A 232609-nucleotide genomic window follows, 5' to 3' on the forward strand; every position below is an offset into this window, starting at 1 on the left:
CTCACCAAGGCCCTGTACAACTGTAGCAAGACATCCTTGTTCCTGTACTCGAACCCTCTTGCTACGAAGGCCAACATACCATTTGCCTTCTTAACCGCCTGCTGCACCCAGGTCTCTTTGCACTTCCCCTTCTCCCAATCTATTGCCATTCAAATAATACTCTGCCTTCCTGTTTTTGCCACCAAAGTGGATAACCTCACATTTATCCACATTATAGTGCATTTGCCATGTTTCTGCCCAATCACCCAACCTGTCCAAATCGTACTGGAGTTTCACGACATCCTCCTCACAGCTTACCCTCCCACCCAGCTTTGTGTCGTCTGCAAATTTGGAGATATTACAACCAATTCCCTCGTCCAGATCATTAATATATATTGTGAACAGCTGGGCTCCTAGGACCGAACCTTGCGGTACCCCACTAGTCACTGCCTGCCACTTGGAAAACGACCCGTTTATTCCAACTCTTTGCTTTCTATCTGCCAACCAGTTCTCTATCCAAGTCAATACCTTGCCCCCAATCCCATGTGCCTTAATTTTGCACGCTAATCTCTTATGTGGGACCTTATCGAAAGCCTTCTGAAAGTCCAAATACACCACATCCACTGGTTCTCCCTTATCTATTTTACCAGTTACATCCTGAAAAAATTCCAGTAGATTAGTCAAGCATGATTTACCTTTTGTAAATCCATGTTGACTTTGTCCGATCCTGTCACTGCTTACCAAGTGCTCTGCTATTACATCTTTTATAATAGATTCTAGCATTTTCCCCACTACCGATGTCAGGCTTACCGGTCTATAATTCCCCGCTTTTTCTCTACCACCTTTTTTGAATAGTGGGGTAACATTAGCTACCCTCTGTAGTGTATGTACCTTTAAGGGGGAGAACTACTTTTTACAGCTCCTGTATCCTGTAGTACCGGCAGTGACCACACCTGTATATAAACCCTGAGTAGTGCTCTGTACAGTCAGTTGCAGTTTGAACCTCATTCAGTAAACACCTGTTGATCGCTCCCTGCAGTCTTTGTCTGATTATTGAAGGACACAACATTAAGATACCCGGATCCAACACCCTCCAATCCATGGGTACTGTTCCAGAGTCCAAAGAAAGGAAAGTTTGAAGGGGTACAGGGGCACAGGGCTCGCTGGAAGAAAAGGGCCTTCGGGAGGCTTTGGAAAGCAAGGAGGGAGGAGGCAAAGAGGAGAATGTCGGAGGGAGAGAGGGAGAGAGAGAAGACAAATATGGAGAGGGAGAAATAAAGAGACAGACAGAAACAGGGAAAGGCAGCAATAGAGAAAGAGATACTGTGGCAGAGAAGACGGGAGAGAGAGAGAGACAGAGAAAGGCAAGCAGGGAGAGACAGAAAGAAATGGAAACCAATGACAGAAAGACAGAAGACGTAGGTGAAAGAAGGATCAGTGATCATTAGGGCATAACAAGAAATAGGAGCAGGAGTAGGCCATGTGGCCCCTCGAGCCTGTTCCACCATTCAATAAGATCATGGCTGAACTTTTCCATCAGCACCACTTTCACAGCCCTATCCCCATATCTCTTGATTCCCTTAGAGTCCAAAAATCTATCAATCTCAGTCTTGAATATACTGACCGACTGAGCATCCACAGCCCTCTGGGGTAGAAAATTCCAATGATTCACATTCTCTGAGTGAAGAAATTTCTCCTCATCTCAGTCTTAAATTGCCGACCCCTTATCCTAAAGACTATGACCCCCTAGTTCCAGACTCTCCAGCCAGGGGAAGCAGCCTCTCAGCAGCTACCCTGTCAAGCCCTCTAAGAATTTTATACTTTTCAATGAGATCATCTCTCATTCTTCTAAACTCAAGAGTATAGACCCATTCTACTCAACCTCTCCTCATAGGACAACCCTCTCATCCCAGGAATCAAATCTAGTCAGCCTTCATTGCACCACCTCCAAGGCAAGTATCTCCTTCCTTAGGTAAGGAGACCAAAACTGTGCACAGTACTCCAGGTGTGGTCTCATCAAAGCCCTGTACAATTACAGCAAGACTTCCTTGCTCGTCTACACCAAACCCCTTGAAATAAAGGCTAACATACAATTTGCCTTCCTAATTTCTTGCTGTACCTGCATGTTAACTTTCTGTGATTTGTCTACAAGGACACCCAAATTGTTGTGTCTGTGTATAATAAGACACAGACTGCAGGAGAAACGGTACAACAGGTGTTTACTCAGCGTGGCTCACACTGGAACTGAACTGTACAGATTACTACTCAGTGCTATATACAGGTGTGGTCACTGCCGGTACTACAGTATACATGAGCTGTAAAAAGTAGTTCCCCCCCTTAAAGGTTTATACATTACAATTCCTCCCCTTTTAGATAAACAGTACCATAACACTCATTTAACAATTAAATATCAAACTAATTACAATTAACACTTTTAACATGCAACATTAGCTGAAAATAGTCTATTTATATATTCAGTCTTTGGGGTGGCTTCCTGATCCTTTCTGGATAGCGCCTTTCCCGAGTGTCTTGCTCTTGGTGCGGAGGCGATTCTGGCCCCCTGTCGTCGGTTGGTTCATCAGCTTCCGATGCTACTGTTTCTGGGGTAGATGCGACCTGTACGTCGGGTTCATCACCAGGTACGTATGGGCAAGGCATGGGGTTGACTTGTTCCTGTGACTCTAGGATCTGGTCAGCATGGCGTCTCACGATGCTCTCCCCAACGTCCACTGTGTACATTAGTGGGCCCTGCCATCTGCATATCGTTCCTGGCTGCCATTTTTCTGTTCGGTAGTCGCGGGCCAAGACTGGTTGCCCTACATTGAAGCTCCTTGTTGGCTTCTCATGGATGTGCTGGAATTGCTTACTCTCAACATCTCTTCGTACGTTTGGTCTGAGCAAATCCAGGCGAGATCTTAACCTTCGGTTAAAGAACATCATGGCTGGGGCCTGGTTGGTGACTGCATGTGTCGCATTCCGGTAGGCGAACAGGAAATTGTCCACCTTGTGCTGCAGCAGAATGTTGTCATTGTACATGGCCTTTATTGCCTTCTTAAAGGTTTGTACGAACCTCTCAGCCAATCCATTTGTGGCTGGATGATACGGGGTGGATGTGTAATGCCTTACCCCATTCTTTTTCAAGAGCCTCCGGAACTCTTCGGACACAAACTGTGGTCCGTTGTCGGAGCAAATCTGTTCTGGCAAGCCATTCCTGGCAAAAATGGTCTGTAGGACTGCAATAGTTTTCTCCGTGGTGGTGGAGGACATTTTGATGACCTCAGGCCATTTCGAGTGCGCATCCACGGCTATTAAAAGCATTGAGTCCATGAATGGACCAGCAAAATCAATATGCACCCGTTGCCATGGAGATGAGGGCCACTCCCATGGGTGTAGAGGGGCATGTGGTGGTGCATTTTGGACTCTCTGGCATCCTGAGCAGCTCTTGGTCAGGTCCTCAATTTGTTTATCGATTCCCGGCCACCAAACATAAGCCCTGGCTAGGCTTTTCATTTTTACCCCTCCCAGATGACCCTCATGAAGCTCATTGAGCACTCTATCCCTTAACTTGGGTGGAATTACCACTCGGGATCCACACATCAAGGTCCCCCGGCACACTGACAGCTGTTCTCTCCTTGTCGAGAATGCTGGCAACAGTGAGTCGCCATGTGCTGGCCATCCCTTCACCGTCAAATCATATACCCGAGACAGTGTCGGGTCATTTCGGGTTTCCTTTTCGATACAAGCGTTAGTTACCGGTAGGTATTCAACTATAGTCGAATGGAATATTTCGACAGGATCCACTGCTGGTGCTTCCTCCGCAGTAGGCAGTGGCAGGCGTGATAGCCCATCAGCATTTCCATGCTGTTTCGTGCCCTTATATTCAATCTCATAGTGGTGCGCCCCTAGAAAAAGTGACCATCTTTGTAGTCGTTGCGCAGTCATCACTGGAACGCCCTTCTTCGGATTAAAAATGGAGACAAGAGGCTCGTGATCAGTCAGCAAGGTGAATTTCTGCCCGTGCAGATAGTGATTGAACTTTTTCACTCCCCACACTAGGCTGAGGGCCTCCCTGTCAATCTGGGCGTAGTTACGCTCGGCTGAGGTTAGTGATCGTGACGCAAAGGCTATTGGCCTCTCTGAGCCGTCCGAGAATTTGTGCGACAGCACTGCTCCAATGCCGTAGGGTGACGCATCACATGCCAACCGAATTGGTAATGCCGGGTTGTAATAGGCCAATACCTCTTTCGATGTGATTAGTGTTTTGCTCTTCTGGAAAGCTCATCTACATTCGCCACTCCACTTCCGTGGCACCCCAATTTGCAGTAGGGTGTTCAGTGGGTGTAGTATTGTAGACAAATTTGGCAAGAACTTATGGTAGTAATTTACCAGCCCGAGGAACGACCTCAGTTGTGACACATTTTCCGGTGCTGGAGCCTTGACTACTGCCTCAATCTTCTCTGGGGACTTATGTAACCCCTCTTTATCGATAACGTGGCCTCAATACAAGATCTGTTTTCTAAAAACCTCGCATTTGGGGCGGTTAGCTCAGAGCCCATATTCCTGCAATCTAGTGAGCACCTGCTCCGGGTTGGCAAGGTGATCACTGTCATTTACGCCCGTGACCAGGATGTCGTCCAAATAACACTGGGTCCCTGGGATCCCTTGCAGGACTTGTTCCATTGCCCTCTGCCAAATAGCCGGAGCTGATGCTACCCCGAATACCAACCGGTTGTATTGGTAGAGACCTTTATGGGTGTTGATTGTGAGGTATTTTTTTGATGCTTCTTCTACCTCCATTTGCAGATACGCCTGGGCCAGATCAATCTTAGTGAAGCGTTTCCCTCCAGATAGCGAGGCGAAAATATCTTCAATCCGCGGAAGTGGATATTGTACGGTGTGAAGGACCGGGTTCACTGTTACCTTAAAGTCCCCACAGATGCGAACCTTCCTTGGTTCCCCAGGCATGCTGCTCAACGACTTTTTCATCACAGGGACGATGGGTGTAGCCCACTCGCTCCAGTTTACCTTGGACAGTACACCTGAACGTTCCAGACTCTCCAGCTCTGCTTTGACGGCTGGGCGGACCGCATAAGGTACCGGTCTGGCCTTAAAAAATGTTGGGCTTGCGTTTTCTCCAATTTTAATCGTCGCTGTCATGCCTTTTAGTGTTCCGAGTCCTTGCTGGAACACTTCTTTCGTGTCAGTTAGGATCTTTGACAGTCGCCCAGGTGTGACGTCGTCATCCTTTTTGTCAGCCACAGTCAGTGCCTGTATGGAATGCCAATCCAGTTGTATTTTCTGGATCCAATCATGTCCCAGTAATGGTGGTCCTCCATCTTGCAATACATACAGGCCTAGTTTTGGTGTTTCCTTACCGTTATATATAACGGTCACCCTTATTTTTCCTTTGGGGTAGACTTTTTGCCCCGTGTACGTCTTCAAAATAATTTTTGTGTCTCTCAAGGGTATGTGTGAGAATAGCCGCTCATAGTCCCGTCGGTTTATGACTGTTAGGGCTGATCCTGTGTCCAATTCCATCTTTACCTGGACTCCTGCTATCTTGAGAGTGACCCAAATGGTTCGGTGGTCCTCCGTTGTGATCACATTATGTAGTTTCAGACAACTCAGTTCCCTGCTTTCGGAGTCGTTATCGCTCTTTTGTTCGTCTGAACTATTTTCCGTCATCTTATGTACCTTCTTGTACTTTTCTTTGGTAGGTTTCTTATTGCTGGTTTTCTTTCCCGACCTGCAGACTCGTGCTATGTGTCCTACTTTTCCACACTGTCTGCACACTTTGTCTTTGAACCAGCAATCATTCTGGTCGTGTGTTGTTCTGCCGCAGCGATTGCACTTCTCTGTCCCATATGACATTTCGTTTGTGCCATATTCTTGCGGTCTCTGTTGTATCTCTGCAGCGCCCCATGCTGCTGCTTCATATGATACCGCAATGCTGAAAGCCTTTTCCAGCGTAAGGTCCTTTTCAGATAAAAGCCGTTTCTGGGTTCCTTCACTTTGAAGCCCACACACAAACTTGTCCCTTAAGGTATCTGCCAGTCCCGCTCCAAACTGGCAGTGTTTCGATAGTTTGCGCAGTTCTGTTAAATAATCAGCATTGCTTTCATCCTTATGCTGGTTCCATTTGTGAAACTTGAATCTTTCTGCTATCAGCAGCAGTGTGGGGTTTAAATGTTCCTGTAGTATCGTTACTATGTCTTCAAAACTCTTTTCCATTGGCTTCATTGGGGTTACTAGATTTCGTAATAAACCACACGTCTTTGCACCCATTAAATTTAACAATACTGCCGCTTTCTTGTCATCTGACACCTCATTTGCCTTGCAGTACACCTCTATTCGTTCGACATATGTAGTCCAATCTTCGACTTCATTGTCAAATGCAGTGATACTGCCACTCTTCGGCATTTTGGGTGTGGTTTAAAATGGCGTCTCCTGCACTTTCCTTCCTCCCCCGCTGCTGCCAACGCCGCTCCCGGCGGCTCTCGTGGCAATGGCGGCGCCCTGTAGGTTTCGCGCGCTTCTCCTGCGCTGCTGCCAACGCCGCTCTCGGCGGTCCTCGTGGCAATGGCGGTGCCTCGCGGGTTTCTGCGCGTCTCTCTCTCCCTCTCTTCGATGCTGCTCGGCCCCTGAACACTGGCTGCGCCCTGTGCGCTCTGCCCTCTCTCTCCCCCGTCGATGCTGCTCGGCCCTTTGCTGTGCCGCTCGGTCGGGCTCTAGCCCACCGCTGTCCGGGAAGGGTCTGCGCACTACCTGTTTCCAGCCCGTTTCGCTGGACCACCTCGACTGGAAAGCCAAGCCTGGCTCTCGACAGCCTCCCCCGCAATTCTCGAGTCTCTGCTGGATGACTGGGCGGTTGCCCGTGGCCTTGACCTCCAATCCACTGATCTCCAGGAACGAATCCCCGGGAGGTGATGCAGAGTTGCAGGTAGGTTCGAACTTGCCTCGTCGCCAATGTTGTGTCTGTGTATAATAAGACACAGACTGCAGGAGAAACGGTACAACAGGTGTTTACTCAACGTGGCTCACAGTGGAACTGCCTGTACAGATTACTACTCAGTGCTATATACAGGTGTGGTCACTGCCGGTACTACAGTATACATGAGCTGGAAAAAGTAGTTCCCCCCTTAAAGGTATATACATTACACAAATCTATTCTGCTTTTCCGTTCTGATGACCAAAGTGAATAATTTCACACTTCCCCACATTATACTCCATCTGAGACTTTCTTGCCCAATCACTTAACCTATCTATATCTCTTTGCAACATTTTTGCATCCTCCTCACAACTAACTTTCCCACCTAGCTTTGTATCATCAGCAAACTTGGATATATTACACTCGGTACCCTCATCTAAGTCATTGATATAGATTGTAAATAGCTGAGGCCCAAGCACTGATCCTTGCAGCACTCCAATAGATACACCATGTCATCCCAAAAATTACCCGTTTATTCCTACTCTCTGTTTTCTGTCCATTAACCAATCATCAACCTAAGTTAGTATATTAGCACCAATCCCATAAACCCTAATCTTGTGTAACAATTCCTTGTGTGGCACCTTATGGAATGCCTTCTGAAAATCCAAATATACTACATCAACTGGATCCCCCTTATCTACCCTGCTAATTACACCCTCAAAAAACTCGAATCGATTTGTCAAACACGATTTTCCTTTCATAAGTATTCCAAGTGCCCTGTTATTACATCCTTAATAATAAATTCTAGCATTTTCCCCACTATTGATGTCAGGCTAACTGGCCTATAATTCCCTGTTTTTCTCTCTCCCTCCTTTCTTGAACACAGGGTTACATGTGCTATCTTCCAATCCATGGGGACTCTTCTAGAATCTAATGAATTCTGGAAGATCAAAACCAATGCATCCACGATCTCTGCAGCCACCTCTTTTAAACCCCTAGGTTGTAGGCCATCAGGTCCAGGGGATTTGTTGGCTTTTAGTCCCATTAATTTCTCCTGTACTTTTTCTTTACTAATATTAATTACTTAAGTTCCTCACTCTCATTAGGCCCTTAGTTGTCCACAATTTCCGTTATGTTCATTGTCTCTTCTACTGTGAAGACAGACACAAAATAATATCTCTGCCATTTCCTTATTCCCCATTATAATTTCTCCTGTCACTGCCTGTAAGGGACACATGTTTACTTTCGCTAATCTCTTTCTTTTTACATACTTGTATAAGCTCTTACAATCTGTTTTAATGCAAGTTTACTCTTATTCTATTTTCTTCCGCTTTATCAATTTCTTGGTCATCCTTTGCTGATTTTTAAAACCCTCCCAATCCTCAGGCTTACTACTCTTTTTGACAACATTGTAAGCTTCTTCTTTTAATTTAATATTATGCTTAACTTCTCTGGTTAGCCATGGTTGGACAACTTTTCCAGTGGAGTTTTTGTTGAGTCTGTGTGTCCCAGTTATGTTTAGGATCAATCACTGACACAGACAACAAGAATAACTTTTAACAGGTCTTTACTATTCGGAGGTCAGGGCTGAACTGCCCAGCAAATCCTTACACAACACTTATATACCGGTGTGGTCACCACCGGTATTACAGTATACAGCAGCCAAGAGAAAGTAGTACATCCCTTAAGGTAGTTCTCTTAAGGTGGAACAGGTTACATACACCACAATCCTCCCTTTTTAGCTTAACAGTTATATCCCCATTTAACATAACATAATAACATATATATATATATATACAACTTCATGCAAAACAGTTCTAAGATTCAGTCTCTGAGGAGGCCTCCTGATTCGAGTTGGATAACGCCTTTCAGGGGTCTCTGATTCTCGTTGTTGGGGTGACTCATCTAGTTGGTCTCTTATGGATTGGACATCATCATCAGGTACATTCACTTCTGAGGTAGATGCTTCAGGTTCACTAACTTCTTCCATAGTTGTCTCTGCCGTAACCATGGGTTCGACCCTTGTTCTCGATTCTACCAGTTGGTCAGCATGACGCCGTATTACATTTTCACCAACATCTACCGTGTACATCAGGGGTCCTTGTCTGGCCCGAATTGTTCCAGATTGCCATTTCTCGTTTTTATAATCCCGGGCTAACACTGGTTGTCCTATTTCGAAACTCCGAGTGGTCTTGTTATTTATATGCTGGAACTGTTTGTTTTCAACTTCCCTCCGCACATTTGGTTTTAACAAGTCCAACCTGGACCGCAACCTCCTGTTATAGAACATCATGGCAGGACTTTGGTTTGTCACTGCATGGGTGGCGTTTCGATATGCCAGTAGGAATTTGTCCACCTTGTGTTGTAGTGGAATCTGATCTTCGCTCATGGCCTTTATCGCTTTTTTGAACGTTTGTACAAATCTCTCGGCCAACCCGTTTGTAGCCGGATGATATGGGGCAGAGGTATAATGTTTCACCCCATTCTTCTTCATGAATCTCTGGAATTCCTCTGACACGAACTGCGGTCTGTTGTCTGAACATATTTGTTCTGGCAATCCATTTCTTGCAAATATCGTTCGTAACACCGCGATCGTCTTTTCCGAGGTAGTGGTAGTCATCTTAATCACTTCTGGCCATTTAGAATGTGCATCCACCGCAATTAAAAACATGGAGTCCATGAAAGGACCAGCAAAGTCAATATGTACACGTTGCCATGGGGTTGAAGGCCATTCCCATGGATGCAGCGGTGCAATCGGAGGTGCATTTTGCACTTTTTGGCACCCTGAGCAGCTTTTCGTCAGCTCCTCTATCTGTTGGTCGATACCCGGCCACCACACATAAGCCCTAGCAAGGCTTTTCATCTTGACTCCCCCCAGATGACCTTCATGCAGTTCCTTTAGAACTCTCTCTCTTAACTTAGGAGGAATAATCACCCTTGTTCCATACATCAATGTTCCTTGACAGACGGACAGCTGTTCTCGTCTTGCTGAGAATGCCGGTAACAGTGGATCACCATGTGCTGGCCATCCCTTCACTGTCACTTCATAGACCCTGGACAGTGTCGGGTCGTTCCTGGTTTCTCTTTCAATACTTGCATTGGTGACTGGTAAACATTCGATGATGGTCGAGTGAAATAACTCAACAGGGTCAACCGTCGGTGCCTCCTCCTCTGTAGGTAGTGGCAGGCGCGACAGCCCATCAGCATTACCATGCTGCTTTGTACCTTTGAATTCTATCTGATATTGATGTGCCCCTAGGAAAAGGGACCATCTCTGGAGTCTCTGTGCTGTCATCACCGAAACACCCTTCTTAGGGTTAAAAATGGATACCAACGGCTGGTGGTCTGTCAGAAGCGTAAACCTTTGGCCCTGCAGGTAATGATTAAACTTCTTTACTCCCCACACAAGGCTGAGAGCCTCCCTATCTATCTGAGCATAGTTGCGCTCAGCGGAGGTCAATGATCTGGATGCGAACGCAACTGGCCTCTCCTGGCCATTTGGCAACTTCTGTGAGAGTACTGCCCCAATACCATATGGAGAAGCATCACAAGCCAAACGAATAGGCAGCGTTGGGTTGAAGTGAGCCAACACTTCCTCTGAGGTGATCAATGCCTTGCTTTCGCGAAAGGCCCTCTTACAGTCCTCGCTCCACTTCCATGGTACTCCCTTCTGCAAAAGAGCGTTCAGCGGGTGCAGCACCGTGGATAAATTTGGCAGAAACTTATGGTAATAGTTAATCAACCCTAGAAACGACCTCAATTGGGATACATTATCCGGAGCGGGAGCCTTCACAACAGCTTCGATCTTGTCAGGAGACTTATGAAGCCCCTCCTAGTCAATGACATGACCACAGTACGAGATCCGCTTCTGAAAGAATTCACATTTCTGGCGATTAACTCGAAGACCATATTCTTTCAATCTGGTGAGCACCAGTTCCAAGTTTGCAAGGTGTTCCTCGTCATCATTTCCTGTAATCAGAATATCGTCCAGGTAACATTGTGTACCTGGAATTCCCTGTAATACCTGCTCCATGGCCCTCTGCCAAATTGCCGGAGCCGATGCCACTCCAAAAACCAGTCTATTATACCGGTACAAGCCTCTATGCGTGTTGATCGTGAGATACTGGCATGACTCTTCCTCAACTTCCATCTGTAAGTACGCCTGCACCAGGTCTATCTTGGTGAAGTGTTTCCCGCCAGACAACGAAGCGAAGATATCCTCAATCCGCGGAAGCGGATACTGCACCATGTGAAGCACCGGATTAACAGTGATCTTGAAATCTCCACAGATGCGAACATTCCCCGGTTCCCCCGGCTTGTTGCTCGATGAACGCTTCATGACGGGGACAATGGGCGTGGCCCACTCACTCCAGTCTACCTTAGACAGTACTCCTGAACGTTCTAGCCCTTCCAGCTCAGCTTCCACAGCAGGTCGTATTGCATAAGGTACCGGTCTGGCTTTGAAAAATTTCGGGTTTGCATGTTCTTCAACCTTGATGTTTGCCGTAATTCCTCTCAGTGTTCCCAGTCCCTGTTGGAACACCTCTTTAGCATCGTCCAATATTCTGGACAATCGTTTAGGTTTGACATCTTTTGTACCGGAATCTACCGTTAGTGCTTTTAAGGAATGCCAGTCCATATTCATTTTCCTAATCCACTCTCGTCCCAGTAGTGGTGGACCTCCCTCAGGTAGCACATATAAGTCCATTCCTCGGCTTTCTTTGCCCTTGTGGACCACCTTTACCTCTATCTTCCCGATGGGGTATACTCTTTGCCCCGTGTATGTTTTCAATACAATCTCCGTATCCCGTAGGGGAATATGTGGGAATAACCTTTTGTAATCTTTCTTATTCATGACCGTCAATGCCGATCCAGTGTCCAATTCCATCTTCACTTGGACTCCTGCTATCTGAAGTGTGACCCAAATTGTTTGGAGGTCTGCTTCCTTACCAACATTGTGTACTCTTAGACTACCCAGTTCATTACTGCTGGAGTCTGAATCTGACTTCTGTTCGTTCGAACTGTTCTCTGTCACCTTGTGTACCTTTCTGTACTTTTCCTGCGGTGACTTTTTGTTGCTGGTCTTCTTTCCTGACCGGCATACTTTAGCTATGTGACCAAGCCTGCCACATTTTCTGCATTCCTGATTTTTTGAACCAGCACTGGTTCTGATCGTGCGTTGTCTTTGCACAACGATAACATTTTACTGTACTCAAGACCATTTGATTGGTGCTGAGTTCCGGTGACCGTAGCTGCATTTCCGCAGTGCCTCTCGCTGCGGCTTCGTGCGATGCTGCAATAGTGACAGCTTTATCAAGCATAAGCTCATTCTCCTCAAGCAGTCGCTTTTGTGTTCCTTCTTTTAACAATCCACACACAAATTTATCTCTCAGCGCATCTGCTAGTCCTGTTCCAAACTGACAGTACTTTGCTAGCTTACGCAGTTCAATTAAAAATTCAGCGTTGCTTTCGTCTTTCAGCTGCGTTCTTCTGTAAAATTTAAATCGTTCCGCTATCATCAGCAGCGTGGGGTTTAAATGATCTTTCAGGACAGTAACAATATTCGTGAAAGTCTGATCCGCCGGTTTATTTGGTGATAGAAGGTGCTTCAATAGCCCGTATGTTTTCGCACCCATTGAGCTTAATAAGGTTAGTGCTTTCTCATCATTTGGTACCTTATTTGCTTTACAATACACTTCCATGCGTTCTACATACGTGGTCCAATCTTCGATATCGCTATCAAAGGTATTAATGCTCCCATGTTTAGGCATCCTTGCAATTTTTTTTTTTTTTTTTTTCAAAATAGCGGCTTCCCGCGCTTGTCTTCTTCCCCCGCCTACTAAAATGGCGGCTTCCCGCGCTTGGCGGTCTTTCCCGCGCTCGTCTTCTTCCCCCGCTGACTACAATGGTGGATTCCCGTGTTTGCCTTCTTCCCCCGCTGGCTGCAATGGCGATTGCCTTGCTGCTGCCATTCTCGCCTCCCCAGTGGTTCTCACTCCCCGACGCTGCTTTGCCTCGCAGCCCCGCTTGCAGCCCGGTCCTTTACACCGGCTGCGTTTGAATTCTCCGCGGCTCTCGTGCCTTAAGCTTCTCAACTCCCCGACGTTGCTTTGCCTCGCAGCCCCGCTTGCAGCCCGGCCCTTTCTACCGGCCGTGGTTGAGCTCTCCGCCCTTATTCCTCCGTTTTCCCTCCCCTACTCCACAGCCAACGCGGCCGACTTTCTGCTCGTGTCGCTGATCGGCTTACCCACCACCGTGGTAGAAGGGATGATCACTGCCTGTCGGTGATGGAGGGCTTCGTGGTCAGAATTCTTTTTCTTTTTAACCCGGGTTCTCGATGCCTCCTGTGCGATGGTGCTCAGCAGGATGATGAGGGTGGATGCCTCTTCTCGACGCCCGTTCTGAGGACGAAGCTGCCTTGGATGTAAAACTGCCGCAGGGTAAGTTCGGACTCGTCGCCACTGTTGAGTCTGTGTGTCCCAGTTATGTTTAGGATCAATCACTAACACAGACAACAAGAATAACTTTTAACAGGTCTTTACTATTCGGAGGTCAGGGCTGAACTGCCCAGCAAATCCTTACACAACACTTATATACCGGTGTGGTCACCACCGGTATTACAGTATACAGCAGCCAAGAGAAAGTAGTACATCTCTTAAAGTAGTTCTCTTAAGGTGGAACAGGTTACATACACCACAGTTTTTATTCCTCAAGGGAATGTATATGCGTTGAAAATTATGAATTATTTCTTTAAATGTTTGCCATTGCTTATCTACCATCGTATTGTTTAATCTAATTTCCCAATCTACCTCAGCTAACTCGCCCCTCATACCCACGTAATTGGTTTTGTTTAAATTTAAGACCCTAGTTTTACACTTAACCACATCACTCTCAAACTCAATATGAAATTCTATCACACTGTGATCACTCTCCCCAGAGGATCCTTTACTATAAGATTACTAACTAACCGTGTCTCATTACACAACATTAGATCTAAAATAGCCTGTTCCCTAGTTGGTTCCTCAACATATTGTTCTAGAAAACTGTCTCAAATGCATTCCATGGACTCACCCTCCAGTCTACTTTTGTCAATTAGGTTTGCCCTGTCTATATGAAGAGTAAAGTCCCCCACGATTATTACATGACCCTTGTTATATGCTCCTCTAATTTCCTGATTTATACTCTGTCCAACACTATGATTACTGTTAGGGGGCCTATATACTACCTGACCAGTGTTTTCTGCCCATTGTTAGCTCCACCCATACTAATTCTATATGTGGCTTTCTGGGCTAAGATTCTTTCTCACTACTGCCTTTATCTCAGCCTTTATTATCAGGGCTACTGCCCCCTCCCCACCCCGCTTTTCCATTTTGCCTATCTTTTCTAAAAAGTCAAGTATCCTGGAATATTTCCCAACCTTCGTCACCCTGTGTTTAAGTAATGGCTACTAGATCAAAACCATTTATCTCTATTTGTGCCATTAATTCATCCAACTTGTTACGAATGCTTTGTACATTCATATACAGCGCCTTTAATATTAACTTTATACTATTTTTCCCTGATGTGGCCTTAGTTGCTAATGCCCTATTACTGTTGTTAAACTATCTGGCCCTTCCTGACACACTTTCTTTGACAATCAGACGACAAGCAGACAGGGTAACATCAATCATGGTGAGACGTTCTCAGTCACTGGTCAACAACTAGGTGTTTGGAGGGCCTAATATCTGTCAGAATCTGTTCCCAGCTGTTGTTAGGACCAGCCTGCAGCAGTCTGGCCAGGGCTCCAACCTATCCCTATTACACGGTTTGGTCGAGTAATATGCAAAACAGAAGCTCATCAGACAGACAGATGAATTGGATAGACAGACATACAGACAGACAGATGGATCAAACAGACAGATGGATCAGACTGACAGATGGATCAGACTGATCAGACAGAGACAGATCAGACGGTTATGACTGTGTCCAGTTACAGGGACTCTCACTTTAAGGTGACAGTAGGGGGGAGGATTTGAACAAATCAGTTTAGAATTTCACTTTGTTCTGTGGTTGGCATGGAAAAAAATGTGAGTCTGGCCTTTAGTGTGTCTGTGGGCTGTTTGTTCTCTCCCAGCTACGCCTTCTGCTTCCAAGGCAACGACTAACACTGCATGGAGAGAGAGAGAGGCGAGACTGAGAGCTGTCAGCAGGCACCAGCTCCGGCCTCCAGGCCCTGAGCTCTGTCCTTCCACCGGGATTCGGGATCCACCAGGATTCAGGATCCAGGATACAGCAAGATTTGGGATCCACTGAGATGCAGGATCCAGGATCCACCAGGATTCGGGATCCACTGGGATTCTGTTCCACCAAGATTCGGAATCCACCAGGATTCTGTTCCACTGGAATTAGGGATCCACTGGGATTCTATCCCACTGGAATTAGGGATCTACTGGGATTCTATTCCACCAGGATTAGGGATCCATCAGGATTCTGTTCCACCGGGATTCCGGGCTCACTGCTCCTTCCAATCAGGACCAGGGAAATTTACTGAGTGAAACTCAACCAATTTAGATCGGAGAGGAGAGGACGAAATAAGATCTGCAAATGGGCAGTGGGCGCGGGATGTCAAATTTGTCCTTACTGAGCCGAGGCTGCGGAAAGCTGGTGAACAGGGAACACGAGCGACTGGATGTTTACTTTGAAGCGCAGGTGAGGCGAGCGAATGGGATCCTCCTTTTCAATGAATCAGGTAATCCGGGGAAGCTGGGAATCTGCAGGCCTTCCACGCGAGCCTGCCATAAGCCAGGCGGGTGTGGGGCATGATGGCCAGGAGTTAGGCTGGGAGTCAGAACCCAGCCTTCCCCGCAGGTCAGGGGTGGAGCCGAGGGAGAAGTGGCCGAGCGGAAGTGGGGCACACCTGGAGGTCCAGGCCTGGCGTGTGATTTGGAACCCCAAAGATACTGAGGGCCCCAGCTTGCACCCCCACCACTGACTCAGCCATCGACCTTGGAAGCTCTGGCCCCCACTGGCCTGAGATGGGCCCCTGATGATGCCACTGCCCACTGACCTCTCCCTGACCCCACGTACTTTGGTGGGGTCAGCGCTGGAGGTCATCGATAGGCAGGTCAGGCCACACATGCCAGATTCAATGGCTAATTTGTTTTCGGAGAGCTAGTGTTAGTACTGACTGACCAATCACATTCATGAGAAAAATAGTGACTCCTTTCTCAGGGAGTATTAAAGGTCCCACCCAGGAATGGGAACAGTGACAGAATCAATACCACACTGAGAATGGGACCAGGGAGAGAGGGGGATAGGGAGAGAGGATCACAGGGACTGGGTTAGGGAGAGAGGGGCTCGGGGAGTGGGTTAGGGAGAGAGGGTCACAGAGAGAGAGGGTCACAGGAAGAGATGGTCACAGGGAGAGAGGGTTACAGGGAGTGGGTCAGGCAGAGCGCGCCTCAGGGAGTGGGTCAGGGTCACAGGGAGAGAGGGGCTCCAAGACTGGGTTAGGGAGAGAGGGCCACAGGGAGTTGGTCAGGGGGAGAGGGTCACAGGAAGAGGGTCACAGGGAGAGAGGGTCAGGGGGAGAGGGTCACAGGAAGAGGGTCACAACGAGAGGGTCATAGAGAGAGGGTCAGGTGGAGCGGGTCACAGGGAGTTGGACGGGAAGAGAGGGTCACAGCGAGAGGGTCAGGGAGAGAGGGTCACAGGGAGAGACGGTCACAGGGAGTGGGTCAGAGGGAGAGAACATCACAGGGAATGGGTGAGGGAGAGAGGGTCATAGTGACTAGATTGGGGAGATAGGGTCACTGTAAGTGGGTGAGGGAGAGGGACACAGATAGAGTGGCTCAGGGAGTGAGGGTCAAGGTGGACGTCAAAGGGAGTGGGGTACAGGGAGGAGACCACGGAGAGAGGGTCACAGGTAGAGTCAGGGAGGGGGTCAGGAGAAGTGGGGCACAGGGAGGGGGCCAGGGAGAGAGGGTCAGCGAGAGGAGTCAGGGGAAGAGGGCCACTGGGCGCAGGGAATGGGCCAGGGAGAGAGGATCAGGGAGGCGGTCAGAGGGGCCCAGGGAGTGGGTCAGGGAGAGAGGGCCAGGGAAGTGGTCAGGGGGAGTGGGGCACAGGGACTGGGCCAGTGGGTCAGGAGGGGGTCACAGAATCACAGAAACCCCACAGTGCCGATAGAGGCCATTTCGGCCCATCGAGCCTGCACCGACACATATCCCACCCGATCCCTGTAACCCCTACACCAACACATATCCCACCCTATCCCCGTAACCCCACGTATTTAATCCCCCTAACACTAAGGGTCAATTTATCATAGCCAATCAACCTAACCCGCACATCTTTGGACTGTGGGAGGAAACCGGAGCACCCGGAGGAAACCCACGCAAACACGGGGAGAATGTGCAAACTCCACACAGACAGTCACCCGAGGCCGGATTCGAACCCGGGTCCCTGGCGCTGTGAGGCAACAGTGCTAACCACTATGCCACTGTGCTGCCCGTGAGATGGAAAGGGGCACCGTGAGGGGGCCAGGGAGAGTGGGGCCCAAGGACTGGGCCGGGGGAGAGAGTGAGGGAGGGGAGCAGGGGGAGTGGGGCCCAGGGAAGGGGCCAGGGAGAGAGGGCCAGGGAGGGGGTCAGGGGGAGTGGAGCACAGGGACTGGGCTGGGGGAGAGAGTGAGGTCGGGGTCGGGGGGAGTGGGGCCCAGGGAGAGAGGGCTAGGGAGGGGGTATGGGGGAGTGGGGCCCAGGGAGGGGGCCAGGGAGAGAGGGTCAGGGGGAGTGGGGCCCAGGGACTGGGCTAAGGGAGAGAGTGAGGGAGGGGGTCAGGGGGAGTGGGGCCCAGGGAGGGGGCCAGGGAGAGAGGGGCCCAGGGACTGGGCCAGGGGAGAGAGTGAGGGAGGGGGTCAGGGGGAGTGGGGGCCAGGGGAGAGAGTGAGGGAGGAGGTCAGGGGGAGTGGGGCCCAGGGAGGGGGCCAGGGAGAGAGAGCCAGGGAAGGGGTCAGTGGGAGTGGGGCCCAGGGACTGGGCCGGGGGAGAGAGTGAGGGAGGGGGTCAGGGGGTGTGGGGGCCAGGGAGAGAGTGAGGGAGGGGTTCAGGGGGAGTGGGGCACAGGGAGAGAGGGCCAGGGAAGGGGTCAGGGGGAGTGGGGCACAGGGACTGGGCCGGGGGAAAGAGTCAGGCACAGGGTGTCAGGATGACTCTCCAGAGGTCACAGGGCACTGGGTACAGCCGGGACCTGGTGCTGATCCGCTGGCCGTGTTAGTATGGCACAGGGCAGATGCGGAATGAGCTGTGCTACAGAGAGAGGGGTTTTGCTGGAGTAGATCAGAATAAACTGTTTCTGTTGGCAGGAGGGTCGGTAACCAGAGGACACAGAGTTAAGGATAATTGGCAAAAGAACCAGTAGGGAGATGAGAATTTTCTTTACGCAGCATGCTATGATAATCTGGAATTCACTGGCGGTGGAAGCAGATTCAGTAATAACTTTCAAAAGGGAATTGGATAAATACTTGAAGGGGAAAAATTTGCAGGGCGGTGGAGAAAGAGCGGGGACTAATTGGACAGCTCTTTCAAAGAGCCAGCCCAGGCACGATGGGCCGAATGGCCTCCTTCTGAGCTGTATTGTTCTATGATGGATTCCAAGTGAGTTGATCAGCTGGATTCTTACACTCTTAGTCTCTCCTCGGTGAATCTCCAGCTCCAGACTGACCCTTCGTTATCCCGGGGTTATATTACGCTGCTCTTCCTTGTTTGCCATTTGTTCCAGGATTATTTTAACTGGAGGTCCCGGAGGAATTCCGTCTGCGTCTCTCTGAAGCTATGCGATTCCGAAGGCTTGCTACACGACCACTGCAACCCAGCACCTCCCAAAACCTTCAGCACACGGAGAGGGGCCCTGGTGCTCTACTCCGAGGACTTGGCCTTGCAATCCTGGCAGCGCCAGCATGGAGTGAAGTGGAGACGAGCAGCCAAAGTTCGGCTCAGCACACTGAGGGACTTAGCGAGGGCAGTCCTTGCGTATGGACGGAGAGAGGTGGGTGTGATGGGATCACTGGGGACAAGGATCATCCAGGTCCAGAGGGGTTAGGCAGCGGATAAGTCGTGTTTAGATGGATTAGTCAGTGGATCAGCCACGACTAGACAGGCTAGGCACTGGATCAGACATGTCTAGTTAGGTTAGGCAGCATCTCCAGACCAGTGCCACTCGATGATAGACTTTACCCTGATGGATCCTGTGGTGGAATAGACACCGACTGAACATGTCTGTTGTCTCGCCCCCCCCATCCACTGCCGTTCCCCACCCCTCACCCACTGCCGTTCCCCACCCCTCACCCACTGCCGTTCCCCACCCCTCACCCACTGCCGTTCCTCACCCCTCACCCACCCTCGTTCCCCACCCTCACCCACTGCCGTTCCCCACCCCTCACCCACTGCCGTTCCCCACCCCTCACCCACTGCCGTTCCCCACCCCTCACCCACTCCCGTTCCCCACCCCTCACCCACCCTCGTTCCCCACCCCTCACCCACTCTCGTTTCCCACCCCTCACCCACTCTCGTTCCCCACCCCTCACCCACTGCCGTTCCCCACCCCTCACCCACTCTCGTTCCTCACCCCTCACCCACTCCCATTCCCCACCCCTCACCCACTGCCGTTCCCCACCCCTCACCCATTCTCGTCCCTCACCCACTCCCGTTCCCCACCCCTCACCCACTCCCGTTCCCCACCCCTCACCCACTCCCGTTCCCCACCCCTCACCCACTCTCGTTCCCCACCCCTCACCCACTCTCGTTCCTCACCCCTCACCCACTCCCGTTCCCCACCCCTCACCCACTCCCGTTCCCCACCCCTCACCCACCCTCGTTCCCCACCCCTCACCCACTCTCGTTCCCCACCCCTCACCCACTCTCGTTCCTCACCCCTCACCCACCCTCGTTCCCCACCCCTCACCCACTCTCGTTCCCCACCCCTCACCCACTCTCGTTCCTCACCCCTCACCCACTCTCATTCCCCACCCCTCACCCACTCTCGTTCCCCACCCCTCACCCACCCTTGTTCCCCACCCCTCACCCACTGCCGTTCCCCACCCCTCACCCACTGCCGTTCCCCACCCCTCACCCACTCTCGTTCCTCACCCCTCATCCACCCTCGTTCCCCACCCCTCACCCACCCTCGTTCCTCACCCCTCACCCACCCTCATTCCCCACCCTCACCCACTCTCGTTCCCCACCCCTCACCCACTCTCGTTCCCCACCCCTCACCCACTCTCGTTCCCCACCCCTCACCCACTCTCGTTCCTCACCCCTCACCCACCCTCGTTCCCCACCCCTCACCCACTCTCGTTCCTCACCCCTCACCCACCCTCATTCCCCACCCCTCACCCACTCTCGTTCCCCACCCCTCACCCACTCTCGTTCCCCACCCCTCACCCCTCACCCACTCTCGTTCCCCACCCCTCACCCACTGCCGTTCCCCACCCCTCACCCGCTGCCGTTCCCCACCCCTCACCCGCTCTCGTTCCCCACCCCTCACCCACTCTCGTTCCCCACCCCTTACCCACTCCTGTTCCCCACCCCTCACCCACCCTCGTTCCCCACCCCTCACCCACTCTCGTTCCCCACCCCTCACCTCCCGTTCCCCACCCCTCACCCTCTCTCGTTCCCCACCCCTCACCCACTCTCGTTCCCCACCCCTCACCCACTCTCGTTCCCCACCCCTCACCCATTCTCGTTCCCCACCCCTCACCCACTCTCGTTCCCCACCCCCCACCCACTCCCGTTCCCCACCCCTCACCCACTCTCGTTCCCCACCCCTCACCCACTCTCGTTCCCCACCCCTCACCCACTCTCGTTCCCCACCCCTCACCTGCTGCCGTTCCCCACCGCTCACCCACTCTCGTTCCCCACCCCTCACCCACTCTCGTTCCCCACCCCTCACCCGCTGCCGTTCCCCACCCCTCACCCGCTCCCGTTCCCCACCCCTCACCCGCTCCCGTTCCCCACCCCTCACCCGCTCTCGTTCCCCACCCCTCACCCACTCTCGTTCCCCACCCCTCACCCACTGCCGTTCCCCACCCCTCACCCACTCTCGTTCCCCACCCCTTACCCACTCCTGTTCCCCAGCCGTTACCCACTCTCGTTCCCCAGCCCTCAGCCACTGTTGTTCCCCACCCCTCACCCAATGTGATAGGTGGAGTTAATGGATATGGTGTGAAGTGGGTAGGTGGGATTGGGGGATTTAGTGTGAAGTGGGTAGGTGGGATTGGGGGATTTAGTGTGAAGTGGGGAGGTGGGATTGGGGGATTTAGAGAGAAGTGGGTAGGTGGGATTGGGGGATTTAGTGTGAAGTGGGTAGGTGGGATTGGGGGATTTAGTGTGAAGTGGGTAGGTGGGATTGGGGGATTTAGTGTGAAGTGGGTAGGTGGGATTGGGGGATTTAGTGAGAAGTGGGGAGGTGGGATTGGGGGATTTAGAGAGAAGTGGGTAGGTGGGATTCGGGGATTTAGTGTGAAGTGGGTAGGTGGGATTGGGGGATTTAGTGTGAAGTGGGGAGGTGGGATTGGGGGATTTAGAGAGAAGTGGTTAGGTGGGATTCGGGGATTTAGTGTGAAGTGGGTAGGTGGGATTGGGGGATTTAGTGTGAAGTGGGTAGGTGGAATTGTGGGATTTAGTGTGAAGTGGGTCGGTGGGATTGGGGGATTTAGCATGAAGTGGGTAGGTGGGATTGGGGGATTTAGTGTGAAGTGGGTAGGTGGGATTGGGGGATTTAGTGTGAAGTGGGTAGGTGGGATTGGGGGATTTAGTGAGAAGTGGGTAGGTGGGATTGGGAGATTTAGTGAGAAGTGGGTAGGTGGGATTGGGGGATTTAGTGAGAAGTGGGTAGGTGGGATTGGGGGATTTAGTGAGAAGGTGGGTAGGTGGGATTGGGGGATTTAGTGTGAAGTGGGTAGGTGGGATTGGGGGATTTAGTGAGAAGTGGGTAGGTGGGATTGGGGGATTTAGTGAGAAGGTGGGTAGGTGGGATTGGGGGATTTAGAGAGAAGTGGGTAGGTGGGATTGGGGGATTTAGTGTGAAGTGGGTCGGTGGGATTGGGGGATTTAGTGTGAAGTGGGTAGGTGGGATTAGGGGATTTAGAGAGAAGTGGGTAGGTGGGATTGGGGGATTTAGTGAGAAGTGGGTAGGTGGGATTGGGGGATTTAGTGAGAAGTGGGTAGGTGGGATTGGGGGATTTAGCATGAAGTGGGTAGGTGGGATTAGGGGATTTAGAGAGAAGTGGGTAGGTGGGATTGGGGGATTTAGTGTGAAGTGGGTCGGTGGGATTGGGGGATTTAGTGTGAAGTGGGTAGGTGGGATTAGGGGATTTAGAGAGAAGTGGGTAGGTGGGATTGGGGGATTTAGTGAGAAGTGGGTAGGTGGGATTGGGGGATTTAGTGAGAAGTGGGTAGGTGGGATTGGGGGATTTAGTGTGAAGTGGGTAGGTGGGATTAGGGGATTTAGAGAGAAGTGGGGAGGTGGGATTGGGGGATTTAGTGAGAAGTGGGTAGGTGGGATTGGGGGATTTAGTGTGAAGTGGGTAGGTGGGATTGGGGGATTTAGTGAGAAGTGGGTAGGTGGGATTGGGGGATTTAGCATGAAGTGGGTAGGTGGGATTGGGGGATTTAGTGTGAAGTGGGTAGGTGGGATTGGGGGATTTAGTGTGAAGTGGGTAGGTGGGATTGGGGGATTTAGTGTGAAGTGGGTAGGTGGGATTGGGGGATTTAGTGTGAAGTGGGTAGATGGGATTGGGGGATTTAGTGTGAAGTGGGTAGGTGGGATTGGGGGATTTAGTGTGAAGTGGGTAGGTGGGATTGGGGGATTTAGTGAGAAGTGGGTAGGTGGGATTGGGGGATTTAGTGTGAAGTGGGTAGGTGGGATTGGGGGATTTAGTGTGAAGTGGGTAGGTGGGATTGGGGGATTTAGTGAGAAGTGGGTAGGTGGGATGGGGGATTTAGTGTGTAGTGGGTAGGTGGGATTCGGAGATTTAGTGTGAAGTGGGTAGGTGGGATTGGGGGATTTAGAGAGAGTGGGTGGGTGGGATTGGGGGATTTAGAGAGAAGTGGGTGGGTGGGATTGGGGGATTTAGTGTGATGTGGGTAGGTGGGATTGGGGGATTTAGTGTGAAGTGGGTGGGTGGGATTGGGGGATTTAGTGAGAAGTGGGTAGGTGGGATTGGGGGATTTAGTGTGAAGTGGGTAGGTGGGATTGGGGGATTAGTGTGAAGTGGGTGGGTGGGATTGGGGGATTTAGTGTGAGTGGGTGGGTGGGATTGGGGGATTTAGTGTGAAGTGGGTAGGTGGGATTGGGGGATTTAGTGAGAAGTGGGTAGGTGGGATTGGGGGATTTAGTGTGAAGTGGGTGGGTGGGATTGGGGGATTTAGTGTGAAGTGGGTAGGTGGGATTGTGGGATTTAGTGTGAAGTGGGTAGGTGGGATTGGGGGATTTAGTGAGAAGTGGGTAGGTGGGATTGGGGGATTTAGTGTGTAGTGGGTGGGTGGGATTGGGGGATTTAGTGTGAAGTGGGTAGGTGGGATTGTGGGATTTAGTGTGAAGTGGGTAGGTGGGATTGGGGGATTTAGTGTGAAGTGGGTAGGTGGGATTGGGGGATTTAGTGTGAAGTGGGTAGGTGGGATTGGGGGATTTAGTGTGAAGTGGGTGGGTGGGATTGGGGGATTTAGTGTGAGTGGGTCGGTGGGATTGGGGGATTTAGTGTGAAGTGGGTAGGTGGGATTGTGGGATTTAGTGTGAGTGGGTGGGTGGGATTGGGGGATTTAGTGTGAGTGGGGAGGTGGGATTGGGGGATTTAGAGAGAAGGTGGGTAGGTGGGATTGGGGGATTTAGTGAGAAGGTGGGTAGGTGGGATTGGGGGATTTAGTGAGAAGGTGGGTAGGTGGGATTGGGGGATTTAGTGTGAAGTGGGTAGGTGGGATTGGGGGATTTAGAGAGAAGTGGGTAGGTGGGATTGGGGGATTTAGTGTGTAGTGGGTAGGTGGGATTGGGGGATTTAGTGTGAAGTGGGTGGGTGGGATTGGGGGATTTAGTGTGAAGTGGGTAGGTGGGATTGGGGGATTTAGTGTGAAGTGGGTGGGTGGGATTGGGGGATTTAGTGTGATGTGGGTAGGTGGGATTGGGGGATTTAGTGTGAAGTGGGTCGGTGGGATTGGGGGATTTAGTGTGATGTGGGTAGGTGGGATTGGGGATTTAGTGTGAAGTGGGTAGGTGGGATTGGGGGATTTAGTGTGAAGTGGGTAGGTGGGATTGGGGGATTTAGTGTGAAGTGGGTAGGTGGGATTGGGGGATTTAGTGTGAAGTGTGTGGTGGGATTGGGGGATTAGTGTGAAGTGGGGAGGTGGGATTGGGGGATTTAGAGAGAAGTGGGTAGGTGGGATTGGGGGATTTAGTGTGAAGTGGTAGGTGGGATTGGGGAATTTAGTGTGAAGTGTGTGGTGGGATTGGGGGATTTAGTGTGTAGTGGGTAGGTGGGATTGGGGGATTTAGTGTGAAGTGTGTGGTGGGATTGGGGGATTTAGTGTGAAGTGGGTGGGTGGGATTGGGGGATTTAGTGTGTAGTGGGTAGGTGGGTTGGGGGATTTAGTGTGAAGTGTGTGGTGGGATTGGGGGATTTAGTGAGAGTGGGATTGGGGGATTTAGTGTGAGTGGGTAGGTGGGATTGGGGGATTTAGCGTGAAGTGGGTCGGTGGGATTGGGGGATTTAGTGTGAAGTGGGTAGGTGGGATTGGGGGATTAGTGTGATGTGGGTAGGTGGGATTGGGGGATTTAGAGAGAGTGGGTAGGTGGGATTGGGGAATTTAGTGTGAGTGGGTAGGTGGGATTGGGGGATTTAGTGTGATGTGGGTAGGTGGGATTGGGGGATTTAGTGTGATGTGGGTAGGTGGGATTGGGGGATTTAGTGTGAAGTGGTTCGGTGGGATTGGGGGATTTAGCGTGAAGTGGGTCGGTGGGATTGGGGGATTTAGTGTGAAGTGGGTCGGTGGGATTGGGGGATTTAGTGTGTAGTGGGTAGGTGGGATTGGGGGATTTAGTGTGAAGTGGGTAGGTGGGATTGGGGGATTTAGTGTGTAGTGGGTAGGTGGGATTGGGGGATTTAGTGTGAAGTGGGTCAGTGGGATTGGGGGATTTAGTGTGAAGTGGGTAGGTGGGATTGTGGGATTTAGTGTGAAGTGGGTCAGTGGGATTGGGGGATTTAGAGAGAAGTGGGTAGGTGGGATTGGGGAATTTAGTGTGAAGTGGGTAGGTGGGATTGGGGGATTTAGTGTGTAGTGGGTAGGTGGGATTGGGGGATTTAGAGAGAGTGGGTAGGTGGGATTGGGGGATTTAGTGTGAAGTGGGGAGGTGGGATTGGGGGATTTAGTGTGAAGTGGGTAGGTGGGATTGGGGGATTTAGTGAGAAGTTTGTAGGTGGGATTGGGGGATTTAGTGTGAGTGGTTCGTGGGATTAGGGGATTTAGTGAGAAGTGTGTGGTGGGATTGGGGGATCTAGTGTGAAGTGGGTCGGTGGGATTGGGGGATTTAGTGTGAAGTAGTTCGGTGGGATTGGGGGATTTAGTGAGAAGTTTGTAGGTGGGATTGGGGGATTTAGTGTGAAGTGGGTAGGTGGGATTGGGGGATTTAGTGTGTAGTGGGTAGGTGGGATTGGGGGATTTAGTGTGAAGGCGGGTAGGCAGGATTGGGAGATTTAGTGTGTAGTGGGTAGGTGGGATTGGGGGATTTAGTGTGTAGTGGGTAGGTGGGATTGGGGGGATTTAGTGTGAAGGCGGGTAGGCAGGATTGGGAGATTTAGTGTGAAGTGGGTAGGTGGGATTTGGGGATTTAGTGAGAACTGGGTTGGTGGTTTGACTTTTTAGGAAGGGTTGGGCCAGTTCGGGCCTACTGATTATTTCATTTTCCTAAAAATGAGAAGATAAAGGGGCAGAAATTCGGTTGGCACCGCCTCCAATTAGCACCTAAAGAGGCCGAGAAGTGGGGCGTTAGCCAATTTTCGGCCGGGCGCAGTGAACCCAGCGCCTCTTCCCATATTGAGTGGGCATTTTGCGCCGGCGCTAAACCTTAGCGCCCGCTTGCGGGCGCAGGCAGATCATGACATCATTTCAGTGTGTAACGCCTTTTGGGTGCCCCGGACCAGAAATTCAGTGTTGCGCCCCTCCGTTCCGCCTGGCACTAATAAGGACTGCTTACCTGGAACGTTCCCCAGTCACTCTCGGGCTAGGGGGGTGCTCTTTAAAGGGGACTGCACTGGTATAAAAGCGGCAGCCATTTTGGGAGCACAACTTCCTCGAGACTTTCACAGAGTTGCTGAGCTGCACTCTGAGAGCCATTGCACCAGTGAGCCAATGCTGGCCAGAGGAACTTCAGCCTTCTGACCATCACCTTGCTGCTGGTGAGCATTTACAATGTTTACAATTTCTTGTGCGCTATTATTATGGTGGCTGCATTGGAGGGGAACGTCCTGCTGCTTAACCATCTGGAAAGGGCACAGAGACGCAGGGAGAGATAGGCAGGAATGGCCAGACGGAGGAGGGCCAACAGACGTCGCCACACCAGACCTTATGCTGCCAGGGTTTTCCGACAGCAGTTCTCTTACTTGAACATGTCAGAGGAGCAGTGTCTTAGAAGGCTGCGCTTCAGAAAGGAGGTGGTGACTGAGCTGTGCCACCTGCTTCAGCCAGATCTGCAGCCTCAGATAAGGTGCAGGACCTCTCTGTCGGTGGCTGTCAAGATGACTGTTGCCCTGAATTTCTATGCGAGCGGCTCCTTCCAGGCCGCAACTGGGGACATCGCCAACATATCGCAGTTTGCGGTGCATTGCTGCATCCGTCAAGTAACAGATGCCCTATTTAAAAGGAGACGGCAGTACATCTCCTTCCCTGTGACACTGGAAAAGCAGCGGGAGCGCGCAGAGGGCTTCGCAGCAATAGCGGACTTCCCCATGGTGCAGGGCGCCATTGACTGCACGCACGTGGCTTTGCGGGCGCCTGTTTTGAATCCGGAGGAGTTCCGCAACCGCAAGGGGTTCCATTCCTTGAATGTTCAGCTGGTCTGTGACCACCGACAGCTGATCCTCGCAGTCAATGCGCAGTTCCCTGGCAGCAGCCACGACGCCTTCATCCTGCGCCAGACTTCAGTTGCAGACCTATTCGAGGCCCCGGCTCACCCAGGAGGCTGGCTTCTCGGTGACAAGGGCTATCCTCTGTGCCCATGGCTGATGATGCCGCTCCATTCACCCAGCACTCCTGCGAGCCATCAGGCGACGAGGAACATTGTAGAGCACACATTCGGTGTGCTGAAGCAGCGGTTCTGCTGTCTGGACCATTCCGGAGGCGCCTTGCAGTACTCACCAGAGCGAGTCTCCCACTTCGTCGTAGTCTGTTGCATGCTGCATAACCTCGCCATCCTACGCACCCAGCCAATGCCACGAGCCATTGAAGCACCAGCGGAGGAGGAGGAGGAGGAGGAGGAGGAGGACCAAGACGGGAGGGAGGTACAAACTGGAAGGGCTGTCCGTCAGAGGCTGATAACAAGCCGCTTCTAGGCCCCTCTGACGGAATGCTTGGTGCCATTCGAAGAGCAGGAATGGAACCGTCCGGATAACCCAAAGCCTATGAAGGGCAGTGAATGTAAATATAAGACATGGCCAATCTAAATTTAAAAAGTTGTTTATTTTGCTAAATGTGCTTCCTTCCAACATGACAAAGCAATGGCAACAGAAAGCAAAACTAACACACTAACACATAAGTGTGTCGCACACCCGGAAGACTATCCAAAACATTACTAACATTCAGACCAGCATCCACGGCCTTGATTTCTACAAATAAGATGTCTCAGCTGCACCTTCTACTCTTTCCCCCTTGATGGTGATCTACTTCTCTTGCGAGATCGGCCCCTTCCCTCCCTGCAGCTCCTCCGTAATGGGATCCCAGTGGCTGCATCAAGGCTGGGGGAGGCCTGCTGGCTGTCTGAAAGCGCAGATGCCCCTGAGGGACGTCCTGGACGACCTCTGGCCTTGGAGGGCCCGGATGCTGACTGCTCCAACTGTGCATGGGTGGAAACAGTCTGTCCTGCAGGTGGTGGCAGCTGCAGTGGAGACGTGCCAGCGGTGGCATCAGGAATGCTGACATCCTGAGAGCGGACAGCAGCTCCCTGGTCGACCGACACACTGGCACTCTGACGGGGCAGCACCGCAGCACGCGCACCAATCGGCTGGTCCACAGATTGATACCCTGCTGTGGTGCTGCAAGTGCCCCGGGTAATCCCGCCTGATCCAGCGAGGGTGGCAGCAGTCATTGGTCGCGTGGCCTCAATATGCGTCTGCATGAGACCAGCGAGTGACTGCGTGGCAGCACTCAGCACTTGCGTGGCAGGTGCCAGTGCTTCGGTGAAGCCCTGGACAGTCCTTTCCAGTGCTTCGCTGAAGGCCGGGACAGTCCTTTCCAGTGCGGCCCCGAAGTCCTGCGTACTCCTTGCCTGTGCGGCCCCGAAGTCCTGCGCACTCCTTGCCTGTGCTGCCCCGAAGTCCTGCGCACTCCTTGCCTGTGCTGCCCCGAAGTCCTGCGCACTCCTTGCCTGTGCTGCCCCGAAGTCCTGCGCACTCCTTACCTGTGCTGCCCCGAAGTCTTGGACACTCCTTGCCAGTGTCTCGATGGATTCAGGCATCCTTGCCACTGCAGCCATGAGCTCAGTGTGCCTGAGCCGAGCCTGGGCGCTCATTTCTGTGAGGGAACGCACCTCTTCTGCGCTCTGTGCAGCAGTACTCGCGGCCTGACTTGCCCTCCGGGGAGGCGGCCCCCGAGCTTCCCTACCTGCCGTGCGTTGCTGCAGCCCGCTGGGTCCTGGAACTGCTTCCTCCTCAGAGCATTTCCCCCCCGCTCCCCTCCAGGGAAGTAGTCTCCCCAGTCTGCAGAGGGACTGGCTCGCCTGAGGGTGGCAGGGATGGTCCAGCTTCCTCCTGCTCGTCGCCTCCGGAGTCAGTGGCAGTGGCAGCTTGAGGGCCCGGCTCCTGAGCTGGTGATGCAGCATCTGAAAGCAGGGAGGTTGAAGAGTGGCTTTAGCGAAAGGACAGGGTGGCAGCAAGGGATGCATGAGTGCTGCAATGCTCTGACATGGGTCCAGAGTGAAAAAGCATGCTGGTGGGGGGAAGAAGTGGAAGGAGAGAGTTCAAAAAGGTGATGACCTTACCATCGCTGTGCACAATGGGGTCGGCAGCTCCAGTGGTGACAGGACCAGTCATCCGGCCTCCAACAATCTGGTGGACTCGTTCCTCCAGGTCCGTCAGTGTCTGCAGCTGAGGAGGGCCTCCTCCGGTGCGAAGCTGCTCCCTCCGGTTCCTGGCCTGCAGGAGAAAGGACGGGAAGTGATGAAACATGCTGGCCTGAGCTGACATCACATGCTCCCATGGTAGATTAGCCCTTCCATTATGCATTGAGCTGACATCACATACCCCCCATGGTAGAATAGCCCTGCCATTATGCATTGAGCTGACATCACATGCCCTCCATGGTAGAATAGCCCTTCCATTATGCATTGAGCTGACATCACATGCCCCCATGGTAGAATAGCTCTTCCATTATGCATTGAGCTGAATGTGCGTGTGTGTTTCCAGAAAGGGCATGGGTGCTGGCTGACAGATAGCCATTGGGGCTTCGCGCACCCTCTGGCCATAATGTCAGGTGCAGATGGAGGGATGAAGAAGATGGCGAAAAAGGCACTCACCCTAACGACCCGAGTGAGGTCGTTGAACTTCTTCCTGCATTGCACTGGAGTCCTGGCCACCACGCTGGTTGAGGTGACTCTTTGACAAACTTCCCTCCAAGCTCTGCAGTACTCGCTCTGATGAGGCCTCCTGCCATTATCGGGGTACAGCACAGCTCGCTGGCGCTCCACTTCGCCAACCAAAGCATCCAATGCCCCATCGGTAAAGCGCTCCGCTCTCTGCTTCACCCTCTCCATATGTTCAAAGTTTGGAACACCACAGAAAGCACAGCACTGATTTTGAGGCCTACAAGGCGCAGAATGTGGCTGCTGCTCCTAATTGACCCGCCCCTTTAAGAGCTGGCCAGCGCCAGCATGTCTCGGGGTAATCGATTATTGACAGCACCTGCGCTGCGCCCGGCTGCCGACATATTGAGTAGCGCCGCCGGGTTAGCACCTTAAGACTCCCGTGCAGTGCCTGAATCAACGCCGCAATCACCTTTAGGGGCGCAGCAACCCAATATCGCTCAAGGTGGCGATAAGTTGCACTTGGCGATAAAATTTGCGCAGCGCCAATTCTAACGCCCCAAACGGGGCTATACCCAATTTCTCCCCCAAATATTTTTCTTCCGTCACCGGGAATAGTAACCTGCCCCCTCTGTGAACACTTTGCCTGAGGAACTAATGTTGCTTTGTTTCCAGGATGGTTCAAGTCCAAATGAAGCGGTGCCCTATCTCCACTTCCTCATTGGGCACAAGAATCGCCCGGGAAACCGCAGAATCCGTCCTGGCTACTCGGCCAAGCGATACCTCACTTGCCTGACTGAGACCTGTGACCCCAGCCTCTTGCATCGGCTGCGAGGCTCAGGTGAGATTGGTCCATTTTGTTTCTACCCAATCAGAGCGTTAGAATGGGAGAGCAACTGATCCATGTAATGTGCCAAAGTCTGGGATAGAACAGCGAACTTTAACCCCTGAGAGCCGGTTTCAAATCCTGCACAGATTTCTGGGTAGAAGGTCTCCTCTTTCTGGCAAAGAGTTCTGTGGAGTCCAGAATGGAATGGTGTGGGGTGCTAAGGGCGTGTTTTGGCTCTTGTCTACTGTCAGGTTACACACCAGCAGCCAATGTTTTGGGGTCCAGATCAGCAATGATCGGCGCACACCAGGGGTCCTCTCCCACCCCGGTGCTGTACCGACCTGAGGTCGGCTGCAGCCGTACTGAAGGAGGTCCCTCACCCCTCTCAGTGCCGCCTCCACAGCTGCATCAGAGATGACAGGCTCTGGGTACCCCTGATCGTGCGAGCATTCCAGTCTATGGTGCACAGGGACCATAGTCCCTGCCCTGACACTCAATGCAGTGCTGAGAAGAGAGGGCGGCCCACCCCTATGCATCACCAGCTGATCGAGTAGCAGTAGGACTGAGTGGGGGTGGGGCGGCACAGTATGAATGTATATAGTATCTATAAAATGATGGGGAGTTGGATGGAGTACAGTGTGTGTGTGAAAGGGTGGGGAGTTGGATGGGGTACAGTGTCCGTGTGTGAAAGGGTGGGGAGTTGGATGGGGTACAGTGTGTGTGTGAGGGTGGGGAGTTCAATGGGGTACAGTGTCCGTGTGTGAGGGTGGGGAGTTGGATGGGGTACAGTGTGTGTGAAAGGGTGGGGAGTTGGATGGGGTACAGTGTCCGTGTGTGAAAGGGTGGGGAGTTGGATGGGGTACAGTGTGTGTGTGAGGGTGGGGAGTTGGATGGGGTACAGTGTGTGTGTGAGGGTGGGGAGTTGGATGGGGTACAGTGTGTGTGAGGGTGGGGAGTTGGATGGGGTACAGTGTCCGTGTGTGAAAGGGTGGGGAGTTGGATGGGGTACAGTGTGTGTGTGAGAGGGTGGGGAGTTGGATGGGGTACAGTGTGTGTGTGAGGGTGGGGAGTTGGATGGGGTACAGTGTGTGTGAGGGTGGGGAGTTGGATGGGGTACAGTGTGTGTGAGGGTGGGGAGTTGGATGGAGTACAGTGTCCGTGTGTGAGGGTGGGGAGTTGGATGGGGTACAGTGTGTGTGTGAGGGTGGGGAGTTGGATGGGGTACAGTGTGTGTGTGAGGGTGGGGAGTTGGATGGGGTACAGTGTGTGTGAGGGTGGGGAGTTGGATGGAGTACAGTGTGTGTGTGAGGGGGTGGGGAGTTGGATGGGGTACAGTGTGTGTGTGAGGGTGGGGAGTTGGATGGGGTACAGTGTGTGTGTGAGGGTGGGGAGTTGGATGAGGTACAGTGTCCGTGTGTGAGGGTGGGGAGTTGGATGGGGTACAGTGTGTGTGTGAGGGTGGGGAGTTGGATGGGGTACAGTGTGTGTGTGAGGGGGTGGGGAGTTGGATGGGGTACAGTGTGTGTGTGAGGGTGGGGAGTTGGATGGGGTACAGTGTGTGTGAGGGTGGGGAGTTGGATGGGGTACAGTGTCCGTGTGTGAAAGGGTGGGGAGTTGGATGGGGTACAGTGTGTGTGAGGGTGGGGAGTTGGATGGGGTACAGTGTGTGTGAGGGTGGGGAGTTGGATGGGGTACAGTGTGTGTGTGAGGGGGTGGGGAGTTGGATGGGGTACAGTGTGTGTGTGAGGGTGGGGAGTTGGATGGGGTACAGTGTGTGTGTGAGGGTGGGGAGTTGGATGGGGTACAGTGTGTGTGAGGGTGGGGAGTTGGATGGAGTACAGTGTGTGTGTGAGGGGGTGGGGATTTGGATGGGGTACAGTGTGTGTGTGAGGGTGGGGAGTTGGATGGGGTACAGTGTGTGTGTGAGGGTGGGGAGTTGGATGAGGTACAGTGTCCGTGTGTGAGGGTGGGGAGTTGGATGGGGTACAGTGTGTGTGTGAGGGTGGGGAGTTGGATGGGGTACAGTGTGTGTGTGAGGGTGGGGAGTTGGATGGGGTACAGTGTGTGTGAGGGTGGGGAGTTGGATGGGGTACAGTGTCCGTGTGTGAAAGGGTGGGGAGTTGGATGGGGTACAGTGTGTGTGAGGGTGGGGAGTTGGATGGGGTACAGTGTGTGTGAGGGTGGGGAGTTGGATGGGGTACAGTGTGTGTGTGAGGGGGTGGGGAGTTGGATGGGGTACAGTGTGTGTGTGAGGGTGGGGAGTTGGATGGGGTACAGTGTGTGTGTGAGGGTGGGGAGTTGGATGGGGTACAGTGTGTGTGTGAGGGGGTGGGGAGTTGGATGGGGTACAGTGTCCGTGTGTGAAAGGGTGGGGAGTTGGATGGGGTACAGTGTGTGTGTGAGGGTGGGGAGTTGGATGGGGTACAGTGTGTATGTGAGGGTGGGGAGTTGGATGGGGTACAGTGTGTGTGTGAGGGTGGGGAGTTGGATGGGGTACAGTGTGTGTGTGTGAGGGTGGGGAGTTGGATGGGGTACAGTGTGTGTGAGAGGGTGGGGAGTTGGATGGGGTACAGTGTGTGTGTGAGGGTGGGGAGTTGGATGGGGTACAGTGTGTGTGTGAGGGTGGGGAGTTGGATGGGGTACAGTGTGTGTGAGAGGGTGGGGAGTTGGATGGGGTACAGTGTGTGTGTGAGGGTGGGGAGTTGGATGGAGTACAGTGTGTGTGTGAGGGTGGGGAGTTGGATGGGGTACAGTGTGTGTGTGAGGGTGGGGAGTTGGATGGGGTACAGTGTGTGTGTGAGGGTGGGGAGTTGGATGAGGTACAGTGTGTGTGTGAGGGTGGGGAGTTGGATGAGGTACAGTGTGTGTGAGAGGGTGGGGAGTTGGATGGGGTACAGTGTGTGTGTGAGGGTGGGGAGTTGGATGGGGTACAGTGTGTGTGAGAGGGTGGGGAGTTGGATGGGGTACAGTGTGTGTGTGAGGGTGGGGAGTTGGATGAGGTACAGTGTGTGTGAGAGGGTGGGGAGTTGGATGGGGTACAGTGTGTGTGTGAGGGTGGGGAGTTGGATGAGGTACAGTGTGTGTGAGAGGGTGGGGAGTTGGATGGGGTACAGTGTGTGTGTGAGGGTGGGGAGTTGGATGGGGTACAGTGTGTGTGAGGGTGGGGAGTTGGATGAGGTACAGTGTGTGTGAGGGGGTGGGGAGTTGGATGGGGTACAGTGTGTGTGTGAGGGTGGGGAGTTGGATGGGGTACAGTGTGTGTGAGGGTGGGGAGTTGGATGAGGTACAGTGTGTGTGAGGGGGTGGGGAGTTGGATGGGGTACAGTGTGTGAAAGGGTGGGGAGTTGGATGGGGTACAGTGTGTGTGTGAGGGTGGGGAGTTGGATGGGGTACAGTGTGTATGTGAGGGTGGGGAGTTGGATGGGGTACAGTGTGTGTGTGAGGGTGGGGAGTTGGATGGGGTACAGTGTGTGTGTGAGAGGGTGGGGAGTTGGATGGGGTACAGTGTGTGTGTGAGGGTGGGGAGTTGGATGGGGTACAGTGTGTGTGAGGGTGGGGAGTTGGATGGAGTACAGTGTCCGTGTGTGAGGGTGGGGAGTTGGATGGGGTACAGTGTGTGTGTGAGGGTGGGGAGTTGGATGGGGTACAGTGTGTGTGTGTGAGGGTGGGGAGTTGGATGGGGTACAGTGTGTGTGTGAGGGTGGGGAGTTGGATGGGGTACAGTGTGTGTGAGAGGGTGGGGAGTTGGATGGGGTACAGTGTGTGTGTGAGGGTGGGGAGTTGGATGGGGTACAGTGTGTGTGTGAGGGTGGGGAGTTGGATGGGGTACAGTGTGTGTGAGGGTGGGGAGTTGGATGGAGTACAGTGTGTGTGTGAGGGGGTGGGGAGTTGGATGGGGTACAGTGTGTGTGTGAGGGTGGGGAGTTGGATGAGGTACAGTGTCCGTGTGTGAGGGTGGGGAGTTGGATGGGGTACAGTGTGTGTGTGAGGGTGGGGAGTTGGATGGGGTACAGTGTGTGTGTGAGGGGGTGGGGAGTTGGATGGGGTACAGTGTGTGTGTGAGGGTGGGGAGTTGGATGGGGTACAGTGTGTGTGTGTGAGGGTGGGGAGTTGGATGGGGTACAGTGTGTGTGAGGGTGGGGAGTTGGATGGAGTACAGTGTGTGTGTGAGGGGGTGGGGAGTTGGATGGGGTACAGTGTGTGTGTGAGGGTGGGGAGTTGGATGGGGTACAGTGTGTGTGTGAGGGTGGGGAGTTGGATGAGGTACAGTGTCCGTGTGTGAAAGGGTGGGGAGTTGGATGGGGTACAGTGTGTGTGTGAGGGTGGGGAGTTGGATGGGGTACAGTGTGTGTGTGAGGGTGGGGAGTTGGATGGGGTACAGTGTGTGTGTGAGGGGGTGGGGAGTTGGATGGGGTACAGTGTGTGTGAGGGTGGGGAGTTGGATGGGGTACAGTGTCCGTGTGTGAAAGGGTGGGGAGTTGGATGGGGTACAGTGTGTGTGTGAGGGTGGGGAGTTCAATGGGGTACAGTGTGTGTGTGAGGGTGGGGAGTTGGATGGGGTACAGTGTGTGTGTGAGGGTGGGGAGTTGGATGGGGTACAGTGTGTGTGTGAGGGGGTGGGGAGTTGGATGGGGTACAGTGTGTGTGTGAGGGTGGGGAGTTGGATGGGGTACAGTGTGTGTGTGAGGGTGGGGAGTTGGATGGGGTACAGTGTGTGTGTGAGGGGTGGGGAGTTGGATGGGGTACAGTGTCCGTGTGTGAAAGGGTGGGGAGTTGAATGGGGTACAGTGTGTGTGTGAGGGTGGGGAGTTGGATGGGGTACAGTGTGTATGTGAGGGTGGGGAGTTGGATGGGGTACAGTGTGTGTGTGAGGGTGGGGAGTTGGATGGGGTACAGTGTGTGTGTGTGAGGGTGGGGAGTTGGATGGGGTACAGTGTGTGTGAGAGGGTGGGGAGTTGGATGGGGTACAGTGTGTGTGTGAGGGTGGGGAGTTGGATGGGGTACAGTGTGTGTGTGAGGGTGGGGAGTTGGATGGGGTACAGTGTGTGTGTGAGGGTGGGGAGTTGGATGGGGTACAGTGTGTGTGTGAGGGTGGGGAGTTGGATGGGGTACAGTGTGTGTGTGAGGGTGGGGAGTTGGATGGGGACAGTGTGTGTATGAGGGTGGGGAGTTGGATGGGGTACAGTGTGTGTGTGAGGGTGGGGAGTTGGATGGGGTACAGTGTGTGTGTGAGGGTGGGGAGTTGGATGGGGTGCAGTGTGTGTGAGAGGGTGGGGAGTTGGATGGGGTACAGTGTGTGTGTGAGGGTGGGGAGTTGGATGGGGTACAGTGTGTGTGAGGGTGGGGAGTTGGATGGGGTACAGTGTGTGTGAAAGGGTGGGGAGTTGGATGGGGTACAGTGTGTGTGTGTGAGGGGGTGGGGAGTTGGATGTGGTACAGTGTGTGTGTGAGGGTGGGGAGTTGGATGGGGTACAGTGTGTGTGTGAGGGTGGGGAGTTGGATGGGGTACAGTGTGTGTGTGAGTGGGTGGGGAGTTGGATGGGGTACAGTGTCCGTGTGTGAAAGGGTGGGGAGTTGGATGGGGTACAGTGTGTGTGTGAGGGTGGGGAGTTGGATGGGGTACAGTGTGTATGTGAGGGTGGGGAGTTGGATGGGGTACAGTGTGTGTGTGAGGGTGGGGAGTTGGATGGGGTACAGTGTGTGTGTGTGAGGGTGGGGAGTTGGATGGGGTACAGTGTGTGTGAGAGGGTGGGGAGTTGGATGGGGTACAGTGTGTGTGTGAGGGTGGGGAGTTGGATGGGGTACAGTGTGTGTGTGAGGGTGGGGAGTTGGATGGGGTACAGTGTGTGTGAGAGGGTGGGGAGTTGGATGGGGTACAGTGTGTGTGTGAGGGTGGGGAGTTGGATGGGGTACAGTGTGTGTGTGAGGGTGGGGAGTTGGATGGGGTACAGTGTGTGTGAAAGGGTGGGAAGTTGGATGGGGTACAGTGTGTGTGTGAGGGTAGGGAGTTGGATGGGGTACAGTGTCCGTGTGAGGGGGTGGGGAGTTGGATGGGGTACAGTGTGTGTGTGTGAGGGGGTGGGGTGTTGGATGGGGTACAGTGTGTGTGTGAGGGTGGGGAGTTGGATGGGGTACAGTGTGTGTGTGAGGGTGGGGAGTTGGATGGGGTACAGTGTGTGTGTGAGGGTGGGGAGTTGGATGGGGTACAGTGTGTATGTGAGGGTGGGGAGTTGGATGGGGTACAGTGTGTATGTGAGGGTGGGGAGTTGGATGGGGTACAGTGTGTGTGTGAGGGTGGGGAGTTGGATGGGGTACAGTGTCCGTGTGTGAAAGGGTGGGGAGTTGGATGGGGTACAGTGTGTGTGTGAGGGTGGGGATTTGGATGGGGTACAGTGTGTATGTGAGGGTGGGGAGTTGGATGGGGTACAGTGTCCGTGTGTGAAAGGGTGGGGAGTTGGATGGGGTACAGTGTGTGTGTGAGGGTGGGGAGTTGGATGGGGTATAGTGTGTGTGAGGGTGGGGAGTTGGATGGGGTACAGTGTCCGTGTGTGAAAGGGTGGGGAGTTGGATGGGGTACAGTGTGTGTGTGAGGGGGTGGGGAGTTGGATGGGGTACAGTGTCCGTGTGTGAAAGGGTGGGGAGTTGGATGGGGTACAGTGTGTATGTGAGGGTGGGGAGTTGGATGGGGTACAGTGTGTGTGTGAGGGTGGGGAGTTGGATGGGGTACAGTGTGTGTGTGTGAGGGTGGGGAGTTGGATGGGGTACAGTGTGTGTGTGTGAGGGTGGGGAGTTGGATGGGGTACAGTGTGTGTGTGAGGGTGGGGAGTTGGATGGGGTACAGTGTGTGTGTGTGAGGGTGGGGAGTTGGATGGGGTACAGTGTGTGTGTGTGAGGGTGGGGAGTTGGATGGGGTACAGTGTGTGTGTGAGGGTGGGGAGTTGGATGGGGTACAGTGTGTGTGTGAGGGTGGGGAGTTGGATGGGGTACAGTGTCCGTGTGAGGGGGTGGGGAGTTGGATGGGGTACAGTGCGTGTGAGGGGGTGTGGAGTTGGATGGGGTACAGTGTGTGTGTGAGGGTGGGGAGTTGGATGGGGTACAGTGTGTGTGTGTGAGGGTGGGGAGTTGGATGGGGTACAGTGTCCGTGTGAGGGGGTGGGGAGTTGGATGGGGTACAGTGTGTGTGAGGGGGTGGGGAGTTGGATGGGGTACAGTGTGTGTGTGAGGGTGGGGAGTTCAATGGGGTACAGTGTGTGTGTGAGGGTGGGGAGTTCAATGGGGTACAGTGTGTATGTGAGGGTGGGGAGTTGGATGGGGTACAGTGTGTGTGAGGGGGTGGGGAGTTGGATGGGGTACAGTGTGTGTGTGAGGGTGGGGAGTTGGATGGGGTACAGTGTGTGTGTGAGGGTGGGGAGTTCAATGGGGTACAGTGTGTGTGTGAGGGTGGGGAGTTCAATGGGGTACAGTGTGTGTGTGAGGGTGGGGAGTTGGATGGGGTACAGTGTGTGTGTGAGGGTGGGGAGTTGGATGGGGTACAGTGTGTGTGAGGGGGTGGGGAGTTGGATGGGGTACAGTGTGTGTGTGAGGGTGGGGAGTTGGATGGGGTACAGTGTGTGTGTGAGGGTGGGGAGTTCAATGGGGTACAGTGTGTGTGTGAGGGTGGGGAGTTCAATGGGGTACAGTGTGTGTGTGAGGGTGGGGAGTTGGTTGGGGTACAGTGTGTGTGAGGGGGTGGGGAGTTGGATGGGGTACAGTGTGTGTGTGAGGGTGGGGAGTTGGATGGGGTACAGTGTGTGTGTGAGGGTGGGGAGTTGGATGGGGTACAGTGTGTGTGTGAGGGTGGGGAGTTGGATGGGGTACAGTGTGTGTGTGTGAGGGTGGGGAGTTGGATGGGGTACAGTGTGTGTGTGAGGGTGGGGAGTTGGATGGGGTACAGTGTCCGTGTGTGAAAGGGTGGGGAGTTCAATGGGGTATAGTTTCACTCTGTGCTGTACAGGCCCTGAACTGCCTGTCAGTCTGTGTTGTACAGGCCCCAACTTTAAAAGGAATTTTTTTTTTTCTCTACAGGTTTTATCTGTGACCCGAACCTGCTCCGAGGCACTTCCCTAAACTCACTGCTTCACCAGCAGACTAAATGCGATCTATCTGAGGTGCCCAGACCCTACCAGGTCCTTCCCTGCCTTCCATTTGCTCACCTCTACCAGACCTGGCCGTGTTTGGAGGAGGAAGATGAAGAGGAAGCAGTTCTTGATCCAGGTACGGAACACCAATCACTGCCAAGTTTGAGCCAGTCTGTATCTCAGAGCAGATTCTGTGGCCCAATAGACCAACAGTCAACTGTGTTGATGCAAAACCTGTCACAGGAGTTGGGCCTCTACACTAACCCACACTGTTCGCACTGTCAACTGCGTAGTAGTATAGACACAAGCTGCAGCCTTGGACCGGTGTTCCAAGGATGGAGTCCTGAGTCAAACATCACCATTTATTAATGTCACACATACTCACGACCAGCATTATAACTGATGCTTTGCCACTGAAGATACACACATTCCAGCTCAACCCCCATATATCTCCCAAACCATAGAAACATAGAAGATAGGAGCAGGCCATTCGGCCCCTCGAGCCTGCTCCGCCATTCAATGAGATCATGGCTGATCATCCAAACTCAGTTCCCTGTCCCTGCCTTCTCCCCATATCCCTTGATCCCTTTAGCCTTAAGCAATATATCTAACTCCTTCTTGAATATATTTAATGAATTGGCCTCAACTGCCTTCTGTGGTAGAGAATTCCATAGGTTCACCACTCTCTGGGTGAAGAAATTCCTCCTCATCTCTGTCCTAAATGGCTTACCCCTTATCTTTAGACTGTGACCCCTGGTTCTGGACTCCCCGACCATCGGGAACATCCTTCCTGCATCTAGTCTGTCTAGTCCTGTTAGAATTTTATAAGTTTCAATGAGATCCCCTCTCATTCTTCTAAACTCCAGCAAGTACAAGCCCAATCGACCCAATCTCTCCTCTTACGTCATTCCTGCCATCCCAGGTATCAGTCTGGTGAATCTTCGCTGCACTCCCTCCATGGCAAGAACATCCTTCCTCAGATAAGGCGACCAAAACTGCACACAATACTCAAGGTGTGGTTTCACCAAGGCCCTGTACAACTGCAGCAAGACATCCTTGTTCCTGTACTCGAATCCTCTCGCTACAAAGGCCAACGTACCATTTGCCTTCTTAACCGCCTGCTACACCTGCATGCTTACCTTCAGCGACTGGTGCACAAGGACACCCAGGTCTCGTTGCACTTCCCCTTCTCCCAATCTATTGCCATTCAGATAATAATCTGCCTTCCTGTTTCTGCCACCAAAGTGGATAACCTCGCATTTATCCACAATATATTGCATCTGCCATACATCTGTCCAATCACCCAACCTGTCCAAATCATACTGGAGTTTCTCGGCATCCTCCTCACAGCACACACGCCCACCCAGCTTTGTGTCTTCTGCAAACTTGGGGATATTACATCTAGTTCCCTCGTCTAGATCATTAATATATATTGTGAATAGCTGGGGTCCTAGCACCGATCCCTGCAGTACCCCGCTGGTCACTGCCTGCCACTCGGAAAAAGAGCTGTTTATTCCAACTCTTTGCTCCCTGTCTGCCAACCAGCTCTCTATCCAAGTCAATACCTTGCCCCCAATCCCACGTGCTTTAACTTTACACGCTGATCTCCTATGTGGGACCTTATCGAAAGCCTTCTGTAAGCCCAAATACACCACATCCACTGGTTCTCCCCTATCTACTCTACCAGTTACATCCTCAAAAAATTCCAGTAGATTAGTCAAACGTGATTTACATTTTGTAAATCCATGTTGACTTTGTCTGATCCTGTCACTGTTTTCCAAGTGCTCTGCTATTACACCTTTTATAATGGACTCTAGCATTTTCCCCACTACCAATGTCAGGCTTACCGGTCTGTAATTCCCCGTTTTCTCTCTACCACCTTTTTTAAATAGTGGGGTTACATTAGCTACCCTCCAATCCATGGGAACTGTTCCAGAATCTATAGAATTTTGGAAGATGACCAGCAATGCATCTACTATTTCTAGGGCCACTTCCTTACGTACCCTAGGATGTAGATTATCAGGCCTTGGGGATTTATCGGCCTTCAATCCCGTCAATTTCCCTAACACCATTTCCCTACAAATACTGATTTCATTCAGTTCCTCCCTCTCATTAGACCCTATGTTGCCCGACATCTCTGGGAGGTTATTTGTGTCCTCCTTTGTGAAGACAGAACCAAAGTATGTATTTAATTGGTCTGCCATTTCTTTGTTCCCCATATAAATTCCCCTGATTCTGACTGCAAGGGACCTACACTTAACTTCACCAATCTTTTTCTCTTCACATATCTATAGAAGTTTTTACAGTCAGTTTTTATGTTCCCTGAAAGCTTACTCTCATACTCTATTTTCCCCCTCTTAATTAATCCTGTTGTCCTCCTTTGCTGAATCCTAAACTGCTGCCAATCCTCGGGTTTGCTGCTTTTTCTGGCCAATTTATATGTCTTCTCCTTGGATCTTATGCTATCCCTAATTTCCCTTGTTAGCTACGGTTGAGTCACCTTTTTTGTTTTATTTTTATGCCAAACAGGGATGAACAAATTCTGTAGTTCATCCATGCGGTCTTTAAATGTTTGCCATTGCCTATCCACCGCCAACCCTTTAAGTAACACTCCCCAATCCATCCTACCCAACTCGCGCCTCATACCATCGTAGTTTCCTTTATTTAAATTCAGGACCCTAGTCTCTGAGTCAACTACTTCACTCTCCATCTTAATGAAGAATTCTATCATATTATGATCGCTCCGCCCCAAGGGGCCTCGCACAACAAGATTGCTAATTAATCCTTTCTCATTACATAAATACCCTGTCTAAGATGGCCTGGTCTCTAGTTGGTTCCTCAACATATTGGTCCAGGAAACCATCCCGTATACACTCCAGGAATTCCTCCTCCACAGCATTGTTACTAATTTGGTTAGCCCAATCGATATGTAGATTAAAGTCACCCATGATAACTGCTGTGCCCTTATTGCACGCATCTCTAATTTCCCGTTTAATGCCATCCCCAACCTCGGCATTACTGTTTGGGGGTCTGTATACAACTCCCACTAATGTTTTCTGCCCCTTGGTATTTCTCAGCTCTACCCATACAGATTCCACATCATCAGAGCTAATATCCTTCCTTACTATTGTGTTAACCTCCTCTTTAACCCGCAATGCTGCCCCACCTCCTTTTCCTTTTTCCCTGTCTTTCCTGAATATTGAATACCCTTGGATGTTGAGTTCCCAGCCTTGGTCACCCTGGAGCCATGTTTCCGTAATCCCAACCATATCATATCCATTTACATCTATTTGCGCAGCTAATTCATCCACCTTATTACGAATGCTCCTCGCATTAAGACACAAAGTCTTCAGGCTTGTTTTTTTAACGCTCTTAGACCTATTAGAATTATTATTTACTGTGGCCATGTTTGATTTAAAACCTTGACTTCTCTGCCTGCCACTTTTGCTTTTCTCCTTCCTGTCTTTTGTTTCTATCCTTGTTTCCCATTCCTCTGTCTCCCTGCACAAGTTCCCAACCCCCTGCCATTTTAGTTTAAACCCTCCCCAACAGCACTAGCAAACACTCCCCGTAGGACATCGGTCCCGGTCCTGCCCAGGTGCAAACCGTCCAGTTTGTACTGGTCCCACCTCCCCCAGAACCGGTTCCAATATCCCAGGAATTTGAATCCCTCCCCCTTGCACCATTCCTCTAGCCACGTATTCATCTGAAATATCCTTCTATTTCTACTCTGACTAGCATGTGGCACTGGTAGCAATCCTGAGACTACTACCTTTGAGGTCCTATTTTTTAATTTACCTCCTAACTCCCTATATTCAGCTTTTAGGACCTCGTCCTGGTTTTTACCTATATCATTGGTACCTATATGCACCATGACAACTGGCTGCTCACCCTCCCCCTCTAGAATGCTCTGCAGCCTCTCCGAGACATCTTTGACCCTTGCACCAGGGAGGCAACATACCATCCTGGAGTATCGTTTGCGGCCGCAGAAACACCTATCTATTCCCCTTACAATAGAATCCCCTATTACTATATGTCTCCCATTCTTTTTCCTCCTGTCCTGTGCAGCAGAACCACCCACGGAGCCAGGAAGTTGGCTGCTGCTGTCTTCCCCCGATAAGCCATCCCCCCCAACAATACCCAAAGCGGTATATCTGTTTGAGAGGGGGATGGCCACAGGGGACCCCTGCACTACCTGCCTGTGCCTACTACTCTGCCTGGTGGTCACCCATTCCCTTCCTGCCTGTGCAGCCTTTACTTGCGGTGTGACCAACTCCCTAAACGTGCTTTCCACGACGTCCTCAGCATCGCGAATGCTCCAGTACGTATCCATTCGCAGCTCCAGTGCTGCAATGCAGTCTGCCAGTAACTGCGGCTGGATACGCTTCCCGCACACATGGTCGTCAGAGACACAGGAAGTGTCCCTGATTTCCCACATAGTGCAGGAGGAGCATACCACAGCACCATGACTTACCCTTCAATTCATTTAAATTAACTTAAATCAAATCAATACCACCAATTACACTACAATTAAGTGATATACTCAAGGGCCCTTGGTTACTAGCACTGGAAACTATAACCACAAAAAAATTAAGACCTTCTAAACTTTATAAACTATGAACCTTAACTGTCAAACTATAGATTAGTATAAATACTCCCTGGCCGTACTCACCCAATCAGCTGCTCCCTCCTGCCCGCATCACGTTTTGAATCATAACGTGGCTCTGGAACGCCGCCGCCTGCCTGAGATTGGTAAGAAAGCCCGCGAAAGTGAGTTTAAATACTCATTGGGTCGCTCGTCTCGCTGCTCCCGACACCAGCCTCTGCAAAGAAAGCCCACGAAAGTGAGTTTAAATACTGGGTCTCCGGTCTCACTGCTCCAGACACCAGCCTCTGCAAAGAAAGCCCGCAAAAGTGAGTTTAAATACTCATTGGGTCTCCGGTCTCACTGCTCCCGACACCAGCCTCTGCAAAGAAAGCCCGCGAAAGTGAGTTTAAATACTCATTGGGTCTCCGGTCTCACTGCTCCCGACACCAGCATCTGCAAAGAAAGCCTGCGAAAGTGAGTTTAAATATTCACTGGGTCTCCGGTCTCACTGCTCCCGACACCAGCCTCTGCAAAGAAAGCCTGCGAAAGTGAGTTTAAATACTCACTGGGTCTCCGGTCTCATTGCTCCCGACACCAGCCTCTGTGAAGAAAGCCTGCGAAAGTGAGTTTAAATACTCACTGGGTCTCTGGTCTCACTGCTCCCGACACCAGCCTCTGCAAAGAAAGCCCGCGAAAGTGAGTTTAAATACTCACTGGGTCTCCGGTCTCATTGCTCCCGACACCAGCCTCTGCAAAGAAAGCCTGCGAAAGTGAGTTTAAGTACTCACTGGGTCTCCGGTCTCACTGCTCCTGACACCAGCCTCTGTGAAGAAAGCCTGCGAAAGTGAATTTAAATACTCACTGGGTCTCCGGTCTCATTGCTCCCGATACCAGCCTGTGAAAGAAAGCCCGCGAAAGTGAGTTTAAATACTCACTGGGTCTCCGGTCTCATTGCTCCCGATACCAGCCTGTGAAAGAAAGCCCGCGAAAGTGAGTTTAAATACTCACTGGGTCTCCAGTCTCACTGCTCCCGACACCAGCCTTTGTAAAGAAAGCCCGCGAAAGTGAGTTTAAATACTCACTGGGTCTCCGGTCTCACTGCTCCCGATACCAGCCTCTGTCAAGAAAGCCCGCGAAAGTGAGTTTAAATACTCGCTGGGTCTCTGGTCTCACTGCTCCCGACACCAGCCTCTGCAAAGAAAGCCCACGAAAGTGAGTTAAAATACTCACTGGGTCTCCGGCCTCACTGCTCATGGCTAGTAATTTAATCCATATGTACTGTTTCTAGCTGCACTGCTCCATAGGGATCTGCATTCCATGACCCTTTGCCCACTTTCGGTAGCAGTACCTATTAAGATGTCCCTGGGTGTGCTAAATATTATGGTCCCGAGGTTTCACAGAGAGCATTCATGATTGGGTTAGCAAGGTATAAAAAGGGAGCTGGGTGATGAAGCGAATCTAAAATGTAAAAAATATGCAAATATAAAAATATAACTGGATTCCTTAATATTTCTCAATCTAATTCCCTAACTAAAGCCCCTCCCTCTGATACATTAACTCTCCCATTGAAGCCCCTCCCTCGGGGACATTAACTCTCCCATCGAAGCCCCTCCCTCGGGGACATTAACACTCCCATCGAAGCCCCTCCCTCTGGTACATTAACTCTCCCATCGAAGCCCCTCCCTCTGGTACATTAACTCTCCATTGAAGCCCCTCCCTCTGGTACATTAACTCTCCCATCGAAGCCCCTCCCTCTGGTACATTAACTCTCCATCGAAGCCCCTCCCTCTGGTACTTTAACTCTCCCATTGAAGCCCCTCCCTTGGGGACATTAACTCTCCATCGAAGCCCCACCCTCTGGTACATTAACTCTCCCATTGAAGCCCCTCCTTCGGGGACATTAACTCTCCCATCGAAGCCCCTCCCTCGGGGACATTAACACTCCCATCGAAGCCCCTCCCTCTGGTACATTAACTCTCCATCGAAGCCCCTCCCTCTGGTACATTAACTCTCCATCGAAGCCCCTCCCTCTGGTACATTGACTCTCCATCGAAGCCCCTCCTTCTGGTACATTAATTCTCCATCGAAGCCCCTCCCTCTGGTACATTAACCCTCCAATTGAAGCCCCTCCCTCTGGTACATTAACTCTCCATCGAAGACCATCCATCTGGTACATTAACTCTTCCATCGAAGCCCCTCCCTCTGGTACATTAACTCTCCATCGAAGCCCCTCCCTCTGGTACATTAACTCTCCATCGAAGCCCCTCCCTCTGGTACATCAGCTCTCCATCGAAGCCCCTCCCTCTGGTACATTAACTCTCCCATTGAAGCCCCTCCCTCTGGTACATTAACTCTCCCATTGAAGCCCCTCCCTCTGGTACATTAACTCTCCATCGAAGCCCCTCCCTCTGGTACATTAACTCTCCATCGAAGCCCCTCCCTCTGGTACATTGACTCTCCATCGAAGCCCCTCCTTCTGGTACATTAATTCTCCATCGAAGCCCCTCCCTCTGGTACATTAACCCTCCAATTGAAGCCCCTCCCTCTGGTACATTAACTCTCCATCGAAGACCATCCATCTGGTACATTAACTCTTCCATCGAAGCCCCTCCCTCTGGTACATTAACTCTCCATCGAAGCCCCTCCCTCTGGTACATTAACTCTCCATCGAAGCCCCTCCCTCTGGTACATCAGCTCTCCATCGAAGCCCCTCCCTCTGGTACATCAGCTCTCCATCGAAGCCCCTCCCTCTGGTACATTAACTCTCCATCGAAGCCCCTCCCTCTGGTACATTAACTCTCTCATCGAAGTCCCTCCCTCTGGTACATTAACTCTCCATCGAAGCCCCTCCCTCTGGTACATTAACTCTCCATCGAAGCCCCTCCCTCTGGTACATTAACTCTCCATCGAAGCCCCTCCCTCTGGTACATTAACTCTCTCATCGAAGCCCCTCCCTCTGGTACATTAACTCTCCATCGAAGCCCCTCCCTCTGGTACATTAACTCTCCATCGAAGCCCCTCCCTCTGGTACATTAACTCTCTCATCGAAGCCCCTCCCTCTGGTACATTAACTCTCCATCGAAGCCCCTCCCTCTGATACATTAACTCTCCCATCGAAGCCCCTCCCTCTGGTACATTAACTCTCCATCGAAGCCCCTCCCTCTGATACATTAACTCTCTCATCGAAGCCCCGCCCTCTGGTACATTAACTCTCCATCGAAGCCCCTTCCTCTGGTACATTAACTCTCCATCGAAGCCCCTCCCTCTGGTACATTAACTCTCTCATCGAAGCCCCTCCCTCTGGTACATTAACTCTCCATTGAAGCCCCTCCCTCTGGTACATTAACTCTCCCATCGAAGCCCCTCCCTCTGGTACATTAACCCTCCATCGAAGTCCCTCCCTCTGGTACATTAACTCACCATCGAAGCCCCTCCCTCTGATACATTAACTCTCTCATCGAAGCCCCGCCCTCTGGTACATTAACTCTCCATCGAAGCCCCTCCCTCTGGTACATTAACTCTCCATCGAAGCCCCTCCCTCTGGTACATTAACACTCCATTGAAGCCCCTCCCTCGGGTACATTAACTCACCATCGAAGCCCCTCCCTCTGGTACATTAACTCTCCATCGAAGCCCCTCCCTCTGGTACATTAACACTCCATTGAAGTCCCTCCCTCTGGTACATTAACTCACCATCGAAGCCCCTCCCTCTGGTACATTAACTCTTTCTGATTGTATCTAATTGCATTACGCCCTGACTGACTAATTGTTCCAAACATTGCTGGTTTGTGTAACTCAGGTGAATTGTCCCCAGCCAACAGGTGGTTATAATTAAACACTGCTAACCCACTGCCCTGGTACATCCTGAGTGGAGCAGGCATTGCAGGTTCAGGCAATCCTCCAAACTGGCAGTAAGGAGGCTGCGATCCCACCAATCTGAGTCTTCCCCAGTTACTGATTTGGAGATACCTCGACTCCAGTGAATGTCCTGCTAGAGATACCTCAACTCTAGTGAATGTCCTGCTGGAGATACCTCGACTCCAGTGAATGTCCTGCTGGAGATACCTCGACTCCAGTGAATGTCCTGCTGGAGATACCTCAGCTCTAGTGAATGTCCTGCTGGAGACACCTCGACTCCAGTGAATGTCCTGCTGGAGATACCTCGACTCCAGTGAATGTCCTGCTGGAGATACCTCGACTCCAGTGAATGTCCTGCTGGAGATACCTCGACTCCAGTGAATGTCCTGCTGGAGATACCTCGACTCCAGTGAATGTCCTGCTGGAGATACCTCGACTCCAGTGAATGTCCTGCTGGAGATACCTCGACTCCAGTGAATGTCCTGCTGGAGATACCTCGACTCCAGTGAATGTCCTGCTGGAGATACCTCGACTCCAGTGAATGTCCTGCTGGAGATACCTCGGCTCCAGTGAATGACCTGCTGGAGCTACCTCGACTCCAGTGAATGTCCTGCACATGCTTCTGGAACCTGCTAGAAATCAGGAGAGGAAATTAATCCAAAGTTTAAATAAAATTGACTCTTTTTTTCTCGCTAAGGTGAGTCTTGCATCATCACGGATGGCGAGGATGGAGGAATGCAGTCCAACAGGTACAGGCCTGGGGGAAGTGAAAAACGGATGAAGAGAGAGAGTGGAGCGGCGTGTGCAGACCTGCGGGACTCTAGTCTCTACGTTTTGATCACACTTCCACCCAGTGACCTGGAGCAGGTCAAGGAGGAGGCTGAACAGGTACAAGTATTAGACAGCAAGTGTTAGACAGTGTGATAGATGTTTGCCAGAGGAGCATACTCCTCTGTTGATCCTCTTATACCCCTTTCCTACCCCTCTGTTGCCCCTCTCCAACCACTGTTGCCCCTCTCGTACACCTCTCTTGCCCCCCTTTGTTGCCCCTCTGCTTTGCTGTACTGCTGCCCCTCACTGGCCCCCCCTCTTTGTTGCCTCCTCGTGTCCCCTCTCTAGCCCCCTATTTGTTGCCCCCCTCTGTTGCCTGTAACCAGTTTCTGCGGTGACCAATTTCCTATAGGCCCTGCTGCAATCGCCAATTATTGTAAGTGGTTTTGCCCCGCCTGTAGCGAGCACGCAAACCCCCTTACTACAAGTTCTGGACAATAGGGATTACTGAGGACAGATTGGAACACGGACAGCGTTTTCGGGCTCACCTGTACGGTGTTCATTAAGGTTGGCAAAACCACTCCACTCGCATACAGTACGAGCAGTGTGAACACAACAGTACAGTTTAAAACAGTACAACCCTGACTTGTCCAACAAGCCCCTGCCGTGCTGACTTACCATGGCCTAAAAACACCCTCCCGTGAACTAAACTATCACAGGACCCTTCCAACGCTAAACCCCCTCTGGTTTGGTAGGAACATACAGGCACCCCCTCACACAGCTAAGTGATCTTGTGGGTGTGCAGGCTTGGCTATGCTCACCTAGATAGAAACATAGAAACTAGGAGCAGGAGTAGGTCATTCGGCCCTTCGAGCATGCTCCGCCATTCAACAAGATCATGGCTGATCATCCAAACCCTAGCACCCGGTCCCTACACTGACAGCCATCCCACCCAAGCCCTATCCCCGTAACCCCGTAACCCCACGTATTTAATCCCCCCCTAATACTAAGGGCCAATTTTTTTTTTTTATCATGGTCAATCAACCTAACCCTTTGGACTGTGGGAGGAAACCGGAGCACCCGGAGGAAACCCACGCAAACACGGAGAGAATGTGCAAACTCCACACAGACAGTCACCCGAGGCCGGATTTGAACCCGGGTCCCTGGCGCTGTGAGGCAACAGTGCTAACCACTATGCCACCGTGCCCTTGATCTTGCTTGCAGCTTCCTCCCATACGTCTCAGCTACTTGGTTCCGTACCGGCCTTGCGGCATGCGAGTCCCAATCTGAGTTGAAGTCCGTCTCGGCTGGAAGAGCAAGGCTCTGCTCTTCTTGACATTCCGTTGTGGGGAGGGCAGGAGAGAGAGCGCTATCCAAAATGGCTCTCTGATATACCCCTCCAATGCACAGACCGCTGTCTGTGGTTTTAATGGACACATGGCCTCAGGGAAATGGTTTCCAGGCCTCCTCCCAGGTTTGGATGGTTTAGATCTCGTTTTGATCTCCGAGCTGATTTAACTTAACGAGTTCATCATCTTCAGAAACAATGAGTCGCCAGCCTCGTTATTCATGACTTGGGAGTGGGCCTCGGGCCATTGTTCCCAAGGATGGTCCGTTACCATACCAATGCAACCTGGTTACATCAGCCACCTTCAGCTTGAGTGTTTTTCCACAGCTTCCCCCCCAACAGCCTGTCCAGTTTTTAATAAGGGTATATGTTCATAATCTAAAAATCCATGGAGTCTGTGCCGACTGCTACAGCCCCTGCGATGCTGGTAATCCCGGTGATGGAGCCCCCTTTAATCACCGAGAGACGCGGTAAATGGTGAGGAAGGAAATCTGAACCAGGCGGAGAAGGTGAGAAACCCAGCTCATTCCGATCATCACTTGTTCTGGAATCCCCTCCTACTTTGTCCAATAATTCCCCACCACCCTGGTCCCCAGCGCCCTCCCATTGCCCACTCCCGCTTCAGCTTTGTGATCTTTGCGTGATGTTCTTGGATCGTCACTCTGACCTTTCTCTGTCCCACAGCCTCCCCCCGGCTCCCTGAGCGAAGGTCAGGTTGTCGAAGGGAAGGATCACGGGCAGAAGTCCAGCATCCTGGGACGGCCGACGATTGATTCCTCTCAGCTGTTCAGTCGGAAATCCCATATAACGTATTACGGGGGCTCACTGGCTGGAGCGAGGAGAGGCTTGTGGGGTGAGTGACAATAAAGGGGTGTTTCACTCTCTGTCAGAAAATAACAGAGAGACGGAGGGACACAGTGAGTGGGAGACAGAAGGACATGGGGAGAGAGTGAGGGACACGGTGAGGGGAGAAACTGAGTGACACGGGGAGAGACTGAGGGTCACAGTGAGGGGGAGAGCAAGGGACATGGGGAGAGACTGAGGGACACAGGGGAGAGACTGAGGGACATGGGGGAGAGACTGAGGGACATGGGGAGAGAGTGAGGGACACAGTGAGGAGGAGAGTGAGGGACATGGGGAGAGAGTGAGGGACACAGTGAGGGGGAGAGTGAAGGACATGGGGAGAGAGTGAGGGACACGGTGAGGGGAGAAACTGAGGGACACGGGGAGAGACTGAGGGTCACAGTGAGGGGGAGACTGAAGGACATGGGGAGAGAGTAAGGGACAAGGGGGAGAGACTGAGGGACATGTGGAGAGAGTGAGGGACACAGTGAGGGGGAGAGTGAGTGACATGGGGAGAGAGTTAGGGACACGGTGAGGGGAGAGACTGAGGGTCATGGGGAGAGTGAGGGACACGGTGAGGGGAGAGACTGAGGGACATGGGGAGAGACTGAGGGACACAGTGAGGGGGAAAAACAGAGGGACATGGGGGACACTGAGGGACATGGGGAGACTGAGGGACATGGGGGAGAGTGAGGGATACGGTGGAGAGACTGAGGGACACGGGGGAGAGACTGAGGGACACGGGGGGGAGAGACTGAGGGACACGGGGGAGAGACTGAGGGACACGGGGGAGAGACTGAGGGACACGGGGGAGAGATTGAGGGACATGGGGGAGAGACTGAGGGACACGGGGGAGAGACTGAGGGACACGGGGGGAGAGACTGAGGGACACGGGGGGAGAGACTGAGGGACACGGGAGAGAGACTGAGGGACACGGGGGAGAGGCTGAGGGACACGGGGGAGAGACTGAGGGACACGGGGGAGAGACTGAGGGACACGTTGAGGGGGAGAGACTGAGGGACATGGGGGAGAGACTGAGGGACACGAAGGAGAGACTGAGGGACACGGGGGAGAGACTGAGGGGCAGGGTGAGGGGAGAGACTGAGGGACAGGGTGAGGGGGGAGAGACTGAGGGACACGGTGAGGGGGGAGAGACTGAGGGACACGGGGGAGAGGAGAGAGACTGAGGGACAGGGTGAGGGGAGATAGACTGAGGGACAGGGTGAGGGGAGAGACTGAGGGACAGGGTGAGGGGAGAGAGACTGAGGGATAGGGTGAAGGGAGAGACTGAGGGACAGGGTGAGGGGAGAGACTGAGGGACAGGGTGAGGGGAGAGACTGAGTGACACGGTGAGGGAGAGAGAGACTGAGTGACACGGTGAGGGGGGAGAGACTGAGGGACACGGTGAGGGGGGAGAGACTGAGGGACACGGTGAGGGGAGAGAGACTGAGGGACAGGGTGAGGGGGAGAGAGACTGAGGGACAGGGTGAGGGGGCAGAGACTGAGGGACACGGTGAGGGGGGAGAGACTGAGGGACAGGGTGAGGGGGCAGAGACTGAGGGACAGGGTGAGGGAGAGACTGAGGGACACGGTGAGGGGAGAGACTGAGGGACAGGGTGAGGGGAGAGACTGAGGGACACGGTGAGGGGAGAGACTGAGGGACACGGTGAGGGGAGAGACTGAGGGACAGGGTGAGGGGGGAGAGACTGAGGGACAGGGTGAGGGGAGAGAGACTGAGGGACAGGGTGAGGGGAGAGACTGAGTGACACGGTGAGGGAGAGAGAGACTGAGTGACACGGTGAGGGGGGAGAGACTGAGGGACACGGTGAGGGGGGAGAGACTGAGGGACACGGTGAGGGGGGAGAGACTGAGGGACAGGGTGAGGGGGAGAGAGACTGAGGGACAGGGTGAGGGGGCAGAGACTGAGGGACACGGTGAGGGGGGAGACTGAGGGACAGGGTGAGGGGGAGAGACTGAGGGACAGGGTGAGGGGGGAGACTGAGGGACAGGGTGAGGGGGGAGAGACTGAGGGACACGGTGAGGGGGGAGAGACTGAGGGACACGGTGAGGGGGGAGAGACTGAGGGACAGGGTGAGGGGAGAGACTGAGGGACAGGGTGAGGGGAGAGAGACTGAGGGACAGGGTGAGGGGGGAGAGACTGAGGGAAAGGGTGAGGGGGGAGAGACTGAGGGACAGGGTGAGGGGGGAGAGACTGAGGGACAGGGTGAGGGGAGAGACTGAGGGACAGGGTGAGGGGGGAGAGACTGAGGGACATGGTGAGGGGAGAGACTGAGGGACAGGGTGAGGGGGGAGACTGAGGGACAGGGTGAGGGGAGAGAGACTGAGGGACAGGGTGAGGGGGGAGAGACTGAGGGACACGGTGAGGGGAGAGAGACTCAGGGACATGGTGAGGGGGGAGACTGAGGGACACGGTGAGGGGAGAGAGACTGAGGGACATGGTGAGGGGGGAGACTGAGGGACACGGTGAGGGGGGAGACTGAGGGACAGGGTGAGGGGGGAGAGACTGAGGGACAGGGTGAGGGGGGAGAGACTGAGGGACAGGGTGAGGGGGGAGAGACTGAGGGACACGGTGAGGGGAGAGAGACTGAGGGACATGGTGAGGGGGGAGACTGAGGGACACGGTGAGGGGGGAGACTGAGGGACAGGGTGAGGGGGGAGAGACTGAGGGACAGGGTGAGGGGGAGAGACTGAGGGACGTGGTGAGGGGAGAGACTGAGGGACAGGGTGAGGGGGAGACTGAGGGACAGGGTGAGGGGGGAGAGACTGAGGGACAGGGTGAGGGGGAGAGACTGAGGGACATGGTGAGGGGAGAGACTGAGGGACATGGTGAGGGGAGAGACTGAGGGACAGGGTGAGGGGGAGAGACTGAGGGACATGGTGAGGGGAGAGACTGAGGGACATGGTGAGGGGGAGAGACTGAGGGACAGGGTGAGGGGGAGAGACTGAGGGACATGGTGAGGGGAGAGACTGAGGGACATGGTGAGGGGAGAGACTGAGGGACAGGGTGAGGGGGGAGACTGAGGAACACGGTGAGGGGGAGAGACGGAGGGACAGGGTGAGGGGGAGAGACTGAGGGACAGGGTGAGGGGAGAGACTGAGGGACACGGTGAGGGGGAGAGACTGAGGGACACGGTGAGGGGGCAGAGACTGAGGGACAGGGTGAGGGGAGAGAGACTGAGGGACAGGGTGAGGGGGGAGACTGAGGGACAGGGTGAGGGGGGAGAGACTGAGGGACACGGTGAGGGGGGAGAGACTGAAGGACACGGTGAGGGGGGAGAGACTGAGGGACACGGTGAGGGGGGAGAGACTGAGGGACACGGTGAGGGGGGAGAGACTGAGGGACACGGTGAGGGGAGAGAGACTGAGGGACAGGGTGAGGGGGAGAGAGACTGAGGGACAGGGTGAGGGGGCAGAGACTGAGGGACACGGTGAGGGGGGAGAGACTGAGGAACAGGGTGAGGGGAGAGACTGAGGGACAGGGTGAGGGGAGAGACTGAGGGACAGGGTGAGGGGGAGAGACTGAGGGACAGGGTGAGGGGGAGAGACTGAGGGACACGGTGAGGGGAGAGAGACTGAGGGACAGGGTGAGGGGGGAGAGACTGAGGGACAGGGTGAGGGGAGAGAGACTGAGGGACACGGTGAGGGGGGGAGAGACTGAGGGACACGGTGAGGGGGGAGAGACTGAGGGACAGGGTGAGGGGGAGAGACTGAGGGACAGGGTGAGGGGGAGAGACTGAGGGACACGGTGAGGGGGGAGACTGAGGGACAGGATGAGGGGGGAGAGACTGAGGGACAGGGTGAGGGGAGAGACTGAGGGACAGGGTGAGGGGGGAGAGACTGAGGGACATGGTGAGGGGAGAGAGACTGAGGGACACGGTGAGGGGAGAGAGACTGAGGGACAGGGTGAGGGGGAGAGACTGAGGGACAGGGTGAGGGGGGAGAGACTGAGGGACAGGGTGAGGGGAGAGAGACTGAGGGACACGGTGAGGGGGGAGAGACTGAGGGACACGGTGAGGGGGCAGAGACTGAGGGACAGGGTGAGGGGGGAGAGACTGAGGGACAGGGTGAGGGGGGAGAGACTGAGGGACACGGTGAGGGGGAGACTGAGGGACAGGGTGAGGGGGGAGAGACTGAGGGACAGGGTGAGGGGGGAGAGACTGAGGGACACGGTGAGGGGAGAGAGACTGAGGGACATGGTGAGGGGGGAGACTGAGGGACATCGTAAGGGGAGAGACTGAGGGACATAGTGAGGGGAGAGACTGAGGGACAGGGTGAGGGGGGAGACTGAGGGACACGGTGAGGGGGAGAGACGGAGGGACAGGGTGAGGGGGAGAGACTGAGGGACAGGGTGAGGGGAGAGACTGAGGGGCATGGTGAGGGGGAGAGACTGAGGGACACGGTGAGGGGGGAGAGACTGAGGGACACGGTGAGGGGGGAGAGACTGAGGGACACGGTGAGGGGAGAGAGACTGAGGGACAGGGTGAGGGGGGAGAGACTGAGGGACACGGTGAGGGGGGAGACTGAGGGACAGGGTGAGGGGGGAGAGACTGAGGGACAGGGTGAGGGGGGAGACTGAGGGACAGGGTGAGGGGGGAGAGACTGAGGGACAGGGAGAGGGGGGAGAGACTGAGGGACAGGGTGAGGGGGGAGACTGAGGGACACGGTGAGGGGGAGAGACTGAGGGACAGGGTGACGGGGGAGAGACTGAGGGACAGGGTGAGGGGGAGAGACTGAGGGACAGGGTGAGGGGGAGAGACTGAGGGACAGTGTGAGGGGGGAGAGACTGAGGGACGGGGTGAGGGGGAGAGACTGAGGGACAGGGTGAGGGGCGAGACTGAGGGACATGGTGAGGGGGAGAGACTGAGGGACACGGTGAGGGGGGAGAGACTGAGGGACAGGGTGAGGGGGAGAGACTGAGGGACAGGGTGAGGGGAGAGACTGAGGGACAGGGTGAGGGGAGAGACTGAGGGACAGGGTGAGGGGGGAGACTGAGGGACACGGTGACGGGGAGACTGAGGGACAGGGTGAGGGGGGAGAGACTGAGGGACAGGGTGAGGGGGGAGACTGAGGGACAGGGTGACGGGGGAGACTGAGGGACAGGGTGAGGGGGGAGAGACTGAGGGACAGGGTGAGGGGGGAGACTGAGGGACAGGGTGAGGGGGGAGACTGAGGGACAGGGTGATGGGGGCGACTGAGGGACACGGTGAGGGGGGAGACTGAGGGACAGGGTGAGGGGAGAGAGACTGAGGGACAGGGTGAGGGGGGAGACTGAGGGACAGGTTGAGGGGGGAGACTGAGGGACAGGGTGAGGGGGAGACTGAGGGACAGGGTGACGGGGGAGACTGAGGGACAGGGTGATGGGTGAGACTGAGGGACAGGGTGAGGGGGGAGACTGAGGGACAGGGTGAGGGGGGAGACTGAGGGACAGGGTGAGGGGGGAGACTGAGGGACAGGGTGAGGGGGGAGAGACTGAGGGACAGGGTGAGGGGGGAGAGACTGAGGGACACGGTGAGGGGGGAGAGACTGAGGGACAGTGTGAGGGGGAGAGACTGTGGGACACGGTGAGGGGGGAGACTGAGGGACAGGGTGAGGGGGGAGAGACTGAGGGACAGGGTGAGGGGGGAGACTGAAGGACACGGTGAGGGGGGAGACTGAGGGACAGGGTGAGGGGGAGACTGAAGGACACGGTGACGGGGGAGACTGACTGACACAGTGAAGGGGGAGACTGAGGGACACAGAGTGGGGGTTGGGGGAGAGTGATGTTCTGTGCTGGGTTTGTATCCCATCTTGCAGTGCCGTGGGATATCCCGTCCAATCAGTTGCTCGGCAGTAAACGTGGGAATAACCTTCAGGTACGAGACATGAGGAAGGGAGATGGCCATCATACCCTTTCCAAAATCGAGGCAGTTGGTTGGATAGTCACCCCCAGGAGTTCAATGATCTGACCTCTCACATCTGCATTGACCTGTTATCTCACATCTTTTTTTTTGATTCGTTTATGGGTAGCGGGTGTCGCTGGCAAGGCCAGTTTTTATTGCCCATCCCTAATTGCCCTTGAGAAGGTGGTGACGAGCTGACTTCTTAAACCACTGCAGTCCGTGTGGTGAGGGTACTCCCAGTGCTGTTAGGGAGGGAGTTCCAGGATTTTGACCCAGCGACGATGAAGGAACAGCGATATATTTCCAAGTCAGGATGGTGTGAGACTTGGAGGGGAACTTGGAGGTGGTGGTGTTCCCATGCGCCTGCTGCCCTTGTCCTTCTAGGTGGTAGAGGCCATGGGTTTGGGAGGTGTTGTCGAAGAAGCCTTGGCAAGTTGCTGCAGTGCATCTTGTAGATGGTACACACTGTAGCCACGGTACATGGAGGGAGTGAATGTTTAAGGTGGTGGATGGGGTGCCAATCAAGCGGGCTTCTTTGTCCTGGATGGTGTCGAGTTCTTGAGTGTTGTTGGAGTTGCACTCATCCAGGCAAGTGGAGAGTATTCCATCACACTCCTTACTTGTGCCTTGTAGATGGTGGAAAGGGCTTGGGGAGTCAAGAGGTGAGACACTCACCGCAGAATACTCAGCCTCTGACTTGCTCTTGTAGCCACAGTATTTATGTGGCTGGTCCAGTTAAGTTTCTGGTCAATGGTGAACCTCCAGGATGTTGATGGTGGGGGATTCAGCAATGGCAATACCGTTGAATGTCAAGGGGCGGTGGTTAGACTCTCGCTTGTTGGAGATAGTCATTGCCTGGCACTTCTGTGGCGTGAATGTTACCTGCCACTTATCAGCCCAAGCCTGAATGTCATCCAGGTCTTGTTGCGTTCAGACATGGAATGCTTCATTATCTGAGAAGCTGTGAATGGCGCTAAACACTGTGCAATCATCAGCGAACATCCCCATTTCTAACCTTATGTTGGAGAGAAGGTCATTGATGAAGCAGCTGAAGATGGTTGGGACTAGGACACTGCCCTGAGGAACTCGTGCAGCGATGTCCTGGGGCAGTGATGATTGACCTTCAATCAACACAACCATCTTCCTTTGTGCTAGCCTAGGAGAGTTTTCCCTCGATTCCCATTGACGTCAGTTTTACTAGAGCCCCTTGATGCCACACTCGGTCAAATGCTGCCTTAATGTCAAGGGCAGTCACTCTCACCTCACCTCTGGAATTCAGCTCCTTTGTGCATGTTTGGACCAAGGTTGTAATGATCAGCATTGACCTGTCCCCTCTCATCTGCAATGATCTTCCCTCTCATCTGCAATGACCTGTCCTCTCACATCTGCATTGACCTGTCCTCTCACATCTGCAATGACCTTCCCTCTCACATCTGCAATGACCTGTCCTCTCACATCTGCAATGACATTCCCTCTCACATCTGCATTGACCTGTCCTCTCACATCTGCAATGACCTGTCCTCTCAAATCTGCAATGACCTTTCCTCTCACATCTGCATTGACCTGTCCTCTCACATCTGCAATGACATTCCCTCTCACATCTGCAATGACCTGTCCTCTCACATCTGCAATGACCTGTCCTCTCACATCTGCAATAACCTTCCCTCTAACATCTGCAATGACCTGTCCTCTCACATCTGCAATGACCTGTCATCTCACATCTGCAATGACCTGTCCTCTCACATCTGCAATGACCTGTCCCCTCACATCTGCATTGATATTCCCTCTCACATCTGCATTGACCTGTCCTCTCACATCTGCAATAACCTTCCCTCTCACATCTGCAATGACCTGTCCTCTGACATCTGCAATGACCTGTCCTCTGACATCTGCAATGACCTGTCCTCTCACATCTGCAATGACCTGACCTCTCACATCTGCATTGACCTTCCTTCTCACATCTGCAATGACATTCCCTCTCACATCTGCAATGACCTGTCCTCTCACATCTGCAATGACCTTCCCTGTCACATCTGCAATGACCTGTCCTCTCACATCTGCAATGACCTGACCTCTCACATCTGCATTGACCTTCCTTCTCACATCTGCAATGACCTTCCCTCTCACGTCTACAATGACCTTCCCTCTCATCTGCAATGACCTGTCCTCTCACATCTGCAATGACCTGTCCTCTCACATCTGCAGTGACCTTCCCTCTCATCTGCAATGACCTGTCCTCTCACATCTGCAATGACCTGTCCTCTCACATCTGCAATGACCTTCCCTCTCACATCTGCAATGACCTTCCCTCTCATCTGCAATGACCTGTCCTCTCACATCTGCAATGACCTGTCCTCTCACATCTGCAATGACCTGTCCTCTGACATCTGCAATGACCTGTCCTCTCACATCTGCAATGACCTGTCCTCTCACATCTGCAATGACCTGTCCTCTCACATCTGCAATGACCTTCCCTCTCTTCTGCAATGACCTGTCCTCTCACATCTGCAATGACCTGTCCTCTCACATCTGCAATGACCTGTCCTCTCACATCTGCATTGACCTTCCCTCTCACATCTGCAATGACCTGTCCTCTCACATCTGCAATGACCTGTCCTCTCACATCTGCAATGACCTTCCCTCTCTTCTGCAATGACCTGTCCTCTCACATCTGCAATGACCTGTCCTCTCACATCTGCATTGACCTTCCCTCTCACATCTGCAATGACCTGTCCTCTCACATCTGCAATGACCTGTCCTCTCACATCTGCAATGACCTGTCCTCTCACATCTGCAATAACCTGTCCTCTCACATCTGCAATGACCTGTCCTCTAACACCTGCAATGACCTGTCCCCTCACATCTGCAATGATCTGTCCTCTCACATCTGCAATGACCTGTCCTCTCACATCTGCAATGACCTGTCCTTTCACATCTGCAATGACCTGTCCTCTCACATCTGCAACGACCTATCCTCTCACATCTGCATTGACCTGTCTTCTCACATCTGCAATGACCTTCCCTCTCACATCTGCAATGACCTTCCCTCTCACATCTGCATTGACCTTCCCTCTCACATCTGCAATGACCTGTCCTCTCACATTTGCAATGACCTGTCCTCTCACATCTGCAATGACCTGTCCTCTCACATCTGCAATGACCTGTCCTCTCACATCTGCAATGACCTGTCCCCTCACATCTGCAATGACCTGTCCTCTCACATCTGCAATGACCTGTCCTCTCACATCTGCATTGACCTGTCCTCTCACATCTGCATTGACCTTCCCTCTCACATCCGCATTGACATTCCCTCTCACATCTGCAATGACCTGTCCTCTCACATCTGCATTGAGCTGTCCTCTCACATCTGCATTGACCTGTCCTCTCACAACTGCATTGACCTTCCCTCTCACATCTGCATTGACTGGTCCTCTCACATCTGCATTGACCTTCCCTCTCACATCTGCATTGACCTCTCCTCTCACATCTGCATTGACCTTCCCTCTCACATCTGCATTGACCTGTCCTCTCACATCTGCATTGACCTTCCCTCTCACATCTGCATTGGCATTCCCTCTCACATCTGCAATGACCTGTCCTCTCACATCTGCATTGACCTTCCCTCTCACATCTGCATTGACCTGTCCTCTCACATCTGCATTGACCTTCCCTCTCACATCTGCATTGATATTCCCTCTCACATCTGCATTGACCTGTCCTCTCACATCTGCAATAACCTTCCCTCTCACATCTGCAATGTCCTGTCCTCTCACATCTGCAATTACCTTCCCTCTCACATCTGCAATGACATGTCCTCTCACATCTGCAATAACCTTCCCTCTCACATCTGCAATGACCTGTCCTCTCACATCTGCAATGACCCGTCCTCTCACATCTGCATTGACCTTCCCTCTCACATCTGCATTGACATTCCCTCTCACATCTGCAATGTCCTGTCCTCTCACATCTGCAATGACCTTCCCTCTCACATCTGCAATGACATGTCCTCTCACATCTGCAATAACCTTCCCTCTCACATCTGCAATGACCTGTCCTCTCACATCTGCAATGACCCGTCCTCTCACATCTGCATTGACCTTCCCTCTCACATCTGCATTGACATTCCCTCTCACATCTGCAATGACCTGTCCTCCCACATCTGCAATGACCTTCCCTCTCACATCTGCAATGACCTGTCCTCTCACATCTGCAATGACCTGTCCTCTCACATCTGCAATAACCTGACCTCTCACATCTGCATTGACCTTCCTTCTCACATCTGCAATGACATTCCCGCTCACATCTGCAATGACCTGTCCTCTCACATCTGCAATGACCTGACCTCTCACATCTGCATTGACCTTCCTACTCACATCTGCAATGACCTTCCCTCTCACATCTGCAATGACCTTCCCTCTCATCTGCAATGACCTGTCCTCTCACACCTGCAATGACCTGTCCTCTCACATCTGCAATGACCTGTCCTCTCACATCTGCATTGACCTGTCCTCTCACATCTGCAATGACCTGTCCCCTCACATCTGCAATGACCTTCCCTCTCATCTGCAATGACCTTCCCTCTCATCTGCAATGACCTGTCCTCTCACATCAGCATTGACCTGTCCTCTCACACCTGCAATGACCTGTCCTCTCACATCTGCAATGACCTGTCCTCTCACATCTGCAATAACCTTCCCTCTCATCTGCAATGACCTTCCCTCTCACATCTGCAATGACCTTCCCTCTCATCTGCAATGACCTGTCCTCTCATATCTGCATTGACCTGTCCTCTCACATCTGCAATGACCTTCCCTCTCATCTGCAATGACCTTCCCTCTCACATCTGCAATGACCTTCCCTCTCATCTGCAATGACCTGTCCTCTCATATCTGCATTGACCTGCCCTCTCACATCTGCAATGACCTGTCCCCTCACATCTGCAATGACCTTCCCTCTCATCTGCAATGACCTGTCCTCACACATCTGCATTGACCTGTCCTCTCACATCTGCATTGGCCTGTCCTCTCACATCTGCAATGACCTGTCTTCTCACATCTGCAATGACCTGTCCTCTCACATCGGCAATGACCTGTCCTCTCACATCTGCATTGACCTGTCCTCTCACATCTGCAATGACATTCCCTCTCACATCTGCAATGACCTTCCCTCTCACATCTGCATTGACCTGTCCTCTCACATCTGCATTGAACTGTCCTCTCACATCTGCATTGGCCTGTCCTCTCACATCTGCAATGACCTGTCTTCTCACATCTGCAATGACCTGTCCTCTCACATCTGCAATGACCTGTCCTCTCACATCTGCATTGACCTGTCCTCTCACATCTGCAATGATATTCCCTCTCACATCTGCAATGACCTTCCCTCTCACATCTGCATTGACCCGTCCTCTCACATCTGCATTGACCTGTCCTCTCACATCTGCAATGACCTTCCCTCTCACATCTGCAATGACCTTCCCTCTCACATCTGCATTGACCTGTCCTCTCACATCTGCATTGACCTGTCCTCTCACATCTGCAATGACCTTCCCTCTCACATCTGCAAAGACATTCCCTCTCACATCTGCAATGACCTTCCCTCTCACATCTGCAATGACCTTCCCTCTCACATCTGCACTGACCTTCCCTCTCACATCTGCATTGACCTGTCCTCTCACATCTGCATTGACCTTCCCTCTCACACCTGCATTGACCTGTCCTCTCACATCTGCAATGACATTCCCTCTCACATCTGCAGTGACCTGACCTCTCACATCTGCAATGAACTTCCCTCTTATTCTGCATTGACCTGTCCTCTCACATCTGCAATGACCTGTCCTCTCACATCTGCATTGATCTGTCCTCCCACATCTGCATTGACCTGTCCTCTCACATCTGCAATAACCTGTCCTCCCACATCTGCAATGACCATCACTCCCACATCTGCAATGACCTGTCCTCTCACATCTGCAATGACCTGTCCTCCCACATCTGCATTGACCTGTCCTCCCACATCTGCATTGACCTGTGCTCTCAGATCTGCAATGACCTGTCCTCTCACATCTGCAATGACCTGTCCTCCCACATCTGCATTGACCTGTCCTCTCACATCTGCAATAACCTCACTCACATCTGCAATGACCTGTCCTCTCACATCTGCAATAACCTCACTCACATCTGCAATGACCTGTCCCCTCACATCTGCAATGACCTGTCCTCTCACATCTGCAATAATCTTCCCTCTCACATCTGCAATGACCTGTCCTCTCACATCTACAATGACCTGTCCTCTCACATCTGCAATGACCTGTCCTCTCACATCTGCATTGACCTGTCCTCTCACATCTGCAATGAAATTCCCTCTCACATCTGCAATGACCTTCCCTCTCACATCTGCATTGACCTGTCCTCTCACATCTGCACTGACCTGTCCTCTCACATCTGCAATGACATCCCTCTCACATCTGCAATGACCTTCCCTCTCATATCTGCATTGACCTGTCCTCTCACATCTGCATTGACCTGTCCTCTCACATCTGCAATGACCTTCCCTCTCACATCTACAATGACCTGTCCTCTCACATCTGCAATGACCTGTCCTCTCACATCTGCATTGACCTGCCCTCTCACATCTGCATTGACCTTCCCTCTCACATCTGCAATGACCTTCCCTCTCACATCTGCAATGACCTTCCCTCTCACATCTGCAATGACCTCTCCTCTCACATCTGCATTGACCTGTCCTGTCACATCTGCAATGACCTTCCCTCTCACATCTGCAATGACCTGCCCTCTCACACCTGCATTGACCTGTCCTCCCACATCTGCAATGACCTGTGCTCTCAGATCTGCAATGACCTGTCCTCTCACATCTGCAATGACCTGTCCTCCCACATCTGCATTGACCAGTCCTCTCACATCTGCAATAACCTCACTCACATCTGCAATGACCTGTCCCCTCACATCTGCAATGACCTGTCCTCTCACATCTGCAATGACCTGTCCTCTCACATCTGCATTGACCTGTCATCTCAGATCTGCAATGAAATTCCCTCTCACATCTGCAATGACCTTCCCTCTCACATCTGCATTGACCTGTCCTCTCACATCTGCATTGACCTGTCCTCTCACATCTGCAATGACCTTCCCTCTCACATCTGCAATGACCTGTCCTCTCACATCTGCAATGACCTGTCCTCTCACATCTGCATTGACCTGCCCTCTCACATCTGCATTGACCTTCCCTCTCACATCTGCAATGACCTTCCCTCTCACATCTGCAATGACCTTCCCTCTCACATCTGCAATGACCTCTCCTCTCACATCTGCATTGACCTGTCCTGTCACATCTGCAATGACCTTCCCTCTCACATCTGCAATGACCTGCCCTCTCACACCTGCATTGACCTGTCCTCTCACATCTGCAATGACCTTCCCTCTCACATCTGCAATGACCTGTCCTCTCACATCTGCAATGACCTTCCCTCTCACATCTGCAATGACCTGTCCTCTCACATCTGCAATGACATGTCCTCTCACATCTGCATTTACCTGTCCACTCACATCTGCATTGACATTCCCTCTCACATCTGCATTGACCTGTCCTCTCACATCTGCAATGACCTTCCCTCTCACATCTGCAATGACTTGACCTCTCACATCTGCATTGACCTGTCCTCTCGCATCTGCAATGACCTCTCCTCTCACATCTGCAATGACCTGTCCTCTCACATCTGCAATGACCTGTCCTCTCACATCTGCAATGACCTGTCCTCTCACATCTGCAATGACCTTCCCTGTCACATCTGCAATGACCTGTCCTCTCACATCTGCATTGACCTGTCCTCTCACATCTGCAATGACCTGTCCCCTCATATCTGCAGTGACCTTCCCTTTCACATCTGCAATGACATTCCCTCTCACATCTGCAATGACCTGTCCTCTCACATCTGCAATGACCTGTCCTCTCACATCTGCATTGACCTGTCCTCTCACATCTGCAATGACCTGACCTCTCACATCTCCATTGACCTTCCTTCTCACATCTGCAATGACCTTCCCTCTCACATCTGCAATGACCTTCCCTCTCACATCTGCATTGACCTGTCCTCTCACATCTGCATTGACCTGTCCTCTCACATCTGCAATGACCTTCCCCCTCACATCTGCAATGACATTCCCTCTCACATCTGCAATGACCTTCCCTCTCACATCTGCAATGGCCTTCCCTCTCACATCTGCATTGACCTTCCCTCTCACATCTGCATTGACCTGTCCTCTCACATCTGCATTGACCTTCCCTCTCACACCTGCATTGACCTGTCCTCTCACATCTGCAATGACATTCCCCCTCACATCTGCAATGAACTTCCCTCTTATTCTGCATTGACCTGTCCTCTCACATCTGCAATAACCTATCCTCTCACATCTGCATTGACCTGTCATCCCACATCTGCAATGACCTGTCCTCTCACATCTGCAATGATCTGTCCTCACACATCTGCATTGACCTGTCCTCTGACATCTGCAATAACCTCACTCACATCTGCAATGACCTTCCCTCTCACATCTGCAATGACCTGTCCTCCCACATCTACATTGACCTGTCCTCTCACATCTGCAATAACCTCACTCACATCTGCAATGACCTGTCCTCTCACATCTGCAATAACCTCACTCACATCTGCAATGACCTGTCCTCTCACATCTGCAATGACCTTCCCTCTCACATCTGCAATGACCTTCCCTCTTACATCTGCATTGACCTGTCATCTCACATCTGCATTGACCTGTCCTCTCACATCTGCATTGACCTGTCCTCTCACATCTGCAATGACCTGTCATCTCACATCTGCATTGACCTGTCATCTCACATCTGCATTTACCTGTCCTCTCACATCTGCATTTACCTGTCCTCTCACATCTGCAATGATCTGTCCTCTCACATCTGCAATTACCTGTCCTCTCACATCTGCATTGACCTTCCTTTTCACATCTGCATTGACCTGTCCTCTCACATCTGCAATGACCTTCCCTCTCACATCTGCATTGACCTTCCTTTTCACATCTGCATTGACCTGTCCTCTCACATCTGCAATGACCTGTCCTCTCACATCTGCAATGACCTGTCCTCTCACATCTGCAATGACATTCCCTCTCACATCTGCAATGACCTGTCCTCCCACATCTGCAATGACCTTCCCTCTCACATCTGCATTGACCTGTCCTCTCACATCTGCAATGACCTGTCCTCTCACATCTGCAATGACCTGTCCTCTCACATCTGCAATGACCTGTCCTCTCACATCTGCAATGACCTGTCCTCTCACATCTGCATTGACCTTCCTTTTCACATCTGCATTGACCTTTCCTCTCACATCTGTAATGACCTGTCCTCTCACATCTGCAATGACCTGTCCTCTCACATCTGCAATGACACTCCCTCTCACATGTGCAATGAGCTGTCCTCTCACATCTGCAATGACCTTCCCTCTCACATCTCCAATGACCTGTCCTCTCACATCTGCAATGACCTGTCCTCCAACGTCTGCATTGACCTCTCCTCCCACATCTGCAATGGCCTGTCCGCTCACATCTGCAATGACCTTCCCTCTCACATCTGCAATGACCTGTCCTCCCACATCTGCATTGACCTGTCCTCTCACATCTGCAATAACCTCACTCACATCTGCATTGACCTTCCCTCTCACATCTGCAATGACCTGTCCTCTCACATCTGCAATAACCTCACTCACATCTGCAATGACCTGTCCTCTCACATCTGCAATGACCTTCCCTCTCACATCTGCAATGACCTTCCCTCTTACATCTGCATTGACCTGTCCTCTCACATCTGCATTGACCTGTCCTCTCACATCTGCATTGACCTTCCCTCTCACATCTGCAATGACCTTCCCTCTCACATCTGCAATGACCTTCCCTCTCACATCTGCAATGACCTGTCCTCTCACATCTGCATTGACCTGTCCTCTCACATTTGCAATGACCTTCCCTCTCACATCTGCAATGACCTTCCCTCTTACATCTGCAATGACCTGTCCTCTCACATCTGCATTGACCTGTCCTCTCACATCTGCAATGCCCTTCCCTCTCACATCTGCAATGACCTGTCCTCTCACATCTGCATTGACCTGTCCTCTCACATCTGCAATGACCTGTCCCCTCCCATCTGCATTGACCTGTCCTCTCACATCTGCAATGACCTGTCCTCTCACATCTGCATTGACCTGTCCTCTCACATCTGCAATGACCTCTCCTCTCACATCTGCAATGACCTTCCCTCTCACATCTGCAATGACCTTCCCTCTCACATCTGCATTGACCTGTCCTCTCACATCTGCAATGACCTTCCCTCTCACATCTGCAATGACCTTCCCTCTCACATCTGCAATGACCTTCCCTCTCACATCTGCAAAGACCTTCCCTCTCACATCTGCAATGACCTTCCCTCTCACATCTGCAATGACCTTCCCTCTCACATCTGCATTGACCTTCCCTCTCACATCTGCATTGACCTGTCCTCTCACATCTGCATTGACCTTCCCTCTCACACCTGCATTGACCTGTCCTCTCACATCTGCAATGACATTCCCTCTCACATCTGCAATGACCTGACCTCTCACATCTGCAATGAACTTCCCTCTTATTCTGCATTGACCTGTCCTCTCACATCTGAAATGACCTGTCCTCTCACATCTGCATTGATCTGTCCTCCCACATCTGCATTGACCTGTCCTCTCACATCTGCAATAACCTGTCCTCCCACATCTGCAATGACCTGTCCTCCCACATCTGCAATGACCTGTCCTCCCACATCTGCATTGACCTGTCCTCCCACATCTGCAATGACCTGTCCTCTCACATCTGCAATGACCTGTCCTCCCACATCTGCATTGACCTGTTCTCCCACATCTGCAATGACCTGTGCTCTCACATCTGCAATGACCTGTCCTCTCACATCTGCAATGACCTGTCCTCCCACATTTGCATTGACCTGTCCTCTCACATCTGCATTGACCTGTCCTCTCACATCTGCATTGACCTGTCCTCTCACATCTGCAATGACCTTCCCCCTCACATCTGCAATGACATTCCCTCTCACATCTGCAATGACCTGTCCTCTCACATCTGCATTGACCTTCCCTCTCACACCTGCATTGACCTGTCCTCTCACATCTGCAATGACATTCCCCCTCACATCTGCAATGACCTGACCGCTCACATCTGCAATGAACTTCCCTCTTATTCTGCATTGACCTGTCCTCTCACATCTGCAATAACCTATCCTCTCACATCTGCATTGACCTGTCATCCCACATCTGCAATGACCTGTCCTCTCACATCTGCAATGATCTGTCCTCACACATCTGCATTGACCTGTCCTCTGACATCTGCAATAACCTCACTCACATCTGCAATGACCTTCCCTCTCACATCTTCAATGACCTGTCCTCCCACATCTGCATTGACCTGTCCTCTCACATCTGCAATAACCTCACTCACATCTGCAATGACCTGTCCTCTCACATCTGCAATAACCTCACTCACATCTGCAATGACCTGTCCTCTCACATCTGCAATGACCTTCCCTCTCACATCTGCAATGACCTTCCCTCTTACATCTGCATTGACCTGTCATCTCACATCTGCATTGACCTGTCCTCTCACATCTGCAATGACATTCCCTCTCACATCTGCAATGACCTGTCATCTCACATCTGCATTGACCTGTCATCTCACATCTGCATTTACCTGTCCTCTCACATCTGCATTGACCTGTCCTCTCACATCTGCATTGACCTGTCCTCTCACATCTGCAATGACCTTCCCCCTCACATCTGCAATGACATTCCCTCTCACATCTGCAATGACCTTCCCTCTCACATCTGCAATGGCCTTCCCTCTCACATCTGCATTGACCTTCCCTCTCACATCTGCATTGACCTGTCCTCTCACATCTGCATTGACCTTCCCTCTCACACCTGCATTGACCTGTCCTCTCACATCTGCAATGACATTCCCCCTCACATCTGCAATGACCTGACCGCTCACATCTGCAATGAACTTCCCTCTTATTCTGCATTGACCTGTCCTCTCACATCTGCAATGACCTGTCCTCTCACATCTGCAATGATCTGTCCTCACACATCTGCATTGACTTGTCCTCTGACATCTGCAATAACCTCACTCACATCTGCAATGACCTTCCCTCTCACATCTGCAATGACCTGTCCTCCCACATCTGCATTGACCTGTCCTCTCACATCTGCAATAACCTCACTCACATCTGCAATGACCTGTCCTCTCACATCTGCAATAACTTCACTCACATCTGCAATGACCTGTCCTCTCACATCTGCAATGACCTTCCCTCTCACATCTGCAATGACCTTCCCTCTTACATCTGCATTGACCTGTCATCTCACATCTGCATTGACCTGTCCTCTCACATCTGCAATGACCTGTCATCTCACATCTGCATTGACCTGTCATCTCACATCTGCATTGACCTTCCCTCTCACATCTGCATTTTCCTGTCCTCTCACATCTGCAATGATCTGTCCTCTCACATCTGCAATTACCTGTCCTCTCACATCTGCATTGACCTGTCCTCTCACATCTGCAATGACCTTCCCCCTCACATCTGCAATGACATTCCCTCTCACATCTGCAATGACCTTCCCTCTCACATCTGCAATGGCCTTCCCTCTCACATCTGCATTGACCTTCCCTCTCACATCTGCATTAACCTGTCCTCTCACATCTGCATTGACCTTCCCTCTCACACCTGCATTGACCTGTCCTCTCACATCTGCAATGACATTCCCCCTCACATCTGCAATGACCTGACCGCTCACATCTGCAATGAACTTCCCTCTTATTCTGCATTGACCTGTCCTCTCACATCTGCAATAACCAATCCTCTCACATCTGCATTGACCTGTCATCCCACATCTGCAATGACCTGTCCTCTCACATCTGCAATGATCTGTCCTCACACATCTGCATTGACCTGTCCTCTGACATCTGCAATAACCTCACTCACATCTGCAATGACCTTCCCTCTCACATCTGCAATGACCTGTCCTCCCACATCTGCATTGACCTGTCCTCTCACATCTGCAATAACCTCACTCACATCTGCAATGACCTGTCCTCTCACATCTGCAATAACCTCACTCACATCTGCAATGACCTGTCCTCTCACATCTGCAATGACCTTCCCTCTCACATCTGCAATGACCTTCCCTCTTACATCTGCATTGACCTGTCATCTCACATCTGCATTGACCTGTCCTCTCACATCTGCAATGACCTGTCATCTCACATCTGCATTGACCTGTCATCTCACATCTGCATTGACCTTCCCTCTCACATCTGCATTTTCCTGTCCTCTCACATCTGCAATGATCTGTCCTCTCACATCTGCAATTACCTGTCCTCTCACATCTGCATTGACCTTCCTTTTCACATCTGCATTGACCTGTCCTCTCACATCTGCAATGACCTTCCCTCTCACATCTGCATTGACCTTCCTTTTCACATCTGCATTGACCTGTCCTCTCACATCTGCAATGACCTGTCCTCTCACATCTGCAATGACCTGTCCTCTCACATCTGCAATGACATTCCCTCTCACATCTGCAATGACCTGTCCTCCCACATCTGCAATGACCTTCCCTCTCACATCTGCATTGACCTGTCCTCTCACATCTGCAATGACCTGTCCTCTCACATCTGCAATGACATTCCCTCTCACATCTGCAATGACCTGTCCTCTCACATCTGCATTGACCTGTCCTCTCACATCTGCAATGACATTCCCTCTCACATCTGCAATGACCTGTCCTCCCACATCGGCAATGACATTCCCTCTCACATCTGCAATGACCTGTCCTCCCACATCTGCAATGACCTTCCCTCTCACATCTGCAATGACCTGTCCTCTCACATCTGCAATGACGTGTCCTCTCACATCTGCATTGACCTGTCCTCTCACATCTGCAATGACATTCCCTCTCACATCTGCAATGACCTTCCCTCTCACATCTGCAATGACCTTCCCTCTCACATCTGCATTGACCTGTCCTCTCACATCTGCATTGACCTGTCCTCTCACATCTGCAATGACCTTCCCCCTCACATCTGCAATGACATTCCCTCTCACATCTGCAATGACCTTCCCTCTCACATCTGCAATGGCCTTCCCTCTCACATCTGCATTGACCTGTCCTCTCACATCTGCAATGACATTCCCCCTCACATCTGCATTGACCTGTCCTCTCACATCTGCATTGACCTGTCCTCTCACATCTGCAATGACCTTCCCCCTCACATCTGCAACGACCTGTCCTCTCACATCTGCATTGACCTGTCCTCTCACATCTGCAATGACCTGTCCTCTCACATCTGCATTGACCTGTCCTCTCACATCTGCAATGACCTGTCCTCTCACATCTGCATTGACCTGTCCTCTCACATCTGCAATGATCTGTCCTCTCGCATCTGCAATTACCTGTCCTCTCACATCTGCATTGACCTTCCTTTTCACATCTGCATTGACCTGTCCTCTCACATCTGCAATGAACTTCCCTCTCACATCTGCATTGACCTTCCTTTTCACATCTGCATTGACCTGTCCTCTCACATCTGCAATGACCTGTCCTCTCACATCTGCAATGACCTGTCCTCTCACATCTGCAATGACATTCCCTCTCACATCTGCAATGACCTGTCCTCCCACATCTGCAATGACCTTCCCTCTCACATCTGCATTGACCTGTCCTCTCACATCTGCAATGACCTGTCCTCTCACATCTGCAATGACATTCCCTCTCACATCTGCAATGACTTGTCCTCTCACATCTGCATTGACCTGTCCCTCTCACATCTGCAATGACATTCCCTCTCACATCTGCAATGACCTGTCCTCCCACATCAGCAATGACATTCCCTCTCACATCTGCAATGACCTGTCCTCCCACATCTGCAATGACCTTCCCTCTCACATCTGCAATGACCTGTCCTCTCACATCTGCAATGACGTGTCCTCTCACATCTGCATTGACCTGTCCTCTCACATCTGCAATGACATTCCCTCTCACATCTGCAATGACCTTCCCTCTCACATCTGCAATGACCTTCCCTCTCACATCTGCATTGACCTGTCCTCTCACATCTGCATTGACCTGTCCTCTCACATCTGCAATGACCTTCCCCCTCACATCTGCAATGACATTCCCTCTCACATCTGCAATGACCTTCCCTCTCACATCTGCAATGGCCTTCCCTCTCACATCTGCATTGACCTTCCCTCTCACATCTGCATTGACCTGTCCTCTCACATCTGCAATGACATTCCCCCTCACATCAGCAATGACCTGACCGCTCACATCTGCAATGAACTTCCCTCTTATTCTGCATTGACCTGTCCTCTCACATCTGCAATAACCTATCCTCTCACATCTGCATTGACCTGTCATCCCACATCTGCAATGACCTGTCCTCTCACATCTGCAATGATCTGTCCTCACACATCTGCATTGACCTGTCCTCTGACATCTGCAATAACCTCACTCACATCTGCAATGACCTTCCCTCTCACATCTGCAATGACCTGTCCTCCCACATCTGCATTGACCTGTCCTCTCACATCTGCATTGACCTTCCTTTTCACATCTGCATTGACCTGTCCTCTCGCATCTGCAATGACCTTCCCTCTCACATCTGCATTGACCTTCCTTTTCACATCTGCATTGACCTGTCCTCTCACATCTGCAATGACCTGTCCTCTCACATCTGCAATGACCTGTCCTCTCACATCTGCAATGACATTCCCTCTCACATCTGCAATGACCTGTCCTCCCACATCTGCAATGACCTTCCCTCTCACATCTGCATTGACCTGTCCTCTCACATCTGCAATGACCTGTCCTCTCACATCTGCAATGACATTCCCTCTCACATCTGCAATGACCTGTCCTCTCACATCTGCATTGACCTGTCCCTCTCACATCTGCAATGACATTCCCTCTCACATCTGCAATGACCTGTCCTCCCACATCTGCAATGACATTCCCTCTCACATCTGCAATGACCTGTCCTCCCACATCTGCAATGACCTTCCCTCTCACATCTGCAATGACCTGTCCTCTCACATCTGCAATGACGTGTCCTCTCACATCTGCATTGACCTGTCCTCTCACATCTGCAATGACATTCCCTCTCACATCTGCAATGACCTTCCCTCTCACATCTGCAATGACCTTCCCTCTCACATCTGCATTGACCTGTCCTCTCACATCTGCATTGACCTGTCCTCTCAAATCTGCAATGACCTTCCCCCTCACATCTGCAATGACATTCCCTCTCACATCTGCAATGACCTTCCCTCTCACATCTGCAATGGCCTCCCCTCTCACATCTGCATTGACCTTCCCTCTCACATCTGCATTGACCTGTCCTCTCACATCTGCAATGACATTCCCCCTCACATCTGCAATGACCTGACCGCTCACATCTGCAATGAACTTCCCTCTTATTCTGCATTGACCTGTCCTCTCACATCTGCAATAACCTATCCTCTCACATCTGCATTGACCTGTCATCCCACATCTGCAATGACCTGTCCTCTCACATCTGCAATGATCTGTCCTCACACATCTGCATTGACCTGTCCTCTGACATCTGCAATAACCTCACTCACATCTGCAATGACCTTCCCTCTCACATCTGCAATGACCTGTCCTCCCACATCTGCATTGACCTGTCCTCTCACATCTGCAATAACCTCACTCACATCTGCAATGACCTGTCCTCTCACATCTGCAATAACCTCACTCACATCTGCAATGACCTGTCCTCTCACATCTGCAATGACCTTCCCTCTCACATCTGCAATGACCTTCCCTCTTACATCTGCATTGACCTGTCATCTCACATCTGCATTGACCTGTCCTCTCACATCTGCAATGACATTCCCTCTCACATCTGCAATGACCTTCCCTCTCACATCTGCAATGACCTTCCCTCTCACATCTGAATTGACCTGTCCTCTCACATCTGCATTGACCTGTCCTCTCACATCTGCAATGACCTTCCCCCTCACATCTGCAATGACATTCCCTCTCACATCTGCAATGACCTTCCCTCTCACATCTGCCATGGCCTTCCCTCTCACATCTGCATTGACCTTCCCTCTCACATCTGCATTGACCTGTCCTCTCACATCTGCATTGACCTTCCCTCTCACACCTGCATTGACCTGTCCTCTCACATCTGCAATGACATTCCCCCTCACATCTGCAATGACCTGACCGCTCACATCTGCAATGAACTTCCCTCTTATTCTGCATTGACCTGTCCTCTCACATCTGCAATAACCTATCCTCTCACATCTGCATTGACCTGTCATCCCACATCTGCAATGACCTGTCCTCTCACATCTGCAATGATCTGTCCTCACACATCTGCATTGACCTATCCTCTGACATCTGCAATAACCCCACTCACATCTGCAATGACCTTCCCTCTCACATCTGCAATGACCTGTCCTCCCACATCTGCATTGACCTGTCCTCTCACATCTGCAATAACCTCACTCACATCTGCAATGACCTGTCCTCTCACATCTGCAATAACCTCACTCACATCTGCAATGACCTGTCCTCTCACATCTGCAATGACCTTCCCTCTCACATCTGCAATGACATTCCCTCTTACATCTGCATTGACCTGTCATCTCACATCTGCATTGACCTGTCCTCTCACATCTGCATTGACCTGTCCTCTCACATCTGCAATGACCTGTCATCTCACATCTGCATTGACCTGTCATCTCACATCTGCATTGACCTTCCCTCTCACATCTGCATTTACCTGTCCTCTCACATCTGCAATGATCTGTCCTCTCACATCTGCAATTACCTGTCCTCTCACATCTGCATTGACCTTCCTTTTCACATCTGCATTGACCTGTCCTCTCACATCTGCAATGACCTTCCCTCTCACATCTGCATTGACCTTCCTTTTCACATCTGCATTGACCTGTCCTCTCACATCTGCAATGACCTGTCCTCTCACATCTGAAATGACCTGTCCTCTCACATCTGCAATGACATTCCCTCTCACATCTGCAATGACCTGTCCTCCCACATCTGCAATGACCTGTCCTCTCACATCTGCAATAACCTCACTCACATCTGCAATGACCTGTCCTCTCACATCTGCAATGACATTCCCTCTCACATCTGCAATGACCTGTCCTCCCACATCTGCATTGACCTGTCCTCTCACATCTGCAATAACCTCACTCACATCTGCAATGACCTGTCCTCTCACATCTGCAATAACCTCACTCACATCTGCAATGACCTGTCCTCTCACATCTGCAATGACCTTCCCTCTCACATCTGCAATGACATTCCCTCTAACATCTGCATTGACCTGTCATCTCACATCTGCATTGACCTGTCCTCTCACATCTGCAATGACCTGTCATCTCACATCTGCATTGACCTGTCATCTCACATCTGCATTGACCTTCCCTCTCACATCTGCATTTACCTGTCCTCTCACATCTGCAATGATCTGTCCTCTCACATCTGCAATTACCTGTCCTCTCACATCTGCATTGACCTTCCTTTTCACGTCTGCATTGACCTGTCCTCTCACATCTGCAATGACCTTCCCTCTCACATCTGCATTGACCTTCCTTTTCACATCTGCATTGACCTGTTCTCTCACATCTGCAATGACCTGACCTCTCACATCTGCAATGACCTGTCCTCTCACATCTGCAATGACATTCCCTCTCACATCTGCAATGACCTGTCCTCCCACATCTGCAATGACCTTCCCTCTCACATCTGCATTGACCTGTCCTCTCACATCTGCAATGACCTGTCCTCTCACATCTGCAATGACCTGTCCTCTCACATCTGCAATGACCTGTCCTCTCACATCTGCAATGACCTGTCCTCTCACATCTGCATTGACCTTCCTTTTCACATCTGCATTGACCTTTCCTCTCACATCTGCAATGACCTGTCCTCTCACATCTGCAATGACCTGTCCTCTCACATCTGCAATGACATTCCCTCTCACATGTGCAATGAGCTGTCCTCTCACATCTGCAATGACCTTCCCTCTCACATCTCCAATGACCTGTCCTCTCACATCTGCAATGACCTGTCCTCCCACGTCTGCATTGACCTCTCCTCCCACGTCTGCAATGGCCTGTCCGCTCACATCTGCAATGACCTTCCCTCTCACATCTGCAATGACCTGTCCTCCCACATCTGCATTGACCTGTCCTCTCACATCTGCAATAACCTCACTCACATCTGCATTGACCTTCCCTCTCACATCTGCAATGACCTGTCCTCTCACATCTGCAATAACCTCACTCACATCTGCAATGACCTGTCCTCTCACATCTGCAATGACCTTCCCTCTCACATCTGCAATGACCTTCCCTCTTACATCTGCATTGACCTGTCCTCTCACATCTGCATTGACCTGTCCTCTCACATCTGCATTGACCTTCCCTCTCACATCTGCAATGACCTTCCCTCTCACATCTGCAATGACCTTCCCTCTCACATCTGCAATGACCTGTCCTCTCACATCTGCATTGACCTGTCCTCTCACATTTGCAATGACCTTCCCTCTCACATCTGCAATGACCTTCCCTCTCACATCTGCAATGACCTGTCCTCTCACATCTGCATTGACCTGTCCTCTCACATCTGCAATGACCTTCCCTCTCACATCTGCAATGACCTGTCCTCTCACATCTGCATTGACCTGTCCTCTCACATCTGCAATGACCTGTCCTCTCACATCTGCATTGACCTGTCCTCTCACATCTGCAATGACCTGTCCTCTCACATCTGCATTGACCTGTCCTCTCACATCTGCAATGACCTGTCCTCTCACATCTGCAATGACCTTCCCTCTCACATCTGCAATGACCTTCCCTCTCACATCTGCAAAGACATTCCCTCTCACATCTGCAATGACCTTCCCTCTCACATCTGCAATGACCTTCCCTCTCACATCTGCATTGACCTTCCCTCTCACATCTGCATTGACCTGTCCTCTCACATCTGCATTGACCTTCCCTCTCACACCTGCATTGACCTGTCCTCTCACATCTGCAATGACATTCCCTCTCACATCTGCAATGAACTTCGCTCTTATTCTGCATTGACCTGTCCTCTCACATCTGCAATGACCTGTCCTCTCACATCTGCATTGATCTGTCCTCCCACATCTGCATTGACCTGTCCTCCCACATCTGCAATGACCTGTCCTCTCACATCTGCAATGACCTGTCCTCCCACATCTGCATTGACCTGTTCTCCCACATCTGCAATGACCTGTGCTCTCAGATCTGCAATGACCTGTCCTCTCACATCTGCAATGACCTGTCCTCCCACATCTGCATTGACCTGTCCTCTCACATCTGCAATAACCTCACTCACATCTGCAATGACCTGTCCTATCACATCTGCAATAACCTCACTCACATCTGCAATGACCTGTCCTCTCACATCTGCAATAATCTTCCCTCTCACATCTGCAATGACCTGTCCTCTCACATCTGCATTGACCTGTCCTCTCACATCTGCAATGAAATTCCCTCTCACATCTGCAATGACCTTCCCTCTCACATCTGCATTGACCTGTCCTCTCACATCTGCACTGACCTGTCCTCTCACATCTGCAATGACATCCCTCTCACATCTGCAATGACCTTCCCTCTCACATCTGCATTGACCTGTCCTCTCAGATCTGCATTGACCTGTCCTCTCACATCTGCAATGACCTTCCCTCTCACATCTGCAATGACCTGTCCTCTCACATCTGCAATGACCTGTCCTCTCACATCTGCATTGACCTGTCCTGTCACATCTGCAATGACCTTCCCTCTCACATCTGCAATGACCTGCCCTCTCACACCTGCATTGACCTGTCCTCTCACATCTGCAATGACCTTCCCTCTCACATCTGCAATGACCTGTCCTCTCACATCTGCAATGACCTTCCCTCTCACATCTGCAATGACCTGTCCTCTCACATCTGCAATGACCTGTCCTCTCACATCTGCATTTACCTGTCCTCTCACATCTGCATTGACATTCCCTCTCACATCTGCATTGACCTGTCCTCTCAGATCTGCAATGACCTTCCCTCTCACATCTGCAATGACCTGACCTCTCACATCTGCAATGACCTGTCCTCTCACATCTGCAATGACCTCTCCTCTCACATCTGCAATGACCTGTCCTCTCACATCTGCAATGACCTGTCCTCTCACATCTGCATTGACCTGTCCTCTCACATCTGCATTGACCTTCCCTCACACATCTGCAATGACATTCCCTCTCACATCTGCAATGACCTGTCCTCTCACATCTGCAATGACCTTCCCTGTCACATCTGCAATGACCTGTCCTCTCACATCTGCATTGACCTGTCCCCTCATATCTGCAGTGACCTTCCCTTTCACATCTGCAATGACATTCCCTCTCACATCTGCAATGACCTGTACTCTCACATCTGCAATGACCTGTCCTCTCACATCTGCATTGACCTGTCCTCTCACATCTGCAATGACCTGACCTCTCACATCTCCATTGACCTTCCTTCTCACATCTGCAATGACCTTGCCTCTCACATCTGCAATGACTTTCCCTCTCATCTGCAATGATCTGTCCTCTCACACCTGCAATGACCTGTCCTCTCACATCTGCAATGACCTGTCCTCTCACAACTGCAATGACCTTCCCTCTCATCTGCAATGACCTGTCCTCTCACATATGCATTGACCTGTCCTCTCACATCTGCATTGACCTGTCCTCTCACATCTGCAATGACCTGTCCTCTCACATCTGCAATGACCTTCCCTCTCATCTGCAATGACCTGTCCTCTCACATCTGCATTGACCTGTCCTCTCACATTTGCATTGACCTGTCCTCTCACATCTGCAATGACCTTTCCTCTCACATCTGCAATGACCTGTCCTCTCACATCTGCAATGACGTGTCCTCTCACATCTGCATTGACCTGTCCTCTCACATCTGCAATGACATTCCCTCTCACATCTGCAATGACCTTCCCTCTCACATCTGCAATGACCTTCCCTCTCACATCTGCATTGACCTGTCCTCTCACATCTGCATTGACCTGTCCTCTCACATCTGCATTGACCTGTCCTCTCACATCTGCAATGACCTTCCCCCTCACATCTGCAATGACATTCCCTCTCACATCTGCAATGACCTTCCCTCTCACATCTGCAATGGCCTTCCCTCTCACATCTGCATTGACCTTCCCTCTCACATCTGCATTGACCTGTCCTCTCACATCTACATTGACCTTCCCTCTCACACCTGCATTGACCTGTCCTCTCACATCTGCAATGACATTCCCCCTCACATCTGCAATGACCTGACCGCTCACATCTGCAATGAACTTCCCTCTTATTCTGCATTGCCCTGTCCTCTCACATCTGCAATAACCTATCCTCTCACATCTGCATTGACCTGTCATCCCACATCTGCAATGACCTGTCCTCTCACATCTGCAATGATCTGTCCTCACACATCTGCATTGACCTGTCCTCTAACATCTGCAATAACCTCACTCACATCTGCAATGACCTTCCCTCTCACATCTGCAATGACCTGTCCTCCCACATCTGCATTGACCTGTCCTCTCACATCTGCAATAACCTCACTCACATCTGCAATGGCCTGTCCTCTCACATCTGCAATAACCTCACTCACATCTGCAATGACCTGTCCTCTCACATCTGCAATGACCTTCCCTCTCACATCTGCAATGACCTTCCCTCTTACATCTGCATTGACCTGTCATCTCACATCTGCATTGACCTGTCCTCTCACATCTGCATTGACCTGTCCTCTCACATCTGCAATGACCTGTCATCTCACATCTGCATTGACCTGTCATCTCACATCTGCATTGACCTTCCCTCTCACATCTGCATTTACCTGTCCTCTCACATCTGCAATGATCTGTCCTCTCACATCTGCAATTACCTGTCCTCTCACATCTGCATTGACCTTCCTTTTCACATCTGCATTGACCTGTCCTCTCACATCTGCAATGACCTTCCCTCTCACATCTGCATTGACCTTCCTTTTCACATCTGCATTGACCTGTCCTCTCACATCTGCAATGACCTGTCCTCTCACATCTGCAATGACCTGTCCTCTCACATCTGCAATGACATTCCCTCTCACATCTGCAATGACCTGTCCTCCCACATCTTCAATGACCTTCCCTCTCACATCTGCATTGACCTGTCCTCTCACATCTGCAATGACCTGTCCTCTCACATCTGCAATGACCTGTCCTCTCACATCTGCAATGACCTGTCCTCTCACATCTGCAATGACCTGTCCTCTCACATCTGCATTGACCTTCCTTTTCACATCTGCATTGACCTTTCCTCTCACATCTGCAATGACCTGTCCTCTCACATCTGCAATGACCTGTCCTCTCACATCTGCAATGACATTCCCTCTCACATGTGCAATGAGCTGTCCTCTCACATCTGCAATGACCTTCCCTCTCACATCTCCAATGACCTGTCCTCTCACATCTGCAATGACCTGTCCTCCCACGTCTGCATTGACCTCTCCTCCCACATCTGCAATGGCCTGTCCGCTCACATCTGCAATGACCTTCCCTCTCACATCTGCAATGACCTGTCCTCCCACATCTGCATTGACCTGTCCTCTCACATCTGCAATAACCTCACTCACATCTGCAATGACCTGTCCTCTCACATCTGCAATGACCTTCCCTCTCACATCTGCAATGACCTTCCCTCTTACATCTGCATTGACCTGTCCTCTCACATCTGCATTGACCTGTCCTCTCACATCTGCATTGACCTTCCCTCTCACATCTGCAATGACCTTCCCTCTCACATCTGCAATGACCTTCCCTCTCACATCTGCAATGACCTGTCCTCTCACATCTGCATTGACCTGTCCTCTCACATTTGCAATGACCTTCCCTCTCACATCTGCAATGACCTTCCTTTTCACATCTGCATTGACCTGTCCTCTCACATCTGCAATGACCTGTCCTCTCACATCTGCAATGACCTGTCCTCTCACATCTGCAATGACATTCCCTCTCACATCTGCAATGACCTGTCCTCCCACATCTGCAATGACCTTCCCTCTCACATCTGCATTGACCTGTCCTCTCACATCTGCAATGACCTGTCCTCTCACATCTGCAATGACATTCCCTCTCACATCTGCAATGACCTGTCCCTCTCACATCTGCAATGACATTCCCTCTCACATCTGCAATGACCTGTCCTCCCACATCTGCAATGACATTCCCTCTCACATCTGCAATGACCTGTCCTCCCACATCTGCAATGACCTTCCCTCTCACATCTGCAATGACCTGTCCTCTCACATCTGCAATGACGTGTCCTCTCACATCTGCATTGACCTGTCCTCTCACATCTGCAATGACATTCCCTCTCACATCTGCAATGACCTTCCCTCTCACATCTGCAATGACCTTCCCTCTCACATCTGCAATGACCTGTCCTCTCACATCTGCAATGACGTGTCCTCTCACATCTGCATTGACCTGTCCTCTCACATCTGCAATGCCATTCCCTCTCACATCTGCAATGACCTTCCCTCTCACATCTGCAATGACCTTCCCTCTCACATCTGCATTGACCTGTCCTCTCACATCTGCATTGACCTGTCCTCTCACATCTGCAATGACCTTCCCCCTCACATCTGCAATGACATTCCCTCTCACATCTGCAATGACCTTCCCTCTCACATCTGCAATGGCCTTCCCTCTCACATCTGCATTGACCTTCCCTCTCACATCTGCATTGACCTGTCCTCTCACATCTGCAATGACATTCCCCCTCACATCTGCAATGACCTGACCTCTCACATCTGCAATGAACTTCCCTCTTATTCTGCATTGACCTGTCCTCTCACATCTGCAATAACCTATCCTCTCACATCTGCATTGACCTGTCATCCCACATCTGCAATGACCTGTCCTCTCACATCTGCAATGATCTGTCCTCACACATCTGCATTGACCTGTCCTCTGACATCTGCAATAACCTCACTCACATCTGCAATGACCTTCCCTCTCACATCTGCAATGACCTGTCCTCCCACATCTGCATTGACCTGTCCTCTCACATCTGCAATAACCTCACTCACATCTGCATTGACCTTCCCTCTCACATCTGCAATGACCTGTCCTCTCACATCTGCAATAACCTCACTCACATCTGCAATGACTTGTCCTCTCACATCTGCAATGACCTTCCCTCTCACATCTGCAATGACCTTCCCTCTTACATCTGCATTGACCTGTCCTCTCACATCTGCATTGACCTGTCCTCTCACATCTGCATTGACCTTCCCTCTCACATCTGCAATGACCTTCCCTCTCACATCTGCAATGACCTTCCCTCTCACATCTGCAATGACCTGTCCTCTCACATCTGCATTGACCTGTCCTCTCACATTTGCAATGACCTTCCCTCTCACATCTGCAATGACCTTCCCTCTCACATCTGCAATGACCTGTCCTCTCACATCTGCATTGACCTGTCCTCTCACATCTGCAATGACCTTCCCTCTCACATCTGCAATGACCTGTCCTCTCACATCTGCATTGACCTGTCCTCTCACATCTGCAATGACCTGTCCTCTCACATCTGCATTGACCTGTCCTCTCACATCTGCAATGACCTGTCCTCTCACATCTGCATTGACCTGTCCTCTCCCATCTGCAATGACTTGTCCTCTCACATCTGCAATGACCTTCCCTCTCACATCTGCAATGACCTGTCCTCTCACATCTGCATTGACCTGTCCTCTCACATCTGTAATGACCTTCCCTCTCACATCTGCAATGACCTGTCCTCTCACATCTGCATTGACCTGTCCTCTCACATCTGCAATGACCTTCCCTCTCACATCTGCAATGACCTGTCCTCTCACATCTGCAATGACCTGTCCTCTCACATCTGCAATGATCTTCCCTCTCACATCTGCATTGACCTGTCCTCTCACATCTGCAATGACCTGTCCTCTCACATCTGCAATGACCTGTCCTCTCACATCTGCAATGACCTGTCCTCTCACATCTGCAATGATCTTCCCTCTCACATCTGCATTGACCTGTCCTCTCACATCTGCAATGACCTGTCCTCTCACATCTGCAATGACCTATCCTCTCACATCTGCAATGATCTTCCCTCTCACATCTGCTTTGACCTGTCCTCTCACATCTGCAATGACCTGTCCTCTCACATCTGCAATGACCTGTCCCCTCACATCTACAATGATCTGTCCTCTCACATCTGCAATGACCTGTCCTCTCACATCTGCATTGACCTGTCCTCTCACATCTGCAATGACCTGTCCTCTCACATCTGCAATGACCTGTCCTCTCACATTTGCAATGACCTTCCCTCTCACATCTGCATTGACCTGTCCTCTCACATCTGCATTGACCTGTCCTCTCACATCTGCATTGACCTGTCCTCTCACATCTGCAATAACCTCTCTCACATCTGCATTGACCTGTCCCCCTATCCCAGTGAAAACCAGACCCAGTGACCAGTGCGGTTCAAGACAACCATCGGAGCCTCCCGACTCTATGATTGGACGATTACAGCTTCCACCTATCACATCAGAGGTTGGAGCTGGACTGCGGCCGATTGAGGAAGAAGGCAGTGGAGAGGTAGGCATTAGAGCCAACTGTGAACCTCTTCTTGCAATCCGATCAGAATGTTCCAGGCAGTTACTGATCCCGGCCCCATCGAGAGACACCACTGTAGAACTTCCAACTCACCCTTGTCTCGAAACAGCCAGCCTGTTCAAAAAATATATGACTGAGTGGTAGCTTTGCTCAAGGATGTCACTCTCACCTCAGGCTCTGACTCACATGATTGTGGGTTCAAGCCCCTCTGCAGGACTGAAGGTAGTGCCGTACTGAAGGAGCGCTTCAGTACTGAGTCACAGACAGGCCATACAGTACCAAGTACCAGACGGGAGTGAATCGTTCCCTTTTACTTGCTGTGTACTGTACATGTACAAGAGACATTGAGACACAGACGGGCCATACAGCACCAGACGGGAGTGAATCGTTCCCTTTTACTTGCTGTGTACTGTACATGTACAAGAGACATTGAGACACAGATGGGCCATACAGTACCAGACGGGAGTGAATCGTTCCCTTTTACCCGTTGTGTACTGTACAAAACCCCCCTGCTGTGTTTTACACCGCTTGTATCCTGCTCATGTATTTTGACGGTGCAAGTCTTTGCCTCAAGACAGATACAGACAGTGAAGGTCATTCGGCCCATCTTTATTCATCCAGCGAGAGACCCTATACTTCCACCCCCTGCCCACTCCAGCTTCCCTTTATCCCTTAAATGATTTGACAGTTTTCACCCCTCCTGCTCTATCTGGGAGTCCATTCCATGTATCGATCACTCAGAGTGAATGAAGCTCCCTGATAACAGTCTTAGGCCTAGAAATTCAGTAGCGTTCGCCAGCTGTTAACGCCTTAAGAGGGGTAGATTTCCAGCGCTAGGCACTTAGCGCCCGGGCGCAGTCCGATCTGCGCCTACGCCCAACTTCAGTTGACATTTAGCGCCGGCGCAAAGTGTTTGCGCCCGCTCAGCTGCGCGCGCAGCTTATGACGTCATTTCGTCGTGCAACGCTGTTTGTGCGCCCCAAACCGGAAATTCAGTGGTGCCCGCCCAATGTGGGCGTGGCGCTGTTAAGAACTGTGAAGTGGAACGCAGCAGAGGCCCTGCGGGCCTCGGGGAGCGCTAATTAAAGGGCACTTAGACTGAACTATAAAGGCCAGCCATTTTGCTGCAATGACTTTAGTGCTTTGGATTTCTGGACAGAGACCAAGGAACAGACCTTACTGATTTGGGACAACATAGGAGAGGTATTTTTGGCTTCTGGCCAGAGCTTGGAAATTAGACTCATTGTGATTTCACTGTTTGCAAGTTTATTATGGGGGCTGCATGGGGTTCCAACCCTCAGTTCCAGCATTATGTGCGAAGGGCTCGCAGACGCTGTGTGAGAGGGCCAGCCATGCCTAGACGCAGAGGGGCCATCAGGCGTCGGCAACGTAGGCCTTACCCACTCAGGGAATACCGGCAGCAGGTGTCCTATCTCACCATGACTGCCGCGCATTGTGTTAAGAGGCTGCGCTTCAGAAGGGAGGTGGTTGCAGAGATCTGACAGCTGCTTCACAGAGATCTGCGTCCACAGCTGATGTGCAGGACGTCTCTGTCGGTGGAAGTGAAGGTCACGGTGGCTCTGAACTTTTATGCAAGCGGCTCCTTCCAAGCCGCTGCTGGGGACATAGCGAACATCTCCCAGTTCGCCGTGCATCGCTGCATCCGGCAGGTCACCGATGCCCTTCTCGCAAGGAGACACCAATTCATCTCCTTCCCCATGACCCTAGAGAGGCAGGAGCAGCATGCAGTCGGATTTGCGAGGATCGCCGACTTCCCCATGGTGCAGGGCGCCATTGACTGCACGCATGTGGCTATGCGGGCACCTATCGACAATGCCGAGGATTACCGCAACCGGAAGGGCTACCATTCCCTCAATGTACAGCTGGTGTGTGACCACAGGCAGCGCATCCTAGCTGTCAATGCCCGCTTTCCAGGAAGCAGCCACGATGCATTTATCCTGCGCCAGAGTACTGTGGCTGACATGTTCGAGGCACAGCCTCCACCAAGGGGATGGCTTATTGGGGACAAGGGCTACCCTTTGTGTACATGGCTCATGACCCCGCTCCGCGCGCCCAGGACCCCTGCGGAGGAGGCATACAACGAAAGCCATCAAGCCACAAGGAACATCATAGAGCAAACGATTGGCGTCCTCAAGCAACGGTTCCGCTGCCTGGATCGTTCCGGCGGATCTCTACAGTATTCGCCGGATAGAGTCTCCCAGTACGTCGTCGTTTGCTGCATGCTGCACAACCTGGCTATCCGCAGGACTCAGGCACTGCCACCTCGCGTTGGACCACCACCTCAGGAGGACGAGCAGGAGGACCATGAGGAGGAGGAGGAGGAGTACCAGCCCAGGAGGGAGCCACAAGGTCCAAGGGCCGTCCGCCGGCGGCTTATTGAACGACACTTCTAGGCCCCCTGTCAGGGAATGGCTTGTGGCAATGAACGCACCTGAATGCAGCCGCTCCGCAAGCCCTCAGCCGGTTAACGCAACAACCACTTGAAACATGACACCTGGACAAGCTGAATAAATAAAAAGCTTTATTTAACAAACTCAGGGCCCTTCCCACATGAAACACAAAAACAGACAAGACCCCCAAAAAACAGTCAAAAACATATCTCACTCCCACAACCTGGGGAGGAATAACAAAAATTGTCCTTCCAATTGGCCTTCATCCTCGGCCTTACCAAAATAAGCCCCCCCCCCTCCAGAACACAAACACCCCCATATAAAAAAACATTTGCCTTCATCTTCGGCCTTACCAAAATAAGCCCCCCCCCCTCCAGAACACAAACACCCCCATATAAAAAAAACAGTTGGCAACACACTCTACTTGGTGTGCCGAGAGGGCGAGTCCTTGTGCAGGCTTCTCCGGCCCCTGCCCGACCTGTTGCTCCGCCTCAACCTGGGCCCTGTGGGTGTTGCAAGGCTGGGGGAAGGCTCCTGAGGGGCACAATGCGTGACGGCAGATGCCCTTGGGGGTCGGCCTAGACGAGGTCCGGCCCTGGAGGGGCGGGCTGCTGACTGCTGCAGCTGTGGCTGGCCAGCATCAGTCTCTCCAGCAGCTCGTCGCACCTTGGCTGGGGGAGTGGCAGTGGCAGCTGCAGCAATGGGGGCAAGCTGGCTGATGCCAGGCGCTCGCTGGTCGCCAGAGACACTGGCACTCGGCCGGCCTGGCACTGCAGCAAGCGCTGCAATCTGGTGAAGGCCAGACCGCTGTGCTGCAGCAGGGCGGCGGGTGCCCTGGCGATGCTTCTGTGACACAGCGAGTGTGGCAGAAGTGAGTGCGCGAACTGCCCTGGTCTGTGCCCGCATCAGATCAGCCAGTGTCTGGACGGCACCACTCATGAACTCGCGACTCGCGTCCTGTGCTGCCGCGAGTTGCTCGACACCCCTGGCCTGTGCTGCCACGAGTTGCTCGACACCCCTGGCCTGTGAGTCCCCGAAATTGGCCACACTATGAGCCAGGGACTCAATGGCCTGAGGCAACTGTCCCACAACCCCCATGAACTCGTTGTGGCGCCGCTCCGAGGCCGCGGACATTTCATCAAGGAGGCGCACCTCCTGGGCGAGGACCATCTCTGGACTGGAGGGCGGACTCTCCCTCTGGGGAGAAGGCCGCCGAGCTGCCCGACCCTTCCCGCGTGCCTGGACGCCACTGGGCCCAGCAACTGCCCTCCCCTGCAACACTTCCCCCCTCTGGGGAGAAGGCAGCCGTGCTGCCCGACCCTTCCCGCGTGCCTGGACGCCACTGGGCCCAGGAGCTACACCCCCCTGCAACACTTCCCCCTGGCTCTCCTCCAGGCAAGACGTGTCCCCTCCATTGCCATCCCCTGGCGCGGATGAGGGTTCCCCCGATGTGCCGCCTTCCTCTTGGTCCTCGTCGTCCTCCTCTTCCGAGGGACTGGCACTCTCAGCTTCAGGGACCTCCTCCTCACCAGCTGAAAGCAGGAAGGCACAAGAGTAGCTTTAGAGTGAGGACAGGGCGTCAGCGAGGGAGGCATGAGTGGTGCCATTATGCGCATTGGTGGGACAGTGGCAAAGGATGTAGATCTGAAGCGCAAGGGGAACCAGAGAGGTCCAAACGGTCATGTCCTTACCATTGGGTCCCAGCACAGGGTCGGCATCTCCAATAGCAACGGGGCCAGTCACCCGGCCACGCACGAGTCGAGCCACGCTCTCCTCCAGCTGACTGAGCTGCTGGAACTGGGGACGGCCTCCCCCGGTGACAGTCTGGCTCTTCAAATTCCACGCCAGCTTGGCCTGCAAGAGAAAGGACGGCCTCTAAGTACGGTGTGGTGCCCTGTTGTTGTGTGCACTGCCTCCCATGGTCGAATAGCTTGGCCAGTGTGTTAAGTGCAGAGAGTGCTATTGATGATCATGCCAGTGCCATAGCTGCGGGAGGAGGGCTGGCCATTAGGCCTTTGAGGTCCCTTTGCCCATAATGTGAGGTGCACATGCAAGGATGAGGAGGACACTGGAAAGGGTACTCACCCTGACCAACCGACTGAGGTCGTTGTACTTCTTGCAGCATTGGTCAGCAGTCCTGGGGACATCGCTGTTGGCTGACACCCTCAGGGCGATTTCCCTCCAGGTTCTCCTGTACTGCCTCCTGGGAGCCTTCTTGCCACTGTCCGGGCACAAGATCTCTCTGTTCTTTTCCAACCCCCTAAGCAGCACCCTCAAAGCATGCTCTGAGAAGCGCTGCGCTCGTTCACGGGCCTTCTGCATGGCTTCAGGTGCTATTTGGGTCCACCAGCAGTGTTCAGGCCTAGCTGCAGGGCTCCACTATCCAGGGCGTGGGTGCAGACAAAGTCAACCCTTCCCCCTTTAAGAGCTAGTCTGCTGTCAATCAAAACATGACCACACCTGCGCTGCGCCCGGCCTCGGCGTTATCAGTCCGCACCGCCGGCTTAGCGCCTAAAGATAGGAGTGCAACGCCAGTTTCAGCGCTCGCCCAAACTCCTTGGCCAAAGCTACTGAATTTCGGCGAAGTGGCCTCCACTTTCCGGCGGGCGCTAAAGTTAGCGCCCGCCCGACTTTACCGCCCCAAAAGTGGCTATACTGAATTTCTAGGCCTTAGATTTACCATTTACTGGTTTAAACCCGTTTTCCCTTGTAATTTAATTTAAAGTAATATATCCAGTTTGCCTTTTCCACTCCCTTAACTATCTTATCTGGCTCTGGAAGATCGTCTCCCATGTCTTCTATCCAGAATGAAAAGCCCACCTTCTTCCTCATAACTCAGACCCTGACATTAGGAATCAGCCTTGTGGCTCCTCACTGCGCTGCCTCCAGCGGTTGAATGTCTCCCTTGTGTCTCGGTGACCAGGGCTGAACTCTATACTTAGGGTATGGTCTGACCAGGACTGCACGCAGTACTCAGGGTTGGATCTGACCAGGGCTGGACTCAGTCTTCAGGGTGTGATCTGACCAGAGTTGGACATGTGTTGGCCTGTTCATGGAGTTTGTTTGTGTGTTGGCCTGGTGATGGAGTGCGTGTGTTGGTCTGGTGATGGAGTGCGTGTGTTGGTCTGGTGATGGAGTGCGTGTGTTGGTCTGGTGATGGAGTGCGTGTGTTGGTCTGGTGATGGAGTGCGTGTGTTGGTCTGGTGATGGAGTGCGTGTATTGGTCTGGTGATGGAGTGCGTGTGTTGGTCTGGTGATGGAGTGCGTGTGTTGGTCTGGTGATGGAGTGTCTTTGTTGATCTGGTGATGGAGTGGGTGTGTTGGTCTGGTGATGGAGTGGGTGTGTTGGTCTGGTGATGGAGTGGGTGTGTTGGCCTGGTGATGGAGTGGGTGTGTTGGTCTGGTGATGGAGTGGGTGTGTTGGTCTGGTGATGGAGTGTGTGTTTTGGTCTGGTGATGTAGTGTGTGTGTTGGTCTGGTGATGTAGTGGGTGTGTTGGTCTGGTGATGGAGTGGGTGTGTTGGTCCGGTGATGGAGTGGGTGTGTTGGTCCGGTGATGTAGTGGGTGTGTTGGTCTGGTGATGGAGTGGGTGTGTTGGTCTGGTGATGGAGTGTGTGTGTTGGTCTGGTGATGGAGTGTGTGTTTTGGTCTGGTGATGTAGTGTGTGTGTTGGTCTGGTGATGTAGTGGGTGTGTTGGTCTGGTGATGGAGTGGGTGTGTTGGTCTGGTGATGGAGTGTGTGTGTTGGTCTGGTGATGGAGTGTGTGTGTTGGCCTGGTGATGTAGTGGGTGTGTTGGTCTGGTGATGGAGTGTGTGTGTTGGTCTGGTGATGGAGTGGGTGTTTTGGTCTGGTGATGGAGTGTGTGTTTTGGTCTGGTGATGGAGTGTGTGTGTTGGTCTGGTGATGGAGTGGGTGTGTTGGTCTGGTGATGGAGTGTGTGTTTTGGTCTGGTGATGTAGTGTGTGTGTTGGTCTGGTGATGTAGTGGGTGTGGTGGTCTGGTGATGGAGTGCGTGTGTTGGTCTGGTGATGGAGTACGTGTGTTGGTCTGGTGATGGAGTGCGTGTATTGGTCTGGTGATGGAGTGCATGTGTTGGTCTGGTGATGGAGTGCGTGTGTTGGTCTGGTGATGGAGTGCGTGTGTTGGTCTGGTGATGGAGTGCGTGTGTTGGTCTGGTGATGGAGTGCGTGTATTGGTCTGGTGATGGAGTGGGTGTGTTGGTCTGGTGATGGAGTGGGTGTGTTGGTCTGCTGATGGAGTGTGTGTGTTGGTCTGGTGATGGAGTGTGTGTTTTGGTCTGGTGATGTAGTGTGTGTGTTGGTCTGGTGATGTAGTGGGTGTGTTGGTCTGGTGATGGAGCGGGTGTGTTGGTCTGGTGATGGAGTGGGTGTGTTGGTCTGGTGATGGAGTGGGTGTGTTGGTCTGGTGATGGAGTGGGTGTGTTGGTCTGGTGATGGAGTGGGTGTTTTGGTCTGGTGATGGAGTGTGTGTGTTGGTCTGGTGATGGAGTGCGTGTGTTGGTCTGGTGATGGAGTGAGTGTATTGGTCTGGTGATGGAGTGCGTGTGTTGGTCTGGTGATGGAGTGCGTGTGTTGGTCTGGTGATGGAGTGCGTGTGTTGGTCTGGTGATGGAGTGAGTGTATTGGTCTGGTGATGGAGTGCGTGTGTTGGTCTGGTGATGGAGTGCGTGTGTTGGTCTGGTGATGGAGTGCGTGTCTTGGTCTGGTGATGGAGTGCGTGTGTTGGTCTGGTGATGTAGTGGGTGTGTTGGTCTGGTGATGGAGTGGGTGTGTTGGTCTGGTGATGGAGTGGGTGTGTTGGTCTGGTGATGGAGTGGGTGTGTTGGTCTGGTGATGGAGTGAGTGTGTTGGTCTGGTGATGGAGTGAGTGTGTTGGTCTGGCGATGGAGTGAGTGTGTTGGTCTGGCGATGGAGTGGGTGTGTTGGTCTGGCGATGGAGTGTGTGTGTTGGTCTGGTGATGGAGTGTGTGTTTTGGTCTGGTGATGTGGTGTGTGTGTTGGTCTGGTGATGTAGTGGGTGTGTTGGTCTGGTGATGGAGTGTGTGTGTTGGTCTGGTGATGGAGTGTGTGTTTTGGTCTGGTGATGTGGTGTGTGTGTTGGTCTGGTGATGTAGTGAGTGTGTTGGTCTGGTGATGGAGTGGGTGTGTTGGTCTGGTGATGGAGTCTCTTTGTTGATCTGGTGATGGAGTGGGTGTGTTGATCTGGTGATGCAGTGGGTGTGTTGGTCTGGTGATGGAGTGCGTGTATTGGTCTGGTGATGGAGTGCGTGTGTTGGTCTGGTGATGTAGTGGGTGTGTTGGTCTGGTGATGGAGTGGGTGTGTTGGTCTGGTGATGGAGTGGGTGTGTTGGTCTGGTGATGGAGTGGGCGTGTTGGCCTGGTGATGGAGTGGGTGTGTTGGTCTGGTGATGGAGTGGGTGTGTTGGTCTGGTGATGGAGTGGGTGTGTTGGTCTGGTGATGGAGTGGGTGTGTTGGTCTGGTGATGGAGTGGCTGTTTTGGTCTGGTGATGGAGTGCGTGTGTTGGTCTGGTGATGGAGTGCGTGTGTTGGTCTGGTGATGGAGTGCGTGTATTGGTCTGGTGATGGAGTGCGTGTGTTGGTCTGGTGATGGAGTGCGTGTGTTGGTCTGGTGATGGAGTGTCTTTGTTGATCTGGTGATGGAGTACGTGTGTTGGTCTGGTGATGGAGTGCGTGTGTTGGTCTGGTGATGGAGTACGTGTGTTGGTCTGGTGATGGAGTGCGTGTATTGGTCTGGTGATGGAGTGCATGTGTTGGTCTGGTGATGGAGTGCGTGTGTTGGTCTAGTGATGGAGTGCGTGTGTTGGTCTGGTGATGGAGTGCGTGTGTTGGTCTGGTGATGGAGTGCGTGTATTGGTCTGGTGATGGAGTGGGTGTGTTGGTCTGGTGATGGAGTGGGTGTGTTGGTCTGCTGATGGAGTGTGTGTGTTGGTCTGGTGATGGAGTGTGTGTTTTGGTCTGGTGATGTAGTGTGTGTGTTGGTCTGGTGATGTAGTGGGTGTGTTGGTCTGGTGATGGAGCGGGTGTGTTGGTCTGGTGATGGAGTGGGTGTGTTGGTCTGGTGATGGAGTGGGTGTGTTGGTCTGGTGATGGAGTGGGTGTTTTGGTCTGGTGATGGAGTGTGTGTGTTGGTCTGGTGATGGAGTGTGTGTGTTGGTCTGGTGATGGAGTGAGTGTATTGGTCTGGTGATGGAGTGCGTGTGTTGGTCTGGTGATGGAGTGCGTGTGTTGGTCTGGTGATGGAGTGCGTGTATTGGTCTGGTGATGGAGTGCGTGTGTTGGTCTGGTGATGGAGTGCGTGTGTTGGTCTGGTGATGGAGTGCGTGTGTTGGTCTGGTGATGGAGTGCGTGTATTGGTCTGGTGATGGAGTGATTGTGTTGGTCTGGTGATGTAGTGGGTGTGTTGGTCTGGTGATGGAGTGGGTGTGTTGGTCTGGTGATGGAGTGGGTGTGTTGGTCTGGTGATGGAGTGGGTGTGTTGGTCTGGTGATGGAGTGAGTGTGTTGGTCTGTTGATGGAGTGAGTGTGTTGGTCTGGTGATGGAGTGAGTGTGTTGGTCTGGCGATGGAGTGGGTGTGTTGGTCTGGCGATGGAGTGTGTGTGTTGGTCTGGTGATGGAGTGTGTGTTTTGGTCTGGTGATGTGGTGTGTGTGTTGGTCTGGTGATGTAGTGGGTGTGTTGGTCTGGTGATGGAGTGGGTGTGTTGGTCTGGTGATGGAGTGGGTGTGTTGGTCTGGTGATGGAGTCTCTTTGTTGATCTGGTGATGGAGTGGGTGTGTTGATCTGGTGATGGACTGGGTGTGTTGGTCTGGTGATGGAGTGGGCGTGTTGGTCTGGTGATGGAGTGGGCGTGTTGGCCTGGTGATGGAGTGGGTGTGTTGGTCTGGTGATGGAGTGGATGTGTTGGTCTGGTGATGGAGTGGGTGTGTTGGTCTGGTGATGGAGTGGGTGTGTTGGTCTGGTGATGGAGTGGGTGTGTTGGTCTGCTGATGGAGTGTGTGTGTTGGTCTGGTGATGGAGTGTGTGTTTTGGTCTGGTGATGTAGTGTGTGTGTTGGTCTGCTGATGGAGTAAGTGTGTTGGTCTGGTGATGGAGTGCGTGTATTGGTCTGGTGATGGAGTGCGTGTGTTGGTCTGGTGATGGAGTGCGTGTGTTGGTCTGGTGATGGAGTGCGTGTGTTGGTCTGGTGATGGAGTGCGTGTATTGGTCTGGTGATGGAGTGCGTGTGTTGGTCTGGTGATGTAGTGGGTGTGTTGGTCTGGTGATGGAGTGGGTGTGTTGGTCTGGTGATGGAGTGGGTGTGTTGGTCTGGTGATGGAGTGAGTATGTTGGTCTGGTGATGGAGTGAGTGTGTTGGTCTGGTGATGGAGTGGGTGTGTTGGTCTGGTGATGGAGTGGGTGTGTTGGTCTGGTGATGGAGTGGGCGTGTTGGCCTGGTGATGGAGTGGGTGTGTTGGTCTGGTGATGGAGTGGGTGTATTGGTCTGGTGATGGAGTGCGTGTATTGGTCTGGTGATGGAGTGCGTGTATTGGTCTGGTGATGGAGTGCGTGTGTTGGTCTGGTGATGGAGTGCGTGTGTTGGTCTGGTGATGGAGTGTCTTTGTTGATCTGGTGATGGAGTGGGTGTGTTGATCTGGTGATGGAGTGGGTGTGTTGGTCTGGTGATGGAGGGGGTGTGTTGGTCTGGTGATGGAGTGGGTGTGTTGGTCTGGTGATGGAGTGGGTGTGTTGGTCTGCTGATGGAGTGGGTGTGTTGGTCTGGTGATGGAGTGTGTGTTTTGGTCTGGTGATGTAGTGTGTGTGTTGGTCTGGTGATGTAGTGTGTGTGTTGGTCTGGTGATGTAGTGGGTGTGTTGGTCTGGTGATGGAGTGGGTGTGTTGGTCTGCTGATGGAGTGGGTGTGTTGGTCTGGTGATGGAGTGCATGTGTTGGTCTGGTGATGGAGTGCGTGTGTTGGTCTGGTGATGGAGTGCGTGTGTTGGTCTGGTGATGGAGTGTGTGTTTTGGTCTGGTGATGTGGTGTGTGTGTTGGTCTGGTGATGTAGTGGGTGTGTTGGTCTGGTGATGGAGTGGGTGTGTTGGTCTGGTGATGGAGTCTCTTTGTTGATCTCGTGATGGAGTGGGTGTGTTGATCTGGTGATGGAGTGGGTGTGTTGGTCTGGTGATGGAGTGGGTGTGTTGGTCTGGTGATGGAGTGGGCGTGTTGGCCTGGTGATGGAGTGGGTGTGTTGGTCTGGTGATGGAGTGGGTGTGTTGGTCTGGTGATGGAGTGGGTGTGTTGGTCTGGTGATGGAGTGGGTGTGTTGGTCTGGTGATGGAGTGGCTGTTTTGGTCTGGTGATGGAGTGCGTGTGTTGGTCTGGTGATGGAGTGCGTGTGTTGGTCTGGTGATGGAGTGCGTGTATTGGTCTGGTGATGGAGTGCGTGTGTTGGTCTGGTGATGGAGTGCGTGTGTTGGTCTGGTGATGGAGTGTCTTTGTTGATCTGGTGATGGAGTGGGTGTGTTGGTCTGGTGATGGAGTGGGTGTGTTGGTCTGGTGATGGAGTGGGTGTGTTGGCCTGGTGATGGAGTGGGTGTGTTGGTCTGGTGATGGAGTGGGTGTGTTGGTCTGATGATGGAGTGTGTGTTTTGGTCTGGTGATGTAGTGTGTGTGTTGGTCTGGTGATGTAGTGGGTGTGTTGGTCTGGTGATGGAGTGGGTGTGTTGGTCTGGTGATGGAGTGGGTGTGTTGGTCTGGTGATGTAGTGGGTGTGTTGGTCTGGTGATGGAGTGGGTGTGTTGGTCTGGTGATGGAGTGTGTGTGTTGGTCTGGTGATGGAGTGTGTGTTTTGGTCTGGTGATGTAGTGTGTGTGTTGGTCTGGTGATGTAGTGGGTGTGTTGGTCTGGTGATGGAGTGGGTGTGTTGGTCTGGTGATGGAGTGTGTGTGTTGGTCTGGTGATGGAGTGTGTGTGTTGGCCTGGTGATGTAGTGGGTGTGTTGGTCTGGTGATGGAGTGTGTGTGTTGGTCTGGTGATGGAGTGGGTGTTTTGGTCTGGTGATGGAGTGTCTGTTTTGGTCTGGTGATGGAGTGTGTGTGTTGGTCTGGTGATGGAGTGTGTGTGTTGGTCTGGTGATGGAGTGTGTGTTTTGGTCTGGTGATGTAGTGTGTGTGTTGGTCTGGTGATGTAGTGGGTGTGTTGGTCTGGTGATGGAGTGCGTGTGTTGGTCTGGTGATGGAGTACGTGTGTTGGTCTGGTGATGGAGTGCGTGTATTGGTCTGGTGATGGAGTGCATGTGTTGGTCTGGTGATGGAGTGCGTGTGTTGGTCTGGTGATGGAGTGCGTGTGTTGGTCTGGTGATGGAGTGCGTGTGTTGGTCTGGTGATGGAGTGCGTGTATTGGTCTGGTGATGTAGTGGGTGTGTTGGTCTGGTGATGGAGTGGGTGTGTTGGTCTGCTGATGGAGTGTGTGTGTTGGTCTGGTGATGGAGTGTGTGTGTTGGTCTGGTGATGTAGCGGGTGTGTTGGTCTGGTGATGGAGCGGGTGTGTTGGTCTGGTGATGGAGTGGGTGTGTTGGTCTGGTGATGGAGTGGTTGTGTTGGTCTGGTGATGGAGTGGGTGTTTTGGTCTGGTGATGGAGTGTGTGTGTTGGTCTGGTGATGGAGTGTGTGTGTTGGTCTGGTGATGGAGTGAGTGTATTGGTCTGGTGATGGAGTGCGTGTGTTGGTCTGGTAATGGAGTGCGTGTGTTGGTCTGGTGATGGAGTGCGTGTATTGGTCTGGTGATGGAGTGCGTGTGTTGGTCTGGTGATGGAGTGCGTGTGTTGGTCTGGTGATGGAGTGCGTGTGTTGGTCTGGTGATGGAGTGCGTGTATTGGTCTGGTGATGGAGTGATTGTGTTGGTCTGGTGATGTAGTGGGTGTGTTGGTCTGGTGATGGAGTGGGTGTGTTGGTCTGGTGATGGAGTGGGTGTGTTGGTCTGGTGATGGAGTGGGTGTGTTGGTCTGGTGATGGAGTGAGTGTGTTGGTCTGTTGATGGAGTGAGTGTGTTGGTCTGGTGATGGAGTGAGTGTGTTGGTCTGGCGATGGAGTGGGTGTGTTGGTCTGGCGATGGAGTGTGTGTGTTGGTCTGGTGATGGAGTGTGTGTTTTGGTCTGGTGATGTGGTGTGTGTGTTGGTCTGGTGATGGAGTGGGTGTGTTGGTCTGGTGATGGAGTGGGTGTGTTGGTCTGGTGATGGAGTCTCTTTGTTGATCTGGTGATGGAGTGGGTGTGTTGATCTGGTGATGGAGTGGGTGTGTTGGTCTGGTGATGGAGTGGGTGTGTTGGTCTGGTGATGGAGTGGGCGTGTTGGCCTGGTGATGGAGTGGGTGTGTTGGTCTGGTGATGGAGTGGGTGTGTTGGTCTGGTGATGGAGTGGGTGTGTTGGTCTGGTGATGGAGTGGGTGTGTTGGTCTGGTGATGGAGTGTGTGTGTTGGTCTGGTGATGGAGTGTGTGTTTTGGTCTGGTGATGTAGTGTGTGTGTTGTTCTGCTGATGGAGTGTGTGTGTTGGTCTGGTGATGGAGTGCGTGTATTGGTCTGGTGATGGAGTGCGTGGGTTGGTCTGGTGATGGAGTGCGTGTGTTGGTCTGGTGATGGAGTGCGTGTGTTGGTCTGGTGATGGAGTGCGTGTGTTGGTCTGGTGATGGAGTGCGTGTGTTGGTCTGGTGATGTAGTGGGTGTGTTGGTCTGGTGATGGAGTGGGTGTGTTGGTCTGGTGATGGAGTGGGTGTGTTGGTCTGGTGATGGAGTGAGTATGTTGGTCTGGTGATGGAGTGAGTGTGTTGGTCTGGTGATGGAGTGAGTGTGTTGGTCTGGTGATGGAGTGGGTGTGTTGGTCTGGTGATGGAGTGGGTGTGTTGGTCTGGTGATGGAGTGGGCGTGTTGGCCTGGTGATGGAGTGCGTGTGTTGGTCTGGTGATGGAGTGCGTGTGTTGGTCTGGTGATGGAGTGCGTGTGTTGGTCTGGTGATGGAGTGCGTGTGTTGGTCTGGTGATGGAGTGCGTGTGTTGGTCTGGTGATGTAGTGGGTGTGTTGGTCTGGTGATGGAGTGGGTGTGTTGGTCTGGTGATGGAGTGGGTGTGTTGGTCTGGTGATGGAGTGGGTGTGTTGGTCTGGTGATGGAGTGCGTGTGTTGGTCTGGTGATGGAGTGCGTGTATTGGTCTGGTGATGGAGTGCGTGTGTTGGTCTGGTGATGGAGTGCGTGTGTTGGTCTGGTGATGGAGTGCGTGTATTGGTCTGGTGATGGAGTGCGTGTGTTGGTCTGGTGATGGAGTGCGTGTGTTGGTCTGGTGATGGAGTACGTGTGTTGGTCTGGTGATGGAGTGTCTTTGTTGATCTGGTGATGGAGTGGGTGTGTTGATCTGGTGATGGAGTGGGTGTGTTGGTCTGGTGATGGAGTGGGTGTGTTGGTCTGGTGATGGAGTGGGTGTGTTGGTCTGGTGATGGAGTGGGTATGTTGGTCTGGTGATGGAGTGGGTGTGTTGGCCTGGTGATGGAGTGTGTGTGTTGGTCTGGTGATGGAGTGGGTGTGTTGGTCTGGTGATGGAGTGGGTGTGTTGGTCTGGTGATGGAGTGGCTGTTTTGGTCTGGTGATGGAGTGCATGTGTTGGTCTGGTGATGGAGTGCGTGTGTTGGTCTGGTGATGGAGTGCGTGTATTGGTCTGGTGATGGAGTGCGTGTGTTGGTCTGGTGATGGAGTACGTGTGTTGGTCTGGTGATGGAGTGCGTGTATTGGTCTGGTGATGGAGTGCGTGTATTGGTCTGGTGATGGAGTGCGTGTGTTGGTCTGGTGATGGAGTGCGTGTGTTGGTCTGGTGATGGAGTGTCTTTGTTGATCTGGTGATGGAGTGGGTGTGTTGATCTGGTGATGGAGTGGATGTGTTGGTCTGGTGATGGAGTGGGTGTGTTGGTCTGGTGATGGAGTGGGTGTGTTGGTCTGGTGATGGAGTGGGTGTGTTGGTCTGGTGATGGAGTGGGTGTGTTGGTCTGCTGATGGAGTGGGTGTGTTGGTCTGGTGATGGAGTGTGTGTTTTGGTCTGGTGATGTAGTGTGTGTGTTGGTCTGGTAATGTAGTGTGTGTGTTGGTCTGGTGATGTAGTGGGTGTGTTGGTCTGGTGATGGAGTGGGTGTGTTGGTCTGCTGATGGAGTGGGTGTGTTGGTCTGGTGATGGAGTGCATGTGTTGGTCTGGTGATGGAGTGCGTGTGTTGGTCTGGTGATGGAGTGCGTGTGTTGGTCTGGTGATGGAGTGCGTGTGTTGGTCTGGTGATGGAGTGCGTGTGTTGGTCTGGTGATGGAGTGCGTGTATTGGTCTGGTGATGGAGTGCGTGTGTTGGTCTGGTGATGGAGTACGTGTGTTGGTCTGGTGATGGAGTGCGTGTATTGGTCTGGTGATGGAGTGCGTGTGTTGGTCTGGTGATGGAGTGGGTGTGTTGGTCTGGTGATGGAGTGGGTGTGTTGGTCTGCTGATGGAGTGTGTGTGTTGGTCTGGTGATGGAGTGTGTGTTTTGGTCTGGTGATGTCGTGTGTGTGTTGGTCTGGTGATGTAGCGGGTGTGTTGGTCTGGTGATGGAGTGGGTGTGTTGGTCTGGTGATGGAGTGGGTGTGTTGGTCTGGTGATGGAGTGGGTGTTTTGGTCTGGTGATGGAGTGTGTGTGTTGGTCTGGTGATGGAGTGTGTGTTTTGGTCTGGTGATGTGTGTGTGTTGGTCTGGTGATGGAGTGGGCGTGTTGGTCTGGTGATGGAGTGGGCGTGTTGGTCTGGTGATGGAGTGGGCGTGTTGGCCTGGTGATGGAGTGGGCGTGTTGGTCTGGTGATGGAGTGGGCGTGTTGGTCTGGTGATGGAGTGGGTGTGTTGGTCTGGTGATGGAGTGGGTGTGTTGGTCTGGTGATGGAGTGCGTGTGTTGGTCTGGTGATGGAGTGCGTGTGTTGGTCTGGTGATGGAGTGCGTGTGTTGGTCTGGTGATGGAGTGCGTGTGTTGGTCTGGTGATGGAGTGCGTGTGTTGGTCTGGTGATGGAGTGCGTGTGTTGGTCTGGTGATGGAGTGCGTGTATTGGTCTGGTGATGGAGTGCGTGTATTGGTCTGGTGATGGAGTGCGTGTGTTGGTCTGCTGATGGAGTACGTGTGTTGGTCTGGTGATGGAGTGGGTGTATTGGTCTGGTGATGGAGTGCGTGTATTGGTCTGGTGATGGAGTGCGTGTGTTGGTCTGGTGATGGAGTGCGTGTGTTGGTCTGGTGATGGAGTGCGTGTGTTGGTCTGGTGATGGAGTGCGTGTGTTGGTCTGGTGATGGAGTGCGTGTGTTGGTCTGGTGATGGAGTGCGTGTGTTGGTCTGGTGATGGAGTGCGTGTGTTGGTCTGGTGATGGAGTGCGTGTGTTGGTCTGGTGATGGAGTGCGTGTCTTGGTCTGGTGATGGAGTGCGTGTGTTGGTCTGGTGATGGAGTACGTGTGTTGGTCTGGTGATGGAGTGGGTGTATTGGTCTGGTGATGGAGTGCGTGTATTGGTCTGGTGATGGAGTGCGTGTGTTGGTCTGGTGATGGAGTGCGTGTGTTGGTCTGGTGATGGAGTGTCTTTGTTGATCTGGTGATGGAGTGGGTGTGTTGATCTGGTGATGGAGTGGGTGTGTTGGTCTGGTGATGGAGTGGGTGTGTTGGTCTGGTGATGGAGTGGGTATGTTGGTCTGGTGATGGAGTGGGTGTGTTGGTCTGGTGATGGAGTGGGTGTGTTGGTCTGGTGATGGAGTGGGTGTGTTGGCCTGGTGATGGAGTGGGTGTGTTGGTCTGGTGATGGAGTGGCTGTTTTGGTCTGGTGATGGAGTGCATGTGTTGGTCTGGTGATGGAGTGCGTGTGTTGGTCTGGTGATGGAGTGCGTGTGTTGGTCTGGTGATGGAGTGTGTGTTTTGGTCTGGTGATGTAGTGTGTGTGTTGGTCTGGTGATGTAGTGGGTGTGTTGGTCTGGTGATGGAGTGGGTGTGTTGGTCTGGTGATGGAGTGTCTTTGTTGATCTGGTGATGGAGTGGGTGTGTTGATCTGGTGATGGAGTGGGTGTGTTGGTCTGGTGATGGAGTGGGTGTGTTGGTCTGGTGATGGAGTGTCTTTGTTGATCTGGTGATGGAGTGGGTGTGTTGATCTGGTGATGGAGTGGGTGTGTTGGTCTGGTGATGGAGTGGGTGTGTTGGTCTGGTGATGGAGTGGCTGTTTTGGTCCGGTGATGGAGTGCATGTGTTGGTCTGGTGATGGAGTGCGTGTGTTGGTCTGGTGATGGAGTGCGTTTGTTGGTCTGGTGATGGAGTGCGTGTGTTGGTCTGGTGATGGAGTGCGTGTATTGGTCTGGTGATGGAGTGCGTGTATTGGTCTGGTGATGGAGTGCGTGTGTTGGTCTGGTGATGGAGTACGTGTGTTGGTCTGGTGATGGAGTGCGTGTATTGGTCTGGTGATGGAGTGCGTGTATTGGTCTGGTGATGGAGTGCGTGTGTTGGTCTGGTGATGGAGTGTCTTTGTTGATCTGGTGATGGAGTGGGTGTGTTGATCTGGTGATGGAGTGGGTGTGTTGGTCTGGTGATGGAGTGGGTGTGTTGGTCTGGTGATGGAGTGGGTGTGTTGGTCTGGTGATGGAGTGGGTGTGTTGGTCTGGTGATGGAGTGGGTGTGTTGGTCTGCTGATGGAGTGGGTGTGTTGGTCTGGTGATGGAGTGTGTGTTTTGGTCTGGTGATGTAGTGTGTGTATTGGTCTGGTGATGCAGTGGGTGTGTTGGTCTGGTGATGGAGTGGGTGTGTTGGTCTGGTGATGGAGTGGGTGTGTTGGTCTGGTGATGGAGTGGGTGTGTTGGTCTGGTGATGGAGTGGGTGTTTTGGTCTGGTGATGGAGTGTGTGTGTTGGTCTGGTGATGGAGTGTGTGTGTTGGTCTGGTGATGGAGTGCGTGTATTGGTCTGGTGATGTCGTGTGTGTGTTGTTCTGGTGATGTCGTGGGTGTGTTGGTCTGGTGATGGAGTGGGTGTGTTGGTCTGGTGATGGAGTGGGTGTTTTGGTCTGGTGATGGAGTGGGTGTGTTGGTCTGGTGATTCAGTGGGTGTGTTGGTCTGGAGATTCAGTGGGTGTGTTGGTCTGGTGATGGAGTGTGTGTGGTGGTCTGGTGATGAAGTGTCTTTGTTGGTCTGGTGATGGAGTGGGTGTGTTGGTCTGGTGATGGAGTGGGTGTGTTGGTCTGGTGATGGAGTGGGTGTGTTGGTCTGGTGATGGAGTGCGTGTGTTGGTCTGGTGATGGAGTGCGTGTATTGGTCTGGTGATGGAGTGCGTGTGTTGGTCTGGTGATGGAGTGGGTGTTTTGGTCTGGTGATGGAGTGAGTGTGTTGGTCTGGTGATGGAGTGGGTGTGTTGGTCTGGTGATGGAGTGAGTGTGTTGGTCTGGTGATGGAGTGGGTGTGTTGGTCTGGTGATGGAGTGGGTGTGTTGGTCTGGTGATGGAGTGGGTGTGTTGGTCTGGTGATGTAGTGGGTGTGTTGGTCTGGTGATGGAGTGGGTGTGTTGGTCTGGTGATGGAGTGAGTGTGTTGGTCTGGTGATGGAGTGAGTGTGTTGGTCTCGTGATGGAGTGGGTGTGTTGGTCTGGTGATGGAGTGAGTATGTTGGCCTGGTGATGGAGTGGGTGTGTTGGTCTGGTGATGGAGTGAGTGTGTTGGTCTGGTGATGGAGTGAGTGTGTTGGTCTGGTGATGGAGTGTCTTTGTTGGTCTGGTGATGGAGTGGGTGTGTTGGTCTGGTGATGGAATGGGTGTGTTGACCTGTTCTCATTTGCGTGGCTTCCCTAATTCTCCCTGCCTCTCTTTGCTCCTTAAGTCGCTCCTTAAAGCCTACCTCTTTGACCAAGCTTTTGGTCATCTGCCCTAACAATACCTTATGTGGCTTCATGTCAAGTTATGTTTTTGATAACGCTCCTGTCAAGCACCTTCGAAAGTTTTATTTCATTAAAGCCGCTATATAAATACAAGATTTTGTTGTTGTTGTGTCTGGTACTTTGACCAATAATGTGTTTTGACGTGGAGCAGCCGGAGATGCTGAAACTGCCCTTAACAAGGAGAAGGCCTATAGCAGCAGCACGGCATGCTGGGAAACGAGGGGGAGGAGCAAAACCTGAAGCAGCGCAACTCAAACAGGAATTGGTTCTACCCATGTTGAAGGAATTCAGCCGTCCAATGGAGAAGGGAGAAGATATCCATGATGAGGCAGCAGGTAGTGGAACAACTATCATATTCGTGCTGAGGGGCACAGTACAGCGATGGGAGATTGCAGCCAATGGTGTATTTGGACTTTCAGAAGGCTTTCGATAAGGTCCCGCATAAGAGATTAGCGTGTAAAGTTAAGGCACATGGGATTGGGGGCAAGGTATTGACTAGGATAGAGAACCGGTTGGCAGACAGAAAGCAAAGAGTTGGAATAAACGGGTCTTTTTCCGAGTGGCAGGCAGTGACTAGTGGGGTACCGCAGGGATCGGTCCTAGGACCCCAGCTATTCACAATATATATTAATGATCTAGACGAGGGAACTAGATATAATATCTCCAAGTTTGCAGAAGACACAAAGCTGGGTGGGCGTGTGTGCTGTGAGAAGGATGCCGAGAAACTCCAGTATGATTTGGACAGGTTGGGTGATTGGGCAGAAGCATGGCAGATGCAATATAATGTGGATAAATGCGAGGTTATCCACTTTGGTGTCAAAAACAGGAAGGCAGGTTATTATTTGAATGGCTATAGATTGGGAGAAGGGGAAGTGCAACGAGACCTGGGTGTCCTTGTGCACCAGCCGCTGAAGGTAAGCATGCAGGTGCAGCAGGCGGTTAAGAAGGCAAATGGTACGTTGGCCTTCGTAGCGAGAGGGTCCGAGTACAGGAACAAGGATGTCTTGCTGCAGTTGTACAGTGCCTTGGTGAGACCACACCTTGAGTATTGTGTGCAGTTTTGGTCGCCTTATCTGAGGGAGGATGTTCTTGCCATGGAAGGAGTTCAGCGAAGATTCACCAGAAGAATGAGAGGGGATCTCATTGAAACTTATAAAATTCTAACAGGACTAGACAGACTAGATGCAGGAAGGATGTTCCCGATGGCCGGGGAGTCCAGAACCAGGGGTCACAGTCTAAGGATAAGGGGTAAGCCATTTAGGACAGAGATGAGGAGGAATTTCTTCACCCAGAGAGTGGTGAACCTGTGGAATTCTCTACCACAAAAGGCAGTAGAGGCCAATTCATTAAATATATTCAAGAAGGAGTTAGATATATTTCTTAAGGCTAAAGGGATCAAGGGATATGGGGAGAAAGCAGGGACAGGGAACTGAATTTGGATGATCAGCCATGATCTCATTGAATGGCGGAGCAGGCTCGAGGGGCCGAATGGCCTACCCCTGCTCCTATCTTCTATGTTTCTATATCTCAGAAACTGGACCAGCGTGCACCAGCCCACCTCACCCGCCACCCCAACCCACCTCACATGCCACCCCAACCCACCTCACATGCCACCCCAACCCACCTCACCCGCCACCCCAACCCAACTCACCCGCCACCCCAACTCAACCCCCAACCCACCTCACCCGCAACCCCAACTCAACCCCAAACTCACCTCACCTGCCACCCCAACTCAACCCACAACCCACCTCACCCGCTACCCCAACTCACCCCCCAACCCACCTCAACCCCCAACCCACCTCAACCCCCGGCCCAACTCAACCCCCGGCCCAACTCAACCCCCGGCCCAACTCATCACCCGCCCCAGTTCAACCCCCGCCCCAGTTCAACCCCCGCCCCCGTTCAACCCCCGCCCCCGTTCAACCCCCGGCCCACCTCAACCCCCGCCCCAGTTCAACCCCCAGACCACCTCAACCCCCGGCCCACCCCAACCCCAGGCCCAACTCAACCCCTGCACTATTTCAACACCTCCAAGAGCTCCAAACCCCACACCACCTCGGCCCCCGGCCCACCTCAGCCCCCGCCCCAACTCAAACTCTGCACTATTTCAACACCTCCAAGAGCCCCAACCCCTGCTCCAACTCAACCCCCGGCCCAACTCAAACCCCGCTCCAACTCAATCCCTGCTCCAACTCAAACCCCGCCCCAACTCAACCTTTGCCCCATATCAAACCCTACCCCACCCCAACTCCCAACCCAACCCCTGCCCCAACCCTCCCCCTACACCAATCCAGCCCTTGCCCCAAAGGTCCACCTGTCCCGACCTTACACCTGCCCCAACCCAACCCCGGCCACAGCCTAACCCCTGCCCCAACCCTAACCACTGCCCCAACCCTAACCCCTGCCCCAACCCTAACCCCTGCCGTTCAGGATTTGCACCCATTTTTCCTCTGCGTAGCATTTGTCTCTCAGATTTAGGTGCCTAACTTAGGAATATTGCCCCTTTCAACTCCACTGAATAGAACTCGATAAATATTTGAAAAGAATAGAAATGGATATGGGGAACATAAGAACATAAGAAATAGGAGCAGGAGTAGGCCATTTGGCCACTCGAGCCTGCTCCGCCATTCAATAAGATCATGGCTGATCTTCTACCTCATCTCCACTTTCCTGCACTATCCCCATACCCCTTGATTCCCTTAATATCCAAAAATCTATCGATCCCTGCCTTGAATATACTCAATGACTGAGCCTCCACAGCCCTCTGGGGTAGAGAATTACAAAGATTCACCACCCTCTGAGTGAAGAAATTTCTCCTCATCTCAGTCCTAAATGGCTGATCCCTTATTCTGAAACTGTGACCCTTGGTTCTAGACTCCCCAGCCGGGGAAAACATCCTCCCTGCATCTACCCTGTCAAGCCCTGTAAGAATTTTGTATGTTTCAATGAGATCACCTCTCATTCTTCTAAACTCTAGAGAATATAGGTCTAGTCTACTCAATCTCTCCTCATAGGACAATCCCCCCGTCCCAGGAATCAGGCTGGTGAACCTTCGTTGCACTCCCTCTATGGCAAGTATATCCTTCCTTAGGTAAGGAGACCAAACCTGTACATAATACTCCAGGTGTGGTCTCACCAGAGCCCTATATAATTGCAGTAAGACATCTTGGGCAAAAAATTGAGTAGCGCCCCAATTGAGGCGCTAACTTCGCTGGGGCGCTACTTTTAGCGCCCCGGAAAAATTAGCACCCCCGCGCCGGAAATTGAGTGGTTGCGCCCCAAGAGGGAAACGGGGCGCTACTGGAAGCGCCCCGCCTCCCTCTTGGGGTGCTGCGAGTGAATATCGTGGCGCTACGTGCTGCAGCGCCACACGCTGCGGCACCTTGCGTCGCGGTATTGCAGCCCTTCCTCCCCTTCTTAAAGGGGAGGGGCCTTGTGCAGAGTGACCTGGGGCCCAGCTGGGCCCCCGGGGATCGGGAGTGCAGGCAAAGAGCCCGGCACCCAAGAGAAGTGCTGGGCTCTTGGACCGCAGCCGGCACTCCGCGGGGTGGGGGGGGTGCTGTTCAGGAGGCCGGGGACGGGAGCGCAGGCAGGTGCTGGCAGGCAGCCAGCAACAAAAATGGCCGCCCCGCACCTTGCCTTTAAATTGTGCCTCCCCGGCCGCAGTTACGCCCCCCTGACCCTGTCGGACATAGCATCCGGCGGTAAATCAGGGGGGGCTCCCAAAAATCGTGGCCGGGGCGTGAGCGGGGCGCTGCGCACACCAATAACATCATTGCCTCTTAAGGCGCTAACGGGTGGCGCTACCAACTGAATTTTTCCCCCCTTTACTCTTATACTCAAATCCTCTAGTAATGAAGGCCAACATACCATTTGCTTTACTAAGTGCTTGCTGTCCCTGCATGTTAAATTTCAGTGTTTCGTGTACCCAGGTCCCTTTGAACGCCAACATTTCCCAATCTCTCACCATTTAAAAAATACTCTCCTTTTCTATTTTTCCTTCCAAAGTGGATAATTTCACTTTTCTCCACATTATATTCCATTTGCCATGTTCTTGCCCACTCACTTTCTATTCTGCCCTTGCAGCGCGTTCCTATGCAGAGCTAGACAGGTAGCTAACAACTTGATATCTTCCCATAAAAATCACAAGGCTTGACTTTTCTTGTAAACTTTACTGAAAGATTCTTATTGTGAAACTGGAATACAATACAGAAATGGAAGCACACATTAGTACACAAGCACATAACTGATATGCATACACAAATTTAGGTAAGCCTGAGCAACACAGTACATTTGGCATGTAACTTACCAAAACACGTGGAAACACAGCTTACTGTGAATATACATTTAGCAAACTGAAAGGCATTCTCTTACATTCACTTTAAATTAGCCCTGTACATAGTGCATCAAAATACAGCTACAAGTTAACCAACTAGACAGAGAGCGAGCACTTCACGGCTAGCTGTGTAAGTTTGCTTACAGAGAAAAGTTACAAACTAAACATTTTCTGCAAAATATAGTGTACACTAATCATCTATAACATTCTCAAGTACTTACAGACAAATAGTGTCCAAGGCCAGAGCATAGCAAGAAAATAACTTCCCAGACCATGTGTGGCTGCAGGTCTGTGATATACAGTAGTTTACTTTACTGCGCTTTACCGCACTTGCTAGGTACCAAATATCCACTAGGTGGCGGCACACAATGGAAATCGACCCAAATTACTCAAACCCCTAAATTAACTGGAAAACTAACATAAATTCCTAAAGAAAGGCAGCACACTCCCCGCTTGGTACAATTCCGTTGTACCACTACAGATACAAAATAAAACCTAAAGAAAACGTCCTTTGGCTGCAAACATACTCAGAATCCTTTCTCTAGGTTTCTTCAGAAAGGAGGACTACGATCTCTGAGACTGGCCTCAGAAACACTTTGACAGTCCCCTCCTTGACAATCTTCACCTCCACCTTGCGGACCCTCTTGTCCCTGCTCGGCAGAGTTTTGACAACTAGTCCCACTGGCCATTCATTTCTGTGTGCTTGGCTGTCTTTCAGCAAGACAACATCTCCCATTTTGACATTTGGCTTGTCTTCTGTCCATTTCCTACGGCTCTGTAGGGTGGACAAATACTCTCCTCTCCATCTCTTCCAAAAAGTGTCTGCAAGACACTGGACTTGCTTCCACTGCTTCCCGTGCAGCTCAGCCATGTCGAAGTTTCCACCCACGAGGACCCATCCCAGGTCAAGCCACTGCGCATAAGGAGCATTGTGGGGCCCGTTGATTTGCTCACGCACCTTGTGCACCCTTAAAATGTCTCTTCCCAAGAGCAGGAGGATTGGAGCATCCGGGTCCACAGCTGGAATCTTGTTGGCAACTGGCTGTAGGTGGGGCTGATGGTGTGCGACCTCTGGGGAGGGAATTTCCATCCTATCATCTGGCATCATGTCACACTCAATTAAGGTGGGGAGGGGAAGCTGTAGTTTCCCATCCATGGACTCGATCATGAAGTTGCCAACTCTCCTACCCGTAGTCTCTGTTGTCCCTGAACAGGTTTTTAGCATGTACGGAGCTGCGCTGGCCTTGACTTCAAAGAGATTGAAGAATTCTGTCTTCGCTAGAGACTTGTTACTTTGCTCATCAAGCACTGCGTACATCTTGATTGCCTTCTCCTTTCTCCCTGCAGGATATGCTTTAACCAAGCAGATTTTGGAGCATGAGCGTGGGCTGCTTGCATTTCCACAAACCTCTGTACACTTGGAGGTGACTGAAGAAGATGCGCTTTCGCTTTGCTCCCCGCTATCCTCTTTGTCAACCGCAGCACTCTCGGTGGTCAAAGGAGGATGTAACGTCCGTGTGTAATTGAGACACGGACTGCAGAAGTTGGTTATAACAGGTGTTTACTGAATGGAGACAAAACTGGAACTACTACACAAAGTTACTACACAGGCTTATATACAGGGGTGGTCACTACTGGTACTGCAGTATACAGGGGCTGCAGAATATAATTCCTTCTTCAAGGTACATACACTACAATTCCTCCCCTTTTAGCTAAACAGTACATAACATTCGATTAATAATTAAATAACATATTTACAATTACAGTTGCTATATACATTAGCTGAAGTTAATCAATTATAAATTCAGTCTTTGAGGAGGCTTCCTGATTCTGTCCGGATAACGCCTCTTTGGGGTATCAGGTTCTTCTGGCAAAGTTGATTCGGGATCAACGTCGTTGTTTGGTTCGTCTGCTTCCAATATCACCGATTCTGAGGTAGATGCAATTGGTACTTTGGTTTCATCACCAGGTGTATAGGATCGTGGTGTAGATTTGACGTTTTCCAGTGACTCTAGAATCTGGTCAGCATGGTGTCTTACAATGCTCTCTCCAACGTCCACGGTATACATTAGAGGTCCTTGCCGTGTGCAGATCGTTCCTGGCTGCCATTTCTCTGTGCGGTAGTCCCGGGCCAAAACTGGTTGACCTATCTTGAAACTCCTGGTTGGCCTTTCATTCATATTCTGAAACTGCCTGTTCTCCACATCTCTTCTGATGTTTGGCTTAACCAAATCCAAGTGGCATCTTAGTCTTCGATTGAAGAACATCATGGCTGGAGTTTGGTTGGTAACCGCATGTGTCGCATTCCGGTAGGCAAACAAGAAGTTATCCACCTTGTGTTGTAGGGGTATGTCTTCATTACACATTGCCTTGATAGCCTTCTTGAATGTTTGAACGAACCTCTCAGCCAATCCATTGGTGGCTGGATGATATGGGGCGGATGTGTAATGCTTAACACCATTGTCCTTTAAGAACCTCCGGAACTCTTCAGACACAAACTGTGGTCCATTGTCAGAGCAAATCTGTTCAGGCAGCCCATTTCTGGCGAATATGGTTCGTAAGACTGTGATAGTTTTTTCTGTGGTGGTTGAGGACATTTTTATTACCTCTGGCCACTTTGAATGTGCATCCACCGCAATTAAAAACATCGAGTCCATAAATGGACCAGCAAAATCAATGTGTACCCTTTGCCATGGAGATGAGGGCCACTCCCATGGATGTAGAGGGGCTTGTGGTGGGGCGTTTTGGACCTTCTGGCATCCTGTACAGCTCTTGGTCATCTCTTCGATTTCTCTATCGATTCCCGGCCACCACACAAACGCTCTGGCTAAGTTCTTCATTTTTACCCCTCCCAGATGACCCTCATGAAGCTCATTGAGCACTCTATCCTTCAATTTGGGTGGAATTACTACTCTGGATCCACACATCAAGGTTCCTCGGCACACTGACAGCTGTTCTCTTCTCGGCGAGAATGCTGGCAACACTGGTTCGCCATGTGCTGGCCATCCCTTCACCGTTAAATCATAGACCCTGGAGAGTGTCGGGTCATTTCGTGTTTCCTTTTCTATGTTTGCATTCGTCACAGGTAGACATTCGACTATGGTCGAGTGGAATATCTCCACAGGATCCACTGCAGGTGCTTCTTCCACCGTTGGCAACGGTAGGCGCGACAATCCATCAGCATTCCCATGCTGTTTAGTTCCTTTGTACTCTATGTCATATTGGTGTGCCCCTAGGAAAAGGGACCACCTCTGTAGCCGTTGTGCTGTCATTATCGGGACGCCCTTCTTAGGGTTGAAAATGGAGACAAGAGGTTGATGATCAGTTAGTAGAGTAAATTTCTGTCCGTGCAGGTAGTGATTGAACTTCTTCACCCCCCACACCAGGCTGAGGGCCTCTCTGTCAATCTGGGCGTAGTTACGCTCGGCTGCAGTTAACGAGCGTGACGCAAAAGCTATCGGCCTCTCTGAACCATCAAGGGATTTATGTGACAGTACCGCTCCAACGCCGTAGGGAGAGTCATCACACGCCAGTCTTATCGGTAGTGATGGGTTGTAGTGAGCCAATACTTCTCTTGAAGTGATCAGGCCTTTACACTTCTGAAAGGCCCGCTTACATTCATCGCTCCATTTCCATGCTACTCCAGTTTGTAGCAGGGCGTTCAGTGGGTGCAGAATTGTGGACAAATTCGGCAAAAACTTATGGTAGTAATTCACCAATCCGAGGAATGACCTCAGTTGCGACACATTTTCAGGCGCTGGAGCCTTAACTACCGCTTCAATTTTGTCAGGGGACTTATGTAACCCCTCTTCATCAATCATGTGGCCACAATACGATATTTGTTTCTTAAAAAACTCACACTTGGGGCGATTGGCTCGTAGCCCATGTTCTCTTAGTCTAGTGAGCACCTGCTCTAGGTTGGCAAAGTGTTCACTGTCATTTTCACCTGTCACTAGGATGTCGTCCAAGTAACACTGAGTCCCCGGAATCCCTTGCAGGACTTGTTCCATCGCTCTTTGCCATATAGCCGGAGCTGATGCAACTCTGAATACCAGTCGATTATACTGGTAAAGACCTTTGTGAGTGTTTATCGTGAGATATTTCCTAGCGGATTCTTCAACCTCCATCTGCAAATATGCTTGCGCTAGGTCAATTTTTGTAAAACGTTTCCCTCCAGATAGTGAGGCGAAAATATCTTCTATCCTCGGAAGAGGATACTGTACTGTGTGAAGGACTGGGTTCACAGTCACCTTGAAGTCCCCACAGATGCGAGCCTTCCTTGGCTCCTCAGACTTATTGTTTAACGTTTTCTTCATGACAGGAATGATGGGTGTCGCCCACTCGCTCCAGTCTACCTTAGTTAACACACCTGCATTCTCCAGATTCTCCAGCTCTGCCTCGACGGCTGGGCGAATTGCATACGGTACCGGTCTTGCTTTGAAAAACTTGGTAATTGCATTCTCTTCTATTTTTATCGAGGCGGTTACGCCTTTAAGAGTTCCCAGTTCTTGTTGAAATACCTCTTTAGCGTTAGCCAAGATTTTTGACAATCGTCCAGGTGTGACGTCGTCATCCTTTTTACCAGCCACAGTCAGTGCCTGAATGGAGTGCCAGTCTAAACTTATCTTTCTGATCCATTCACGTCCCAATAACGGTGGTCCACCATCTTGCAGTATGTACAGATACAATTTCTGTATTTCCTTGCCGTTGTATTCGACAGGCACCCTTATTTTCCCTCTGGGGTATACTTTCTGCCCCGTATATGTCTTCAAGACAATGGATGTGTCTTTCAAGGGTATGTGTGAGAATAGCCGCTCGTAGTCTCGTCGATTCATGACGGTCAGGGCTGATCCTGTATCCAATTCCATTTTGACTTGGGACCCTGCTATCGTGAGGGTGACCCAAATGGTTCGGTGATCCTCTTTTGCGATTACGTTGTGTAGTTTGAGACAGCTTAGTCTCTTGTTCCCGGATTCACTATCGCTCTTCTGGTCTTCGGAACTACTGTCCGTCATCTTTTGTACTTTCCTGTACTTTTCCTTAGTAGTCTTTTTGTTGTCATTAGTCTTCTTCCCGAACCTGCAAACTCGTGCAATGTGTCCCATCTTTCTGCATTGCCTGCATGTTTTGTCCTTAGACCAGCAGTCCTTCTGGTCATGGGTTGTTCTGCCGCAGCGATAACATTTTTCAAATCCCCGTGTCATTTCATGGGTGCCGTATTCCTGTGGCTTTTGCTGTATTTCCGCAGCTCCCCTTGCTGCTGCTTCATACGATACTGCCACGCTGAAAGCCTTATCTAGCGTCAGCTCTTTCTCTGAGAGTAACCTCTTCTGGGTTCCTTCACTCAGGAGTCCACAGACAAATTTGTCCCGTAGGGTATCTGCCAGTCCTGCTCCGAACTGGCAGTGCTTTGATAGCTTGCGTAGTTCCGTAAGGTAATCAGCATTGCTCTCATCTTTATGCTGATTTCTCTTGTGGAATTTAAATCTTTCTGCTATCAGCAGCGGTGTAGGATTTAGGTGTTCCTGTAGGATATCAACAATTTCGTTAAAACTCTTCTCCATCGGTTTGACTGGAGTGATCAGGTTCCGCAATAGGCCGTACGTTCTTGCGCCCATTAAGTTTAGTAGTACCGATGCCTTTTTCTCATCGACTACTTCATTTGCCTTGCAATATACTTCGACTCTTTCCACATACGTGGTCCAGTCTTCGATTGCATTATCGAAGGCAGTGATATTGCCAGTCTTCGGCATCTTGGAGATCTAAGATGGCGCCTCCCGTGCTTTGCCTTCTTCCCTGATTGAACAAAATGGCGCCTCCCGCGCTTTGCCTTCTTCCCCGCTGGATTAAGATGGCGCCTCCCGCGCTTTCTGTCTTTTCCGCTGCTGCCAGCGCTGTTGCTGGTGTTTTTATGCCTTGATGGCGACACCCTATGGTCTTCGCGCGCTTCCCCCCGCGCTGCTGCCAACGCCGCTCTCCGCGGTCCCCGTGGCAAACTGCAGCTCCTCGCGGCTTTCTGCGCTTCTAATTTCTTTTTCTTTTATTTTAATTACTGTTCCTGTCGTCAGAGCAGACCCTATGGGACACTTCCCTCCCTCTTCTCAGGTCTGTACGCTGCCCGGCTTCGTAGCACCGGCCGCGCCCTGTGTGCTCCACCCTCTCTCTCTCTCTCCTCTTCCCGACAACGCTGCTTGGCCCCGTTGAAAAGCCACCCAATCGAGCTCTAGCCCGCCGCAGCCCAGGAAGGATCAGTGTACTACCTGCCACCAGCCCGATTAGCTGGAACACCATAGACTGGATAACCAAGTCCAGCTCTCGACAGCCTCTCCTGCAAATCTTCGAATTCGATGAATCAGAGGGCAGTTGCCCACGGTTGACGCCCATTTCTTCTGTTTGTTTGGGTTTTTTTTGGATTTCTTCCTTCTGGCTTCGACCTCTAATAAATTCGCTTCAGGGATGGATCCCCGTGAGGTGGTGCAGAACTGTAGGTAAGTTCGGATCTGTTCATCGCCAATGTAATGTCCGTGTGTAATTGAGACACGGACTGCAGAAGTTGGTTATAACGGGTGTTTACTGAATGGAGACAAAACTGGAACTACTATACAAAGTTACTACACAGGCTTATATACAGGGGTGGTCACTACTGGTACTGCAGTATACAGGGGCTGCAGAATATAGTTCCTTCTTCAAGGTACATACACTACAGAGGAGGACCTGGATGCAGGGCTGCGATGTGTTTTTCACTGTTGCACTCGAAGCACTTGATTGTCGCCTTGCAGTCTTTTGCCATGTGCATAGTCGACCCACAACACCTGAAGCAGATGCGATTCTCTTTCAGGTATGATTTGCGCTCATCAATAGGCTTGCCTCTAAAGCTTCGACACTTTTTGAGTGGGTGGGGCTTCTTGTGTATTGGACACTGACGATCTGGGTCATCCACTTTATTCCCAGCAGAACTGGATTGGTTGACTGAGGATTCGGCTGGAACATCTGTTTTGTGCACGCTCACAGAAGCTTTGTTGCTGTACTTTGTGGGTTTCTCTGTTCTCGAAGGAGCGTAACTGCTGGAGGTGGAGAAAGTGAAACTTGGATCATTCCCCACCTTTGCCTGTTGTTGGACGAACCTGGAGAAGAGAGAGAAGGGGGGGAAATGCCACTCCGTAGTCCTCCTTGTACTTGGATCCCTTAGCTATCCATTTCTCTTGAAGGTTGTAGGGGAGCTTTTCCACTATTGGGTTTACCCCACGAGCTGTATCCAAATACGAGAGGCCTGTCAGGTAAACTTCTCCCTTAGCACACTCCAGTTCGAGGAGAATGTCACCCAGTTCTCGAAGTTCGACATTATCTTTGTTGGTTAGCTTCGGAAAATCCTCAATCTTCTTAAGCAGTGCGTGTTCAATGACTTCTGGTGTCCCATAACAGTCTTCGAGACGTTGCCAAACCAGGTTGAGGCCTGCTGTGGGATTGCGGACGTGCGCTGAGCGAATTCTCCTCGCCTGTTCTGACAACTCAGCTCCGAGCCACTTTGTCATCAAATCTAGTTCTTCTCTGGCTGACAGATTCAAGTCCTTGGTGGTACTCAGGAAGGATGCTTTCCATGACCAATAATTTTCAGGACGGTCATCAAATTCTAGAAGACCTGAACTTAACAATTCTCGGCGGATGAGGTACCTAGAGAGGTCTTGTGCACCTTGTGGCTCGGGTAAGGACTGCATGGCTGGATTGGCCGAGTGCTGTGGAGGTCTCTGCAGGTAAGTCTTACTTGCTTCTTCTCTTTTAAGCTCAGTGTCTCCGAAAACAGGCTGTTTGTTACTGTGGTGAGTAGCTGGTTCTGCGTCGAGATACCTGGATGTTTCCTTGAAGAACAATTTGGAGTGTTGTTGGACATACTCACTTGTACGTTGCACTGGACTGAGGGGCTGTTCTAGAACATATGCTTCATGGCTGTGCTCCCCGCCTTCGTTCTCCTCATCTTCTTCATAAGCTGCAGCTTCAGCTTCAGCGGCAGCGGCAGCTCTCTGGCTTTGGAGAATGTGGAGACTGGCGTCGAGGTTAGCTCTCTGCTTCATCACACTAACGTCGAGGTCAGCTCTCTGCTTCATCACACTAGCTTCTTTTTCAGCGAAGGACAATTGAGCCTCGGCAGCTTTTGCCTTGGCATGTGCTTTGGCGGCTGCAGAAGCTGTTGATGATGACGGTCTGCTGGACCGCCGAGATGATCTAGAGGATGCTTTAGAGGACTGTGACTTGGCATCATTTGCTCGAAGAGGCTCATGCTTCTCGGTTGGCTGGTCAACGTCCTCTATGGTATATTGTCTTCCTGAGCGTAGACTCATGGTAGCTGAGTGGTATCTTCTTGTGCTTGAGCCCGCTGTGCTGTTGTCTTTTCACTATTCTGCCCTTGCAACGTGTTCCTATGCAGAGCTAGACAGGTAGCTAACAACTTGATATCTTCCCATAAAAATCACAAGGCTTGACTTTTCTTGTAAACTTTACTGAAAGATTCTTATTGTGAAACTGGAATACAATACAGAAATGGAAGCACACATTAGTACACAAGCACATAACTGATATGCATACACAAATTTAGGTAAGCCTGAGCAACACAGTACATTTGGCATGTAACTTACCAAAACACGTGAAAACACAGCTTACTGTGAATATACATTTAGCAAACTGAAAGGCATTCTCTTACATTCATTTTAAATTAGCCCTGTACATAGTGCATCAAAATACAGCTACAAGTTAACCAGCTAGACAGAGAGCGAGCACTTCACGGCTAGCTGTGTAAGTTTGCTTACAGAGAAAAGTTACAAACTAAACATTTTCTGCAAAATATAGTGTACACTAATCATCTATAACATTCTCAAGTACTTACAGACAAATAGTGTCCAAGGCCGGAGCATAGCAAGAAAATAACTTCCCAGACCATGTGTGGCTGCAGGTCTGTGATATACAGTAGTTTACTTTACTGTGCTTTACTGCACTTGCTAGGTACCAAATATCCACTAGGTGGCGGCACACAATGGAAATCGACCCAAATTACTCAAACCCCTGAATTAACTGGAAAACTAACATAAATTCCTAAAGGAAGGCAGCACACTTAGCTTGTCTATATCCCCTTGAAGCCTCCTTGCATCCTCCTCACAACTTACATTCCCACCCAACTTTGTATCATCAGCAAACTTGGATATATTACATGTGGTCCCCTCATCCAATCATTGATTGGCCCAGAAATTCGGGTCCCCACGTGTGAGTACGCGCTGGGTACTCACGCCTAGGCCCAACAAAAGTGCCGGTTTCGTGCATGCACTGCGCATGCGCAGGAAACCGGAACTTCCGTTTCCTTGAAAGAAGGGGTTGACAGGTGGAACGCGTACACCGGAGAGGCAGCGCATGCGCATCGAACTTACGTTTTTTTTGCAGGTTTCTCCGGGAGGGTAAGTCTCCAGCAGTTACACTTTTAAAAAGCAGGCACAAGGCCTGCTTTTAACAAGGTAAGTGGTGAATCAATTAAAATTAAAACATTTTTCCCACAGGTTTATTATTTTTTAATACTTTAAAGAAAGGTAAGTTTATTTTAGCCCTGTTAGAAAATGTAACTAATTTTTTCAAAATTTTAAATTATTGTTTAAAATAGTTATTTCATGTAATTTATAGTTATTTTAAAAATGTGATGATTTAAAAAAAAATTATTTGATGTTTTAGTTATGTTTTGGGGCTTATAGTATATTTATAGGTTTGACAGCTCTTCCTATCAAAGTTATGAATGAAGCATTCCCTGCTACCATTGGCTCTCCATGGTCCACGTGATCCCAGGGGACACTTCGAACTAACTGCGCCCCTGGCTTACGCAAGCACTGCGCGCCGGCAGTTGGAGGAGGCCCAGGATCGGAATCCCACGCGGGCCCACAGCACAACGGCCGGCGCGCAAGGTAAGTGCAGGTCAGAGGCTTGCACCCGCGGGAAGCCTCCGACCCGAATTTCTGGGCCATTGAATATGAATAGCTGAGGCCCAAGCACTGATCCTTGCGGCACCCCACTAGTTACAGCCTGCTAACCCGAAAATGACCCATTTATTCCTACTCTCTGTTTCTGTCCGTTAACCAATCCTCAATCTATGCTAGTATATTACCCCCAATCCCATAAACCCTAATTTTGTTTAATAACCTCTTGTGTGGCACCTTATCGAATGCCTTCTGAAAATCCAAATACACCACATCAAATCCACTGGTTCCCCTTTATCTATTCTGCTAGTTACAACCTCAAAAAACTCCAACAGATTTGTCAAACACGATTTCCCTTTCATAAATCCGTGTTGACTCTGCCCAATCCTATTATTATTTTCTAAGTGACCTGTTACCACGTCCTTAATAATTGATTCGAGCATTTTCCCTACTATTGATGTCAGGCTAACTGGTCTGTAGTTCCCTGTTTTCTCTCTCCCTCCTTTGTTAAATAGTGGGGTTACATTTGCTACCTTCCAATCTGCGGGAACTGTTCTAGAATTTATAGAATTTTGGAAGATGATGACCAATGCATCCACTATCTCTATACAATACAATAATACAATACAATACAAATCGCTTTATTGGCATGATAAGGTACATCTTATGTTGCCAAAGCATCAAAATACATTTATGGTTGAACACATAAACGCGGCTCCACCCATACAGTGTATAAACAGGTATATCCCTGAGTTTATAAATATATTTTCGCCTTGTTTATATATACTCTTGTCTTAGTTTACTGGTTGTCCCTCTGTTCATGGCAAGCTGTAACATAGTGTGCCGCCAGTGTTACACAGCTTCTCTCCTCCCCCAGTAGGAATGGGAGTTTTTGGTTGTCAGTCAGATTTCTGAATTCAGGGCATATTTGTGAGAATTTTTGGTAGAAATTCTCTCTGATGTCCTGATATTTTCCACAGGCTGTGAGGAAGTGCATCTCTGTCTCAACTACTCCCTGATTGCAGTGAGAGCATATCCTGTCTTCTCTTGGCAGCCTGGTCTGCCTGTGTCTGCCTTTTTCGATCGCTAGGCTATGTTCGCTAAGTCTGTACCTTGTCAAGGTTCTTCTCAGTTTGTTATCCTTTACCATGGTCAGGTAATCAGCTATGTTGTATTGTCTGTTTAGGGCCAAGTAGCAATTGAGTTTGCTTTGGGTTTTTGTTGTTTCTGCCCAATATGACAGATATTTTTCCTTTTGCTTAGCGACGATTGTGTTGGGTCGAATTCTTTGTGTTACCCTGTCACTGTCCTGGGGCTGGTTATTGTTAGTATTGTTATTAGTTACTTTATTGAGTCCCAGGACTAGTTGACTGAGGGTATTCTTCTTTATGGTCAGCTCTTGGCATTTCAGGGCGTCGTAGTGATAGCATTGGGGGTTGCTCATTTGTAGGTGATTCCAAAATTTGGTGGCTCTTTTTTGGATAGTGATTATTAATGGGTATTGGCCTAGTTCCGCCCTGCATGCGTTGTTTACTGTTTTCCTTTGAGTCCGGAGGATACTTTTACAGAATTCCGCATGTAGGATCTCAATTGGGTGTTTGTCCCATTTTGCAAAATCTTGTTGTGTTAGTGGTCCCCAGACCTCACTGCCATAGAGTGCAATTGGTTCAATTACTGATTTGAAAATTTTGAGCCAAATGCTAATTGGGATTTCTATTTGGATTGATTTTTTGATGGCATAGAAAGCCCTTCTTGCTTTCTCTTTCAGTTCATTCACAGCCAGTTTGAAGTTTCCCGTAGAACTGATTTTTAAGCCCAAGTATGTGTAGTGAGTGGTTTGTTCAATTTTGGTTGTTCCTACTGTGAAATTTATTGTGGGTCCATGTTGTTTGGATCTTTGCTGGAACACAAGGACTTTGGTTTTTTGGGGATTTATTGTCAGGGCCCAAGTCTGGCAGTACGACTCCAGCAGGTCCAGGTTCTGCTGTAGACCCTCCTTAGTTGGTGACAGCAGAACCAGGTCATCGGCATAGAGGAGGAATTTAACCTTGGATTCATATAGGGTGAGGCCGGGTGCTGTAGATTGTTCAAGTAGTTTTGCCAATCCATTAATGTAAATATTAAAGAGTGTCGGTGAGATTGGCGAGCCCTGCGTCACCCCCCGCCCCTGTGGGAAGTATTTTGTTTGTTTGTCTCCAATTTTAACTGCACATTTATTGTTTGTATACATTGATTTAATTACATCATATGTTTTACCTCCTACCCCGCTTTCGATAAGTTTCAGGAATAAACCGTCATGCCAGATGGAGTCGAAAGCCTTCTGGAAATCTACAAAGCATGCGTAGATTTTGCTTTTGTTATGGTGAACGTGTTTGTCAATTAGGGTCTGTAGGGTGAAGATATGATCGGATGTTCTATAGTTTGGCAGGAATCCAATTTGGCTTTTACTCAAGACATTGTGCTCTTCAAGGAAGTTTATAAGTCTTTTGTTTATGATGCTACAGAATACCTTCCCCAGGTTACTGTTTACACAGATGCCTCGATAGTTGTTTGGGTCAATTTTGTCCCCACTTTTGTATATGGGTGTTATGAGTCCTTTGTTCCAGATGTCAGGGAAATAACCGACACTCAGAACCAAGTTGAAGAGTTTTAGGATAGCCAGTTTCAGTTTGTCGTCTGCGTGTTTAATCATCTCGTTTAGTATGCCGTCTGTCCCGCAAGTTTTTCCTGGTCGCAGGTCCTTGAGTTTTTCAAGAAGTTCTTTTTCTGTTATTATGGCGTCTAGCGGGTTTTGGTTATCTTTTATGGCCATTTCAAGCTTTTCAAGTTTTTTGCGTATTTGGTGTTGCTCTGGTCCTAGTGTGTTTTTCTGGTATAATTTTTCAAAGTGGTTTACCCATGTGTCCCCATTTTGAATGGACAAATCGTCGTGTTGTTTTTTGTGTAGTGTTTTCAAGTTTCCCCAGCCATTGCTTTTAAAACCCTAGGATGTAGGCCATCAGGTCCAGGGGATTTATCGGCTTTCAGTCCCATTAATTTCTCCAGTACTATTTTTTTACTAATACTAATTTCTTTCAGTTCCTCATTCTTGCTAGGCCCTTGGTTCTAGAAAACTATCTTGAATGTATTTCATGAGCTTTTCCTCTGCAGTATTACTGCAAATTTGGTCTGCCCAGTCTATATGAAAGTTAAAGTTCCCCATGACTACTCCGACTAGTGTTTTCTGCCCCTTGTTGTTTCTTAGCTCGACTCAAACTGATTCTACATTTTGTTTTTCTGAGCCAAGATCCTTTCTCTCGATTGTCTTTATTCCCTCCTTTATTATCAGGGCTACCCCTCCTCCTTTTCAATTCTGCCTGTCTCTTCTAAAAGTCAAATATCCTGGAATATTTAGTTCCCAGCCTTGGTCACTGTAACCACGTCACTGAAATGGCTATTAAATGAAACCCATTTATTTCTATCTGCGCTATTAATTCATCTATTTTGTTGTGAATGCTTCGTGCATTCAGATACAGTACCTTTAGCTTAAATTTTATCTACTTTTCCCTGATGTCACTCTAGTTACTAATGCTCTATTACCTTTATTAATCTTTCTGTCCCTTCCTGTCCCACTCTGCTTATTTTTACCCAGATCACTACTCTGCTCTACAGCCTTGATATTTCTCTTACTTTTCGTGCTGCCTCTCTCTTTATAGCAGCTCCGCTCCTCTCGCCACAGGGTAGGGAGAGGGGATTTGAGTAAACAGATCCAGATTGGACTGGCGCAGGTGCGATGGGCTGAATGGCTTCCTTCCTTGCTGTCATTTTTGTGGTTCTATTTTTGTCACTTTGTCTCGAAGAACCCAAAGGAAAGTTGGAAGCTTCTGATTGTATGGAAACATCCAAAATGGAAGGACTGGATCAGGCTGACCGGATCAATGGGAAGTATCCAACCAGCACAGAGTGGTGGTCTGGCCTGGATGGAGAGAATTCTGGAATTTTACCACAGACATCCAACCAGAGGGAGACAGAGGAAAGGATGATCGGACTCATGGAGAACAGGATAGAGGAAGATGGGAATCTGTTGGAAGGTAAGGGATGGATTGTATTGTCTGTGATTGTTATTGTACCTCTCTCTGCTCCAGTGTGGAGCTCAGTGAGGGGCCTCTCTCTGTCCCAGTGTGAAGCTCAGTGAGGGGCCTCTCTCTGCCCCAGTGTGGTGCTCAGTGAGGGGCCTCTCTCGGCCCCAGTGTGAAGCTCAGTGAGGGGCCTCTCTCTGCCTGAATGTGGAGCTCAGCGGGGGCCTCTCTCTGCCCCAGTGTGGAGCTCCGTCAGGGGCCTCTCTGTCCCAGTGTGAAGCTCAGCGAGGGACCTTTGTCTGTTATTCTGGGGTCTCTTCAGGCCCTGGATTTTCTGGCCATCCCGGCTCAAGCACACGGTTAAGCTAGCAGCCTGGTCCTGATGATGTGATTGGAGCGGAATCTTCCTATTTAGAGAAGGGCCCGGCCAATTCCCGGTGAGTGTCCGTCTCACCAGCTCAGCAGAGCAGGTTCAAACGGTAGCGGCTCGAAAGTCAGCAAGATGGGCAGATTCAAATCGCCCCTTGAAGTTCATCCACGGGTAATTTACTGACTGATTTCTGATTGTATTGTAAAGGCCAGTTTTACTATCTTTTCTTGTCTCCCAACTAGAGGCTGGTGTTCAGAGCCTGAAGCCAGGGCCAGTCCTACAACTGCTGCCTCCAATTCATGGCACCAAAGGTCCAGGAAAGCAGAGAAGTATGGCGAGCATCAAGCACAAAGCCCATAGAACCAAGACTTCAGCAACAGGCATCGTTCGAGGCGCCGTGCCTGAGGAACTGAGGGGTAGGCCTGGACTGCGATACACAGGGGTTGGGGGATGAAACACTGGAACAGGAATAGGCCATTCAGCCCCTCGGGCCCGTTCCACCATTTATTTCCACCATTCAATGAGATCATGGCTGATCTGTATCTTAACTCCATCTACCCACCTTGGTTCTATATCCCTTAATACCCTTGCCTAACTAAAATCTATCCATCTCAGATTTGAAATTTTGAATTAACCCTAATTAAACCGAAGCCTAACCCTCCCCCGGCCCCAACCCTCCCCCGGCCCCAACCCTCCCCCGGCCCCAACCCCAACCCTCCTCCAGCCCCAACCCTCCCCCCCGGCCCCAACCCTCCCCCCCGTCCCAACCCTCCCCCCCGGCCCCAACCCTCCCCCCGGCCCCAACCCTCCCCCGGCCCCAACCCCAACCCTCCTCCAGCCCCAACCCTCCCCCCCGGCCCAACCCTCCCCCCCGGCCCCAACCCTACTCCTGCCCCAACCCTACTCCTCCCTCAACCCAACTCCCAGCCCCATCCCAACCCCCTGCTGTACCTGCCCTGGGAGTGTTTGATGGGACAGTGTAGAGGGAGCTTTACTCTGTATCTAACCCGTGCTGTACCTGCCCTGGGAGTGTTTGATGTGACAGTGTAGAGGAAGCTTTACTCTGTATCTAGCCCAGAAAACCAGCATTTCCAAAAATGTTGGTGGGCAGATATTATCCCTAAGGCTAGAGGGTATGATTAGAGCACTCCCACTCAAGGCAGGAAAGTGAATTATTCCAGAAATGATGGTCACGTTAATCGAACCTCAGTTGTAGGTCCATATTATGGGTGAAATTAGTGAACGCATTAGTCCTGGGCCAATCAGGGACTGTCGGATTTGAGACGCACAGGTCTTGCTTAACTGAACTGAATATTTCTGAAAATTGGATCGAGGCACAAGAGGGTTGATGTAGAAGTTTGCTGACATCAAATTAGGAACCATAGCAAACAGAGAGAATGTTACCGTCCGGCTAACTGAGGGTGCCACCATGGTGCCAAGGTAAAGGAACAGGGTAAATGAGTTTAGTGTGTAGAATTATAGTATCTGGCTGGCAGACAGAAAGCAAAGAGTTGGAATAAACGGGTCTTTTTCCGAGTGGCAGGCAGTGACTAGTGGGATACCGCAGGGATCGGTCCTTGGACCCCAGCTATTCACAATATATATTAATGATCTAGATAAGGGAACTAGATGTAATATCTCCAAATTTGCAGACGACACAAAGCTGGGTGGGCGTGTGTGCTGTGAGGAGGATGCCGACAAACTCCAGGATGATTTGGACAGGTTGGGTGATTGGGCAAAAGCATGGCAGATGCAATATAACGTGATAAATGTGAGGTTATCCACTTTGGTGGCAGAAACAGGAAGGCAGATTATTATCTGAATGGCAATAGATTGGGAGAAGGGGAAGTGCAACGAGACCTGGGTGTCCTTGTGCAGCAGTCGCTGAAGGTAAGCATGCAGGTGCAGCAGGCGGTTAAGAAGGCAAATGGTATGTTGGCCTTCGTAGCGAGAGGGTTTGAGTACAGGAACAAGGATGTCTTGCTGCAGTTATACAGGGCCTTGGTGAGACCACATCTTGAGTATTGTGTGCAGGTTTGGTCGCCTTATCTGAGGAAGGATGTTCTTGCCATGGAAGGAGTTCAGCGAAGATTCACCAGACTGATACCTGGGATGGCAGGAATGACATATGAGGAGAGATTGGGTCGATTGGGTTTGTACTCGCTGGAGTTTAGAAGAATGAGAGGGGATCTCATTGAAACTTATAAAATTCTGACAGGACTGGACAGACTAGATGCAGGAAGGATGTTCCCGATGGTCGGGGAGTCCAGAACCAGGGGTCACAGTCTAAGGATAAGGGGTAGGCCATTTAGGACAGAGATGAGGAGGAATTTCTTCACCCGGAGAGTGGTGAACCTGTGGAATTCTCTACCACAGAAGGCAGTAGAGGCCAATACATTAAATATATTCAAGAAGGAGTTGGATATATTTCTTAAGGCTAAAGGGATCAAGGGGTATGGGGAGAAAGCAGGGACAGGGTACTAAGTTTGGATGATCAGCCATGATCGCATTGAATGGCGGAGCAGGCTCGAGGTGCCGAATGGCCTGCTCCTGCTCCTATCTTCTATGTTTCTATGTGAGAACAGCAGGGTGCTGATTTGACTGAGATTTCTTTCTCTACCAGGGGGCATAGAGCAGGTGTACATTTGGGATTCTCTACTCTGTGGTCGGGAAACACTTGTTCCTGGCTCAGCACAGGTCCAGTCCCAAGCCCAGATCCATCCCAGCTTCAGGCTTTCAGCTGTCAATGGGGCTTGTCATTGTTGTTGTTTGTCTCCAAAGAGACCCCCCTCACAAAAGAAGGGAGGCACATAACTAAAAGGTGCCTCCATGACTAAGTGTAAAAGAGAAACAACCTTCTGAGACATGTTTGTTATTCAAAATGTCAACACTATCTTGACAATGTCAGTCTGCCCCTTAAGATTGATAAACAGCTCTGGAATCAGTAGTCCCTGGTTATTGTGGGGCAGTTTGCCCCTGAACTACACCTGGTGCTATTAGAGGAAATCTGGGTGCAAAGCCCTCTGACATTAATTTGCAGGAAATTGACATTGCCTATTCACATTCAGGCACAGAGGAAGTTTGGGGGCAGTGCTGTTCAGGATTTGCACCCATTTTTTCTCTGCGTAGCATTTGTCTCTCAGATTTAGGTACCTAACTTAAGAAAATTGCTCCTTTCAACTCCACTGAATGGAACTCGATAAATATTTGAAAAGAATAGAAATGGATACGGGGAACATAAGAACATAAGAAATAGGAGCAGGAGTAGGCCATTCGGCCCTTTGAGCCTGCTCCGCCATTCAATAAGATCATGGCTGATCTTCGACCTCAATTCCACTTTCCTGCAATATCCCCATATCCCTTGATTCCCTTAATATCCAAAAATCTATCGATCTCTGTCTTGAATATACTCAACGACTGAGACTCCACAGCCATCTGGGGTAGAGAATTACAAAGATTCACCACCCTCTGAGTGAAGAAATTTCTCCTCATCTCAGTACTAAATGGCCGACCCCTTATTCTGAGACTGTGACCTCTGGTTCTAGACTCCCCAGCCAGGAGAAACATCCTCCCTGCATCTACCCTGTCAAGCCCTGTAAGAATATTGTGTTTAAATGAGATCACCTCTCATTCTTCTAAACTCTAGAGTATATGGGCCTAGTCTACTCAATCTCTCCTCATAGGACTATCCCCCCATCCCAGGAATCAGTCTGGTGAACCTTTGTTGCACTCCCTCTATAGTAAGTATACCCTTCCTTAGGTAAGGAGACCAAAACTGTACATAATACTTCAGATGTGGTCTCACCAGGGCCCTATATAATTGCAGTAAGGTGTCTTTACTCTTATACTCAAACCCTCTTAGAATAAAGACCAACATACCATTTGCTTGCTGTACCTGTGTATTAACTTTCAGTGATTCATGTACAAGGACACCCAGGTCCCTCTGAACACCAATATTACACCATTTAAAAAATACTCTGCTTTTCTATTTTTCCTACCAAAGTGAATAACTTCACATTTCTCCACGTTATATTCCATTTGCCATGTTCTTGCCTACTCACTTAGCTTGTCTATATCCCCTTGAAGCCTCTTTGCATCCTCCTCACAACTTACATTCCCACCTAGATTTGTATTATCAGCAAACTTGGATATATTACATTACATTTGGTCCCCTCATCCAAATCATTGATATAGATTGTGAATAGCTGAGGCCCAAGCACTGATCCTTGCGGTACCCCACTAGTTACATCCTGCCAACCCAAAAATGACCCGTTTATTCCAACTCTCTGTTTTCTGTCCGTTAACCAATCCTCAATTTATGCTAGTATCTTACCCCCAATCCCATGAGCCCTAATTTTGTTTAATAACCTTTTGTGTGGCGCCTTATCGAATGCCTTCTGAAAATCAAAATACACCATGTCCACTGGTTCCCCCTCATCTATTCTGTTAGTTACAACCTCAAAAAACTCCAACAGATTCGTCAAACATGATTTGCTTTTCATAAATCCATGTTGACTCTGCCCAATCCTATTATTATTTTCTAAATGCCCTGTTACCACGTCCTTAATAATAGATTCAAGCATTTTCCCTACTATTGATGTCAGGCTAACTGGTCTGTAGTTCGCCGTTTTCTCTCTCCCTCCCTCTAAATAATGGGGTTACATTTGTTACCTTCCAATCCACGGGAACCGTTCTAGAATCTATGGAATTTTGCAAAATGACAACCAATGCATTCACTATCTCTGTAGCCACCGCTTTTAAAACCCTAGGATGTAGGCCATCAGGTCCAGGGGATTTATCGGCTTTCAGTCCCATTAATTTCTCCAGTACTTTTTTTTGCTAATTCTAATTTCTTTCAGTTCCTCATTCCTGCTAGACCCTTGGTTCTCCACTATTTTTGGGAGGATTTTTGAGTCGTCTTCCGTGAAGACAGACACAAAGTATTTGTTTAATTTCTCTGCCATTTCCTTATTCCCCATTATAATTTCTCCTGTCTCAGCCTGTAAGGGACCCACATTTACTTTTGCTAATCTTTTCCTTTTTACATACCTATAGAAGCTTTTACAGTCTGTTTTTATGTCTCTCGCTAGTTTACTCTCATATTCTATTTTCCCTTTCTTTATCAATTTCTTGGTCCTCCTTTGGTGAATTCTAAAATTCTCCCAATCCTCAGGCTTACTACTCTTTTTGGCAACATTATAAGCCTCTTCCTTTAACCTAATACTATCTTTAATTTCTCTTGTTAGCCACGGTTGGACCATTTTTCCCGTGGTGTTTTTATTCCTTAAGGGAATGTATATTCTTTGCAAATTATGAATTATTTCTTTAAATTTTTGCCATTACTTTTCTACTGTCATATCTTTTAATCTAGTTTCCCAACCTACCTTAGCCAACTCACCTCTCATACCTACGTAGTTTGCTTTTTTCAGGTTTAGGACTCTAGTTTCGGACTTAACTAACTCTCAAACTCAACAGCAGGGCAGGGAGAGGGGATTTGAGTAAACAGATCCAGATTGGACTGGCGCAGGTGCGATGGGCTGAATGACTTCCTTCCTTGCTGTCATTTTTGTGGTTCTATTTTTGTCACTTTGCCTCTAAGAACACAAAGGAAAGTCGGAAGCTTCTGATAGTATGGAAACATCCAAAATGGAAGGACTGGATCCGGCTGACCGGATCAATGGGAAGTATCCAACCAGCACAGAGTGGTGGTCTGGCCTGGATGGAGAGAATGCTGGAATTTTACCACAGACATCCAACCAGAGGGAGACAGAGGAATGGACGACAGGACTCGTGGAGAACAGGATAGAGAAAGATGGGAATCTGTTGGAAGGTAAGGGATGGATTGTATTGTCTGTGATTGTTATTGTACCTCTCTCTGCTCCAGTGTGGAGCTCTGTAAGGGGCACCTCTGCCCTAGTGTGGAGCTCAGTGAGGGGCCCCTCTCTGCCCCAATGTGGAGCTCAGTGAGGGGCCTCTCTCTGCCCCAGTGTGGAGCTCAGTGAGGGGCCTCTCTCTGTCCCAGTGTGAAGCTCAGTGAGGGGCCTCTCTCTGCCCTAGTGTGGAGCTCTGTGAGGGGCACCTCTGCCCTAGTGTGGAGCTCAGTGAGGGGCCCCTCTCTGCCCCAGTGTGGAGCTCAGTGAGGGGCCTCTCTCTGCCCCAGTGTGGAGCTCAGTGAGGGGCCTCTCTCTGTCCCAGTGTGAAGCTCAGTGAGGGGCCTCTCTCTGCCCCAGTATGGTGCTCAGTGAGGGGCCTCTCTTGGCCTCAGTGTGAAGCTCAGTGAGGGGCCTCTCTCTGCCCCAGTGTGGAGCTCTGTGAGGGGCCTCTCTCAGCCCGAATGTGGAGCTCAGCGGGGGCCTCTCTCTGCCCCAGTGTGGAGCTCCGTCAGGGGCCTCTCTCTGTCCCAGTGTGAAGCTCAGCGAGGGACCTTTGTCTGTTATTCTGGGGTCTCTTCAGGCCCTGGATTTTCTGGCCATCCTGGCTCAAGCCCACGGTTAAACTAGCAGCCTGGTCCTGATGATGTGATTGGAGCGGAATCTTCCTATTTAGAGAAGGACCCGGCCAATTCCCGGTGAGTGTCCGTCTCACCAGCTCAGCAGAGCAGGTTCAAACGGCAGCGGGTCGAAAGTCAGCAAGATGGGCAGATTCAAATCGCCCCTTGAAGCTCATTCACGGGTAATTTACTGACTGATTTCTGATTGTATTGTAAAGGCCAGTTTTACTATCTTTTCTTGTCTCCCATCTAGAGGCTGGTGTTCAGAACCTGAAGCCAGGGCCAGTCCTACAACTGCTGCCTCCAATTCATGGCACCAAAGGTCCAGGAAAGCAGAGAAGTATGGCGAGCATCAAGCACAAAGCCCATAGAACCAAGACTTCAGCACCAGGCATCGTTCGAGGCGCCGTGCCTGAGGAACTGAGGGGTAGGCCTGGACTGCGATACACAGGGGTTGGGGGATGAAACACTGGAACAGGAATAGGCCATTCAGCCCCTCGGGCCCGTTCCACCATTTATTTCCGCCATTCAATTAGATCATGGCTGATCTGTATCTTGACTCCATCTACCCGCCTTGGTTCCGTATCCCTTAATACCCTTGCCTATCAAAAATCTCAGTTTAAACATTTTGAATTAACCCACTAGAGTCAACGGCCTAGAAATTGGGTTTTGGCTTAGCCAGGGCTTTAGCGCCGGAAGTTAGTGCCGGCGCTAAGTCCCCTGCGCGCGCCAAAAATTCAGTGGCGCCGCGCCCAAACGGCTGCCGGCGCTACTGAAGGGTCTTAGCGCCTGGAAAAGGGCGCTAACTGCCGTTTCGCGCCACAATTCCAGCGCTGCGGCACCCGATGCGGTGCGGCAGGCTGGGGAAGTGCAGGCCTCCTCCTTCCGTTAAGGAGGAGCTGCCTGCACCCGGCCGCGGCCCGCGCAAATCTGCTTAAAAATGAGCCCGGCACCTCGGACAAGTGCCGGGCTTGCATCTGTTCCGGGGGGGGGGGCGGGAGAGAAGTCCGGGGAGGGAGCTGCGGGCAGGCGGCCGGCAGGAAAGCGGCCGGCTGCCGCGGGGCCTTTAATGCGCCGGCGCTAACTGCAGTAAGGCACCTCTGACAAAACGCTGGTTGCGGCTGCCACGGGCGAGGCGGCCGCAACTCAATTTCGGAGTTCGGGCGGGTTACCACGGCAACTGGGACGCTGCGCACACCGATGACGTCATCGGTGCCGGCGCAGCACTACCGGAGCAACGCCGATTTAGGGCCCCAGGGAATTTCACTACTGGCCATAACTCCGGCGCAAGGCCCTCTAGCGCCTCAAATGAGGCGCTAAGGCTACTGAATTTTCAGCCGAACAGCTTTTGGGGGAGAGAGAGTTCCAGATTTCCACTACGCTTTGTGTGGAGAAGTGCTTCCTGACACCACCCCTGACCGGCCTAGCTCTAATTTTAAGGTTATGCCCCCTTGTTCTGGACTCTCCCACCAGAGGAAATAGTTTCTCTCTATCTATCCTATCCAATCTTTTACTCATCTTAAACACATCAATTAAATAACCCCTTAATCTTCTATACTCAATGGAATACAAGCCTAGTCTATGTAAACTGTCCTCATCATTTAACCCTTTTAGCCCCGGTGTCATTCTGGTGAATCTGCGCTGCACCCTTTCCAAGGCCAATATATCCTTCCTGGGTGCGGTGCCCAGAAATGAACCCAGTACTCCAGCTGGGGTCATAGAAACATAGAAACATAGAGATAGGAACAGGAGTAGGCCATTCGGCCCTTCGAGCCTGCTCCGCCATTCAATGAGATCATGGCTGATCTTCGTCTGAGATCATAGCTGATCTTAGCAGTTCAGTACCCCGTCCCCGCCTTTTCTCCGTAACCCTTAATCCACTTAGCCTTCAGAAATATATCCAATTCTCTCTTGAAAATATTTATTGAATTAGCCTTCACAGCCCTCTGTGGCAGGGAATTCCACAGGCTCACCACTCTTTGAGTGAAGAAATTCTTCCTCATCTCTGTTTTAAATGATTTGCCCGCTATTTTTAGACTGTGGCCCCTGGTTCTGTGCTCCCCTGCCATTGGAAACATTCTCTCTGAATTCAGCCTGTCCAGGCCTGCCATAATTTTATATGTTTCGATGAGATCCCCTCTCAATCTTCTAAACTCCAGTGAGTACAAGCCCAAACTATTCAATCTCTCCTCGTAGGTCATTCCCGCCATTCCAGGTATCAGCCTGGTGAATCGCCGCTGCACTCTTTCCATGGCAAGAACATCCTTCCGCAGATGGGGCGACCAAAACTGTACACAATACTCCAGATGCGGTCTCACCAGCACCTTGTACAGCTGTAGTAAGGTATCCCTATTCCTATACTCGAACCCCCTTGATATGAAGGCCAACATACCATTTGCCTTCTTAATCGCCTGTTGCACCTGCATGCTCTCCTTCAGTGACTGGTGCACAAGAACACCCAGGTCCCTCTGCACTTCCCCATCTCCCAATCTATTGCCATTTAGATAATAATCTACCCTCCTGTTTTTACCCCCAAAGTGGATAACCTCGCATTTATCCACATTATAGTGCATCTGCCACGTATCCGCCCATTCCCCCAACCTGTCCAAATCGCACTGTAGCCTCCTGACATCCTCATCAGAGCCCACCCCTCCTCCTAGTTTAGTGTCGTCAGCGAATTTGGAAATATTGCATCCAATTCCCTGATCCAGATCATTTATATATATTGTGAACAGCTGGGGTCCCAGGACAGATCCTTGCGGCACCCCGCTGGTCACTGCCTGCCACTCCGAAAACGAGCCGTTTATTCCAACTCTCTGTTTTCTATCCGCCAGCCAGTTCTCTATCCACGTTAATACTTTGCCCCCAATCCCATGAGCCTTAATTTTGCATGATAATCTTTTGTGTGGAACCTTATCGAAGGCTTTCTGGAAGTCAAGGTACACCACATCCACTGGCTCTCCCCCATCTATTTTACCAGTTACTTCCTCAAAAAATTCCAGCAGATTAGTCAAACACGATTTACCCTTTGTAAATCCATGTTGACTCTGTCCGATCCTTTCCCCATTTGTCAAGTGCTCCGCTATTTTATCCTTAATAATGGACTCTAGCATTTTGCCCACAACCGATGTAAGGCTTACTGGTCTATAATTCCCTGCTTTCTCTCTACCCCCCTTTTTAAATATTGGGGTAACATTAGCTACCCTCCAATCCACGGGTACTGTTCCCGAGTCAATGGAGTTCCGGAAGATGATCCTTAGAGCATCTGCTATCTCCAGGGCCACCTCCTTAAGTACCCTAGGATGTAGTTTATCAGGCCCCGGGGATTTGTCGGCCTTCAGTCCCCTCAACTTACCCAACACCATATCCCTAGAGATACTAATTTCTGTCAGCTCCTCCCTCTCATTAGTCCCTATGTTTGCCGATATTCCTGGGAGGTTATTTGTGTCCTCCTTTGTGAATACAGAACCAAAGTATGAGTTTAATTGGTCTGCCATTTCCTTATTCTCCATTATATATTCTCCCGAATCGGACTGCAAGGGACCGACTTGGGATTTTACCAGTCTTTTCCTCCTGATATACCGATAAAAGCTTTTGCAGTCTGTCTTTATGTTTGCTGCAAGTTTACTTTCGTATTCTATTTTCCCCTTCCTGATTAATCCCTTTGTCCTCTTTTGCTGTATCCTGTACTGCCCCCAATCTTCCGGTCTGGTGCTTTTTTTTGCCAGTTGATATGCCCTTTTTTTTGATTTTATGCTGTCCCTAATTTCCCTCGTTATCCACGGTTGAGCCACCTTTTTAGGTTTATTTTTATGCCAAACCGGTATAAACATGTTCTGGAATTCTTCCATTCTATCTTTGAATGCTTGCCATTGTCTATCCACTGTCAATCCCCCCAGAAACACCACCCAATCAATCTTACCCAATTCCCGTCTCATACCCTCGTAATTCCCTTTATTTAAGTTCTGGACCTTAGTCTCTGATTCAATTTCCTCACTCTCCATCTCGACTGAGAGCTCGATCATATTATGATCGCTCTGACCCAAGGGGCCTCGTACAAGAAGATTGTTGATAAGTCCCTTCTCATTGCACAATACCCAGTCTAAAATGGCCTGATCTCGAGTCGGCTCCTCGACATATTGGTCCAGATAACCGTCCCGAAAACATTCCAGGAATTCCTCCTCCTCAGAATTTTTACTAATTTGGGTAGTCCAATCAATATGTAAATTAAAGTCACCCATGATGACAGCTGTGCTCTTATCGCACCAGAGCTTTATATAACTAACATAACTTCCAGCCCTTTGTATTCCAGCCCTCTTGAGATATGAGCCAACATTCCATTAGCTTATTATATTATTTTGTGTACCTGTCCACTTGCTTTTAGTGATTTCTATACTTGGACCCCTAAATCTCTCTGCTCCTCCACAGTTTCTGTGGTGTATGTAACCTGTTCCACCTTAAGAGAACTACCTTAAGAGATGTACTACTTTCTCTTGGCTGCTGTATACTGTAATACCGGTGGTGACCACACCGGTATATAAGTGTTGTGCAAGGATTTGCTGGGCAGTTCAGCCCTGACCTTCGAATAGTAAAGACCTGTTAAAAGTTATTCTTGTTGTCTGTGTCCAGTGATTGATCCTAAACCTAACTGGGACATACAGACTCAACAGTGGCGACGAGTCCGATCTTACCCTGCGGCAAATTTACATCCAAGGCAGCTTCGTCCTCAAAACGGGCGTCGAGAAGAGGCATCCGCCCTCATCATCCTGCTGAGCACCATCGCACGGGAGGCATCGAGAACCCGGGTTAAAAAGAAAAAGAATTCTGACCACGAAGCCCTCCATCAGCGACAGGCAGTGTTCATCCCTTCTACCACGGTGGTGGGTAAGCCGATCAGCGACACGAGCAGAAAGTCAGCCGCGTTGACTGTGGAGTAGGGGAGGGAAAACGGAGGAATAAGGGCGGAGTGCTCGACTATGGCCGGTAGAAAGGGCCGGGCTGCAATCGAGGCCGAGAGGCGCAGCGACTGGGGCAGCTTAAGGCTCGAGAGCCGCGGAGAACTCAAACGCAGCCGGTGTACAGGACCGAGCTGCGAGCGGGGCTGCGAGGCAAAACAGCGTTGGGGAGTTGAGAAGCTTAAGGCACGAGAGCCGCGGAGAATTCAAACGCAGCCGGTGTAAAGGACCGGGCTGCAAGCGGGGCTGCAAGGCAAAGCAGCGTCGGGGAGTGAGAACCGCTGGGGAGGCGAGAACGGCAGCAGCAAGGCAATCGCCATTGCAGCCAGCGGGGGAAGAAGGCAAACGCGGGAATCCGCCATTGTAGTCGGCGGGGGAAGAAGACGAGCGCGGGAAAGACCGCCAAGCGCGGGAAACCGCCATTTTAGTAGGCGGGGGAAGAAGACAAGCGCGGGAAGCCGCCATTTAAAAAAAAAAACATTTAAAAAACTTGCAAGGATGCCTAAACATGGGAGCATTAATACCTTTGATAGTGATGTCGAAGATTGGACCACGTATGTAGAACGCATGGAAGTTTATTGTAAAGCAAATAAGGTACCAGATGATGAGGAAGCATTAACCTTATTAAGCTCAATGGGGGCGAAGACATATGGGCTATTGAAGCACCTTCTATCACCAATTAAACCGGCGGATCAAACCTTCGCGAATATTGTTACTGTCCTGAAAAATCATTTAAACCCCACGCCGCTGATGATAGCGGAACGATTTAAATTTTACAGAAGAACGCAGTTGAAAGACGAAAGCAACGCTGAATTTTTAATTGAACTACGTAAGCTATCGAAGTACTGTCAGTTTGGGACAGGGCTAGCAGATGCGCTGAGAGATAAATTTGTGTGTGGATTGTTAAAAGAAGGAACACAAAAGCGACTGCTTGAAGAGAATGATCTTACGCTTGATAAAGCTGTCACTATTGCAACATCGCAAGAAGCCGCAGCAAGAGGCACTGCGGAAATGCAGCTACGGTCACCGGAACTCTGTACCAATCAAATGGTCTTGAGTACAGTAAAATGTTATCGTTGTGGAAAGACAACACACGATCAGAACCAGTGCTGGTTCAAAAATCAGGAATGCAGAAAATGTGGCAGGCTTGGTCACATAGCTAAAGTATGCCGGTCAGGAAAGAAGACCAGCAACAAAAAGTCACCGCAGGAAAAGTACAAAAAGGTACACAAGGTGACAGAGAACAGTTCGAACGAACAGAAGTCAGATTCAGACGCCAGCAGTAATGAACTGGGTAGTCTAAGAGTACACAATGTTGGTAAGGAAGCAGACCTCCAAACAATTTGGGTCACACTTCAGATAGCAGGAGTCCAAGTGAAGATGGAATTGGACACTGGATCGGCATTGACGGTCATGAATAAGAAAGATTACAAAAGGTTATTCCCACATATTCCCCTACGGGATACGGAGATTGTATTGAAAACATACACGGGGCAAAGAGTATACCCCATCGGGAAGATAGAGGTAAAGGTGGTCCACAAGGGCAAAGAAAGCCGAGGAATGGACTTATATGTGCTACCTGAGGGAGGTCCACCACTACTGGGACGGGAGTGGATTAGGAAAATAAATATGGACTGGCATTCCTTAAAAGCACTAACGGTAGATTCCGGTACAAAAGATGTCAAACCTAAACGATTGTCCAGAATATTGGACGATGCTAAAGAGGTGTTCCAACAAGGACTGGGAACACTGAGAGGAATTACGGCAAACATCAAGATTGAAGAACATGCAAACCCGAAATTTTTCAAAGCCAGACCGGTACCTTATGCAATACGACCTGCTGTGGAAGCTGAGCTGGAAGGGCTAGAACGTTCAGGAGTACTGTCTAAGGTAGACTGGAGTGAGTGGGCCACGCCCATTGTCCCAGTCATGAAGCGTTCATCGAGCAACAAGCCGGGGGAACCGGGGAAGGTTTGCATCTGTGGTGATTTCAAGATCACTGTTAATCCGGTGCTTCACACGGTGCAATATCCGCTTCCACGGATTGAGGATATCTTCGCTTCATTGTCTGACGGGAAACACTTCACCAAGATAGATCTGGCGCAGGCGTACTTACAGATGGAAGTTGAGGAAGAGTCACGCCAGTATCTCACGATCAACACACATAGAGGCTTGTACCGGTATAATAGACTGGTTTTTGGAGTGGCATCGGCTCCAGCAATTTGGCAGAGGGCCATGGAGCAGGTATTACAGGGAATTCCAGGTACACAATGTTACCTGGGCGATATTCTGATTACAGGAGATGATGACGAGGAACACCTTGCAAACTTGGAACTGGTGCTCACCAGATTGAAAGAATATGGTCTTCGAGTTAATCGCCAGAAATGTGAATTCTTTCAGAAGAGGATTTCGTACTGTGGTCATGTCATTGACCAGGAGGGGCTTCATAAGTCTCCTGACAAGATCGAAGCTGTTGTGAAGGCTCCCGCTCCGGATAATGTATCCCAATTGAGGTCGTTTCTAGGGTTGATTAACTATTACCATAAGTTTCTGCCAAATTTATCCACGGTGCTGCACCCGCTGAACGCTCTTTTGCAGAAGGGAGTACCATGGAAGTGGAGCAAGGACTGTAAGAGGGCCTTTCGTGAAAGCAAGGCATTGATCACCTCAGAGGAAGTGTTGGCTCACTTCAACCCAACGCTGCCTATTCGTTTGGCTTGTGATGCTTCTCCATATGGTATTGGGGCAGTACTCTCACACAAGTTGCCAAATGGCCAGGAGAGGCCAGTTGCGTTCGCATCCAGATCATTGACCTCCGCTGAGCGCAATTATGCTCAGACAGATAGGGAGGCTCTCAGCCTTGTGTGGGGAGTAAAGAAGTTTAATCATTACCTGCAGGGCCAAAAGTTTACGCTTCTGACAGACCACCAGCCGTTGGTATCCATTTTTAACCCTAAGAAGGGTGTTTCGGTGATGACAGCACAGAGACTCCAGAGATGGTCCCTTTTCCTAGGGGCACATCAATATCAGATAGAATTCAAAGGTACAAAGCAACATGGTAATGCTGATGGGCTGTCGCGCCTGCCACTACCTACAGAGGAGGAGGCACCGATGGTTGACCCTGTTGAGTTATTTCACTCGACCATCATCGAATGTTTACCAGTCACCAATGCAAGTATTGAAAGAGAAACCAGGAACGACCCGACACTGTCCAGGGTCTACGAAGTGACAGTGAAGGGATGGCCAGCACATGGTGATCCACTGTTACCGGCATTCTCAGCAAGATGAGAACAGCTGTCCGTCTGTCAAGGAACATTGATGTATGGAACAAGGGTGATTATTCCTCCTAAGTTAAGAGAGTGAGTTCTAAAGGAACTGCATGAAGGTCATCTGGGGGGAGTCAAGATGAAAAGCCTTGTTAGGGCTTATGTGTGGTGGCCGGGTATCGACCAACAGATAGAGGAGCTGACGAAAAGCTGCTCAGGGTGCCAAAAAGTGCAAAATGCACCTCCGATTGCACCGCTGCATCCATGGGAATGGCCTTCAACCCCATGGCAACGTGTACATATTGACTTTGCTGGTCCTTTCATGGACTCCATGTTTTTAATTGCGGTGGACGCACATTCTAAATGGCCAGAAGTGATTAAGATGACTACCACTACCTCGGAAAAGACGATCGCGGTGTTAAGAACGATATTTGCGAGAAATGGATTGCCAGAACAAATATGTTCAGACAACGGACCGCAGTTCGTGTCAGAAGAATTCCAGGGATTCATGAAGAAGAATGGGGTGAAACATTATACCTCTGCCCCATATCATCCGGCTACAAACGGGTTGGCCGAGAGATTTGTACAAACGTTTAAAAAAGCAATTAAGGCCATGAGCGAAGATCAGATTCCACTACAACACAAGGTGGACAAATTCCTACTGGCATATCGAAACGCCACTCATGCAGTGACAAACCAAAGTCCTGCCATGATGTTCTACAACAGGAGGTTGCGGTCCAGGTTGGACTTGTTAAAACCAAATGTGCAGAGGGAAGTTGAAAACAAACAGTTCCAGCATATAAATAACAAGACCACTCGGAGTTTCGAAATAGGACAACCAGTGTTAGCCCGGGACTATAAAAACGAGAAATGGCAATCTGGAACAATTCGGGCCAGACAAGGACCCCTGATGTACACGGTAGATATTGGTGAAAATGTAATACGGCGTCATGCTGACCAAGTGGTAGAATCGAGAACAAGGGTCGAACCCATGGTTACGGCAGAGACAACCGTGAAAGAAGTTAGTGAACCTGAAGCATCTACCTCAGAAGTGAATGTACCTGATGATGATGTTCAGTCCATAAGAGACCAACTAGATGAGTCAACCCAGCAACGAGAATCAGAGACCCCTGAAAGGCGTTATCCAACTCGAATCAGGAGGCCTCCTCAGAGACTGAATCTTTGAACTGTTTTGCATGAAGTTGTATATATATATGTTATTATGTTATGTTAAATGGGGATATAACTGTTAAGCTAAAAAGGGAGGATTGTGGTGTATGTAACCTGTTCCACCTTAAGAGAACTACCTTAAGAGATGTACTACTTTCTCTTGGCTGCTGTATACTGTAATACCGGTGGTGACCACACCGGTATATAAGTGTTGTGCAAGGATTTGCTGGGCAGTTCAGCCCTGACCTTCGAATAGTAAAGACTTGTTAAAGGTTATTCTTGTTGTCTGTGTCCAGTGATTGATCCTAAACCTAACTGGGACATACAGACTCAACAGTTTCCAGCTTCTCACCATTTAGAAAATACAATGATCTATCTTTCTTAGGTTCAAAGTGGATGACCTCACACTTCCCCACATTGAACTCCAGCAGCCACAGTTTTGCCCACTCACTTAATCTATCAATGCCCCTTTGCAACTTTCTGCTCCCTCCTACACCATTTACTGTGCTGCCTAACTTTGTTTCATCAGCAAACTTGGATATAGTAAGGAAGGCGAAAGAGCCATGTATTAGAGGGACAGTCCCTCCCGATCATACATAGAATTGTTCAGATGTTAAGAATGACTGTTGTGTGTGGGATTCTAATGTCATTGGAGTCTTGCTTTGCCTCTGATCCCAGATGCCCTGAATCACTGTACCTGATTTCATTGGTCATTCGATGGTGTTGCTCAGATTGTTGATTGTGATCTGCATTTTACTCTTTCTTTTTCTAGAAGTTCACAAAGACATCTCGGTGGGCAGCCTTCTCATGGGTCCTGATGGTGCGATTGTGCGACTCTCCCTGTTGGGATCTATCCAAGGTCCTGATGGCAGCTTCGTGGCCAGCTCTCCTCATCAGGAAGGTGAGTCACTCTCTTGAGTCTGAGCACTGGAACTGTGGAGCAGTCTCTGCTGCTTGTAAAGGTCCCTGTCTCTGAGGGGAAGGAGAAGGATTAAAGTGAGCGGCTTGTCCTTCATTCCATGTTAGATCATCACACGGCTTGCTTGTGGCCTGAATCATGTGATTACAGATGAGGCTGTTCACTGTCCTGTCCTCGCATGTGCGTGCGTTAGACCTAGTGTGTGTGTGTGCGCGGTACATGCGGTGTATATGTGTGCGGTACATGCGGTGTGTGAGCAGTGTGTGCGGTACATGTATGTGTGTGCGGTACATACGGCGTGTGTGTGCGCGCGCGCTACATGCGGTGTTTGTGTGTGCTGTACATACTGTGTGTGTGCGTGGTACATGCGGTGTGTGTGCGCAGTACATGCAGTATGTGTGTGTGCAGATTGTGCGGTACATGCGGTGTGTGTGCGCGGTACATGCGGAGTGTGTGTGCAGTGTGAGTGTGTGCGCGCTGTACATGCGGTGTGTCTGTGTGTGCATTGTGTGCGGTACATGTGTGAGTGTGCACAGTACATACGTTGTGCATGTGCAGTGTGTGCGGTACATGCGGTGTGTGTGCGCGCAGTACATACGGTGTGTGTGCAGTGTGTGTGTGCGCAGTACGTACGGTGTGTGTGTGCAGTGTGTGTGCGCAGTACATGCAGTATGTGTGCACGGTACATGCAGTGTGTGTGTGTGCGATACATGCGGTGTGTATGTGCGCGGTACATGCGGTGTGTGTGTGTGCGGTACATACGGTGTGTGTGTGTGCGGTACATACGGTGTGTGTGTGCAGTGTGTGTGTGTGCGCAGTACGTATGGTATGTGCACAGTAAATGCGGTGTGTGTGCGCGCGGTACATGCAGTGTGTGCGCAGTACATGCAGTGTGTGTGTGTGCAGTGTGTGCGGTACATATGGTGTGTGTGTGCACAGTAAATACGGTGTGTGTGTGTGCAGTGTGTGTGTGCGCAGTACATGTGGTGTGTGCACATGCGGTACCTGCAGTGTGTGTGTGCAGTTTGTGCGTGTGTGCACAGTACATGCGGTGTGTGCACGTGCAGTACATGCGATGTGTGTGCGCGCAATACATGCGATGTGTGTGCGCGCAATACATGCGGTGTGTATGCGCGCAGTACATGCGATGTGTGTGCGCGCAGTACATGCGGTGTGTGTGCGCGCAGTACATGCGGTGTGTGTGCGCGCAGTACATGCGATGTGTGTGCGCGCAGTACATGCGGTGTGTGCGCGCAGTACATGCGGTGTGTGTGCGCGGTACATGTGTGTGTGCGTGCAGTATGTACGGTGTGTGTGCGCAGTACATGCGGTGTGTGTGCGCGGTACATGCGGTGTGTGTGTGTGTGCACGCAGTACATGCAGTGTGTGTGTGTGTGTGCAGTACATGCGGGCGGTGTGTGTGTGTGTGTGGTACATGCGGTGTATGTGTGCACGGTACATGCGGTGTGTGTGTGCACGGTACATGCGGTGTGTGTGTGCACGGTACATGCGGTGTGTGTGTGCGGTACATGCGGTGTGTGTGTGCGCAGTATGTACGGTGTGTGTGCGCAGTACATGTGGTGTGTGTGCGGGACATGCGGTGTGTGTGTGTGCGCAGTACATGCGGTGTGTGTGCGCGATACATGCGGTGTGTGTGTGCGGTACATGCGGTGTGTGTGTGTGCGGTACATGCGGTGTGTGTGTGTGTGCGCGGTACATGCGGTGTGTGTGTGTGCGCGGTACATGCGGTGTGTGTGTGTGCGCGGTACATGCGGTGTGTGTGCGCGTTACATGCAGCGTGTGTGTGTGTGCAGTACATGCGGTGTGTGTGCGCGGTACATGCGGTGTGTGTGTGTGCGGTACATGTGGTGTGTGTGTGTGCGGTACATGCGGTGTGTGTGTGCGGTACATGCGGTGTGTGTGTGCGCGGTACATGCGGTGTGTGTGTGCGGTACATGCGGTGTGTGTGTGCGGTACATGCGGTGTGTGTGTGCGGTACATGCGGTGTGTGTGTGTGCGGTACATGCGGTGTGTGTGTGCGCGGTACATGCGGTGTGTGTGTGCGCGGTACATGCGGTGTGTGTGTGCGCGGTACATGCGGTGTGTGTGTGTGCGGTACATGCGGTGTGTGTGTGTGCGGTACATGCGGTGTGTGTGTGTGCGCGGTACATGCGGTGTGTGTGTGTGCGCGGTACATGCGGTGTGTGTGTGTGTGCGCGGTACATGCGGTGTGTGTGCGCGTTACATGCGGCGTGTGTGTGTGTGCAGTACATGCGGTGTGTGTGTGCGGTACATGCGGTGTGTGTGTGTGCGGTACATGCGGTGTGCGTGTGTGCGGTACATGCGGTGTGTGTGTGCGGTACATGCGGTGTGTGTGTGCGGTACATGCGGTGTGTGTGTGCGCGGTACATGCGGTGTGTGTGTGTGCGGTACATGCGGTGTGTGTGTGTGCGGTACATGCGGTGTGTGTGTGTGCGCGGTACATGCGGTGTGTGTGTGTGCGCGGTACATGCGGTGTGTGTGTGTGCGCGGTACATGCGGTGTGTGTGCGTGTTACATGCGGCGTGTGTGTGTGTGCAGTACATGCGGTGTGTGTGTGCGGTACATGCGGTGTGTGTGTGTGCGGTACATGCGGTGTGTGTGTGTGCGGTACATGCGGTGTGTGTGTGTGCGGTACATGCGGTGTGTGTGTGTGCGGTACATGCGGTGTGTGTGTGTGCGCGGTACATGCGGTGTGTGTGTGTGCGCGGTACATGCGGTGTGTGTGTGTGTGCGCGGTACATGCGGTGTGTGTGCGCGTTACATGCGGCGTGTGTGTGTGTGCAGTACATGCGGTGTGTGTGTGCGGTACATGCGGTGTGTGTGTGTGCGGTACATGCGGTGTGCGTGTGTGCGGTACATGCGGTGTGTGTGTGCGGTACATGCGGTGTGTGTGTGCGGTACATGCGGTGTGTGTGTGCGCGGTACATGCGGTGTGTGTGTGTGCGGTACATGCGGTGTGTGTGTGTGCGGTACATGCGGTGTGTGTGTGTGCGCGGTACATGCGGTGTGTGTGTGTGCGCGGTACATGCGGTGTGTGTGTGTGCGCGGTACATGCGGTGTGTGTGCGTGTTACATGCGGCGTGTGTGTGTGTGCAGTACATGCGGTGTGTGTGTGCGGTACATGCGGTGTGTGTGTGTGCGGTACATGCGGTGTGTGTGTGTGCGGTACATGCGGTGTGTGTGTGCGGTACATGCGGTGTGTGTGCGCGGTACATGCGGTGTGTGTGTATGCGGTACATGCGGTGTGTGTGTGCGGTACATGCGGTGTGTGTGTGCGGTACATGCGGTGTGTGTGTGTGCGGTACATGCGGTGTGTGTGTGTGCGGTACATGCGGCGTGTGTGTGTGTACGGTACATGTGGTGTGTGTGTGTGCAGTACATGCGGTGTGTGTGTGCGGTACATGCGGTGTGTGTGCGGTACATGTGGTGTGTGTGTGTGCAGTACATGCGGTGTGTGTGTGTGCGCACACACTCTGTCGGACAGGCAATACTGAGTGATTGTTGCACTGTTGGAGGTGCCGTCTTTCGGATGAAACGTTAAACCAAGGCCACATCTGCCCTCTCAGGTGGGTGTACAATATCCCATTTAATCTCCTCCAACAACCCATGTACTCTCTCCCTTATCATGGACTCTATCCACCCATTTAATCTCCTCCAACAACCAATGTATGCTCTCCCCTATCGTGGACTCCATCCATCCATTTAATCTCCTCCCACAGCCCATGTACGCTCTACCCTGTCAGGGACTCTACCCCACCCATTTAATCTCACCTGAAACGTTAACACTACATTCCTCTCTCTACAGATGCTGCCTGATCTGCCGAGTGTTTTCCAACATTTTCTGTTTATTTCCTACAATGTCCAATCCTGGTTTTAAGATTGAAAACCCAGGAGCAAGTAGCCAGCTGTAATCTAATGGGCGGAGTGGGAACTTTAGATCTGGGATGCTGTAGGAACAGGTTTCTCCTGCTTGATGTCTCCATGGTAACTGGGTTCTTTTTATTTTACAGGAGGACTGGCTCTTGAGTCTGGTGTCAGTGGTGAGAAGGCCAAGTTGGTTACTAATCAGCAGCTGGAAGGTGAGTTAGTGAATGGGACTGAACACAGATGCCGAACACCTCAGACAGGGAGTAGATTAGGGTCTGATAATAGAAAATAATTTCCAGGAATAATAACAGGCCGATGGGCCCAAGACTAAATCATTTTCCAGGAACCCAACAAATTGCCTCTTGACCCAATCGATACTTCAGTGACCCCCCACCTTGATTACCCTTTGGGTGAAGTTCCTCCTGAATTCCTCATTTATAATCTGTGTCCCTTTGGGATTTGAACCCTTTGCCTCCAGGAACAATTTCCCTCCATCCCCTTCATACTCCTGAAAACTTCAGTCAGATCATCTCAAACTTACCTCTTTTTCAAAGTGAACACACCCAACTTCCTTAACCTTTCCTCAGGACTGAAGTTACTGATACCCCGAATCCTCTTTGTTGCCCGCTCAGGCGCACCTCAAGTGATTGGGTATTAAACACCCACCCGAGCCGGGAATTACCCCCAGGCGTGTTTCCCGACCGACCGCCTAACCCCAGCAGGAGATCGGCGTAAACCCATCAACGCAGGACAGATGAAAAAACTCTTTCCTTTGAACAAATTTAGATCAGTATACCAGAGCGGGAGGTGCAGCGAAATGTTTTTATGCAGCGAGTAGTTATAATCTGGAACGCGTTGCCTGAAAGGGCGGTGCATGGAGATTCAATCATAACTTTCAAAAAGGAATTGGATATATACTTGAAAAGGAAAATTTTGCCGTGCTATGGGGAAAGAGCGGGGGAATGGGTTAACTGGAGAGGTCTTTCAAAGAGCTGGCACAGGCACAGGCACAATGGATGTGCTGATTTGTTCAAACAGTCAGGATGGATTTTGAGCTGAGTCCCCAACAGGAAGGTCCGGTCAAGGAGAAGACATCCCAGGGGGCACTGGGCGGGATAGTGGGGGCAGGCCGATGATTCTATCTGTCAATTTATGTAGGCAGAAACTCCGGGTCTACGGTCTCCTGATTTTCCGCCCAGCAAACTTAGGGACCACCACTCCTCATCGGGATCCCCAATTAGGACGATCAGCCCTCCAGTGACATCACTTCCTTCTGATTCCTTCCTGTTGTAGCTGGCGACATTGTTTACGAGATCGATGGAGACTCTGGTCTGTCCCAAACAACAACACAGCTGAGCTCAGAACAAAGGCGTGCGAGGAAGGTTGGTGCCAATTCAGCTTCTCTGGGATCCAGGGCACAATTCTACTTCACTGGATTCACTGAGCATTGCTGTGGAAGAAACAGGGCCCCCAACCAATGTACATGACATCACTGTCAGCACACAACTCCACAAATACATCGAGATCAGCTGAGGGGGTGGATGGATGGTATCCTATCCCACTGGAATCTGACTTCCAAACAGGCCCCAATTTGTATAGAGGATGTTACAGGATGCCTGGTGCAAGAAATAAACAAAAGTCATCTTGACACAGCTGAGGCTCAGTGTAGAGGGAGCTTTACTCTGTCACTAACCCGTGCTGCACCTGCCCTAGGCGTGTTTGATGGGTCAGTGTAGAGGGATCTTTACTCTGTATCTAACCCGTGCTGTCCCTGCCCTGAGAGTGTTTGATGGGTCAGTGTAGAGGGATCTTTACTCTGTATCTAACCCATGCTGTCCCTGCCCTGGGAGTGTTTGATGGGGCAGTGTAGAGGGAGCTTTACTCTGTATCTAACCCGTGCTGTCCCTGCCCTGGGAGTGTTTGATGGGGCAGTGTAGAGGGAGCTTTACTCTGTATCTAACCCGTGCTGTACCTGCTCTAGGCGTGTTTGATGGGACAGTGTAGAGGGATCTTTACTCTGTATCTAACCCGTGCTGTCCCTGCCCTGGGAGTGTTTGATGGGTCAGTGTAGAGGGATCTTTACTCTGTATCTAACCCATGCTGTCCCTGCCCTGGGAGTGTTTGATGGGGCAGTGTAGAGGGAGCTTTACTCTGTATCTAACCCGTGCTGTCCCTGCCCTGGGAGTGTTTGATGGGGCAGTGTAGAGGGAGCTTTACTCTGTATCTAACCCGTGCTGTACCTGCTCTAGGCGTGTTTGATGGGACAGTGTAGAGGGAGCTTTACTCTGTATCTAACCCGTGCTGTACCTGCCCTGGGAGTGTTTGATGGGGCAGTGTAGAGGGAGCTTTACTCTGTATCTAACCTGTGCTGTACCTGCCCTGGGAGTGTTTGATGGGGCAGTGTAGAGGGAGCTTTACTCTGTATCTAACCCGTGCTGTACCTGCTCTAGGCGTGTTTGATGGGACAGTGTAGAGGGATCTTTACTCTGTATCTAACCCGTGCTGTCCCTGCCCTGGGAGTGTTTGATGGGTCAGTGTAGAGGGATCTTTACTCTGTATCTAACCCATGCTGTCCCTGCCCTGGGAGTGTTTGATGGGGCAGTGTAGAGGGAGCTTTACTCTGTATCTAACCCGTGCTGTCCCTGCCCTGGGAGTGTTTGATGGGGCAGTGTAGAGGGAGCTTTACTCTGTATCTAACCCGTGCTGTACCTGCTCTAGGCGTGTTTGATGGGACAGTGTAGAGGGAGCTTTACTCTGTATCTAACCCGTGCTGTACCTGCCCTGGGAGTGTTTGATGGGGCAGTGTAGAGGGAGCTTTACTCTGTATCTAACCTGTGCTGTACCTGCCCTGGGAGTGTTTGATGGGGCAGTGTAGAGGGAGCTTTACTCTGTATCGAACCCATGCTGTACCTGCCCTGGGAGTGTTTGATGGGGCAGTGTAGAGGGAGCTTTACTCTGTATCGAACCCATGCTGTCGCTGCCCTGGGAGTGTTTGATGGGTCAGTGTAGAGGGAGCTTTACTCTGTATCGAACCTGTGCTGTACCTGTCCTGGGAGTGTTTGATGGGGCAGTGTAGAGGGAGCTTTACTCTGCATCTAACCCGTGCTGTACCTACCGTGGGAGTGTTTGATGGGTCAGTGTAGAGGGAGCTTTACTCTGTATCGAACCCGTGCTGTACCTACCGTGGGAGTGTTTGATGGGTCAGTGTAGAAGGAGCTTTGCTCTGTATCTAACCCGTGCTGTACCTGCCCTGAGAGTGTTTGATGGGGCAGTGTAGAGGGAGCTTTACTCTGCATCTAACCCGTGCTGTACCTGCCCCGGGAGTGTTTGATGGGGCAGTGTAGAGGGAGCTTTACTCTGTATCTAACCCGTGCTGCACCTGCCCCAGGAGTGCTGGATGGGGCAGTGTAGAGGGAGCTTTACTCTGGATCTAACCCATGCTGTACCTACCCTGGGAGTGTTTGATGGGTCAGTGTAGGGGGAGCTTTACTCTGTATCTAACCCGTGCTGCACCTGTCCTGGGAGTGTTTGATGGGTCATTGTAGAGGGAGCTTTATAATATATTATGTATCAGTCTTTACAGTAGAGGACACTAAAAATATCCCAACACTGGACAAACAGGGAGCTATGGGGGGAGGAGCTAAACACAATTAAAATCACTAAGGAGATGGTACTCGGTAAGATAATGGGACTTAAGGCGGATAAATCCCCTGGACCTGATGGCTTACACCCTAGGGTCTTGAGAGAAGTAGCGGTAGGGATTGCGGATGCATTGGTGGTAATTTTCCAAAACTCCCTGGATTCAGGAAAGGTCCCAGCAGATTGGAAAACTGCTAATGTAACGCCCTTATTTAAAAAGGGAGGTAAACAAAAGGCTGGAAACTATAGACCAGTTAGCCTAACATCTGTGGTTGGTAAAATGTTGGAGTCCATTATTAAGGAAGCAGTAACAGGACATTTGGATAAGCATAATTTAATCGGACAGAGTCAGCATGGTTTTATGAAGGGGAAGTCATGTTTGACAAATTTGCTCGAATTCTTAGAGGATGTAACATACAGGGTGGATAAAAGGGAACCAGTGGATGTAGTGTATTTGGACTTCCAAAAGGCATTTGACAAGGTGCCACACAAAAGATTACTGCACAAGATAAAAAATCACGGGATTGGGGGTAATATACTGGCATGGGTGGAAGATTGGCTATCTAACAGAAAACAGAGAGTTGGGATAAATGGTTCATTCTCGGGTTGGCAATCAGTAACTAGTGGTGTTCCGCAGGGGTCAGTGCTGGGACCCCAACCCTTTGCAATCTACATTAATGATTTGGAGGAGGGGACCAAGTGCAACGTATCCAAGTTTGCCGACGATACAAAGATGGGAGGGAAAGCAGTGAGTGAGGAGGACATAAAAAACCTGCAAAAGGACATAGACAGGCTAAGTGAGTGGGCAGAAATTTAGCAGATGGAATATAATGTTGGAAAGTGTGAGGTTATGCACTTTGGCAGAAAAAATCAAACAGCAAGTTATTATCTAAATGGAAAGAAACTGCAAAGTGCTGCAGTACAAAGGGATCTGGGGGTCCTGGTGCATGAAACACAGAAGGTTAGTATGCAGGTACAGCAGGTGATCAGGAAGGCCAATGGAATCTTGGCTTTATTGCAAGGGGGATGGAGTATAAAAGCAGGGAAGTCTTGCTTCAGTTATACAGGGTACTGGTGAGGCCACATCTGGAATACTGTGTACAGTTTTGGTTTCCATATTTAAGAAAAGATATACTTGCTCTCGAGGCAGTTCAGAGAAGGTACACTCGGTTGATTCCGGAGATGAAGGGGTTGACTTATGAGGAAAGGTTGAGTAGGTTGGGCCTCTACTCATTGGAATTCAGAAGAATGAGAGGCGATCTTATCGAAATATATAAGATTGTGAGGGGGCTTGATCGTGTGGATGCGGGGAGGATGTTTCCACTGATGGGTGAGATTAGAACTAGGGGGCATAATCTTAGAATAAGGGGCTGTCGTTTCAAAACTGAAATGAGGAGAAACTTCTTCACTCGGAGGGTAGTAAATCTATGGAATTTGCTACCTCAGAGAGCTGTGGAAGCTGCGACATTAAATAAATTAAAAAAGGAAATAGACAGTTTCCTAGCTGATAAGGGGATTAAGGGTTATGGGGAGCGGGCAGGGAAGTGGACGTGAGTCTAGGTTCGGATCAGCCATGATCCTATTGAATGGCGGAGCAGGCCCGAGGGGCCATATGGCCTACTCCTGCTCCTACTTCTTATGTTCTTTACTCTGTATCTAACCCGTGCTGTACCTGCCCTGGGAGTGTTTGATTGGACAGTGTACAGGGAGCTTTACTCTGTATCTAACCCGTGCTGTACCTGCCCTGGGAGTGTTTAATGGGACAGTGCAGAGGGAGCTTTACTCTGTATCTAACCCGTGCTGTACCTGCCCTGAGAGTGTTTGATGGGACAGTGTAGACAGAGCTTTACTCTGTATCTAACCCGTGCTGTACCCACCCTGGGAGTACTTAATGGGACAGTGTAGAGGGAGCTTTACTCTGTATCTAACCCATTCTGTAACTGCCCTAAGTGTGTTTGATGGGACAGTGTAGAGGAATCTTTACTCTGTATCTAACCCAAGCTGCCCCTGCCCTGGGAGTGTTTGATGGGACAGTGTAGAGGGAGCTTTACTCTGTATCTAACCCGTGCTGTACCTCTCCTGGGAGTGTTTGATGGGACAGTGTAGAGGGAGCTTTACTTTGTAACTAACCCATGCTGTACCAGCCCTGGGAGTGTTTGATGGGGCAGTGTAGAGGGAGCTTTACTCTGTATCTAACCCATGCTGTACCTGCCCTGGGAGTGTTTGATGCGACAGTGTAGAGGGAGCATTACTTTGTAACTAACCCATGCTGTACCTGCCCTGGGAGTGTCTGATGGGACAGTGTAGAGGGAGCTTTACTTTGTAACTAACCAATGCTGTACCTGCCCTGGGAGTGTTTGATGGGGCAGTGTAGAGGGAGCTTTACTCTGTATCTAACCCGTGCTGTACCTCTCCTGGGAGTGTTTGATGGGACAGTGTAGAGGGAGCTTTACTTTGTAACTAACACATGCTGTACCTGCCCTGGGAGTGTTTGATGGGACAGTGTAGAGGGAGTTTTACTGTGTATCTAACCCATGCTGTACCTGCCCTGGGAATATTTGATGGGACAGTGCAGAGGGTGCTTTACTTTGTAACTAACCCATGCTGTACCTGCCCTGGGAGTGTTTGATGGTACAGTGTAGAGGGACCTTAACTCTGTATCTAACCCGTGCTGCACCTGCCCTGGGAGTGTTTGATGGGGCAGTGTAGAGGGAGCTTTACTCTGTATCTAACCCATGCTGTACCTGCCCTGGGAGTGTTTGATGGGACAGTGTAGAGGGAGCTTTACTCTGTATCTAACCCATGCTGTACCTGCCCTGGGAGTGTTTGATGGGGCAGTGTAGAGGGAGCTTTACTCTGTATCTAACCCGTGCTGTACCCGCCCTGGGAGTGTTTGATGGGACAATGTAGACGGAGCTTTACTCTGTATCTAACCCGTGCTGTACCTGCCCTGGGAGTGTTTGATGGGGCAGTGTAGAGGGAGCTTTACTCTGTATCTAACCCGTGCTGCACCTGCCCTAGGAGTGTTTGATGGGACGGTGTAGAGGGAGCTTTACTCTGTATCTAACCCATGCTGTACCTACCCTGGGAGTGTTTGATGGGACAGTGTAGAGGGAGCTTTACTCTGTATCTAACCCATGCTGTCCCTGCCCTGGGAGTGTTTGATGGGACAGTGAAGAGGGAGCTTTACTCTGTATCTAACCCATGCTGTACCTACCCTGGGAGTGTTTGATGGGACAGTGTAGAGGGAGCTTTACTCTGTATCTAACCCATGCTGTCCCTGCCCTGGGTGTGTTTGATGGGACAGTGTAGAGGGAGCTTTACTCTGTATCTAACCCGTGCTGTACCCGCCCTGGGAGTGTTTGATGGGACAGTGTAGAGGGAGCTTTACTCTGTATCTAACCCATGCTGTACCTGCCCTGGGAGTGTTTGATGGGGCAGTGTAGAGGGAGCTTTACTCTGTATCTAACCCGTGCTGTACCTGCCCTGGGAGTGTTTGATGGGACAGTGTAGAGGGAGCTTTATTCTGTATCTAACCCATGCTGTACCTGCCCTGGGAGTGTTTGATGGGACATTGTAGAGGGAGCTTTACTCTGTATCTAACCCATGCTGTACCTGCCCTGGGAGTGTTTGATGGGACAGTGTAGAGGGAGCTTTACTCTGTATCTAACCCGTGCTGTACCTGCCCTGGGAGTGTTTGATGGGACAGTGTAGAGGGAGCTTTACTCTGTATCTAACCCGTGCTGTACCTGCCCTGGGAGTGTTTGATGGGGCAGTGTAGAGGGAGCTTTACTCTGTATCTAACCCATGCTGTACCCGCCCTGGAAGTGTTTGATGGGACAGTGCAGAGGGAGCTTTACTCTGTATCTAACCCGTGCTGTACATGCCCTGGGAGTGTTTGATGGGACAGTGTAGAGGGAGCTTTACTCGGTATCTAACCCGTGCTGTACCTGCCCCGGGAGTGTTTGATGGGACAGTGTAGAGGGAGCTTTACTCAGTATCTAACCCATGCTGTACCTGCCCTGGGAGTGTTTGATGGGACAGTGTAGAGGGAGCTTTACTCTGTATCTAACCCATGCTGTACCTGCCCTGGGTGTGTTTGATGGGGCAGTGTAGAGGGAGCTTTACTCTGTATCTAACCCGTGCTGTACCTGCCCTGGGCGTGTTTGATGGGACAGTGTAGAGGGAGCTTTATTCTGTATCTAACCCATGCTGTACCTGCCCTGGGAGTGTTTGATGGGACATTGTAGAGGGAGCTTTACTCTGTATCTAACCCATGCTGTACCTGCCCTGGGAGTGTTTGATGGGACAGTGTAGAGGGAGCTTTACTCTGTATCTAACCCGTGCTGTACCTGCCCTGGGAGTGTTTGATGGGACAGTGTAGAGGGAGCTTTACTCTGTATCTAACCCGTGCTGTACCTGCCCTGGGAGTGTTTGATGGGGCAGTGTAGAGGGAGCTTTACTCTGTATCTAACCCATGCTGTACCCGCCCTGGAAGTGTTTGATGGGACAGTGCAGAGGGAGCTTTACTCTGTATCTAACCCGTGCTGTACATGCCCTGGGAGTGTTTGATGGGACAGTGTAGAGGGAGCTTTACTCGGTATCTAACCCGTGCTGTACCTGCCCCGGGAGTGTTTGATGGGACAGTGTAGAGGGAGCTTTACTCGGTATCTAACCCATGCTGTACCTGCCCTGGGAGTGTTTGATGGGACAGTGTAGAGGGAGCTTTATTCTGTATCTAACCCGTGCTGTACCTGCCCTGGGAGTGTTTGATGGGACAGTGTAGAGGGAGCTTTACTCTGTATCTAACCCGTGCTGTACCTGCCCTGGGAGTGTTTGATGGGACAGTGTAGAGGGAGCTTTACTCTGTATCTAACCCATGCTGTACCTGCCCTGGGAATGTTTGATGGGACAGTGTAGAGGGAGCTTTACTCTGTATCTAACCCGTGCTGTACCTGCCCTGGGAGTGTTTGATGCGGCAGTGTAGAGGGAGCTTTACTCTATATCTAACCCGTGCTGTACCTGCCCTGGGAGTGTTTGATGGGACGGTGTAGAGGGAGCTTGACTCGGTGTCTAACCTGAACACTCCTGAACCCTGATTTGGAGAACTCAATGCCCTTGAGGTGAGGTCTCCGCTCCAGCTTTCCCAAACAGCTCATCAGCCTGATGGCTCTGTCTTTGCTTGGTGTTGTGGACCATTATGACCACAGCCAATTTCAGCACCTTGATGAATTGCCCAGCGCCAATGACATGGTGCAGACCACAGCTGTCAAGACCATCATCTGATCGCAGGCCTCCTTGAGCAGGCACTCGATGATGCCATGCTCTTCTGGGATCATCCCTCGCCTACTCCATAGCTTCAACCAGAGTTGAGCTGCAGTGATTGGGCGGGGGACTGTAATGATATCAGCAAATAGTGATGTTATTTGCCTGTTTGATTATGATGCCTTACCAGCATGTTTGCATGTATTGATTACTTATGCCTGACCAGCAGAGGTCATGTGACAGAGACAAGCAGTTTGGTTTAGTTTCGGTTTCGTTCTAGATGGATCACTAGCATGGTGTCTCCTGAAATGCTGTATAAAGAGTTGAACAGACTTTAGATTAAAAGACATTCTCTTTCATAAATGTCTCGTCATTGAACTCACAAAGAAATCAATACATGGTGTCAGAAGTGATTGAAAGAGATGAAGAGGAAAAATCTGAAGTTAAATCAGCTCTCCACAGATTAGCAAGCCAAAAGAGAACATCGTTGCTTACCATTGGAGAATAGCTAACGAAGTGAAAAAATGGAAGGATTACACCCACCAGCGAAGCTTCAGTTGACAGGTAATGTGGCTGAAAATCGGAGGAGATTCAAACAATGTGTGGAATTGTATTTAGCGGCAATCGGAGCTGACGAGAAAAGTGATAAACAGAAATCGTCAGTGTTCTTACATGTCGTGGGTGATGAAGCGCTGGAGGTGTATAATAACTTCACATTCGCTGCTGATGGAGACAAAATGAAGCTAGATAAAATAATGGAACAGTTTGAGGCCTACTGCATACCTAAACGTAACATGACGTTTGAGAGGCACAGATTTTTCACATGTGTACAGAAAAGGGGTGAGACTATTGATCAGTATGTGACTGAACTGAGAAACAGAAGCAAATCGTGTGAATTTGGGGGACTGACAGACTCGCTGATAAAAGACAGACTGGTGTGTGGTATTCCGAATAATGGTCTAAGGGAAAGACTGCTAAGAGAGCAAGATCTAGACCTGGGAAAAGCCATAGCACTGTGTAGGGCTACAGAGACTGTGAAGTTGCAGGCAAAGGAGCTGTTCAGTGACAATAGCTGCAACGTGGATGCAGTGAGAAAGAACGGATACAAACCGTTTAACAAAAAGAGCGCCAATGTGAAAAAAGAGGCGTGGCCAGCGAACGAAAATGAAAGGGACAATCGAAAGTCATGTAGTCGATGCGGTACACAGCATGCACCAAAAAAGTGTCCAGCATATGGTAAAACATGCAATAGATGCAACAAAAACAACCATTATGCCCGTTGCTGTAAGAACCAAGCACAACAAAGCAAGGTCCATACAGTAGATGAAAACGAGATAGAGGAGTTCTATGTAGATGTTGTGTCTGAAAACAAAAAAGAAGAGACTGGATGTTGACACTAAAAGTGAATGACATACACATTCCATTTAAATTGGATACTGGAGCACAAGTTAATGTGATATCAGAGACTGATTTTAAGAAAATTAGACCCAGACCAAAGATACATGGAATAAAAGTGAGTGACAGGATACTCAGGTACTGATATACCAGTGAAAGGAAGATGCATTGTCAAAGTGACACACAAGGACAGAGAGCACACGCTAGCATTAATCGTGGTGCCAAAGGATGTGCAAGCCATACTAGGTTTAAAAGCCTGTGAGACTGAACCTGGTAAAGAGAGTCCTCATTGTGGAAAGCGAAGAAGAGACAGTCTATGATGAACTCATGAAAGAGTACAACGACCTATTTAAAGGTCTAGGCTGCCTGCCAGGAGAACACACGATCAGAGTAGATAAAAGTATGCCAACGGTCATACATCCATGCAGAAAAGTTCCATTTGCTCTTCAAAAGCAACTGAAGGCAGAGTTGGACAGGATGGAAAGCCTGAACGTGATTCAAAAGATAGATGAGCCAACTGAGTGGGTGAGTTCCCTCGTCGTTGTGGACAAAAAGAATGGAAAGCTCAGAATTTGCCTGGATCCAAGAGATCTAAACAGAGCAATAAAGAGAGAGCACTTCAAGCTTCCTACACGTGAGGAAATCATGGCACAGTTTGCAAATGCAAAGTATTTCAGCAAGTTAGATGCATCATCAGGATTTTGGCAGATGAAATTGGACGAGGCAAGTTCAAGACTGTGCACGTTCAACAGTCCATTTGGCAGATACAGATTCCTAAGGTTACCATTTGGCATTGCCTCAGCTCCTGAAGTGTATCACAAGACTATCCATATGATCTATGAGCACCTGGAGGGAGTTGATACATCAATGGATGACATCATAGTATGGGGAACCACGAGAACTGAGCATGACGAGAGACTGAAAAAAGTGCTGGAAGCAACAAGGAAAACAAACCTGAAGCTGAATAAAGAGAAATGCCAGCTCGGGGTGACAGAACTAACATTCGTGGGAGCTATCCTTAGCAGTGAGGGCGTCAGACCAGATCCCAGAAAAGTGTCCGCCATTGAGAATATGCCAAAGCCACAATGCAAAATGGACGTGCAGGGGTTTAATGGAATGATCAACTACATGGGTAAATTCATATCCAACCTCTCAGAAAAGATGGCGCCACTGAGACGACTAACTGAAAAGAACATAGAATGGGAATGGAATCATGAGCATGAGAAGTCATGGAGCGATCTAAAGAAACTGCTCACAGAGGAACCAGTTCTGAGGTTTTATGACCCAGCGAGACCCATCAAGATATCATCAGATGCATCACAGAGTGGGCTCGGTGCCGTTCTTCTGCAAAAATATGACTACTGGCAACCTATTGCATATGCATCGCGCTCAATGACAGACGCGGAGACGCGATATGCTCAAATAGAAAAGTTGCTGCTCAGCATCACATACGCCTGTGAAAGATTTCACCAGTTTGTGGCAGGACAAGCAATCCGTGTAGAGACTGACCATAAGCCCTTGATTGCATTGTTCCAAAAGCCACTAAATAGCTGTCCGCTTAGAATACAAAGAATGATGATCAGGCTGCAACGCTATACACTGAATGTTGCGTACACACCGGGTAAGCTGATGTATACAGCAGGCACGTTGTCCAGAGCTGTTGACCCAAGTGAGCCCGTAAACACCACAATGGATGAAAAAGTGAACGCCTACGTGGACATGATCACAAGTGCACTGCCAATAGCAGATGCAAAAATGGAGCTCATAAAGACTGAGACAAACAAAGATGAAACAATGAGACGACTGAGGAAAAGCATCTTGGATGGATGGCCCAACATGAAGCAAGACTGCTCACCTGACATGGCAGAGTACTGGAACTGCAGGGCGGAACTATCAGTGGTCGAAGACATCATCTACAAAGGAAGTAAAATAGTTATCCCAAAGAGTCTGAGAAAAGAGATGCTAAAAAGGATCCATGGAGGACATCTGGGAATCGAAAAGTGTAAGAAAAGAGCACGAGAGGTGATGTACTGGCCACGAATCAACCAAGATGTGACAAATGAGGTGTCAAACTGCACAATATGCCTGAAATATCGAGCAAACAATCCGGTAGAACCACTAAAGCCACACCCAGCACCAGACAGACCTTACCAGAAGGTAGGTGCTGACCTATTCGTATGTCAAGGGAAGGACTATCTTGTAGTCACAGACTATTACTCCCTGTATCCAGAGGTTTGTAGACTGTACACCACCACTGCAGATGCTGTGATAAGATGTATGAAAGCCATATTCTCCAGACATGGCGTGGCAAGCGAGGTCTTCACAGACAACGGACCCCAGTTTTACAATGCAAGTTTCCGACACTTTGCCAAAGAGTGGGACTTTGTCCACACAACGTCAAGTCCTCACTTTCCACAGTCCAATGGACTAGTGGAAAAATCGGTCCAGACAGTGAAAAGACTGATGTACAAGGCAAAAGACAGTGGAACTGACTTCTACCAGAGCATGCTTGTATACCGCACAACGCCGCTCGAGTGTGGTAAGTCACCAGCCCAACTCCTTATGGGACGTCGGCTAAGGTCAAACCTCCCCATCCCGGAGAACCTCCTGAAAACAAAAGAGGGGGAGAAAGTGAGGAAGTTCAAAGAACAACAGAAAGAAAAGCAAAAGTACCACTATGACAGAGGAACACAAAACCTACCTGAACTCCACACTGGTGACCAAGTAAGGTTCAAAGACAAAACAAACATATGGACTCAGAAGGGAACTGTCCTGAGTGAAGTTCAACCAAGATCATACACCATTCAGACAGATGAGGGTGCTGTTCTGAGAAGAAATCGTCGAGATCTTCTCATGGGACCAGCCACAGCAAGTCAGAAGACTGATACTGTTGAACAACCTGATCACACAGCTGAGAAACCATCATCTGAGGCAACAACTCAGATTCAAGGACAATCAATCAGAAAATCCTCAAGACACGTGAAGCCTCCTGAGAGACTCATTGAGCAAATTTAAGGACTATTGTTATAGAAGGAAGTAATGTTATCTTATTCTTTCTTCAAGTTCTAGTGTAGTTACATATTTCATGTGAACACACAAAGCAAGGTTAAAAAACCTTGATCATGATAATGATAATGTAAGTTCATTAAGTGTTACCGTTAAAATGCAGATTAATACAAAGAAAACATGTTGTTAGTTAAAAGTAAAATACTTTTGTTTTAAGAAAGGGAGATGTAATGATATCAGCAAATAGTGATGTTATTTGCCTGTTTGATTATGATGCCTTACCAGCATGTTTGCATGTATTGATTACTTATGCCTGACCAGCAGAGGTCATGTGACAGAGACAAGCAGTTTGGTTTAGTTTCGGTTTCGTTCTAGATGGATCACTAGCATGGTGTCTCCTGAAATGCTGTATAAAGAGTTGAACAGACTTTAGATTAAAAGACATTCTCTTTCATAAATGTCTCGTCATTGAACTCACAAAGAAATCAATACATGGTGTCAGAAGTGATTGAAAGAGATGAAGAGGAAAAATCTGAAGTTAAATCAGCTCTCCACAGATTAGCAAGCCAAAAGAGAACATCGTTGCTTACCATTGGAGAATAGCTAACGAAGTGAAAAAATGGAAGGATTACACCCACCAGCGAAGCTTCAGTTGACAGGTAATGTGGCTGAAAATCGGAGGAGATTCAAACAATGTGTGGAATTGTATTTAGCGGCAATCGGAGCTGACGAGAAAAGTGATAAACAGAAATCGTCAGTGTTCTTACATGTCGTGGGTGATGAAGCGCTGGAGGTGTATAATAACTTCACATTCGCTGCTGATGGAGACAAAATGAAGCTAGATAAAATAATGGAACAGTTTGAGGCCTACTGCATACCTAAACGTAACATGACGTTTGAGAGGCACAGATTTTTCACATGTGTACAGAAAAGGGGTGAGACTATTGATCAGTATGTGACTGAACTGAGAAACAGAAGCAAATCGTGTGAATTTGGGGGACTGACAGACTCGCTGATAAAAGACAGACTGGTGTGTGGTATTCCGAATAATGGTCTAAGGGAAAGACTGCTAAGAGAGCAAGATCTAGACCTGGGAAAAGCCATAGCACTGTGTAGGGCTACAGAGACTGTGAAGTTGCAGGCAAAGGAGCTGTTCAGTGACAATAGCTGCAACGTGGATGCAGTGAGAAAGAACGGATACAAACCGTTTAACAAAAAGAGCGCCAATGTGAAAAAAGAGGCGTGGCCAGCGAACGAAAATGAAAGGGACAATCGAAAGTCATGTAGTCGATGCGGTACACAGCATGCACCAAAAAAGTGTCCAGCATATGGTAAAACATGCAATAGATGCAACAAAAACAACCATTATGCCCGTTGCTGTAAGAACCAAGCACAACAAAGCAAGGTCCATACAGTAGATGAAAACGAGATAGAGGAGTTCTATGTAGATGTTGTGTCTGAAAACAAAAAAGAAGAGACTGGATGTTGACACTAAAAGTGAATGACATACACATTCCATTTAAATTGGATACTGGAGCACAAGTTAATGTGATATCAGAGACTGATTTTAAGAAAATTAGACCCAGACCAAAGATACATGGAATAAAAGTGAGTGACAGGATACTCAGGTACTGATATACCAGTGAAAGGAAGATGCATTGTCAAAGTGACACACAAGGACAGAGAGCACACGCTAGCATTAATCGTGGTGCCAAAGGATGTGCAAGCCATACTAGGTTTAAAAGCCTGTGAGACTGAACCTGGTAAAGAGAGTCCTCATTGTGGAAAGCGAAGAAGAGACAGTCTATGATGAACTCATGAAAGAGTACAACGACCTATTTAAAGGTCTAGGCTGCCTGCCAGGAGAACACACGATCAGAGTAGATAAAAGTATGCCAACGGTCATACATCCATGCAGAAAAGTTCCATTTGCTCTTCAAAAGCAACTGAAGGCAGAGTTGGACAGGATGGAAAGCCTGAACGTGATTCAAAAGATAGATGAGCCAACTGAGTGGGTGAGTTCCCTCGTCGTTGTGGACAAAAAGAATGGAAAGCTCAGAATTTGCCTGGATCCAAGAGATCTAAACAGAGCAATAAAGAGAGAGCACTTCAAGCTTCCTACACGTGAGGAAATCATGGCACAGTTTGCAAATGCAAAGTATTTCAGCAAGTTAGATGCATCATCAGGATTTTGGCAGATGAAATTGGACGAGGCAAGTTCAAGACTGTGCACGTTCAACAGTCCATTTGGCAGATACAGATTCCTAAGGTTACCATTTGGCATTGCCTCAGCTCCTGAAGTGTATCACAAGACTATCCATATGATCTATGAGCACCTGGAGGGAGTTGATACATCAATGGATGACATCATAGTATGGGGAACCACGAGAACTGAGCATGACGAGAGACTGAAAAAAGTGCTGGAAGCAACAAGGAAAACAAACCTGAAGCTGAATAAAGAGAAATGCCAGCTCGGGGTGACAGAACTAACATTCGTGGGAGCTATCCTTAGCAGTGAGGGCGTCAGACCAGATCCCAGAAAAGTGTCCGCCATTGAGAATATGCCAAAGCCACAATGCAAAATGGACGTGCAGGGGTTTAATGGAATGATCAACTACATGGGTAAATTCATATCCAACCTCTCAGAAAAGATGGCGCCACTGAGACGACTAACTGAAAAGAACATAGAATGGGAATGGAATCATGAGCATGAGAAGTCATGGAGCGATCTAAAGAAACTGCTCACAGAGGAACCAGTTCTGAGGTTTTATGACCCAGCGAGACCCATCAAGATATCATCAGATGCATCACAGAGTGGGCTCGGTGCCGTTCTTCTGCAAAAATATGACTACTGGCAACCTATTGCATATGCATCGCGCTCAATGACAGACGCGGAGACGCGATATGCTCAAATAGAAAAGTTGCTGCTCAGCATCACATACGCCTGTGAAAGATTTCACCAGTTTGTGGCAGGACAAGCAATCCGTGTAGAGACTGACCATAAGCCCTTGATTGCATTGTTCCAAAAGCCACTAAATAGCTGTCCGCTTAGAATACAAAGAATGATGATCAGGCTGCAACGCTATACACTGAATGTTGCGTACACACCGGGTAAGCTGATGTATACAGCAGGCACGTTGTCCAGAGCTGTTGACCCAAGTGAGCCCGTAAACACCACAATGGATGAAAAAGTGAACGCCTACGTGGACATGATCACAAGTGCACTGCCAATAGCAGATGCAAAAATGGAGCTCATAAAGACTGAGACAAACAAAGATGAAACAATGAGACGACTGAGGAAAAGCATCTTGGATGGATGGCCCAACATGAAGCAAGACTGCTCACCTGACATGGCAGAGTACTGGAACTGCAGGGCGGAACTATCAGTGGTCGAAGACATCATCTACAAAGGAAGTAAAATAGTTATCCCAAAGAGTCTGAGAAAAGAGATGCTAAAAAGGATCCATGGAGGACATCTGGGAATCGAAAAGTGTAAGAAAAGAGCACGAGAGGTGATGTACTGGCCACGAATCAACCAAGATGTGACAAATGAGGTGTCAAACTGCACAATATGCCTGAAATATCGAGCAAACAATCCGGTAGAACCACTAAAGCCACACCCAGCACCAGACAGACCTTACCAGAAGGTAGGTGCTGACCTATTCGTATGTCAAGGGAAGGACTATCTTGTAGTCACAGACTATTACTCCCTGTATCCAGAGGTTTGTAGACTGTACACCACCACTGCAGATGCTGTGATAAGATGTATGAAAGCCATATTCTCCAGACATGGCGTGGCAAGCGAGGTCTTCACAGACAACGGACCCCAGTTTTACAATGCAAGTTTCCGACACTTTGCCAAAGAGTGGGACTTTGTCCACACAACGTCAAGTCCTCACTTTCCACAGTCCAATGGACTAGTGGAAAAATCGGTCCAGACAGTGAAAAGACTGATGTACAAGGCAAAAGACAGTGGAACTGACTTCTACCAGAGCATGCTTGTATACCGCACAACGCCGCTCGAGTGTGGTAAGTCACCAGCCCAACTCCTTATGGGACGTCGGCTAAGGTCAAACCTCCCCATCCCGGAGAACCTCCTGAAAACAAAAGAGGGGGAGAAAGTGAGGAAGTTCAAAGAACAACAGAAAGAAAAGCAAAAGTACCACTATGACAGAGGAACACAAAACCTACCTGAACTCCACACTGGTGACCAAGTAAGGTTCAAAGACAAAACAAACATATGGACTCAGAAGGGAACTGTCCTGAGTGAAGTTCAACCAAGATCATACACCATTCAGACAGATGAGGGTGCTGTTCTGAGAAGAAATCGTCGAGATCTTCTCATGGGACCAGCCACAGCAAGTCAGAAGACTGATACTGTTGAACAACCTGATCACACAGCTGAGAAACCATCATCTGAGGCAACAACTCAGATTCAAGGACAATCAATCAGAAAATCCTCAAGACACGTGAAGCCTCCTGAGAGACTCATTGAGCAAATTTAAGGACTATTGTTATAGAAGGAAGTAATGTTATCTTATTCTTTCTTCAAGTTCTAGTGTAGTTACATATTTCATGTGAACACACAAAGCAAGGTTAAAAAACCTTGATCATGATAATGATAATGTAAGTTCATTAAGTGTTACCGTTAAAATGCAGATTAATACAAAGAAAACATGTTGTTAGTTAAAAGTAAAATACTTTTGTTTTAAGAAAGGGAGATGTAATGATATCAGCAAATAGTGATGTTATTTGCCTGTTTGATTATGATGCCTTACCAGCATGTTTGCATGTATTGATTACTTATGCCTGACCAGCAGAGGTCATGTGACAGAGACAAGGAGTTTGGTTTAGTTTCGGTTTCGTTCTAGATGGATCACTAGCATGGTGTCTCCTGAAATGCTGTATAAAGAGTTGAACAGACTTTAGATTAAAAGACATTCTCTTTCATAAATGTCTCGTCATTGAACCCACAAAGAAATCAATACAGGGACCAGGACAGGTGAGTTGCTTTTTGGTGTGTTGTGGTCTCTGTCACTGGCCATGGCTGAGCTCAGCAGTTGGGACAGTTCTGGTTCTGTGCGAATGGATTAGCACCCTTCCTTTACCCAGCTGCGGTCGGGTTCTTTGTGACTTGGCTTGGGGGTGGTCGGGGAAGAGATGATCTTTGAGGAGCTCAGCGTTCTTCGTGTCTGTCTCCCAGCACATCTGTAGGTGTTGGCTTGGAAGTGTTGCCCGCAGATAATTGGCTAATGATTTTGACTTCCTGAGTCGGGTTTTCATTCAGTGTCGTCCCCCCCGCCACCCCACTCCCGCCACCGAGGCTTGTCGCTTTTGAGACTCGGATAGAGGGAACCTGCACAAATCTCATCACCAAGGGATGGTACGGGTCTGTGGACTGATCCGAGCAAGGTTCAGTCGCAGAGAGGATTGTGGCGCATGGCTCAGCTGAGGGCCCCTGAAACCTGCCAGAGCCTCTGGTGTAAGGAGGATGTGAAAAGGGGAACAGAGTCTGCGATCTCCTCACCAGGCTCCGTGTCACAAGCTATTCAGCTGAAACTTGAGCGGTAGCGCGGCGTGCTGGTTGGGATAACTGGGTTGAAAGGTAGTTTGGAAGTCCAGGATTAACCAGCAAGTGGCATGGAGCAGTTAGAATCCAGCCCTCCCTACTTACCTGCAGTTAGTTTCTTTAAAAAAAAAGATTTGTTCTTGGAATGTTTGTGACACTGACAAGGCCACATTTACTGCCCATCTTAGTTGCCCTGATGGCATCATGGGTCAACCACATAGCGTGGGATTGGAGTCACGTGTAGGTAGGCCAGACCGGGTAGAGGAGTGGCAGGTTCCTCTCGCTGAAGGACATTAGTGAACCAGTTGGGTTTTTACAACAATCTGGCATATTTTACTGTTATTTCTTTGGTGCCAGATTTATTGAATTCAATTTCACATCTTGCACTGATAGGATTTGAGCTCAGTTGTTGTACAGATAAACTCCGACGGGTTCACTGAAGTAAGCCGCAGGGTGTCCAGGGGTTTCTGTTGGTTCTCTCTCCGATGGGCCTGAGGCTGGAGGCACTGTTCTAATTCTGCTTTCTTCAGCTGTGATAGAGGGGGGCCCAGGCAGCCTGTGTGAAGTACCTGATTTGTTTTATTCAGAGTATTCACTGCTCTACAGCCCTGTTCTGAATATTAGGAACATAAGAACATAGGAACAGGAGTAGGCCATTGAGCCCTCGAGCCTGTTCCGCCATTCAATGAGATCATCTGCGACCTAACTCCATATACCCACCTTTGCCCCATATCCCTTAATACTTTTAGTTAACAAAAAGCTATCAATCTCCGATTTAAAATTAACAATTGATCTAGCATCAATGCCATTTGTGGAAGAGAGTTCCAAACTTCTACCACCCTTTGTGTGCAGAAGTGTTTCCTAATTTCACCCCTGAAAGGTCTGCCTCTAATTTTTAGATTATGCCCCCGAGTCCTAGAATCCCCAACCAGCAGAAATAGTTTCTTTCTAATTACCCTATCTGTTCCCCTTAATATCTTGAAAACTTCGATCAGATCACCCCTTAACCATCTAAATTCTAGGGGATACAACCCTAATTTGTGTAATCTCTCCTTGTACCTTAACCCTTGAAGTCCGGGTATCATTCTGATAAACCTATGCTGCACTCCCTCCAAGGCCAATATATCTTTCCTAAGGTGTGGTGCCCAGAACTGCTCACAGTACTCCAGGTGTGGTCTAACCAGGGTTTTGTACAGCTGCAGCATAACTTCTAACCCCTTGTATTCGAGTCCTCTAGATATAAAGGCCAGCATTCCATTAGTCGTTTTAATTATTTTCTGTATCTGTTCATGACATTTTAATGGTCTATGTACCTGGACCCCCAAGTCTCTTTGGACCTCCACTGTTTTTAGCTTTTCACCATTTAGAAAGTACCCTGTTCTATCCTTTCTGGTCCAAAGTGGATGACCTCACATTTGCCTACATTGAAATCCATTTGCCACAGTTTTGCCCATTCACTTAATCTGTCGATATCCCTTTGTAATTTTATACTTCCATCTACACTGCCTACAATGCCGCCTATCTTTGTGTCATCAGCAAATTTGGATATATGACTTTCTGTGCCTTCATCTAAGTCATTAATAAATACTGTGAATAGTTGAGGCCCCAACATAGAACCCTGCGGGACATCACTAGTCACATCCTGCCAATTAGAGTACCCGCCCATTATCCCTACTCTGTCTCCTGCCACTCAGCCAATTTCCTAACCAGGTCAATAATTTGCCCTCAATTCCGTGGGCTTCCACCTTAGTTAACAGTCTCTTATGTGGGACTTTATCAAATGCCTTCTGGAAGTCCATATAAATAACATCCATAGACATTCCCCTGTCCACTTCCTTAGTCACCTCCTCAAAAAATTCCATCAGGTTTGTCAGGCATGACCTACCTTTCACAAATCCATGCTCGCTCTCTCTGATCAACTGAAAATTTTCAAGGTGTTCAGTCACCCGATCCTTAATTATAGACTCTAGCAATTTCCCCACAACAGGTGTTAGGCTAACTGGTCTATAATTCCCTGGTTTCCCTCTCTCGCCATTCTTAAATAGCAGAGTGACATGCGCAATTTTCCAATCTAAAGGAATGGTTCCCGAATTGAGCGAACTTTGGAAGATTATAGTTAGGGCATCTGCAATGTGCTCACCTACTTTCTTTAAAACCCTGGGATGGAAACTATCTGGTCCTGGGGATTTGTCATTCTTTAGTACCATTATTTTCTTCATTACTGTTATTTTACTTACGTTAATTTTGGTGAGTCCCTGTCCCTGATTCAATATTAGTTTCCTTAGCATTTCTGACATGCTCTTCCTCTACTGTAAATACTGACGCAAAGTAATTATTCAACATGTCCGCCATTTCCTTATTGTCATTGGGAATATCACTGCTTTCAGTTTTTACGGGGCCAACATTGCTCCTGACTACCCTCTTTTGACCTAATTTAATTGTAAAAATTCTTTGGGGGAAAAATTGAGTCGCACCCCCTTTGGGGCGCTAACTTTGCCGGGGTGCCCCAAAAAAATTAGCGCCCCCGCGGCTGAAATTCATCAGTAGCGCCCCAAGAGGGAAGCGGGGTGCTACTGGAAGTGCCCCGCCTCCCTCTTGGGGTGCTGCGAGTGAATATCACGGTGCTACGTGGCGCTGTGGAACATTGTGTTGCGGTACTGCAGGTCTTCCTCCCCTTCTTAAAGGGGCGGGGCCTTGCGCAACGCGACCCGGAGCCCAGCTGGGCCACCAGGGTACAGAGTGCCGGCAAAAGAGCCCGGCACGCAAGAGAAGCGCAGGGCTCACAGAGCGCAGCCGGCACTCTGCAGGGGGGCTGTTCAGGAGGCTGGGGACAGCAATGGGGGCAGGTGCTGGCAGGCAGCCAGCAACAAAAATGGCCGCCCGGCACCTCGCATTTAATTCGCGCTTCCCTGGCCGCAGGTAGTCCCCCCTGACCCCATCGGACATAGCGTCCGGCGGTAAGTCAGGGGGCGCTATCGAAGATGGCGGCTGGGGCACGAGCGGGGTGCTACACATGGTGATGACGTCATTGCCGGCGGTGCAGCGCCGCGGGGCGCTAACGGTAACCGCTGCCGCTAACCTCCCACTGAATTTCGCAGGAGGCATTGGCGGCGCCGCGCCCGGGCGCTAGTTGCTTTGCATCCCGTTAGCGCCCTAAGAGCAACCGAATTTTTAGGCCTTTGTGTTGATTTTGATATCTCTTGCAAGTTTCTTTTCATACCAGCTTTTTGTAGCTCTTACTATCTGTTTTGTGGCCCTTTGCTGTTCTTTGTATCGCCAGGATCTGTGCTAATTTTTGCATTTTTGTTTACTTTTTCTTTTAGCTTTATGCTGTTCCTTACCTCTTTAGTCGTCCATGGCTATTTTTTTTTTGGCACGTAGAGCTCTTGCCCCTCAGGGGTATAAACTGGTTCTGTATCACCTTAAATTCTTTTTTGAACATCTCCCACTGATCTTCTGTCATTTTACCCATTAACAGATTTTCCCAGTTTACTGTGGACAGTCTCTATCTCCTCCCATTGAAGTCGGCCTTACCCAAATCTAGAATCTTAGTAGCTGTTTCGGGTTTTTCCCCTTTCAAACGCTACGTTGAACTCGATCATATTATGATCGCTATTGGATAAATATTGATGCACAGTTAGGCTGTTAACCAAATCTGGCTCATTACTCATTACTAAATCTAATATGGCATGCTCCCTTGTTGCCTCTAGGACATAGTCAAAAAATATCCTGGACACACTCAAGGAATTCACTACTTTTCTGACAGGTGCTAGTCTGCTTATCCCAATCCATAAGAAAGTTAAAATCCCCCATTAAAACCACTCTGCCTCTACTGCACGCTTGTCTAATCTCTGCATTTATTCAATCGAGCTCTTCACAGCTGCTACCAAGGGGCCTATACACAACTCCCACTAGTCATAAATCCTTTCCTACTTCTTAATTCTACCCATAAAGTCTCCACTGCCTGCTTACCTCTCGTTATATCCTCTCTTATCATTGAAGTAATTTCATCCTTAATCACGAAGGCTACTCCTCTCCCTCTGCCATTTTCCCTATCTTTCCTGTAGACCTTATAACCTGGTATATTTAGTTCCCAGTCCTGACCGTCTTGCAGCCTGTCTCAGTAATGGCCACCATGTCATACCCTCCAATTTGAATTTGCGCCTGCAGTTCATTCAATTTATTCCTTATACTCCGTGCGTTGGTATAAAGAACGTTTATTTGGGCCACATACCCTCGCCTGTCGTTAGGCTCTAATGTTTTACTCACTTGTTTCTTATTTCTCTCTCCTGGTTTAATCACTTTACATCTTTTAGTTTTCCCTTTACATGTAATGCCTAAAGCACGATTTCTGATTGTTACTCTACTCCCATCCCTTTCATTTGTTTTTGAACTACTATTTGTCCTACAATTTCCACCTGAGCCTTCCCCCCACCCATTTACTAGTTTAAAGTCCTTGTGAATGCGCTATTTATCCTTTCCGCTCGGACCCTGATCTCCGGTGGAGCCCGTCCCAACGGTACATTCCCTTCCTGTCCCAATACTGGTGCCAGTGCCCCATGAAATGGAACCCCTCTTTCCCACACCATTCCTTTAGCCACGTGTTCACATCCCTAACCAGCTTATCTCTACACCAATTTGCACGTGGCTCAGATAATAATCTAGAGATTATAACCCTTGGGGTCCTGTTCTTTAATTTAGCTGCTAGTTCCTGGTACTCTTCAAACATGACCTCTTGCCTACTCTTCCCTATATTGTTGGTCCCAACATGGATCACAATGACTGGATCCTCCCCCTCCCTATCCAGTATCCTTTCAAGCCAGTTCGAGAAGTCCCTCACCCTGGCACAGCTAGGCAACATTCTATGGGGGACTCTCGATCTGTCCCCCTAATTATAGAATCCCCCACAACTACGACATTACGCTTCCTCGCATCCTCCCCGCTTAGGACAGCCTCCTGCTCCAAAGTGCTATAGTCCGCATTCTGGCTGTCCTTCCGATAGTCTTTATTCTTATCCTCACTGGTAGCAAGTACATTGTACTTGTTGGAGAGGATCAGTTTCTGTGGATCCTCGTTCCCTTTCTTAGCTGGGTGCCCCTTATTCTGCACACTATCGGCCACTCCAACCCAATTCTGATCCTGCACCTCTCTACGAGGTGTGACCGAAGTTGGGAGCATACTGTCCAGATACTCCTCCCCCTCCCCTATGTGTCGGAGTGTCTCCAACTCGCACTGCAGCTGAATGAATCTGAGCTGGAGAGATTTGAGACGGAGACATCTACTGCAGACGTGTTCGCTCGGGACAGTCTCGCTGTCCACAAACTTCCACATACTGCAGTTCAGACACACAACCTGCCCTGCCATATCTTAGTCTAATCTTCTTTTATTTATTTAGATAGTTAAAGTCTTTGTTCAAATGATTATTTATAGTTATATTAATTAGTTTATCTAGTTAGGTTTTAATTTAATAAAGTACATTATAGTTTCCCAGCTCTTAGTTTAAACCACTGTCCTAGCTTAGGGAGAAAAAACTTTAATTCTCACCAACCAATCACCTACCTGCTGTCCTGTGACGTCACTCCTGGTTTCTTTGTTGTTTTTCAATTCGCCGGAATTGTACTGCCTCCTCTGTGCTGTCGCTGCTCAAGTCCGCGCTATCCTCGGGTCCCGCTCTGTTTAAGTACTGCCTCCTCAGTGTCGCTGCTCAGGTCCGCGCTATCCTCGGGTCCCGCTCTGTTTAAGTACTGCCTCCTCAGTGTCGCTGCTCAGGTCCGCGCTATCCTCGGGTCCCGCTCTGTTTAAGTACTGCCTCCTCAGTGCTGCTGCTCAGGTCCACGCTATCCTCGGGTCCCGCTCTGTTTAAGTACTGCCTCCTCAGTGTTGCTGCTCAGGTCCACGCTATCCTCGGGTCCCGCTCTGTTTAAGTACTGCCTCCTCAGTGTTGCTGCTCAGGTCCGCGCTATTCTCGGGTCCCGCTCTGTTTAAGTACTGCCTCCTCAGTGCTGCCGCTGCTCAGGTCCACTCTCACCTACAGACTGAGAAACCTTTGAACGTAGAACATAAGAAATAGGAGCAGGAGTAGGCCAGACAGCCCCTCGAGCCTGCTCCGCCATTCAATATGATCATGGCTGATCTTCAACCTCAACTCCACTTTCCTGATCCCCATATCCCTTGATTCCCTTAGAGTCCAAAAATCTATTGATCTCAGCCTTGAATATGCTCAATGACTCCGCATTCACAGCCCTCTGGGGTAGAGAATTCTAAAGATTCACAACCCTCTGAGTGAAGAAATTTCTCCTCATCTTAGTCCTAAATGGCCGACCCTTATCCTGATACTATGCCTCCTAGTTCTAGACTCTCCAGCCAAGGCAGACAGCCTCTCAGAATTGTATATGTTTAAATGAGATCACCTCTCTTTCTTCTACACTCCAGAGAGTATAGGCCCAATCTACTCAATCTCTCCTCTTAGGACAACCCTCTCATCCCAGGAATCAATCCATTTGTACCTCATTCTATTTCTGATCATTTTTAGGCTTCCAGGCGAGGTGGCTGGAGACAGATTGACCCTGATGGGAACTCCTCAGGTAAGGAACAGGCTGACGGGTGATGGGCCTCCACTCACCATGCAGCCATTTAAACTCTGACTATAGGCCAGAGCCCTGCCGACCAATGCAAACCCGTGGGAGTGTCCTGTCCCACCGTGCCGGACAGCAACGCACTTGGGGTGAGTTAGACTGAGATACGTGAGGTGCAGCAGCTGGGAGTCTCCTGGGATTGCTCTGTTCATGTGCTCAGTGTGAGTTAGACTGAGACACATGAGGTGCAGCTGTGAGTTCCCTGGGTTTGCACCCCTATTGCACTTGGTGAGTTAGACTGAGATACATCAGGTGCCGCCACCAGGATGAGTCAGATGGAGGTGAGGAGTTTGGGAGCCTGAAGAGTCTAGAAACTTCGTACAATGATTTCTGCAGCTGGAAACACTTTCTGAACCTGCTTCTTTTTGGATTTTTCTCTATAAAGATCTGCACTTGCTTCTGACTGCGACTTACAGGGTCCCCCCACCCCCTCACCCGTTGTCAGGGCATCTCGGGAGCGGCTATGCCCTTCGCAACTTCTCCATGACTGAGGAGGAGGTCCTGTCTCCAGTGGATCCAGAACTACCGGTGGATCCAGAACTACCTGTGTTGTCCCTCACTGAGATGGGTCTGCAGGAAGGGAGGGTAGAAGCTAAGAATGAATGAGTATCACCCCCTCGGTATTGAGGAGACAGGGAAAAGGATGAGAGGTTGTGTCCCTGGTGCTTCAGTGGGATTCCAGGGCAAGAATGCAGGGATTCAGTCATTAAAACAGTGCTGGCAAGATTCAGCATGGCAACAGCCAATTGAATGCCCATGGGCTCCCTGGCCTGGTCCTTGAAGGGGCCGAGGGGTTTAAAGGTGGGAATGTCCCTTAGGAGTGCAAACCCAGGAAACTCACAGCTGCACCTCACGTATCTCAGTCTAACTCACACTGAGCACACGAGCAGAGCAATCCCAGGAGACTCCCAGCTGCTGCACCTCATGTATCTCAGTCTAACTCACCCCAAGTGCTTGCCTTTAGCGGGCCTTAAATGGCAGGTTACCCCGCAGTAGAGTGACTGAGGGTAAGGCGGGCAGTTGAGTGTGTACCAAAGGGCATAGGAGAGCTGAAGTAAGAGATGAGGGCATGTGAGGCTGTTAAAGTGGAGGAAGGGGTTTTTGGGGTGTGCGTTCCAGTTATTGGTGTTGGGGAATTGTGTGGCCATAGTGCAGGAAATTGAGTTAGAGCCGTCCTTAACCAGAGAGCAGTGTGAAGGGTTAGTTGTGCAAGAGTTGCTTTTGAGGCTGAAGAATGCTGGTGCCCTGGGTGGGCAAGGAAGAAGAGGAGAGAGTGCCCATTGTGTTACCTTGCCAGCCCTGGTGATTATGTTGAACTTTTTGTGGCACTGGCCTGGATTCCAGGAGGTGAGGGAGTTGGAGTCGGTGCTGGTCCTTCGGTGAGGGAGCTGGACTCAGTACCAGTCCTGGGGTGAGGGAGTTGTACTCAGTACCAGTCCTGGGGTGAGGGAGTTGGACTCAGTGCCAGTCCTGGGGTGAGGAAGTTGGACTCAGTACCGGTCCTGGGGTGAGGGAGTTGGACTCAGTGCAGGTCCTTGGGTGAGGGAGTTGGACTCAGTGCCGGTCCTGGGGTGAGGGAGTTGGACTCAGTGCCGGTCCTGGGGTGAGGGAGTTGGACTCAGTGCCGGTCCTGGGGTGAGGGAGTTGGACTCAGTACCAGTCCTGGGGTGAGGGAGTTGGACTCAGTACCAGTCCTGGGGTGAGGGAGTTGGACTCAGTGCCAGTCCTGGGGTGAGGGAGTTGGACTCAGTGCCAGTCCTGGGGTGAGGGAGTTGGACTCAGTGCCGGTCCTGGGGTGAGGGAGTTGGACTCAGTACCAGTCCTGGGGTGAGGGAGTTGGACTCAGTGCCGGTCCTGGGGTGAGGGAGTTGGACTCAGTGCCGGTCCTGGGGTGAGGGAGTTGGACTCAGTACCAGTCCTGGGGTGAGGGAGTTGGACTCAGTGCCAGTCCTGGGGTGAGGGAGTTGGACTCAGTGCCAGTCCTGGGGTGAGGGAGTTGGACTCAGTGCCAGTCCTGGGGTGAGGGAGTTGGACTCAGTGCCAGTCCTGGGGTGAGGGAATGGACTCAGTGCCGGTCCTGGGGTGAGGGAGTTGGACTCAGTGCCGGTCCTGCAGTGAGGGAGTTGGACTCAGTGCCGGTCCTGGGGTGAGGGAGTTGGACTCAGTGCCCGTCCTGGGGTGAGGGAGTTGGACTCAGTGCCAGTCCTGGGGTGAGGGAGTTGGACTCAGTGCCGGTCCTGGGGTGAGGGAGTTGGACTCAGTGCCGTTCCTGGGGTGAGGGAGTTGGACTCAGTACCGGTCCTGGGGTGAGGGAGTTGGACTCAGTACCGGTCCTGGGGTGAGGGAGTTGGACTCCGTACCGATCCTGGGGTGAGGGAGTTGGACTCAGTACCAGTCCTGGGGTGAGGGAGTTGGACTCAGTACCGGTCCTGGGGTGAGGGAGTTGGACTCAGTACCAGTCCTGGGGTGAGGGAGTTGGACTCAGTGCCGGTCCTGGGGTGAGGGAGTTGGACTCAGTGCCGTTCCTGGGGTGAGGGAGTTGGACTCAGTGCCAGTCCTGGGATGAGGGAGTTGGACTCAGTGCCGTTCCTGGGGTGAGGGAGTTGGACTCAGTGCCGTTCCTGGGGTGAGGGAGTTGGACTCAGTGCCGTTCCTGGGGTGAGGGAGTTGGACTCAGTGCCGTTCCTGGGGTGAGGGAGTTGGACTCAGTACCGGTCCTGGGGTGAGGGAGTTGGACTCAGTACCAGTCCTGGGGTGAGGGAGTTGGAATCAGTGCCGGTCCTGGGGTGAGGGAGTTGGACTCAGTGCCGGTTCTGGGGTGAGGGAGTTGGACTCAGTGCCGGTCCTGGGGTGAGGGAGTTGGACTCAGTGCCGGTCCTGGGGTGAGGGAGTTGGACTCAGTACCAGTCCTGGGGTGAGGGAGTTGGACTGAGTGCCGGTCCTGGGGTGAGGGAGTTGGACTCAGTACCAGTCCTGGGGTGAGGGAGTTGGACTCAGTGCCAGTCCTGGGGTGAGGGAGTTGGACTCAGTACCGGTCCTGGGGTGAGGGAGTTGGACTCAGTGCCGGTCCTGGGGTGAGGGAGTTGGACTCAGTGCCGTTCCTGGGGTGAGGGAGTTGGACTCAGTGCCAGTCCTGGGGTGAGGGAGTTGGACTCGGTGCCAGTCCTGTGGTGAGGGAGTTAGACTCAGTGCCGGTCCTGGGGTGAGGGAGTTGGACTCAGTGCCGGTCCTGGGGTGAGTGAGTTGGACTCAGTACCAGTCCTGGAGTGAGGGAGTTGGACTCAGTGCCAGTCCTGGGGTGAGGGAGTTGGACTCAGTGCCGGTCCTGGGGTGAGTGAGTTGGACTCAGTAACTGTCCTGGGGTGAGGGAGTTGGACTCAGTGCCAGTCCTGGGGTGAGGGAGTTGGACTCAGTGCCGGTCCTGGGGTGAGGGAGTTGGACTCAGTGCCAGTCCTGGGGTGAGGGAGCTGGACTCAGTGCCAGTCCTGGGGTGAGGGAGTTGGACTCAGTACCGGTCCTGGGGTGAGGGAGTTGGACTCAGTGCCAGTCCTGGGGTGAGGGAGTTGGACTCAGTACCAGTCCTGGGGTGAGGGAGTTGGACTCAGTGCCGGTCCTGGGGTGAGGGAGTTGGACTCAGTACCAGTCCTGGGCTGAGGGAGTTGGACTCAGTGCCAGTCCTGGGGTGAGGGAGTTGGACTCAGTGCCAGTCCTGGGGTGAGGGAGTTGGACTCAGTGCCGGTTCTGGGGTGAGGGAGTTGGACTCAGTGCCAGTCCTGGGGTGAGGGAGTTGGACTCAGTGCCGGTTCTGGGGTGAGGGAGTTGGACTCAGTGCCAGTCCTGGGGTGAGGGAGTTGGACTCAGTGCCGGTCCTGGGGTGAGGGAGTTGGACTCAGTGCCGGTTCTGGGATGAGGGAGTTGGACTCAGTGCCAGTCCTGGGGTGAGGGAGTTGGACTCAGTGCCGGTCCTGGGGTGAGGGAGTTGGACTCAGTGCCGGTTCTGGGATGAGGGAGTTGGACTCAGTGCCGGTTCTGGGATGAGGGAGTTGGACTCAGTGCCAGTCCTGGGGTGAGGGAGTTGGACTCAGTGCCGGTCCTGGGGTGAGGGAGTTGGACTCAGTGCCGGTTCTGGGATGAGGGAGTTGGACTCAGTGCCAGTCCTGGGGTGAGGGAGTTGGACTCAGTGCCGGTCCTGGGGTGAGGGAGTTGGACTCAGTGCCGGTCCTGGGGTAAGGGAGTTGGACTCAGTGCCGGTCCTGGGGTCTATGCCTCTTGCCTTGAACCTGCTCCAGGAGGGCGAGGTGGCCTCCATCAGTGAAGTTGTGTGTTCTTCTCCTGGATGGGGTGGGGCCTTGCCCTGCCCTGCCGCTTCTGGGTCTAGACGGTGCTCGAGTAGTCCTAACTCTGTACGCCTGATTAAAATATTGTTGAGACATGCAGTGTGGTTATAAGCGAGTGAAGTGAGGGAGCTGACCCTTGTCCCTCTCTTTGCCTGGTTGTCCCCAGTCTGCATGTTGAACAGTGCAGGCTGAACAGTCTTTTTAAAGGCTGCACGGGTGTCTACAGTTAGTTCTGTCGCTTACACCCATTTTAAACCTGTTTTACACCAATGGGAATGGAACTAAGCTGAACCAGGAAACCCGTGTGTAACTCCTTCTTGAGACCACTGGTGGGCACATTTCTTTAAAGGGGTAGCAGCGGAGTGACTCACCGCGAGGAGATGTTCGGCCAGGGTTTAAACTGGTGGCTTGTGTCTTTCTTCCGCTAAAATCTAATGAGTATTGAATTGGCAGGAGGACCAGTAAGTGCAACAGCCAGAGGGGCAAAGGTTAACTCGAACAGAGGGACAAAGATTAACTCGAACAGAGGGACAAAGGTGAAGCGCCAACGCCCGGAAGCCCCTGGTGACCCTGAGGAGATGATGCTGGGTGAAGATGGAAATCTGCGTCATTCTTATCAGTCTCCGCGTTCCCATCAGAGCTCAGTCTACAACTCAGTATATGAGGGAGAGTCGGCCCAGGACATGAAAGGCGGTGCACATGGTAAGGGGTGGACTATAAATGAATCCTCGGGACGCCCCAGCACGTGGGCTGAGTGAGCTCCTTACTCTACAGGAGCAACTTTTGTCCAGCTAAACACTTAAAGAATCCACGTCTTGCATAACATACAAAGCAGCAAAGAAAACTACACTATCCTTATTGTGGACTAAATAATAACTTTCAACAATTCCCTGTTGCGGGGGGTGCATTCAGTGAAGCTGAATGTTTCTTGGGTGAATGTTGCTGTCTTCTAATTCCTGCTGTGTTGGCATCAATTCAATTTTTTCCAACATCTCAAGGGTCTATGATGATCAGAAGTTATAGAAATGTGATATTGCTACTCCATTGTCCCAGATTGATAATGAAAACAGTTTCAGTGGTTCGCCAATTGGCCCTGAGGAGACCAGATTATACCATCAGCTACAGCATGTGATCACTCACTAAGCAAAACTCAGCTTAAAGGCAACACTTCAATATCAATCATGGTGAGAGCCCCGCCGTGAATGTTTGATGGGACAGTGTCGAGGGAGCTTTACTCTATATCTAACCCATGCTGTACCTGCCCTGGGAGTGTTTGATGGGGCAGTGTAGAGGGAGTTTTACTCTGTATCTAACCCGTGCTGTACCTGCCCTGGGAGTGTTTGATGGGGCAGTGTAGAGGGAGCTTTACTCTGTATCTAACCCGTGCTGTACCTGCCCTGGGAGTGTTTGATGGGGCAGTGTAGAGGGAGCTTTACTCTGTATCTAACCCGTGCTGTACCTGCCCTGGGAGTGTTTGATGGGACAGTGTAGAGGGAGCTTTATTCTGTATCTAACCCAGGATGAAAGCGCTATGACTATGATAAAGCTGACCACATGGTGCTAACTCGCAACTCCCAGTAATCCTGTGTTGTTAACCATTCCTGGAGTGCTGTGTCGATGCTGCTGTTAGATAAGCACCTTTCTCACTGACTGTGCTATTCTCTGTTCTCAGGTTCCACTTATGGAAAATCTGCTCCAATCACCACCCTGACAGGCTGGTCCCAGTCAGAACTTAGCAGTTTAACTGCAACTGAGGAGCTGGAGACATTGTGCAGTCTCCATCCAGTGTGAGTGTTATTGTATTATTGTTGATAGAGTAGATAGGTAGAAACTGTTTCAACTGGCAGGCGGGTCGGTAACCAGAATAAGAACCAGAGGCGACAGGAGGAAAAGTCTTTACGCAACAAGTTGCTATGATCTGAAATGCACTGCCTGAAAGGGTGGTGGAAGCAGATTCAATAGTAACCTTCAAAAGGGAATTTGATAAATACTTAAAGGGGAAAAAAATTGCAGGGCTCTGAGGAGTGGGATTAATTGGATAGCTCTACCGGCACAGGCACGATGGGCCAAATGGCCTCCTTTTGTGCTGTATCATTCTATGAGCCCACAGGTTCTCTTGCGTTCTCCCACTTTATATTATGGAGTCCTCCTGGACACAGATCTCACCTGAGAGATTTCTCCCACAAACCAGCCGCTGTATCAGGGAAGTAATTCATTGGCATCCCCGCATTCAGGGTCAGTACACCACTCCATGTTGGGGCTGGGTGGATACAGTGGGGCAGTCTGCAGTCCTGAAGGGGAGATTTCCCCCTTTCTGTGTCTCCAACAGGACTCACTGGCTGAGTGCAGAGCGACACAGCTGTGGGTGAGATCAGTGGCCAGACTCCCCTCCCTGCTGGACAGGAAGAAACAGGCACAGACAAGCATGCAGCAGCCTGGTTCTGTCACCCCAGACCTTTGCCTTCAGTGTCCCTCCAGATGTTTAACTGTGGGCCGTGCTCTGTTCTGTGTAGTGATGGTGGATGTTCCCCCAATCCCAGTGGAAGGGGAGGTCTTCTGGTAAAGGATGGCCTTGTGGCTGCAGAGGATTCTGGGACAGACACAGAAGACCAGGAGGCCGAACTGTGGAGCCAACTCAGCGAGGGAAACACTGGAATCAAGGCCGTGAGTTGGACAGACCAGAAATCCTCTCCATCTAGGCTTAAATGGTTAGCTGATTTGATGCCTGAATGGCTGCCTGGTTTGGCGCCTGGGAGCAGGTTGATCTGCCTGGCCTGGAGCCAGGAGCCTGGTAGCAGGTTGATCTGCCCGACCTGGGGCCTGGGAGCAGGTTGATCTGCCTGGCCTGGAGCCAGGGGCCTGGGAGCAGGTTGATCTGCCTGGCCTGGGGCCAGGTTGATCTGCCCAGCCTGGGGCCTGGGAGCAGGTTGATCTGCCCGGCCTGGAGCCAGGTTGATCTGCCCAGCCTGGGGCCTGGGAGCTGGTTGATCTGCCTGTCCTGGAGCCTAGGGCCTGGGAGCAGGTTGATCTGCCCAGCCTGGGGCCTGGGAGCAGGTTGATCTGCCTGTCCTGGAGCCTGGGGCTTGGGAGCAGGTTGATCTGCCCAGCCTGGGGCCTGGGAGCAGGTTGATCTGCCTGTTCTGGGGCCTGGGAGCAGGGTGATCTGCCCGGCCTGGAGCTTGGGGCCAGGTTGATCTGCCCAGCCTGGGGCCTGGGAGCAGGTTGATCTGCCTGTTCTGGGGCCTGGGAGCAGGGTGATCTGCCCGGCCTGGAGCTTGGGGCCAGGTTGATCTGCCCAGCCTGGGGCCTGGGAGCAGGTTGATCTGCCCGGCCTGGAGCCTGGGGCCTGGGGCCAGGTTGATCTGCCCAGCCTGGGGCCTGGGAGCAGGTTGATCTGCCCGGCCTGGGGCCTGGGGCCAGGTTGATCTGCCCAGCCTGGGGCCTGGGGCCAGGTTGATCTGCCCAGCCTGGGGCCTGGGAGCAGGTTGATCTGCCCGGCCTGGAGCCTGGGGCCTGGGGCCAGGTTGATCTGCCCAGCCTGGGGCCTGGGGCCAGGTTGATCTGCCCAGCCTGGGGCCTGGGAGCAGGTTGATCTGCCTGTCCTGGAGCCTGGGAGCAGGTTGATCTGCCTGTCCTGGGGCCTGGGAGCAGGTTGATCTGCCTGGCCTGGGAGCAGCTTCTCCTGTAGGGTCACCAACCCTTCCAGATAGGGCTGGAGTCTCCAGGAATTAAAGTTCAATCTCCTGGATGCTGCTAAAAACAAATTGGGAGAAAAATCTCATTAACAAATGGTGTGGCTTCATTTTCTTTGAACAGTTTTGTTATAAAAATATTGGAGATGGGGAAAGGCTGTTTGTTTGAGGGGGGAGGGGCATTTATAGACAGGAGGTCATGTGATGAAACCTCCAGGAACACATACACGTGCATGAGCTGTGACTTGGTATTGTGTGTATTGGCTGGGCTGAGGCCTAGGACTGAGTGCGTTGGCTAGATTGAAGCCTAGGACTAGGTGTGTTGGCTGGGCTGAGGCATGGGACTGAGTAGGCGGCTGTCCAGCCTGAGGACAATGTAGGAGTAAATGTTTGTAAAATTGTTTTCTCTCCACAGAAGAAACAAAAGAGCAAAATAAAGAAAGGAAAGAAAAATCCCAACCAGGATCCAAATATCCAGAGCAGCTACACAGTGCCCAGCAGCTCAGAAGAGCCGAGGAGCTCACTGGGGTCAAACCAGGCATCAGGGCCGAACAAAACATCGGGGCCGAGGAGCTTACTGGGGCCAAACCAGGCATCAGGGCCGAACAAAACATCGGGGCCGAGGAGCTTACTGGGGCCAAACCAGGCATCAGGGCCGAACAAAACATCGGGGCCGAGGAGCTTACTGGGGCCAAACCAGGCTCCGGGGCCAAACAATGAGAAAAACAAGAATAATGGACGTGCTGAGTTTGTAGTAGGTGAGCAATATTGGGAATGATGTCACTGGGTGGCTCTGGGGGCTCCTGATGATGTCACTGGGTGGCTCTGGGGGCTCCTGATGATGTCACTGGGTGGCCCTGGGGGCTCCTGATGATGTCACTGGGTGGCTCTGGGGGCTCCTGATGATGTCACTGGGTGGCCCTGAGGGCTCCTGATGATGTCACTGGGTGGCCCTGGGGGGCACCTGATGATGTCACTGGGTGGCCCTGGGGACTCCTGATGATGTCACTGGGTGGCCCTGGGGGCTCCTGATGATTTCACTGGGTGGCCCTGGGGGCTCCTGATGATGTCACTAAGTGGCCCTGGGGGCTCCTGCTGATGTCACTAAGTGGCCCTGAGGGCTCCCGATGATGTCACTCGGTGGCCTTGAGGGCTCCTGATGATGTCACTGGGGGGCACCTGATGATGTCACTGGGTGGCCCTGGGGGCTCCTGATGATTTCACTGGGTGGCCCTGGGGGCTCCTGATGATGTCACTAAGTGGCCCTGGGGGCTCCTGCTGATGTCACTAAGTGGCCCTGAGGGCTCCCGATGATGTCACTGGGTGGCCTTGAGGGCTCCTGATGATGTCACTGGGTGGCCCTGGGGGCTCCTGATGATTTCACTGGGTGGCCCTGGGGGCTCCTGATGATGTCACTAAGTGGCCCTGGGGGCTCCTGCTGATGTCACTAAGTGGCCCTGAGGGCTCCCGATGATGTCACTGGGTGGCCTTGAGGGCTCCTGATGATGTCACTGGGTGGCCCTGGGGGCTCCTGATGATGTCACTGGGTGGCCCTGGGGGCTCCTGATGATGTCACTGGGTCAGCCTGTGGTCAAACACATTTAGCCATGGACCTGCTCTCACTCCAATGACTCCCCTGTCCCGAGTGAGTCAAGGTGCTGACTCTCGCTGATCCTCTCAATCACTTTTAACTAGTTTAACCAGATGGAAGCGAATGAACAGCAGCCATACTGAAATTTAAAAGTAAATAGAACCTGCCCTTTATTTGTTTAGGAAGACCCAGGGAAAAAAAAGTCCAGCAGCAACACCTGTCCCAGGTGAAGCAGCAGAAGGAAGCTTCCAAACTAGGGAAGAAGGAGGCAATGAGAGGTGGTGAGGAGGACACACAGCACAGCTCAGAGGGACTCCTGCATTCAGCGATCAGAAAGAACGCTCCAACCCCAGTGTCAGCAGTCACGGCAATCACCACTGACCAGGGCCCAAACTCCTGCTTCACCGACACCACAACTACAGGCCCAGCGTCGGAGCAGGCGAGGCGGAGAGAACGATTGGGAGTAAGTGACACAGTGTGGAACTTGCGCAAACTGCAGGACGTGCACAGTAGGTCAGTCAGCATCTGAAAGGGAAAGATAGACGTATGCACCAGGGGAGAGGGGTAGTCAGAGCTGTTCTGATTAAGTGGGGGGAACTTTCACCCCAAAAATGGGTGGGTTTGGGTCAGCTGGGATATTAAAATGCTAAAAATCTCAAACTCGAATCCAACCCGCCTCGAGCCCGCCCACTTGGTTTTAACAGAGAGGGGCGGGAGGTAGGCAACCAATCCGCTCCCAAGAGATAGGTGGCACATTTAAATATTTTAATGAGGCTGCGTGCCTCACACTTTACCTCCATTTTAGATTGAACCCTGGCTGGCCGGGTTTGCAGCTGAAGGGAGGTGAGGACTGCTGGATCCAGCAGGTACGTGCCTTTCCAGCACTGCTTGTGGACCAGGAGGAGCAGGAGTGCTTCCCCCCCAGCCCCCCAAGCAAGTCTGTAAACCACACCCGCAATCAGCCAACACCCCACCACCCCACCGTCCCGTGATTGGAACAATCCCCCCACATCCCCAAAATCAGACCCAACCCCACCCCGTGATCAGATTCACCCCACCCCCACAATCAGACCACTCCCACCCCACAATTGGACCCCCGAGCCACGATCTCCCACTGACCCGGCCTTTTCAATCCCTCCCTCCCTCCACTGTGCTTCCAGGCTGCAGACTCCAATCTCCCCCAGCCTTTCTGATCTCCCCCCACCCCCCACAGAGTAAAGCTCCCTCCTCAGGGTCCCATCAAACACTCCCAGAGTAAGTACAGCACGGGTTAGATACAGAGTAAAGCGCCTTCTTCACTGCCCCATCAAACACTCCCAGGGCAGGTACAGCATGGGTTAGATACAGAGTAAAGCTCCCTCTACACTGTCCCATCAAACACTCCCAGGGCAAGTACTGCACGGGTTAGATACAGAGTAAAGCTCCCTCTACACTGCCCCATCAAACACTCCCAGGGCAGGTACAGCACGGGTTAGATACAGAGTAAAGCTCCCTGAAGTAAAGGGAATTAAGGGTTGCAGGGAGCGGGCAGGAAATTGGACATGAGTCTAGGTTCGGAATGGTCATGGCCCTGTGGGTAGTGGAGCGGGCCCAGGGGCCGTGTAGCTTGGTTCTGCTCCTACTGTGTTCTAATTCTGTGTTAGATTTCAGGAGATGGTTTTATTCCTGTTCCTGGCTGGGGTGGAGATCGCCTTTACAGAAGGTAAGTACTGTAGAAAATATAGGGACAGAGTGATCTCCTGGAAGAATTTCGATCGCCTAGATGGGTCGGAGAGGAATTTCCCAGATTTGTTTCTCCCAAATTGGCTATTGGGTCTTTATCTGGTTTTTCGCCTCTCCCGGGAGATCACATGGGTTCGGGTGGATGCACAGTGATAGAAGATTTGAGGTTAGGATCAGATCAGCCATGATCTTATTGAATGGTGGAGCAGGCTCGAGGGGCCGATTGGCCTACTCCTGCTCCTATTTCTTATGTTCTTATGTACACTGTCCCATCAAACACTCCCAGGGCAGGTACAGCACGGATTAGATACAGAGTAAAGCGCCTTCTTCACTGCCCCATCAAACACTCCCAGGGCAGGTACAGCACGGGTTAGATACAGAGTAAAGCTCCCTCTACACTGTCCCATCAAACACTCCCTGGGCAAGTACTGCATGGGTTAGATACAGAGTAAAGCTCCCTCTACACTGCCTCATCAAACACTCCCAGGGCAAGTACAGCACAGGTTAGATACAGAGTAAAGCTCCCTCTACACTGCCCCATCAAACACTCCCAGGGCAGGTACAGCACGGGTTAAATACAGAGTAAAGCTCCCTCTACACTGTCCCATCAAACACTCCCTGGGCAAGTACTGCATGGGTTAGATACAGAGTAAAGCTCCCTCTACACTGCCTCATCAAACACTCCCAGGGCAAGTACAGCACAGGTTAGATACAGAGTAAAGCTCCCTCTACACTGCCCCATCAAACACTCCCAGGGCAGGTACAGCACGGGTTAAATACAGAGTAAAGCTCCCTCTACACTGTCCCATCAAACACTCCCAGGGCAAGTACTGCACGGGTTAGATTGATCTACTGTTACTCTCCAACCTCTTGACTATGTCCTACTTCCTGCAGTGGCAAAGATCGAAAGGAACATTGGGGTAGAGTTTGGTGTGTGTTGTGTAACTATGACTAATTTGGCAGTCATCCGAGCCCAATCTGGGTGTGTTCGGGTCTAGTTAAATGTTCAGACGTTCCTTGTAGCTATCTAAAAGAAGGTAATTGTCCTTTGCATATGTAAATGAGGGACCTCAACGTCTGCTTTAGGCCCCTCACTGGACATGCTCCGCTCGTGATTCTTCACCAGCCTCCCACGGAAACTAAGTTTATTTGCTGAGTAGACATTTATATATTGTTGCTGAGTATCCAGGAGGAGCTGGAGTGCTTCCCTCCCCCCAACTCCCCTCCAGCTGCACAGTCCTCGCAATTGCCCCTCCCCATCCTGGGACTTCCCCTCAGGCTGCTGCTGGAGAGGTAAAGGGGCCGATATTCCTCCTGGTAAAGTGGGCGAACCATCTGCAGAGCCACCACAGGAGCCAGCAAGCTCACACAAAATCCGATCTCGGGCCTTCCGGTTCAGGCTCCAAAATGGGCCTAAAGCAATTTCTCCCCAGTAATTCCACTAAAATCCAATGGGGGCCTTTTTACAGGGAGCTGCACGCTAACTGCCTTTTGTGTCCAATTAGGAAAGCACTGAGCGCCCACAGGGGACTACACCTGCACCAGGGTCAAAGCACCCCATGCAGTCGGGGAACAACAGGCTGGAGGGTGGGCAGAAGCCCGATCGGGGGCAGAGGCCTGATCAAGAGCAACAGGATTACAGCGAGCAGAGACGACGGGAGACAGAGCAGCGAATCCAACAAGAATTGGATGAAGATCAGAGGAGGAAGGAGCAGGAGATCAGGTAGCGAAAGGTTGTGGATGTGGATAAGTGAGGTTTAAATTATTGGTTGTCGGGTTTGTACCACAGCTTACCCACTCTCAGTCCGAGACACGTGAAGGGCCCATGGTACATGCAGGTAACACACTGAGGGTCCCAGACAGCCCCTCACACAGCGGGGAGGGAGGGGGAAACGACCCAATCCGCAGTCTTCACCCTCTCCTCAGAGCTCAGATGCCTGGAGCTCAGATGCCTGAAGCTCAGTATGAGTTTGGTTGCCCTTTTCCGCACTGTTTGCAGTACCTGGATATCCCTGCGATAGTGCAGAGACCACCTGGAGTACTGGGTACAATTCTGGGCCCTAGTATAACTCTCTCCCTCTCTCCATAGTTCACTGTTAGTTGTTTCTCCTCTGCCATTCCCTGAGGAATGAAGGAGGAACCTGTGGCCCACTCCACGTGGCACAGTGCACTGGCACGCTAACGTATCGAACCTTTGGCCGCTTTCACCCCCGCTACAAGCATATGACCCGCAGGTGAACGTGTCGCCGCGGTAACGGTGCAAGCGGGGGCCCCAACAACCGATCGCCCGTCTCACTTTGCTTCTGATTCGCAGGTTTAAAAGGCAGCAGTGCGAACGTGAAATGTTAGAGCAGGAAGAGGCCGAGCTGAGCCGACAAATTGGGGAGCAGCGTGAACGTGAACGGGGACACAGGCAACAGGAGGAGTATCGGAGGAAGGTCCAGGAAATGCAGCAGAGAAAGGAGAGGAGCCTGGCAGAGAAAGCAGGTGTGTGTGCAACAGACATCACTGGATCCCGCAATAACAACAGAAAACACTGGAAAAACTCAGCAGGCCAGGCAACATCCGTGGAAAGAAATTAGAGTCAACGTTTTGGGTCAAAACCCTTTGTCAAGACTAGTCCACTAGTCCTATCACCATCTCGTCTCGTTTTGAATACCTCTTAATGGGGGAGAAATTCAGTATCGCCCCGTTTGGGGCGCTAGTTCTGGCGGTGCGCAAAGATTAGCGCCAGGCGCACGTTCTCGCCACTTCGAGCGATATTGGGTTGCATCGCCCCTGGAGGTGATTGCGACGCTAAATCAGGCACTGCACGGTATTCTTAAGGCGCTAACCCGGCGGCGCGACGCAATTTCTCCGCAGGCGGGCGCAGCGCAGGTGCCGTCAATTATCGATTTCACCCAGACACGCTGGCGCCAGCCAGCTCTTAAAGGGCCAGATCGATTCTCTTCTGCAGCCACACTCTGCGCCTTGTAGGCCTCAAAATCGGCGGCAACCTACCTGTGGCGGCCAAAACTTCACCCACATGGAGAGGGCCAGGGAGAGAGCGCAGCGCTTCACCGAGGGAGCATTGGATGCTCTGGTTGACGCGGTGGAGCGCCGGCGATCTGTGCTGTACCCGGAGAATGGCAGGAGGCCTCATCAAACCGAATACCGCAGAGCTTGGAGGGAGGTTTCCCAAAGAGTCACCTCCAGCAGCATGGTTCCGAGGACTCCTGTGCAATGCAGGAAGAAGTTCAACGACCTCACTCGGGTCGTCAGGGTGAGTGCCTTTTTCAGAATCATCTTCATCCCTCCACCTGCACCTCACTTTATGGTCAGAGGGTCTGTAAAGCCCCAGTGGCCAGCTGTGATCCAGCACCCATGGCCCTTTCTGGAAACACACACGCACATTCAGCACAGTGCATAATGTAAGGGCTATTCGACCATGGGAGGCATGTGATACCAGATCAGGCCAGCATTATGTCAGGGCTATCCGACCAGGGGAGGCATGTGATACCAGATCAGGCCAGCATTATGTCAGGGCTATCCGACCAGGGGAGGCATGTGATACCAGATCAGGCCAGCATGTTTCATCACACCCCGTCCTTTCTCTTGCAGGCCAAGCTGGCGAGTAACCGCAGGCAGCAGCTTTGGACCGGAGGAGGCCGGCCTCACCTGCAGACCCTTACAGACCTGGAGGAGCGAGTCCACCAGATCGTCGCAAGCCGGATGACTGGCCCCGTCGCCTCTGGAGATGCCGACCCCATTGTGGACAGTGATGGTAAGGCCATGACCTTTTTGACCTCTCTCCTTCCAGTTGTTCCCCACACCAGCATGCTTTTTCAATCAACCCAATTCAAAGCATTGCAGCACTCATGCATCCCTTGCCGCCACCCTGTCCTTTCGCTAAAGCCACTCTTGAACCTCCCTGCTTTCAGATGCTGCATCACCAGCTCGGGAGGCGGGCCCTCAAGCTGCCACTGCGACTAACTCCAGAGGCGACGAGGAGGAGGAAGCCGGACCATCCGCTCAACCCTCAGGCGAGCCAGCCCATCTCCAGACTGGGGAGACTCCTTCCTTGGAGGGGAGCGGGGGGGGCAATGCTCTGAGGAGGACCCAGCTGCAGCAACGCGAGGGGGGTAAGGAAGCTCGGGGGCCGTCTCTCCGGAGGGCGAGTCGGGCCGTGAGTCCTGCTGCACAGAACACAGAGGAGGTGCGTGCCCTCGCTGAAATGAGTGCCCAGGCTAGGCTGAGGCACACTGAGCTTATGGCTGCAGTGGGAAGGATGCCCGAATCCATTGAGACACTGGCAAGGAGTGTCCAAGACTTCAGCACAGCACAGGCAGCGAGTGTGCAGGACTTCAGCGCAGCACTTGCAAGGAGTGTGCAGGACTTCAGCGAAGCACTGGCAAGGGTTGTCCAGGGCTTCAACGAAGCAATGGCACCTGCCACACAAGTGCTGAGTGCTGCGACGCAGTCACTCGCTGGTCTCATGCAGACGCAGATTGAGGCCACGCGAGCACTGACTGCTGCCACCCTCGCTGGATCGGGCAGGATTCCCCGGGGCCCTTGCAGCACCACAGCAGACCAGCAATCTGTGCACCAGCCGATTGCTGCGCATGCTGCGGTGCTGGCCCGTCAGAGTGCCAGTGTGTCGGCTGACCAGGGAGCTGCTGTCCGCTCTCAGGATGACAGTATTCCTGATGCCACCACTGGCACTTCTCCACTGCAGCTGCCACCACCTGTAGGACAGAATGCTTCCGCCCATGCAGAGTTGGAGCAGTCAGCAGCCGGGCCCTCCATGCCCAGAGGTCGTCCAGGCTGTCCCTCAGGGGCATCTGCGGTTTCGGACAGTCAGCAGGCCTCCACCAGCCTTGTTGCAGCCACTGGGGTCCCATTACGGAGGAGCTGCAGGGTGGGAAGGGGCCAATGCCGAAAGGGAAGCAGATCACCATTGAGGGGGGAAAAGTAGAAGGTGCTGCTGATTCCTGTTATTTGTTTCATTCAAGGCAGAGGATGCTGGTCTGAATGTTAGTTATGTTTTGGACAGTCTCCCGGGTGTGAGAGGCACTTCTGTTGCCATTGCTTTGTCAGGCGGGAAGGAAGCACATTTTGTACAATAAACAACTTTCTTTATTCAGAATGGCCATGTCTGTTCTTTTGACAAATTTTGCCCTTGAGCGGCTTAGGGGTAGCAGAATGGTTCCATTCATGTTGTTGGAATGGCAGCAAACATTCCCTGAGAGGGGCCTGGAAGTGACTCGCTATAAGCCTCTAACAACAACAACCACCACCGCCGCCGCCGATTGTAACGTTCTTCAGCAGGGGTGCTGGACGAACGGAGCGGGGTCATCAGCCAGGGGCACAGAGGATAGCCCTTGTCCCCGAGAAGCCAGCCTCCTGGGTGAGCCGGGGCCTCAAAGGTCTACCACAGAAGTCTGGCGCAGGAAGGCGTCGTGGCTACTGCCTGGAAACTGGGCATTGACAGCGAGTATCAGCTGTCGGTGGTCACAGACCAGCTGCACATTCAAAGAATGGAACCCCTTTCGGATGCGGAAATCCTCCGTATTCTCTAGAGGCGCCCGCAAAGCCACATGCGTGCAGTCAGTGGCGCCCTGCACCATGGGGAAGCCCGCTATTGTTGCAAAGCCCTCTGCGCATTCTCGCTGTTTGTCCGGGGTCATTGGGAAGGAGATGTACTGCCGTCTCCTTCTAAAGAGGGCATTAGTCACTTGATGGATGCAGCAATGCACCGCGAACTGTGAGATGCTGGCAAAGTCCCCAGTAGCAGCCTGAAAGGAGCCACTGGCATAGAAGTTTAGAGCCACAGTGATCTTCACAGCCACCGACAGAGATGTCCTGCACCTTAGTTGAGGCTGCAGATCTGGCTGAAGCAGGTGGCAGAGCTCATTGACCACCTCCTTACTGAAGCGCAGCCTTCGGAAACACTGCTCCTCCGACATGTTGATATGTGAAAACTGCTGGCGGAAAACCCTGGCAGTGTAAGGTCTCGTGTGGCGACGTCTGTAGGCCCTCCTCCGTCTGGCCATGCCTGCCACTCTATCCCTACGTCTCTATGCCCTGTCCAAATGATTGAGAAGCACGACGTTCCCATCCAATGCAGCCCCCATAGTAAGAGCGCACTGAAAGTTATGCCGGTTGAGAAGCTCACCAACTGCAAAGTGATGTTCAGAAGGCTGAAGTTCCTCTGCCAGCGCTGGCTCACTGCAGAAATGGCTCTCCGTGTGTAGCTGAGCAACTCTCTCTCTCTCTCTCTCCAAGAAGTTGTGGTCCAAAAATGGCTACCAAGAATAATCCAGAACAGTCCCCTTTAAATAGCGCCCCCCGAGCCCGACAGCGACTGGGAAACGTTCCAGGTAACCTGTCCTTGTTAGTGCCAGGCTGAACGGAGGGGGGCGCCACTGAATTTCCGGTCTGGGGTGCACCAAAGGCGTTGCACACTGAAATGACGTCATGATCTGCGTGCGCCGGTGAGCGGGCGCTAAGGTTTAGCGCCGGCGCAAAATGTCCGCGCAATATGGGAAGCGGCGCCTGGGTGCTAGTTGGTTAGCGCCCCACTTCTCGGCCTCTTTAGGCACTAATGGGTGGCGCAGCCAACTGAATTTTTCCCCCAATGTCTCCTCTTTTGTTCTCTCCCAGCCTGGCCTCTTAATCTATTTCATTCCCTGTGCCTCTTTAGTCTTGATAAAGGGTTTTGACCCGAAACGTTGACTCTAATTTCTCTCCACGGATGTTGCCTGGCCTGCTGAGTTTTTCCAGCATTTTCTGTTGTTATTTCGGATTTCCAGCATCTGCAGTATTTTGCTTTTGTACTGGATCCTGCAAACCTACTGCAGACACCAGTACTGCCTTCAGCTCACTGGGTGCTGTACATGTACAGGAGCCGACACTGAGAGACATGGGCCGTACAGTACCAGGCAGGAGTGAATCATTCCCTCTTACCCACTGGGTGCTGTACATGTACAGGAGCCGACACTGAGAGACACGGGCCGTACAGTACCAGGCAGGAGTGAATCATTCCCTCTTACCCACTGGGTGCTGTACATGTACAGGAGCCGACACTGAGAGACATGGGCCGTACAGTACCAGGCAGGAGTGAATCATTCCCTCTTACCCACTGGGTGCTGTACATGTACAGGAGCCGACACTGAGAGACACGGGCCGTATAGTACCAGGCAGGAGTGAATCATTCCCTCTTACCCACTGGGTGCTGTACATGTACAGGAGCCGACACTGAGAGACACGGGCCGTATAGTACCAGGCAGGAGTGAATCATTCCCTCTTACCCACTGGGTGCTGTGCATGTACAGGAGCCGACACTGAGACACACGGGCCGTACAGTACCAGGCAGGAGAGAATCATTCCCTCTTACCCACTGGGTGCTGTGCATGTACAGGAGCCGACACTGAGACACACGGGCCGTACAGTACCAGGCAGGAGAGAATCATTCCCTCTTACCGGCTGAGAAGGTGATCCAAATTAGAGACTGATGATTGGGTGACTTCAAACTTGGGTTGAAATGCCTGTAGCTTGTAGGAGGAAGGGAGAGGAAAGGGAAGGCTGAGGGAGGGGAGAGAAGACTGAGGGAGGAAAGGGAAGGCTGAGGGAGGAGAGGGAAGGCTGAGGGGGGTGGAGGGAAGGCTGGGGAAGAAGAGGGAAGGCTGAGGGAGGAAAGGGAAGGCTGAGGGAGGGGAGGGAAGGCTGAGGGAGGGGAGGGAAGGCTGAGGGAGTTGAGGGAAGGCTGAGGGAGGGGAGGGGAGGCTGAGGGAGGGGAGGCTGAGGGAGGGGAGGTGAGGCTGGGGGAGGGGAGGCTGAGGGGGGAGGGGAGGCTGAGGGAGGGGAGGGAAAGCAGAGGGAGGGGAGGCTGAGGGAGGAGAGGGAAGGCTGGGGGAGGAGAGAGGGAGTTGGAGCAGGGGGAGGGAGGGAGTTGGAGCAGGGGGGCAGAGGGAGTTGGAGCAGGGGGAGAGAGGGAGTTGGAGCAGGGGGAGAGAGGGAGTTGGAGCAGGGGGAGAGAGGGAGTTGGAGCAGGGGGAGAGAGGGAGTTGGAGCAGGGGGAGAGAGGGAGTTGGAGCAGGGGGAGAGAGGGAGTTGGAGCAGGGGGAGAGAGGGAGTTGGAGCAGGGGGAGAGAGGGAGTTGGAGCAGGGGGAGAGAGGGAGTTGGAGCAGGGGGAGGTAGGGAGTTGGAGCAGGGGGAGAGAGGGAGTTGGAGCAGGGGGAGAGAGGGAGTTGGAGCAGGGGGAGAGGGAGTTGGAGCAGGGGGAGAGAGGGAGTTGGAGCAGGGGGAGAGAGGGAGTTGGAGCAGGGGGAGGGAGGGAGTTGGAGCAGGGGGAGAGAGGGAGTTGGAGCAGGGGGAGAGAGGGAGTTGGAGCAGGGGGAGAGAGGGAGTTGGAGCAGGGGGAGAGAGGGAGTTGGAGCAGGGGGAGAGAGGGAGTTGGAGCAGGGGGAGAGAGGGAGTTGGAGCAGGGGGAGAGAGGGAGTTGGAGCAGGGGGAGAGAGGGAGTTGGAGCAGGGGGAGAGAGGGAGTTGGAGCAGGGGGAGAGAGGGAGTTGGAGCAGGGGGAGAGAGGGAGTTGGAGCAGGGGGGCAGAGGGAGTTGGAGCAGGGGGAGAGAGGGAGTTGGAGCAGGGGGGGAGAGAGGGAGTTGGAGCAGGGGGAGAGAGGGAGTTGGAGCAGGGGGAGAGAGGGAGTTGGAGCAGGGGGAGAGAGGGAGTTGGAGCGGGGGAGAGAGGGAGTTGGAGCAGGGGGAGAGAGTGAGTTGGAGCAGGGGGAGGGAGGGAGTTGGAGCAGGGGGAGGGAGGGAGTTGGAGCAGGGGGAGAGAGGGAGTTGGAGCAGGGGGAGAGAGGGAGTTGGAGCAGGGGGACAGAGGGAGTTGGAGCGGGGGGAGAGGGAGTTGGAGCAGGGGGAGAGAGGGAGTTGGAGCAGGGGGGAGGGAGTTGGAGCAGGGGGGAGGGAGTTGGAGCAGGGGGAGAGAGGGAGTTGGAGCAGGGGGGAGGGAGTTGGAGCAGGGGGAGAGAGGGAGTTGGAGCAGGGGGGAGGGAGTTGGAGCAGGGGGAGAGAGGGAGTTGGAGCAGGGGGAGAGAGGGAGTTGGAGCAGGGGGAGAGGGAGTTGGAGCAGGGGGAGAGAGGGAGTTGGAGCAGGGGGAGAGAGGGAGTTGGAGCAGGGGGAGAGAGGGAGTTGGAGCAGGGGGAGAGGGAGTTGGAGCAGGGGGAGAGAGGGAGTTGGAGCAGGGGGAGAGAGGGAGTTGGAGCAGGGGAGAGAGGGAGTTGGAGCAGGGGGAGAGGGAGTTGGAGCAGGGGGAGAGAGGGAGTTGGAGCAGGGGGAGAGAGGGAGTTGGAGCAGGGGGAGAGAGGGAGTTGGAGCAGGGGGAGAGAGGGAGTTGGAGCAGGGGGAGAGAGGGAGTTGGAGCAGGGGGAGAGAGGGAGTTGGAGCAGGGGGAGAGAGGGAGTTGGAGCAGGGGGAGAGAGGGAGTTGGAGCAGGGGGAGAGAGGGAATTGGAGCAGGGGGAGAGAGGGAGTTGGAGCAGGGGGAGAGAGGGAGTTGGAGCAGGGGGAGGGGGAGTTGGAGCAGGGGGAGAGAGGGAGTTGGAGCAGGGGGAGAGAGCAGGATACCGGAACAGGCTCCTTCGACAGCAAGTATAGAATGGCATTCGAACCCTTGTGCCTATCAGGGCTGGGCCAGCTGACACCAGCCGGCATGGTCATAGGGGTCTCGTACCTTGGGTTGAAGACGGGATGGACAGGGGTTCCGTTCCTCAACCCTGCGTGTGGGATCGAGCTATGCTGTGATGCCCTCCACTGTCAAATATCTAGCCAACGTTGTCCAGCCACATGGGGAGGATTGGGAGGGCAGCGGGAGCCATAGAAGTTTAGCCCAGCAAAGAATCAAGCCCTGAGTGAGCGGGTTAGGAGATAAAGGATTGAGGGGTGAGGCTGGAGAATGCACAGTGTGTAAGCTGCCTGTGTTTGTCACCTTGCTGCATCCACAGAGGAGGCCATGAGACTAGAGAGGGCGCGCCAGCAGCAGCTGGAGGAGGAGATGGAGCTCCTGAAGGGAATGGATGACCCGCAGAGACTGGAGTACCTGCGAAGGAAGCAGATCGAAGAACAGCAACTCACGGAGGATCTTGAGGAGCGACAGAGGAAGGAGGGAGAGAGGGGCAGGTGTCTGATGCATGAGGCGAAGCAGGAAGCAGTATCTTTACTGTGGTGAGTGTCAGAGTGTCCCACAGTACTCCCAGACTGGTCCCATACCCACAGAGCAGTGTACTCCCAGACTAGAGCCAGACAAACAGAGCACTGTACTCCCAGACTGGTCCCATACCCACAGAGCACTGTACCCCCAGACTAGACCCAGACACACAGAGCACTGTACACCCAGACTGGTCACAAACCACAGAGCACTGTACTCCCAGAATAGACCCAGACAAACAGAGCACTGTACTCCCAGATTGGTCCCAAACCCACAGAGCACTGTACTCCCAGATTGGTCCCATACCCACAGAGCACTGTACTCCCAGACTAGACCCAGACACACTGAGCACTGTAGTCCTAGACTTGTCCCAAACACACAGAGCACTGTACTCCCAGACTAGACCCAGACACACAGAGCACTGCACTCCCAGACTGGTCCCAGGCACACACAGCACAGTGCTCTCAGATTGGTCCCATACCCACAGAGCACCAAACTCCCAGACTAGACCCAGACACACAGTACACTGTACTCCCAGACTGGTCCCAGACACACAGAGCACAGTACTACCAGACTAGACCCAGACACACATAGCCCAGTACTCCAGACTAGACTCAGACACATTTAGCACTGTACTCCCAGACTAGACCCAGAAACACAGAGCACTCTACTCCCAGACTAGACCCAGGCACACAGAGCACTGTACGCACAGACTAGATTCAGACACACAGAGCACTGTACTCCCAGGCTAGACCCAGACACACAGAGCACAGTACTCCCAGACTGGTTCCATACCCACAGAGCACCAAACTCCCAGATGAGACCCAGACACACTGAGCACTGTACTACCAGACAGCTCCCAAACCCACAGAGCACAGTACTCCCAGACAACACCCAGACACACAGAGCACTGTACTCCCAGACAGGTCCCAGACACAGTACACTGTACTCCCAGACTGGTCCCAGACACACAGAGCACTGAACACCCAGACAAGACCCAGACACACAGTGCACTGCACTACCAGACTGGTCCTATACCCACATAGCACAGTACTCCCAGACTAGACCCAGACACACAGAACACAGTACTCCCAGGCTAGACTCAGATACACACATCACTGTACCGCCAGAATAGACGCAGACACAGAGAGCACAGTATCCCAGACTAGACCCAGACACACAGAGCACAGTAGTCCCAGACTCGACCCAGACACACAGATCACTGTAGTCCCAGACACACAGAGCACTGTACCCCCAGACTAGACTCAGACAGAGAGAGCACTGTACACCCAGACACACAGAGCACATTACTCCCAGACTAAACCCAGACACACAGAGCACTGTACTCCCAGACTAGACCCAGATACACAGAGCACAGTACTCCCAGACTAGACCCAGACACACAGACCACTGTACGCCCAGACTAGACCCAGACACACAGAGCTCTGCACTCCCAGACTAGACCCAGACACAGAGAGCACTGTACTCCCAGACTGGTCCCAAACCCACAGAGCACAGTGCACACAGAACACAGTACCGCCGGACTAGACCCAAACACACAGAGCATTGTACTCCCAGACTGGACCCAGACACACAGAGCACTGTACTCTCATACTAGACCCAGGCACACACAGCAATGTACCTCCAGACTAGACCCAGACACATAGAGCACCCTACTGCGAGACTGGACCCAGACACACACAGCAATGTACCTCCAGACTAGACCCAGACACACAGAGCACTGTACTCCCAGCCTAGACCCAGAAAAGCAGAGCACTGTACTTCCATACTAAACCCAGACACACAGCGCGCTGAGCTCCCAGACTAGACCCAGACACACAGAGCACTCTACTCTCAGGCTAGACCCAGACACACACAGCAATGTAATTCCAGACTAGACCCAGACACACAGGTCACTGTATTTCTAGACTAGACCCAGACACACATAGCACTGTACTCCCAGACTAGACCCAGACACACACAGCACTCCCAGACTAGACCCAGAGACACAGTGCACTGTACCCCCAGACTAGAGCCAGAGACAGAGAGCACTGTACTCCCAGCATAGATCCAGACACACAGAGCACTGTACTACCAGACTAGACCCATACCCACAGAGCACTGTACTCCCAGCATAGACCCAGACACATAGAGCACTGTACTCCCAGACTAGACCCAGACACACAGAGCACTGTCTGCACAGATTAGACCCAGACACACAAAGCATTGTACTTCCAGTCTAGACCGAGACACACAAAGCACTGTACTCCCAGACGAAACCCAGATTCACAGAGCACTGTACTCCCAGACTAGACCCAGACACACAGAGCACTGTACTCCCAGACTAGATGCAAGCACACAGAGCACTTTACTCCCAGACTAAACCCAGATTCACAGAGCACTGTACTCCCAGACTAGACCCAGACACACAGAGCACTGTACTCCCAGACTAGGCCCAGATACACAGAGCACTCTACTCTCAGACTAGACCCGACACACAGTGCACTGTGCTCCCAGACTGGTCCTATACCCAGAGAGCACAGTAATCCCAGACTAGACCCAGACACACAGAACACAGTACTGCCAGACTAGACCCAGACACACTTAGCACTGTGCTCAAAGACTGGTCCTACACCCACAGAGCACAGTACTCCCAGACTAGACCCAGACACATAGAGCACCTTAATGCGAGACTAGACCCAGACACACAGAGCACTGAACACACAGACTAGACCCAGACACATAGAGCACTGTAATCCCAGACTGGTCCCATATCCACAGAGCACAGTACTCGCAGACAGGTCCCAGACACACAGAGCACTGTACTCCCAGACTAGGCCCAGACACACAGAGCACTGTACTCTCAGACTAGACCCAGACAGAGAGAGCACTGTACTCCCAGACTGGTCCCACACCCACTGAGCACAGTGCACCCAGACACAAAGAAAACAGTACCGCCGGACTAGTCCCAAACACACAGAGCATTGTACTCCCAGACTAGACCCAGACACACAAAGCACTCTACTCTCAGACTAGACCCAGACACACAGAGCATTGTACTCCCAGACTGGACCCAGACACACATAGCACTGTACTCCCAGACTAGACCCAGACACACACAGCACATTACTCCCAGACTAGATCCAGACACACACTGCACTGTACACCCAGACTGGTCCCAGACACACAGAGCACTGTACTCCCAGACTTGAAGGAGACACACAGAGCACTGTACTACCAGACTAGACCCATACACACAGAGCACTGTATTCCCAGACGAGACCCAGACACACAGAGCATTGTACTCCCAGACACACAGAGCACAGTACTGCCAGACTAGACCCAGACACACTTAGCACTGTACTCCCAGTCTAGACCCGGACACACAGAGCACTGTACTCCCAGACTAGACCCAGACACACTTAGCACTGTACTCCCGGACTAGACCCTGACACACAAAGCACTGTACTCCCAGACTAGACGCAGACACACAGAGCACTGTGCTCCCAGACTAGACCCAGACACACAGAACACTGTACTCCCCGACTAAACCCAGACACACAGAGCTCTGCACTCCCAGACCAGACCCAGACACACAGAGTACTCTACTCCCATACTGGTCCCATACCCACAGAGCACTGTAAACCCAGACTCGACCCAGACACATAGAGCACCCTACTGCGAGACTAGACCCAGACACACACATCAATGTACATCCAGACTAGACCCAGACACACAGGTCACTGTCCTCACTGAGTAGACACAGACACACAGAGCACTGTAAACCCAGACTAGACCCAGACACACAGATGACTGTACTCCCGGACTAGACCCAGAGACACAGAGCACTGTACTCCCCGGCTAAACCCATACTCACAGAGCACTGTACTCCCAGACTAGACCCAGACACACTGAGCACTGTACTCCCAGACTAGCAGCAGACACACAGAGCACTGCACTCCCAGACGAGACCCAGACACACGGAACACTGTAAGCCCGGACTAGACCGAGACACACAAAGCACAGTACTCCCAGACTAGACTCAGACACATGTGGTAAACCACTTTTATCGTTCACTATCGTTACACTATAGTTATCACTGTTATATCGTTACTCTATGGTTATCACTGTTCAGACTGTTGTATCACTATACGAGGTCGCCTCTTGTCACGCTGTTATACCTGGGCTGACCACTGCTGACTCCGCCCATGGCTCCACCTACCTGCCCAGGTATAAAGGTGGTCGACTGGCTGGCATTCCTCCTTGTTGGATCCGATCACCCACGAGGGTGGGCTCTGTTATTTAGCCAATAAAAACCTATAGTTACTTTCTTAACTCGTCGCTTTTCATTGGATGAATTGATAGGTATATCAATTTTATTGGCTAAATAACAGAGCCCACCCTCGTGGGTTTGATAGGTATATCAACACACAGAGCATTCTACTCCCAGACTAGACCCAGACACACAGAGCACTGTACTCCCAGACTAGACTCAGAGCACTGTACCCCCAGGCTAGACCCAGACACACAGAGCACTGTACTCCCGGACTACACCCAGAGACACAGAGCACTGTACTCCCCGACTAAACCCATACTCACAGAGCACTGTACTCCCAGACTAGACCCAGACACACTGAGCACTGTACGCCCAGATTAAATCAAGGCCCACGGAGCACTGTACTCCCAGACTAGACCCAGGCACACAGACCACTGTACTCCCAGACTAGACCAAGACACACACAGCACTATACTTCCAGACTACACCCAGACAGAGAGCACTGTATTCTCAGAGTAGACCAAGACACACAGAGCACTGTACTCCCAGACTGGTCCCAAACCCACAGAGCACAATGCTCCGAGACTACACCCAGACACACAGAACACAGTACAGCCGGACTAGACCCAAACACACAGAGCATTGTACTCCCAGACTAGACCCAGACACACAGAGCACTCTACTCTCAGACTAGACCCAGACACACAGATCACTGTACTCCCAAACCAGATCCATACACACAGAGGTCTGTACTCCCACACTAGATTCAGACACACAGAGCACTGTACTCCCAGACTAGACCCAGGCACACAGAGCACTGTACTCCCAGACTGGTCCCAATACCCACAGAGCACAGCGCTCCCAGACTACACCCAGACACACAGAACACAGTACCGCCGGACTAGACCCAAACACAGAGCATTGTACTCCCAGACTAGACCCAGACACACAGAGCACTCTACTGTCAGACTAGACCCAGACACACTTAGCACTGTACTTCCAGGTTAGACCCAGACACACAGAGCACACTACTCCCAGACTAGACCCAGACACACACAGCAATGTACATCCAGACTAGACCCAGACACACAGGTCACTGTACTTCCAGACTAGACCCAGACACACACAGCACAATACTCCCAGACTAGACCCAGACACACACGGCACTGTACACGCAGACTAGACCCAGGCACACAGAGCACTGTACTCCCAGACTAGACCCTAGCACACTGAGCACTGTACTCCCAGACTAGACCCAGGCACACAGGTCGCTGTACTCCCTGACTAGACACAGACACACTGAGCACTGTACTCCTAGACTAGTCCCACACCCACAGAGCACAGTGCTCCCAGACTACACACAGACACACAGAACACAGTACCGCCAGACTAGACCCAAACACAAAGCATTGTACTACCAGGCTAGACCCAGACACACAGAGCACTCTACTCTCAGACTAGACCCAGACACACAGAGAACTCTACTCCCGGACTAGTCCCAGAGACACTGAGCACAATACTCCCCGACTAAACCCATGCTCACAGAGCACTGTACTCCCAGACTAGACCCAGACACACTGAGCACTGTACGCCCAGGCTAGATCCAGGCACACAGAGCACTGTACTCCCAGACTAGACCCAGGCACACACAGCACTGTACTCCCAGACTAGACCAAGACACACACAGCACTATACTTCCAGACTACACCCAGAAACAGAGCACTGTACCCCTAGACTGGTCCCATACACACAGAGCACTGTACTCCCAGAGTAGACGCAGGCCCACAGAGAATTCTACTCTCACACTAGACCCAGACACACTGAGCACTGTACTCCCAGACTCTACCCAGACACACAGATCACTGTAATCCTGGACTAGACCCAGATGCACAGTGCACTCTACCCCCAGACTAGAGCCATAGACACAGAGCACTGTACTCCAAGCCTAGACCCAGACACACAGTGCACTGTACTCCCAGACTAGACCCAGACACACAGAGCACTGTCCGCACAGAGTAGACCCAGACACACAGAGCATTCTACTCCCAGACTGGTCCCAGACACACAGAGCACTGTACTCCCAAACCTGATCCATACACACAGTGCACTGTACTCCCAGACTAGACGCAGACACACTGAGCACTCTACCCTCAGACGAGACCCAGACACACAGAGCACTGTACTTCCAGACTAGACCCAGACACACACAGCGCACTGTACTCCCAGACTAGACCAAGACACACACAGCACTATACTTTCAGACTACACCCAGACACAGAGCACTGTACTCCTAGACTTGTCCCATACCCACAGAGCACTGTACTCCCAGAGTAGACGCAGGCCCACAGACAACTCTACTCTCACACTAGACCCAGACACACAGAGCACTGTCCGCACAGACTAGACCCAGGCATACAGAGCACTGTACTCCCAGACTAGACACTGGCACACTGAGCACTGTACTCCCAGGCTAGACCCAGACACAGAGAGCACTGTACTCCCAGACTGGTCCCAAACCCACAGAGCACAGTGCTCCCAGACTACACACAGAACACAGTACCGCCAGACTAGACCCAAACACGGAGCATTGTACTACCAGACTAGACCCAGACACACAGAGCACTCTACTCTCAGACTACACCCAGACACACAGAGAACTCTACTCCCACACTAGACCCAGTCACAGAGCACTGTACTCCGAGACTTGACCCAGACACACAGCGCACTGTACTCCCAGACTAGTCCCAGGCACACAGAGCACTGTACTCCCAGACTAGACCCAGACACACAAAGCACTCTACTCCCAGACTAGACCCAGACACATAGAGCACCCTACAGCGAGACTAGACCCAGACACACACGGCAATTTACTTCCAGACAAGACCCAGATACACACAGCACAGTACTCCCAGACTAGTCCCAGACACACACTGCACTGTACACCCAGACTGGTCCCAAACCCACAGAGCACAGTGCTTCCAGACTACACCCAGACACACAGAACACAGTACAGCCGGACTAGACCCAATCACAGAGCACTGTACTCCCAGACTAGACCCAGACACACAGAGCACTCTACTCTCAGACTAGACCCAGACACACTTAGTACTGTACTCCCAGACTAGACCCAGACACACAGAGCACACTACTCTCAGACTAGACCCAGACACACAGAGCACTGTCCGCACAGACTAGACCCAGGCACACAGAGCACTGTACTCACAGACTAGACACTGGCACACTGAGCACTGTATTCCCGGACTAGACCCAGGCACACAGAGCACTGTACTCCCAGACTAGACACTGGCACACTGAGCACTGTACTCCCAGGCTAGACCCAGACACAGAGAGCACTGTACTCCCAGACTGGTCCCAAACCCACAGAGCACAGTGCTCCCAGACTACACCCAGACACACAGAACACAGTACCGCCAGACAAGACCCAAACACACAGAGCATTGTACTCCAAGCCTAGACCCAGACACACAGTGCACTGTACTCCCAGACACACACAGCACTGTCTGCACAGATTAGACCCAGACACAAAGAGCATTCTACTCCCGGACTAGACCCAGACACACAGAACACAGTACCTCCGGACTAGACCCAAACACACAGAGCATTGTACTCCCAGAATAGACCCAGACACACACAGAACTCTACTCCCAGACTAGGCCCAGTCACACAGAGCACCCTACACTCAGACTAGACCCAGACACACAGATCACTGTAATCCCGGACTAGACCCAGAGACACAGTGATCTGTACACCCAGACTAGAGCCAGAGACACAGAGCACTGTACTCCAAGCCTAGACCCAGACACACAGTGCACTGTACTCCCAGACTAGACCCATGCACACAGAGCAATGAACACACAGACTAGACCCAGACACACAGAGCACTGTACTCCCAGACTAGACCCAGACACACAGAGCACTGTACTCCCAGATTAGACCCAGACACATTTGTACTGTATTCCCAGGTTAGACCCAGACACACAGAGCACACTACTCTCAGACTAGACCCAGGCACACAGAGCACTGTACTCCCAGACTGGTCCCAAACCCACAGAGCACAGTGATTCCAGACTACACCCAGACACACAGAACATAGTACAGCCGGACTAGACCCAAAACAGAGCACTGTACTCCCAGACTAGACCCAGACACACAGAGCACTCTACTCTCAGACTAGACCCAGACACAGAGAGCAATGTACTCCCAGACTATACTCAGACACACAAAGCACTCTACTCCCACACTAGACCCAGACACATACAGCACCCTACTGCGAGACTAGACCCAGGCACACACAGCAATGTACTTCCAGACTAGACCCAGGCACACAGGTCACTGTACTTCCAGACTAGACCCAGACACATACAGCACTGTACTCCCAGTCTAGTCCCAGACACACACAGCACAGTACTCCCTGAGTAGCCCCAGACACACACTGCACTGTACACCCAGACTGGTCCCAGACACACAGAGCACTGTACTCCCAGACTAGACCCAGACACACACAGCACAGTACTCCCAAACTAGACCCAGACACACAGAGCAATGTACTCCCAGACTAGACCCAGACACACAGAGCACTGTACTCCCAGGCTAGAAGCAGACAGAGCACAGTACTCCCAGACTAGACTCAAACACACACTGCATTCTACTCCCAGACTAGACCCAGACACACAGAGCACTGTACTCCCAGACTAGACCCAGACACACAGAGCACTGTACTCCCAGGCTAGACTCAGAGCACTGTACTCCCAGACTAGACCCAGACACACAGAGCACTGTACTCCCGGACTAGACCCAGAGACACAGAGCACTGTACTCCCGGACTAAACCCATACTCACAGTGCACTGTACTCCCAGACTAGACCCAGACACACTGAGCACTGTACGCCCAGATTAAATCCAGGCACACGGAGCACTGTACTCCCAGACTAGGCCCAGGCACACAGACCACTGTACTCCCAGACTAGACCAAGACACACAGAGCACTGTACTCCCAGACTAGACCCAGGCACACAGAGCACTGTACTCCCAGACTAGACACTGGCACACTGAGCACTGTACTCCCAGACTAGACCCATACCCACAGAGCAATGCAAACCCAGACTAGACCCAGACACACAGATCAATGTACTCCCGGACTAGACCCAGAGACATAGAGCACTGTACTCCCTGACTAAACCCATGCTCACAGAGCACTGTACTGCCAGACTAGACCCAGACACACTGAGCACTGTACACCCAGGCTAGATCCAGGCACACAGAGCACTGAACACCCAGACTAGACCAAGACACACACAGCACTGTACTCTCAGACTAGACACAGACACAGAATGCACTATACTCCCAGACTGGACCCAAACCCACAGAACACAGTGCTCCCAGACTACACCCAGACACATAGAACACAGTACCGCCAGACTAGACCCAAACACAGAGCATTGTACTACCAGACTAGACCCAGACACACAGAGCACTCTACTCTCAGACTCGAACCAGGCACACAGAGCACTGTACTCCCAGACTAGACCCAGACACACAGAGCACCCTACTGCGAGACTAGACCGAGACACACACAGCACTGTACTCCCAGACTAGAGCCAGAGAGACAGAGCACTGTACTCCAAGCCTAGACCCAGACACACAGTGCACTGTACTCCCAGACACACAGAGCACTGTCCGCACAGATTAGACCCAGACACAAAGAGCATTCTACTCCCAGACTAGACCCAGACACACACAGCACTGTACTCCCAGACTGGTCCCAGACACACAGAGCACTGCACTCCCAAACCAGATCCATACACACAGAGCACAGTGCTCCCAGACTACACCCAGACACACAGAACACAGTACAGCCGGACTAGACCCAAACACAGAGCACTGTACTCCCAGACTAGACCCAGACACACAGAGCACTCTAATCTCAGACTAGACCCAGACACACTTAGCACTGTACTCCCAGGTTAAACCCAGACACACAGAGCACACTATTCTCAGACTAGACCCAGGCACACAGAGCAATGTACTCCCAGACTATACTCAGACACACAAAGCACTCTACTCCCACACTAGACCCAGACACATACAGCACCCTACTGCGAGACTAGACCCAGGCACACACAGCAGTGTACTTCCAGACTAGACCCAGACACACAGGTCACTGTACTTCCAGACTAGACCCAGACACATACAGCACTGTACTCCCAATCTAGTCCCAGACACACACAGCACAGTACTCCCAGACTGGACCCAGACACACACTGCACTGTACACCCAGACTGGTCCCAGACACACAGAGCAATGTACTCCCAGACTAGACCCAGACACACAGAGCACTGTACTCCCAGACTAGAAGCAGACAGACAGAGCACAGTACTCCCAGACTAGACACAGACACACAGTGCATTCTACTCCCAGACTAGACCCAGACACACAGAGCACTGTACTCCCAGATTACACCCAGGCACACAGAGCACTGTACTCCCAGACTAGACCCAGACACACAGAGCACTGTACTCTCAGACTAGACGCAGACACAGAGAGCACTGTACTCCCAGACTGGTCCCAAACCCACAGAGCACAGTGCTCCCAGACTACACGCAGACACACAGAACACAGTACCGCCAGACTAGACCCAAACACGGAGCATTGTAGTCCCAGACTAGACCCAGACACACAGAGCACTGTACTCCCAGACTAGAAGCAGACAGACAGAGCACAGTACTCCCAGACTAGACACAGACACACAGTGCATTCTACTCCCAGACTAGACCCAGACACACAGAGAACTCTACTCCCACACTAGACCCAGTCACAGAGCACTGTACTCCGAGACTAGACCCAGACACACAGGTCACTGTCCTCACTGAGTAGACACAGACACACAGAGCACTGTACTCCGAGACTAGACCCAGACACACAGAGCACTGTAAACCCAGACTAGACCCAGACACACAGATGACTGTACTCCCGGACTAGACCCAGAGACACAGAGCACTGTACTCCCCGGCTAAACCCATACTCACAGAGCACTGTACTCCCAGACTAGACCCAGACACACTGAGCACTGTACTCCCAGACTAGCAGCAGACACACAGAGCACTGCACTCCCAGACGAGACCCAGACACACGGAACACTGTAAGCCCGGACTAGACCGAGACACACAAAGCACAGTACTCCCAGACTAGACTCAGACACATGTGGTAAACCACTTTTATCGTTCACTATCGTTACACTATAGTTATCACTGTTATATCGTTACTCTATGGTTATCACTGTTCAGACTGTTGTATCACTATACGAGGTCGCCTCTTGTCACGCTGTTATACCTGGGCTGACCACTGCTGACTCCGCCCATGGCTCCACCTACCTGCCCAGGTATAAAGGTGGTCGACTGGCTGGCATTCCTCCTTGTTGGATCCGATCACCCACGAGGGTGGGCTCTGTTATTTAGCCAATAAAAACCTATAGTTACTTTCTTAACTCGTCGCTTTTCATTGGATGAATTGATAGGTATATCAATTTTATTGGCTAAATAACAGAGCCCACCCTCGTGGGTTTGATAGGTATATCAACACACAGAGCATTCTACTCCCAGACTAGACCCAGACACACAGAGCACTGTACTCCCAGACTAGACTCAGAGCACTGTACCCCCAGGCTAGACCCAGACACACAGAGCACTGTACTCCCGGACTACACCCAGAGACACAGAGCACTGTACTCCCCGACTAAACCCATACTCACAGAGCACTGTACTCCCAGACTAGACCCAGACACACTGAGCACTGTACGCCCAGATTAAATCAAGGCCCACGGAGCACTGTACTCCCAGACTAGACCCAGGCACACAGACCACTGTACTCCCAGACTAGACCAAGACACACACAGCACTATACTTCCAGACTACACCCAGACAGAGAGCACTGTATTCTCAGAGTAGACCAAGACACACAGAGCACTGTACTCCCAGACTGGTCCCAAACCCACAGAGCACAATGCTCCGAGACTACACCCAGACACACAGAACACAGTACAGCCGGACTAGACCCAAACACACAGAGCATTGTACTCCCAGACTAGACCCAGACACACAGAGCACTCTACTCTCAGACTAGACCCAGACACACAGATCACTGTACTCCCAAACCAGATCCATACACACAGAGGTCTGTACTCCCACACTAGATTCAGACACACAGAGCACTGTACTCCCAGACTAGACCCAGGCACACAGAGCACTGTACTCCCAGACTGGTCCCAATACCCACAGAGCACAGCGCTCCCAGACTACACCCAGACACACAGAACACAGTACCGCCGGACTAGACCCAAACACAGAGCATTGTACTCCCAGACTAGACCCAGACACACAGAGCACTCTACTGTCAGACTAGACCCAGACACACTTAGCACTGTACTTCCAGGTTAGACCCAGACACACAGAGCACACTACTCCCAGACTAGACCCAGACACACACAGCAATGTACATCCAGACTAGACCCAGACACACAGGTCACTGTACTTCCAGACTAGACCCAGACACACACAGCACAATACTCCCAGACTAGACCCAGACACACACGGCACTGTACACGCAGACTAGACCCAGGCACACAGAGCACTGTACTCCCAGACTAGACCCTAGCACACTGAGCACTGTACTCCCAGACTAGACCCAGGCACACAGGTCGCTGTACTCCCTGACTAGACACAGACACACTGAGCACTGTACTCCTAGACTAGTCCCACACCCACAGAGCACAGTGCTCCCAGACTACACACAGACACACAGAACACAGTACCGCCAGACTAGACCCAAACACAAAGCATTGTACTACCAGGCTAGACCCAGACACACAGAGCACTCTACTCTCAGACTAGACCCAGACACACAGAGAACTCTACTCCCGGACTAGTCCCAGAGACACTGAGCACAATACTCCCCGACTAAACCCATGCTCACAGAGCACTGTACTCCCAGACTAGACCCAGACACACTGAGCGCTGTACGCCCAGGCTAGATCCAGGCACACAGAGCACTGTACTCCCAGACTAGACCCAGGCACACACAGCACTGTACTCCCAGACTAGACCCAGGCACACACAGCACTGTACTCCCAGACTAGACCAAGACACACAGATCACTGTAATCCTGGACTAGACCCAGATGCACAGTGCACTCTACCCCCAGACTAGAGCCATAGACACAGAGCACTGTACTCCCAGACTAGACCCAGACACACAGAGCACTGTCCGCACAGAGTAGACCCAGACACACAGAGCATTCTACTCCCAGACTGGTCCCAGACACACAGAGCACTGTACTCCCAAACCTGATCCATACACACAGTGCACTGTACTCCCAGACTAGACGCAGACACACTGAGCACTCTACCCTCAGACGAGACCCAGACACACAGAGCACTGTACTCCCAGACTAGACCCAGACACACACAGCGCACTGTACTCCCAGACTAGACCAAGACACACACAGCACTATACTTTCAGACTACACCCAGACACAGAGCACTGTACTCCTAGACTTGTCCCATACCCACAGAGCACTGTACTCCCAGAGTAGACGCAGGCCCACAGACAACTCTACTCTCACACTAGGCCCAGACACACTGAGCACTGTACTCCCAGACTAGACCCAGGCACACAGAGCACTGTACTCCCAGACTAGACGCAGACACACTGAGCACTCTACTCTCAGACTAGACCCAGACACACAGAGCACTGTCCGCACAGACTAGACCCAGGCACACAGAGCACTGTACTCACAGACTAGACACTGGCACACTGAGCACTGTACTCCCGGAATAGACCCAGGCACACAGAGCACTGTACTCCCAGACTAGACACTGGCACACTGAGCACTGTACTCCCAGGCTAGACCCAGACACAGAGAGCACTGTACTCCCAGACTGGTCCCAAACCCACAGAGCACAGTGCTCCCAGACTACACACAGAACACAGTACCGCCAGACTAGACCCAAACACGGAGCATTGTACTACCAGACTAGACCCAGACACACAGAGCACTCTACTCTCAGACTACACCCAGACACACAGAGAACTCTACTCCCACACTAGACCCAGTCACAGAGCACTGTACTCCGAGACTTGACCCAGACACACAGCGCACTGTACTCCCAGACTAGTCCCAGGCACACAGAGCACTGTACTCCCAGACTAGACCCAGACACACAAAGCACTCTACTCCCAGACTAGACCCAGACACATAGAGCACCCTACAGCGAGACTAGACCCAGACACACATGGCAATTTACTTCCAGACAAGACCCAGACACACACAGCACAGTACTCCCAGACTAGTCCCAGACACACACTGCACTGTACACCCAGACTGGTCCCAAACCCACAGAGCACAGTGCTTCCAGACTACACCCAGACACACAGAACACAGTACAGCCGGACTAGACCCAATCACAGAGCACTGTACTCCCAGACTAGACCCAGACACACTTAGTACTGTACTCCCAGACTAGACCCAGACACACAGAGCACACTACTCTCAGACTAGACCCAGACACACAGAGCACTGTCCGCACAGACTAGACCCAGGCACACAGAGCACTGTACTCCCAGACTAGACACTGGCACACTGAGCACTGTACTCCCAGGCTAGACCCAGACACAGAGAGCACTGTACTCCCAGACTGGTCCCAAACCCACAGAGCACAGTGCTCCCAGACTACACCCAGACACACAGAACACAGTACCGCCAGACTAGACCCAAACACACAGAGCATTGTACTCCAAGCCTAGACCCAGACACACACAGCACTGTCTGCACAGATTAGACCCAGACACAAAGAGCATTCTACTCCCGGACTAGACCCAGACACACAGAACACAGTACCTCCGGACTAGACCCAAACACACAGAGCATTGTACTCCCAGAATAGACCCAGACACACACAGAACTCTACTCCCAGACTAGGCCCAGTCACACAGAGCACCCTACACTCAGACTAGACCCAGACACACAGATCACTGTAATCCCGGACTAGACCCAGAGACACAGTGATCTGTACACCCAGACTAGAGCCAGAGACACACAGCACTGTACTCCAAGCCTAGACCCAGACACACAGTGCACTGTACTCCCAGACTAGACCCATGCACACAGAGCAATGAACACACAGACTAGACCCAGACACACAGAGCACTGTACTCCCAGACTAGACCCAGACACACAGAGCACTGTACTCCCAGATTAGACCCAGACACATTTGTACTGTATTCCCAGGTTAGACCCAGACACACAGAGCACACTACTCTCAGACTAGACCCAGGCACACAGAGCACTGTACTCCCAGACTGGTCCCAAACCCACAGAGCACAGTGATTCCAGACTACACCCAGACACACAGAACATAGTACAGCCGGACTAGACCCAAAACAGAGCACTGTACTCCCAGACTAGACCCAGACACACAGAGCACTCTACTCTCAGACTAGACCCAGACACAGAGAGCAATGTACTCCCAGACTATACTCAGACACACAAAGCACTCTACTCCCACACTAGACCCAGACACATACAGCACCCTACTGCGAGACTAGACCCAGGCACACACAGCAATGTACTTCCAGACTAGACCCAGGCACACAGGTCACTGTACTTCCAGACTAGACCCAGACACATACAGCACTGTACTCCCAGTCTAGTCCCAGACACACACAGCACAGTACTCCCTGAGTAGCCCCAGACACACACTGCACTGTACACCCAGACTGGTCCCAGACACACAGAGCACTGTACTCCCAGACTAGACCCAGACACACACAGCACAGTACTCCCAAACTAGACCCAGACACACAGAGCAATGTACTCCCAGACTAGACCCAGACACACAGAGCACTGTACTCCCAGGCTAGAAGCAGACAGAGCACAGTACTCCCAGACTAGATTCAAACACACACTGCATTCTACTCCCAGACTAGACCCAGACACACAGAGCACTGTACTCCCAGACTAGACCCAGACACACAGAGCACTGTACTCCCAGGCTAGACTCAGAGCACTGTACTCCCAGACTAGACACAGAGCACTGTACTCCCAGACTAGACACAGAGCACTGTACTCCCAGACTAGACCCAGACACACTGAGCACTGTACGCCCAGATTAAATCCAGGCACACGGAGCACTGTACTCCCAGACTAGGCCCAGGCACACAGACCACTGTACTCCCAGACTAGACCAAGACACACAGAGCACTGTACTCTCAGACTAGACACTGGCACACTGAGCACTGTACTCCCAGACTAGACACTGGCACACAAAGCACTCTACTCCCAAACCAGATCCATACACACAGAGCACTGTACTCCCAGACTAGACGCAGACACACTGAGCACTCTACTCTCAGACTAGACCCAGACACACAGAGCACTGTACTCCCAGACTAGACCCAGGCACACTGAGCACTGTACTCCCAGACTAGACCCAGGCACACAGAGCACTGTACTCCCAGACTGGTCCCAAACCCACAGAGCACAGTGCTCCCAGACTACACCCAGACACACAGAACACAGTACCGCCAGACTAGACCCAAACACAGAGCACTGTACTCCAAGCCTAGACCCAGACACACAGTGCACTGTACTCCCAGACACACAGAGCACTGTCCGCACAGATTAGACCCAGACACACGGAGCATTCTACTCCCAGACTAGACCCAGACACACAGAGCACTGTACTCCCAAACCATATCCATACACATAGAGCACAGTGCTCCCAGACTACACCGAGACACAAAGAACACAGTACCGCCAGACTAGACCCAAACACACAGAGCATTGTTCTCCCAGACTAGACCCAGTCACACAGAGCACACTACTCTCAGACTAGACCCAGGCACACAGAGCACTGTATTCCCAGTCTAGACCCAGACACACACAGAACAGTTCTCCCAGACTAGACCCAGACACACAGTGCACTGTGCACCCAGACTGGTCCCAGACACACATAGCACTGTACTCCCAGACTAGACCCAGACACGCAGAGCACTGAACTCCCAAACTAGAAGCAGACACACACAGCACAGTACTCCCAGACTAGTCCCAGACACACACTGCACACCCAGACTGGTCCCAAACACACAGAGCACTGTACTCCCAGACTAGACCCATACCCACAGAGCAATGCAAACCCAGACTAGACCCAGACACACAGATCAATGTACTCCCGGACTAGACCCAGAGACATAGAGCACTGTACTCCCTGACTAAACCCATGCTCACAGAGCACTGTACTGCCAGACTAGACCCAGACACACTGAGCACTGTACACCCAGGCTAGATCCAGGCACACAGAGCACTGAACACCCAGACTAGACCAAGACACACACAGCACTATACTTCCAGACTACACCCAGAAACAGAGCACTGTACTCCTAGACTGGTCCCATACACACAGAGCACTGTACTCCCAGAGTAGACGCAGGCCCACAGAGAACTCTACTCTCACACTGGACCCAGACACACTGAGCACTGTACTCCCAGACTAGACGCAGACACACTGAGCACTCAACTCTCAGACGAGACCCAGACACACAGAGCACTGTACTCCCAGACTAGACCCAGGCACACAGAGCACTGTAATCCCAGACTAGACCCTGGCACACTGAGCACTGTACTCCCAGACTAGACCCAGACACACACAGCACTGTACTCTCAGACTAGACACAGACACAGAGTGCACTATACTCCCAGACTGGACCCAAACCCACAGAACACAGTGCTCCCAGACTACACCCAGACACATAGAACACAGTACCGCCAGACTAGACCCAAACACAGAGCATTGTACTCCAAGCCTAGACCCAGACACACAGTGCACTGTACTCCCAGACACACAGAGCACTGTCCGCACAGATTAGACCCAGACACAAAGAGCATTCTACTCCCAGACTAGACCCAGACACACAGAGCACTGTACTCCCAGACTGGTCCCAGACACACAGAGCACTGTACTCCCAAACCAGATCCATACACACAGAGCACAGTGCTCCCAGACTACACCCAGACACACAGAACACAGTACCGCCAGACTAGACCCAAACACAGAGCATTGTACTCCCAGACTAGACCCAGACACACAGAGCACTCTAATCTCAGACTAGACCCAGACACACTTAGCACTGTACTCCCAGGTTAGACCCAGACACACAGAGCACACTATTCTCAGACTAGACCCAGGCACACAGAGCACTGTACTCCGAGACTAGACCCAGACACACAAAGCACTCTACTGCCAGACTAGACCCAGACACATAGAGCAACCTACTGCGAGACTAGACCCAGACACACACAGCAATGTACTTCCAGCCTAGACCCAGACACACAGGTCACTGTACTTCCAGACTAGACCCAGACACACAGATCACTGTACTCCCAGAAAGGTCCCAGACACACAGAGCACTGTACACCGAGAGTAGACCCAGACACACAGAGCACTGTACTCCCAGACTAGACACAGACATACAGAGCACTGAACACTCAGACTGGTCCCAAACCCACAGAGCACAGTACTCACAGACTAGACCCAGAGACACAGAGCAGTGTACTCCCCAACTAAACCCATGCTCACAGAGCACTGTACTCCCAGCCTAGACCCAGACACACAGAGCACTTTACTCCCAGACTAGACCCAGACACACAGCGCATTGTACTCCCAGACTAGAAGCAGACACACAGAGCACAGTACTCTGAGACTAGACCCAGACACACAGAGCACAGTACTCACAGACTAGACGCAGACACACAGAGCACTATACTCCCAGACAGGTCCCAGACACACAGATCACTCTATTCCCAGGCTAGACCCAGACACACAGAGCACTGTACTTCCAGACTAGACCCAGACACACAGAGCACTGTACTCCCAGACTAGAAGTAGACACACAGAGCACAGTACTCCGAGACTAGACCCAGACACACAGAGCACAGTACTCACAGACTAGACCGAGAGACACAGAGCTCTGTACTCCCCAACTAAACCCATGCTCACAGAGCACTGTACTCCTAGCCTAGACCCAGAAACACAGAGCACTTTACTCCCAGACTAGACCCAGACACACAGAGCACCGTACTCCCAGACTAGTCCCAGACACACAGAGCACTGTAATCCCACTCTAGTCCCAGACAAACAGATCACTCTATTCCCAGACGAGACCCAGGCACACAGAGCACTGTACTCCCAGACTAGATGCAGACACACAGAGCACTGTACTCCCAGACTAGACCCATACCCACAGAGCACTGTAAACCCAGACTAGACCCAGAAGCACAGATCACTGGACTCCCAGACGGGACCCAGACACACAAAGCACTGTGCTCCCAGACTAGACCTAGACACACTGAGCGCTGTACTCCCAGACGGGTCCCATACCCACAGAGCACAAAACTCCCAGACTAGACCCAGACACACAGAGCACTGTACTCCCAGACTAGACGCAGACACACAGAGCACTGTACTCCCAGACTAGACCCAGACACACAGACCAATGTACTCCCAGACTAGACACAGACACACAGAGCACTGTACTCCCAGACGGGACCCAGACACACAAAGCACTGTGCTCCCAGACTAGACCTAGACACACTGAGCGCTGTACTCCCAGACGGGTCCCATACCCACAGAGCACAAAACTCCCAGACTAGACCCAGACACACAGAGCACTGTACTTCCAGACTAGACCCAGACACACAGAGCACTGTACTCCCAGACTAGCACCAGACACACAGAGCACTGTACTCCCAGACTAGACCCAGACACACTTAGCACTGTACTCACAGACAAGATCCAGATACAGAGAGCACTGTAGTCCCAGACGAGACCCAGACACACAGAGCACTGAACACACAGACTAGACCCAGACACACAGAGCACTGTAATCCCAAACTGGTCCCATATCCACAGAGCACAGCACTCCCAGACTAGACCGAGACACACAGAGCACAGGACTCCCAGACTAGACCCGGACACACAGTGCACTGTACTCCCAGACTGGTCCCATACCCACAGAGCACCAAAATCCCAGACTAGATGCAGATACACAGAGCACGATACTCCCAGACAGGTCTCAATCCCACAGAGCACTGTACTCTGAGACTAGACCCAGATACACATAGCACAGTACTCACAGACTAGACCTGGACACACAATGCACTGTACTCCCAGACTGGTCCTATACACACAGAGCACAGTACTCCCAGACTAGACCCAGACACACAGATCACTGTACTCCCAGACTAGACACAGAGCACTGTACTCCCCAACTAAACCCATGCTCACAGAGCACTGTACTCCCAGCCTAGACCCAGAAACACAGAGCACTTTACTCCCAGACTAGACCCAGACACACAGCGCACTGTACTCCCAGACTAGACCCAGGCACACAGAGCACTGTACTCCCAGACTAGACCCAGGCACACAGATCAATCTACTCCCAGACTGGACCCAGACACACAGAGCACCGTACTCCCAGACTAGACCTATACCCACAGAGCAGTGTAAACCCAGACTAGACCCAGACACAGAGATCACTGTATTCCCAGACTAGACCCAGACACACAGATCACTGTACTCCCAGACTAGAGACAGAGCACTGTACTCCCCAACTAAACCCATGCTCACAGAGCACTGTACTCCCAGCCTAGACCCAGAAACACAGAGCACTTTACTCCCAGACTAGACCCAGACACACAGCACACTTTACTCCCAGACTAGACCCAGGCACACAGAGCACTGTACTCCCAGACTAGACCCAGGCACACAGATCAATCTACTCCCAGACTGGACCCAGACACACAGAGCACCGTACTCCCAGACTAGACCTATACCCACAGAGCAGTGTAAACCCAGACACAGAGATCACTGTACTCCCGGACTAGGCTCAGACGCACAGATCACTGTACTCCCGGACTAGACCCAGAGACACAGAGCACTGTACTCCCAGACGAGACCCAGACACACACAGCACTGTACTACCAGACTAGACCCATACCCACAGAGCACTGTAAACCCAGACTAGATCCAGGCACACAGAGCAGCGTACTCCCAGACTAGACCCAGACACACTGAGCACTGTACTCCCAGACTGGTCTCATACCCGCAGAGCACTGTACTCCCAGAGTAGACGCAGGCCCACAGACAACTGTACTCCCAGACTAGACCCAGACACACTGTACTCCCAGACTGGTCACATACCCACAGAGCACTGTACTCCCAGATTAGACGGAAGCACACAGCGCACTGTACTCCCAGACTAGTCCCAGAAACACAGATCACTCTACTCCCAGACTGGACCCAGACACACAGAGCATTGTACTTCCAGTCTAGACCCAGACACACAGAGCACTGTACTCACAGACTAGACCCAGACATATAGAGCACTGTACTCTCAGACTAGACACAGACACACAGAGCAGTGTACTCCCAGACTGGTCCCATACCCACAGAGCACTGTACTCCCAGAGTAGACGCTGACACACTGACAACTGTAAACCCAGACTAGACACAGCCACACAGATCAGTGTACTCCCGGACTAGACCCAGACACACAGATCACTGTACTCCCAGACGAGACCCAGACACACAGAGCACTGTATTCCCAGACTAGACCCAGACACACAGAGCACTCTACTCTCAGACTAGACCCAGACACACAGAGCACTGTATTCCCAGACTAGACCCAAACACACACAGATCACTTTACTACCAGACTAGACCCAGAGACACAGAGCACTGTACTCCCAGACGAGGCCCAGACACACAGAGCACTCTACTCTCAGACTAGACCCAGACACACAGAGCACTGTATTCCCAGACTAGACCCAGACACACAGATCACTTTACTCCCAGACTAGACCCAGAGACACAGAGCACTGTACTCCCAGACGAGACCCAGACACACAGAGCACTGTATTCCCAGACTAGACCCAGGCACAGAGCACTGTACTCCTAGACTGGTCCCATACCCACAGAGCACTTACTCCCAGAGTAGATGCAGGCCCACAGACAACTCTAATCTCAGACTAGACCCAGACACACAGAGCATTCTACTCCCAGACTAGACCCAGGCACACAGGGCACTGTACTCCCAGACTGGTCCCATACCCACACAGCACTGTCCTCCTAGATTAGACACAGACACATTGAACACGGTACTTCCAGTCTAGACCCAGTCACACAGAGCACTGTACTCCCAGACTAGACCCAGACACACACAGCACTACACTCCCGGACTGGACCCAGCCACACAGAGCACTGTGGACCCAGATTAGACCCAGACACACTGAGCACTGTACGCCCAGACTAGATCCAGGCACACAGAGCAGTGTACTCCCAGACTGGTCCCATACCCACAGAGCACTGTCCTCCTAGATTAGACACAGACACATTGAACACGGTACTTCCAGTCTAGACCCAGACACACAGAGCACTGTACTCCCAGACTGGTCCCATGACCACAGAGCACTGTACTCCCAGACTAGATGCAAGCACACAGAGCATTGTACTCCCAGACTAGCCCCAGACAAACAGATCACTGTACTCCCAGACTAGACCCAGACACACTTAGCACTGTACTCCCAGGTTAGACCCAGACACACAGAGCACGTTACTCCTAGACTAGACACAGACACACAGAGCACTCTACTCTCAGACTAGACCCGGACACACAGTGCACTGTGCTCCCAGACTGGTCCAAAACCCAGAGAGCACAGTACTCCCAGCCTAGACCCAGACATACAGATCACTGTACTCCCCGACTAGGCCCAGAGACACAGAGCACTTTACTCCCAGACTAGACCGAGACACACAGATCAATCTATTCCCAGAGTAGACGCAGGCCCACAGACAACTGTACTCCCAGACTAGACCCAGACACACTGTACTCCCAGACTGGTCCCATACCCACAGAGCACTGTACTCCCAGATTAGACGCAAGCACACAGCGCACTGTACTCCCAGACTAGTCCCAGAAACACAGATCACTCTACTCCCAGACTGGACCCAGACACACAGAATACTGTACTTCCAGACTAGACCCAGACACACAGAGCACTGTACTCACAGACTAGACCCAGACACATAGAGCACTATACTCTCAGACTAGAGCCAGACACACAGAGCAGTGTCCGCCCAGACTGGTCCCATACCCACAGAGCACTGTACTCCCAGAGTAGACGCAGGCACACTGACAACTCTAATCTCAGACTAGACCCAGTCACACAGAGCATTCTACTCCCAGCCTGGTCCTATACACACAGAGCACTGTACTCCCACACTAGACCCAGATACACAGAGCACTGTACTCTCAGACTAGACCCAGACACAGAGAGCAATGTACTCCAAGACTAGACTCAGTCACACACAGCACAGTACTCCCAGACTGGTCTCATACCCATATAGCACAATACTCCCAGACTACACGCAGACATACAGAACACCGTGCCGCCAGACTAGACCCAAACACACAGAGCACTCTACTCCCAGACTAGACCCAGAAACACAGAGCACTGTACTCCCGGACTGGACCCAGACACACACAGCACTGTACTCCCAGACTAGACCCAGACACACAGATCACTGTACTTCTAGACTAGACCCAGACACACAGGGCACTGTACTTCCAAATTAGACCCAGACACACAGGGCACTGTACTCCCAGACTAGATCCAGACACACAGTACATTGTACTCCCAGACTGGTCCCAGACACACACAGCAGTGTACTCCCAGACTAGACGCATACCCACAGAGCACTGTAAACCCAGACTAGACCCAGACAGAGATCACTGTACACCCAGACTAGACCCAGGCACACAGAGCACTGTAATTCCAGACTACACCCAGACACAGAGCACTGTACGCCCAGACTGGTCCCATACCCACAGAGCACTGTACTCACAGAGTAGACGCAGGCCCACAGACAACTGTACTCCCAGACTAGACCCAGACACACAGAGCATTCTACTCCCAGACTAGACACAGACACACAGAACACAGTACTCCCAGACTGGACCCAGACACACAGAGCACTGTACTTCCAGACTCGAGCCTGAGACACAGAGCACTGTGCTCCCAGACTAGACCTAGACACACACAGCAATGTTCTCCCAGACACCCAGTGCACTGTACACCCAGACAGGTCCCAGACACACAGAGCACTGTACTCCCAGATTAGACCCATACCTACAGGACACTGTACTCCCAGACTAGACCCAGACACACAGAGCACTGTACTCCCAGACTAGACCCAGACATACAGAGCACTGTACTCTCAGACTAGACCCAGACACACAGAGCAGTGTACTCCCAGACTGGTCCCATACCCACAGAGCACTGTACTCCCGGACTAGACCCAGAGACACAGAGCACTGTAATCGCAGGCTAGTCCCAGACACACAGATCAATCTATTCCCAGACTAGACCCAGACACACAGAGCACTCTACTCTCAGACTAGACCCAGGCAGACAGAGCACTGTACTCCCAGACTAGACCCAGGCACACTGAGCACTGTACTCCCAGACTAGACCCAGGCACACTGAGCACTGTGCACCCAGACTAGACCCAGGCACACAGAGCACTGTACTCCCAGACTAGACCAAGACACACACAGCACTGTAATTCCAGACTACACCCAGACACAGAGCACTGTACTCCCAGACTGGTCCCATACCCACAGAGCACTGTACTCACAGAGTAGACGCAGGCCCACAGACAACTGTACTCCCAGACTAGACCCAGACACACAGAGCATTCTACTCCCAGACTAGACCCAGACACACAGAGCAGTGTACTCTCAGACTAGACCCAGACACACTGTACTCCCAGACTGGTCCCATACCGACAGAGCACTGTACTCCCAGAATAGATGCAAGCACACAGCGCACTGTACTCCCAGACTAGTCCCAGAAACACAGATGACTCTTCTCCCAGACTGGACCCAGACACACAGAGCACTTTACTTCCAGATTAGACCCAGACACACAGAGCACTGTACTCACAGACTAGACCCAGACACATAGAGCACTGTACTCTCAGACTAGACCCAGACACACAGAGCAGTGTACTCCCAGACTGGTCCCATACCCACAGAGCACTGTACTCCCAGAGTAGACGCAGGCCCACAGACAACTCTACTCCCAGACTAGACCCAGACACACAGATAACTGTACTCCCGGACTAGACCCAGAGACACAGAGCACTGTACTCCCAGACGAGACCCAGACACACAGAGCACTGTAATCGCAGGCTAGTCCCAGACACACAGATCAATCTATTCCCAGACTAGACCCAGACACACAGAGCACTCTACTCTCAGACTAGACCCAGGCAGACAGAGCACTGTACTCCCAGACTAGACCCAGGCACACTGAGCACTGTACTCCCAGACTAGACCCAGGCACACACAGCACTCTAATTCCAGACTACACCCAGACACAGAGCACTGTACTCCCAGACTGGTCCCATCCCCACAGAGCACTGTACTCCCAGAGTAGACGCAGGCCCACAGACAACTCTACTCCCAGACTAGACCCAGACACACAGAGCACTGTACTCCCGGACTGGACCCAGACACACTGTACTCCCAGACTGGTCCCATACCCACAGAGCACTGTACTCCCAGGTTAGACGCAAGCACACAGCGCACTGTACTCCCAGACTAGTCCCAGACACACAGAGCATTCTACTCCCAGACTAGACCCAGACACACAGAGCACTGTACTCCCAGACTAGACCCAGACACACAGAGCACTGTACTCCCAAACCAGATCCATACACACACAGCACTGTCCTCCCAGACTAGACCCAGACACACAGAGCACTCTACTCTCAGACTAGACCCAGACAGACAGAGCACTGTACTCCCAGTCTAGACCCAGACACACAGAGCACTCTACTCTCAGACTAGACCCAGACAGACAGAGCACTGTACTCCCAGTCTAGACCCAGACACACAGAGCGCTGCAATCCCGGACTGGACCCAGACACAAAGAGTACTGTACTTCAAGACTAGACCCACACACACAGAGCACTGTACTCTCAGACTCTCAGAAAATGGGATTAGACTGGACAGGGATGGATGGGCGGCGCAGACACGATGGGCCGAAGGGCCTCTTTCTGTGCTGTAAAACTCTATGACTCTATGACTCTATGACTAGACCCAGACACACAGAGCACTGTACTCCCAGACTAGACCCAGACACACTGAGCACTGTACGCCCAGACTGGTCCCAGGCACACAGAGCACTGTACTCCCAGACTAGACCGAGACACAGAGATCACTGTACACACGGACTGGTCCCAGACACAGAGATCACTGTACTCCCAGACTGATCCCAGACACACAAGGCATAGTACTCCCAGACTAGACACAGACACACAGAACACAGTACTCCCAGACTGGACCCAGACACACAGAGCACTGTACTTCCAGACTCGAGCCTGAGACACAGAGCACTGTGCTCCCAGACTAGACCTAGACACACACAGCACTGTACTCCCAGACACCCAGTGCACTGTACACCCAGACAGGTCCCAGACACACAGAGCACTGTACTCCCAGATTAGACCCATACCTACAGGACACTGTACTCCCAGACTAGACCCAGACACACAGAGCACTGTACTCCCAGACTAGACCCAGACATACAGAGCACTGTACTCCCAGACTGGTTCCAGACACACAGAGCACTGTACTCCCAAACCAGGTCCATACGCACAGAGCACTCTACTCCCAGACTAGACCCAGACACAGCACTGTACTCCCAGACTAGTCCAAGACACACAGAGCAGTGTACTCCCAAACCAGATCCATACACACAGGGCACAGTACTCCCAGACTGGTCCCAGACACAACACAGAGCACTGTACTCCCAGACTAGACCCAGACACACAGGGCACAGTACTCCCAGACTGGTCCCAGACACAACACAGAGCACTGTACTCCCAGACTAGACCCAAACAAACAGAGCTCTGTTCTCCCAGACATGCACCAGACACACAGAGCACTGCACTCCCAGACTAGACCGAGACACAGAGATCACTGTACACACAGACTGGTCCCAGACACACAGAGCACTGTAATAGAAACATAGAAGATAGGAGCAGGATTAGGCCATTCGGCCCCTCGAGCCTGTTCCGCCCCATTCAGTGCGATCATGGCTGATCATCCAAATTCAGTACCCTGTCCCTGCTTTCTCCCCATATCCTTTGATCCCCTTAGCCTTAAGAAATATCTCTAACTGCTTCTTGAATATATTTAATGTATTGGCCTCAACTGTCTTCTGTGGTAGAGAATTCCACAGGTTCACCACTCTCTGGCTGAAGAAATTCCTCCTCATCTCAGTCCTAAATGGCTTACCCCTTATCTTTAGACTGTGACCCCTGGTTCTCGACTCCCCCGCCATCGGGAACAACCTTCCTGCATCTAGTCTGTCTAGTCCTGTTAGAATTTTATAAGTTTCAATGAGATCCCCTCTCATTCTTCTAAAGTCTAGCGAATATAAGCCTAATCGACCCAATCTCTCTTCATATGTCATTCCTGCCATCCCAGGTATCAGTCTGGTGAATCTTCGCTGCACTCCCTCCATGGCAAGAACATCTTTCCTCAGATAAGGCGACGAAAACTGCACACAATACTCAAGGTGTGGTCTCACCAAGGCCCTGTACAACTGCAGCAAGACATCCTTGCTCCTGTACTCGAATCCTCTCGCTATGAAGGCCAGCATACCATTTGCCTTCTTGTACTTCCAGACTGGTCCCAGGCACACAGAGCAGTGTACTCCCAGACACACAGAGCAATGTACTTCCAGACTAGGTTCTAGGCTCCAGCCAGGGTAAACATCCTCCCAGCATCTACCCTGTGGGAATTTTATTGATTTCAATGAGATCACCTCTCATTCTTCTAAACTCTAGAGCATATCGGCCGAATCTACTGAATCTCTCCTCGTAGGACAATCCCCTCATCCCTGGAATCAGTCTAGTAAACCTACATTGCACTCCCTCTAAGGCAAGTATATCGTTCCTTAGGTAAGGAGACCACAACTGTACACAGTACTCCAGGTGTGGGCTCACGAAGGACCTAAATAATTCCAGCAAGAGTTATTTACTCTTATCCCTTTGTAATAAAGGCTAACATACCATTTGCTTTCCTAATTGCTTGCTGTACCTGTATGTTAACTTTCAGTGATTCGTGTACAAGGAGACCCAAGTCCCACTGAAAACTACACATTTCCCAGTCTCTCATCATTTAAAAAAATATTCTGCTTTTCTATTTTTCCTACCAAAGTGGAGAACTTCACACTTCTCCACATTATCTTCCATCTGCCACGTTCTTGCTCAATCACTTAAGCTGTCTAAATCCCTTTGCAGCCTCCTTGGGTCCTCCTCGCAGCTTCTGTTCCCACCTAACTTTGTATCGGCAGCAAAACCCGGATATATTATACTCGGCCCCATCACCCACGTCATTGATATAGATTGTAAATAGCTGAGGCCCACGTACTGATCCTTGCAGCACCCCACTAGTTACAGCCTGCCAACCCAAAAATGACCAGTTTATGCCTACTCTCTGTTTTCTGTCCGTTAACCAATCCTTAATCCAAGCTGATATATTACCCCCAATCCCATGAGCCCTAATTTTGTGTAATAACCTCTTGTATGGCACCTTATCGAATGCTTTTTGAAAATCCAAATATGCTACATTCACTGGTTTTCCCTTATCTATCCTGCTAGTTACAACCTCAAAAAATTCTAACAGATTTGTCAAAAATGATTTCCCTTTCATAAATCCGTGTTGGCTCTGCCTAATCATATTATGATTTTCTAAGTGCCCTGTTATCACGTTCCTAATAATTGATTCTAGCATCTTCCCTACTACTGCTATCAGGCTAACTGGCCTGTAATTCCATTTTCTCGCTCCCTCTTTTTGTTTGCTACCTTACAATTTGCGGGGATATTTCTAGAATCTAGGGAATTGTGGAAGATCAAAACCAATGCATCCACTATTTCTGCATCCAACTCTTTTAAACCCTAGGATGTAGGCCGTCAGGTCCAGGTGATTTGAGGGCTTTTAGTTCCATTAATTTCCCCAGTACTATTTCTTTATCAATTCCTTGGTCCTCCTTTGCTAAATTCTAAAACCTTCCCAATCCTCAGGCTTATTACTTTTTTTGGCAAAATTATAAGCCTCTTCCTTCAATCTAATACATCTTAACTTATCTTGTTAGCCAAGGTTTTTATTCCTTAAGGCAATGTATATTCGTTGCAAATTATGAATGAATTCCTTAACATAGAGCACTGTACACCCAGACTAGACCCATACCCACAGAGCACTGTACACCCAGACTAGATCCATACACACAGAGCACTGTTCTCCCAGACTAGACCCATACCCACAGAGCACTGTACACCCAGACTAGATCCATACACTCAGAGCACTGTACACCCAGACTAGATCCATACACACAGAGCACTGTTCTCCCAGACTAGACCCATACCCACAGAGCACTGTACACCCAGACTAGATCCATACACACAGAGCATTGTACACCCAGACTAGACCAATACACTCAGAGCACTGTACACCCAGACTAGATCCATACACACAGAGCACTGTACACCCAGACTAGATCCATACACTCAGAGCACTGTACACCCAGACTAGATCCATACACACAGAGCACTGTTCTCCCAGACTAGACCCATACCCACAGAGCACTGTACACCCAGACTAGATCCATACACACAGAGCATTGTACACCCAGACTAGACCCATACCCACAGAGCACTGTACACCCAGACTAGATCCATACACACAGAGCATTGTACACCCAGACTAGACCAATACACTCAGAGCACTGTACACCCAGACTAGACCCATACCCACAGAGCACTGTACTCCCAGACTAGATCCATACACACAGAGCACTGTTCTCCCAGACTAGACCCATACCCACAGAGCACTGTACACCTAGACTAGATCCATACCCACAGAGCACTGTACACCCAGACTAGATCCATATGCACATAGCACCGTTCTCCCAGACTAGACCCATACCCACAGAGCACTGTACTCCCAGACTAGACCTGTACCCACAGAGCACTGTATTCCCAGACTGATCCCATACCCACAGAGCACTTTACTCCCAGACTAGATCCATACACACAGATCACGGTACACCCAGACTAGACCAATACACACAGAGCATTGTACACCCAGACTAGACCCATACCCACAGAGCACTGTACACCCAGACTAGACCTATACCCACAGAGCACTGTATTCCCAGACTGATCCCATACCCACAGAGCACTGTACACCCAGACTAGATCCATACACACAGAGCACTGTTCTCCCAGACTAGACCCATACCCACAGAGCACTGTACTCCCAGACTAGACCAATACACACAGAGCACTGTACACCCAGACTAGACCAATACACACAGATCACTGTACTCCCAGACTAGATCCATACACACAGAGCACTGTACTCCCAGACTAGACCAATACACACAGAGCATTGTACACCCAGACTAGATCCATACACACAGAGCACTGTACTCCCAGACTAGATCCATACACACAGAGCACTGTTCTCCCAGACTAGTACCCATACCCACAGAGCACTGTACACCCAGACTAGACCTATACCCACAGAGCACTGTATTCCCAGACTGATCCCATACCCACAGAGCACTGTACACCCAGACTAGATCCATACACACAGAGCACTGTTCTCCCAGACTAGACCCATACCCACAGAGCACTGTACTCCCAGACTAGACCAATACACACAGAGCACTGTACTCCCAGACTAGACCAATACACACAGATCACTGTACTCCCAGACTAGATCCATACACACAGAGCACTGTACTCCCAGACTAGACCAATACACACAGATCACTGTACTCCCAGACTAGATCCATACACACAGAGCACTGTACTCCCAGACTAGACCAATACACACAGAGCACTGTACTCCCAGACTAGACCAATACACACAGAGCACTGTACTCCCAGACTAGATCCATACACATAGAGCACTGTACTCCCAGACTGATCCCATATCTGTAACTTGCCTTGGTGAGAATCAAAATCACAACCTCAGGGTCGGTGGACCAGAACTACTCAGCTATCATGAACCTCATCTTTTCTAGGTGGTGCCTCGCCATCTTCCCCTACATGTGTGCAAGAGGCAATTACACTTGGACATGGACCGCGCAACACCTGCCCTAGGGTACGATCTAATCCCAACCTTTCCTCGTGTACGACCTAACCTCCATCTGCCCTTCATATGACCTAACCCCGACCATCTCTCAGGTACAACCTAACCCTGAGCATCCCTCAGGTACAACCTAGCCCCCACGTGCCTTTAGATCTGACCTAACCCTGACCATCCCTCAGGTACGACCTAACCTCCATCTGCCCTTCATATGACCTAACCCCGACCATCTCTCAGGTACAACCTAACCCCGAGCATCCCTCAGGTACAACCTAACCCCGACCATCTCTCAGGTACAACCTAACCCCGAGCATCCCTCGGGTACAACCTAACCCCGAGCATCCCTCGGGTACAACCTAACCCCGAGCATCCCTCAGGTACAACCTAACCCCGAGCATCCCTCAGGTACAACCTAACCCCGAGCATCCCTCAGGTACGACCTAACCCCGAGCATCCCTCAGGTACGACCTAACCCCGAGCATCCCTCAGGTACGACCTAACCACGAGCATCCCTCAGGTACGACCTAACCCCGAGCATCCCTCAGGTACGACCTAACCCCGAGCATCCCTCAGGTACGACCTAACCCCGAGCATCCCTCAGGTACGACCTAACCCCGAGCATCCCTCAGGTACGACCTAACCCCGAGCATCCCTCAGGTACGACCTAACCCCGAGCATCCCTCAGGTACGACCTAACCCCGAGCATCCCTCAGGTACGACCTAACCCCGAGCATCCCTCAGGTACAACCTGGCCCCCACCTGCCTTTAGATCTGACCTAACCCTGACCATCTCTCAGGTACGACCTAACCTCCACCTGCCCTTAGATCTGACCTAACCCCGACCATCCCTCAGGTACGTCCTAACCCCAACCTTTCCTCAGCTACGACCTAACCCCAACCTTCTCTCATGTATGACCTAACACCTTCCTTCCCTCATATATAACCTAACCCTGAGCATCCCTCAGGTACGACCTAACCCCTTTTGTGCCCGCTCCGCGGAGGTGGAACAGGTGGATCGAGAGCTGGTAGGAGATTGTTGGCCCAGGAGAGGATTTGGATCGTGGGTGGGCTGGGAGGTTTTATAAACACCTGGTGTAGGCCTGAGGCCCCTAAAAACAGTCCACAGGCCCCGTTGTTGTCCGCTGCCTGAATGAGCGGGATAACTGGCTGCCATCTTGGGACAGGGCGGGATCACGGCATAGGCGTGGCCATCTTGGGCAAGAACAGAGAGTGGGTGGGGCTCTGTTCCCAGCCGGGTCCCAGTGCCCAGGAGATGGAGCATCATGTGCAACAGGTTTTTAATCACCTTCATGGACACTCAGGGCGCATGTGAGTTTTGCAGCCTAGAGGAGTTCATGGCCCCACCCCCCACTCCCCTCCCCCCCCTCCCTCCCCCCTCCCTCCTCACCCCCCTCTCCCCCCTCCCACTCTCCTCCCCCCTCCCACTCTCCCCCCTCCACTCCCCCCTTCCTTCTCCCCTTCCCTCCCCCCCTTCCGCTTCCTCCCAGTCTCTCGCTCTCTCTCTTCCCCCCAGTCTCTCGCTCTCTCTCTTCCCCCCAGTCGCTCTCTCTCTTCCCCGTCGCTCTCTCTCTTCCCTCCAGTCGCTCTCTCTCTTCCCTCCAGTCGCTCTCTCTCTTCCCCCAGTCGCTCTCTCTCTTCCCCCAGTCGCTCTCTCTCTTCCCCCAGTCGCTCTCTCTCTTCCCCCCAGTCGCTCTCTCTTCCCCCCAGTCGCTCTCTCTTCCCCCCAGTCGCTCGCTCTCTTCCCCCCAGTCACTCTCTCTCTTCCCTCCAGTCACTCTCTCTTCCCCCCAGTCGCTCGCTCTCTCTCTTCCCCCCCAGTCGCTCTCTCTCTCTTCCCCCCAGTCGCTCTCTCTCTCTTCCCCCCAGTCGCACTCTCTCTCTCTTCCAACAACAACATGCCTTCAAAAAACCCTCAGCACCGCCGGGCATCCCCAGCTAGTTCAATATATAGTTATCTGAAGTGGCTGCTTTTCATCTTTTGGTTACACTTTAGCCCCACGCTCCTAATCTTTGGCCACCCAGTGAGGAGGGGGGTGGGTAAGTCGGAGGATCTTCTCTTGGACCTGCTCTTGGGCCTGGCTGAAACAGCAATATGTAGGTCCAGGATAGGTGGGACCCATGGAGGGGTGGGGTGGGGCATAGGTCGCTCTGGCTGCCTGTCCCTCTTCCACGGTCTTGTCTGTGCCCGGCTGGCCCTGAAGAGTGAGCATGCGGTGTCCACCAGTACGCTTGATACCTTCTGCGACCGGTGGGCACCTCAGAGTACAGAGACACTGGTAACAACATTATGGTTCAGCTGGGAAGGTTCCCTTTGCTTTTGTTGGGACTTTATTGCTTATTTTGGCAACTTTTATTTTGATTGGACCACATCTTTCTTTCCCATATTAGTAATGTCCTAAAAGGGGCACTTGTGCTGATTCTTGTTTGGTGGTCCTGGGGCAACCTAGTGTCACCCTGACTGGTCCACCAATAAAAGCCCAGTAACTAGGAGGGAAGAATCATTGACTCATTTAGAGGGAGTGCAACAAAGGTTCACCAGACTGATTCCTGGGATGGGGGGATTGTGCTATGAGGAGAGATTGGGGGTACTAGGCCTATATTCCTAGAATTTAGAAGAATGAGAAGTGATCTCATTGAAACATATAAAATTCCTACTGGGCTTGACGGAGTAAATGCTGGAAGGATGTTCCCCCTGGCTGGGGAATCTAGAACCAGGGTCACAGTCTCAGAATAGGACTGAGATGAGGAGAAATTTCTTCACTCAAAGGGTTGCGAATCTTTGGAATTTTCTACCCCAGAGAGCTCATTTGAGTATATTCAAGACAGAGATCGATAGATTTTTGGATATTAAAGGAATCAAAGCATGAGGATAATGCGGGAAGGTGGAGTTGAGGTAGATGATCAGCCATGGCCTACTCCTGCTCCTATTTCTTATGTTCTTATGTTCCCTCATGTACGACCTAAGCCCTTCCTTCCCTCATGTACGACCTAACCCCTTCCTTCCCTCATGTACGACCTAACCCCTTCCCTCATATACAACCTAACCCTGACCTTTCCTCATGTACGACCTAACCCCGACCTTCCCTCAGGTACGACCTAATTCCCACCCCACTCTCTCCTTGCTCCCATTCACCACTCTCACCCCATTCCCCACTCTCTCCTCACTGCCTGTTACTAACTTTCTACTGTCTCCTTACAGTCAGAAGAGGCTGATAGAACATGACCTCAAGTTTCACCGTGACCTGTTAGTGGAGTTCATAGGTCTGGAGCGGGCACAGAACATCACCAGGCCCTGGGTCTTCTCGTACTTTGAGCTGATAGAGATTCTGGGTCTAGAGACACCAGTGGAGGAATGAATGAAGGAGACCAGCCTTGGCGGAATGGGACTGAGCAAGGAGAACAACTGCAGAGGTTCGAAATCTCTTGGCTGGTGTGTCTCACTATAACCAGTCTCGGGCCGGGAGTGTGAAGGTCGAGCGCTTCAGTCAGGGAAAGGCTGATTACATGGACAAGGACTTATTTGTTAAATACACACGCGCGCACGCACAGAAATACACGCACGCACTCAGAAATACACTCACGCAGATACACATAAATACACATGTACATGTGCACGTATACACACGTACATACTTGCACACCGACATATCCGTGTACATGTACGTATGTGCAAATACGCATGCAGACACACACGTGCACACTTACACACAGACATGTACACACAGAAATACACGTACAACCATACACATACACACACTTGGGCGCGCGCACAATATAATACTAATGAGAGAAACTAGAGGAATAAAAGATGTCTATGAGACACAGAGTGTGTGAACAGCAGAGTTTTTTTTAAATTTGTTCCTGGGATGTGGGCGTCGCTGGTAAGACCAGCATTTACTGCCCATCCCTAATTGCCCTCGAGAAGGTGGTGGTGAGCCGCCGCCTTGAACCTTTGCAGCCTGTGTGGTACAAGGATAAACACAGGTCAGTCAGCTTAACCTCAGTGGTGGGGAAGCTTTTCGAAATGATAATCCGGGACAAAATTAACAGTCACTTGGACAAGTGTGGATTAATTAAGGGAAGCCAGCACAGATTTGTTAAAGGCAAATTGTGTTTAATTAACTTGATTGAATTTTTTGATGAGGTAACAGAGAGGGTTAATGAGGGCAATGCAGTTGATGTGGTGTACATGGACTTCCAAAAGGCGTTTGATAAAGTGCCACATAATAGACTTGCCAGCAAAGTTGAAGCCCATGGAATAAAAAGATACATGGATACAAAACTGGCTAAGTGACAGGAAACAGAGAGTAGTGGTGAACGGTTGTTTTTTGGACTGGAGGAAGGTATACAGTGGTGTTCCCCAGGGGTCGGTACTAGGACCGCTGCTTTTCTTGATATATGTTTTGGACTTGGGTGTACATGGCACTATTTCAAAATTTGCAGAAGACACAAAACTTGGAAGTATAGTGAACAGTGAGGAGGATAGACTTCAAGAGGACATAGACAGGCTGGTGGAATGGGCAGACAAGTGGCAGATGAAGTTTAATGCAGAAAAGTGCGAAGTGATACATTTTGGTAGGAAAAACGAGGAGGGGTAATATAAATTAAAGGGTACAATTCTAAAGAGGGTGCAGGAACAGAGAGACATGGGGGTATATGTGCCCAAATCGTTGAAGGTGGCAGGACAGGTTGAGAACGCAGTTAAAAAAACATACGGGATCCTGGGCTTCATAAATAGAGGCATAGAGTACAAAAGCAAGGAAGTTATGATGAACCTTTATAAAACACTGGTTCAGCCACAACTGGAGTATTGTGTGCAATTCTGGGCACCGCACTTTAGGAAGGATGTGAAGGCTTTAGAGAGGGTGCAGAAGAAATTTACAAGAATGGTTCCAGGGATTAGGGACTTCAGTTACGTGGATAGACTGGAGAGGCTGGGTTGTTCTCCTTAGAGCAGAGAAGGTTGAGAGAAGATTTGGTAGAGGTGTTCAAAATCTAGCTGAAGTGCTGTTGCAGAGAGCCAGCATGGGGGCATGGACTGCTTCATTATCTGAGGCGTTGCGAATGGAACTTCTGATGGAGGGAAGGTCATTGTTGAAGCAGCTGAAGATGGTTGGGCCTAGGACACTGCCCTGAGGAACTCCTGCAGCGATGTCCTGGGGCCGAGGTGATTGACCTCCAACAACCACAACCATCGTCCTTTGTGCTAGTTATTACTCCAGCCAGTGGAGAGTTTTCCCCTTGATTCCCATTGACTTCAATTTTACTAGGGCTCCTTGATGCCACACTCATTCAAATGCTGCCTTAATGTCAAGGGCAGTCACTCTCACCTCAGTGTGTGCGTGAACAGCAGAGTGAGTGTGAACAGCAGAGTGAGTGTGGTGTGTGAACAGCAGATATGGTGGGGACGAGATGGCAAAGCAGAGCAGATCCCAGTGACCCAAGAGCCTGGGAGAAGAACAGAACAGATTCTTGTTTCAATGACTAACATCTGCCCACTTTGGGTACGACCCAGAGCGAATCACAGTATAAACTAAATGATACAATTTTAAAGGTGGTGCAGGAACAGAGAGACCTGGAGGTGTACGTACACAAGCCGAATGGCCTCTTTCTGTGCTGTATCATTCTATGATTCTATAAATAGGGATGTGTACAGTGCTCATTCACAATTGTTGTTCTGTTTATTGCTAATTTCACACTTTCAAAAGGTACAACCACAAATAAGCATTAAAAGTGAGATAGTTACATTCAAGATTTATTTTTGATCATTTACTGTCACTGAGGACTCGTGAGCAACTGATTGTAAACACAAGCTTAAAATCCAAGAATGAGAAAATCACAAGAGATCTCCAGTAATCAAGTGTTGAGGAGAGAATCATCTGAACTTCAGTCAGGTAATAAACTTATTCATTTAAAATTTACAAACCTCTTTCCCTCTTTCTGTGCAAGGACTCAGCAAGGAACAACTGCACGAGATTATCTCTCGGCCACGGAGGGAAAAACAAAACCAGACCAGGTGCAAAGAACCTTTAGCAGAAAAGGAAACCTCACTCTGAGCCCCTCCCACTTCATTAATTTTTAAGTCATATAAAATATTTAAAAAATTTGCAAGAAAATACTGCCACGTTTTGATCATAAAATAATCTATGGAACAGTGTAAAATATAAACTGTTCACTGCGGCTCAGAGCAGACCCAGACGCAGACCCCGGGTTAATGAGCAGCATTCACATTGAAACATGAGGGTCCCTCAGACAGAGTGGATCACACGGACCCCCCCACCAGCACCCCAGGGGCACCAGCAACCTACCATCGCAGCATCGCACCCCCTGAGCCCTCCACCCCCCGCCCCCCACCAGCCTGGCACCCTCAGGACACCCAGCACACCCGGGACCTTCAGCACCTGAGACCCCCAGGACCTGAGACCCCTGGACCCCAGCACCTGAGACCCCCAGTACCCCAGCACCTGAGACCACCGGGACCCCAGCACCTGAGACCCACAGTACCCCAGCACCTGAGACCACTGGGACCCCAGCACCTGAGACCACTGGGACCCCAGCACCTGAGACCACTGGGACCCCAGCACCTGAGACCCCCAGTACCCCGGCACCTGAGACCCCCAAGTACCCCGGGACCCCAGCACCTGAGACCCCCGGGACCCCAGCACCTGAGACCCCTGGTACCCCGGGACCCCAGCACCTGAGACCCCCGGGACCCCAGCACCTGAGACCCCCGGGACCCCAGCACCTGAGACCCCCGGGACCCCAGCATCTGAGACCCCCAGTACCCCGGGACCCCAGCACCTGAGACCCCCAGTACCCCGGGACCCCAGCATCTGAGACCCCCAGTACCCCGGGACCCCAGCATCTGAGACCCCCAGTACCCCGGGACCCCAGCATCTGAGACCCCCAGTACCCCGGGACCCCAGCACCTGAGACCCCCGGTACCCCAGCACCTGAGACCACCGGGACCCCAGCACCTGAGACCCCCGGGACCCCAGCACCTGAGACCACCGGGACCCCAGCACCTGAGACCCCCGGTACCCCAGCACCTGAGACCCCCGGGACCCCAGCACCTGAGACCCCCGGGACCCCAGCACCTGAGACCCCCGGGACCCCAGCACCTGAGACCCCCGGGACCCCAGCACCTGAGACCCCCAGGATCCCATCACCTGAGACCCCCGGGACCCCCAGTACCCCGGGACCGCATCACCTGAGACCCCCGGGACTCCCAGTACCCCGAGACCCCATCACCTGGGACCCCAGCACCTAAGACCCCCAGTACCCCGGACCCCCAGCACCTGAGACCCCCGGGTCCCCCAGTATCCCGGGACCGCATCACCTGAGACCCCCGGGACCCCCAGTACCCCGGGACCGCATCACCTGAGACCCCCGGGACCCCCAGACCGCATCACCTGAGACCCCCGGGACCCCATCACCTGAGACCCCCGGGAACCCAGCACCTGAGACCCCCGGGACTCCCAGTACCCCATCACCTGAGAACCCCGGTGTGGTGTATGTGCCTTTAAGAGCAATTATGGTGTATGTGCCTTTAAGAGCCCCAGGTGTGCGTAATGCCGGTAATTGCCACTTGGGCTATATAAGCCTGTGTATTGTGTATATCCTTTAGAACCCCCCCCAGACTTGCTTAGTAAATACCTATGAACCAACTCCTGTCTTCAGTGTCTTTATCTACACACGGACACCACAGTGGCGACGAAGTGGAAACGGACTTACCTGCAATTCGGCAGCACCTCAAGGACATCGATTCCTCCAGCGTCCAGAAGACTCAAGGAAGTTATAGAAACTGTGGTTTTACCAGCTGGCCAAGCTGGTGGCAGGTACTGCGCTAATCCTTCCTGGGCGTCAGGCTGGGGCTCCAGCGTCGGGCTCTACAGCTGAGACAGGCAGCGAAATTGGAGGCAAGCAATAACGGACTGGGAGGGTGCACTCGGGAGACGGTCGGCGCGGCAAGCAGGTCAGCGTTTAGACCTCCGTCGGGAACGAGTCTCCAACAGTGAATAAACGGAAACCACAGTAAAACAGCATTGTTATCGGTAGAAGCGGCGGGAAAGCGCAGGAAGCGCCATATCGTTGCTACAGAGAGAAAAAAAAGCGCGGGAAGCGCCATATCTTTTTTTTGAAATGCCTAAGTCTGGCAATATGGATGCTTTTGATAACGAAACAGAGCCTAACTTTGGCAATATTGATGTTTTTGATAACAAGATAGAGAATTGGACCACATATGTAGAAAGAGTGGAGGTGTTTTGCACCGCAAATGGAATAGAAGATGAAAAAAAAGCTTCAGTGCTTCTGGATCTAATGGGCGCAGAAACATACAAGCTGTTACGCAACTTAATCACTCCAGCCGAACCGATGGACAAGAATTTTGAGGAGATTGTTGATACCCTACACTGCCAATTCGAGGCAGATTCTCTGCAAGACAAATTCATCTGCCTTCCCCTAAGTGTAGAAACACAAAAAAAGGTATCTTCTGGAAAAGATTTAACACTGGACAAGGCTTTCAGTGCAATAGGAGCGGCAAAGATACAGCAAAGGCCACAGGACTTCGGCACCCATGAAATGACACGGGGTTTCGAGAGATGTTATCGCTGCGGCAGATCCAACCATGACCAGAGGGATTGCTGGTTCAAAGAAAAAGCATGCAGGCGATGCGGAAAGATGGGACACATTCCACGTGTATGCCGATCTGAAAATAAAAAATCCACTAACGGGAAAAGAATCAATAAGGAAAAGCACAGAAAGGTACAAATGATGACGGACAGTAGCTCCAAAGACCAGAAGAGCGACAGCGACTCCGGGAACAAGAGACTAAGCTCTCTCAAATTACATAATGTAATTGCCAATGAAGATTACCAGACCATTTGGGTTACCCTCATAATAGCAGGGTCCCCAGTTAAAATGGAGCTAGATACAGGATCAGCTCTAACCGTAATAAATCGACGAGATTACGAGAGGCTATTTTCGCATATACCTCTAAAAGACACATCCATTATCTTAAAAACATATACGGGGCAGAAAGTATACCCCAAAGGAAAAATAAAGGTGCCTGTGGTATACAACGGCAAAGAAATACAAAAGTTGTATTTATACATTCTACAAGATGGTGGTCCACCGTTGTTGGGACGTGAATGGATAAGGAAGATACGTTTAGACTGGCACTCCATTCAGGCACTGACGGTGACCAGTAAGGAAAAAAACAATGATGACATCATACCTGAACGATTAAAAGACATCTTGGCCAACGCCAAAGAAGTGTTTCAAGAGAAACTAGGAACCTTGAAAGGCATCACCGCCTCAGTAAAAGTGGAAGATGCAGCAATTCCAAAATTTTTTTAAGGCAAGACCAGTGCCATACGCAATACATCCGGCAGTCGAGGCAGAGCTGGAGAATTTGGAAAAGGCAGGCGTATTATCCAAAATAGATTGGAGCGAATGGGCAACACCCATCGTTCCAGTCATGAAAAAAGCATTGAAAAATAACTCTGAGGAACAGAGAAAAATTCGCATCTGTGGGGACTTTAAGGTGACTGTAAACCCGGTCCTTCACACGGTACAGTATCCTCTTCCGAGGATAGAAGATATTTTCGCCTCGCTATCCGGAGGAAAACGTTTCACAAAAATTGACTTGGCACAGGCATATCTACAGATGGAGGTTGAGGAGACCTCTAAAAAGTATCTCACGATAAACACACACAAAGGCCTGTACCAGTACAATCGACTGGTTTTTGGAGTAGCATCAGCTCCAGCTATCTGGCAAAGAGCTATGGAGCAAGTCCTGCAAGGGATTCCGGGGACTCAGTGTTACCTAGACGACATCCTTATAGCAGGAGAAAACAACAACGAGCACCGTGCCAATTTGGAGCAGGTGCTCACTAGGCTGAAAGAACGGGGCCTACGAGCAAATCGCCCCAAGTGCGAATTTTTCCAAAATCAGATATCATATTGTGGCCACATAATTAATAAGGAAGGGTTGCATAAGTCACCTGAAAAAATTGAAGCAGTTATAAAAGCCCCAGCACCTGAAAATGTTTCACAATTGAGGTCATTCCTGGGATTAATAAATTACTATCATAAATTTTTACCAAACTTATCAACTATTCTACACCCTCTTAATGATCTTCTACACAAAGGAGTGATTTGGAAATGGAACGAAGACTGTAAACGTGCCTTCCATAAATGTAAAGACTTAATCACATCCGAGAAAGTTTTGGCTCATTACAACCCATCACTACCAATCAGACTGGCGTGCGATGCATCCCCTTACGGCATAGGAGCGGTATTGTCCCATAGATTCCCTGATGGCTCGGAACGGCCGATAGCTTTTGCGTCACGCTCATTGAACTCAGCTGAGCGTAACTATTCCCAGATAGACAGGGAAGCACTCAGCCTGGTATGGGGAGTGAAGAAATTCAACCATTACCTACACGGACAAAAATTTACCTTGCTGACTGACCATCAACCCCTCATCTCCATATTCAACCCTAAGAAAGGTGTCCCCATTATGGCGGCACAAAGACTACAGAGGTGGTCCCTTTTTCTAGGGGCACACCAATACAACATTGAATACAAAGGGTCAAAACAGCATGGGAATGCTGACGGTTTATCGCGCCTGCCGTTGCCAACGATAGAAGAGGCACCTACAGTAGACCCAGTAGAGATATTCCAATCTACCATAGTGGAATGTCTACCGGTGACAAATTCAGCCATTGAAAGGGAGACCAGAAATGACCCTACTCTCTCACGGGTCTACGATTTAACAATAAAGGGATGGCCAGCACATGGCGAACCACTGTTGCCAGCATTCTCGCAAAGAAGAGAACAGCTGTCAGTGTGCCGAGGAACCTTGATGTGTGGATCCAGAGTGGTGATTCCACCCAAACTCCAGGATAAAGTGCTAAAGGAGCTTCACGAGGGGCATCTGGGTGGAGTGAAAATGAAGAACCTAGCTAGGGCGTTTGTATGGTGGCCAGGTATCGATGGAGACATCGAAGACATGACCAAGAGCTGCCTAGGATGCCAGAAGGTCCAAAATGCTCCGCCACAGGCCCCTCTACATCCATGGGAGTGGCCCTCATCTCCCTGGCAAAGGGTGCACATCGACTTTGCTGGTCCATTTATGGACTCAATGTTCTTAATCGCAGTTGATGCACACTCCAAGTGGCCGGAGGTAATAAAGATGTCCTCCACCACCACGGGAAAAACCATCACAGTATTAAGGACCATATTTGCCAGGAATGGGCTGCCGGAACAGATATGTTCTGATAATGGACCGCAATTTGTGTCCGAAGAATTCAGAAAGTTCTTAAAGAACAATGGGGTAAAGCACTACACGTCCGCCCCATACCATCCCGCCACCAATGGATTGGCTGAAAGGTTTGTCCAGACCTTTAAGAAGGCCATAAAGGCCATGGGTAATGAAGACATAAAACTTCAGCACAAGGTGGATAACTTCTTATTTGCATATAGGAATGCAACACATATGGTTACAAACCAAACTCCCGCCATGATGTTCTACAATAGAAACCTAAGATGCCGGCTGGATTTGGTCAAGCCCAACATCCGAAGGGACGTGGAGAACCGGCAGTTTCAGGGCATGAATGAAAGGCCAACTAGGGCCTTCCAGATAGGCCAACCGGTTTTGGCCCGGGACTACCGTACCGAGAAATGGCAGCCTGGAACTATCTGCACACGACTAGGACCACTGATGTATACCGTGGACATCGGAGAAAGCATAATAAGGCGCCATGCTGACCAAATCATCAAGTCATCCGAAAAGGGACAACCTACACCACCACGCTATACATCTAACGATGAAGTAGAGATACCCATATCTACCTCCGATCCGGTGATACTGGAACCCGATGAACCCGACACTGGCCTTCAAGCCGAATCAGCCTTGCCAGAAGAACCTACTACACCACCAGAAACTACTGCACCCCCGAGGCGTTATCCGGACCGAGTCAGGAAGCCTCCTGAGAGACTAACTTATAATTAATTAATACAGCAATGTATATTATTTTGCATATAACATATAATTAATAATTACTTAAAATATGATGTACTAGTTAGCTAGAAGGGGAGGAATTGTGGTGTATGTGCCTTTAAGAGCAATTATGGTGTATGTGCCTTTAAGAGCCCCAGGTGTGCGTAATGCCGGTAATTGCCACTTGGGCTATATAAGCCTGTGTATTGTGTATATCCTTTAGAACCCCCCCCAGACTTGCTTAGTAAATACCTATGAACCAACTCCTGTCTTCAGTGTCTTTATCTACACACGGACACTACACCCGGGACTCCCGGTACCCCGGGACCCCAGCACCTGAGACCACCGGGACCCCAGCACCTGAGACCCCCAGTACCCCAGCACCTGAGACCACCGGGACCCCAGCACCTGAGACCCCCGGTACCCCGGGACCCCAGCACCTGAGACCACCAGGACCCCAGCACCGGAGACCCCCAGTACCCCAGCACCTGAGACCCCCGGGACCCCAGCACCTGAGACCCCCGGGACCCCAGCACCTGAGACCCCCGGGACCCCAGCACCTGAGACCCCCGGGACCCCAGCACCTGAGACCCCCGGGACCCCAGCACCTGAGACCCCCGGGACCCCAGCATCTGAGACCCCCAGTACCCCGGGACCCCAGCACCTGAGACCCCCAGTACCCCGGGACCCCAGCAGCTGAGACCCCCAGTACCCCAGGACCTGAGACCCCCGGGACCCCAGCACCTGAGACCCCCAGTCCCCCGGGACCCCAGCACCTGAGACCCCCGGGACCCCAGCACCTGAGACCCCCAGTACCCCGGGACCTGAGACCCCCGGGACCTCAGCACCTGGGATCCCCGGTACCCCGGGACCACAGCACCTGAGACCCCCAGTACCCCGGGACCCCAGCACCTGAGACCCCCCAGTACCCCGGGACCTGACACCCCCAGTACCCCAGCACCTGAGACCACCGGGACCCCAGTACCTGAGACCCCCAGTCCCCCGGGACCCCAGCACCCGAGACCCCCGGGACCCCAGCACCTGAGACCCCCGGGACCCCAGCACCTGAGACCCCCAGTACCCCGGGACCTGAGACCCCCGGGACCTCAGCACCTGGGATCCCCGGTACCCCGGGACCACAGCACCTGAGACCCCCAGTACCCCGGGACCCCAGCACCTGAGACCCCCAGTACCCCAGCACCTGAGACCACCGGGACCCCAGTACCTGAGACCCCCAGTCCCCCGGGACCCCAGCACCTGAGACCCCCGGGACCCCAGCACCTGAGACCCCCAGTACCCCAGGACCCCAGCACCTGAGACCCCCAGTACCCCAGGACCCCAGCACCTGAGACCCCCAGTACCCCAGCACCTGAGACCCCCAGGACCCCAGCACCTGAGACCCCCAGTACCCCGGTACCTGAGACCCCCGG

At 51.3% G+C, this 232609-nt stretch overlaps 1 protein-coding gene across 2 annotated transcripts; it reads left to right on the forward strand.

Moving 5' to 3' along the window:
* The first annotated feature begins 15079 nt into the window (after positions 1-15079).
* LOC147120054 (uncharacterized) lies at positions 15080-225734 on the forward strand. Of its 2 annotated transcripts, XM_085985572.1 has the most exons (26): positions 15080-15595; positions 18665-18931; positions 30341-30506; positions 38559-38747; positions 47755-47945; positions 49861-50029; positions 82588-82730; positions 101271-101454; positions 119242-119472; positions 120073-120246; positions 125430-125660; positions 126574-126747; positions 136484-136612; positions 140683-140751; positions 141833-141921; positions 165946-165997; positions 170839-171087; positions 172058-172172; positions 172899-173049; positions 174493-174835; positions 175851-176131; positions 178896-179113; positions 179705-179877; positions 187380-187599; positions 219090-219169; positions 222375-222463. In XM_085985572.1, exons 1-25 carry the CDS (start codon positions 15491-15493, stop codon positions 219166-219168), a joined length of 4392 nt encoding a protein of 1463 aa, XP_085841698.1. In that variant the 5' UTR covers positions 15080-15490; the 3' UTR covers position 219169; positions 222375-222463. The 2 variants fall into 2 exon arrangements, with proteins under 2 accessions (XP_085841698.1, XP_085841697.1); XM_085985571.1 differs by lacking the exon at positions 219090-219169 and having other exon boundaries at positions 222375-225734.
* The last annotated feature ends 6875 nt before the right edge of the window (positions 225735-232609 follow it).

The sequence above is a fragment of the Somniosus microcephalus genome, chromosome 4, assembly GCF_052327205.1.
Source record: "Somniosus microcephalus isolate GS21.2 chromosome 4, FLI_Smic_1.0, whole genome shotgun sequence".
NCBI classification, from domain to species: domain Eukaryota; kingdom Metazoa; phylum Chordata; class Chondrichthyes; order Squaliformes; family Somniosidae; genus Somniosus; species Somniosus microcephalus.

Coding starts and splice junctions, on each gene's coding strand:
- LOC147120054 (XM_085985571.1), top strand. CDS start 15,491: ATGGGCAGTGGGCGCGGGATGTCAAATTTGTCCTTACTGAGCCGAGGC. Junction 165,998..170,838: donor CCCTGATGGGAACTCCTCAG/GTAAGGAACAGG, acceptor TTGAATTGGCAG/GAGGACCAGTAAGTGCAACA. Junction 174,836..175,850: donor ACGTGCTGAGTTTGTAGTAG/GTGAGCAATATT, acceptor TTATTTGTTTAG/GAAGACCCAGGGAAAAAAAA.